Source organism: Danio rerio, chromosome 19 (assembly GCF_049306965.1).
Source record: "Danio rerio strain Tuebingen ecotype United States chromosome 19, GRCz12tu, whole genome shotgun sequence".
NCBI classification, from domain to species: domain Eukaryota; kingdom Metazoa; phylum Chordata; class Actinopteri; order Cypriniformes; family Danionidae; genus Danio; species Danio rerio.
Window position 1 is genome coordinate 32,482,052 of NC_133194.1, and position 258,516 is coordinate 32,740,567.

At 35.8% G+C, this 258,516-nt stretch overlaps 1 long non-coding RNA gene across 2 annotated transcripts; it reads right to left on the minus strand.

The window, feature by feature from the left end:
• Positions 1 to 50,041: 50,041 nt before the first annotated feature.
• On the minus strand, positions 50,042 to 187,307 carry LOC141379125 (uncharacterized). 2 transcript variants are annotated; one of them, XR_012395125.1, is made up of 4 exons: positions 187,066 to 187,276; positions 136,306 to 136,459; positions 59,343 to 59,416; positions 50,042 to 51,393 (listed from the first exon to the last, which is right to left on the minus strand). It is a non-coding gene; the product is annotated as an uncharacterized lncRNA (long non-coding RNA). The 2 variants fall into 2 exon arrangements; XR_012395126.1 differs by lacking the exon at positions 59,343 to 59,416 and having other exon boundaries at positions 187,066 to 187,307.
• Between the last annotated feature and the right edge of the window lie 71,209 nt (positions 187,308 to 258,516).

The following is a 258,516-nucleotide window of genomic DNA, read 5'->3' on the forward strand; positions in this document are numbered from 1 at the left end:
TCCACACATTGATACCATTTTGACCACTAAAATAATGACACAAAAAGAAATATAAAGTAAGAGATGTTTTATTCATCTGAAAGCTTCAATTAAAACCAAAAAATTACAATGTAAACTATAAAGCAACATCAAAGTGACATGGGCGTCAATAAACACATCAAACATTTGTCTTTCTAGTAATAGATTTTTTTTACATGTTGTTTGATGCAAATTTTAGATGTCAATCAGATGTCAATATGCTTTTTAACATTTTATTTTTATTTATTTAAAAAAATCCTGCTGGTTTATAATCTTTCTGTCTTAAAATTGATTTTAAAGTCATAATTCCCAGAAGACACCGGACGTCAACATGACGTCATATTGACGTTGTACCCCAACATCGTGGGGATGTTGCATTTTGTTTTTGAATGAAAATCGGGTTGACATCAGAACCCAAACTTTAATCACATTTAGTTTTTGTTGACTTAGCATTTACAGTACATTATCATTAGAAGAAAATTAAAAGATGACATAGATTTTTGTGACATAACTTCCTTGATGTCAAAACAACATCAAATTGACATTTAGCATGACGTCAAACATGTAAAAAATGCAAATAGATTTAATGTCAAAACCTCAACATCCAATCGACATCCACACATTGATAACATTTTGACCACTAAAATAATGACACATAAAGAAATAGAACGAAAGAAATGTTGTATTCATCTGAAAGCTTCAATTAAAAACAAAAAAGAGCATGTAAACTATGAAGCAACATCAAAGTGACATGGGTATCAAACAACACGTCTTTTCAGTATTAGATTTTTTACATGTTGTTTGACACGAATATTAGCGGTCAATCAGATGTCAATATGCTTTTTAACATGTTTTTGGTTTTTGACGTCACTTTGATCTAAATTCCTGTTGGGTTACCATCTTTCTGTCTTTTAAATTAATTGATTTTAAAGTCATAATTCCCAGGCACTGGACGTCAATACGATATGAAATCTTTCAACCAGCACAACAAAAAAATGTTCACCTACTGCACCTTTAAGCATACACTTCAATGGAAATTGATACAAAAAATAAATTTAGTCACATTTCGTCTTGGTGGACTTAGCATTTATAGAACATTATCATTAGAAAATAAATATGATATATTTTTGTGACTTTCTTGATGTCAAAACAACATCGAATTGACATTCAGCATGACATAAAAAACACGTCAAAAATGCAAATTGATTTGATGTCCAAACATGGCGTCCACACTGATGCACTTTGACCACCAGAATTAAATTTTACTCTGAATTTTCTATCCCTAAATGCATGTAAACTACCTTTATGTCAAAATAACATCTTATTAACATCTACTATTGATATTGAACAACTTTCCTGTAATAATTTTTTTACATGTTGTTTGACAAGGAAGATATCAATTTGATGTCATATACACTTGCATTTTTTTTTGGCTTAACATCATCATTTTATGATTTATTTTTTTTGTCTTATAATTGATCTTTAAGTCATATCTTTTACATAGGATGTCATAAATTTTAACATATGACTTAACTCATAATTTTGATACATGACAAACTTTTAACTTATCCCATACTGTGGACTCATATGCCATACCGATCTTCCCTATATGCAAATTACGGTGGGGAAGTTACAAGAGGCTTAAGGCCCTGGAGAAACTAGAATCGCCTCTGTGAATATGTCATAATTAAAACATTCAAAGTCATAATTTGAACTTAGTAAGTCATTTAGTTTTGTCATTTGGCCACTTTTTAAAGTCACAATATAGACTTTAGTATGGCATAATATCTTCTTATATAGTGTAAATGGGCTTCCATGGTAATTGAACAAATGGTTTATATCTTCAAGCTTGAATTGAGTACTTATGCAGAATGTGCTTTTTTAGTTTAGTTCTTACTTCAAATACATTATTTAGTGTAGATTTTGTTTATAGGTTCGGGGTTACCATCTTACAGGGTGATAATAACAGTAATATTCCTGTTATTATCCTGTAATTACTATAATGAGTACACAGAAAACACATTCATAACAAATGTTCAAAGTGCTATCGATGTAAATATTTGGGAAGGTGGCAGTTTTGTATCAATTTGAATGAGGTGAAGAGAATAGAAACTTTTCCAAATAAAATCCTATCCATCAGCGAGGCGTAAAAGAATTCTATGAATATGCACGAATGAGACGGAACAATCATACAAATTAGCCAAATAGTTACAAAATATGCACCTGTTTGGATTTGGCATTCAGAAGAAAAGAAACTCATGAATATATTAAATTATGCAGAATAATTTGAGAAGTTTACATGTCTAAACAATCCTTGAGTCTTTCTATGGGAAGAGCACAAAAGCTTGTCCTTTTAATGGTGTTGTTTGTTCTTGGCATGTTAACCCCATTGCATTATAGTAATATTACAACACAAATTATGAAACAATAATCAAAACATTAAATCTTGAAATGCTTTTTTATTTATGGGGGATACCTTTTATTCAAGTAAAAAAAAAGTGGTTATAGAAGTAAAACTTTTTTTCTCAACTGTATTGAGAAGAATATGTTATGTGTATTATTCACAGTAATCTAGCTGTCATGCAGTCATGATGATGATTCTTAGATGCGGTGAGTTTTCACAGAGGTGTTTATATGCAGATATAGGATTAAACCTTGGATGATGATGAGGCTGTTTACCGCCAAGTTCCAGCTGCTGTTTGCTCCTAATGAGAAGTGGCATATGTGGGATGTAATGCACTACATAAATCTCTCCCCGTTGCACCAAAGGCACCTTTAGGTAATTTATTTCATTCTACTTTTTTGTCCAAGTTTGTGGGAAACTTCTCCCTGTGCGCTTCTTCATAAAGGTGCAGTCTGTCAGGATTTAGCCAGAAATCTCTAATCTTGTGATGAGCTCTCATGGAGAACCTGAGGTTACTTTAGGGGATTAAGTGCTTGATTTGGCAGTCTGTATCAGGAGTGGGGATGTGGACTGGCCCAGGGCCCCTCATGGGTAATTGCTCTCTCTTACCTTTCCAATATTTTGTGCCTTGGGTGTGTGGTCCTAACATCCCTGAAGTCTGCCTGAAGCTTAGTCTGTTTTGCATTGAGATAGAGAAGACCCAGCATGATTTTTTACGATTGTATACCCTGCATAAACGTGCTTATAATTTATCACCACCTGTAAGTGTAAAATAGCAATATGGGCACTGGATAGGCAAATACTGTATATGTTTTTTTCACAATTTCAAAATATATAGTGTAGCTTGATGGAATGAAAAATGTCAAATACATTTTCTGCTGAATTTGGACCTTAAAGATCACTTTTGTATACCTGATTTTTGAAGGATTCTTCTGGATCCCTGGAATTTTAAGTTTACATTCTGACTTTTCCCCAGAACTGTATGGTAAAATCTCAAAAGTAAGATAATTTAAGAACTCAAAACTGAACTTTAGAACTCGCAATAGCAAATGTACATTTCATAATTCTGAAAAGATGTCTGAACTTTGAGTTTATGCCTCAGTTAGTTATGATAAAATAAGTCAGAACTGTGAGTAAAAAAGCAGAATTTTGTGTTGGTCTCATAATTTGAAAGGAAAGATGTCAGAATTGCATATTTGAAAGTCTGAAATTGCAAGTTTGTATCTCACAGTTTTGAGAAAAGTACAGCAGAAAAGCAGAAAATTCAGAGTTGTGGATATTTATCTGCCAATTAATTTTTGTTCGTGTAATTCAGACTTTTCCCTCACACAATTTCAAGTATACAGTATATCCCACAATTAGGACTATAGAACTAGTAAAAGTAAAAGTTATACCATGCAAATCAAAGGGAAAAATTATTAAACTCTTAAATTCACAATTAAAAAAAAAATCTGAATTGTGAGATAAAAACTAACAATTACCAATGACATTTTTCTACATTTTTGCAATTAATCACATCCAAGTAAAAGTTTCTTTAAACATAATATGCACGTGTGTTATTTATTATTTATATGTAATACACATACATAAAAACAAAACTATGCAAACAGTTGTGTTACATAGGCATTTTAACAATCCAGGCTCATAGTAAAAACGTACCGCTATATTTATTTCTGAAGAGTACCAAATACATGACAGGAACTACATTTTTTTTGCAGTTTTTGATGTTGTGAATCTACCAGAGGCCGCTCTTGCGAGTGCTATTGGCGCCTGTTCTTTTCGCATAAATCCACCAAAGATCACTGTCGACTGACTGACTAACTGACCAATCGACTGACCCATCCTCCTCCTCCCCTAAACCCAACCAATGGGGTATATGCCAAGCTAGTGTGTTTTCTATACTGATAAACTTCCGGTGACCTGTTATTGTGAGTTTTTTTCCATTTTATATGGTTCCTTTTACAGCATCGATGTTGTAATGTAATTCAAATACATTCAGTTAAATAGACTTTGGCATTCATTTAGTTGCTCAAGCATAAAATGAGACAAAAAGTCGTTTGCTTGCATGTGCCAGTCAGAATTGGCAGGCTAGCGCAGAAGCTCCATTGAATCTACTGGGGTAAAAATAAATGCTCATATTATAAAGACAATGTGGGGAAATTGTATTTTAATACAGAGCTTCTTGTACAATCTGAGACCCATTTTATATCAGATATCAGTCAGCCAGTGGAGAGCGCTGATTTTTAAAGAAAACAGATCTTAAACACGCCGATTTTGCATTGGAATACAATTCACTGGAAACGATTAACCCAGGTTACTGGCTAATTAAAAGTCCTCTTAGCATGCTTCAGCATTACCCTATAGTGCTTTCAAAAGCACCATTGACCCACCTATTTATCTAAACCTAACCAACAGTTTTGAAAAGCAATCCAGAAAAAGAAAAGCGCTTGCCTGATTTTTTACCACGTTTTTAGGTTTTACCACATTCTCACCCTGTTATTTACTTTTTGAATTCTGTTTTCTGCCTTACCTGCTTTCTGGAACCGTTTCTCACCGCACTCAAACCCTGTCATCATTATCAACTCCTCTCTGTGTCTCAAGCCCACCCACGTACATGATGAGCTAACTGAACAAACTACAAGCAGCAGGATAGCCGTCTACACAGAGGTAAGCGGTCAACTGGTAAGCGCGAAAAGGAACGGCATCATACCACTCTGTAGCATTCGTTTTAAAGACGAAATGCAGCCATACATACTTCTAGTTATATAATTTGTGATCTCCAGAAATGTATATTGGGCTATGTTTTAAAAAATGAGCCTATATTGCATTTTAATTTACATTTAAGTTGTATGATATACATATAGTCAAGCCCAAAATTATTCATACTCTTGGGGTACACATAATTTCGGATTTGACTATATATTTTCTAGTCAAGTTGACTAATAAATATACACAGACATACAGAATATTATGTCAAAACAGACTTGTATTTTGGATGCTATTAATCGTGATTAATCTTTGGCCTATACAATAGGGTATATGTAGAAGTATACAGAAGGACTTGTAATTTGGCAGTAACCTGGGTCAAGCGCTTCTGGTGAACTGTAAAAATTGGCACGATTAATGTCTGTTTTCTTTAAAAATTAACAATCTTTACTGCCTGATTGATATACGATATAAAGTGAGTCTCAGATTGTACAAGAAGCACTGCCTTAAATTAATTTTTCTTTAGTTTTTGTCTTTAAAACATGAACATTTATTTTACAGTATTTTCAATAATGATTCTGCACTTACCTGCTGATCCGTACGGCGTGTGCATGTAAATGGCTTTTCATCTTGTTTTACACTTAAACAATTAAATGAATGCTGAAGTCTATTTAACTGATTACAGTATATTACATTACAATATCAATGCTATATGCTTTCATATATAAATATGAAATATATAAAAGCACAGAACAAACTAAGGTGCTACTGTACAGGTGCATTGTAATTTGGTACAATTAAACAGTTTTATTCAATCTATTGCTTTTACATATTGGTCTTTTTCCTGATTGTAACAGCTGAATATACCCTTTTTTATTATTTATTGGCAGAAATGAGTTTCCATACATTCTAACACCCATCTTGTCACATAATGGCGCTTGGTCAGGACCTAATTTTTTAAACAGGGTAACCCTTTGGAATCATTAATTGATGTGCAGGCTATCCCATTGTTTTGTGATGTGTAACCTGTGTGAAACCTTTGGTCTCGATTTGCAGTACCGCTACAGCTTTGTTGTTTCATTCTTATAGAGTGTGTCCCATTTGAGACTGTTCTGAATAATATAATTATAATCTGCCCCCAATATATATATATATATATATATATATATATATATATATATATATATATATATATATATATATATATATATATATATATATATATATATTTTTTTTTTTTTTTTTTTTTTTTTGGGGTTGTCTCCCTCCTGAACTCTGCCCCACACTGACTCTTTTGCCCCCCCCCCCCAATACACCCCCCACTCTCATCTAACTTAAACTCCTCGCAATACTGCACTGTTTAACATTTGCACGTTTAAAATTTGCACATTCACTGAACCACATTGAACTGTTTACTTATTGAACTGTACATACCCACTGCATATGGGCATTTGTAATTATGTACACACCCACTATGCATACACACTTGTAATCATGCTTATTTATCTGCATACTACTGATTAGTAATAGCAACCTCTATATATATATTTTGTAACATATACACTTGTAATCATGTTTATCTATCCCTGTACATATATTCATTTATCGTAACATATACACTTGTAATCATGTTTATCTATCTGCACACTACTGATAATAAATAGCAACCTGCACATATATTCATATATTGTAAATCTGTTCATAGCTTATCCAACCTGTTTATAATGTTCATAGTACATCCATCTGTAAATATCACCATAGTTTTTCTATAACTGCACTTTATAACTTATTCCTGTATCCTGCACTTGCTGCTATTGCACTGCTGGTTAGACCTAAACTGCATTTCGTTGCATTGTACTTGTACATGTATAATGACAATAAAGTTGAATCTAATCTAATATAATCTAATATATTAATATATATATTAATATATATACATTAATACTAAAACGTGCTAGAGTCTATTTTACATTCTATGTCACACAGCAGTCTCAAAGGAACACTATCATACAACGGCCATGCAGCGCTCAGAAAAAAATGGGCCATACATCAGAAAATGTATAAAAACAGACACAGAGAGAGTGCAAGAGTGAGCTTTAGCTCTGTTTTGTCGTATCTCGCTCCAATCCCCCACAAGTCTTCACACTGTGCCACAGTCTCAGAAAACACAATTAATCAGCAGGGGGTTTAATTACGGGTGACAACACCGGCAATAAATCACTAAGTCTCACTACGTCTGTTTTTACTATAAATTACCATATTCCTCTCACAGGAGGAGCGTGTGTGTTTGATGGTGCTGTGTGGGATCGTACATGTTTTGGTAATGCTTACAAAGGTTGCAGGTGACACAAATGTTCTCCAACAGCAAGTACCTGCGACATGCGTTCACAGCGTGAGCTAGGTGCCAAAGCATTAACATAGAGGTGCCAGAGATCTAGAGGAGGTTTGGAGGTTTCTATGCCTGTTTTTTTTTACAGTACATGCACAATCTTAACCTGATAGCGCGTAATTAACAAGCTGACAGTGCATGCGGTCAGGTAAACGTGTTTTCTTATTTCATAATAAGGTTATAAAGAGTTTAAATGGGAAATGAAGCACTCAGTCAAGCTTACATTATTTTGTACATTATTCCACTTTAATGAAAATACATAAAACAAACTCGATTAATGTAACCATTTAGAAGAAAACTGCATGTTTTACTATAGGTTTTAGACCAAGGGCGCTGCCATCTTGGAATATTGCTGTGTCTGACGTTACGAGGATGAATATCCAACTGAACACAGAGACTGCCTAGCATAATTTAACCCAATGCGTGAAGTTGTGGACGTGGAGCCAAATTGCAATTGTCCCCCATCCCCTCTCCCCCTTGTCCTGCACTCACACTGCATTTTTATCAACAGGACCTGATCACGCTTACATCATCGATGATGCAACTGTTCAGATAAAAAGGAAGAGAAGCGCTCTCGCTCAGCACAGTGGCGATTGCTTTAGTTATATTGATTTGTATTGTTTTTAGTCATTTGGGATGCAGTGACACACAGTCAAAAAAAGTCTCAAAAAAAGTAACTACATGTCGCAACAACGCGTAGCGCAAGCTCTGTGATTGGTCGGCTTGGCAGCACTGAAGCGCTGCAATGGAGCGATTGTTAAATCATTTAAAGTGTGGAGTCCCGTGAAAGAGCTCCGGATGGACAGTTTTGTTTTGTGTTTACCTCATAGTTAAAGTTGTTGTATGTTCGCCGGTTCCAGCCTCTAAATGAGCAAGTTTGAGCCACTTGTACATTCAGGAATCATTCAGAAAAAAACAAAACAGCAGCAAAGAAACTCGACACAGAGGAACATTTACACCTCACTGCCAACTAGCATTTCAGAAGTGTTAATGCAGGCCAACAGAGACAGCGCGCAGAAGTATAAATGCACAGCTACGCGCGTTGCATGCGCCGTGGCTTACGCCGGTCACTTGACGCAGAAGTATAAACCAGGCTTTAGGAGGTTTTCTGAAGGTGCAGCGAGGGGTTTGCGCCTTTAATAAACTATGACAGTTAGCGTTCATTGAAAAGTAAGAATGATTAATAAATCCATATGAAACACTCCCCTAAAATGAGGTCGGGTCTTCATTTTCGGGCTCAGGTGTACTTTGCACTCACACTACAAGCACACCGCGCCAAAGGCCAAGTAAACCCCACTCTGGCACACCTCTTCCAACCGGGCCAGGGCCGGCCAACTGAACTTCGCCTGAGCCCAATTCAAAGGACTCAGGAATCAGGAATCAGGAAATGCGCATGGGCACGGTGAAGATGCTGGACTTTAGCGCTGTGTACAGGTGTATTAACGAGCAAACAAAGAAAACAAAGCACAAAGGAAGAACACTTCATAAGTAAGATTCAGGCTTTTTACATTTTTGTATGTTACAAACGTTTGTGCTAAACAGGTAACATTATTGATGATAATACAGTCACTTACTGCATTGATCATAAAGCAAAGTAGCACCAACTCACACTAAATTATAGGCTTATGCTAGTTTTGTTGAATAAAATCCGCAAACAATATAAATGAAATATGACAACAATATGCACTGGAAGAAACTTTTATTATTGTCTGCTAAGTGAAGTTATGGCTAGTTTTTGAAGTAACTTATAAGATTATAATATAACAATGCTTGCACCTCAATGTGCAAACATACAGGGATATTAATGGTTCACATGAGTCTTTCATAACAGAGATTCATTCAAAATCAAATCTCTCCTTCTGTTAGAATTGTAAGTGAAATCAGGAGAGGGGGTGTTTTAGGAGACGGATAAGATCAAATTTAACAGGGCGGGAGATAATACAATTCTATGCACACAAACACATGCTCTTTGTCGGCAATGGCTGTGCGGTCACTTATGCATTGATATAGAAAATGATGTAAAATTATAATTTTCGTAATTTAAAAAATATTTGCATAATGACCATCGGGAAAACTCCTGATATACAGTTGAAGTCAGAATTATCAGCCCCCCTGAATTATTAACCCTCCTATTTATTTCCCCCCACACCTTTTCTGTTTAACAGAGAGCAGATTTGTTTCAACATGTTTCTAAACATAATAGTTTTAATAACTCATCTCTAATACCTGATTTATTTTATCTTTGCCATGATAACAGTACATAATATTTTACTACATATTTTTCAAGACACTTCTATACAGCTTAAAGTAACATTTAAAGGCTTAACTATGTTAATTATGTTAACTTGGCAGGCTAGGGTAATTAGGCAAGTAATTGTATAATGATGGTTTATTATGTAGACTATATCGCCTAAAGGGGCTAATAATTTTGTCCTAGTGGTGTTTAAAAATTAAAAACTGCTTTTAATCTAGCTGAAATAAAACAAATAGTACTTTCTCCAGAATAAAAAAATATTATCAGACATACTGTGAAAATTTCTTTGCTCTTTTAAACATCATTTGGGAAATATTTTTAAAAATATATATAATTTAACGGGGGCTAATAATTTAACTGACTTTAACTGTATGTGTAAATGTTTATATATCTATGACTCCAGATAACTAGTCCTCTACTGCACCTTGGTCCCACATTCATTTCAAAGAAGCGCTATACCCTGTACTAAAGTGGCGGCTCTATTGACATATTCCTTCCAATTAACAACAACAGCATAGGCAACATCTAATGCATGATGATTTGCAGCACATATGCTGTCAAACTGATGAAGGTCATTTCTCAATTTGCTGACGTTTTTGTAATTGCAAGTGTTTTCTTAAATTTTCTTAAAAAACACATTAAACTCTCTCAGCTACTGTAGATTTTTCTTCAACCTGCAGGCAACAATTTACAGTGCCTTAAGAAAATCATCATACCTTGTTAAAATCTATACCTTTACTCACATTGCACCCTGATTTTAAAAGACCTTCATGATAAAGTTGTAGAAAGGCACCGGTTGGAGGAAGGCTACAAAAACCATTCAAAGGCTTGAATAGTTAATTGGAACATGATCTGATTTCAGGCTGTCTGACAAATAAAGTAATTATCTCAAAAGGTTATGATGATTTCCTATAGGCACTGTATATGTTTATTTCATGTTTATGGTGATTGTAAAAGTAGAATAATCAGTCCCGTGATTCCCATCCAAACAAACTGCACATAGAAAAATTGCATCAGATGCTCTATGCTTTATAAAGGCAGGATCTACAGTGTGGAAGCAATAAAAGTGTCCAAGGACACAAAATCATTACATGCAACAACCGAGAGACTCTTTAGACTCCATATCAATGATGAGAAGATGAAAGATGTCTTCTGTGTAATGCCTGAAATCCTCAAATGGCCCCAAACAACAGCTAGATGTACTACAGAATGTTATGTTGTCAAATATATGTACTGTACTAATTGCATGTATTCTATCAGTGCTGAAGGTGTTTGGTTTGTGGCACCAACTGCTGGATACTCAATGCTTGTTAGTCAGGGTTAAAAGTTTATAACCTCAGCATTAGCATATCATCACAGATGGATTTTTTGCTTTTTAGATTACATTTTGCATTTAAAAGAATCAAACTGCTCTCTGCCGGTTTATTATACAGTAGGTGCAAATGTCAATTTTATGTTTTCTCAAATTAAATTAATCTCACATTTTAAATTTATAGTCTGTAAATGGGGAATATTTTAATTAAGACACACATCCTAAATGATAATGACAGGGATGTAAGCTACATTTTTCATTTGCAGGGTATAAGGTGTAATTTCACTACATAATACTCTCTCTGTTAACTCCAAAACCACTTGACAATAAGCATATGTAACACTTTAATAAAATGACATCTGGATATTTAATGCAAGTTTGTTTGTTTGGTCATCTGACACATTTAAACTTTATTTTCATATTTTATAAATGTATTTTTCTAAATTGTGTATATTTATATTATTATATTTTATTATAACAAATTTATTTTGTTAATTTATTGAGATTTGGAGTTCAGCCTCTAAAGTTCCATATCTGGCTGCAAGACTGTGGATCATTCAGGTACTATGTCTTTAGATCACGAAAACACTACACACATTAAAAGGATGTACAGTGAAAATTACTAGTAACTCTCATTTCTCGTAATTTAGAACATCACTATTGAAAAAAAAAGGTGTGAATGCATCCTCAAAGCCCTTGTGTAGAAGTATGTGATAAGCTATTTAATTTAAAAAAAAAAAAAACATTCTGTATTTTTCTTTTAAATCAATTCCTCCTTTCACCCTTGATCTGTTGGTATATCTTTTTTAACTTGACATTTTCAGAATGCTGGACATGATAAAGCCCAAACCTTGATGTGCAACACCACCTTGTGAATCTACAGTAGTTTCATTAACATAACATTCATAATTTATCTTTAATCTATTTAGTAATTTAAGCTCAATAACTAAATAGATTAAAGCTGAATTATGAATGCTATGTTAATTGAACTAAACAACATTGCATTACCTTTAAGTAACTAACTTAAGTTCACTAAAATAAATACTCTATCTTTAAAATCTTAAGGCCCAAGCGTTTTTTTTTACATGCATTTTTTATTTCTCTTAGCTATTTGGGCTTATTGGAACCCAATTAGAATAAAACCTAAGTATTATCTTTTGATATTATATACTTTTCCAGAAAGAAGATGTCCATATATGTGGACTCGTGGTCCAAATTTCCATAAAATACAATAAAGTCACCTTTGTGTGATAGAATGAAAAACACTTTATTTCTGCCTTGAACACAGCAGTTTTTCCTCACTGTTTTTAACGCATTAATAATACATACATGTGTTTTGACTATCAGTAAAAACAACATTGTTTGCCCATTTTGGATAGTTAAAATAGTGTGTGGGACATTTCATATGCTGCAAAACAGTTGCAGGATGACACTGTATGTCTGTAACAAAATATAAAACATGACATAAGAGCTAAAATGTGCTATCCACGTAAGTGGCCACTAAGGCTAAGGAGGCTAAGCTAACAGTTATGTAGAACCTGTTGACAAAGTTAATCAAAGCCAACATATGTTTTTGAGTGTACCTTTGCTCAACTTTCACTCCATTTTTTGGCGAGTAATGGTACTTGAGTATGTTTTTATTAGTACTCTTTTCACCACTGGTTATCCGTTTATTTGCAACTATGTAAATGTGCTCTTTGTGTCACAAATGTGTTTAAGTTGTGTTTGAAGCTTTCCGGAGTGCCCTTGAGCAAAGATGAGCTGTGCTAAAAGAATTATCTGACTTCTCCTGCTAGGCAGAGGAAGGAGTGATTTGTTATAAATAAATAAATAGATCAATAAATAAATCCTTTTAATAAAATGAATCAAAATGTCTGGTTTTGATGGCTATAAGAAGTCAAGAGGCAACACTGGTAGTGAGGAAACTGATGAGAAATTGAAGATTAATGCGGGCGCCATGCTGAGAGCCAAAAGGCCACAGAGAAAGAAGAACGAACACAGAATCTGAAATGAGTTGTTTTGCTGTGAATGAGAAAATGTGCTTGCTTGTGCACGTGTGCTGGGATGCTGGGGATCAGTCGAGGCAACACAACAACGTAGTAATTTATAATTATTTCAAATTTTGCCCAATTTGTGACAAAATCTTATGAATTAGAATAATCTCATTTGTATGTTTCCATTTGATCAATTCATGTATCAATGGTACCTATGTTGAGCGGCAGGTTTTTATTTCTTTTAATTTCTTGAATCATACATTTTCATACAAATTTTTGAAAAATTAAAAAAATTATTATTATTTTTTTTTACACCTAGTGGTGTTTAATAAGCAGGAACATTTTTCACAGTGTATATATATATATAAGCAATATCACACTCGTAGTAGTGCGATATGGCTGTATATCAGCACTGGTGGGAGGCGTGCATTGGCATGAGGCCGTGGGCCTGATGTATATCAGTCCTGATATACAGCCATATCGCACTGATATGGTGTGTGTGATATTGAGTGTAATATTGCATTTATACAACAGTTCAACATCACAATCCTGTATATAAATAAGAAAATCAAACACGGAGAGTCTAAAAAGACTTTTTTTATTAGGAACTACTTTCTTCTGCCATTTATTCACATCTGCAGCTGATGCCAAAACAGCAGAAGCCGGTACTAATTCACCAATGTCACTTTAGAGCTAGTGTTTGAATGACTCTGTCTAAAGTGAAGATAAAACTGCTGATATTTGCTCACACTTTAAGATTATAAGGCTAAACGTTACATGAAATGCCATCCATCTACAGAGATATCTTCTTGCAGTGTTACAGTCTACAGTATTTCTCTGTTGCAATCGGGATATCACAATAATTAATCCCGACAACGAATAAACTAACGTTACCAGACTGCTGTTGTGTTTGCGATAAGGAAAAACGCTAAACACATGCAGACTTTGCTTATTTCAACCTGCCAACACAACACACATTTCTGATATGCGAGCATATCGTTATAAATACAGCACTTCAACATACAAAAAGAGAGATCATCTAACCCATCTAATCCTCAATTAGTTTGTCATGGTGACCAGTTTATGAAAAGCATCCCAAACGAAGAGCCGGAGAGATATGACTTGCTATATAAGTGATGACACAAAAGCATACAAGAGCCCATATGCTGTATATTTTTGCTCCTTAAGACACCCATGTTGGCTTTTTCTACATTAAAATGTTATTATATTGTATTTTGAAACTACATAATATTACTGCATTGTACAATAGACTTTTTTTTTATTTTTATAAAAATACAAATGTTGTATTTCAGAGCACAACCAAAGCAGTGCATAGCGGAAGTAGGCTTCTTCTACATTCAGACACATTCATATGTTATGTTTTGAACTGCATAACAATTAGGGATGCAACAATTGTAGATTTTAGTTGTATAATTCTATACTCTGAAGAATAATCATGGTTTCACTGTTATCACTTCTAACGTAAATTCCAGCTTTATATTAGGTAAGTAGCTATTTAGATTAACTGTTGTTGCCATCTGCGTTCATCAGGCACGTGCACACATAGGGCTCTACCTGTGCAGTGTACATGCCCTTTTTAGTCTTGGATAGAAAGTGCCCTTCCAAAATGATCAAAAGTGCCACCGCGTCGCGGCACACCCTCGGTCCCGCCCTTCAGTAGGCGCGCGTCAACACCGCTCTTGCGCGACAACACAACTGATCAGAACGCGCGCGACAACACCGCTCTTCAGTACGCGCGAAACAACAACCCCAACCACCCCCCCCAACCCATCCCCCCCGCACTTCAAAAAAAATTTATCCTGCACATGCCCTTTGGACGGTCTCTGCACGGGCCTGGCGTTCATGCATACATAATCATTGTAATAATAATTTGTCTAACATATCTTTTGTTTACATTGCAATGAAAAGCACGCACAACTCTCACCGTGGGATGTTTTCTAATGCGTGCGCCCAGAAAGACGCAAGCGCGTCGCTCCGCTGGCGCCCGCATATTGTCATATATTCTTACATTAGAAACAACAAACTTCCAAGCGGAAAAGACGTGATATGGGAACGGCCGCTGCTATAGTTAATCCTGTGTGTGTGCGTATTAGCCTCGGTGTACTTCAAACTTTAAACTAGCGTACAGGCAACTTGGCATTTTGCAGCGGTTTTGTTCCATGCTACAGAAATGCGGCTCAGAGAAGACTTTGCGATTAATAAACTGGGACGAATTAAAGCGCAGTTAATAGTGAAATCGGCCAATCGTTGCATCCCTATTAACGTTATCAGTGCATTGTACAAATAGCCTTTTTACAAACATGTTTTCAGCTGCCCGCACCACTCGCTTATGATGACTCACGCTCTGTGCAGCCTTTAACTGCAGCTCGTTCTGTTATTGAACAGATGCACGTAACTTCAAAACTATAGCAGCCGTTTGTCGACTGAACTAAATTTATTTTTGATGTCTTGGTCAGACTGTTTGGAGGGCCGGAACAAAGTGCCACGGGGGCCGGATTTGGCCTGCGGGTCGCCAATAGAATAGCCCTGATCTAACCTGCCAACATGTCTCTGAAAACCCGGGAGACCAGAGTGGAGGGGGTATTCGGGGGTGAGGTTGAGAACAAGATGCAGTGGGTTTTGGGTGGCCGCTTCGATTGGTTACTGTACCAAAGTTGGAAACCCGGGGGTGTTTAGTTTACAGACTGTACCAAAGAGGCGGGTGGATGAAATTATGGGAGTTTTTTTAGAAAGAAATAAAAATTGGATGTTTGTGGGAAACTGGTCTGAAATGCAGGATACTCACATGAAAAACAAAAGTGTTGGCAGGTGTGCTTACCAGTTTAATATTGATTTGATCTGCAGTTTATTTGCAAGAATAGTGCCTATTTTAAAATATTTACAATTTCTGAGAGACAGCTCGTCGATGACAGTTGAAGTTTTCTATCCACAAGATGGTGACAGAACCACATAATAAGCCCTTACGCTTAGAAGATATAAGTCTGATTTTTAACTATAGTTGCAATTTAAACAACTACATTCTCGACTAAAAAAGCTCCAAAAGTATATATTTTTTTGTTATGTAACGGCAGTAAAATTTGTCAAATTGTAGTGTCTGCTTGTTGCTGGCTGTATGTGGGCGGAGTAATAAACAAAGGGTAAAGAGCCTGTATCTTCTGTAGCTTTCAGCTAATAGGATTCGAGATCCAGACAGAACTGTTGTATATATATATATATATATATATATATAAATATATATATATATATATATATATATATATATATATATATATATATATATATATAAATATATATATATATATATATATATATATACATACTGTATATGAACAAGCTACATTATTTGCTAAAACACAAATTATTTCTTTACAATAACCCTAAGGGCCCTATCATACACCCGGCGCAATGTAGCGCAAGGCACGGCGCAATAGTCTTTTGCTACTTTTAGCTCGGCGCAAGGGTCATTTTGAGGTGTTGCGCCACGCTGTTTAAATAGCAAATGCATTTGCGCTCAAATGTGCGCCCATAGGTGGTCTGGTCTAAAAAAGCAGGGGTGTTGTGGCGCGTTGTTATTTTGAGAAACTGTAAATAGTCTGATCTTTAGACCAGAACAAAGTAAACAAACAAGATGCAGAGCAATACGCAAATATTTTTTACATATGAAAAATATATATTATCTTAAGGATATATATATATAGGCTTTTTCAGTTCATTCAATTTGCTTTTGTATAATGTTATTATTATTAGCAGTATTATTTATTATATCCATATTTATATTTGTTTTATTAAAAACAAGCTTAGATTTGTCCACCTGTCAAATTTTAGACCATATGGGGCATGGCAGGTGTATTTGGAAATAACTCAGTATTTTGACCACACTTGGTTATTATTGTTCATTTATTCGTTTGCTAGAAATTAGAACTGAATTTAGAAATAGTTTGGAAACAAATCTTTGGGCTTAACAAACGAAATTAATTATTTATAGGCTAATTGATGTCTGTGCGTAAAGGTTTCCCTATCCACGCGAGCAAAAGCGAAAGTAAACTTACTTTACGTCAAAATGCGCTTATGGCGCGAGGCAGCTGGCTCTTAAAGGGAATGGGAGATGAGGCTCTAATTGGTTTATTCTCAAAACACACCTATAACTCATTAAGAAAATAAACTCAACCCTTTTAGATCATGCGCCATGGCGCAAAGCGGATTTTCCCGTCCTTAAATCAGCAAAAATGCGTTCTGACACGCCCTGAAAGCGTTTGCGCCCTGCGTTTGCGCTCTGCACATGGACCGTCAAAATAAAGCCCTAATAGATAGTCATCGCCACATCAATTTTATTCAGTTAGGTATCATTTAATGAATATTTTGTCAGCCACGATCAACTTGCATGTACTGTACATTAAAACAATGATTTTAATTCTATACATAAATAAAATGCAAAAGACGTAATAAAGTTGATCAAAAAAAATATAAAATTTTGGCTACGCTGTAAAACTCAATTAACAATTTCCGTATTTCATGATTCACAGGTATTTTGGTTATGAATTGCATTATGTAACATTGATCCCTACTCTGTTGACTTTTGATGTTGAAAATTCACCTCTGCAGTTTGACGGTATAACTTTTATTGACACTTTAGTAGTTTGAAACAATATATTGCAAAAGAAATAATGTATAGAGCATTAGGTCCATAACAGAAACGCACTGGCAGTTTGTAATTAGGCTTTTGTACCTGAGAATACACTAATACAGACAATATACCACCTCAAACTATTAAATAATAACATTGAACATTTTTTTAAGGTCTTATAATGCAATTAAAAAGCAATAATCTGACAAAACAAATGAATTGCAAAATACAGAGTACAGTTAATTGACAGATATTTTTTTTTTTACAGTGTTGTATAACTATTTGTTTCCCATGGTCATGTGAATTATAACATGCTGGAATATTTAATCAATTCCATGTGTGTTTAATAAAAAAGGTCAGGGGAGGTTTTTCTTCAATGTTTAAAATATTAGTAATTTATTGGATATAAATGAATAATTCGATTCCCAGAATTCTGGTATTCTCAATGCAATGCAGTTACATTCAGGAGGTGTGCAACAACTTTCATTTTCTGACTTCAACTTTTATAGGCAGCAGATGACAACAGGTGGAGTTTAGAGAAATTTGTCCGGTCCACCATTGGCCGCACACATACATACATCCTCCTTTTCTATGAATTCTTTGCACAACATTAAAAGCATTAGACTTCTCAACTGCATTTATTCTGTGTTCAGTTTTAACCCATCTCTGCTAACAGGAAGTTTAGCCGCAGAGCTCAGGTTAATTTTAAAGAATCAGGCCTTTGCATTTCTATCAGCTTCATCTACTTCTTTAAAAATGCTTCATTAGCATGAAAAAATATCACACTCAACAGTACAATTTCAGTTAATATATCAACTTTAAGCAATACAACTATTGTTTAATGAGAAAAAAAAGAGACAAAAATAATAATAAAAATATTCCTTTTCACAACAAATATGTAATCGCTCTACAAAATGGGCCTCTTTTTACACACTGACTCAGTTGATCCCTATTAGGGGCTACTATGGGCTACTACTATGTACAAAGCAGATTGCCACACACTCAAAAAAATCGGGTATGTGTTTATGTGCAAGAGCGCGAGCCCTATTTGGTAAATTCAATCTCTTGGAAAGTGGAAAATGTCAGAAAGGCACAAATAATGCATCATGCTGGCTGCGCTCCCACTGAAGAATGCTGAGCCAGGACTGAATACTAACGTGAACACGCTTGCTGTTTTGTTTTGGCTACGTTCAAGCCTCCACAGGGTATCCTGCCCTGACTGCTGAGATGAAGATCTTTTTCTCCTTCCCTGGTCTCCTTTCCATCCAATCCACCTGTTTTTCTTTTTTTTTTTCTCTTAGCATTTGTCCCTTTTCGTTTCCTTGTCTCTTTAGCTTTGTTGTTGATTTTTTTTCTTTACAAAATAATCCATGTTTCTCCATCCCTCTGATACTGAGATATGTACAATGACGGCACTGTTTAGTCAACGCAGAGAAAGCGCATGAATTTTACATGGCCTTCCTTCAATTCCAACAACTTGTCCCAGAAGGGTGGGCAATTTCATTTCAAAATGGTCGAATGCAAAAGCCCTTTGGGCAACAGCTTATGCAGGAGAACCGTTTGGGATCTGTTTTGCTGTTGTGACAAGACTTTAAAGATGGGAACAAATGGTTTACTTTAAGCTCTAGGCGAAAAACATACACTTCAATCAAAACAAAAGAGCGACGTGCAGTATAGCGCGAGGATTTTTTTTGACAGGTAATCGGACTGTGATTCGTTTCGCAGCCTTTCGTGTCTCTGAGCCACATTTATCCTGTGTTCTGACCTCAGGAATAAAATCATATTTTGTGGCGCTCAGGTGTGTGGACTGCGAGTTGTATCATGCGTTGACTGAATGAACAAGGACACACCTGGATTATGTTTAAACCTGCCAGTCAATCTCAATATACAGGTTCCTGAAATCTTTAAAGATTAATGTGGTGACAGAGGGCTTATATGCTTTTTTCTTTTTAACATATGGTAAAAAATGGAATACTGATTATTTGTTTAACCTCTTGTTACCTAAACCCTGCTATATTTTGTCTTTATGTATTCAAATATCACATATAATGCAATATTTGAATATTGACTGTGCACTATATTGATTTGTGGTAACAACACAAGTGTTGTCCAAACACATTTTCATCACAATTTCTTCCTGCTCATACTGTCCGTCAAATATAAATAAATCTAATTCCTTGCATTGTACAGTCCTCACCTCTTCCTTACACAGCAACTGTGACATATTGAACTAGAAACTAACTAGAAAATGTTGCCTTAAAACATATTAAATACTGATGAAGTATGTATTTTTTATATTTTATAATGAACGTATTATAGTAGAGACATAAACAATTCCATAAACAAAGTCTGATTCATTTACAACATTTAAATTAATCATTTAATTTTAGTTGGCTTTTTTTGTAGCTCAATTAAACAAAGAAACAAAAGGTTATAATAAATTCACAATGGCAAGCTCTGTCAAGGCGGCGCGGTGGCACTGTCACCTCACAGCAAGATAGTTGCTGGTTTGAGTCCCGGCTTGGTCAATTGTCATTTCTGTGTGGAGTTTGCATGTTCTCCCTGTGTTGGCGTGGGTTCCTCTGGGTGCTCAAGTTTTCTCCAACATGCGCTATAGGGGAATGAGTGCATGGGTGTTTCCCAGTGATTGGTTGCAGCTGGAAAGGCATCTGCTGCATAAAACATATGCTGGATAAGTTGGTGGTTCATTCAGCTGTGTCGACCCAAAAGAAAAAAAATGAATCGATGAATGATCTCTGTCAAAGACATTCACCCCAACCAACTCCTTATCATTCTCCCTCTATTTTCATATGAGATGACGGGCCAAACCAAAGGTTAACATGGGGCCACTTTGTCTTGCGGGCCCTACACTGGACACCATTGCTTTAAGCTCATTATTATTGATGGAGTTAACTTGGTAAAGGTTTGGCAGCGGAACCACGCCTAACTTTGTCTCATTAACCAATCATCTACTCCCTAAAACTTATTTAAGGCAGACCAGCCCTCTAGCACTGTTCTTCACATTTTTTCAAACACATCCTCCCTCCCTCTATTTCCTTGCTAACCATTCACAATCCTATAGCCCTCTCTTTATTCCTAGGTTAAATCGGAGGTCCAATCACTGTACCAAAATATTATAAAATCTGATTCTCTGGGCATCATTGTAGAATGCCCGATCAACCTACCTACGTGTTTATCCTTTTACTTTCCTTCCCATTCATCACACTGTTCTCTCACCACCCCTACATCCCGACAAGCTCAAAGTGTGACATAGTCCAGGCCGGTAAATTATTTCAATAAAATTTTGAATCATACATGTTATCAGTCAAATGACAGAATAAAGTAAAGAAAGTGGTTTAGACTACTTTTATGAAAGTTTTGCAGTTTGATACACTTTGAAATACTGGAAGAGCTTTAACAAAGATTCCGAAAATGCTCATCGTTACATCATTCAGTTTTGTAACCACATGAGGTTGAGTAAATGATGACAGAATTTTCATTTGAGCGTGAACTATTCTTTTACTGATGAAACCAGGTCAGCTAAGCTTCCTCACCTCTCAGCACAGTGATATTGCCAAACACACTCACACACATACACACACCGGGAGCTCAATGCAGCTCTGCGCATCCCAGAGCTATTAAACCCTGACAGAACACAACTGTATGCTGTCCATCTTCACCGTACAGGGGCAGCTCATGGGGCTTTTTCAAAAAGATGAGCGGGCCAGAGTTTTAATAGCTCTCCATGCCAAACCCTGGGCGCCTATAGCACTGAGCACAGCAGTCACTTTGTATTGATTGACCCAGGGTAATGGCTGGGGAAACAGGAAAACACGAGGACGCTTTTTTTGAGTCGCACACCCACAAGCACTTTATCAGGGGCCCCATGTCTAATATCTAATGAGTGAGCCAAAGTCCAATGCATTGTCTCATGTCATTAAGCCCGGAAGAGAACGTCAATGTGTACATTCAGGGGCCCGTGACCAGGAGCGTGTTTAATAAAAGTGGCATCACTTCACACTGAGCGGATTTGACGTTTCATCATCACTTAGACTTAAATCAGAGTCCTTCGGGGACCGGGAACCATGGGAGGGGAGGAAAGTGAAAAAACATAAATTAGATTCTGTAAGATTATTTATTTATTTTGGATGCACAACTGAGAGGCTTCTATTCTTTTTTTAGAACTGCTTTCTTTCTTCGGTGGCATATGCAATTTTTCTCAAGGTCACTGCTGACAGGGGGCGAGAGGGCCATGCTGGTATTTTGGTGGAGAGTTTTTTGAAGTAAGAGGTGAAGAGAGAGAGCGGGAATGAAAGCAGGGATGATGAAAGGACAAAAATGCAGCCATGAAATGGGAAGAAAAAGACATTAGCAAAAATAAAAAATAAAATAAGATTGCTGGTGAAAGTGCTGGACTAAAATATTTACTTTTTTACCATTTAGCGGACCACATATTAAATATGATTATTTTGAGTTTAGAGCCATTAAACATGACAAAGAAATCTGTTATAATCTCTTCACAATTGCATCATTGCAAACCTGGGTGGTGTTACTTTTTCTGTGGAGCACAAAGAGAAAATTTTATGAGTTTTAGCAACATAGGCTCATTCTGAAAACGTAGCCCTATATACATTTTTGAAATCACAAATTATGTAGCCAGAGGTACACATGGCTGCATTTAGTCTTTAAAACCAATGCTACAGGGTGGTATGATGCAGTTTCTTTTCAAGCTTACCAGCCATCCTCCATATGGATGGCTTTTTTGTTATTAGTTTGCCGCATTCGTTGGCAGATTTGAGACACAGAGAGGAGTTGACCATGACAAGGAGGTTCGAGTCTGGTGAAAATTGTTCCAGAAAGTTGGTAAGGCAAAAAAAAGGACAAAAAAATAAATAAACAAGTAAATAACGGTAAGAATGTGGTAAAATCTGAAAGTGTGGTAAAAATCAGGGGGCTTTTCTTTTTCTGGATTGCTTTTGAAAACACTGTCGGTTGGTTTTAGGGAAGTGGGTGGGCGGGTCAATTTGTGTTTTTGAAAACACTATCGGTTGGGTTTAGGGAAGTGGGTGGGTGCATCAATTTTTGTTTTTAAAAGCACTATCGGTTGGTTTAAGAAATAGAGGAGCGTGTATCAGTCAGTCGATAGCGGCCTCTGGTGGATTTACGTGAGAACAGCAGGTGTGAATGGCACTCGTGAGAGAAATTTGTTGTCTCAAAAAGCATACACGAAAATATGAATATATGCATATATGAAAATAACTGCAAAAACGTACGTCCCATGAGGGATGTATTTGATGCTCTCCAGTATTGTATATAGGATTATGTTTTCTGAATGAGCCTGGGTACATTTAGAGTATAGTTTTGTTTTTTTTTCCCTACACGGACCTCTGTTATGTCAGCATCACCTTGCCACAGACAATGTTTTAAGCTTATTTTTAGAAATATGGTCCATGACAACAATTTATTTCCTCGATTTATTATATTATAATCCAAGCTATATAATATAAATAAATACAAATAAAAAAAAAAACTAATTTGTATAGACCTATACAGAACATGCCTTATGGATAGATTCCCTGAGGAAATTACATTTGTTTTGCTTTGTGTTAAAACACATACAGTATGTTTATAAATGTGCCTGCATATTATTATTTTAAGACATATTTAAATAAGTGTATCACCTGCATACACACAGCTCGTTAACCTTGCAGTAACCTCTAAAATCTAATTATGACTCTCAATTACAAATATTATATGTAATAATACATATTCTTTTTCATAGACAACAGGATTAAGGGACTGATCTACCAAATACCTGCATTCATGGATAGAGAATAATCAATATTCTTTTTTGTCACAAAGTAAAGTGAAAAGCAGCCCATACAGTCACATGCTATAAGTTTTAAGGTGTTTAAGGGCATTACAGGAGAAGTGTAAATATTGCAGTCATGGTTAAAAATGTGTTCAGATAAAAAAAAATGTAAAAAAATGACGAAAAATATTGGGATGAATTTTATTGTAAAATGATATCTTAAATGAAACGTTGAAATGTCAATATTTAAATAAAATGTAAATATTTAAGTATTTTTACAAATTTATTCACACATTTGCATTACTGAAAGCAGGAAAGAGACAGGGGGCCCTCGGGTAAGCAGTATCTCCATGAAATATAGCTTCATTAAAATAAATGATACCCTAACCACAATGAAACAAATAAATCTGTGATAACTGTCTATCTAAGTAATTATCTACACACAATATGAACCATTTACTAAGCATTAGCAAATAGTGAATTCATTATCTGTAATGCATTAACTCTACATTAATAAACCTTAATAAGCAGTTTATAACTGCAGCTACAAATGCTCTATTCTTGACTAACAACCACATTATTAAAGTGCTTTCAATACTTGTACTTTCATACTTTGTCAATGATTTATTTTTTTATTACTAAATTAAGTATTGCATTATTTACAAACTAGATGTTTAAGAGTAGCTGGTTGTTTAAGACCATTCAGATTAAGTTAGTAAATTATTAATAAACTATTCAAATTAACATTTATAAATGTTTTTATTCAGGCATTTATTAATAGTTGATTTGTATACTAATAAATGCTTTATTAACTCAACTTCATTTAGTTTTGTGACTTAATCTAAAGAAAGGACTATTTATGCTTGTAAATGATAATTAAAGGCTCCGTTATATTCTAAACAGGAAAAAAGAACATAAACATATTTATTAATTTTTATTCATTTAAAGATACAAAATTGAAACTGAATAAAAAAAATAAACTTTTGCAATCTTATCTTAAATAAAATTACTGTACAGTTTAAACATTGCATCCTATACTATTATACTATTATATACTGGTAAACTATAATATTGTTGTTGTTTTATCCAATTTTATGTTGTATTTTGACACTCCTGGTATTCAGCAATATTTAAACTTTACAGTAATTTTATTTTTTAGATAAGATTACAAAAAATATAGTTTATTTGATAACAAGCCTTAAATTGTCTTTTATAAGGGACTTATAAAACATGAATAGTCCTCAATTTAGATTAGGTCACAACTGCATGAAGTTGAGTTAATAAAGCATTTATTAACATAAAAAGTAATGGTCACACTTTACAATAAGGTTAATTAGTTAATGTTGATTAATGCATTTACTAACATAAACAAACAATGAACAATACATTTACTACTTTATTTGTTCATGCTAGTTAACGTTAGGTAATGAAAATACAGTAGTTCATTGTTAGGTCATGTTAACTCATGGTGCATTAACTAATGTTAACAAGCATGGACTTGGATGTTAATAATGCATTAGTAAATGTTCAATTATGATTAATAAATTCTGTACATGTGTTGTTCATGATTAGTTCATGTCAGTAAATGCATTAACTAACGAACCTAATTGTAAAGTGTTACCAAAGTAATAATTACTATACGATTGAATAATAAGACATATAAACGTTGATGTCAATAGTTTATTCATCATTTACTAATTCATTCTGAATGATCTTACAAACCGCCAACTACTCTTGAATACTAACGTTTAATAATGTAGATTTAATGATTAACAAATAATTCATTCACTAGATGCTAATGCTTAATAAATGATTCATAGTGTGTAGTGATTATAAAGTGTTACCAATATCATCTAATAACAGACATATTCAAATGCCCGACACAAGCTGTAAATCTAAAGTGGGCAACGTTTCAGACAATATAATGTCGATGACTTATGTCTCTGACAACGCCTGTAGTCCCATTTAGCAACAATTGTTTTTAAAAAGTGTGTGATGGAAGTGATGTGTTTTATGTTGTTGAGCAAAACATGAAAGTATCTTGAGTTTGTGTTTGCCATAAACCCCTTTTAAGTGATTTAACCAAAAATTAACCAAATCCATTGACTTTAGCTAAAATGCTAACTCGCTTCTGGGTTTTTGCATACAAATTGACGTCATACTTCCTCCACTCCATCGCCATATCCTAGGAAATAGCTACTTTTATTTTCATTGGTCTTTGGATGTACCAACAGTGTTGAACCAACAGAAAAGTCAAGTTTTAAATAGGAAAACTATTGAAACTCTCATTGTTTGAGATGCGAATGGTCTAATCCAATCCAATGATCTATGCTAAGCTAAGCTAAAAGTGATGCCAAAAGACCCAGAAATCAGCTGAATGGACTTTAAAATGATAAGGCTCAACTCTTTAACTCTATTGGGGGTGTAAAATGAACCTATTTAAAGACAAAAAGCATCACATCCTCATCCAGTCGCACACATACAGTACAGTAAAAGGCTTTGGTCTCAGTCACCTCTCCTAAAGATCCTATAGGGCATTTTCTTTGCTTGGTAGTTTAGCATAATTATTCCAGTTCAAATAAACCTTGATGAGGACTTGATGTCTAAACCTGGCAAGTGCTAACAAACCTGGCAGCTTCTTTTTCTCACTTGGTCTCATTTTCTCATGACTCATTGCCTTGCAGCGATTGCTATCTTCCAAATGGTTTTGCCTCTGTATCTAATGGCTAAAGTGTCACTATAAATATACGTCACTGTTACTGGAAGAAGAAAAAACTGAGAGGAAAATGACTTGAGGTAATTTGTGAACATCTTTAACAAAGTATAACGTCTGATGCAATTTCTGTCTTTGGGATTTCAGCACACACAGCGCATCGTTTAGGTTTACAATTAGATGAGATATAATAAGCCTATAAGACAGCCAAACTAATCAAGATTCATTTGTGACATGGAGATAAAATTAATGATTGAGATTCGCTTTGAAATCCTACTGTTTGTGTTGACCCTTTGAAGTTGTGTGTTCTTCAAAGGCTGCATTTAATCATATTTCAAACAAGAAATGTTTCAAGATTCATCCCTCAAATTCATCCAGTGAAAGCAGGACACAGGAGACACGCTTCTTCCTCATCCTCTTCCTCTTCAGATCATATATATGAGTCAATGCTTTTTCAAGCAAACACGCTTCATTTGAAGATGGTATGATATTATATTTTAGATATATACTTGTGTGTTCATTTCAATCAAAGCAATGTAATTATATTGAGCTTTTTGTGTAAACAGAAAATACACATTCTCTTTCATAACAGAGTTTAATCAATATACTTGTATTTTAATGTTATTAAAAAGGTGAAATTAATTGTAGCTTATCCACAAAGATCCAAGTGCAGCATTGCTTTTGTTTTACTGTAACTTTGAGTGTGCAGTTTACAGTACATGAATGATGATGTATTAATATGTAACCTAGACATTATTATGAATCAATGATTTGTTAAGGCGTGCATTAATCATGAACTAACGTTAACTTGAGTCAAAAGAGTTCATGTGTGAACAACGGCTACCTTAATTACTTGTTGATATATAATTATGTCATGACTTTACTTGGAGGAGTCATCATTAACATCATTAACTCATCCTTAACTACTGATGAACTTCTGTGTTTAAACTGTTTATGTTGATGTCGACAGAACACTTTTATATTGTTATTCAGTAAAATGTAAATAAAGAAACATCTTAATCTTAATTAAGATATTCAAATGGGTCACAGTTTATAGTAGGGTTCTGTTAGTTAATGTTAATAATACCATAAAGGAAACACTCATTCACACACACACACACTCATACACTATGGACAATTTAGCCTACCCAATTCACCTGTACCACATGTCTTTGGACTGTGGGGAAAACGGGAGCACCCGGAGGGAAAACCCATGCGAATGCAGGGACAACATGCAAACTTCACACAGAAGTGTCATATGAGCCAGATGGGACTCGAACCGAGCACTGGGAAACACCCGTACACTCTTATTCACACACACATACACTCATACACTATACCAATTTTGTTTGCCACTTATACTGCATGTCTTTGGACTGTGAGGGAAACTGGAGCACACAGATGAAACTGGGAGAACATGCAAGCTCCAAACAGAAGTGCCAAATGGTCCAGATGGGACTCGAACCAGCCACCTTCTTGCTGTAAGGTGATAGTGCTAACCACTGAGCCACCCCTAGAATATAATATTATGTCATCAAATGAATGTTATATACAAACTGTTGCTACACTGAATTACATTTTGGTGGAATTTTTATAATTCAAGAAAAAAAATATTATTATAGCCATCATTACTTTTGTTCAGATTGAAACTACACATTTGATTACACACAGGGTTGGGCAAAAATACATTGAAAAATTTGACACACAAAATAAAATCCTGTATTTTGCAAATACTACAAAATACTTTGACAAGGAAGCATGACATTTCTTCGCAAACCTTCTATCAATGGGCAACCTTCTGTCAATTGGATCAATCCCTTCACTATTAAACTGATTTAGTAAGGTAAACAAAAATTAATAACAACAGCATTTCTCTGAGCAAGTCATCTTCTTTGCACCTCATTCACCTCTAATGTATTACGTATTATGTACTGTTCTCAAACTTGTGTTTCTCTTTAGTTTCAGTAAAGATTTTGTACAAATTTCATACAGAAAGTACTGTCTCAAAGACCGTCTCTTTAATCACTGTAAAAAACATTTAATGCAGATAATGAGTTGGAATAAAGTACTGTAGCCACCATCTCTTAAAGTCTTGTTTCAAAATGTTTGCAATTGAAATCTTCAACACTCAATGTAAAATCACGATTTTTGAAAACTACTTAAATCTCCAAATTCAGTCATTTCCATAAATCATGTTTGTTTTTATTGTACACTTCAATGCACAATATAAAACTAAACATAAAAAAAAATAGCTATCTGTTTTTGCTGCCATAAAACCTGAGTTAGAATTTTTTAACCAGTCTGTAGATTGGAGTATTATTACACATTTTTGTCTTGTTCTGATTAACCATGTCAAAGTTTGTAATTAAGACCACATGCAGATCAGCTACTGGCATTTGAAACAGTGCCAGAATTGTAGGTATCGTCATAGGACTTTATGTTGTTTGTCCTATTTTGATTTGCTCCAGAATCTACCCCTGTCTGTTACTTTCTTTATATGTGATGCATAATTTTCATCCATAGTCCAAGGATTGATTAACTTCTTCAGTATTAATCAATATTCTAGAGTGATCAAGCCTAGACAAATGACTGAGAAATTAAAGACCGCATTTTTTTATGATGTCATGATGTACATTTCTTACAAAGTGTTTTACAGTATTTTAAAAATACAAAAATACAAAACACTAAAGTATTTTGATACAAAACATTAAAACATTTTCATGAGCCCTATCAAATACAAATGACAAAATACTATTTTGTATTCAAAATACGTATTTGTAATAAATATGTATGTATCACAAATACTGCCAATCCCTGACCACACATATACACTTGAAATGGAAATCCAAATTTTAAATGGAAATAAATTAAAACTTTGCAAAATGAAAACAACATCTGGTAAAATCAAAGCAAGTCCAAGCAAGCAGATGATAAACACTTCACAAGAATAGCTGCTAAATCAAACAAAAATTCAGCGTTCTGAATGAGCCCAGAAGTCATTTTTATATATTTATTTACATTACAGGCACAGCTGAGCCCTGCACTGCTAGACTGGATAGTAAACACAAGACAAATTCTGGCTTGATTTAATCAGAGACATGCAGCATCTCAATTCGAAATGGTTTTGCGAATGCCTTTGTCTCGATCGCAAGCTTCATGTTGTGTTAGTGCCACTGTAAACATATTTTGAGGCAAACACTAGCCGGGTGAGTCTGAGTTATATCTTTATATGGGATGAATATACCCCCGTGATGCATCAGACACTCCGGGTGAGGACTAAAGGCACAACATATGGCCCAAACATCTGGAAAAATCAATCTTCACAGGATTAAGGGAAATCTTCCACAAATTGTGAACAGAGATTTATGAGAGAGAGAGAAAAAAAAAAAGGATGGCAGGTTTCAAACTCGATCACGGCTCCACGGATTGTGACAGAAATGTAGCGGTTTCTCAGATGTCAGCCAGTCACTCCGCTCGGTTAGCAACTGATTGCCATTCAGCGCAGAGAGATGACATTTTCTTTACCCCTGCAAAATTTGAATTATCAGATCCCGCTTGATAGCGTGGAATGAAATCTCCCTTGCATCAGTAGTTTACCCAAAGGCTCATCTCCATCAAGATAATGGTACTTTAAAAAATGTGGCTTTTTAAGATTTAAACCAGAGTGACCTTTGAAAGAGGATGACAGTAAAACGGAGGGTCCTTTGGTCCAAATCACTGAGCGGCTGCATATTTAATAGTCAGGATCGCATCAGTTCTCCAAACGCACGTATCAGAGTCTCATTGTCAGGGATATCTGGAAACTGCAGATGACGTTAAGTAGAAATATGGAGGTTTAAGCCGTTGAAGACATTTGTGGGTTTCAGGCATAGCCTTGGCATCGTGCTTTATGATCTGGTCGATAGAGCTCATCATTGCTTTGGATGCAAAGACCGCTGCAGGATGAAATCACACAGTCTTATGGGGGCTGCAAAAAGATGACAGGCCCAGATGCAGGAGTACGGAGAGATCTCAAGGGCCATTTACACAGGTACACAGAAAGCAGCTTGACAGAGTGGAGATTGTAGGATTAGAAGAGGAAGTAAGGCTTTTTAAAAGAACTTTATGCTAAATTCTTGTTATTGAGAGCATTACGTATACTCCTATAGGTACTTTACCCATTCATTTTTCCCTCAAATTGATTTTTTTAAGTCTTTGCTGGCATTATAACAAAAACCAGCCATGGTGTGAATCGTAACACTACAAATTGTAATTTAAAGAAGAGAATATTTATATAATGATGTATTAATACAATAATTCTGAATAAATAAAATACTTATCATAAAAGTAAAATGTATCTCTTCATAAATCTTTGTATATTTCAATGCTGAGTTCCACACAATTGATTTGTGTTGGGACAACATGAAGGAATTTAATTAAGTGGATTGAACATAAAATGATTAAGTTGTCCTCAAATAACTGAAGAATTGTGTTGTTTCAGCTTATTTTTAAATAAGTAGTTTGAACAAACAGCAAACATCATTTTTGATGCAGCTTCTTTAGATTTTGACTATTGTTTGTCTAGAATGTATATTATTGTATATTAGAATTTCAGCTTTTAAAAGAGTATTTTCAACCATACTGGCTTTATAGAAGAAATTACTGATAATATCAAAGCTCATGGTAGGTCTGCTTGGAAAGATTTATCTAAAAATCAATTTCTTATGGAGAAAATAAATGAGATTTTTTTATTTTACCCAAAAAGTTGGACAATTGCACTGAGAACAGACAAGAGAACTGATTAATTTATGACTTCAAACTTTGAGTCAAATTAGTTTTTTAGTAGCGCTGAATAAACCTGAAAGCTGTCTGTTGGAGACTTCTGTCTAGTACATGGACCTAAAAGAACAGTAATACTACGGTGATAAAATAGCAATACTATAACAAAGACAAAAATATACATACATACATACATACATACATACATACATACATACCTACCTACCTACCTACCTACCTACCTACCTACCTACCTACCTACCTACCTACCTACCTACCTACATACATACATACATACATACATACATACATACATACATACATACATACATACAGTTAAAACCAGAAATTTACATACAGTACACTGTATAAAAGGCACATAACCACTTAAAAAGGCAGATGTTAATGTGAGTAAACCTTTTCTCTTGTAGGTAAGTTAGGATTGTCAAATTTGTTTCTGTTATGCTTAAAAGCAGAATAATGAGAGATCTTTTGAACTGTTATAACTTTTCTTAAAAGTCAAGTTTATATACAATAAGATTATTATGCCTCTGAAAAAGCTCACATGATGGTGTCAAGGTTTTGGAAGTTTCTGATTGGCTAATTGACAACAATTGAATTAATATGACACACAACTGTAGAATAGTATTTAAGGAAAACCTCAAACACACTGCAGTCCTTGTGTCGCAACATGGGAAAGTCAACAAGCCAAAATCGACAAAAAAGCCAGATTGTAATTTGAAAATTCCACTGGGAAAAAGACACATTTTGGAGACATGTCCTGTGGTCTGATGGAACTAAGATTGAACTGTTTGGCCATAATCACTAGTGTTACAATTTGAGGACAAAAGGGAAAACTTACAAGCCTTGAAACACCATGCCAACTGTGAAGTATGCGGGAGGCAGCTTCATGTTGTGGGGCTGTTTTGATGCAAAAGGGACTGGTCCACTTCACAGCATAGATGGCATCATAAAGAAAGAACATTATGTTGAAATAAGTTAAAATGTGCTTTAAGGACAATAGAGTGAATGTTTTGGAGTGGCCATCACAAAGCCCTGAGCTCAATGCTATAGAACATTTGTGGGCAGAGTTGAAAACGTTTATGCGAGCAAGAAAGCCTACAAATCTGACTCAGTTACACCAATTCTGTCAGGATAAATGGGTTTCAAATTCCTTCAAACTATTCTGAGAAGCTTCTGGTAGGATACCCAAAACATGTGACCAAACTTATAAAGTTTAAAAGCAAAGCTAAAAAAAATACCAAGGAAATGTATGTAAACTTTTGACTGTCTAGAAATTAATACAAAATTCTACCCCCCAAAATTTTGATTATTCTGACATTTAGCAAATGTAAATCATTTAGGTAATCCTAAAATACCTAAATTAGTAAACGTTTAGTTTGATTTACCTTTAGAATTTTTTTTTAAATGGTTATGTTCCTTTTTTCAGAGTATGTAAACTTCTGGTTTCAACTGTACATGCGTACATACATACATACATACATACATACATACATACATACATACATACATACATACATACATACATACATATATACATACATACATACATACATACATACAACCACATTTTATTCAGTTTTAACAAGATCTGTGTTAGGTTCAGAAGCATAAAAAGGACCATTCAACCATTGCATTTGTCTTGCCTATTAACTATGCATTTTCATGATGCTCTGCAGATCGACTGAGAATTAAAAGGTTCACATTCCGATTGAACCCAAGCAAATGAAAAGTAAGTAAGACAAGACAGATAAACTAATAAAATGCCATGATGAAAAATATGTCTGGATCAAGAAAGACACACTGTATATGCAGAATTACAAGTTCTGAATAAATAGTAATTTACAAAAAAATGCATCAGTGGTTCTATGAGGAACCTTTAACCTCCATGAAACCTTTCCAAACTACAAAAGACTCTTTAAACTGTAAAAAAAAAAGTTCTTTAGAATAGGGCAGGGTGATTAATCCAAAGTGGCTTTCATGGTCACAGGGTGATTCCTGACAAGCTAGGGGACCGCAGGGCACAAAATAACATGGGGTAAAATGTAGTTTTTGCAGAGGTACAGTATTTGCTCAGAGTTAATCATGGCATGCTCCTGAGGTTTTTACCACAGTGTCGGCAGATGTCTTCCTGCCAATTATTGAAAAAGTTCTGCGAAATTTTCATGAGAAACACAGAAGAAAACATTTTGGAAGCAAAAAACTTTTTTACAATCGATATTTTTTATTTTAAAACAATCTTTCAAAGTATGTAGGTAAAATCTTATACTGTTGTGATTAGATAAAATATGGAACTATTTTGAAAAATGTAAAACACAGTGACTGCTAGCCAATTTTTAAGAAAACATGACATAGCTGGGTTAGTTGTCACAGGTTGTTACAAATTAGCCACTCACTGTTAAACACCAATTAAACTAAAAAAATAATGTTTGAATTTTGAGTGTTATGTTGAGAAATTTTTAAATAAAAATTCTTTTTTTAATAGAAAATATTTTTATTGCTAATAATGCAAATAAATGGATTGTATGTTAGTGGATAAAAATGCACAATTAATCTAAATGTGTCCATCCAATAGATAAATAAATATAAATGCTGTGCTATTTAGAAAAAAAAAATGAGTTAAGTACTGAGGAAATATACCATTTAAATTAAACTGAATTTAAAATAATTGTGTGAAATCTGCCCTATGAGAGCGCCCTCAGGCCTTCGGCTACCTTTACTACTGATCACAAACAAGATGTCAGCTTTGCTAAGGGTTCATTTATACTTCTGTGTGCACACGTATGCTGCAACGCAGCCTTTGCATGGTCGCATAGCCCTCGTCATGGCTGAAACAGATGCCCACCTTTCAAAACTGCAACTACATGAGTGTGGGTAGGAACTCCAGATGCAAACTTTTGTTTTGTTAACCTTCTGATTAAAGTTGTTGCATGTCCTCCGTTTCCCGCCTCTGCATCAATGAGTTTTAGCTACTTGTACATTAAGGTAGCATTCAGAAAAAACTAAACATCTACAAAGAAACTCAATACACAGGAACATTTAAGCTTACTGCCAACTAATGTTTCGGAAGTGTTATTAAACAGCATGCAGAAGTACAAATGCATGGCTGAGTGTAAGGCAGTCACCATGGGTCAGGCCTTCTACTCAACGTAGAAGTATAAACCAGTCTGTAATAACACCTGCAATTTCAATTCTATTTATTGCTGCCCTATTTTAGATCATTGAAAAGTTCTTAATAAATGTAAAAAATAAATAAATAAATAAATGCAACCCGAGCTCATTGTGGAAACGTAGTCCCGCGGACATTTCTGGAGGCCGTGGAATACGTCCCGGCGGGTATGTACGGCTGCAGCTTTTGCGAATCCGTGAGAGGCCGCTGTTGTGCGCTTTTTCGCATCTCAAACGCCTCTCGCGAGTGCAGTTCGCGCCCGCGCTGTTCTCGCGTGAACCCACCAGAGGCCGCTGTCCGACTGACCGGATGATTGACTGCCAACTCAATCCTGCCGACGTACACGATGAGCTGAGTGGACAAACGGGTTGCAGCGGGGAAGCCCTCCACAAGGAGGTAAGCGGTCGGCCGACTGGCCGGCAAGCGCGAAAGGGAACAGCGTCACACCGCCCCGTAGCAATCGCTTGAAAAAAATAAATGCAGCCGTACGTACCTCCCGGGACGTATTCCGCTATCTCCAGAAACGTCCGTGGGACTACGTTTTCAGAATGAGCTTGGGTTGAATAAATGGATCTTTTAAAAACTGAAAGGCTCTTTGAGTGAACTAAAAACGGTTCTTCTTTGACATTGCTGTGAAAACCTAGTTGTGAACCTTTGTAAGAGTGTACTGTCAACTAAACAATAAATGTGGTTAAAAAAACACCAAAACAAATGACAAAAACACACAACAAAATTAATAAAATTAACTAATAATATGAAATACTACTATGATAATGTATCTAGGACACTAAAAAAATATGCAGAAACATGTCCTGTGTAACCGAATCTTTACACAGCAAAAAAACTCACTATTCCCCATCAGTCTTGTGTGACGAAAGCCAACAGCTAAAGATGAAAGAAAAGAAGAAAGACCAAGGAGAGCGAGTTCAAAAACCATTATAGACTCAATTGTTTCCACTGTAATAAAATCCATTCCTCTTTCTTTCTAGTGAATGAAAATCTATTATGACCACCTTCTTCCCCCAACACCCCTCCCCGGGCCTCGCATCCTCCTCCAACCTCTTTACACCAAAAACACATCACACATGCCCAACTATTGGTTTTCAGAACCCAAGCAAAAGCACACTTTAATTTATTTCCCCGCTCTCTGTGATTTCTTTTAGATTAGACGTCAGTCTGCATGATTACCTTCAATCAGGACGGGGCTGAAACGATACTGCAGATCTGCGTTTCCATAACTGTACAGTAAACACAGACAGCAGCTGCTGCTGAGGTGACTCTTTACACCCATATTTCACCTACTGCTTAAACCATCACATTACTGCCATCCTCTATGCTCATCTGAGACGATTACACAGGGTTCTTCTACAGATTAATCTATACACATAATTTTATTTATTAATATCTTAGAGTTTTATGTTTGTTTATTTATTTTTTAAATAAAGGCAAATAAAGCTGTTGAAATGATTAGTTGTTCTAAGCAAATAAGCAAGATAGGTTGGTTACAAATTGTATAACTTGTGATTAATAATGTTATCTATTATTATTATTTTATTATTATTATTATTATTTTACAATGCAATGAAAAAAATATTTTATTAAAACTTTTACAATGATCTAAACAGCTCGGTTGATTTAAAAATACAACTCAAAATTAGCTTTGATTCGTGTCACAAACTATTTAACAAAAGAAAATTGTTAAAAACATGTTACTTTCTTAAAATGAAGAATTAATCCATTTTTGGCAGATTTGATTTTCTTTTTTTATGCTTAAACTCACTTATTTCACTGTTAAGTGCATACATTGAAGTGCAATACAAGTCAGGGTTTCACAAACAGGTTTGTGAAGTTCAAAAGCTAGTTTATTCATTCATTCATTCATTTTCTTTTTTGCTTTTCCCTTTATTAATTTGAGGTCACCACAGCGTAATGAACCGCCAACCTATCCAGTACATGTTCTACGGAGCGGATCCATGCACACCCATACACACTCATACACTACAGACAATTCAGCCAACCCAATTCACCTGTTCCGCATGTCTTTGGACTGTGGGATGACAAGCAAACTCGAACACAGAAACGCCAACTGACCCAGCTGAGGCTCAAACCAGCGTCCTTCTTGCTGTGAGGTGACAGCACTACCTACTGCGCCACTGCGTTGCCAGGCTAGTTTACTCATTAATTAATAAATATTTCAAGGCAAACTTATTTGTGTACAACAAGTAATTATGTAGCACATAACACTGCAACTATAATTTGGTACATTGGTATAGCTTTGCTATTGAAAATGTATTTTTTTTAAGTAACAAGCCAATGTTCTTGAGACACAAGCAGTTAATGAGACAAGAGGCCATTTCATTTTAATGGATGTCAATAAACAAGAGTCTCCATTATGCTGAATAAATTGCTTTGGTGTAAAAATGGCATATCATCAGGAATATATAATATAATATAATATAATATAATATAATATAATATAATATAATATAATATAATATAATATAACATAATATAATAATATTTAGGGGCCAAGCATCGCAGGTACGGAGGCACCTATTGTTTTCGTTGGCGTTTCTATTATTATTATTATTCCGTATCTTCTTCACATGACACATATTTTTAGAACACATGTAGGTGCATATATTTGCAAGAAACATACATGAGACGTATTTGAGGATAATATGTAGGTGCACATGTATGCCAGAGACACACGATACATATATGTGGAACACATGTAGGTGCACATGTATGCCAGAAACATACACGAGAAATATATATAGAAAACATATTGGTGCACATGTATGCCAGCGAAATACATGAGACATATATCGGAAAAACATGTAGGTGCACATGTATGCCAAAGACATACATGACACATATTTGTGGAACACATGTAGGTGCACATATTTGCAAGAAACATACATAAGACATATGTGGAAAACATCTAGATGCACGGATGCAACCTACATGTAGGAATGAAGAGGGTTATAGGATTGTGAATGGGAAGCGAGGAAATAGTGCTACAGTGCTAAAGAGATGGTCTTCCTTAAATATGTTTAAGGGAGTAGGTGACTGGTTAAGAAGACAAAGTGAGGCGTGGTGCCGACGCTGAACATTTATTAAAAAGTTAACTCCATTACATGAGACATTTAAGGGGAAACATGTAGGTGTACACGTATGCTAGATTTATAAGATACATATTTGTGCAAATACATGTAGGTGCACAAGTATGCCAGAGATATACATGAGACATATATGAGGGAAACATATTGGTGCACATGTATGCCAAAGACATCCGCCAGAGATATATACTGTGGAAAACATGTAGGTGCACATGCATGTGAGAGACACACAAGAGAAATATATGTGGAACACATGTAGGTGCACAAGTTTGCCTGAGACTTACATGAGACATATTTGAGGAACACAAGTAGGTGCACATGTATGCTAGAGACATACGTGGAAAACATGTAGATGCACATGTACGGTATGCCAAAAACATACATGAGACACATGAGAAAACATGGTAAGCAAAGACCACATGTATGCCCAAATATGGGCCAATAAATGCCTATTAATTGGCAAAGCTCAGCTCTTAACTTGTGCGTCTGATCTTAATCAGCTGAGTATATAGCCAATACCTGAAGGAGAGCAAGTCAAACTTTAATCACTGAAGAAGCCAAACACTCAGCTTCCAGCTGGAAACCCAGCTACTTTGGCACAGAAACACAACGTCTCTGTTTTCGCCTTTGAGAAAAATGGGTTACACTAGTAACCAGGACATTCTCCTTCAGATTGGGAACTTCAGTGTTGTGTCATTTGGGAAATGTGAATGCATAGCACTACAGTAGCCATGCATAGTGTGAGCGCAAAACCTTTCCAAAGGTGTAACCTTCCAACATCCCCAGGCCCTTAATTACCAGATTATGTGAAAATTTCAAATTTTAGGGGATTGTACGAGTTTTTTACCTAGCTAACTGCAGACTAGGGATTTTACAAATACAGTTTTTTCGCTATTTTAAAATACTTTGCAAAACTTGTTTGATCGAACTTGTCCTAGGCTGTTTATCTGATTATCACCAAAATTGAATTACATGATCTACAAAACATGTTGAACAAAAGCTATGGAATTCAAGTTGATTCGACCAACCGTTTTCGTTTAACTTGTGAACAAATTTAGCAAAGGGCTCACAAAAAATGGACTTGAGGCGATATCATTGTAAAGCATTGACGTATTCACAAAAAAAAAAAAAAACTTGGTGGGTGTTATGACATAAGATGAGATGATCTGCAGTGTTTCGGTGCACTGCCCCCTAGTGGTCAAAAATTGTTATATTTTGCAAACATATTCACTTATCATTACAAAACATGTTATGCATCTTCAACACCATGCCCTGAAGGTACCCAAAAACCTCTGAAGCAGCACCACCTTGTGGCCAAAAGTTTTTTAAAAATGCTATTAACTTTTTCTAAACTTTCCTCATTGACATGACACTTGTTTTGTTATAAAATATAAGTTATAAATATACAAGCCAAAACCATTAATACCAAATATGCCAAAATCAACTCAACTTCCTGTCCGACATTTTGTTATTTATCGAACACCTATTTTTTCGAACTCCTCCTAGACTAGAGTCTCCTCCTCCTGATTTTCAGATTTTGTCCACATTGGGCCGCTCTTCAGACCATGCTGGGAAGTTAAAGTAAAAGTTATAAAATTCAGGTGACATGGTTTTTGTTTACGGCAACAACAAAAGTGCTGGCATGATCGTCTGATGCTGTAATTCTGCTTTTTTTAAACATATTGTTTAAACACAATAACCTTACACATAAATTTAGTAATAGTGCCACCAAGTGGTCATGTGTTAAAACCCCTAACTAACCATCACTAATGAATCTTCCAAAATAGCTAATAAATGTTGATTGCATATGTTTACTGTGGTAAAATTTCAATCAAATTGTTTACTGGGTCATGCTGATAACATTGATATCAAACATGCCATATTTGGACATACTTTCTGTTCGCCATTTTGATTTTTTTTTTTAAACTTTCTTTTCAAAAGGTATGGAACTCATATTGATCAGTGAAACGGTTTACGGCATCGACAAATGTGCAAGTATGATGTCAAAGTGCATCTGAGGCTGGAAATCTACAATGTTTTAACATACACTGAACATGACACTAAACTTCAGAGGCGTCACTGGCTCCAACACATACTTTTGGTAACAGTCCCACCTCGTGGTCAGGAGGTATAAACTGGTCACTAGCCATCAATAATAAATCATAAATTTGCTAAAAACTTTAGACTGCATATGTTTATTAGGTAAAATTTATCTCAACTTATTAATTGAGTCATGCCAAGAACAAATATGCTCTATTTGGCTAAACTTCCTGTCTGCCATATTGATGTTGTTCAGTTAATATTTTTTGCAAGCTTTCCCTTGACCGTTTGCCAAAATATCACCCAATTTGGCTCAGATCATTGTCAGACCATGTTGACCAAGTGTTGTGAAATTCATGTCAATAGGTGAAATGGGTTTTGTTTACAGCACCGACAAATGTGCTCAGATGTGCTCATTCTGTCTCTGGACTGCTTGGCCCCTTAATTGCTGCTTGCAGCTATATTTGTATTTGAATTAATCTATTTTTAGATTTTCCATCAGAAATGCTGAGAAGGTTGATTATAAAAAAAGGTCTATAGACAGTTTTGTGACCAGTATACGTTCTACCACACTTCTCATTCATTTCATCATGGACTCCATAAACAGTCACACATCGCTGAAGAAAGTCAGTCAACGTCAAAGCTGTATTGTGAAAGGCTGTTTGAAGTTAGTTATTACACTTTCTCCAACGCCAGAGCCAAGCACCCTTCCATCTGCAAAATTCAGACCATCTCTGTTCCTTATCTATTATCCCTTTGTTTTTGACTTGTGCCAATTTGCTGTCTACTGCACACTCACTGTGTTCTTCCACTGCCTCATCCAGAGTTTTGTTTCATTTTTTTATTAGCAAAGAGACTTCTGAGTCCTTGTCTCATCCCCTAAAACAAACCCTGACAGAATGAAGCTTATTTTAATGTCAACATGGAATCAACACTGAGCCTGTTTTCATAATGCATGTTGCCGGACCTTTTGTGAACACAGTGCGCATTATTTTTACAAGAAAAAAAAAAATCAATCATCAAAATGTCAAGATAATCTGCACCTCAAAAAAAAAAAATTTTATTAAACTTACATTTTTTGAGTCCTTCACCTTTAAGCATCAATATACAGGTTGCAACATATAAGATACAATCAGTTGCTGTTGATCAATATCCATAAAAAATCATGTTCTTCTTCATTCCCCTATGGTGAATATCGTTTTTTTTTTTTTTTTTTTTTTCACACAAATTCTTCATGTTATTGAAGTAAAATAGGTTGCATATGTCATTTAGTGAATGCAAGTGTCTTACTCAGGAGTACATACTACAGATAACCTGAGACTCTTCAGAATATAATAGTTTTTCAATGGGATGGATGGTTCCATGTGGGTCATTTATGGTTCATGGAATCTCTTCATTCCAACAAAATGTTGTTTATGATAAAAAAAAAATATATTTAGATAATTAAATGATGACGCTGGAGCACAAAACTTACAGTGAGTCTTAAGTTGCATGGTTATATTTCTATGAGTATCTAGCAACTGTATACAAAAATGCTAAAAACTATAAGAATATGATGCATGTACGTATGTATGTATGTATGTATGTATGTATGTATGTGCGTATGTATGTATGTACTGTATGTGTGTGTGAATGTCCATGTGTGTATATGTATGTATGTATGTATGTATGTATTTACAGTGGTGTGAAGAAGTGTTTGCCCCCTTACTGATTTCTTATCTGTTTGCACATTATTCAGATCATCAAAAACCTGTCAAAATAATCCAAATAAAGTCTTTGAAGCACCCTATTCCAAGTCCTGACCCGAATTACATTGAGATGCCGTGGGATGCTCTTAAAGTGGGATTCATGTCCAAAAACCCTCCATCGTGGCTTATAATTGACCATTTCTACAAAGATGAGTCGGCAAAATTTCTTCACAGCACTATAACAGACTTTTTGGAAGTTACCAAAAACACTTGATTGCATTTTTTGCTGCTAAGGGTGACCCAAACTGTTATTAGGTTTAAGGACAAACACTTTTCACACAGGGCTATGTAATTTTGAATTTTGTTTTCCCTTAAAAATAAAAAACCTTCCAGTAAAAACTGCATGTATTTACTTGTTGTTTTAGACTAATTAAATTAAAACGTGCTGACTAATTAAAATGTTTTAAGAAACTAAAATATTAAAGTGTGCCAAACATGCAAAAAAAAAAAAAAAAAAAGGAAAAGAAATCAGTTAGGGGCAAACTTTTTACACTATTGTATGTATGTGTAAGTATGTATTGTGATGTTCAATAAAGACATTTTGTAAATGTAATACCATAGATATATCAAAACTTTGATTAGTAATTAGCATTGCTAAGAACCTAATTTGAACACTTTTAAAGATGATTTTCTCAGTACACATATGAAAAGATGAAAATCATTTTTTGTTTTGATTGCCAACCAATTGTCTTTTTTTTTAACCAAAAGGGTCAATGCAGGTAACTTTTTAACTTCATGCAAGGTACAACTAATATCATGTTTCATTTTATACGTTTTAGCATTTCATACACTTATCCTGTAACCAGTTCAAATGTAACCACAATGAAATATTGTTATTAAAAGATTCAATTTTCTAGTATTCTGTGAATTAATTTCGATCTAAGAGTAAGATGGAACTGCTCCATATATTAATACAATATAGTCGCATAATATGCAATGTTCCCCCACATATCTTGCTATTCTAACTTTGCTTATTTTCATCATTATTGTCGAAGGCAATTTGACAAAAATTTACAGATTTACACCATCATACTGTCATTTTTTTCAAAACTACAACTTGAACCACTGCAGTAATCATCACTGTACTGATATTTTTAAGTCCTAAGATTCCAGATTTTCCAATTCTAACAAATCATAAACCAGTGGAAAGCTTATTTATTCAGCATTTAGGTGATCCATGATGGGGGTCCATGGTTACAAATGTTCTTCACATACATATATATAGTACCTACAATGGATGGGAAAATGGTGAACTCTTCATTGAAAGGATCTTTTTGCAACCTTTATTAAGAGTGAGGGTTAAGGAAGGTTGAGAATAAGGAACTTGTACTTGAGTTTACTATCATGCCCTGCAGTTCGCTGCAGGGGTGTAATCTTTGTAATTAGTGACGTGTATTTAAGTTACAGCTAAACTTATTATTATGTGTGTTACAGTAAATGGCAACTTAACGACGCCTCAGGAAGAGAACTTGTGCTCTTGTAGCTCCCTGCTGTTGAATTATACATAGACCTCGATTATGCTGAATTTATGATTTGTTCCAAAAGCCATTCCTTTTCTGCCGGTGCATTGTTTTAAAATACTACAAAATACATTGCAGACTGAGTTGAGAGGAAAACTAAAGAAGCCAAATAGAAGGGAAAACTGATAAAAAGTCAAAATTCACACACTCGATATACACTTATAGCATACAGTACACATAACATACACTTTTAAATATCCAAAATTATGATTTAATGCATCAATGCTCATTACTTCTAAAAAATTAAGAAAAAAGTTATGAATATTACCTGACACAATTATGAGAATTTAAATGTGACATGCTAAGTTGACTTCATGAAAATATATTAAAATGTTGACTTACCAAGTGTAAAATAACAGCACTCGTATTGCCTCTTCACCCTCCACTCACCGACAGTAAAAGTAAATACATTAATTTCGATTTAAATAAATAAAAATGTAATAAAATATTAATCTAATATGTGGCGAAGCCATGGCCCAGTAGGTAGTGCTGGTTGAACAGCATTTGGGCTGGAATAAAGTCGGCTGTATCTGACAACTCATGTGTATTACTCTGCATACATACATTGGCAAGCAGAGGACACTCTACAGTTTGACAAATATTGCTGCTGTTGGACAATATAATGTACTTCTGAGGCTTTTTAGTCAAGAATGTAGTTGTTTAGATTGCAACTATGCAATTTATTTATAAAGATAGTGCCTATTTTAAAATATTTATAATTTTGGAGCATTGGATTCGGTGCATGTGGGGATTTCATGCCGTTCAGCCTTATAATCTTAATATGTTAGCAAAAATTACATTTTTTTGTCATCACTTTAGACATTACGCTGGAGAATCATTCAAATACTACCTCTAAAGTGATGTTTGTGAAGTAACGGTTTCTGCTGTTCTGACATCAGCTGCAGATGTGAATGAATGCTGTAGTTCCTCATACAAAAGGATTTGAGACTCTTCATATTTGATTTTCCTTTTTATACACATGATTATGCCCCAAATATAAATTAATATTATTAAAGCAATACCACATTTGTAGCACAGTTATTATACAAGATTTATATATTCTCATTTCTCATTTAACTATATATTTTTCAAGACACTTCTACACTTCTATACGGCTTAAAGTGGCATTTAAAGGCATGACTAGGTAAATTAGGTTAACTAGGCAGGTTAGGGTAATTAGGCAAGTTACTGTTTAACGATGGTTTGTTCTGTAGACTATTGAAAAAAGATTTAGCCTTAAGATAACCAAACATTTAGCTTATTTAGCTTTAAAATTAATAACTGCTTTTATTCTAGCTAAAATAAAACAAATAATACTTTCTCCAGAAGAAAAAATATTATCAGACATACTGTGAAAGTTTCCTTGCCCTGTTAAACATAATTTGGGAAGTATTTAAAAAAGAAAAAAAATTAAAAGCGGGGCTAATAATTCCAACCCAAGCTCATTCTGGAAGCGTAGCCCCGCGGACGTTTCTGGAGACCGCAATTTACGTGGCCGGAGGTACGTAAAGGCCGCGTTTGTTTTTTTTCGAGCGAACGCTGTGGGGTGGTGTGGCGTTGCTCCGCCCCTCCTCTTCGCGCTCGCCGGCCGACGGCTCGCCTCTCCGAGTGGAGGGCTTTCCCGATGCAATCAGTTTGTCCGCTTAGCTCACAGCATTGCGTCGGCGGAGCGGAGACCCCAGAGGAGGAGCCGGCTGCGGTGGACGACGACTGGGATTGAGTCCGGGGAACGCACACAGCGGCCTCCCGCGAAAACAAAAAACCGCTCGAATACGTACCTTCCGGGACGTAAATCGCGGTCCGCAGAAACGTCCGTGGGGCTACGTTTCCGCAATGAGCCCGGGTTGCAACAATTCTGACTTCAACTATATATATATATATATATATATATATATATACGAAATATACTGTATGAGATGAAAAAAAAATGCCGTTGGAAATGTTTACCTATAAAAAGCTAATTTAATCCGCCCTCTATGTTTATGTTCAGTTTTTTCCCTTGAAAGGCAATGAAAAGAACTATTTAGTCACTATAAAAGTAAAATTACTGAGCCTACACACGGGAGTCAGAGAAAAATGCAAATTATAGAAAAAAATATCATATGCCTTTTAGAGGTTTTTGCATCTAATATATAAATCCAATACGCTATGTACAGACATGGAGACATATACAGTAGTTAATTGAATCAAAAATTTGTGGTTGTTCAACTTGTGACAATACAAAAACAGCATTACACCATAAAATAAGATAACAACAGGGGAAACAATACTTAAAAAAAAAAGTAGTGAATTGGGTGCAGTTGCACATTTCGATCGATTCAAGTGCTCCGGTGAAGTTGTAACATGTATTATATCGGATTATATGATAACATAATCTTTAAATTAGGTGCTGTCCAAGGCGATTTGGGGATTTCAGTCTTATGGAGGCTCAGCTTCTTATCAACGTGAGCTGATGTGGCTCAGAGGAGTATTTCTCGCCTTAAGTGCAAAAGGTCATGAGTTTGAATCTTGCTCGGCTTGGCATCCAAAAAATGAACATTAAAATAGCATCTGTTAGGCTGTAGATTTCAGTTAGGGTGATGCACTAGGTTACATTTTTTAACACAGAGAAAAAAGCAAAAAAGAAACTGTTTTTGCATGTTTAAGTCCATGATAATGTTTAATCAACTTACACAATTTAAAGTGCATTAAGTAAAACTTCAGATAGCCTAATGCTGCTGCTGTTTTTAGTAACCATGATATTATTCATTCATTTTCTTTTTGGCTTAGTCCCTTTATTAATCCGGGGTCACCACAGCGGAATGAACCACCAGCTTATCCAGCACGTTTTTACGCAGCAGATGCCCTTTCAGCCGCAACCCATCTCTGGGGAAACACACACTCATTCACACTCATACACTATATGGACAATTTAGCCAACCCAATTCACCTTTACTGCATGTCTTTGAACTGAGGGGGAAACCGGAGCACCTGGAGGTAACCTACGCGAACGCAAGGAGAACATGCAAACTCCACACAGAAATGCCATCTGACACAGCCAAGACTCGAACCAGCGACCTTCTTGCTGTGAGGCGACATCACTACCTACTGCGCCACTGTGTCGCCCCATGATGTTATATAACCACATTTTTTTAGGGGAGTACATAAAATTTATGAGACTGAAATATAACCTCTATTAAATGGGCTTTGTAAGCATTTTGATGTATTAATTGCTTTATTGTTGCTAATGTGTAAACAGCTTCGAGTGTTATCTGTGAAAGCCTGTGGAGTGATTTTAATGTGAAAGACTTAAATCCAATTAAGCAGAAGTGACACACTGCAAGCTTTGGATGTCTATATCAGTTTTATATTTTCTAAATGCAAGTTCTATCACTCTTTTAAAACACACCAGCTAATATATATATATATATATAAATAGACTATAAACATAAAACAACAGACTATAACTAATGTCTAATTTTTTTAATCTAAATTTAAACTTTTGACAAAAGTGATGTGAACATGAAACAAATGCATGTAAAGTTCTGGATAATATCGAGAGTTATTTTGTTTTCTAATGTTCATGCATCATGCAGAGAATGAATTAATCCAAACTATAGTCTCACAGTCCCAAAAATATCTTTTTAAAAATACATTTTTACAGTTTATGCATTCATATCATAATGTTCTTAAAATGCCATCTAATATCATCTAATAATATAGCAATATTGTTTAATCAAATGCAGTTGCTTGTTCAGTCAGTGAGCAAGAATAAGTTGCAATTCACTAAAAAGTCACCAGTGCCACTTATTACATGAATAAAAAAATGTAAATGGTAGTGTTTATAATAAATCACCCAAAGTAATAAAAGCAACACGCATGTTGTTATACTTTTCACGATCACCAGCGATCTAGACTTCAGATCAATGGAAAACATGTATTTTCACATAGACTACAATTTAAAATTCTGCCACCATATGAACTATAACTCCCTTTAGGGACCACGCATGCACGCACGCACGCACACACACACACACGCACGCACACACACACACACACACACACACACACACACACACACACACACACACACACACACACACACACACACACACACACACACACCCTGTTCCAGTTGTCCATTGATCACACCCAGCTGGGAGCTGCTCAAGGACTTATTAATCTGACTTTATAGACTGCTCACTTTGACACACACGTTGCATTGAGTCTTTTTGGTTTATATATGAAGCGTTTTCCTAGTTTAGTTTCTCTGTTTGACCCTTGCCTTGTTTTCGTTAACATTTTCTGCCGCCTGTATTAACCATTTGTCTGTGACCTGACTACACTTCCGGATTTTCTTGTATGTTCCTGTTTGCTTCTGTGTTTGACCATTGCCTACATGACAACTAATATATATATATATATATATATACACACATTGTATAATAAAATAAAGTATTTTGGCCCTAATTTTTTTTAGGATCCAGGAATAACACAGTCTGAATAAATCAAAATGTGAATTATTCATTTTAGCTGAGAAACTATCTTTCCATGCAAACAAAGTAACATATTTCAGACTTGAGGGATCTGTTATCAGTGATAGATGAGTGCTATCCTCTTAGAAATTCAAGCACGGATTTGAAAATAATATCACAATACAACCGAGTGTGTGTGTGTGTGTGTGTGTGTGTGTTTGTGTGTGTGTGTGTGTGTGTGTGTGTGTGTTTCAGCGGTCAGCCTCTGCTTTGAATCAATTTAACATTGCCTAAAAGATTTACAATTTAAAAAAATGAGAGGCTGCTTGACCGGGGCATTTGAAAGATCAGCTCAGACACCCACATCACAGTGAAGAGCAATGTCTGTTTTGATGAAGTGTGTGTTTATGCATGACCAGAATCCTCTAACAGGATTACTGGAGATCATTGTGAGTCATTGTGTTGTAGGCCTATGGATGGATATTTATAGCAGAAAGCATTATAAAGAGGCCTGCCACAACCTAAAGGCTAAAAGATACATCTTCAAAGGCCACAACTGTGTATGAGGCTGAAATCAGCTTGGCAGGCCTTTCGTTTCACCCCTAGTTTAAGCACAAAAGCTCTAAACAAGAACAGTTGGCATTCATAACAAAGCTACAACATCAACGATTCATAAACACTATTTATATATATATATATATAAAGATGTAGACAACACACTATACAGTACACTGTGAAAAGCAAGAACCTTATTTTACTTGGTACACCTAAAAGAATTAAGTTATATATATATATATATATATATATATATATATATATATATATATATATATATATATATATATATATATATATTTATATATATATATATATATATATATATATATATTAGGGTTGGGTATTGTTTGAGTTTATTTCGATACTGGTGCTAAATCGATACTTTTAAAAACACAAAACGGTGCCTATACTCTAGAAAAATCTTTAATTTCACAATCTTTTGAAACATAATTTTAATAGAACAATATAATTCAAGTTTAAAGTAAACATCAATTCATATTCTATATATTTAAATTGCAATAACATATTTCCTTTGATCATTTGTGGGCAGGGGTACACAAGTCATTTTTTTTACATGCATCACTCTGCAGTCTTTATAAACAAATTAATTAAATAACTTAAACTCAAAATAATCTTCCTTGTTCGTTTATTTGACAAGTAACTTTGTACTGGTGTAGGATAACACATTTCTAACATTCAAGTTCATCAAGGCACATTGTTGCACCTGTAAACTTTAACAGATAGGCCTACAGTTGGTCAATTTATTTTGCCCTCCCATTCATTTAAAATATTGTTTTTGAAATTTTTTACAGTGTTTCCTAAAAAATGATTATTCTGGAGTCATAACAAGTTCTATTTCTTATTGTTTATTTCTGGAATAAAAGCAGTTTTAATTAAAAAATAAAAATAAAAAAATAAAAAAGGTCAGTATTATTAGCCTCCTTAAGAAATATTTACTGTATATTTTTTGAAATACACAACAAATCAGTTACAAAATAATTTGACTAATTATTTCAACTTTCGTAGTTAACTGATTAAGTCTTTAAATTACAGTTTAATCTGAATAAAAGACTATAAAAAACTTAGAGGCTTTTCTGAATACAACTGTCTTGCAAAATAACTAGTAAAATGTTCTGCACTGACTGTCACTATGGGGACGATAAAAAGTAGATATTTGAAATGAGTTGGTTAAACAATTACGTTTAAAAATGTGTTGTAAATAAATCATGTGTTGAAGACGAAAATCAAAAATGAATAAAGGAAAAACTAAACGAGTTGAATATGACTTACATGAGCGTAACTGAAAACTACATTTGATCAATGTTTTACATCTGTTCTTTGGTACTTGCCGACTGTTTGTAAAATCAAGACTGCCTTTCCTAACGTGAAACTATGTACACTAGATGCAGGGCCGCTGCTGGCCAAAAGGGTGCCCTATGCGAAATTTTACTGTGGTGCCCTCACAGAGGAACAAAATCACACAAAGATTTAAACATGTAATTATTTATTTATGTACATAAATATGCATATAAAGACTTAAATTATACTTAAACATTCACATATTTACATTACAAAATAATAGTTTACATCAAAATAAAAACTGACATGTCTTCTGCAGAAGCATTCCCAATTTCAAACATTTACAAAAGATAAGGAATAAACCCTGTCTGTACCTGTAGAGATGGACGGTCCTCAGTGCTGCATCCTGTACTTGTACCTGTGCAGCTGCTGGTGTCTTTGGAGCAGTGCTGGTCAGGCCATCTCATCTTCTTTTGTGGCAAACTTCAGCATTGACCTCCATGTACAATACAGAAGAAATTAGTCATTTAAAGAAAAACTCATGACATACCATTAAAACATTGGGCTAGTCAAGCACTCTTCATAATGTTTACAAACTACAACCAAAATGTGGATTTAATTTACACTGTAATCTATGGTGACAAAAGCTGACCCTTGCTTTCGGTATAAATCAAAGACATTTGTGTTTTTCAAGAATTAATTACTGTAATTTTAAACAAAAAAACTTTATAACATTCAGAAAAAATAATCATTAATGAATTCATGCAATAAAAACAGTAGTTTACAGTAGTTTGACTCATTTTATATTATTGATCTTTCAGAAATCACAGAATATTACTCTTAAAAGTATATTAAACTTAAAAGTATATTAAACTTAAAAGTTTTGTTATTTCATACTGTTATGTACAAAAAAGACTAAAGAGACTTTATTGTCATTGCAGTGATACAAGCAATAACAGCAGCAGCAATAAGAAATGTAAAGAAATAGATAAAACAATAAACAATAATAATTGCAGTCTGCAAACAATGAAATAATATATAATTATATAACATAATAATAATGGTGTTCTATTCACTTCCATATTTTTTTTTATTTTTTTATTTTACTTCCCACAATGGAAGTTGATGAGTGCCAGCAACCAACAGTTTCCAAAATATCTACTTTTGCATTCATCAGTAGAAAGAAACTCATAATTGTTTAAAACCAATGAGGTAATTTTCATTTTTGGCTGCAATATCCCTTCAAATATATATTTTCAGAGCTCTCTCTCCAAGTTACATTACTGCTATATTTATGGTTTAACAGACGTTTCCACAGGAAAGTATCTCAAATCATATGAATTTGCCAGAATTTAATATTGTATCTAAGTGGGCATCGTGATGTCAAAACAACACCAACAAATACATATAAAAACACATCGAAAATGCAAAATCAATTTGATGTCAAAACCTTTTCCATTTTACATCTACACATTGGTGCCCCTTTGACCACCAAAAAAATGACACAAAACATATTGGGCTCAATTTTGACGATCCATGTGCAAAGTCCAAAGTGCGTGTTGGAATCCACTATTGCTATATTAGGAACGGAAAAATCCGCTTTGCGCAGTGACGCATGGTCTAACAGGGTTGAGGTCATTCTCTTAATGAGTTATAGGTGTGTTTTGAGAATAAAACAATCAGAGTCTCATCTCCCATTCCCTTTAAGAGCCAGTTGCGTCGCGCCATAACGCATTTGCTATTTACATGGTGGACTTTGTGAGTGGAAACTCTGAATGCTTCACTAGTGAGAAAACAGTCAAACAGACCATCTACAGCACGAGAATAAGAGATGAGCCTCCTCATTCTTTACTTTCTCTTTCACTCTCGTGGATAGGGAAACATGTTGTAGGCTACGCACAGATATCCATTAGCCTATACATAATTATTTAATTTGTTAAGCGCAACGATTTGTTTCAAAACTATTTCTAAAATCTGTTCTAATTTCCAGCAAAGGAATAAATGAACATCTGAAAGCTTGAATTCCTAATTCCAATTTACACTTTATTTACATGTATCCCTAATTCATGTAAAATACCTTGATGTCAAAACGACATTCAATTGTCATCAAAAAGCAAGTCAAAATGATTACAGGACAGTTTTGACATAAAGGTAGCCAACTGACATCAAAACGGTTTACATTTTTTATTTGTTTTTTGCACATCAAAGTGCCCCGCTGGGATTGTTGCACCACAGGCTCATTGTGAAAATGTACCACTGTATACATTTCTGACGCCGCCGACAGTTTCTGTTTCTTTTTCCGCTACCAGTTGACTGCTTACCTCCATGTGGACAGCTTTTTCGCTGTTGTCAGTTTGCCCAGTACCTCACCATGTACATCGGTGGACTTGAGATGCAGAGAGGAGTTGACCGTGACAAAAGGGTTCAAGTCAAGCAAAGGATGATTCCAGAAACCAGCTAAAACAAAAAGGCAAAAAATAAAATGAGTAAATAACAGGGTGAGAACTTGGTAAGATCTGAAAACGTGGTGAATATCAGGTGAGGGTTTTTCTTTAACTGGCATGCTTTTGAAAACACTGTCGGTTGGGTTTAGGGAAAGGGTGATCGGGTCAGTTGGTGCTTTTGAAAACACTATTGGTTAAGTTTAGGCAAGGGGGTGGGTGGTGTTATCGGTCGGTCAGTTGGTCAGTTGACAGCGGTTTCTGGTGTATTTACATGAGAACAACAGGCACAAATGACACTTGCAAAAGAAATGTTATCTGAAAACGCGCACACAGCGACCTCTGGTGAATTTGTGAAAAAAAAGGAAAAAAAAAACTGAGCTCCTGAGATGTATTTCACGATCTCCAGAAATGTATATAGGGGTACGTATCAATAATGAGCCTGAGTTGGATTAATCGGCTGTTTAATTCAATGTCAAACCAGTAACACTACCTAAAGTTATAAGAATCTTTTTTAAGATTTTCAATTCACACAGTGATGTCCCAAATCACACAGTGTGAGCACAGCATATTTCAGATGATTAAAACCTGCAACTTGTATCCTGGAAAATATGGTAAACACCATTACTCCTCAGCAAAGGCAGAAGCCTTTTGTTAACCTGCGAGTCACACTTTCATTATATTTCTGATGACATACAGCTGTGTGGTGTTACAGTGATGTGTGTTGAATTAGTGAAATGTGCTGTCGATGCATCAAGTTAACCCCAAGAATAAAAGCTCAGGAGTCAGCAGTTCTTTTCCATCTCCCGACTGCATGACGGCTCTGCATTGTTTCCGTCATCACGTGTCTCCAACACCTGGACTTGTGGGAAATGTGCCACAGTGTCACGACTCTCCTGTCAACATAACCAAATATGTGGCATCAACCCCTTTCAATAAAATCCACAGAATCTCCAAGTGTTTTTTCTTCCGTTTCCACAGAATGCCAAGCTGAAGGCTCTCCAGTGGGTTTTGTACAGACAGTCCATCGTCGTAAAAGAGAGATGCATTCATCCATCAGGGTGAAGCACATTAGAACCTCATTGCTATAGTTTGGGGTATTAAGAAATGAACCATTAGGCAGAAGGAAATGGCATGTGACGCCACTCCAGGTGGTATGAATCTGACTGGATGATTCACACAGTCATTGAGAGAGCACAGGAAAACAGTCATATTTCAGCGTGGAAATACTCACATACCGCTGTGAAGAAAACAGACTGTGGTGACTGAAGGGGACCCTGATGGTGTGAAGCTCATTCAAACTCTAATAAAATATTTTTAAAGGAGATAAAAATGACAATTATGTCATTATTTACTCACCCTTGTGCTGTGACAAAATGGCATGATTCTCTTTTATTGTACAGCACAACAAAAATTGAAATTTGGAAGAATCAACAAGCAGGTATATGACTGTCAAGTTAAAGCAATGGCAAAAAAAGGTCATAAAGTAGGTCATGAGACTTGTGCAATATTATTTAAGTTTGACACCCTAGAAAATCTTTGCATTAGAAGAAGCCCAATGAAAATTCACTAAAACTTTTTGACTTAGTGGCTAATTCATAGTAATTTGTAAAATTTTATTTGTACAATTAGGGGCGGCATGGTGGTCGCTGGTTTGAGTCCCAGCTGGGCCAGTTGACGTTTCTGTGTGAGTTTGCATGTTCTTCCCATGTTTGCATGGGTTTCCTCAGGGTGCTCTGCTTTCCACTACAGACCAAAGATATGTGGTATAGGTTAATTGAATAAACTAAATTTGCCATAGTGTGTACAGTTGAAGTCAGAATTATTAGCCCCCCTGTTTGGTTTCCCCCATTTTCTGTTTAAAGGAGAGAATATTTTTTCAACACATTTCTAAACATAACAGTTTTACTAACTCATTTTTAATAACTGATTTATTTGATCTTTGCCATGATGACAGTAAATAATATTTTACTGGATATTTTTCTAGACACTTCTATACAGCTTAAAGTGACAATTAAAGGCTTAACTAGGTTAATCACGTTTATTAGGCAGGTTAGGGTAATTAGGCAAGTTATTGTATAAGGATGGTTTGTTTTGTAGAATATCGAAAAAAATATAGCTTTAAGGGGCTAATAATTTTGACCCTAAAATGGTTTTTAAAAGATTAAAAACTGCTTTTATTCTAGCCAAAATAAAACAAATAAGACTTCCTCTATAAGAAAAAATATTATCAGACATACTGTGAAAATTTCTTTGCTCTGATAAACATCATTTGGGAATTATTTAAAAAAGAAAAAAAAAAATCAAGGGGGGGCTAATAATTCTGACTTCAACTGTATGTGAATGTGAGAGTGTATGGGTGTTTCCCAGTATTGGGTTGTGGCTGGAAGAGCATCCGCTGTGTAAAACATATACTGAAACAGTTCTGCTGTGGAGACCTCTGATAAATAAGTAAAATAGTTACTTGTGAGATCTAGCTGCAAAAGAAAGCAATTTCAATCATTATTCACTGATCATTTTAAAAACCGCTTAGACTTTATCGAAAAAATGAAGTTGAACTACAGAACCAGACTATTCTAGGTTTAAATACGCATTTCATGATATATTAGGGGGAAACTCAGGGAGATTTACACATTAAGAATTACACATGTAATTACACATGTAATACACATGTAATTCACATTCTTAGAATTACACATGTAACAAATGTGCCACTTTTGAGTATAATACTATTACCACTATTACGAAGTGGCTTAAATGCCTGTTTATCGTCATAAAATCAGTGTAACACTTAGATTAATGCAATTTGGCAACAACTATGAGCTTAATTACATTAGTTTGATCAGAATATTGTTTTCATGGAGTCAAGGTTAATCAGAATAAAATCTCATTATGATTGCACTTTATGAGGTTGCATGTGAACATAGTCAAAGATAATACTTCAAACCAAATGAATTTCAATTGGATTGGAAAGGGTTTTGTACACCTGACATAATCTAATTAGTAGCACAGTAATATAAAATACGCAATTACAGTTTCATCAACTGGGTTCAGAAAGTGCCACTAAGCCCATGTTAAATCTTACATCTTATAAGTTGGTCAGTGGAGGGTGAATTATAAAATATTTGCTTTAAAAAAAAAGCTCTTCTGACAAATGCCAGCTTTCTTTCAATCAAAAGTTTTATGGGTTTATAAAAGCAGAACTGCGAGAATTTAAAATGGGATTGGATTCATTCAGGCTGAATTAATTTGTCCATGTAAACACCCATAGTGTTTTCATAGTGAACTCAATGATTCAGTTGCAGCTGTCCCAGAGTTTACAGTTCACTAGATGGGAAGATTAACATTGAATAACAATAGTAATTTAAGTCTGTTCCTCATACAATGCTACCGAATGGCTTCAGAAATAGCACATTTGTCATTGTATGGAAGCTTCTAAAATCTTTCTTCTGTGTTCTGTGGAAAAAGCAAAATGAGGAATGACATGAGGGAGAACAAATAATCACAAAATTGCAATGTTTGTGTGCGCTGTTCCTTTAAATGATTTCCCTTAACCTTGTATGTGTCATATTCGCACTAGGTGGTGGTTCAGGTGCCATTTTTGACAACCAGCATTAATCCCATGTTGGTCTGACGCCTAAACCCATGATATGCTCTGAAACGAGCAGCGGGTGTATTTATTTATTATTATCTCAATATATTTTGAGAAAAGCTGCCAGTAACTTGGCTCACAACTTGAGTGGGCTTTCAGAGTTTAAATGCTTGGATGTTTCAAAATGGTTTACACTGTCTGAGGATCAGTAAAGTTAAAAACCCAAACAGATTTAATTAAAATGGTTAACTTTCTCTTCGTGCCTTTGAAAATGAGTATATCAGATGTCACATGACAATTAAAAATTAACAAACTATAATTTCAAAGGTAGTCCGTGTGAGTTTTAATTCCACTTTTATGAGAGCTCCAAACACTTTCATTAATAATGAAACCCTTCATGAGCTTCATGATATCCAAATCTATTTTTCATAAAGTGAATCGCCCACGTTTCTGTGCGTCCTATAAATTAAAAACCTGTATAAATGAAATAAATGCTTTAATGAGAGTCTAAGCTCCTCAAACAAATCTCAGAACCTCAAAGACAGCATTCGTTTTCTTCTTCAGTTATAATTCTGTAAAATAATGAGAAGTATTCATGAGTCCTCAAATGGGCTCAAGCTCTTTTATATCAAGTGGCTGGAAGTTTAAGCGCTTGTTTAGAAACCCCATTAATCTTTTCAGTGTCGGAGCACAATGTCAGAGAGTTGTCAACATTGTGAGACGGAAATAATCAAAACAAGCTCCGCATACAATCTTTTTTAAATTGCAGTCTGTGACAGAAGCTTGCACTGTTTACAACGAAATGAGAATGACAAAAAAAAAAAGTCGCCTGTCAGGCGAAAATTTATATCACGCTGTAAAATGAGTGAAGCGGAAGCTGATTAAAAAGATCTGTCTGAGCATTTCCGAACACCTTGATAAAGTTTTTGTGAAAACGATTTTGAAAATAAAAAAGGTTCATTTGTCAAGACACTGGTGTCCAATACAGTGGAAAGATTAAAAAACAACAACTTTTTAATCATTTTGGATATAAATTAATATCCAAACCATCACAATCGATGACATTTGACTTTTTGATGGTCATTTTTATGTAAATAATAATTGTTTTACTTATTTATTTATAAGGTGACTTTTATGAATAATTTTCGACAAGCCTAATAAATAAATGTATGCAAAAAGCATTTCTTCAATCATACATCACAACACAAAATACACTCAATGGCCACTTTATTAGGTACACCTGGCCAACTGCACATAAACGCAAATTTCTAATCAGCCAATCACATGGCAGCAACTCAATTCATTTAGGCATGTAGACATGGACTGCTTCCAACACTGCATACTACTCAGTAGGTACTGCATCTGAATTTAAATCTACTGTTCTACTCTGCCATTAGAAAAGTACATTCTATAGAGATATGAATGTGAGCAGTATGAATGGAACTCGGACATACTACATACTACGCCATTTTGTCACGATCACGTGACCTACCCGAGTTGCATCGCTTCACTCCCGTTCATGAATTCTCTTGCAGGGCATCACAGGATAGCGCAGCGTGCATTGGATCCACACTTCAGAATCTCACTGGAAGTAGTAAGTCATCCGGGTACTTCTCACAAACTGTTTTTCAAATTTGCATACTGTTTTAAGCGTACTATATGCTGTAGGATGGAAGTATGTGATTTCGGACGCAGCCATGGTCAAGACAATCTGCTGCAGTTCAAACCGTGAATCAGAATGGGGAAGAAAGGTGATTTAAGTGACTTTAAACGTGGCATGGTTTTTGGTGCCAGACAGCATTTCTGAATACACAACATGTCGAACCTTGTGGCGGATGGGCTACAGCAGCAGAAGACCACACCGGGTGTCACTCCTGTCAGTTAAGGACAGAAAATTTAGGCTACGAAATTTGCACAGGCTCACCAAAATAAGACAATACAATGCAATATGGGGTCCAGCCCAATACTAGTAAAGTGTACCCAATAAAGTGGCCGGTGATTGTATTATTATTATTATTATTATTATTATAAAAAATATGTTTCTTAAGCTGCAAATTATTACATTGGAAAGATCTCTGAAGCAACTTGCGACTTGAGGAATGAAAATAAATATATATGTATATATATTAAATCATGGTAAAAATTCTACATTTCTGGAATAAATGTCATAAATAGTTAAATGACTTAAATAGCAATAAGCTGTAGTTATATTTTACAACATATTTACAGTTTTTAACTGTATTTTTACTTGAATAAAATAACATTTGTAATTTCAGTTACAACAATTAACATTATAAAAGTTTTATTTTTATGCAACAATAAAAACAAACAATTTACGAATAATTTTTAGTAAACACTGTTAAAAAAGTTTAATAGAAGACCATGCAATAAATCTGTGTTTTTATGATTTATTTCTGTCTTCCAATTAATCTTACACTCAAAGTGTTGTAAATTGTCAGTGTTAGCTGTGCTTTCTTGCTTTGTTCTGTCAATAACTATTTTCTATGAACAGTAAATAATGATTTTACATCACATCATGATGAACGAGGGATTTTCAAGTGTTTACACTGCCGGCGCTCTCGTTGGACGCGGTACAAGTACAGTGCAATAGATTTTCACGCAGATGTCAATAAGATTTAGTGCCATTCAGTTTGTACGCTCATATAATCAGATGATGTTGTTAACTATTAGTCTGTGCCAAGTACCGGGTGTTGAAATTACTAAATAGGTCAGATGATGCATCACAATTTGAGAATCGTAAATGTGTGTCTTTTCAGAAGAAAGATGTTGCTTCATTATCAAACTCTAAATCTATGAGAAGGTTGCAGTCTGTCTCAGGAAGCTCACATTTATTTTAAAGGGAACATACTGTATTAGCCCTTTTTCAAAAGATGTAAAGTAAACCTCTGTTGCCCCCAGAATGTGTCTGTGAAGATTTTTCTCAAAATACCTTAAATATATTTAATTATTGCCTGTCAAATTTGCCCTCTATTTGTATCACCATTTGCATACACCAGGGGTGACCAAATCTTTTCTTATGAAGGGCCAAAATCCAAGCTTGTTGGAGAGCTGTGGGCCAAAAGTAAATATAGCAAACTGAATTACATTAAAGGTTTCATGGGTAATTTTGTTTAATAATATTTATAAATAAATAGAAAAAAAAAACACTTCAATCATATTTACAAAAGTATAAATTTTTTGAAAATGTGTATTATTTTAATGAGTATATTACAATATAATTTTTTTAAAAAAATTCATTTATAAAACAATGGAGTTTAATAATGCTGAGTACACTAGTCATGCTGAACTTACCTTTACCTAGATTTGACTCCTTCGAGATTAGATTTGGATTTCTTCGGCTTTGTCACCATTTCGTGAAGTCACATTATGTAATTTTTTTTAAATAATCGAACATATTTACAGCATTTAATTAAACTATTTAATTTCAGTTAGCTTTTTTTCAAGCTCAACAATAAAACAAAGCATTCACCGACCCCCTTTTCCTTCTGGTGGGCCAAATCAAAGGATACAAAGGGCCAACTTTGGCCTACAGGCCCTAGTTTGGGCATTTCTGGTATACATCATTTGTGTGTGGCTTTAAATTGTTTTAAAAGGGACTCTATTATGCAAAAAATCCACTTTTACAAGGTATTTTGACAGAAATGTGTGTTGGAATTTTGCAAACACAGCCATCTAAGGATGATCAAAATTACTATTTATTTATTTATTTATTTATTTATTTATTTATTTATTTATTTATTTATTTATTTATTTATTTATTTATTTATTTATTTATTTATTTATTTATTTAACTCTTAACAAAAAGTAAACCGGGATCCAAAAACTTGAAGCCATCTGCAATGTGATGTCATGAAGTGCAGTAGCCCCACCCACCACTGTTGACTCATTTGCATTTAAAGCCACAATAATAATAAAAAAAAAATCATGTAAGTTTTCTTTGCACCTATAGGTGTTTGTTGCTTCAATGTTGTTAATGAAACCAATGATATTAATATATCAATATAATACACTTAAATATAAAACTAAATGAAAAAATGTTATTCTTAAACTGTCACCTGTGGCTTTCAATTGTTTATGTATTTGAGCATGTATATCTGATGGTCCTATAACACATACACTATCACATATATTTTTTGTAATTTTGGACGAATTTTCACGTGGAAACAACCTCCTGAAGTGGTCTAAGCATTTTACCGAAAAAATTGTAAATAATAAAAAATAAATAAAACAATTCTATGGCATTCTTTATACAACAAAGGCTCATTCTGAAAATAGCCCTATGGAGATCACAAATTATGTGGCCAGACGCTGACGCTGTGCTATCTCTCTGTGTGGAAGTTACAGCTCGATACCTGTTTGTCCAGTGGCTCGCCCTCAGCGGACTTCAGACGCAAAGAGGAGTTAACCGTGATGACGGGGTTCAATTCTGGAGAAAAAAAAACGGTACCAGAAAACAGGTCATACAAAAAACAAAACAAAAAAAAAACAGGATGAGAATGTGGTAAAAGGCACATGAGGGCTTTTCTTTTTCTGGATTGCTTTTTAAAACTGCCGGTTGGGTTAAGGCAAGGGTGTCCAAATTCGGTCACGGAAGATCAGTGTCCTGCATAGTTTAGTTCCAATTCCCTTTAACACGCCTCCCTGGAAGTTACTAGTATACCTAGAAAGAGCTTGATTAGCTAGTTCAGTTGTGCTTAATTGGCATTGAAACTAAAATATTCAAGACACCGACCCTTCAGGACCGAATTTGGATACCCCTGGGTTAAGGTAAGGGGGTGGGTGGTTCAAGCTGTACTTTTAAAACACCATTGGTTGGGTTAAGGGAAGGAGGAGGGTGGGTCAGTTGATCACTTAGTCAGTCAGTTAGTCAACAGTGGTGGATTTATGTGAAAAGAGCAGGCCCAAATAGCACTCGTGAGAGAAATCTCAAGAAGCGTGTGCAGCCACCTCTGGCAGACTTGAGAAAACAAAAGTGTACCTCCTGGCACAAATTTGATGCTCTCACGAAATATAGGGGTAAGTTTTCAGAATGAGCCTGGGTTGTTTTCATATTTTCTAGATTGGTAGATGCACCGGGTGTCACAGTCGCTCGCTCTACAAATACACATAATTAAGGAATTATCAAAATAACACGTATTTATTAACAAAACACTCACTACAGGTACTGGACCATCAACGTATAGATATCAAGGGGTGTAGACAATACAATACCGGAAGCAAGACTTAATAAAAACACAGGAGTTTAAATGCACAGGGCATAATGAACTGAATACAAACAGGGGGTGACACAGGTGGAACTAATAAACAATAACAAAGGGCGGGAAATCAGAACAAAGGAATCACATGATGCAAACATAAAGCATGTGGAGCACAGCACAAAGGGGAAGTCACAATACATAAACACAAGACTCTGAAGCCAGGGACCAGATTAAAGCTCTTAAACAAGAAAAAAAAGTCAGATTTTTATTATATGTCTATCGCTTTTCTTTTTGAGTCATACATTAAAGAGAGCTAAGCCAGAGCCAAAGCTTCGATGCTCAGGTAATGTAGCCTGTAGTGGTTAAAGATCTGGGCTGGTGACCAAAAGGCTTGTGAACTGAAGGCTGAAGGGGTTCGGATTACAACTGGGGGATTGAGCCTGTATCAACTATACTAAAGGTGGCTCTGGATAAAAGTGTAAGCTACATGACAGCTCAGATGTGAACTGACACTTTGTAGAGGTTAGTAAATGCAGCTTAATTTCAGAGGGTATCAATTAGTTTTAGTTATCTGCACTTCTTGGATGGTAATTCTTCTTATGATGTCGTATGTATTACAAATGAGTAACGATGAAAATGAGTAACTGATCTTAAGTCTTTAAATTAATTTGTTTGTTACCTGTTATATATAGTATTTAACATTATTCATTTCTTTAAAAAATAATGGTGAAATATAAATTAATTGTATTTGTTATTTGGGGCACTGCATGTACTGTTACTGGAGTAATTGTTAAGCTTAAAATGTTAAAAAAGTTGAGAACGTTTCACAAGATTTTACAATTCTGTCACCATAACTTAATTATGAAATTAACTAGCGATATCTGAAAATTGTTGCAAAGCAAATCCAATATTTTTGTAGTTGTGCTGCAAAATACTATAACTGTAATATAAATATACAATATTCCAATGGTGATTTTAAATTGATCTCTACAACAACCAATTTTAATGCTAAAACATTCAACATTCAAATGACTTCTAATTGTAGTTAGAAATAGGGATGCTCCAATTAGGATCTTTATAGCCGATACCGAGTACCAATTCCTTGTCATACTGATCTGCCGATACAGAGTACCGATTCTGATGCTTCAAGCTTTATAAACTTTGCCATTGCATAAAGCACATTTTCCCTCTAAATATGACACTTCAGTGGAGATCTCTCCTAAGACACTAAATTAAGGATGTTACATATAATCCCTTAAATGCATCTCATATGACTATTTAATGTGGACCTGTTATTGTCAGAAGTTGCTTCATGGGAAAAAAAATAAATAAAACATATTTTTAAAAATTGGTAAAAAAAATTACTAACCATGCAATTTGAAAACATTGCAAATGATGGAAGAATAGATAACATGCCTTAATGTAAAAAAAGTTTGGTGCCCATATTTGATGCATGAGAAGTTAAAATGCACTTATAAATCTTCCTCTGCTTGTAAACTAGTAAACAAGCATTTGCAATCATGAATTTGGCCAGATTGATTGGTGAGTACCGATCAAATCATGAAATGTAATTATCGGCCGATAATACCAATCCCTGGCCAATCAATTGGAGCATCCCTAGTTAGAAACAATACATTATCTTTAAAGTATGGTTATACAGTATACTGTGCAAATCTGAAAACTGTCAAATCTCTTTTTTGGGGGCAACCAAGCAAGAATCCAAGCAAGAATCCAAGCAAGCAACTAAGCAGCCAGCCAACCGACCAACCCAACAACCAAACAAGCACACAAGCAACCAACCAACTAACCAAGCAACCAACTAACCAACGTACCTACCAACCAACCAACCAAATAAAAAAATTTATCTGTTCATTAATTTTCCTTCGGTTTAGACCCTTATTTATCAGAACCATCACAACGCAATGGACCACCATATGTTTCCGACATATGTTTTATGCAGCAGATGCCCTCCCATCCGCAACCCAGTACTGGGAAACACCCATACAATCTTACAATCACACACACACACACTCATACACTACGGCCAATTTTGTATACCCAGTTTACCCATAACACCTGTGGACTATGGGGGAAACACAAACATGGGGAGAACATATAAACTCCACACAGAAATGCCAACTGGCCCAGCTGGGACTCGAACCAGTGACCTTCTTGTTATAAGGCGACAGTACTAACCACTGAGCCACCCAAATAAATTAACAACTATCAGTTTTATTTATAGCATTGCTTGTTTGGATATTGCTGTCATATAATTATTGTTAATTATGGCCATGACAATCATGTAGTGAAAATACAGCTGATATCAATACATGGATTTCTGACCCAGCTGTTAATTAGTTTTTTTCTTACTCCTCTATATTTATCTTTAATAACACCTCCTAATTTAGTCTAATATACCAATACATACCTTTCACAACAGTTCATCCACATTTCCACAGTGTCACCGAACTGAAGTGCGTTCAGCATTATAATAACAAACAAAAACGTGAAACGAACCGTAGATCCGAGTAAAATCCATTTCATAATATGCAGTTAGGGTCTGCTTACTTTTACAGCACTTTTTGTTATGACGGGCAGGCAAAACCACATCCATGCCTAAACAGATTGGGCATTACCGAACGCTATGGACTATAAAGCTCAATTTGTTTACTTAGCGTTATGCCTAATGTGGCTCGCATGCATCATTGGCTTAACAAACCATGGCTAATGTCTCTAAGGTGAGCGCTAGTGAAAATGCACCCTCACATATATCAAACATTAAAACCCTACTCATGTTTTGCAGTTATTCTGTAATTTTCTGCAAGACACAGGCACACACACAAACACATACACACAGAGTTTTCGAGAGGCCCCAGGGCCCCGGTGGCAGGCAGATGTATCAGACCCAGGCACTTTTATATTCTGCCTGTTCGTCAGTGTGTGCCGGGGTGCATCCATGTGTTACAGATGGGGTGTCCAGTGGATGAAGTGCTGCAGTGACAGCCAAACAATAAACAAGACCCCCTCTGCACCCACACACTCCTCTAAGAGAGAAATATCCTGAGACGTGCACGTCGTATCATGAATATGTTTAAAACAATTGTGCTGGTGGAAAAAGATATTTGGCCGCAATTCTGTGTGCGTCCGTTTTGGTTTCTAGCACAGGGAATTATGTACTGATGGTGTCTGGAGGTAAATACGGAGAGTTATAAACTTCCCCCTGGTTTTTTCTGCCAGCAGGGACTTTCCCTTCTCTATAAATCTTGTCCTGCAAAATCCTCTTTTTCCCCTCCAAATGTTTGGCCACAACGCTTAATGGATTATCCAAGCAGGGCATGTTCCTGGATCAATGTCCTTGTTAGTCTTGGAACAACAACCACAGATAGTTCCTTAGTTCCTTGAAATGAATGAATGAATGAATGAATGAATAAATAAATGAATGAATGAATGAATGAACGACCCAATGAACAAACTGATTTAATTTAAAATAATGACATTTTAATTTAATTTTGCTCTGTAATTTATCTGCCTTTTACTCAACCCTTATTAATTCTGCCACTTTCGGTTTTATTCTATATTTTACTTTATTAGAAAATTAATTATGTTTGTGCTGCTTCTCATCATTTGTAAATTGCTTCAGATAAAATGATCTGCTAAACGATTAAATGTAAATCTAGAAATTCCTTCCCAGACAGCATTCGACTTAAACCAGATCCCTTCTCAAACCAGCATATACTCATTACAGTCATGTCCGTTTCATACCTTTAAAGGTGCCATATACTGCATTGATTTAATAAGTTAAATTGTTCTCTGATATCTACATAGTAGGTTTATGGCTTCAGTAAGTTCAAAAAATCTCCAGAAACAGTTTAATAAGCTCATTTATTACTCCATAAAACACCCATAGTATCAGAAGGCCCATGATTGACCATATAAGGCTCGTGTCAAGAATGGTTTTAAGCCCTCCATGCTGCTCATACAGACACACACAGCATGATGTACTGAACTCGGACAAATATATACCCAATCAGAGTAACATTAGCCTATTTTAAATTAAAATTATATTTAAACTTGATAGAAATGGCATTGTATTTTAAAGCTACAGTGAAAGAAAACACTGCCAGGAATTTATATTAACCTCTACTTGAACAGAGACATTTTAGCAGTGATTTGACACGATTCAGCAGTTTACATGTTCATTTGAAAAATATGCATCAAATTTCACAATAAACACCATAAATTAACAAAAGATGTAACTAAACATAGCTTATACTTCTTCAGAGTGTAGATGAATAAATGTGTAATCTGTAAATCTTGCCGGTTTGAACATGCCTTGTGCTGTTGTTGCCCAGTAACGCACAGTAAACAAATTGTAGTTCACGTTTTCAAAATAAAAGTCCCACCCACATAGTAAGTGAAATGTACGCTTACGAATAACTGATGGAGGGAAATTTTCATTGTTGTTTCACTAGAAAATGTTGTTGCTTATCAAACACAGCAGGGGTATGGTGTGTTTTGTTGGGAGATCACAACTGTTGTAAGCGTATGTATGTGGGGAACGGGGGCTATGGCACCTCTTTGGGGCATCATTACATGTTTATAAGTGAGGACCGGGGCTGGCTGGCATGCCGTTACAAAACCACCCAATTTTACACTACCCGCCTATGTATTTTTTTTAGCCACAAAAATAAATTAAAAACTGCCCAATTGGGCAAGAAACCGCCCAATCTGGCAACACTGACTATCAGTTAGTTTAGGGAAGGGAGTGGGTGGGGGGATCAGTCGGTCAGTCAGTCAGTCAGTCAGTCAGTCAGTCAGTCAGTCCACAGCGGCCTCTGGTGGATTTATGCAAGAAGAACAGGTGCAAAAGGCACTTGCGAGAGAATTTTGAGATCTCAAAAAGTGTACACATCAGCCTCTGGTGAATTTGCAAAAATAAAAAGTGCTAAAAATGTTTGCTCCTGGGATGTATTTGGCGCCCTACAGAAATGTATATAGGGGTACGTAATCACAATGAGCCTGGGTTGATTTTGAGACAATATACTTTCTTCAAGTACTTTACATCCTCCACACAGACCCAAGCAATCTGATTACATTTAGATCTGTGGCTCTCAGTAAAATAGTATCAAACCCAAGATGACCTTTATACAACAACAAATATGTACACACCAGCATGGCATAAAACCCCCGCCTTTACAATGACACTTCTCTCTTCTGTCTCTGTATGTCATTATTGACATTCAAGGTGTTTGTTTGACTTAATGGCTGTTGCTCTCTGAATCAAGCATCAGGGGTATTGATGTGTGCTGTTAACCTGAGGCCTGGCAGTGCCAGAACATGTGAACACACTTACTGTGATCGGTAGCATCACTGAAGGGTCACTGCCTCATGAGTCCTTGCATGACACTGTTATCCAGGTGTGACCATGTGTGAAAGTGAAAAGGTGTCCTTTGCAGGATTTCTTTCCATCAGCAATTACAAGGTTTGCCATTAAGATTATTCTGTTGAAAAGATGCAGATTTTCTTTAAAGTAATTCAGGTATAACTATAGCAGTAAATTGTAAGTTTCTGGTCTCAAGCATTTTAAGCTCTACTTATTATCAAAAACTATAGAATACACAAGACATGTCACTCTTTGAATGGTCTCCAAATAAAGCTTGGAATCTGTACTCTTAAATGAACCAACTACACTTGAAAACCAAAGTTTTTTGGCTTTGTAATCTATATGAAACAAACGCAAGATACAGTCCTTCCTGTCAAATGCACGTCACATGACAGCAACTACTTAAACGCATACAAACTTGTAAACAAAGAGACACTTTTATTTCTGGAGATCGACATCAAGACCAAGTTGTGAATTACTTTAGAAGACCAGCGTGATCTGACAATCACTATCCAGAGGATGATCATGTGTCGAATGGCAATAAATAAGGGCTGGTGTCGTGATCTTGTTCTTTTGGAGTGCGCATGCTTAGGACATCTGAAAAAAATGCTGATTTTGTTTGTTTCGAACGTTTTGAAATTAAACATTTGAGATGGTTGTTGTTTTATACTATAGGTGATTCCAAATATGAAATGTAGTCGTAAGCTTGGCAGTTTTGCAGAATTTGATGTTTTCCTAGACAGAATGCCCAAACATACTGCCTGAAAAGGGGTTTCAAAGATGGCCGCCAAGTGAAATGACTTGCCTTAAAGCAGGGGTGTCCAGACTCGGTCCAGGAGGGCCAGTGTCCAGGAGGGTTTAGCTCCAACCCTAATCAAACACACCTGAACCAGCTAATCAAGCTCTTACTAAATATACTAGAAACTTTCTGGCAGGTGTTTGAGCTAAACTCAGTAGGACACCGGCCCTCCAGAACCGAGTTTGGACATCCCTGCCTTAAAGGGACTTTGTTATTACTTAGCAAGCTTTTGACCATTTAAATCAGCAATGAAAAAAAAATCAGCCATTTAATATCACATGCAACTTTTTTTTACCATACAGTCGCATCTTCTATGGGCTGATCTCCCTAAATATTGACAAATACTGATTTTTTTGTTGAGGCACTATAGGTTTTTGGATATATTTGGCCACGCCTATTTTGTACGACCTTTTGCCAATGTTAAAATTCAACTTTATTTGATAATTATGAACATAGAATCTATAGACAATTGCACAATAAAATCTGTGATGAAACTGGTTGGAACTAACTGTGCATTATATCATTTTAATATTTATTATTATTATTATTATTATTGTTATTATTATTCAGACCATGGACCAAATTATTCATTCATTCATTCATTTTCATTTCTGCTTAGTCCCTTTATTAATCTGGGGTTGCAACAATGGATTGAACCTCCAACTTATCCAGCATATGTTTTAGGCAGCGAACACCCAGCTGCAACCCATCACTGGGAATTATCCATACACACTCATTCACACATACACTATGGACAATTTAGCTTAACCGATTCACCTATACCACATGTCTTTGGACTTGTGGGGAAAACCGGAGCACCCGGAGGAAATCCACGCAAACACAGGGAGAACATGCAAACTCCACACAGAAACATCAACTGACCCAGCAGGGGTTGGATTTCCGGTTCCATCTTCTCTGTGAGGAACATATATGGAATTAGCACAACCTTTTTAACATCTACTCCTGAAAAAAAAAGCAAGTGATACCTAGAAAACAACATAAAAGCATCCATATTAAGTAGCAGTTTAGCACTTGCGGCTGTCTGTTCTTCCAGCAGGTCTCTAGAGAGCATTTCACCACACGTCTCTGCACCTTCTGTCAACCAGGTGCTACAGTCGGCTGCTTATTGACAGAGAAAAAGGGCACAAGCTCTCATAAACCTTTTAATACCCATTTGCAAAGGTCAGTTGTCTGACACTATCGAACTGACCCAAGAAGAGGAAAACATGAAATAAGAAAAAAAAATCATACATCTTTAAAGCCTGGATTGTGGAAAGCTTAAGGATTCATTGTTCTGAGGTTTAACTTTGCGTGTGAAGCTATGTTAAAAATGCTAGATATAGTATTTGTGGTAGCAAATATAACCAAAAAAAAGTTTACATCTAAAGTTTCAAAGTTATTCTTTTTTATTAATGAAATGGATGTTTAGTGTTGAATTTGTAATTTATTTATCAAATCTATAAATGTATAATACTGATAAATTTTAACAGTATATATGGGGTACAAATAATATCAGGCTTGAATGTATATATATATATATATATATATATATATATATATAAATATATATATATATATATATATATATATATATATATATATATATATATATATATATATATACTGTATGTATATATATATATATATATATATATATATATATATATATATATATATATATATATATATATATATATATATATATATATAATAGACAAAATACCGCTTTGTAAACATTCAGCATGCGTGTGCAGCGAGGTTGCTGAAAAAAATGGAAGCGCTAGCATTTATAGCGAGGCAATAATATCTGATGCGCTACAGAGTTTGTTGTTAAAGAAAAGTTATATTGATTGCATACATATATATATATATAATATATATATTACATAATGCTTTCAGCGTAGTATAACTGCTTCTCATTGAAACTCCAAGTGATTTTACAAGAGAGAAGTTAAAGGTCTACAAGTCGTTGGATGCCAACAATTTTGTTCTGTGTGGTCATGTGCAAGAAATAATGTTCCATGATTACCAGGTTCAAAACTTTGTAGTGATAAAAACCGAGGTTCTGCCTAGCTAAGGACAGGGAAAGAAGACAGAACTGTACAAGGCCTGGGTGATCATCAACAAGCAAAAAAAAAAAAAAAAAAAAAAAAAAAAGTTTTACGTTTCATTTTAAGCATTCAGTGTCCGCAGTTTAATTCACCATATTTGACTGTTTTTGCTAAAATCATTGCTGCAATCAAAACGAGTAATGTGTCTGATACAGCATAGTGTAAACTTACCTGATATGAAATGAGAACTGCAGAGTCAAGCATTTTTAATTACGTCCTCACTCCATTTAGCTCTTATGATGGCTGTTAGCCAAATACGTCTGCAGTTGGCATTAAAAGCAGTGTGGTGTACGGTAAAATTTAAGTTTTCTATTTTTAGACTTTTCGAATTTGGCATCCTATCACACAACATAATTGCTATTGTCTTTTTTTGCAACCGGTATGTACAGTTGAACCTGTGTCACATCATGTGTGACATAGATTGGTAATTCTCCAATTTCTGCATTTATAATAAAATATAATATAATATAATATAATATAATATAATATAATATAATATAATATAATATAATATAATATAATATAATAAAGTACCTTGGCTGTGACATTTCATTTAATAATTGCAAGCTAGTAGTAATTCTGATAAATAAAAAATAAATCTAACAATATTGCTACAAAAAAACTAATTACAAAATAATGTCATTTAATGTAATACATCACCCTCTCTCTCCAACACTGCTCTAGCTGTAGCTCCAGTGATGACTGACAGCCTGTTAATGCTTCACACCTCGTCAAGCAAATGCCAAACAACAGAGAGAGGAAAAAAGAGGCTAACAGCAGCATGAGGATCAGCAGCAGCAGTATGTGTGTTTATGTGTCTATGTAAAGGGTTCCCTTATAATATAATGTCCTCAACTTTGATAATGACAAATGCATTTTAAATGTGTTACTTATGAACAAAAAGATGTACAAATTTTTCTAATCTTTAGATTTACAGTGTCAAACTGCTTCAGAAATCTGCATGTACTCAGAATATATACTGTATTTGCTTCCCAATACTTATTTGTTGTAATTGTTTAAAACAGCTGTGTTGCTTAATAATTTTTTTGAAAAAAGTGATGCATTTCCCCCCTTAGATCAAATAGAAACCTCAAAAGAACGACATTAAATTTAAACAGCTTTGTAGCATTACACGTGTTTACTGTCACTTTTAACCATTTTAATGCACACTTTCCTTTGCTGATGCATTACTAAAATCCAAATTCATGCTTGTTAACGTTAGTTAATGCACTGAGTTTACATGAACTAACAATCAACAACTTTGTTTTTAACATCTATTGTTAAAAAGGAATGAATAAAAACTCTAATATATGTATTCTTCATTATTTGTTTATGTTAGTAAACACATTAACTAACATTACCTAAAGGGGCGACACAGTGACGCAGTGAAAAACATCAAATAACATGTTCAAAAATAGCAAAAATCAAGAGAAACAAAAAAAAAAATGTAGGCAATGTTGTTAACATAGTTTGTATTTATATATTTTTTGCAATAATATGCATGAATTTAAATGTATTTTCTTTCAATTTCTAAAGATGTTGTGTGACTAAATGTTATTTTAATAAATATATGTTTAATTAATATGTTTTGTTTAAATGCACCAATATATATTACACATATTTACTGAAATTTTTTTTTTAAATAAAAATATTAATTTTCAAAATGGGGTGTACTCATTTATGCTGAGCACTATTAGTTTTACACAAGGAACAGAGCAAAAATATTTTAATAAGGATTCCCAATTCCAGTTTTGCTTTTCACATAAGAAAATAGATAAATAAGTTATATGGCTTTTAACTGGGATGATTTATGACACAAATATGTACTTGCATTTCCATTTGCTCATCAATAATTAACCTTGTACAACTATCTCTAAACTAGGAGTCTCCAAATTTGGTCCAGGAGGGCCAGTGACCTGCACAGTTTAGCTCCAGCTTTCTTTAAGACTCTGGGAGGTTTTTAGTACACATAGAAAGCGCTTGATTAGCTGGTTAAGGTCTGTTTAATTGGGGTTGGAACTAAAATATGCAGGACACCGGCCATCCAGGACCAAGTTTGGACACCCCTGCTTTAAAAAAATATGTATTTTTGTTTTTTTTAATTTCCTCTATAAAATGCCACAGCACACTAAATACAAATCCCTCTTTTTAAAGCACTAAGCGTAGAGCTCTCTGTTCTCTTTATCTTGTACGGAGGACATGTTTTGTTAGATATCTACTGAAGTAAATCATGTAAGACACTTTAAAACTGTCGCAGAGTCACACCTCTAAAGCAAGTACAGCAGCGGCCTTTTACATGTACCACTAGAGATGCTCTCGTCCTCCAGATGTAACACTATAGCTGACCAGGGATGTTGAGTCGATGCTCTCGCACAAATATACACTTCCAGAAACTCGCCAGAGGGTTGTCAGCTTGCTCGTCCCCATCAGCTGCACTCCTGTGTGGGATGTGTCAGGAATGACACATTGGCGTGCCGGAACACCTGTCTCTCCCCTGACACCGCTGCTGTTTTCCTTCAAGGCAGGCGCGGGGATATGAGTGGTATCCGTCTTGTCAGAATCTGCGGATGTGAGTGTAAAGGATGTGCAGACCACCCGCTGTCAACACGCGCCTCAACGCCTGAATGCCTCAGCAGTCCTGATGTTACACGTGCCGACAAACTGCCCTCCAATTACTCTTGAACTCGGGACCAGGTGTGGGATGAGGTGTTAAGCAGATGTGCAGATTTAAGTGTCACCTGTTGTTTATATTTATGTGTTTTTATAATAAAGTTGAAAAAAAAAATTAACTAGATTAAAGAACCAAATCTTAAAATCCTCTTTAAATGCTGTCAACTAGGGAAGTCTAAGGTGAAGTCCAACATTTTTATTGTATATGGAAAAACAGAGGGGCAAATAATCTACTATGGAAACACTTTTATTGAATAAATTCCATGATGAACACAAACAAACAAAAAAGCCAAAAATGTAATACATATGAATAAATAAATAAATAAATACCAATATTTGTACTGATATAATAATAAATGATTGCAAAATAAGTGTCCTTGGACCAAAAAACTTACATTGCAAAAAATACATTGTATGAATCATTAGATTATTAAGCAACGATCATCTTTCATGAAGAAATTACCTGATCTCTGCCAAAAAAATGTTTTGTTTTGGAAGAAGTTCCAACGCTTAAATTATGGCTGACAAATTTAACGTCACATCTGAAAAAAATCAGGTGTACCCTTTTAAATTTCCTTCCATAAATATATAAAAATCAGATTTTAGTTAGAGATATTCATTGCTAAAAACTTTATTTGGACAATTTAATAAGTGGTTTTCTTAGTACTTTCATTTCTTTTTATTTTTTTATTTTTTTATTTAATAATTTTGTACTCTCCAGATTTTCAATTAATTGTAACTTGGACAGATATTTTACTATTTTAATAAACCATACATCAATGGAAATGCTTATATATCTTAAAAACAGTTTACGTATTCAGGTTTTAGGTGAATCATGACTGATTCATGACTGGCTTGATACTCTAGGGTAAGAGTTCGCAAACTTGGTCCTCGAGGTCTGGTATCCTGCAGATTTTTGCTCCAACTTGCCTCAACACACCTGCAAGGATGTTTCTAGAAAGCCTAATAAGAGCTTGATTTGCTAGCCCACATGTCTGATTGGGGTTGGAAAATCTGCTGGACACCAAACCTCCAGGACTGAGATTGAAAACCTCTGCTCTAGGATCCCATATTTTGCAGTCCCTCCAGGATTTTTAAAATCGCTGAATTTATCGCAAAATCAAGCCAACTCCACAAAATTTCCTGCAAATTCGAGGTCGACATGTTTTCTATGATGTCATCATGACATTGAATTACCCAAAACAAAGGCCATTTGGACGCAAACACCCCTCCCTAAGTCATTATTTTACACATATTAATATCGTATGTGGTAGTATATACCTTTATGATGGTCAGTAATTTGGCATTTAATCGGACGAATGAGACACCGCACATCAAATTTGAGTAAACATGCAAAGTTGCATGAACCTACAAACCTTACTTCGAAACACCCTGAAAAAATTGAGGTGAGGGAAATTAGTTCAATAAAGACTTGTTGCGGGCAAACCACATAATACAAGCATGGTGTCAGGGCCCTCACAATGTATTCGCTAGCATGCACTGATGTGGCTTTCACATCAGCAGCATCCTCAGTGCACACCTGAATCACAGCTGTTACACAAATCCTTGTATTTCTATTTACTATATGTGTAAAAACAACAACACGTTTACTTTTTATCTGTGCAGTGATTCAGAGGATTTTGAACTTTGATCTGTTGTGCAGACACAATTTATAGAAAATATGGATACAAGATTTCTTTACATATAGTATCCTTCAAAAAAATTGTGATAAGTGGTGGAAAGAGTACTGAAAAATCTAACTTAAGTAAAAGTACCATTACTTGGATGAAAGTGTAATGCAAGAATAAGAGTAAAAGTATCTGTTGTAAATATTACTCAACATATGAGTAAAAAGTAGACCTTTCAAAAGTACACAAGAGTACACAAAAGCTGATTTATTTACATGTAATTTGTGGATGTGTGTAAACGTAACATTCTGTAGTGCAATTTAATTTAGTTATTGCACAGCAGGAACACATCGTCATAAGATGTTAATATTAGGATAGATTTAGGTTGTGACATCAGGTGACCAGAATTCAATGTCGAGCCAGTGTCCAAGGACAAGGATATTTTGATGTCCAATTACGACGTCAAATTATGTAAATTTTTGGTTAATTTTAAGTTGTGCTGGAAAGTTACCAAAATCCAACATCGAGCCAACATTTCAAATACATTTATTCGTCAGTTACGCCAATTAAAATCCAATGTCTGATAGATGTGATAGTGGTAACATCCGCACAACGTCAAGCTGTAGATGTTGATATTTGGTTGATTTTAGGTTGGCTGTTGGACATTGAGGTAGGCCTGACCTTGAGTTGACGTTGGGGTACAAAGTCATTCTGACATCATGTTGACGTCCTGTGCCTGTTGGGTGTTTAAGGCCATTTCGTTCATCATACAGTAAACATCCATCATCTTCTCATCAGTGACATGCATCTAAACAGTCTCTGGGTCAATGTGTATAAAGATTTCGGACATCTTCTAAGACACTTTTGAGGCTTGCAAACAGTTTGCTGCAATTATAAATTGCCCATGTCTTGAGGTAGTTCATTATGATGCAATTTGATTGGAGAGGAATCAAGTGACTTATTTTTCTAATTTTCATAGACAATAAAAATTAAAGTAGTGGCTGCAGGTTGAAAGTAGTGGAGTAAAAGTACCAATATTGCACAAAAAATATAACCAAGGAAAAGTAAAAGTTCGCATTTTTAAAATTGCTTAGTAAATTACAAGTTCTGAGAAAAACTACTTAATTACAGCAATTTGAGTATTTGTAATTTGTTACTTTACACCACTGGTGGCCATGCATTACTTGCATATGGTTGCATTTTTTATGATGTACTGTTGACATGTTGTTAATATAATGCATTGTTTGCATTCTTATGTTTATAGCTTCATGCATTGTTGGCACGCTCTAAAGTTGACAAACAGCTACAAGCTATAAAAATAGTTATTGTAAAACAAAATTGTTAAATTTACTTTAACATTTTCATTTGTTTCATTATTAATATGTTAATGAGTTTAATTGTTATTTGGATACATATGAAATATTGAAACTAAGTGTCGTGTTATTTTATGTTACAGAACCCAATGCCAGGGTCAAGGGGTAATTAAAAATATATATATATAAAGACTTTGGTCTGTGGTATATTTTTTCAACGAATCAATGAGAAATAATGTTACAAATATTGCCGCAAATTTCAAGAAAAGCTTCAGCAAAAGCAGTCATTTTAAGCAGCAATTGATTATCCAATTAAATGTATTACAATTAAATTGTTAAAATGAAATAAATAAATACAGAAAAGCATTGTTAAAACCATGCATGAAATGTGATTAAAATCTTAAATAAAATATTTCCCAACACCTTTAAAAAGGACATATGCTATTGACCACAAACCACCATCAACACAATTCTGACATGTTCAAACCCTTTCAATACATTCTTCGAAAAAAAAAAAAAAAACTCAACAAACATCACTCTAAAATCTATACAGCATCACAAAATGTAGTTATATGTTCTTCAAACATCATTTCATCATCACCATGAAAACATACAATTCTAAAAGACAGAAGAGACCGCTATAACGGAGAACAGAAGAATATATGCATATTACCAGACTGACAGGACCCTCTCCCTGACCCATACATACAAGCAAGCGCACCCAAACGATATGCAAAAGGACTGTCCACTCCTGCGTCTGTACAGCTCTTCTCTCCCCATCAGCTGTAACAGGGGAATCTGCAATTAGAAATAGTGTGGGCCATCATAGCGCCTTTGCTGCCACCTCAGTAGGCCCGTCGCCATGGAAACCCCAACCTGGCAGGTCTGAGATGCTTCTTACTGTGGCGGCAGCATATGGAGAGATGGAGAAAAAAAAGTGGAGTGAAAAGAGACGAGAGTGTGAAGTAAAAGGAAAAAGAATAAGACAGAAAGAAACAAGGATATAAAGAAACCGTCAATATAAAAAAAATCAGTTTAGAAGGACAGACTAGGAGATGGAGAAACAGGAGGAGATAAGAAGAAGGGACAGGGCATGTGTGGCACAAAAGCAGTCTAGCAGTGGACAAAAGCCGAGACGTGTCAGCGGGTGCGTGTGTGTGGGTGTTTGTGTGTGGAGTGAGCCGACAGCCGCTGTGCCCTCGGGTCTGAAGCAGATAATCCAATCTGCTGACACACTGCTGCGTAACCGCTCACATTTCTGAGCTGCCCTGAGAGACACCTGCTCATCAGGACACACACACATACACTCTGACAGCTAGAAAGAAAGAGAGCTTTCACTTGTGTCCTCAATGACAGTCTAACTCTTGCTGAACTAAATCATTAGGTAATGCAGAATACAGCTTTCTGCATCCCATACACTCTTACAAAATAGGTACACAAGCGGTCATTGGAAAGTAACCTTTCAAAGGGTATGCACACGTACAGTACCCACTGTAAAGAGTCCATACTGATATATTAAAGGTATTTTAATATTGAAATAATGGTTTGGTTTAAATATTGACATAATGCCAATATTAATAGTCTTGTAGAAAATAAAAAAACCTTAATACCTTAAGATACCTTATATTCCCCAGTAATTCATTTAATTCATTGTACCTGGATAACAGTGCCACCCACTAGTTTGAAATATACTTGCGGTGGTAGCCAGATTGAAACACATCCTTTAACCATGGCACATAAATGGTTAACTACATGACAAAAAAGTGATTTTCAACTACTTTATTTAGTATCACACTGTTATAAACAGTTTATTTTCAATGGGAAATTAAAGAAAAAATGCTATTAAGGAGTCATGTGCACACAGCTGCATTCTCACTCCCTCTATTTCTTTATCTCTCTTTCTCAAGTTCAGGTTGTTAAGCCACCGAATGATGGATAAACCAAACATAACAAAATCCAACATAACATACCTTGGAACGTCATGATTGACCAATAATAATCAAGTATTGCCATGTTATAGAGCTGTAAACCTACACTGGTCTCACGGTTCAGTTCGGTTATGAGTATCATGCCTTTCAGTTCAGTTCAGTTCAATTCTATATATCGGTGCATCACGGTGCATTGACGATGCTTTCCATTCACAGTTTTATATTTTCTTCCAAGCAGCAATTGTTGTGTTAAAATGTATAAATATATTTATATACTATTTGTAATACAATTTTGTCCTTTAATACAAACAGTCAGATATATAAACTACCTTAAAACAACACAAGCATGTATAGCAAATAAACACATACAAATATCCACTTGCTTTCTGCGTCTTGTCTACCAAGTTTTTACACCCCTTTGATTGGTCAAACGCTCAACAGAAAGGGCTGCAATTGGCTCTTGTGTGCCGGTGCTCTTCACAGATGAGTGCCAATAAACGGCAGGGGTGATCACTGCTGATCCATGAAAGAGCTAGAGGAGAAAACTACAGGCACGCGCTTGTGTCTGTATCCCGAAGTATTGCTGTAACAGCCGAGAAGAATTGGAGTTTACTTTTATTCTCTCAATCGCAGTGAAATAGGGGCTTCTGCTGTAAGTGTTGGTGAAAGACTGTCCAGCAAACACACACGCAGTGAAATTGTGCACAGTTTCTGTGTTTGTAAGTAGTTAGAGCATTGTAAATACTCACTCTTGCCTCTAAACTATGGCAACATGTGAGATAAATGACGTCAGTATATAATAACTGGTTATGATTATTACTGATGGATACCGATTGTATTGTCTGCTTCTGCATTGCGGTGCACCGGAGAAACAATTAATTTTGACACCGCTACCATGTTATAATGCATAATAACGTGCATTTTATAATGTATTACACATTTATCAACATGATTTAATGTGTCATTTATTATCAGGAATTTATTTACATTTGCATTGGATTTTTAAGACAAACGCTTCGGGCGGTATGACTCTGTTCCTTTTTGCACTTACCAGCTGACCGCTAACCTTCGTATGGACGAGTTTCCAGTTGTAACTGGTTTGCTCAGTTAGCTCGCCATGTATGTCGGTGGACTTAAGTCACAGAGTGTAGTTGACCACGATGAAGGGGTTCGAGTAAACATCGGCTTCTGGTGGATTTACACAAGAACAGCAGGTGCAAATGGCACTCGCGAGAGAAATTTGAGATCTCAAAAAGCATACACAGCGGCCTCTGGTAGATTCACGAAAACTGTAAAAAAAAAAAAACATAGCTCCTGGGATGTATTTGGCAGTTTCCAGAAATGTATATAGAGGTATGCTTTCAGAATGAGCCTGGGTTATATCAGCTTGCTATCGACTGACCCACTTACTCCCTTCGCTGAACCCAGCCAACAAAAGCAAACTAGAAGAGAAAAGACATTGCAGGTACATGCTTTTACCATGATTCTACATTTGCTCATGGGGAGATCAATTTATCTGGTATCTGGAACTGTCCTTAGCCTGATTCAAACCCTGGTCTCGTTCCACTACCCAAGACTGACGTCGTACATAAAAAATGTAAAAACCTGTCACACCAGAAAAGCTATACATACAGAGGTAAGCAGTCAGCTGTACCAGCCCCATATTGTTTGTTTTACACACAAATTGCAACTATTATGTACCCCTGTGCACATAGTTCTCGGTTCTCGAAAAGGTAGCCATGTGCACATTTTCCCAATGAGTTTTTTATTATTATTATTATTATTATTATTATTATTATTATTATTATTATTATTATTATTAAAATTGTCTAAAATTTGAACCATCATTTGGTTAATAATATGCTGTGTTCACACCAGACGCGGAACGCAGGGATAAATCGCGCTATTCACACGTAAATAGAAGCGTGAACATTTGAGTTTACTCGCTTCATTCGCATGTCAAATCCGCTTCATTTGTGGGTCAAATTCACTTCACAGCAGACAGGGATTTGCGTGATGGCGAGGGCTTCTGTCTGCCTGGTGAATTAGCTTTGTTGGTAAATGGTTAACATTTTAATGAGAAAATAACTGTTTTTATGTGCTTTATGAAGGCTGAAAAACAGTGTTGATTCGTTTGGAGCAGTGTCTGAGTCCACTAGATCCTTTCAGAGGGGCACCCAGCTCTGTGAGCTCATGAACTCCTCCAGAAACTTAACCTGGATGACAGAACCATTCAGCAGGGCTTCTGACTGAGCAAAACGATGAACTGTTGTCGGTGTAGGCAAGAGGATTTTCCTCCGGGACACCAACAACAGGTGCTATGTCATAATCACGCCCCTACAAGAGCAAGCTCCTGATTGGTTAATGCGAATCTCTTTCATGGTTCCTACACTCTGGAATAGCCTTCCTGATAACATCCGAGGCTCAGACACACTCTCCCAGTTCAAAACTAGATTAAAGACCTATCTGTTTAGTAAAGCATACACTCAATGCATCACCTAGCGGGTTCCACACAGGCTTCTGCATCTTGCTTACATACACTATGAACAGCAGCTACGCTAATTATTCTCTTTATTCTCTATTTTCATCTGGGGATACTCATCCCGAGGTCCTCAGATTATGCGGAGTCACTGATGGATCCAAGACCAGCGACGAGATGATCCCAAGGATTCCATATCCGGGACCAGGCCATATCCTGAGCTGCTGCTGCGCTGATGGTTATGGGGAATGGAGAACATGAGTCTGATTCCAGTGCCGCTCCAGGGACAGACGAGTCTTCGCTGAGGCCATCTTCCAGCCTCAACCACGGCGAATGAAGCTCTGCACAAGACTTTTGGCCAGCGGAGAAATTAAAATGATCGTGCCCAACTGAGTCTGGTTCTCTCAAGGTTTTTTTTTTCACTCCCATCAGGTGAAGTTTTTTTTCCCTCTCCGCTGTCGCCACTGCCTCGCATGGTTCAGGATTGGTAGAGCTACGCATCGATGAATTTGCTCTTCAGTGTTTGAACTCTCAGTAATGATTAAATCACACTGAACTGAGCTAAACTGAACTGAACTGAACTTAAACACTAAAACCTGAACCACACTGTTCCAGTTACTATGACCATTTATGTGAAGCTGCTTTGACACAATCTACGTTGTAAAAGCGCTATACAAATAAAGCTAAATTGAATTGAATTGAATGTCTGCTAAAGTGCAGATTTTTGAACTCGAGTGGTTCGCGCGTCGCACCACAGGATGTCTTTTCGCGCCTTTGCATTGACTTAACATGTAAATCACTAACACATGACGCTTCTTCCAAGTGTGGTGTGAACAAAGCATAACAATGCATTATAACTTTGATTTAAATTATTAATTGAAAGAGATGGTACACCATACCATGTGTGACATAATTTTGATTGGTCTATTGCATTGTACAATTAAACAGTTTTCGCATAACACAATCCATTTTGTACATATAATATGGATACTGTATTTAGAGAATTCATCTAATACGTGAAATAATGTACAGTTCTTTAAACAATGAATGATATATATACATATATAAATTATTCGTCATTGCATTATGTATACCTTTAAATCACTGTAATGAGTTTATACACACAAGCTAATATTAAAAATATAAGAATAATCTACAACATATTTAGAAACAAAAAAAGAAGTAAACAAAGTATTATATTTGTATAAAACACATTCAGTTGTAATGAATCTGATAAGTGCTTGTCTGAAATAAAGCACTGAACACACACACACACACACACACACACACACACCCACACAAACACACACACACACGCACACACACACACACACACAAACACACACACACACGCGCACACACACACACACACACACACACACACACACACACACACACACACACACACACACACACACACACACACACCTGCAGAGTGAGGAATGATTCCCCTCTAGGCCAAGGACACTCTTCTTAGTATGCATTCCTCTCACAACCTCGATATCTAATAGATCTCATGCTGGACACTGCGAGAGTGTGTACATGACGGTGTGTGCTTGTTTGGGCATATAGATGGCCATGCGTTTGTTTTATGTGGGTGAGAGAGGAGGTAAAACACTAACAGAACGAAGATAAAAGCCCCCCACAGACGCTGACGTTTGGGATCTCGACGACATAAATCAACAGTCCAGCCAACCCTGTGAGACTGTATTTCATGCTCAAGGAGTCCGGCGTCCAAACAGATCCAGGACTCCCATTAATCTCTATTAGACAGCGGCTCTGCCTGGCCTGGAGCCCAATGGGCAGCTCAGGAGACCCATTCAAGCCCAGGTGAGACCTCTGCCTCGGGCACACACACAGGACATAGCCCTTCTCCAGCTCCTGGCTTATGCCACACCTTGAGCCAAAACAAGTCACACATGAACACAGTACAGCATGAACAAGTCAGATTATAAATGATGAGCAGAAATAAATAAAAGAGCAAAAAAAAGGGTTTTTTCAGATAAATTAAAAGTTCTAAGTTCTTTTAAATATTTTATGTTGTTTCAAACTTGTTCATCGTAAGGGCACTAATAATAATAAAAAAACTAACTTTTTTTGGCTAAAGTATCCATTTAAGAAGACAATATTTTATGTCTGCACAAATATATTTTAAAAACATTCAATTAAAGTGTTATTTTCAAATCCATCTAAAATTTAAAATGGCTATTGTTAATTAGACGAATAAATACAAACTCAGCTTATACTAATCTTTTTTAAAGTTTTTGAAAGTTTGAGCCAACATAAAAAAAAAAGTTTTTTATATTAATATTTGTCATATTTTTCAAAAAAAAATTTGATTGAATATTCTATTTCTAATCATGTCTAAAGCGCATAGTGCAAAAACATTAAGAGCCTGTCCAAATCTACTTTTGCAATTTTAAGGATGGAAAAACAGGATTTGCGCACTGGCGCATGGTCTAACAGGGTTGTGCTATTCTCTTAATGAGTTATGGGTGTGTTTTGAGCAAAACGTGCATTAAACCAATCAGAGTTTCATCTCACATTTCCTTTACGAGTCAGTTGTGTCACGTCATTGCGCATTTGCTATTTACATGACTTTTTAAGTAGTAAAACTGAATGCTTCATTAGCAAGAATTAGCTAAACAGACTGACTGAAGCAAGGATAAAGAATGTGCCTTCTCCATTACGCCTCTTTACTTTCACTTTTCTTTTACTCTTTATTTTACACCTTTACTTTAGTGGATAAGGAAACATTGTTGTATGTACTTCACTGAAGACATCCATTCGCCTACATATTAAATTTTGTTTGTTAAGTGCAAGAGTTTGTTGCAAAACTATTTCTAAATTCAGTTCTAATTTCCAGCAAAATAATAAATGAACAATGATAATTAAGTGTGGTCAAAAAAACTGAGTTATCTAAACACTGAGTTATGCTACTCTTCTGCCTCATATGGTGGTGCATACGCCTCCAAAACCAGACAGGTGGATAAATCCTAACTTGTTTTTATTGAAACAAATATAAACTTGCATTTAATAAATAATACTGCTATAACAAATAGATTTGCTATTTAAACAACGTGGTGCAAAATATGAAAATTAAGGTTACGCTTAGGGTTGGGTACCGAAACTCTGTGCCACAATGGAACCGGTATGCACCGGATCAAATCAGCATATGAATTTCGGTGCCTAATTTCGGTGCTGCAACAACGTAAAGCAAGTCGCGCACCGGAAGCGCCACTCGGTGACACGCAGCACCATGCATTTAGAATTTGCAAGTCAGCGGCTGTCCGCGGCATCCACAAGCACTGTTTTACAAGCACTGATTCTGATACACCAATATGCAGCAGATGTTTTACAAAAGTTGCATGTAAGATAGAAACACGTCAAACTTGTAAAGTGTGAGGGCTCACGGAATCACCTTAAAGGTGAGGAATGGACCATGTCTGACAGCTTGTGACATCGTCTGACACATTATCTGAGTATGTTTACATGGACACCAATACTCTGATTTTAATATGATTAAGACACTACTCTGATCAAGAGTCTACCACGTAAACAGTGATTTTTTAACATCTTAAAGGACCACAGACACAAACAAACAAATAATCAAAATAAATATATTAATACAATTCATATAAAAAAATATGAATTGATGTTTACTTTAAACTTATTATAAATATATATTTATATTGTTCAATTATAACGATAGTGATATGTATAAAATTATAAATAAATTGATAGGGCCCATAGTCTCTCCATTAAACATCGGTCCACCCAATGCTCTTGATAATCTGTTAATAACACTAAAAGTTTTGAAGTTGAATATGAAGAGTTTAGATGCGAATACCTCTAAATGCCATTTGATATTTTCTTCTAAAATTTGTATTTTTCTCTGATGCCTGTGTATTGGCTCAGTAATTTTACTTTTATAGTGATATTTAAAGTTAAATAACTAAACATAAACATAGGAGGCTGAGAAAATGCTCATTTTAAGAGAAAATTTCAGATGGCTGGTTTTTGTTTTTTTGCATCTGAACTCTTCATATGATATTCATGTTTTCACTACATGGATAAAACAAACACAGTTACAGGTTTTTACTCAGTAACTACTTCAAATTGGTTAGTTTAATAGCATGGAGAACTCTTAAAACTCTTAATACACTGCAGTAAACTACAAAATTCATTTCTTTCTTACACATATTTATGAAGAGGGAATAGTGCATATTCAGAATTCAGTCAGTGAGCGCACACACTCAACCAAACCCCTGCAGCGTCTAATCTAAACGCCTTTGATTGGCCATTGCATTCATAAGCTCAACAGAAACGTGTGATGGATTATAATGCTCAATTTAATGCAAACTGAATCTAAATTCAATGCAGCATTCAACATACATTTGGCTTTAATTATGACAGGCCGAAATATAGGTGGCTTTTTTTCTTTAGCAGAACATTAAACAGCATTTATAGCTGAATCTGAGTCACAGAGATTTATAAAATGTTAGCAGCTACCAGCACTTTGAGAGCAACAAAAGAAAAAAAATATAAATAAATTATATTTTTTTAACTAATAATATTTTAACTTAATAATATAAGATTTGTCCCCTGAAGATACATTGAAATCTTATAAACTGAAACAATCGATCTGTGTAGTAAACTGAATATAATTAAACAGTAATCCACAGCCTCAGAAAAAAGTTCTGAGCATATTCATGACAGTCGGGATAGTTCTGAATGCTAAAACCTATATAAAGAAGCTTGCATATTTGTATTCATTCATTCTTTACAAGGATTTTGCCATTGTATTGAGCTGTCATATTAAAAGTGTCTCATAGATTTTATATAATTACAATGCATATTACATTTGTACATTGTAGTTTTAGTCTCAAATACTTTTTAAGACCAGCATCTGTAGAATGAAAGCAATGAGACTCTACTGTATGAAACTGCTGTGACCTTGCTTTCAACTGTGATATATAGGTGTCTGTGATGATGTACTGCAAAAACACTGACAGATTTTAAATCAAGTACACTTGTCAGAAGAAATCTACATTTTTTTTGCATGTGTACTGAACAGATCTTATGAAAGATGGACCACAGATGGCACTTTGGCAAGGTGATGTGCTGAGTTTATCACCGCACAGCACTCACAGAGGCCAGATATTAACCTTAGCACTTAACGCTTTTACATGTCAGGGATTAAAATCCTCTACTGCAAAAATAAAACTCATCAGCCACTTTATTAGTTTACCTTGTCAGGACCAGGTTGGGCAACTGTTCTTTCAGAATTGCCATAATTTTTCATGCTATGCATTCAACAATATCCTAAAAAAATTCCTCCATACGGAAATGACAGAATTACACAATTGCAAATGAAATATGGGAATCTTCCATTCCAACACATCCCAAAGGTGCTCATTAGACTGAGATCTGGAGACTATTGAGGCCATTTGAATAAACTCATTGTCATATTGAAGAAAGCTGCAGTGACGTTCTTGCTGTGAGGCAACAGTGCTAACTACTGGCCCACCGTGCTACCCATCAAGGAAAGGAGGAGTAGGGGTGAAAGGGGGGATTCTTCAAAATAAAGATGGCTGTCATATGGAACTTAGGGCTTTTATAGTGGCTTAGGAATCGTGTGATTGGAGAATCACAAATTAAATAATGCAGGGCCGACTGCAAGCAATCATAATCACGTGATCCTCTCGAAATTAGTTTATATATAAACTTCACTTAGTAGACTACTTATCTCAGACAAACACTGAACACCCAAACACTGCAGTGCTTTTTCATATTATGGATGTCAGTGGTTACATGTATCCAGTTTTCTTCTAAATGTCTTCTTTTGTGTTAAAAAAACTTTTGTGTGAACTCTTTAAGTCTTTTGAATATGTGACGCTGCTGTGATCAACTCATTGTAATGTTTTTAGTGAATATTAAATTACTGAAAGAGCTGCAGTTTATTTTGTAGTTTTATAGGTATATTTTATGTTTTAAATGTAGCTTCAAAGTAAAGTACAGCAATTGGTAATCTCATTACTTTTTACAAGAAGTAATTCGTGACGTAATCAAATTATAATTATCTGGTCAAAGTCAATCATTTGTAATTTATTACTTTTTTAAAGTAACTTACCCAAAAGGACATTTTGATCACAGTTGTTTATATAAAAGAGCTAAAAAATAATATTAATAAGATCATAACATCAGCAATCATCTGATAATGCCTGCAGTGCAATGGTTGTTTTCTCCCAGTTGAGATGATTTAGTTGCTATGATACAGAAAATCCACAATCATTGTCTTTGTGGTTTTCTGATGATGTCATCTTGTAGATATATTTAAAGACTATTGAATACTGCCACAACACCATAGTTGTGCTTGATGATGTAATCATGCAGATTCTAACAAAAATGTTCTGATAGTTAATAAATATGGTACTTTTCCCACCCTTTCTTCCACTGTGATTGGACAGCTGACAGCTAAAAAGTGACATTAATGAGCTCTGCTTTTTATTTGAACATTCTTCAAATTTCTGTGATTGGAAAAAAAAACATCACTGTGTTTAAAAAAATTATAATAAAATCATTCGTTTCTAGAGGTGAGGTGACCTCACCAGCTTTTAACCTTTACTAGCTGACCTCAGTTACTGTAGCATACTATGAGCAGTTGTAGTAAATTCATCCTTTATTCATCTTTATACTGTGTTAGTTACTCTTTTGGCTGAGATTTATGGCTAAATATCCAAAAGACCAAAAGCAAATAATGTCTACTTGTCTTGCTAAGATCCATGACTCATAAGCAACTACGTACAAACTTTAGCCAAAGCAAGATAGCATGGGCATACAGGCTAACTTAATGGAAAAACAACAGTTGAATACCAAATATTTGTCCCTCTCTTTTGTGAAGTAGTTTATTCTGAATGTATAACACTATTTGAAACTAGTGGCATAAAAAATTATGTCTTAGCCTGTTCTTGTGGCAAAATTGAATTCTAAAGACTGCAAATTTTGTGAATTGATTATTTTGTAATCGTCGGTTAAAATTAAATAATATGAAAAAATTGTGCGAGTGTGAGGAAATCAAAAATGCTATGTCAGATTTACTTTAAAGGGAAAGTTCTTCCAAAAAAAAATGATTCAGGTATTATTTAATTACTATCCACCGGTTCCAAATCTAAATCAAAAAGATATGTTGGCTGTCGATTTCTTACTATGGAAGCAAGTGGATGTTGGTAACAAGTAAAGAAATCCATATACTTTATGCAAAGAAAACAACTCAAATTAGTTTACAAATGCAGTTATGTGTAATAAAATGAAATGACACAGAGAAAAATACATTGATCACATGAAGAAAAGAAGGTGTAGAAAAGCAGTGAAAGCCCAGACAGCAGCAGAAATCTCTCAACAGTTCTTCAGCAACCCTGCTCTTTGTCAGTGTAAATGAAAATGAGCTGTTTCAGTCCAACATCAACATTAGCAGGATGATGAAGATAAAACCAGGGTGAACATTTCAGAAAGACAATGATCCAAAACACCGGAAACTCTGTAGAGGAAGGAAGAGCTGTATAATGGCCCAGCCAATCGCCTGATCTGAATCCATTATAAAATACAAATTAAAAATCAGATTTGATAAACAAGACCCATAGAACCAAGATTTTTACACAAGTCTGTAAACAAATCACACCTTAACAATACCTGTGAATTCATTCTCCATATGAGAGGCTGCTTTAAGCGGCCATCATTTAAAAATAGCCTTTTATATGAAGTATTAAATAAGTTTCAGTGGTTCAGCACTTTCTCCTTGTGTCATTCTATTGTTATTATACGTAACTAATTAAGCAGATTTATTTTTTATTTTTTTTATGGCTGTGTTATTTGGGTTTTTACCCAAATCTGGTTTAACTCCATATCAACAGCTTTTTTAGAAATATTATTCCTAGAAAAAAAAGATGACATGTTCAATACTTATTTTCCCCACTGTATGTATGCTCAACAATCTTCAAAATATTATTTTTGTTTTGTTTTTTGCACCACTTTTTGCACCACGTTTTGAACCACTTAAGGGTAAGTATATAGTAAATTTTTGGGTCACTTCTAATTTGAAATATTTTATAAGGTATATATATATTTTATAAAAATTGTAATAAATAAAAAAGACCATTTTTACTTGTGCCCCTGCCCCTCAAAAATGTCTCTGCACATGCCTGAATACACCTACACACATAATGACCTTCAGATGCTATACAGCTCTATCCACTTTCTGAACATACAAAACAGCAAAGACTGTTCTTTCTGAAAATCTGTGGAATAACTATAACTAACCTAGCCACACTGTGAACAGCCTTTGTGCTCAAGGAAGCTCTCCTAATCCCATCAGCTGATTAACACATCTCATAATTACACAGCTGCCTCTGGAGTGGGCTGAACACATGTCCTCAATGATGGCAGAGCAGGAAGTCGAGCTGGAGAGGACTTTGAGGGCGATGACTAGAGGTGTGCAAAGGTATATATGCACACTACAGATGTCTCCTGTCTCTCTTCAAGGAGCATCTAATGGCAAACCAGTTCTTTAAAGATTTCATTCCACATTGTTCCTCCATGAGGTGGCTCCTTATACTTTATGTAGCAAAAAGACGCAGCACAATAGAGCAAAGAGTTTGTCCTTGATGGGAATCCCCTGACAGTTGTCGTAACATTGATTTGCAGATAGCGGTGAGCATTGGAATAAAATACTCGAGAGGACGAGAGTGACCCGGTGAGCGTCTGTGTTTATTTCGCTTCCAGCTTGCTCGAGTGTCTCTGGGGAGCAGGAGACGCTGCCTTATCAGCCGTAAAGCCCACTTAAATACTTCCAGGTGCTGAGAAGCTCAAAAGAGAGATTCCACCAAGGTGAAACACCATTGTTTTAAATGCACTAATAAACAATAAAGCACGGGTAAGAAAACAGGGGGAAAAAGGTTTCATGGACTTAGATGGCTTCTTGAGAGTCTGGGCAGTTTGTTGGTTTAAGAGTGGTTTGTGGATTTTGTTACAATTTTAATGCATTTTGTTTGCAATTTAATCAACCAATTAATGCTTAACTATATATATATATATATATATATATATATATATATATATATATATATATATATATATATATATATATATATATATATACGTTATATCTGTAAAACGTTATATCTGTTAATATGCATTATATAAATCTTAACATATATGTTATAATGTTTTTTTTATTCTGAAATAAAAATTTTATATCTAATACAAACCTCTACCCATTGTGAGGTGTACCTAATAAACTGGCTGGTGAGTGTATATATATATATATATATATATATATATATATATATATATATATATATATATATATGTGTGTGTGTGTGTGTGTGTGTGTGTGTGTGTGTGTGTGTGTGTGTGTGTATATATATATAAGCAATATTTTATTTTATTTTTTTTTTTACATACAACATTATGTAAATACAAATTTTATTTTCATTATTACTATTGTAGACAATCTTAAGTGACCTAAGATCAACTTAATGTTTTAAGTCCAGGCTAGTAGAATAGCACCTTAGGCATTCTAGTTTGATCAGGCTGGATTCAGAGAGTTTTGGACATTTCTTAGAGCAGTATAAACCATCTAAATCCAACAAACTGTTGTATGTAAAAATGCTCTAACTGCATGTAATAGGGTTTTTTGGACAAGACTGGGGGATTACTGTGACTAAACAAGATTTAGTTTAGTCAAGACCAGCATTACATTTTAGCCAATGTGTTTTCAAACCAGGCTATAGTATAATATAGATTGGATAGACTAGCAAACTACAGTATTTTAGGTCTGAATTTAGAGGTCTGTAATTAGGTCTCTCAGTTTGTTGAAGCTAAATTTACAGGCATTTGGGGCACATGTCAGGCTGAGAGATGAGCTAGATAGAATAAAACCAGCAAAGCATCTACACTAAAAAAAATGTAGGGTTCCACACAATCCCAACACAAATTTACTAAGTTAATTTAACAAATATAAGTGGATTGAACATTAAACGTTCATGTTGTCCCTAAAAAATTGTGTTGTTTGAGCTAAATTTAGAGGTGTAGTATGTAAGTTTGACACCCAATTGTTGAACACACAAGTGAATGTTGCCAGATTGACGACACCAACAGGAGTGAGTCTGACTATCGAGCCTAAATGCTGATTTAAGTTGTGTTCTTAATAAAAAAGGAATATATTCCCACACAATAGATGGATTATTTTCTATATAAAGCAGTTTTTATCCTAACCGACACCTGAAATTTATATTTTAGAAACGGCTTCTATTTCTAGCAGCTGAACAACAGAAAACTAACAATGATCACCTCAGGTACACCATGTGTGCTAAATTTACTGTTAAATGCTAATAATGTGAGTTTGAATGTCATTTTACATGACATTTATTGCTATGTATACTTTTGAAAGCAGCAGCAGATAGTTCACCTCAGATCTTGAAAATGAAATAAACCGACTGAAATTGAACTTTAGAAATGTGTGCTCAGTGTAAGCCAACACATATCAGTGATTCAGCATGTACATTTAATAAAGTTAAAAAGGTTTCAAATGTATGAATTAGATTATAAACTTTACCATTTCGTTGGAGTGCAGTAAGTGCACTATTCTGTGCTTCCTAATGGCTGTAATTAAACTTTCTGTCTTGTTTGGTTTTGATGCAAATAGCCAAATTGCTTTAGCGTACTGTATCTCCTCATGTAGCATGTTGTTAGGACAAGGGGTAAATGTAACCTGCTCACATAATGTTTATGTTTGTAGTATTTATACTTTTTACTAACTAATAACCACCTCAGTTGGAACTCTGAATCTCATTTAGGAGTCTGCTACTGTCCACTGAAGTTTACATTTCAGTCACAGATGTATATTCTGAGAGACTTCATGACTGAATGAGTGAAATACACAGTTCTCCACAAAGGCAACCCAGGGTGCTGATATAGAATTGGCTTAACAGGCATTGCAGGTTAAAGGGACCAAAACAAAGACAGAGGTTTCGCCACGTAACTGACATTTTCAAAGCAGAATGTCAGACTTTAGCATTGTTTTTCAGATAAACAAGATGTTTCCTAAATATCAGCAAACTTATTTAGGTATTTTATGCTTTAGAAGAGTCAAAAACTTAGTCACAACACCTTAAAATATAGCAAGCAGGTTGGACAAAAAGGAAAATCATGTTTTGTTTTCTTTTGATTTTCAGTGTAAGGTCTCTTAGTCTGCTAAGATGGCATTTAGGAATAGGTATTTAGGTATTTAGGTCAAGTATACATGACTAAATCAAGCAAGGGTGCAGCATGAAAACTGTTCTTCTGAACATTTTATTGATTGGTGGCTATTGGCAGTGTAAGATACACAAGGATGGCATTTGAAACCTAAGAAATGGCCTTCGTGTGATGTAGCAGAAGTGATTCAAAGAAGAAACTAGAAAGGTAGCCTTCAGAGCAGACAAATGACTGTCAGCTACTACATGGATTGTAAAGAATTTCATTGAGAGACTAAACACAGTTTCTATGGCGATCAAAGGGACATCTTAATACTGTATTACAGCACTATAGAAAAGCTGATCTTGTCTACGACGCCTCAAATCCTCAGCATCCATTCACAGCTGACAATCATCCGACGATTCCGGAGCAAAAATCCCCATCAAAATTCATAGCGCTCCCCTCTCTCTCCCACTTCATTTGATTAATAATTAATCACAGCATTAATGAGATGGTAGGGAAACAACCGGGGACTGGATATTAGAGGCACGACTGCTCTATAAGGAGACTGAGATTACTGTAGGAAAATGGGTTACCAGACACTCCTGCTCCATCTGTGCTGAATTTGTTGTGGATATATCTAAAGTTAATTTCCCAGAGGTCTTTGCGCCTGCCTGTGTATGAGACCTCTATAAGCCAACAATAGGGAGGCTGAGATGTGATGAGGTTATGTTGGCACCTTGGCACTTTGGGAACCACAGAAGTCTCCTCTGAAATCTAGACTAGTGTGGCAATCTCCACTGCCTGTCTGAACATATACATCATATCCTGTGAAAGTCAAGCTCTCCTTGGTAACGCCATCATAATTCGTTCATCCCCCCCCCCCCTCTCTCTCTCACCAACTTCATCTATCCATGGCTCTTTCCGTCTGTTCTCTTTATCACACACTTCCTCTATCCAAGTCTCAGTTCACTAGTTTGTTCATGTAGCTTGTTGATAACAACAGTCAAATTTCATTCCTGCCTCCACATATTCAAGATTAGACATACCAGAACTAATTGCATTCTGTTTCCATTGTTGTCAATAATGAGGCAAATTTGAATATGAATATGTTGTAAATTAAGATTCGAGACACTTCAGTACAAAAGTACATTTCAGTTCACTTAAAAATGAAGTATTTTGTTATATAATTTGATATTTAAAGAGTTTTTATTGTTATAAAAGTAATGTACTTTAAAATAATTTACTTAGACGTGAACAAGGAATTTTAAATACAACCGTAGAACAAAAAGCATGCATATTTTAGATATACCAGCCTCATCCCACGAGGAAACGTAATTATTTTACGTTTTGTCAGTTTAGTGGCTAATTTGTTTGATTGTAAAATGCACGATTTTTAAAAGGAGGCGTGGCAATCAACCCCGCCCTAAACCCAACCGTCATTGGGGGATAAGCAAATCATTCTAAATTATACAAATAAGACCGCATGATTTAAAACGAATTGGCCGCTGAATCAAAAAGTTGCCATGAGAGAGCGTTTGATATACTGTACTTAATTCATAATTATACTGTGTTTGAAGTTTGGGTAAATTATAAAATGGTTGAATTTTAACAAGCACTTGTGGTGAAGAAAAATATATTGTAATATAATTTATAATTAACAATAATAATTTATTTTCTGGACACTTAAAGCACTTTACACATTTATGGGGGAAATCTTCTCAGCCACCACCAGTGTGCAGCATCCACCTGGCAGCCATATTGCGCCAGACCACACACCACATACCAGCTGATTGGCGGAAAGGCAACAGATTAATGAAGCAAGTTATGGTATGGAGATAGTTAGGAGGCCATGATGGACAGAGGCCAAATTTGAGCAGTATAAAGTCCCCATCAATATACTGGGGCATTAGGACCCAAACAGGCTGCTGGTTGAGTGCCCTCTGCTGGTCTCACCCATGTGGTTTCCCATGTGGAAAGCTAAGATGAAAAAAGCCATGCAGCCCTGCTTAGCTTCAGTGGGTGACCATGTGAGAGTTAAGTGAGCTAATTTCTGGCATTCTGTAATTGATACAATTTATAAAATCTATGTATGATGTGATGCATAAAGATGAAGTGGTAAAAATGGATTACTTTAAATTAATTAATTGATTAATTTATTTTTGTGTTCCACACATTTTATTCAAATTGACCCAAAACAAATAAAAAGTTTAACTTTACAGATTTTTACAAATTTAAGTGAATTGAACAAGCTACAAAAAAAGTGATGAAAGTGTACTCTGTGCTCGTCAAGTACAGTTTTTGATAGTACAATAACGAATTATTTATAACATAAAACACTATTATTATTATTATTATTATTATTATTATTATTATTATTATTATTATTTTTATTATTATTATTATTATTATACTTAAATTTACAGTATAAGGCAAGATTTCCATTATAAAAAAAAATCTTCAAAATTCAGAGAAAAAATTAATAAAAAAATAAAGCTAGCTAAACTACAACTACTAGGTTCTCAAAATTGAAGCTAAACAAACTATACACTATAGAAAAATGTTAATTAAACATATGCTATATTTATGCTACAGAGTTATGAAGCAAACTAGATTATTAATATTAAAACTGTTCTTTGTTTAATTGTCTGTTAGGGAATAATGCAAACAAGTAATTACTTCACTGCATACTATCAAAACATAACATCTTTAACAGCATTAAACAGAGTACAAACAGTGTCCAGTAAGGCCACTGTTGAATAAATGTTTATGAAAGTGACACTGTTTATGCAACAACCTACAAATGCTGCGTACTGTACTATCAAGAGATAACATGAATCACCCAAATGATTCAGCTGAATGAGTGAGTCATTTACACTGGAACCACTACAGTTTCAAACTCAAGTTTCAATTACTTTGATCATTCAGACTAGCTTATTGAGAAAACACAATGGGTCAGCAGTTTCTGAAATGCTCAGACCAGCCCGTCTGGCACCAACAACGATTCCATGTGCAAAGTCACCTTAAATCACCTTTCTTCCCTATTCTGAGGCTCGGTTTGAACTGCAGCAGATTATCTTGACCATGTCTACATGCCTAAATGCATTGAGTTGCTGCCATGTGATTGGCCGATTAGAAATTTGCGTTAGCAAGCAGTTGGACAAGTGTAATAAATTAGCCGGTAAGTGTACATAAAATGTCATCTCGGGACTGTAAAAACAGTAATATAATTAACAGAATTAGCATTGTTTTGGGTCATTTAGTTAAAAATTACATTGCATCCAGTCATTCTTTCATTTTGCTTTATGTATCCTTGTGTTAAACATCCAATGTTTGCTTTTAATTGGAAAAGAGCAGCTTGAACATTAGACACGTGTTCTTCCTTTCAGTTTAAATGAAGAAAACTAAATCTTTTTTTCCAGGTATAGACCAACAAGAGGGTGAGTAAATGATGACATCCTTTATCCTCTCATACCTTTTTAAACCTCATCTCTCACGTACCCTCATTTTCAAAAGTGCCTTTGAACAGATGGAGGTGTCATAGCATGTTTGATAGTACAAGAGTCGGGGTGCCCCCATCCTCTTATTTGCATGTTTCAGACAGAGGTGCTGTCTGTTTGGATGATGGAGGAGGAAAGTATAGCATGATTAGTGGGTTGATCCCTCAGAGGTGAAGGACATGTAAAAATTCAGGCTTGATGAGAACACAATGGGCCATCTTCCTACAGGCCGGCCTATGACAGCACTGAATAATTTATTGACAGGTAATGGCTGGTCAAAAGCGTAATCATGGGAGCATTATGGAGCTCGATGGGGTGCATGAGGGGACCTCAATAGGGACTGATTTCTATTCATGATGAGTGGTCATCTGATTTTGCCAAACCACTGAGCAGTGTTTTTTTGTGTTTGAAATAAATTCTTCACGCTGGTTTTGGGATGACAATTGTTGCTTTGGGTGTATACCGTATCTCCAGCTCCCTAACGTTGTCATTAAAGCATATCTGTGTGACAGTAGATGCATCTTTTCAGGTTAGCTTTCAAGCAAAGCCAGTGATTTATCGGTTAAACGGTAATCAACATTGACAGCCTGATCCAGAAATAGCTTTCAAGTCAATATGAAAAGACATTCAAAACTCGTTGACCTCCATAATGTAAAAGTATTCAGACTGATATATGAACAGTATAGGAAAACTGTGGAATATATCCATCAGAAATCTAGATTGTAAAAACTGGTTGACATGAACGTGATACAGTATGTATTGGGAATTACTTAAAAAACTTTAAACCCTTTTACATGAATAAATATGATATTCCATTACATATTATTTTAGTTATCGTTGTGTATTTGTAGTCATTTCAAGTGATGAATATAATCCAGACTCGTTAATAATGTCATGCATATCCAGCTGAAGGCAAAATTAGTCATCCTGTTAATAAAAAAAAAAAAATAATTCAAAACCTTCTTAGACATAACCATATTAATAACTTATTTCTAATAGTTAATTTATATTGTTTTACCATAACAGTAGTATAGTTTAGTTATTTTGCAAGATAATAGTTTTAAAGTTTTAAAGGCTTAGCTAGTTAATTAGTTTGACTTGGCAAGTTAGGTTAATTAGGCAAGTCATTGGTCAACACAGCCAATTTTTTAACAACACAATTACAGTATTAAGAGGGCTAATAACAATGACCATAAAAATTCCTGTGATAACATCATGCATCAGCATATCAAAGCACTGCTATAGTCACATCTTTAAAAAAAAAAAAAAAAGAAAAAAAAAAAAAAAGAATACTCAATTTAAGCACTAAAAATTTCAAGCTTGAGCAAAATAAGCAAGGAGCATGATTTTTTTGTTGTTGTTGTTGTTAAGCCAAAGGGACCTTTTTTTTAAGACCCTGGATTGGATGGATGGTATTGTAGATGCCCATATATTCCTTTTATACACTTCAACAGAAGGACTGATATCATGTCCAAAGTTTGGCATTCCTATGAGGGACAGCAGGTATGACTTTAGTTAAAAAAACAGCAGATAAGATGTTTATAGACTTTGTGCCAATCACAATGAGCCAAGGGAACAAAAACTATTGTATCATTCCTTAGTGCTGCTTGCTGTGAAACTGGATTAGAAACTGGATGATTGTTTTAGATAATATAATATAATATAATATAATATAATATAATATAATATAATATAATATAATATAATATAATATAATATAATATAATATAATAATATAATATAATATAATATAATATAATATAATATAATATAATATAATATAGTGACACAGTGGCACAGTAGGTAGTGCTGTCGCTTCGCAGCAAAAAGGTCGCCGGTTCGAGCCTGAGCCTGGATCAGATGGCGTTTCTGTATGGAGTTTGAATATTCTCCTTGCGATCAAATGGGTTTCCTGTGAGTGCTCTGGTTTCCTTCCACAGTCCAAAGACATACACAGGTTAATTGGGTAGGCTAAATTGTTTGTATGAGTGTGAATGAGAGTGTATGGATGCTACCCAGAGATGGGTAGCAGCTGGAAGGGAATCCGCTGCGTAAAACACATGCTGGATAAGTTGGCGGTTCATTCCGCTGTGGTGACCCCGGATTAATAAAGGAACTAAGCCGAAAAGAAAATGAATGAATGAATAATGCAACGTAATGTAATGTAGTGTAACGTAATATAATATAATATAATATAATATAATATAATATAATATAATATAATATAATATAATATAATATAATATAATATAATATAATATAATATAAATCATTTATCAAAGCAAAAACTGCATTGGGTGAAAGATGATTCAAAGTAACTGTACACTTTATTTATTGATGCTGTTACAGTGTAATAAACAAGAGTACACATTTATTATCTCCCTGAATTATTAGCCACCCTTTTTATTTTTCACATAATTTCTGTTTAACAGAGGGAAGATTTTTTTCAACACATTTTTAAACATAATAGTTTTCAAAACTCATTTCCAATAACTGATTTATTTTATCTTTGCAATGATGCCAGTAAATAATATTTTACTAGATATTTTTCAAGACACTTCTATACAGCTTAAAGTGTCATTTAACGGTTTAACTAGGTTAATTAGGCAGGTTAGGGTAATTAGGCAAGTTATTGTATAAAGATGGTTTGTTCTGTAGACTATTGAAAAAAATATACAGCTTAGCAATAATTTTGAATTTTTTAATTAAAAACTGCTTTTATTCTAGCCAAAATAAAACAAATAAGACTTTTTCCAGGAGAAAAAAATATTATCAGACATACTGTGAAAATTTTCTTGCTCTGTTAAACATCATTTGGGAAATATATATATATATAAAAAATAATAATAATAATAATTAAAAGGGGGGCTAATAATTCTGACTTCAACTGTGTATATGTTTTTTTTTTAATTGCAAAATTGTTTGCAAATTTCTGTAAATTACCACCACAAAATCTGTCATTTTTATCTCAAACAAATCACAAAGAAATCATGAATAATTAGGGACTCTGAATCATGTATCTTTTACATATAATTTACCAGTGCTTTCCAGGGTATAAAATAAAATGTGTGCAAAATCTATTATTTGTTTCCTTAAATATCTAGCACAAGGTTATAAAATAACTTACTTAATTACAAACGACTTTATTGGTCGTTTGTTTTTCATATGTTAAAAAATATTAAAAATAGTAAATAAATAATTCAAAATAAATATACATTATTTAGCAATATAGATACACTGTAAAAATACCAGGGGATTTCAACACAATTCTGGGTTTAATATGGAATAAGCCAACTGCTGGGTTAATTTTTTTTTATTAAATTAATAGGACCAAATTTAACCCAATGTTTGGGTTAGTGCATATTATACCCAATTTGGAGTTAAATAACCCAGCATTTCTTAGAGACACACACAGACATGCACAGACACATAATGAAAACTTAAGAAACATATTTTGTGTTTCACAAAAACTATATTGGAAAGATAGATGGGTGAATAAATGATGACAAAGGGTTGATTTAAGTTGTGCATAACACTGCATTCAATGCTTAAGACAACCACCCACATGCTCATACACACAAACACATGTCTGTGGAACATTCTGGGTGAGATAAACTTTAATTGAGGTCGGTAACCCTGTCCAGGCTTTGATCCCTGATCATAACGCCTGTGAATCATTTAGACCCTGTCAAAAGCCTTGAAACCTTTTATGGCTCAATAATGACATCTGCCCACTTCACATAATCCTCTCAAATTATTACCATTTGAGACGCAGCGAGCTCCATCCCATCCACTCAGCCTAATAGAAGGACATGCCTCCAACACGCTTAGAAATGAGTTTTTATTAATCGATGGCAGTGACCCATTCACACCAAAAATATTAATAGTATCTAATTACATAAGTGTGATAATCATCGGTTGAGTAATTCAGTTAGCCTTGGATTGCACAGAGTGTCCGGTATGTATGTGTGTGTGTGTGTGTGTGTGTAGTCAGAGTCTGCAAGCTGGGCTTCTGGCTCTCACAGTGGGCATAACACAGTTTTTTTTTTCCCCTGAGCTTTTGATATGAGAAATAAAATGTGATTTACTGTGTACATCTTTGCTTCAGCTCTAAAAGGAAAAAAATACCACACAAACTAATTTCCTTTTATATCCAGCTCAAAATGGAAAGATGCCTCTTATTTTTTTGTTTTTTCTCAGGTTAAAGTCATGATGAAATCAAAATGGACAGTTCTTATTTTTTAACATTATAGACAGTCTTTTGACCATTTAAAAAATGTGTTATTCAGTGATCCCATATAACTGCAGTAGCCTGACTTTTTTTTTTACCTTGAAATGGCCATAATGGTCAAATTGACTGCAGCATCCATTACTTTTCCTGTGCCTTGTGTGCCTGTGTAGCCTAGCAACATTCTTCTAACAAAAACATAATTTTTTGATAGCATAAAGATACTTCACACATCTTTCAAATGTTAAAAAACAACAATTGCACTATAGTGTAAATTTTTTCTCTCCCGCTTGCCAGACAAAGTAAAGCATGGACCTTTGAGGCTGTCTTTTTACTCGTACACAATTACAGGCTGTATTACCAGGGCTTAATGCCGAAACACGCTGGATCCGGATCCAGCACCTCTAAAATCTGATCCGGAATCTCATTTTACCGATCCCTCTCCTCAACCGCCCTCCTCCCCGTCCACTGTAAACTTTCACTTTCTTTCGCAACTCCACAACTCTTCACTTTCGTTCACAACACCCCCGCCTGCGACACCCTTTCGCCATTCACCATCCACCGCTTCGGGTAACATGCCGTATCTGTAACCTCGATTTGTTCTAGGACCTCGCAATTCACAGATTAAGCACTGACCATAAGATCTTTGTTTAGGATGACTACATACAAAGTTTAATTCCTAAACTTCAATAGAAGCTTTTAGAATTTAATTCATGCAGTCTTTTGAATAATCAGAATGGCCAATCTATTAATTATACACTACCTGGCAAATGTTTTGTTGTTGTTCCCAGTTGTAAAAGCAACAAATAATAACTTCTAGTATTTGGAACAGTGGCAGAAGGTAGATTTTTCAGATAAATCATCTGTTGAACTGCATCCCAATCATCTCAAATACAGCAAAAGACCTAATGGAACCAACGTGGACCCAAGATTCTCACAGAAATCAGTTAAGTATGGTAAAGGAAAAACCATGGTTTGATGTTACGAGAGATCTGCAGAGTGGATATCAACACCAACAGCCAGAGGTACAGTATCATAACATTTGTGCTGCCCATTACATTACAAACCACAGAAGAGGGCAAATTATTAGCAGGATAACACTCCTTCTCATACTTCAGCCTCCACATCAAAGTTCCTGAAAGCAAAGAAGATCAAGGTGCTCCAGGATTGGCCAGCCCAGTCACCAGACATGATTATTATTGAGTATGTCTAGGGTAAGATGAAGGAAGAGGCATTGAAGATGAATCCAAATAATCTTGATGAACTCTGGGAGTCCTTCTTTGCCATTCCAGATGACTTTATTAATAAGTTATTGCAGAGATGTATGGATGCAGTCCTCCAAGCTCACGGGAGTCATACACAATATTAATTATTTTTCCACTGCACCATTTTGTCTAAGCAAAGTTATACATTACTGTCCTAATTAAAAAAAAAAAGTAAAATCAAGGCATCATGTTTTATTTTGGTAAAATAGGATTAATCTAGAGGCCTTTGCCTTTCAAATAAACCACTTTTGACACCAAATGATCAACTAGAAATCAAGTTGTTATTTGTCGTTCCTAAAACTTGAAAAGATGACAAGACTTTGTCAGGTAGAATAGAATTCTGGTAGTTCTATTGTTAATGGAGAATAAAATAAGACAATGATGTGTTATAATAAATAATGTAATCATCATCAAACAAAAAAAAAAATACATGTATATATATTAAGGGTAACACGATCCTCCAAATCCTCGATTCGATTCAATTTTCGATTATGAATAATTAATTAATTATTATTATTATTATTATTATTATTATTATTAATTATTAATTAAATAACAAATTAATTATTTGTAGCCTACCGTTTAAACTACCTGACTTGCATGGTCTTTGTTTTACCCATAAACAAATCATACAGTAAATGAATAAAGGTAAGTTACACACATAATTACCACCTGTCAATCACTTTTTCTGCGGGACTCGTGAATAGGCAGTGATCTGTGTCGGTAAAAAAGGTGCACAACCAACAGGAACCAGCCAACAGTATCTGAGGTGTTCGCTAAAATGACTAAGTACAAGTGTAAAAGTAAAGATTGAAGCAGTCTACTGATCCGCTGACTGCCTGGACCCGCTGTCTGTGAGTGCGTCTGTCTGTGTGTGAATGAGTGTGTGTGGTCACGTGATGTGCATTTTCAGCAGTAGTGAGGAAGGGCTGCTCAGAAATGCTACACGCCAGAGTGTATGTGGATCGTTGTCGTTCTAAAATGCCATTTAAAAACAAAGACATATTAGTGTAAACAGGGCCTGAGTGTGTATTTTTCGCGAGCGGATGTGCAACGGGTGCGGGGAGGAGGATCGCGATGCGCCCATCGTCTATCAACCCAACCGTAATAGGTACATAGCAGAGCTTGCAAACTGTGTTTTTTTTTTTTTGTCGACAACACGAACGTTGTCAACATAACTCACTGGAAATCCAAAATACTTCGACACCGGCGACTTCATTGAAAGAGGAGAGGGTTTAAGTTCTGTCGACGGGTCTCCTGCTTCTGCAGTTGAACAAGCACTTCAACAAGCCTGTTTTTTTCCCACTTGGCAAGCCAAGCTGATGCGACATGGGGGCGTGGCAGCATCGACGATTCTTTTTTTTTGATTCGATAATCGAAGTTGAGCATAAATTTCGATCAATTTCGATTAAAAATCGAAATCGTGACACCCTTAATATATATATATATATATATATATATATATATATATATATATATATATATATATATATATATATATATACATACATAACAATTGTGTTAGGTATGTTTAATGACCGATATAATGCATCATGTGCAAATAAAACTGGTTTTCATAAATAATATAAACTTTGGACCAGTTCTTGGCTCATAAGATTATTCTAGTCTTTTGAATTTGATGAATGTTTGGTCAGTGCAAAAGTTTTTACTCCATATTCTCTGAGAAGACCTTTATCCTGTACTGAACTGAACTGGTGAGCAATTCGAGCTTCAGTGTTGCACCGGTTGACCATTGAGATTCTGCAGCCTACATTTTTTTTATTCTCTTGTGCATTCTCTTTCATGGACAACCTTCTTTTTGGGGTATTCGAGTGTGTGACATTGAAAAGATGCATTTTTTTTAATACCTATTTTTCCTTAATACGGACAACCTGCCTTTTTCTAATAATAAAAAAATAATCTAAAAAAAGACTTTAAGAACTAGTGCCAATAAGAAAGCAGACAGACACTAATGCACTTTCTATTAAACAACAATGATCCAATCATTTTTTGAAAGACAAAAAAAATCAAATACTGCCTAACATCAAGGTGTTTTTCTCAAATATACAGTACATCACAATAGGGAGGGAAAGACAAATCTCAACATATGTTTCACGTCATCCTCAAGCTTCTCTCAGACCATCACGTTTGCTTTCAACACCCCATTCTGAACAATATAACTTGTGGTTCTTTTGAGCTGAGAGCTTTTGAGCTTTGAAACAACTCCTTGCTCGCCTCTAGCTTTCCATGGATCTTCCTTGTACCCACACACACGCACACACATACCCCCACACACGCACACACACACACACTCTAAGAGGAGATTTCCATAGTGTGAGTCAAGAATAAAGGTGTAAGAGCAGCACTGTGTCTGTGGGAGGCCTGAGCCAGGAATGGATCGCTGCTAGCTGAGGAATGTAAACTCTGTGACAGTCAGAAGATCCTCTTTTTTTTAGTTTATTTACATGCTATTCACAACATTCACCTTCACAACATCTCTGGGACTGTGCTCATATTGAAGAGTGCTCTATGGCTCACGTTTACATACATACTAGGAGGTATTTTTATAGGCAATGTTTTACTGCTTCTGACTGCTCCAGGCTCTAAACCATTAAAAAACATCCATAAATTAGCAGTTTTACCTATTTTGTGATTAATATTTTTCCTTTTTCATTTATTCATGCTTTTGAACTGTATCATGGTGCCTTGATATTCCTTCAACAGCTTTTAACCTTGAAAAGTAAAAAAAGAGAGAAAAAAAGTGATGTTTATTACACTGTAAAACCCAGCAGTCAACTTTATTAAATGAAATGAGTGTAGTTAACTAAAAATTGACTGAAAGTTAATTCTGCTCATTTGAAAAGAGTTTTGAACTCAGTGTTAAAGGTAACGAGTTAATTAAATACCTTATTACTTTAACTTAAATGGAGTTAGTTCACAGTACTCATATAGAATAGTTTTTTTAACTCAAATGGTTTGTTGCAAAAAAAGTTTACTCATACGGTTTAAGTTGCCTTAACTTATTGGGTTTTACAGTACTTAATTGGTTTTAGTTCTCTTTATTTATTGGATTTACTGTGCTCAAATTTCTTTCTTTACTCAAATGGATTCAGTTCACACTACTCATTAGGATTAGTTTTTGAACTTAAATGGTTTGTTACAATTGGTTTTTCCAATCGATTTGAGTTACCTTAACTTTTTGGGTTTTACAGTGTAACATTTTTAGTAGTTTCAAATGATATATTTTGTGTATTTTGTGTTATTTCAATCCAACATCATCATTCACCTCAAAATCAAACATTAAATCATTTTAATTTGGCATAAAAACTAATCTGATAATTGTTCTAATTATTTTTAAATCATTGAACCGATAAGTGTATCAAAAATAGTTTATTACCATTATTTAAATTAATGTTTTGTTTTTTGCACTGTGATTTATTATTTTTATTCACAATCCAATGCAAAAATGATGCTCATAAGTATAAACATCATCGTCCAAATGCAAAAAAAGAAAACTAGTGCTGTTAAATGATTGGTTACGATCAATCCTTTGATCTTGGTGTTGTATATTACAGTACAAAAACCGTGTAATAAACTGCAAGTACATTTGTTTTTGTTTTTTTATAGACTCATTTCTCTATACATTATGTCTAATGCATAATATTTTTCAAACTACTAAAATGTCAACAAAAGTCACTTTGAAATTTTTTTTTTTCTCCCCAACGTCGTGCGGTATCAAATTCCATTAAAACTACACTTTTGCAGCAGTTCATACTCGCATCCAATATCTCGTTTTACGTACATGAGGGGCATGCATGAAATATTCCTGAATGAAAGTAAAACTGTCAAACTACAGTTAAAGTTGACAAATCAAAAATGAAACACCCAAAATTACATGAAACTCCGGAGGAAACTGGGATATCCTAGTGACGCAATGATGTTAATCGAATTATGTGCTGTAACATGTAAAACGAAATAATGACAGGAACATTCAAAAGCAACTCGTAAACACCTTAATCATATTACTGTCTTATTCAGATTAAGCTAAATAATTTGATTACTGATGTCCATGTAAACATAGTCACTGTGTCACTTTCTGAAGCATTTTTTTTTCCTGTCAAAGAAATTCTTCTCATGCTGAAAAGAAAAAAAGCTCACAAAGAAGGATTTGTGTGCTGGTTTGGACTGTGAGTAGTAGATACTGAGGGAAAATTCCTCCATCAGTAATTCATACACTGTACAGCTTTATCACTAAGGTGCCTTTGCTTTAGGCCCACAACTGCTGAAGGAGATGAATTGTACCTTCACCGCAAAAATCATCTTAATGACTCGTGAAGTATGACGCTGTCTAAAACCCAAAAACACCTGAGAGGATGCTTTCCTAAACCACTCTGTGGATTTCTTTCTCTTTTTGTGTCTTACAAGATGAGAGGAGGAGCAGCACTTGGTTGTCATTGACTCAGACATATGTTCTGTCCCATGTTGCAGACAGAGGCAGTGAAGAGGAGGAGGGAGCAACACAAGGCAGAGACATAACAAATGAGGAAGTGGAAGTGGAACAGACAGCAGAGAGGCTGTAATTTCTCCTCCAGCTCGCTTCACAGTTCAGCTCTTTGTCGAACCCAGGGAGGCATCATCCCGGACCAGCCCCCCTTTTTGTAGCTGTGTTTACAGACAGACCCTGGAGAACACAGGTACAGATAGAAAGCAATGCTCTGAATTTCACAGCATTATTACTGTAAGACTTTGTTTTATATACAGATAATAAAATCACTGGGTGGCACGGTGGCTCAGTGGTTAGCACTGTTGGTTCACAGCAAGAAGGTCGCTGGTTCAAGTCCCAGCTAGAGTTTGCATGTTCTCCCTATCACGTGGGTTTCCTTCACGTCCTCCCTCACAGTCAAAAGACATGCGCCATTAGGTTAATTGAATAAACTAAATTGGCCGTAGTATTGAGGTGTGATTGTGAGTGTGTATGGGTGTTTCCCAGAACAGGGTTGCAGCTGGAAGGGTATCCACTGTGTAAAACATATGCTGGATAAATTGTTGGTTCATCCCTTAATGACCTAAATTAATATATCAATGACAACAAAATCATAGCCTGTTCATCCGGGCAGCAGTTTAGCAGACAGACTATGACCCGGCTCAAAACTAACTTCACTTTTATTTTAATTTATTTGAATGACTTGTAACCAGCTGGTCTCAAGGTGATTTTTTAGGAGAGGGATGACGTCAGTTTCCCTCAAGTTCACACAGGTGTCCTAGCAGAGAAGGCACAGGTGTAGTTCATCACATGAATTATGAACATGGCTCACTAATATTTGACAAGCAGAAGGTGCTTGTGCTTCTTCTTGAAAACTAAAGTCACTCAGTTTGACATTTGTTATATAATGCAATGACATTCTGATATTGCAATGGAATATTTTGGGTTCAACAGAGTGATTAGACAAAATGTAGTATATATTTCGTCACCTTAGAATTATAAGGTTCTAGCTGACATTTTTGTCAAAACTGAGTTACTGGCATATTCTTATTAAATGACATCTTACTTATTAACTGAATTTATTATGGGATGTTTTTTATAATTTTGTTTACATTTTAAGGCTTTTTATTAAAAAATTAATAAATGTTACTCACATACTGTTTGCTAAATGGAATACAAAAACTTTGAAGCTCAATATCTCAAAATAGTTCAACTAATCAAAATCAAAATCAAACGCAGATAGAACCTTATTATTCCAAGGTGACATAAAAAATAAAAAAAAATAAATAAATAAATAAATAAAAACATAATACAGAAGCTAGATTCATTACAGGTTTTAAAAGTTAGCAATATGGTCTAAATCTCTATCAAAACCTACGGACGCATTTTCATTATGTGAATATGCTTTTAGTTGTTTTTTTTTTTTTTCTCACAATTATTCATTTTAAAAAATCATGACGACAGATGAAGGGAGGCTTGTGTACAGAGTAAAAAAGAGCACATATTTAAAAAAATAACTACATTTTTTTTCATACTGTATACATTGGTGCTCATACTGTATATGTTAAACAATAGGGTATAACGATATAATATCATTCTTAAGCGACGGGATGATACAGTTATGTGTGTCTCTGCTTTTTTTTTGTTTTATTTTTTGTAAATTTTAAATGTAAATTTTATATATATATATATATATATATATATATATATATATATATATATATATATATATATATATATATATATATATATATATATATATATATATATATATAAAATTTACATTTAAAATGTAATACTTTTTTTATTCATATCTTAATAATACAGCAAGAATACAGAAACACGCTTAACTGTCATCATTTTAGTGTAGCTTTAAGAAACCCCTTTTTATATCCAATTTTGCATTTTGTTTTTCTATAATGGTTTAAAATCTACAATGACCATAAAAATGACAAGAAGATATTTACAGCTCGAACTATCTAATGTTAACTACTGATTATAACTCAAAATTAATAATGACCAGAAAAACAACAAGAAGCTATTTACAGCTCAAATTACACAATATTAACTAATGTTTATACTTACAATGAATTAAAAGTTAAAAGTTAAATAGTGTATATTATCTTCATTTTTCTAATTCCCATTATAAATTTGACTTCTGAAAGAGTTTCTTTTTTATGAATAAGAAAAATAAAATAAAAAGACTTGTCGGTAACACTTTAATAAGGTTGTATTAATGTTAGTTAAGGCATTTACTAACATAAACAAACACTGAACAATACATTTAGTACAGTTTTTCTTCATGTTAGTTAAGGTTAGTTAATGAAAATATTGTTTATGTTAACTAACAAAAACAAGCATGGATTTGGATGTTGATATTGCATTGGTAAATGTTAAACTATGATTAGTAATGGTGTACAAGTCGTCACCTTAGAATTACAAGGTTCTATCTGACATTTTTGTCAAAGTTGACTTATTTACTGACTGATTTAAATTGTCCGTAGTGTATGAGTGTGTGTGTGTGAATGTGTGTGGATGTTTCCCAAAGATGGGTTGCGGCTGGAAGGGCATCCACTGCGTAAAAATGTGCTGGATAAGTTGGCGGTTCATTCCGCTGTGGCAACCCGGGATTAATAAAGGGACTAAGCCAACAAGAAAATGAATGAATGAATGAATGAATGTATTTACTTGCCCTTACAATTGCTACAAAACAACTACATTTAAAATAAGGAATAACCCATTTCCTGGCCCTTGTGGATCTGTCTTCGGCATAACAATCAATAATCCGCATGTACACACGTTTATAAAGGCTACCTCCCATGTTTTTTAATGCTCCTCAAACATCCTCTGCAAAGCAGAGCTCTCTACTTAGGTTTATTAGCAAGTCCTCTTGTCTTCCCAGAAGATGGATAGTGTTGCTTATCATCCTTTTTGTTGGACGTTTGTCTTGGTTATACATGCACTCCTTGGTTAGCGTGCCACTAATGACCTTGAAACAGGCCCCGCAACCACTATGCATCAGTGTAATGGGGCCTCCCTCCCGTCGGCAAGCCAAGCTAATGTTGTAGGGATTTATAACACCCTACTAACGTGCTCTAAGCCACGCGGCAGTGATTCATTTAGCTGCCAGACTGACCTCAGGTATGCCGTCTGCTCACCTGCCACCATCTTAAAACTACCATCGACTATTTCACAAGTGTCTTCATTCAAAACCAGATCCCCGCGATATCTTGTTGCAGTCAGAGGCGCAAGTGTTTCTGTGAACTGTGAGCGCTCTTTGCAAGGTGTGAGGTAATATAATATAACACTTTAAATTGGATCGTGTTGTGGCTAGACTTTCCATCTGTAAAACAAATAATTGCAGGTCAGTTGGAGGACAGTAAGAGTCGACTGCGTACCATACTCGTCATTAATCACACTTATTCTGTGTCCTTTACTGGCTGGGCTTTTGAATGGGATACACGCTTAGAGACCCACTCAGCAATGGAGCGCAAAAAAATGAAAATTAAATAAAAAGGATAAAAGAGCGCGGTTGAAATTGATAATAATGCATACATTTCTGTTCTAAAATTATCCCACTTAGATTTCTGTTATGTAAAATGACGACTTGTAATTGACACATTTATAATTAGGCTAAAGAACTTTCCGCATCCGCTGCGTAAAAACTTCCTGGATAAGTTGGAGGTTCATTCAGCTGTGGCGACCCCAGATTAATAAAGGGACTAAGCCGACAAGAAAATGAATTAATGAATGCATCTTAAACTAATTAAATGTCTTGTCCCAATGGGTGGATTTGGAGGTTTTTGCAAAAAAGCACAAGTGGATTTAGCTGGTTTTGACACAAAAGAAAATGTACCTTATTATATAAATATATATATATATATATATATATATATATATATATATATATATATATATATATATATATATATATATATATATATATATATATATATTTAATATTTCACATTTTGTGATTTTTTTTTAATTTTTAATTATTATTTAGACCTTTGAATTGCATTATGGGACCTTGATCTTTCTTAAAACTTTTAAAGAAAAACTAACTTTTAACGTTTAAAGTTAGTTTAAATTTCCTGACATTAAAATAGGCCGACCACAACGTGACGTATAGCAGTGCAGTTTCCCCACCCTCCAAATTGATTGACAGTGCATATTAACATGTCTCTGTAGTAATGCGTATAATCATATCAACAAGACAGGATGTGCATAAAGCAACCGGGATTAAAAGATCTGTTGAGCTCTCTGTGATCATCAATCATCATCAAATGTGATCTAAAATGAGTTTTACAAGTTTTTACCTAGACTCATCGTCGAGGAAAGGCTTGAATTAACTCGACAACAAATACATTAAATAATCATTGGGAAAGTACTTACCGTAGTATTCATCACAAACTTTACATGAGATCTGCTTTTTTCATGTCTTTCATTGTGCTGTTTATCTGACGCAGCCGAGGTGGAGATTCAGGAACACTCTGACAGGCATGTCGGAGCGGTGGGCGGGAAGAACTAGCATTAAAGGCACAGGCAACAAAAACAGCTACATTGTGTTCAGAGCAGAAAATGTATATATTCTGAAAGGTATAATAAATAATCTGATGTGTGTTTTGAGCTGAAATTTTACAGACACATTCTGGAGACAGAAAAGACTTATCTTAAATCTTGAAAAAGGAGTAAAATAGGTGCCCTTTAAAGTGATATATTGTCTGGTTTGATGTTATAAATTATGCTTCAAAAACCTGGTTATAAGCTGCGATTATTTTTCTGTTATTTGTCTCAAAGTAGAAAAATTACAATAAAAGTTTAAACTTAATTTTTAACATTAAAAGTCAACAAAGCAGGGATTAATGTCTCACAATGCAATTCACAACAGTAAACGAAAAACACAAAATACTGGTATTTTTACAGTGTATTTACATAAACATTATTGCATCTTATTATATAATTCATAAAAAATATAGTTATAATATTTTATAATATATTAAATAACAATGGGGCAACATCGTGGCGCAGTAGTGTCGCCTCACAGCAAGAAGATTGCTGGTTTGAGCCCTGGCTGGGTCAGTTGGCGTTTCGTGTGGAATTTGTATGTTCTCTCTGTGTTTGATTGGGTTTATTCCAGGTGCTCCGGTTTCCCCCACAGTCCAAAGACATGCCGTACAAGTGAATTGGCTAAGCTAAATTGTCCATAGTGTAAGTGTGGGTGTGAATGCAAGTGTGTATGGGTGTTTCCCAGTGATGGGTTACAGCTGGCAGGGCATCTGCTGTGTGAAACATATACTGGAGAAGTTGGTGGTTCATTCCGCTGTGGTGACTGCTGATTATTAAAGGGACTAAGCCGAAAAGAAAATGAATGAATGAATGAACAATATTTACATAATACATTGTTTGAACCCAATATACCATCCTGCCATATTGTGGCTAAACAGTTGTTAGGAACTTCTGAAGGGTTGTTGGAGTGTAGCTTTGTAGTTCCTGGTGTTTTTTTTTTTTGGGTGGTTGTCAGTTTAAATCACACACTGCTCCGGTTTTAGTCTACCTTTATTAGAATGCTGGATTGACTGCAAAGCCAGTCGCTCAGTGATTGGTTGCTCAGCTTTACACATATAGAAACAAACAGGGCCTGAAACTAGGTTTTCCTCAACCTACCAATGGCCATTGATGTGATCAAATTTACCAGACAATTGTGCGAGCAATGAAACTCTTTTAAAACAGTTATGCTACTACAGTAACTAACCATATTTGCAACGATTTTTTTATTTTTTTTATTTGCCATGTCTGCTAAGTTTCATAATGCTGTTGATGTCTCTCAAATGGTTTACTTTCCTTTTAGACATAAGTGTTTAGATGAATAAAAAATAAAGATGTGTATTTTGACTTTTAAGCGTATTTGGCAGCAGAACACTGCACAAGTTAACTGGATTCAGCCTTCTCTAAATATAAATACGTTCACATTAATTTTCCTTCGACTTAGTACCTTATTTATCAGGGGTCACCACATCGGAATAAACTACCAACTATTCCAGAATATTTTTTATGCAGCAGTTGCCCTTGCAGCCACAACCCAGTACTGGGAAACATCAATACACACTTATTCACACACACACACTCATTTACTATGGCCAATTTTGTTTACCCAATTCACCTATACTGGAAACCAGGGCACCCGCACAAAAACCAGGTGAACACAAGGAAAACAAGCAAACTGCACACAGAAATACTAACTGGCCCGGCTGGGACACGAATCAGTGACCTTTTTGGCAACAGTGCCAACCACTGATCCACCGTACCCCCCACTACTTACTACATTACATTGTAATTAATAAAAATTGTACCTGTCAACTGGCGACTGACACTCCTACTGTATACATACTCACCAAAGCTTGTTTTTACCTGCATTTTCCGCTCAGCGAGTGTTAATTGTAAGCCCTGGAAAACATATTATTGTGGATGTGATGTAAACAAGCATAAGCAAACTAAAGAGAGCACACTATGTCACCTAATTTTTAGTTTCATCTCTGGTGAGCAAGATTGGTGTGAAAATGTTATTTATTTGTTTCTTTGTTTACCATTTCTAACTTTCACCATACTATATATGATTTGAATGATGAATATAGATTAACGATAAGCTTTGCAGAATTTATATTGTTGTAAATATACTGTAATATGTCGCCTTTGGTTGTTGTCTTTGAGGTATTAGAACAAACATGAACAGAAATAGATTATTATGTCATTACAACTGATGCAAATACATATACAGGTAATGGCTTCGCTGCACACCTCTAATAAACAAACAGCCCATTTAAACAAAATGCCATTAATCTCCTGCTTTCTGTGGGAAGTAATATAGCATGACGTTAATTTCATCAGACATACAGCTCTGAGTTATCTGAAAAAGGCGGAATAAGTAATCTGAAACTAATTCAAACAGAAAGTAGGTGTGAAAAAAAATTACAATGACTTTTTTTGCAGTTGTCAAAAGTTTGCATACACCTTAGATAATCTGTAAAATGTTAATTATATAGCAAAAAAAGACTGATCATACAGAATGCATGTTGCTGATTTAAATATGAGAAGAGAAAATAATAGTTGAATTAAAAACAAAATTCTTAATTATTAATATTGTGGGGTGACGCACTGGCGCAGTAAGTAGTGCTGTTGCCTCACAGCAAGAAGGTCGCTGGGTCGTTGGTTCGATCCTCGGCTCAGTTGGCATTTCTGTGTGGAGTTTGCATGTTCTCCCTGCGTTCACGTGGATTTCTTCCAGGTGCTCTGTTTTCCCCAACAGTCCAAAGACATGTGGTGCAGGTGAATTGGGTAAGCTAAATTGTCCGTAGTGTGTGAGAATGTTTCCCAGAGAAGGGATGCAGCTGGAAGTGCATCCGCTGCATAAAAAATGTGCTGGATAAGTTGGCGGTTCATTCCACTTTGGTGACCCCGGATTAATAAAGGGACTAAGCCGACAAGAAAATTAATTAATTAATATTGTGTTGTTATCTGAATGATCCACAGCTGTGTTTTTGTTTAGTAATAGTTGTTAATGTGTCTCTAGATTGTCCTGTACTGTTAAACTGCTACGGTTCATCATAAAAAGCCCTACAGGTACTACACATTCTTGTGGATTTTAGCATTATTGTATGTTTTTGAGGTCCATCCTTGAACATTGAGGATAACGAAGGGACTTAAACAGTAAATGCAACTGTTACAGAAGATTCAAAAGCTCACTGATACTTCAGAAGGAAAAAGGATTATTTAAGAGCCAGGAGAAACTTTTGAAAAAGAATTAAGATTTCTTTTTTTCTTTTCTTTTTTTGCCTGAATCTTTTGTTTTTTTCCTTTAGTACTGCCCTTCAGAGGTTACAGAAGAATTACCTTCAGAAGTTTACCCAGAATACAAATTAAGTAAAATTTACCCTGATCTTCAAATTAGAGCTAAAATATTTCACCAAAATGTACACTGAAGTAGCTATAAACTTTTATGAATTTCTTTTTTCTGTTGAAAACTAAAATCTGATTAATGTTGGGTAAAACAGCCTGTTTTTTTTTTCCAAAGATCTTCAGTATATCTTCCTTTGTGTTCAACAGAAGATGGAGTATGAGTAAAATATAGTATGAGTAAATGACAAAATATATTTCATTTTTGGGTGAACTAATGATGGGCGATGCAGTGGCGCGGTAGGTAGTGCTGTCACCTCACAGCAAAAAGGGGGGGTTCACATAGGTTTCCTCCGGGTGCTCCAGTTTCCCCCACAGTCCAAAGACATGCGGTACAGGTAAATTGGTGTGTATGAGTGTGTAGGGATGTTTCCCAGAGATGGGTTGCAGCTGGAAGGACATCTGCTGCGTGAATGCTGGATAAGTTGGCGGTTCATTCCGCTATGGCGACCCCAGATTAATAAAAGGGACTAAGCTAAAAAGAAAATGAATGAATGAATGAACTAATGATCATTCAAGTGTGTGTGTGTTTTTTTTTTTAATTTCAGAACTTAGAAAGTTTTTGAATCTTCAGTAACAGTTGTGCATCAGGCTGTCCTCAATGTGAAATAATTGATCTCAAAAAATCATCATCAAAAAATAAATAAATTCATTCATTCATTCATTTTCTTTTCAGCTTAGTCACTTTATTCATCAGGGGTCACCACAATGGAATAAACCGCCTACTTTTGATTTAAACAGCGGATGGCCTTCCAACCGCAACCTAACACAGGGAAACACCCATACACTCTTGCATTTACACACACACACTACGGCCAATCTATCTTTTTCAATTCACCTATGCCGCATGTCTTTGGACTGTGGAGGAAACCAGAGGTGATTGTGCTACCCACTGCGCCACTGTGATGCCAATAAATAAACAAACAAACAAATAAATAAATATATCAAATAGAAAACAGCTGTGGATCTTTCAGGTTTTATTTTACTGTTTAAAGTGATTCTTATAAAATCAATTACTTTCTATTGCTAACTACAGTATATTTAAAAGTATTGTACATGCAATATCTTGTTCAGGTCGATACTAAATAAAAAAAAAAAAATGTATAATGCGTTTTGTATGATCTTTCTTATATTGGTAAAATAAGTATAACCCCAAATCAGAAAAAGTTGAGACATTATGGAAAATGCAATAAAAAAGATAGCAGTGATTTCTAAATTGAATTAGACTTTTATTTCATTGCAGAAAATCTTCTTCTTCTTCTTTGGCCTTAGTCCCATATGGTTGCAGGGTTGTTTTTTTTGGAACAAGCCATTTTAGACTTGTCCATATGATAACGACTTTTCTTTTACACATTCCGGCCAGCCTGTCACCCTCATACACTACAGACAATTTGGACTGAGGGGGAAACTGGAGCACCCAGAGGAAACCCACACGAATGCAGGGAGAACATGAAAACTCCTCACAGTAATGCCTACTGAGCCGAGGTTCGAATCAGCAACCCAGCGACCTTCTTGCTGTGAGGCAACAGCACTACCTACTGCGTCACTGCTTCACCCTAGTCAACTTCATTTCAATTGTAAATATACCTTTCTTGTCTTTCAGACCTGCAGCACATTCCAAAAAAGTTGGAGAAGGTGCAATTTAGGGCTAGTAATCAGGTGAATTGGTTAAATAATGATGTGATTTGAAACAGGTGAAGTCATAATGTGATTGTAATTATGATTTGGTACAAAAGCAGCATCCATAAAAGGTCTAGTCCTTTAGGTATGGGGTTGTATCAGTGCCCTTGGAAAAGGTAACTTGCACTTCTGTGTCGTAGTGGGCAAAGTGAGGCTTCATGTAACATTGAAACAGTCGAAGCAAATGTGTTGAAGCTTGGAAATGTTTTGAAACCTGTCTCTATGTCTGACACCAAGTGGACATTTTTTAATGTATTTCTCTGGAACAGCGTCTGCAAAGAAACAGTTAAGCAAATTGAGGTTTTAAACCCCATGTTGAAGAGTTGAAGTTTCAAGTGATTTAGTAAAGCGGTGAGAGTTTCAGACTAGCATGCTGAGATAATGGGTTCAAATACCCGTTGATGCAGCTATGGTAGTTTTTAAATGCTCTGTTCTTGTAACGTGTTTTAACATTGGTCAGACATACGAATAAACACAATTGTGATTAAAAATGTCTTGTTTTGGTCATAAAACAGTAACATTATTTATGTCGGGATTCGAATCCGGACCATTTGCAGCACAGGAACTTTATGCACATGCACGGGTCACTAGGCTACATGAGATTTTTCTGACCCTGTCAGTCAAAAGCAGATTCGGCAGGTCTTCTGAAATGACCGATGCTTTGACCTGGGTGTTTCGGATCATGTTTTGGTGCAATGTTTGAAAACACTTAAGCATCAGGATTGAAACGTAAGTATCATGTCAGCCATCCCTACACCTGTGATGGCACCATTAAAACTAAAAAGAGCATTGAGATTTTGGAGCACAATATGTTGCTGCCTTATTTTTCAGCGACGCCAATGCATATTTCAATGAAACAATGCAAAACCGCTTTCTGCACACAAGTCCTTGCTGCAAAGAAAGAGGAGACACTAGAACTGGCCTGCATGCAGTCTTGACTTGTCTCCAATAGAGAATCTGTGTCACATTTTGAAGCGTAAAATGCATCAACGTAGACCCAGTACTGTTACACACCTTAAGACTTCAGGTTTTCAGGGAAAATGGGACAAAATTACACACGAAACACTTTCCGATTTTATTTGGTGTCTGTGTTGTGAAAAGGAAAGGCAACATTACAAAAGGCTAAATGCTTTACTGTACCAACTTTTTTTGAAATGCACAAAAAAAAAACTTTACTTCATGCAATTAAAAATGTATCATTTGTTTCAGTTTAATATTATTGGTTTTATTTTTCAATTCATATATTTTAAGATCCAAACATAGTTACATATAAATGATTTAGATTAAAAGCTCAACTAAGAAATATTTGTTTTGACCAATGTAAAGTTTTAAGGTTATTCACACAGGCTAGTGCATGCGGATTAAACAGAAGCTCAATGTGCTTTTTTGTACTTTCATGGACTTAAAAAATATTGTTTAGGGCATATGATTTTTTTTTCATTGGCTCAAGTAATCAAATTTAGATGTGAAACCATTACCCTAAATAGTTTTAATGAAATTAATTAATATTTTATGTGATTTTTTGTTTTAATTAAAGCTATATCTTTTTAAACAAAATATAATTTTAATTAACTGACTTTCTTTAACAAGACAAACATGCTATGCACCAGGTTATATAAAATTGTTCTCACAGAGATAGAAAATATATCTTTTTCCAGTGTGTGTTGCAAGAACAAAAATTGAAATATGTGTTTATTTTGAAAAAAAAAGAATAAAAAACAATAAAAATCATGAGTTATGCATTAATGTTTGTTGTATTATCTCCAATGAAATACAAATTGAAGTAAATGTAGTCATTTGTGCCGACTGCCATTAAAATTTAAAATTTTACTAAGTCTTAAGTACGTATAGGGTTTTAAATTAAGATTTTAATGTCATTTATGAGATGACATTAAATGTATTTGTGTTGCCTGTTTTTTCTGTGATGCGTGTAATGTGAACGCTGATGTGGTTGTGTGGTGAAGCCAAAGATAAATTTCCACATGTGGACAATAAAGAAAGTAAAGTAACATTTACTGCAAAGTCTATGTAAACTTTTGTCATCAACTGTATTGACTGTACAATACAAACTGGATGGAGTGTGGCTGGGGAAAAAAAGATGAAGGTAAAATAATGCCTGCAAAATGTGATGCAACTGTTTAGTGAATTTGCCTGTGTGTCCCGCTCTTTCCATCCTCGTGGGTCTGATGTAATCAGGGCCTGATGCCGGTGACTCGTGTAATACACTTGGCAGGTCTGTAACTGAGCACAGTAATGGCAGCTCCACGCCTGACAAGACAGGAAACCTATCAAGCGACTTTATTGATCACCTGCGAATGGGGCCACAGGGGAACAAGGAGAGAGGTGGAAGCGCTTGAAAAAGGATGGCATGAGATAAGAAAGATGGATAAAGTCTTGACAGGAAGAAATATAGAGACAAGGCAGAGAGAGTGAAATAGTTGCGTTGCCTTGATTAGCCGCCGCAGGCTTTCTTATCTGGAATATTTCTGTATTGTTGTCTTTCACAAGTCGACAGCGTAGTTCTTATTTCAGCCTGGTATCTGGTAGATCTGCATTTAAATACCAAGGGAAAAACCTACAGTTCTGTTCAATGCAAAAAAAACAAGGTTGTTCTGAGGGTATTTAGAGGTGAAACAGAAAACGTGTTGTGTTTAGGGATTTAGGCCACACTTAAAAATGCATGAATGCATTGAATACATTATATATAATGTAGATACTGTATATAAATATAATGTTTAAATAAAAAATATATCAAACAGAGTTCTATTTGATTAAAGATGCCATAGAGCGCATTGATGTAATATGATAAATTGATTTCTGATGGCTATATGCAGCTGTAGGTAAGTGGCTTAAGTATAATATGTTCAAAAACTCTGAGATAATCCAGAGATGGTTTAATATGCTCATTTATAACCATAGAGTCATTCCTAAAATTAAAAGCTAGTTTTTACAATATTTAAATATGGTAATAATATAATGCTTGATGTACTAAATACACATGTGCAAAATAATCATACTTCATTTGTCATTATTTTTTTAACAGTCTTTTCAACTGAAGTGGTAGAGAGGTTTATTTTAGCTAGAAGGAGTAAGTGAGCTTTATGTCACCAGAGCAACCTAGTTTGCGGAAAAATATATAGGCTAAATTATAATTGTATTTAACAAAGGGACAGAGAGAGATGTATTTAGGGTTGTATTTTTTATCAAATATAAAAGCTTGGGCAGGACTTAATTTTAACCACTTAATAAACAGAGTTTTTTGAGGATATAAATGAGGTGAGGGAGGTGTCGCGGACTTAACTTAGGGTGTGCGGGTGGTGAGGGAGGTGTCACGGATGCCGCCCTCTCTATTCTGCTGCCCTAGGCGGCCGCTTAGTTAGCCTCTGTGGACGCGCCGGCCCTGCATGCATCACTGCCTGGGTCATGAGAAATTGACTCCCCCTATAAGAATTGGGTCCACCTATAGGACCCTGATTGATCCTATTGTTATACTGTTGGAGTTGTAATAGAGTCGATTATTGCAACTAATAATTCTGTGAAATCATGTTATAATTTATATAATGTAAAATGTTAATAATGACCATTTCCTTTTACCATTATCTCAATATTGACCAGGGCTTGACATTAACTTTTTTGATCACCAGAAACTGTGGCCGGTAGTTTTTCAATATTATTAGCCACTCGCCATTTTCACTGGCCACAATTTTGTTCATGGAAAAAAAAAAAAAGCTTATATGCAGAAATTTGACTCTAACATGCTAAAATTACTTAGATTTTGTGTTATGTCTACAAGGCTCCTAATTCATGTAACTTTTTGTTTGTTGTGTATGATGAGCTTGTTCAATAAGCATGAGCAAGTATGTTGTGGTTTTTTATGGTTTTACTCAAATTAGTTCTTATGTCACATGACTTTTCAGAGCTTAACTTTAAAGATTCACCTTTTTTTTTTCTCTGGCCACACCAAAATAAATAAATAAATAAATACTTCCCAGCTACAAATTTTAACTAATTGAAAAAATGAAAACAAGCAAAATATAGATGCAGAAATATAGACATAGATAATGATGACACAATGTACATTGTAAAAGAGCTATAGAAATAAACATGAATTGAATTGAATCCTGAGATGTGACTATTGTAGATGCACACTTCGTGATATCGATGATAAAACTACATATTGTACCTAGTTATATCCAAATTTTCATCATATGCTGCCTTTAAATAAAAAAAATCTGAATTTGCAAGTAAAATATTTTAAACTCTGTAATAATTCACCTTTGATAATCAAACCAACATTTAATTTTTTTTCATATATATATATATATATATATATATATATATATATATATATATATATATATATATGATTTTGTTGTCTCCTAAATAAATGGCTTGAATATAACTTTAAACCCTTACCTCGTTTAGTTCACAGGACCATAGATATACCTCAAATATTTCAGTCCAGCTCAAACTACCACTCAGTTTACTGAAATAGCAACCACTTATTTAAAAAAAATTAAAAACGTTTGGATTAAACAAACAGATTTAACAAAACCGAAGTTAACAAAGCAGCAAAATGAAATGGTTCTCTCTTGGCTTCCATAGTCCTTCATTCTCCTTTTATCATCCCAGAACTTCTCTGTGGGACTCAAGCCAATCATAACACTGCACAGTGGCAATATTAGATTTACTGAGCACACTGTATGTTTGAACCAGTTCAGAGTAATAGTAAGAAGAGCAAATTATATAGGCTTATCTGCTATTCCATGTATCAAATGGATATCTTATCAGTCACTCTCCAAACAAAATCAGGCATGAACCGGTAATCAATTATTAGCCTTTGTATTGACCCCTATTTTTAGACAGCTAATGTAACTCAAATCCTGTTTCTGTTTGCCAACTAAAACAGCCACCTTCTAAAATTTAACATCTATACATTAAATAGAAAAACTTTAAACATCACATGAAAAACCTCTCCTTGCAAGTTGATGGAACTATGTTGCAACAGTAGGAAACAAACTAATTCAAAACACATTTTGGTACACTGTGCTTTTAAGGAAAAAATGCTTAGAAGTGCAGCTGATTGATAAATTTCAACATGGTTTGATTTGTCTATCTTTGTCTTAAAGTGAAATTTCACCCCCCAAAAGGACAGGATGAACAATAAAACAAGGCCGGGGTCAAACACTGGGAGACTAACTAAACCAGGAAAACGCTTTGTAATGTTACAGGGTATGCACTAACAAGCCATAGCCAAGTCTGTGTGTGTATGTGTGTGTGTGTGTGTGTGTGTGTGTGTGTGTGTGTGTGTGTGTGTGTGTGTGTGTGTGTGTGTGTGTGTGTGTGTGTGTGTTGTAAATATGGTCCATGTAATCAGTCTTTGAGCAGCTCCCAGCTGTGTGTGTGAGTAATCAAAGGAGAACCGAAACAGGTGTGTGTGTAGTGCATGACAGGATTTGTAGTTTCTATTATGACAGGATTGTAGTCTGGATGATAGTGAATGTTCTCCAGTCATCTATAAGGGTTCAATTGCTGCTCATTGTGACAAATACATTGCATGGGTCAAAAATATGGATTATTAATGGCAAAAAAACATTAAGCAAAATATAAATAGAATCTATTCATTTATAATATAAATATTTAAATAGAAATTCCCATTCTATATTTTATTAAAAGTAACTATGTATATAAACATTTACATAAAATATGTATATTAGGTAAAAATATTCTATTAAGATATTTTACAAATTTCCAACCACAAAAATATCAAAACTTTCATCAGTATTTTAAAGATTAATATTTTACTGATTAGTTTCACGGAAATGAGGTGGCACAGTGAGTAGCACATTTGCCTCACAGCAAGAAGGTCGCTGGTTCGAGCATCAGCTGGGTCAGTTGACGTTTCTGTGTGGAGTTTGCATGTTCTCCCTGTGTATGCGTGGGTTTTCTCTGGCTGCTCCGATTTCCCCCACAAGTCCAAAGACATGAGATATAGGTGAATTGGGTATGCTAAAATTCACCGTGGTGTATGAGTGTATGCGTGTGTGTGTGGATGTTTCCTAATGATGGGTTGCAGCTGGAAGGGCATCCGCTGTGTAAAATATATGCTGGATAAGTTCATTCCATGGTGGCAACCCCAGATTAATAAAGGGACTCAGCCGAAAAGAAAATGAAAGAATGAATAGTTTTATTCATTTATTTATTTTCTTTTCGGATTTCGACAGGTTTATTAATTAGGGGTCACCACCGGAGAATGAACTTCCTACTTATCCAACATATGTTTTACGCAGCGGATGCCCTTCTAGCTGCAACCCAGTACTTCAAAACACCCATACACTCTCATTTACACATATACACTACAGACAATTTACCTTACCCAATTCACCAATACCACATATCTTTGGATTTGTGGGGGAAATCGAAGCACCCAGAGGAAACCCATGCCAACACAGGGAGAACATGCAAACTCCACACAGAAATGCCAACTGAGCCTAGGCTTGAACCAACAACCTTCTAGCTGTGTGGCAACAACACTACCCACTGTGCCACCGTGCAGCCCCTTGATCAGTTTATTAGTTTAGATTATTAAAGTTTAATTGATTAGTATTTTTATTAGTAAAATGCATTTCTAATACCTTAATTTAGATAGCTTTAAAGGTGATTTCCTCAATATTTAGATTGTTTTAAAACCTCTGATTCAATATTTCAAAACAGTTTTGCATACTAACAAAACATACACTAGCTGACAAACAACTTGCCGCCGATCCCAGTCGTAAGAGCAACAAATAATAACTTGATTTCTAGCTGAACATTTGGAAAAGTGGCAGAAGGTAGATTTTAACAATGAATGAGAGTTGAACTGTATCCCAATCAACACAAATACTGCAGAAGACCTATTGGAACCCACATAGACCCAAGGTTCTCAAAAAAATCAATCAAGTTTGAAGGAATGAAGGAAAAATCATGGTTTGGGGTTACAATCAGTATGGGAGCGTGCGAGAGATCTGCAGAGTGGATGACAACATCAACAACCTGAGATATCAAGACATTTGTGCTGCCCATTATATTACAAACCACAGGAGAGGGCAAATTCTACAGCAGGATGGTGCTCCTTCTCATACTGTACTTCAGCCTTCACATCAAAATTCCTAAAAGCAAAGAAGGTCAAGGTGCTCCAGGATTGGACAGACCAGTCTCCAGACATGAACATTATTAAACAAGTATGGGGTAAGATGAAGGAGGAGGCATTGAAAATGAAAGAATCTTGAAGAATCCAAAGAATCCGAGTACAATTGAACTCTGAGAGTCCTGCAAGAACTCTTTCTTTGCCATTCCAGATGACTTAAGTTATTTGAGTCATTGCAGAGTTGTATGGATGCTGTCATTCAAGCTCATGGGAGTCATGCACAATATTAATTCCTTTTTCGCTGAACCATGACTTCATTTTCTAAACTTTAGATTATTTCTGTTGCTGGTTCGAGCCTCGCCTCAGTTGGCATTTCTGTGTGAAGTTTGCATGTTCTCCCTGCGTTCGCGTGGGTTTCCTCCGGGTGCTCCGGTTTCCCCCACAATCCAAAGACATGCGGTACAGGTGAATTGGGTAGGCTAAATTGTACCTAGTGTATGAGTGTGTGTGTGAATGTGTTTGTGGATGTTTCCCGGAGATGGGTTGCAGCTGGAAGGGCATCCACTGCGTAAAAACTTGCTGTATAAGTTGGCGGTTCAATCCGCTGTGGCGACCCCGGATTAATAAAGGGACTAAGCCGACAAGAAAATGAATGAATGAATGACAAGACTTTGATCTAAGCAAAGTCAGACCTTACTGTCCTAATTGAATAATTAAAACTCAAGACATGATCATATTTTATTTGGGTTATTCAGCTTCACTTTTGCTATGAAAGCAACATAAGACTATATGTGACATCCAAGTGTAGCATTGAATCATGTAACATTATTCAGTTATTGGTGATAAAAGAAAAGAGATAAGCTTGTTTTCCACTGCACTACACACCATTCATTGCCATTGATTTTCCGGTGATATGATTTGCAGCTGAGACCATCAGTATATACTTAAGTAGCCAATAATGAAACTTACAATTAATTTTCCAAGATTTCTAGCGTTGTTCAGTAATGTTTCATATCTATCCAGTTTTAAATATAGAATTTACATCCCACAGTTGGTAAAAACACCAAGAGTAGCCTATAGGTGCACTTATATTACAAAATGCATGCATATATGTTCTTGCTTAATTGCTCTCAAAGCATATGATAACTGCATTTAGGTCATACAGTTAATATTAGAATATAGCCTCTAGACAATACGTAATTAAATAAGGTATATAATCCTCCAGGTTCCAGATTTGTGCATTGCTCCCTCATACCTATCACTGAAACACTGAAAATAGCCTAAAATGTGATGAAATGTACTGTAATTAAACCGGAAACACTGAATAAACACTACTAACTATTAAAAAAAAGCCTTGTTGATAGATTTCAGAAGGCGCAGATTTGTTTCTTCTGTGCCAAAAATGATGCAATGCCAGTGTTTTCTTTAAATATCCAGCTCAAAATGTGAACATCTCACTATCAGAGGAGCCGTGTTGAGGTGCAGCCATTATAACCTAGTTTGCACAGTCTCTCTGGTGCCATTTGAAATGATGAAAAACTGAGCTTGTTATATTTTTTGCTCTGCAGCCACACATTCGACAGAGGCAGCGCTAATCTATAAAGCGGAACCATCCCTGACCTAAAACCTGTCTTCTTCCTGTTTCCAAACATTTGAAAATGGCTCCCCGCTCAGTCACAGCACGGCTTTCTTTTGGCAGAGAAGAAAAGGAAAGAGAAAATAGCCCTCTTCGTTTCTCTCCTGCTCGCTTCTCACCAGAGAGAAGTCACTTTGTCCTCTTCTGGTGCTCGATGCGAAAATAATCCAGACACTATTGTGCTGAAACAGGCCTGGCATTTGCTAAAATGGGTCCCACTGTTTACAAATTGCAAATCGATATTAACGATTGAGCGGCGACCGTTCTCGCTCATTCGCCTGCTTTCTCTGCAGAGCAGCAAGGGGAAGCTCACATGGCCGAGGGGCTCAATATGCAGGAAAACACTTACGCACACGCAAATGCATAACACGTTCAGGGCTATCCCTATTTAATATGATACTCGCATCAAAGAAATGAAGCAACAATAGAATATCACCTACAAGACTAATCTGCAGAAATTCTTAGGAAAAGAATCATTAAAACAAATAAATAAATTAATTATTTAATTCATTAATAAAAGGCAATACTTTATAATAACTACACTCTATTAATCAATTTTTAAGCATTAGCAAATAGTTAATTAATTATTTGTTTAGCATTAACTCTACATTAGAAAGCAGTTTGTATGAATTCCACAGACTGTAAAAGATATGAACGTAGTATCCATGACATCACCCATAGGTTTCTAAAGAGAACAAAAAAAGCAACAAGTAGGCATGGCCACCCGTCGCCATTTTGTTTGCGCGTCATCGTACCAACCGAGGGACCAAACAAGGGCAAAGAGGCAGAGCGTGAGAGGAGCTACAGACGCCTGCTAGCATTTTGCTTTGACAGACTTTTCTTTGGGAGAAACGCTTAATACTTCATTACCTGCGACTCGTTTATGTTCTGACCATATGTTCTTGGTTGTATATTTAAGCAATGAAGTGTTTGGTCTTTTAAAAACACTGTTGTAATATACTGAGCATCAAAGCATTGTTCTTATGATACTTTTCTACCAGAGGAAAATGCGAATTGGTTCCAAATACGTCAAATACAGTCTTAGTAAGCGCAAGGCTATTTATGAAATACAGGCAAATAACTGTATGACAATGTTTCAGATGATTGTTCAAGAGCCTACAGCTAATCTGATTCAGGAGTGCATTCAAGTTCTAAAGAAAATTATAAATGATTAATGATCCAAAATAAAAACAAATACGTTTATAGAGATGGTATATAAGTATATAATTTCACTCACCTGGGAAATGGAGGCCATGTGAATGATTTGTGAGCACAATTAAGTGCACACAGAATGCCATATTATCTGATAATTGTAGGAAATAATCCCAAAAGGCAATTAACTGTGTAAAGCCACTTTAAAAAAATACGATGTATATGCCGAGTTCAGCGGCTAATCAGCCAGAATCAGCTGAGGTGAATTGACAGCAACCAGCGAGTCCTGGCTGTTACTCAAGTGGCCACGTCCTTAATTATGCAGACTTGCTATAACTTAATAAAAATGAAATGGATGTGTTATAAAAAAAAATCACCGCCTCACAGTTGTCATGAAGGGTAATATTAGCTATATACACCAGAATCGATCTTTGTACCAGGCTGTAAACACCTTTTTTTCTGCTGTAAAGTCAGCCATTTTAACAGTGGGCTCAATAGAAATCTGCTCTATTATGGAGCCAGAACTAGAGGTATTTTCATGAGTTGCAATTTCAGTTACTTCCATATTAACTTCATGAGGGAGAGCGGGAGGTTGCTGCTTGATGAATTCGTACAATTTAGTAAGATTTGCTTATCACCCAATGACGATTGGGTTTAGGGGTGGGGTTTGGTGCCACGCCTCTTTTTTTAAATAATACATTTTTCCTACGACTGAACTCAAATTCATACGAATTAGCCACTAAACTGACAAAACGTAAAAAAAAAAGACTTACTTTTTCTCGTGTGATCAGGCTGGCAACAAATATTGAATTCTTGACTTATTGTACATGTATAATGTGCTTAATTGTTGTATTGTCATACTTTGTTAATGATTCATTACTAAATTAAGTATAGCATTATTTCTGAAGCAATTGTTTCAAAATAGTTGGTGTTTTAATTTTAGGTGCATTCAGGATGAATCAACTTCCTCCAGTTTTGTGACCTAAAGTGACGACTAGTCATGCTTTATAAATTCCTTATAAGTGACAGTTAAAGGCTCAGTATCAAATGAACAATACATCTTTGCAATCTTATTAAAAAAAAAAAAATTATAAAACTACTGTAAATTTTAAACATTGTTGAATAACAGGATGGTCAAAATATAACATAATATTGGATGAAACTAAAACAATACAATGATACAACATTTCAATGTTAATCAGTGATGTTTAAACTGTACAGTAGTTTTATTTTAAATAAGATTGCAAAGATTTATTTTTCATTTATGTGTCTTGAAATTAATAGAAATTAATAAAGTCATTTATTTTCTCTTTTTCCCCCTGTTTAGAATATAAAGAAGGCTTTAATTGTCATTTATAAAAGATTTATAAACCATAAATAGTTCTCACTAGATATAGGTTACAAAACTGCATGAAGTTGTGTTAATAAAGCATTTATTACCATACAAATTAACTCTAACTTAATGAACTATTCAAATTAACATTTACATATCGTATTATTCAGGCATTAAACATTTACTTACACATTCTGAATGATTTAAAAAGTAAAAAAAAAAACATCAGTTACTCTTAAATAACTGGTTTGTAAATGATGCAATACCTAATTTATTAATAACATGAATCATTAATGTATGATGTGTAAATGTATCAACTAAAGTATGAAAAAACAATTATTAAGCAAATTATGCATGAGCATATAAGTCAAAAACACAGCATGTTTGGCTTTATTTATAAACTGCTTACTACTGTTTATGAAAGTTAATGCTTAAGAAATACTGAATTAACTATTTACTAATGCTAAATAAATTATTCATAGTGTGTAGTTATTATAAAGTGTTGGCAATAAAACAGCACACTTCATAGTGTGAAAAAAGTCCAAAAAAATATATAAAAGTCCTATAAAAAGGCATCATTTTAGAAAGATTTTTTCTATTTTGAAATGTTATATTGGTAAAATAAAAGGCACCAGACTGATTTAAACAGTTCCATGACTTTAAAGGATCAATCAATCATCTAATGGAGCAGTGTTTGTTTGTTGGTCCTGGACGCTTGGCAACAGACAGCCAATCAGGAATTGAGCAGCGAGACTCATATCATGTCTATAACAAGAAACACACATCATGTGAACAGCAGCCGATGAGGGAAAAGTAAGAAATCTTGGAGAGTATGTAACCTGGAGAGATCAGTAAGGTGATAATTTGCTTCATGTTTTCATTGATTTGTACTTTTGTCTTTTTTGCTTTTGTGCATTTCATAAAGGCTTTAAACAACTAAAGACCAATGCCACAATTTTTTTTATAACTTGCAAGACTTGGGAGAAATTGTACAAATAGGTTGTTCATCCAATCAGTGACAGTGACAGCAAATATGCAAATTAGGGGTTTGTGGATGTACAGTATGAAGCATTGCTTAATGTATGCCTTGGATTAAAACCTGAGAAGTGCGAAACATGATGACAAATTCTGTTTATTAAGGGTTTACTATAGTGTGAAAAGTCCTATACACTTTTAAAAGTGCATGTGGTTTTGGAATTTTTCATGCTCCAGATGTTTTTCATGTTTCTTTTTTTGCATAATCATATTTCTTGTGTTCACTTGTGATTTTAATGTGATTGCATTGTTTGGTAACACTTTAGTTTAGGCCACAATTCACAGTATTTACAAACCAACTAACACTACTAGCTTAATAAATTACTAATTAGCTGTTTATTAATAGTTAGTAATGCAGAAGTTGGGTTTAGCTTTTGGGTAGGATTAGGGATGCAGAATGAGATCATACTTTATGACAACTAATGAACGGTTAATATCTTTATAATAGGCAGGTAATAAGGCAGTAGTTAAAAGCGTGAATTGTAACCTAAACTAAAGTGTTACCCATTGTTCGGCTGTTAGGAGGCTCATAATTTTGGCTGATAACATTCTTCATTTTTTCAAGGTTTTGAAAGAAATCACAAATATAATGAGAATATTTTGGCCTTGATATTTTAGCAGTGAAAAAAAAACAGATACTGTGGTAGCTCCACTTGAAACACCTTTAAAATAAGTTTATCCCTTATAAACAGCATGTAGAGGGGAGAAACAGGAAATAAAATTAACGTTAGTTGATTTTCTGTTTTTAAAAGCTCTGGAGTGTGTTTGTGTGTCACAGTGTGTGTGCGTGTGCACAAATTGATCTGTTACTTTACTCATTGTCTCTGAGCTCAAGGGACGTCCATCCGAGTTAGCCTCCCTCTGCCACGAATCAATACATTCATTCTAACAGAGGAAAACACACACACACAAACACACACATGCATGCATTCTTTTCTTTAAGATGGCCGACAGGTGATTTTTTTCAGGGAAAAATCCCACAACGACTCTTGTGCTTAGCAACCATAAAAAACTCAATATTGCTGGCTTCTAACACACCCAGGAGATGGAAAGATTATGTGAACTACAAAACAATAGGTTTATAACTAACGTGGACAATCAAATATTTATATATTATAGATTTAATATAATAGATTTATACCCCCTGCCTAAACAATGCACAGGGGTAATAAAAACAGCAGCAAGGTCACCATTACACTGTGAAACATGAATGTAGCCAGTTGATACGCATATAGCTATTTCAGCTCCAGTCTTGAAAGACACTTTGCACAAGTAGAGGACAAAACAGGGCCTGAAATAAAGTCATTTTTGTCTTTTACTGCAAAAACACCTGCTTCTAGGCTGTCCATAAAAATTCACTAAAATTGAATCAGATCAGTGCAAACTAAATTGACCAATCTGACCAAATCTATAATGTTCTAAATCTGTCAAAAATATAGTTAAAAAATTGGTAGTATGAATGAAATGTTATTATTACATGACCTAGTACCAGTATCTGTTAGTAGAAAATGATCCAGAATCTTCTTTTATTTTACCAAACTTTAGAGATTTTAGGCATTCTACTGAGTACACAAACAATTGTTTTTGCATAATATATACAATGTAAAAAAATCTGTTAATTAAGTTTCCATATTCTGTGTTCATATGTTTAAAATATTCAAACAAGTCACTTTTTCAAACTTTTTAAGGTTAAAAATTGTTGGAAATCAAGGTCCTATAATGTAATTCAAAAGTCTAAATCCAAGAAAAAAATAAATAAAAAAAAAAAAAAAAAAAACGTAAATCACAAAATACGAAAAACTGTCAATTTCAGATTTTTTTAGTTTAGTGTGTATGCAATATTAATCATATAACTAGTGTCTTGTTATAACCAATAACCAGCATGATATTGATACAATGCAACCTTGGCAGACATCTTTTCTTATAACTTTAGTTATAACTAACTAACTAAATAAATATATAAATAAAACAAAATAAAATAAAATAAAATAAAATAAAATAAAATAAAATAAAATAAAATAAAATAAAGGGCGAGGCAGTGGCGCAGTAGGTAGTGCTGTCGCCTCACAGAAAGAAGGTTGCTGGTTGGAACCTCGGCTCAGTTGGCGTTTCTGTGTGGAGTTTGCATGTTCTCCCTGGCTTCGCATGGGTTTCCTCCGGGTGCTCCGGTTTCCCTCACCATCTAAAGACATGCGGTACAGGTGAATTGGGTAGGCTAAATTGTCCGTAGTGTATGACAGTGTGTGTGAATGTGTGTGTGGATGTTTCCCAGAGATGGGTTGCGGCTGAAAGGGCATTCGCTCCGTAAAAACTTGCTGGATAAGTTGGCGGTTCATTCCGCTGTGGCGACCCCGGATTAATAAAGGGACTAAGCCGACAAGAAAATGAATGAATGAATAAAATAAAATTAACGCTAGTTATGGCTACTGGTCCGACCACCAAATGTTGATCAACTTAAAACCATGTTGAATAAAATTTATAGATTTTGTGTTGCTTGTTGTTTCTTTAAAGTCACTTTTTCAAACTTTTCATGGTTAAAAGTTGTTGGAAGAAAGATCAAGGTCCCATAATGTAATTCAAAAGTCTAAATCCAAGTAGAAAAAAAAAATCACAAGATACAAAATGTACAGACTTTTTACAGTGGAATGGAAGTATGCAATTTCAAGCATATTACAATTACATAATTTTATTGTTCAAAAAAGTCAGTATTTTTCTTTACCACCGTGCCATGATTGTAATAAAAATATTTTGTGACAGTGTTACATTTTGGTCAAAAAATATAAAGAAGTGTAAAATAAAATATAACAAAACTAAACATACTACTAAATATAACAAAATAAAAAAATAAAATAAAATAAAATAAAATAAAATAAAAATGGAAGAGCACTAGTAATGACTGTTGGTCTTATCGCCAACGAATGTAGATCATCTTCAAACAAATGTTGGATAAAAGTTATAGATTTTGTGCTGATTGTTGTAGTTGAAATGGTTTTTATTGCATTAACAAATTTCATGTCAAGAAGTCAAACTCCTGCGCGGTTGTATTGCTGTAAAGCTTTGACATACTGAAACAATGTTTTACATCACATTGTCAATCAGTATTGTGCAAAAAAACTAAATAAACAAAGAGAACATAAAAATAGACCACCTGGTAAGGAAATATAATTGAAGTCAGAATTATTAGCCCCCTGTTTATATTTTTTACCCAATTTATGTTTAACAGAGAGAAATTTTTTTCAACACATTTCTAAACATAACAATTTATTCATTTATTCATTTTCTTTTTGGCTTAATCCCTTTATTAATGAGGGGTTGCCACAGTGGAATGAACTGCCAACTTATCCAGCACATGGTTTACCCAGCGGATGCCCTTCCAGCTGCAACCCATCATTGGGAAACACCCATACATTCTCATTCACACATATACATTAAGGACAATTTAGCTTACAGCACCCGGAGGAAACCCATGCGAACACGGGGAGAAAATGCAAACGTTTCCCCACAGTCCAAAGACATGCGGTACAGGTGAATTGGGTAGGCTAAATTGTCAGTAGTGTATGAGTGTGATTGTGTGTGTGTGTGTGTGTGTGTGTGTGTGTGTGTGTCTGTGAATGTGTGTGTGGATGTTTCCCAGAGATGGGTTGCAGCTGGAAGGGTATCCGCTGTGTAAAAAATGTGCTGGATAAGTTGGCGGTTCATTCCGCTGTGGCGACCCCGGATTAATAAAGGGACTAAGCAGACAAGAAAATGAATGAATGATACTTTGAAAATTTCCTTGCTCTATTAAACATCATTTGGGAAAATATTTTATTTAAAAATGTAAGGGAGTCTAATACTTCTGACTTCAACTGTATGAAAAAGGTTTTTGATTTTGGTCACACTTTATTTTGATGGTCCATTTGTTGAATTGAAGTTACACTGCATCTACATGACAAACAATTCTCATTGTAAGTAGACTGTTAGGTTAGGGTTAGGGTTAGTGTAAATTGACATGTGCTTGTAAACTTTCTAATAGTCAGTTGAAATGTCTGTTGAAGGAGCGGTATCAACAGATATTAAGCAGACAGTCTACTAATACTCAAGTGAAGCAGCAAAGAGTCTACTAATACTCAACTGAAGCACCAAAGCTGACACCATACGAGAATCTAATGTATTCAGATTGAGTCCATAATATGAATTCTGCTTCAACTTTGATAAAAATTTACATTCAAACTACACAGTTAGGGTATTTTTAACCATGTGCTACTGCAGGATCATATTTCTATCCTATTGAAAGGCTTTTTCTCAAGTTCTGTCTCAATATAGTGAGCACAAACCGTGTCGCAAGGATTACCCTGATTGTGTCTGTGGCTTTTTAAAAGACCGTGAAGAGGGTCAGTGGGGAATTTCACCCTCTCTGCTGTATACTAAAATATGGAAAATCAAGCTGGTGCAGGAGAAAGGGTCTTGAAGAGACCTTGTCTTTAAGCACGGCTCTGGCAGGACTTTGGCCCCAGTGGTATTTAAAGCTTGGCACTGGAAGACATGGTGCCTGTTGAAGCCACAACTCAGAAACTAAAATGTCACCCATGGGCATTTGTCTTAAAAACAGGCAGAGAGAGAATAAAAAGGCAAGGGGAAGGAACAGGTAAAAGTAGAACTGTCTATGCTATGAAAAGGTATGCATCTGCCTACCCTATTCTTTTAAATTCACTATAAAGTCTCCGTTAACAAATGGATGGCAGATAATTTTCTGCAACTGAACCCTGATAAAACTGTTGATTTTTGCTCCAGATAACATCACCGCAATGATTAGGCAAGATTTTAGGTGTTTATCATCTTCAAATTGCTTTGACATTAGACATCTGGGTGTCATCTTTTACAGAGCTTTGTTTTAGTAGCCATGTTAAGCCATGGTAAAGTATTTTATGTTTGTACATGCTTTTCCATCTGAGGAACATTACAAAAATCAGAAATATTGTTTCAAAAGAAGAGATGAAGGTGCTAATCAATGCCTTTTTCTCTTCACGCTTGGACTATTGTAATGTTCTGTTCACTTGTCTGAACAAATCTTCTATGGAGCGATTGCAAGTGGTGCAGTATGCAGCTGCAAGGCTGCATTCAAAACCAACACTAGAAGGAGGTCGCACATTACTCCTGCGCTTAAGGCTCTTCATTGGTTCCCCATTAGTTTTAGAGTACATTTTAAGATTCTAGTAATTACATATGGAATTACATATGGATTTATGGTATATATTTAAGATCTTTTACATGGCCACTCCTGTGGCTGGTCTCTAAGGTCTTCTGCCAAAGAGCTTTTAGCCATTCCAAGAACACGTCTTAAGACTAATGGTGATCTTAAGACTAACAGTGCCTTCAGTGTTGTGACCCCATGGCTCTGGAACTCTCTCCCTTTAGCACTGAGAACTCTGAAATCAGTTGAAGTTTTTAAAAAATGTTTAAAAATTATCTTTTTGGTTAAGCTTTTAATTAACAGTATATTGAGCTGGTTTCACATAGGAGTTTTTGTTCTTGGATTTTAATAGGTTTTAATAGGTTTTCTTTATGGATCTGTATTCTTTTACCTGTTTTCTGGTTTTCTTTTATTGTAAAGCACCCTGTGACTTAATGTCTGTAAAAGGAGCTATATAAATAATAATAATAATAATAATAATAATAATAATAATAATAATAATAATAATAATAATAATAATAATAATACTTACTTAAATAATACTTACTAACTTTTCTTTTAGAAATTATAACATTTGTGACTTTAACAAAGATTAATTGTGTTTAACTATTTAAAGACTACAATGAAGACTATACTGTTTATTTTATTATTGTTATTATTTATCTTTTGTTCTATTGTTTTTATGTGCTTTAATGTATGTATAGATGCACTCTCCTAAAAACCTCATCCCAATCAATGTTAAGATCTTGTGAAATTATATTCACATCATAATATATGTCACAGAAAAACAAAATGTGCAAGGTCAGTATTGTGCATCCAAGTGCTTGGTATAAAGTGCAGGGCGCATGTTTACTTAGGGCATGTCTGAATCTACTTTTGCTTTTTTTAAGGATAGGAAAAATTCATGGTCTAAAAGGGTTGTCCTTATTCTCTTAATGGGTTGTGGGTGTGTTTTGGGCATAACATGCATTAAACAACCAAAGTCCATGGCTCGAGTGAACTTGGTACAAATGTGCACATTAAAGATCCAATTCTTGATTTTTTAAAGCACACACCTCAACCCCCATGAGGTGAAGAAGGCATTCCTCCAAGGAGGAAGTAAAATGTTTTTTTTTTGTTTTGTTTTTTTTTTGCAGGCAAGAATAATCTGTAACACCTTAATCCAGGGGTGGCCAACCCTGTTCCTGGAGAGCCACCTTCCTGCAGATTTCAGTTGCTACCCATATTAAACACACCTGCCTGTAATTATCATGTGGTGTTCAGGTCCTAATTAATTGGTTCAGGTTTGTTTGATAAAGCAACTGAAATCTGCAGGAAGGTGGCTCTCCAGGAACAGGGTTGGCCACCCCTGCCTTTATCCAATAATTTTCATATGTAAAGATGTTCATGTGTCCCTGTGTGTGTGGTAAGCAACATGTACATGTATGCACGTCATGGATTCCTAACTGGCTCTTTAAATAACAAAAAAAAAAAAAAAAAAAAAAAACTGGCCATTGACTTTAGATCAGCTTTTAGTTGGTCGATGGCGTTGTGTATATCAGTTGCCTCGATATAGAAACATGTCAACAATGCATCTTATCACACATCCTTTTTAGGCCAGCATGCCCCTGTATTTGCTATTTAAACAACCGCATGATGCTGCATTGCAACAGGTAAATGTATAGCAGTGCCTGTTGACTCTTTGGGTCTCTTTACATACTCTTCATGTGTTTTCTCTGCTTGGATATCTATCTGATCTGTGAAAATGATTCCATTTACATTTGTATTTACTTTATACCTATCCTTTGAAAATCAGAGAGTGTCTATATTCATATAACACCTTTGTGAAATGGTGCTTTATGGTTGTAGTTTGTAGTTTTAGTAAACTATACCACTGTTGGATACTAACTAACTAACTAACTAACTAACTAACTAACTAACTAACTAAGTAACTAACTAACGTAATAAATAATATATAAATAAATAAATAATAAACGTAATAAATAAATAATAAACAAATAAAGAAATACCCACTCTTCAGGCTATAGGTCAATTTTATGATATAGTAAAGATGGACTATAAACTGTAGTTAAAGTGGAAAAGAAAGGAAAAGAAAAGTAATAGCTTATCTATTATAATATATAAAGACTGATATCATTTATTTTCATTTTTGTTGATTCTGCTGCTTAAGGTGACCAAAAGGTGAAGGCTCACAAAATCAACCTCTTGACTATTTTTGAAACAGTTTCTCTGCAAAAAGAGGCAGTGGCTGAACAAAACAGGCTTTCAAACATAAATATTTTAGCATTTAATTAGCAAGTAGTGGCATACAAACAGCGACGAGAGAGCTGAGCAGGTACAAAGTCAAATGCAAATGGGTCTTAGAAAAAAAAAACTCGGAGAAAGAAAATTTCATTCTCCCCAAGACATTCGGAGCAAATGAATTCAGCGAACAAAAGCTAAACGCTGACAAAACATGCAAATGGAAAATGAAGTTACAATGCAATCTGATCTCTGCATTACAAACATTTGCCAGGTCTGTTCAAGGAAACGTCAGGAAGATTTGGAACGGTAACTTGTTCTTTTGAAAGTATAAATGCAAGCTATCAAAAGTTGACAAGACTTTAGGGAATGAATTAGACTGCAGTTGTCAGGGTGAATGTGTAGGATGAAGCTTAAGTTTTTTAATTATTTAAATTTATTTAGCTGGTCAAAAGATTTTGAGGCTATTTTTACCAGTAAATCATCATCCGTGTAGCAGATATATATAACATGATGATTTTAGTAACCGATAATCATTATTCATTTCAATTATAATTTTGTTAATAAAAGTGAAAATGAATTAGATTTATAGATTAAACCCCTTCCAAATAAAATGGAAGCTAATTAATACAGTAATTACCATTATATACAAAAACCCTCTAAGTTAGCACAGCTGTGTGATAGTTTGACATCTGATATAAACTAAACTATTAAAAATTGTTTCTAATAATTGAGAAACAAATACTAATAACTAGAAACAAGAAACGTTATACGTATATTATTAATATGGTAAGCTAGAAATATAAAATCTAATCTAATACAAATAATGTGTGTGTTATAGGGATGGGAAGATTAATCGATATGTATCGATACGCGGTCATGCGCGTGCACGATGCGAGTGCATCGGTTGAGCAGCAGAGGATGAATGAAATTTTGGAAGCAAATCGAGATGCATCGGTTTTTGCGAGATGCATCGGTTTTTCCGAGATACAGCTTATTTTTTAATATAGAATGTATTTTTTATTTATTAACAAGTGTTGTCAACCTGTTTTTGGCGCATAATTTAATCGACCTACATAAAGTAAGCCTTAGCAACGGATTAGCGGATGTGTACACATACTCTACAACTCAGTGTATCAGGTGTGCGGATGAAGCTAGTGGTGCGCCCTCAGAAAGCGCGAGAAGCAAAACAAACATTTTATTCCCCACTGAGTTTTAAATCTAAAGTATGGCAACATTATGGATTTAAGGATGGACGACTTGACAGGACAGATGCAATTTGCAAAATGTGCCGCGCATCTATAAAATATGCGGGCAGTATGAGTAATCTGATATCTCACTTGAAGCGGCGCCTCGGTGTTGTTGTGAAAGCATCTTCCAGTGTTCCTACATCACCGGCTTTCGCACTGCTTGAACTGTAGCTACCAGCTCCAAAAGTGGTGAGAAAAGCATTGCAAGTTTTTTTTCCATGCGCAAAAGTTTTGTGCGCTCTATGCCAATAACGGATGTTATTGCATTGTTCATCTGCAGGGCCGGAGCAAGCTGAACTGCTGCTCTAGGCAGAGGACGATCACGCCGCCCTCAACCCCAATGTGAAAACGAAAGTGACCGGTTATGAAAATGAAGTGACGTGTCGCGTGTATTCTGCCGCCTTATGCGCGGATATAACTGAGGACGCGCGGGTGTCGCGGACCTCTATTCTGCCGCCCTATGCGCGGATATAACTGAGGACGCGCGGGGGTCGCGGACCTCTATTCTGCCGCCCTATGCGCGGATATAACTGAGGACGCGCGGGGGTCGCGGACCTCTATTCTTCCGCCCTATGCGCGGATATAACTGAGGACGCGCGGGTGTCGCGGACCTTTATTCCTCCGCCCTATGCGCGGATATAACTGAGGACGCGCGGGTGTCGCGGACCTCTATTCTGCCACCCTATGCGCGGATATAACTGGGTGTTGCGGACGCCGCCCTCTCTATACTGCCGCACTAGGCGGTTTTAAACACCTCCTCCTGTTAATTTTTATTTAATTATATTAATAATAATAATATTAATAATAATAATGATAAAAATAATGGGTGTCACGGTGGCACAGTGGGTAGTTTGACCACCTCACAGCAAGAAGATTGCTGGTTTGTTATATTTTTATTAGCCTGTTGTTTACAGTGACAGTGATGTTTCAAAGCAGCATAACACTGCTAGTTCACGACCTTAAGTGTTGAATAATCAGTGGCAAAATAAATCTTTGTAAAACTTGTTTTCATAGTTGAAAAGTTAAATCACAATTCTTGTTGTGCAATGCTCAACCTTTATGTTGAAAGAGTGCAAATATATATATTTTAATATATATTGCACTTATACATTCTGTTTATCTTGAAAATACTTAAATAATATGTGCTATAGGTTCTAAAATGGCCCTCTACTGTAAACTGACACTCTGGCTCTGAGAGAAAAGCCAGTTTGTAAAAAAAGTCTTGGTTTTGCTTGGTTAATAAATAATCAAACTCATTCAATGGCACAGCATCCTCTTTTACATAATCTCATAAACTTGATTTAATTAGTTAGTGCTGAATTATCGCATCGTATCGTGATATGGGTGTAAATCGTATCTTGTCGCATCGCAATATGTCATAAATGTATCGCTAATATATCGGATCGTATTCTTTGTATCGAGATGCGTATCGGATCGGCATTAAAGCTTAGATGCCCAACCCTAGTGTGTTAAAATTGTAATGATGTGTAAAATTAATTTGACAAAAAACGACAATAAAATCATAGACTGTAAAAGATATGAACGTAGTATCTGTAACGTCACCCATATTTTCTGAAGAGCGCAAATGCAGCTACAAGTCATGGCCATCCGTCAACATTTTGTTTGAGCATCATCACACCGACCAGTGGATACCAAACAAGGGCAAAGGGGTGGAGCATGAGCATTAAGTGCACAGCATGCCATATTATCTGTTAATTTGGAAATAATCCAAAAAGGCAACTGACTGTTCAAAGCCACATAAAACAAAACAAAAATATGATGTTTATGCCAAGTTCAGCAGCTAATCAGCCAGAATAACATGATGGCGACCAGCGAGACCTACCTGATAAAAAAAAAAAAAATCACCCCCTCACATTAGTCATGAAGAGTAATATTAGCTATATGAACCAAAACCATCTTTAGTACCAGGCTGTAAACATGTTTTCATCAGCTGTAAAACTGGCCAATTTAGCATTGCTGTCAGTAAACATCTGAACTTTCTTGAGCCAGCCTCCAAAGGCCAGTCGATGAATTTCAGATTCAGTTACTTCTGTATTAGTTTTACGAGGGAGAGAGGGCCAGCTCTCCTCTCGTAAATCCACTAGAGGCTGTTGTCAACTGACTGACTGACCGATTACCCCAACATCTTTATCTAAACCCAACCAATAGTGTTTTCAAAACCACTGATAGACCAGTGACACATTTACAGCAAAAAAACAAACAAACACTGTAACCTGTAAACTAAAAACTTTTCTTAGAATAAAAATTTTGAGAAATTGGATTTCCAAATTGTTCAAAGCATAATACAATTAAGATTCTCGTTTTAGTATATCCTTTCAAAGACTTTGTTCCATCAGACATGACTATAACCTTGACTACACGCCAGCTGGAATTTCAATCAGTAAAAAAAGATCATAGTTTGTGTCACATTGAGAGGCCTTTCAAAATCAGTTATTTGGATATTCTGCCTGTATTCCCTCATGAGAGAGTCATGTGAGAATACCTACAGTACATACCTTCATATGTTTTCTGCTGAAGTGCGAAGTAATATATAGGGCTTTCTGTCAAACACCCGTCAAGAAGAACTTGGACGCTCCGCTAGCCCATTTTCCCCCCTGAGCACAGACAGCATGAGGCAGTTTGTCCTTAACAGCAACCTGGAAAGACTCTCTGTGGGAGAGAAAAGAAAGTGCACATTTCAGGTAATGGCTGCGAGCGGAGAGAGAGACGAAGAAGAAAAAAAGAGCAACAGAAACGGTAGAAGGGGGAAATGGGGGAAAGGAAGTGAGAAAGGAGTGCTAATCTAGGCTGAGGGAAAGCAATTTCATAGGCAGAGTGTTTGGAATGATGTTTTTTCACAGCGCTGAATCCATTTTAGAAACATCTGCAACATGAGAGTTGACATTTCTGCTGATTGGCATTTAACAAGTGCTTAAAGCGCTCTTGGTTCTCTTTTCACTCTTGTTCCATTTCCTGCTGCACAAGCTAGTTAGTGTGACAAAAAGCAGAAAGAGAGAGAGAGAGAGAGAAATGGAGAGATGAAATGGTCTCAGAGGTCAATTTTCTGTCTCCCGTCAGCGAGACGCTCACTCAGAAATGAATTCTTCTTGTCATTCCAAACCATTTCATTCTTCTGTGGGACACAAAATGAGAAATTTTGAGGAATGTCCTAGTCAATTTTATTAGGTACCAGAGCTTTCACAAGCCAAAAGGGACAGAAAAGCATCATAAAAGTAATCTATATTACCTAAAATCCATGTCCGTATGTGAGAAACATACTGAAAGTTTGCCATTTCTCAAAAATAAAAGATCTTTATAGGGATTAATGGTTTCATGAAGAAACTTTTGTCATGGTCCTGACCTGGTCTTGTCTGTCCTGTCAGTGTTTAATGTTTCTCTGTTGGTCATGTGCTTGTTTACATTGCTTTGTCTTAATTTGTGTTGGCCAGTGGTGGTAAGAGTACTGAAAAATCATACTTAGGTAAAAATATGATAACCATTCAAGTAACTAACCCTTACTTGTTTAGAAATCCACACAACGTCAAGCTGTAACATCATTAGACAGTGATATTTGGTACATTGATGCCAACCTGACATTGAGTTTTGATGTCAAAACGGTTTTCATTTCTAAATAAAAAGCAACCTCCCCATGATGTTGAGACACAACGTCAATCTAACGTCATGTTGACTTATTGTGCTTGCTGGGTGTGTAAGGCTATTTCAGTCATCATACAGTAAACATTCGTCATCTTCTCATCAGTGACATGCATCTAACCAGTCTCTGGGTCAATGTGTGTAAAGGTTTTGGACATCTTCTTGGACACTTTTAATGCTTCCAAACAGTTTGCTGAAATTATAAATCGCCCATGTCTTGAGGTAGTTCATTATGATGCAATGTACCTTCTGTGTGCGATTTGATTGGAGAGGAATCATTTTAACTCTAGGAAAAAATAAAGTAAAGACTGCAGGTTAAAGCAAAATAGTTAAGTAAAAGATCAGATACTGCACTGAAAACGTACTCAAGGGAAAGTAAAAGTACACATTGTTAAAACTACTTAGTAAATTACAATTCCTGAGAAAAACTAATCAATTACATTAATTTGAGTATTCGCAATTTGTTACTTTACACTACTGGTGTTGGTCATGTGCTCCTCTTGTCTTTCTTCTTTTCAGATACTTATTTATTTAAGTTGTCATCCTGATTGTTTTCACCTGTCTCTAATGTGCTTTGTTGTATATATTGTGTTGCATGTCCTCAATTTTTTGTTGGTTCATTGCGTGTGAGCTTGTCTCAGCATATCTTGTAGCTTAGCCTTGTATTCTTACATGGTGTTTCGTCTTGCATGTTCTTCAGATTCTTTTGTTTATTTATTGTTTATTTGTAGCTACTAATTTTGTTTATTCCTATTGTTTACCTAATTTTGTGTTCTAATCTCTGTCTTGCTTTATCCTTTTAACCATTTTTGTTCCATTTTTCTGTTACTCCCAGTCTTGTATTAGTAGTTGATTTATTAGTTGTCTTTTTGATCGTTTAAATTTCTCTCTTTAGGATTCTAGAAGTCTTTATTTCAAATGTATCCGATTCCCCTAGTTGGTCTAGTTTTCTTTCTACTAGCAATTTTTTTATTTTATTTAATATTTTCTTTTAGATTTAGTTTTATTATTTTATTGTATAATTATTGTAGCCTATCTGCTGCTCTGTCTTTTGCCGCGGTCACATTAGAGTTTGAGCATGCGAAATTCTGTTGTACAACGCTGATTAGACAATTAAAAAAGCAAGCGATTGGTCCAGATTTTAAATTTCTGTCCAGAGATGTCATGTTTTGATCCTCGATTGGTCTCATGCAGTCAAGTGATGCAATTTCGCAAGTCAGAGTTCACCAAGCTAGAACTTCGCAACGCAGTGAACTGCGAAACTTGTCGCATGAGCTTGCATTTTCGATCTGACGCATTTACGTGCTTATGAATGGAAGTCTATGGGGAGAAAAATCCAGTGTGGCCACAACTATACATTTGCATAACTATCTACATTTCCAGACCTGTGTCCTGACATCCTTGATCTGCCAGTCTGAAGTTTACATGGCTTGCTTCAATTATCCAGCTCTGGTGTTGACCTCTGTTGCTCCTACTCCTGGCTGGCTGATCAGTTTAGTGCCATCTTGTCCCTGCATCTGGCATCCTAATTGTGCTAAATTCCATCAATAAAACTTTTGTGTTGTGCCTTGCTGCAACTGGATCAGCTTTCTTGCAACCAACTGTGACAACTTTAACAAACATGGAAGGCCCTATCATACACCCGGCGCAATGTGGCGCAAGAGTCGTTTTGACATTTTGCGCCACGCTCTTTAAATAGCAAATGCATTTGCTCTCATATGTGCGCCCACAGGCGTTCTGGTCTAAAAAGGAAGGCGTTCTGAGGTGCACTGCTGACGCGTTGCTATTTTGAGAAAATCTAATAGATTTTTTATTAGACCAAAACAAACCTGGTCTAAACTCCAGCACAGATTTGCACTTCGCTTACACACTGCTTAATAGCCTACACACAAGATGTAGAGCAATACTCAAATATCTTTACATATGAAAAATTAAAAATATTAAGGATAGGCCTATATATAGGATATAATAAGAATATATATAGAATATAAATATAAAGGATTAAAATATTACAAAATATATTATTTTCTAGCCAACAGCATCTCGGGAGGCTTTTTCAGTTCATTCATAACAATTTGCTTTTGTATAATGTTATTATTATTAGCAGTATTATTTATTATATCCATATTTATATTTGTTTTAGTAAAAACAAGCTTAAAAATTTGCCCTCCTTCAGGTTTTAGACCATATGGGGCACAGCATGTGTTTTAGGATATAACACACTTCGTTATTATTGTTCATTTATTCGTTTGCTGGAAATTATAACTGAATTTAGAATTAGTTTTGAAACAAATATTTGCGCTTAACAAATGAAATTAATTATTTATAGGCTAACTGATGTCTGTGCATAAAGGTTTCCCTATCCAAAAGCGAAAGTAGATCTCTCATTCTTGCGCGGTAGATGCTCTGTTTAACTGTTTTCTGTTAAAAAAAAAAAAAAAAAACATTCATTGCTCTCAGGATATTTAAAAAGAAGGATGAAACATCTCAGGGTCACAAGTCTTTATCCAGACCGGCCAGTAGTGAAGAGCTTTCAAGCTCAACACTATGAATATTTTGGACTTCCATCTATACTCTTAGATTAATGTTTGAGTACTTAATGTTGTGCATTTATTTCTGAATAGGCTTTTATTGATTAATTCGGTTCTTGGAATGATACAATACAATCCATCACTAATGTCTGTCTGAGGATTTTAGACATTGACTGACATTCCCACTTTTTCACATTAGTTCCTGTTGAGTCCATGTGTGTGTCAGTATCAGTTAAGTTGGACATGTTCTACCCTGTGATGGCTGATCGTGTTTGACAGACACAGAGGGTCAATTCAAGGGCAAAATCAATAACACAACTTTTCAATTCCTCCCTGACAAAGTCTTAATATAACAACAGAGCGTCTGAGAAAAAGATGGCTATCCATACCGCGTGATCCACTCAAAACCTTTTAGTTAAAAATAAACAAGAGCATTTAGAGATCAGTAATTGCAGACATTTAAAAAAACAGACATTTAGCTGAATATATTTAATTAACCCATACAGACTGGGTTATTTTAAGAAAAATAGAAAGACATACTTTGAAATACATCCTTTGAAAGCTTTAATTTAAGTGGGAAGCGACATTGAGATGATTGTTCGAATTATTTCATTTCAGAAAGCCCAGTAGATATTATCGAATGCCTTGTGTGTGTATTTGTGTTTGTTTGTGTGTGTGTGTGTGTGTGTGTGTGTGTGTGTGTGTGTGTGTGTGTGTGTGTGTGTGTGTGTGTGTGTGTGTGTGTGTGTGTGTGTGTGTGTGTGTGTGTTTCAAAAAGCAGATGGTGATGCAGATTGAATGAGTCAATGGATAACCTCTTCATCCCTCCTTTGATTCCCATGGCAACATGATGCTGTGGGTTGCAGGTTAATCTAGAGGAAAATCATAAAAAGAGCTCTGAGCACATTCGATTACCTTAATTTTCATAATCAATGTGTGATTACTACATATGTTTATCCAGATCCAGTTAATGTACAGTACGTATAATTGGAATATGAAAATTTCAAGTTATAGCATGTCAAATGTCAATTTAACTATTCAAATATGTATTTTGCCCTGTTGATCCTGCCATTACACATATTCAGTAGTTTGGTTGACTTATTGTGAAAACTTAAATTAAAAGTTCATCCAAAACTGAATCATTTACTCACGCTATTTGTTTCAGAACTGGGGCTTGTTCCATAAACCAAGCTTAGAGTAAAAGCCAGGCTTATTTTGGTAAGTCAGGTTTATTAATGGCGGATTCGGTTTCATAAATCAAATTTACGATAGTTCAAACTCAGTTACTCTGACAGCTTATGCTGGGAAACTAGCCTGGTCCGGGGCAGATTAACTCCCAGACTAAGCCTTAAGTTAATAATCGAAGTAATGTTAACATTTAAAAGCCGTAATTTGATGCCATATTAATTAACTTAACCTCTTAATAATAATGAAGACTTTATAGTCACTTAATAATAATAATTATTTATTAATATATTATATATATATTAGTGCTGGCAATCGTTTAAAAAAATACAGAATTATTCACACTTTTTAAAAAAAATTAATCGCGATTAATCGGGGTTAATCACATTTAATAGACTGAAACTTGTAATTTTGGCTATTCAAATGTAAAATTAACGTAAATGCAAGACAAAAACTATTTAACACTTTACTATTTCTTCATGTAAACAACATACCCACAATAAACCATCAAGTTCCTGGCTTGACATCCATATTTATTACAGAAATTAAAATGCAGGCATGTTAGTGCCATTTGAATTTTAAAACAATCAATGCCAATAAAGAAAACTTTGATTTCCAAGTTGGATTCTAAGTGGACTGCAAAAAAATGCCAAAATACAGGCATTGCAAATATGGAAATTGGAAAATTATAATAATAAATGTATTGAATACAAAAAATTTGTACTCGTTGTAAAGTTGTATTGCTGTGAGTTGAGAACATTAATTATGAATTAGAAACAATTTTGCGCACACGCACACAGACCAGGGCCGTGCACAGGGGGGTGGCCCGGTGGCTAGAGCGGCCACTGCCCCTCTGCCCTCATTGGCTTAGGTGCCCCTCTCAGGAGGCACTTGCTCATCACTTTGCGATCGAGTTGCAGCACCTGCTTCTGTATGGGTCTGTGCACGGGCGTGACAGACAAACACACACACAGATAGATACAGTACACACACATAACGCCCGAAGGACTACGCAGGGAGCGACTCCCTTCATATTAAACACGCATGATCGCGTTCATAAAATTTGCTTAAACTAACCGTTCTAAAGTATGGCTGTATTTCACAAGGATTCTGACAAAACAACACGAAGCAGACGCTTTCGTTGTGTTTAGGGAGGAAACACGTCAAACTTACTGAAACATTGAAGGATTCATGCAGAAAGGCGTTGGAATGTCTTTGACAGCTCGCGACTTCATTGACAATTTCTAAGTACATTTACATAAGACATCAATTCTCAGATTTTAATATGATTAAGATAATACTTTTATTAAAAGTCTACTATGTAAGCAGTGATACCTTAAAGAAGCACCGAGTCATGAAATGCGGAGGTTTTTCTTTCCGTTCACCATGCGATATCAATTTCCATTAAAAAAGTCAAAAGTTAAAAATGACACACCTGAAACTGCAGGAAAATCTGGACAGCCTGGTGATGCGACAATAATTGTTTTATACTGAAACTAGTCTTTAAAAAGGGCTTCCTTAGTCTTATCCATATTTCTTTGCATGTTTACCACACGTCGGCCATCATTTTCAGTTTTCTTCAAAATATCTCTTTTTGTGTTCAACAGAAATAGCAAGTTCTAAAGATTTGGAACCCCTTTTTATGGTGAGTAAACTGAGTGAATTTTCATTTTTGGGTCAACTATCTCTCTAACACCTACAGATTGATTGGTTATTTAATTTTTGTCTTGCAGCAATTGATACATTTTGCAAAGAAGATGAATGCATTTACTTCTGGTCCTACAATGACTAAGAAAAATAATAATGAGAAACATAAAAGCAAATGGCCTCATTTTTAGCTATTTAATTACATGTTTGCAAATTTTGTCTCATAGGATTGTCTTCCCACACAATGTTGTGTCGATGACTGTATGTATCAGACGGATGTGATACTTTATGAAACAGTCAATATATAATTTAGCAAATGTTTCACAGCTACTGTAATTTATGAGTCATGTTACATTGATGAGTGGTGAAGTAGTTGGATTGTAACCAGCTTTAACTGCTACAAACTGCGGTGGATTACAATGTAGGCAGTGGTGGATGAAGAACACTAATTAAGCACCTGAGTCAAAGTACAAATAGAGAAATAAAAATTTACTCAAATATATTATTAAGTAATTGGAGTATTCATTATTAAAAATAATAATTGTATAATAATTATAATAATAATAGTAATAATAATTGTATACTAACAACAATAATTTATTAATAATAATATTAATAATAATAATAATAATAATAATAATAATAATAATAATAATAATGGTGTTAATAACAATTAATAATAATAATATTAATAATAATAATAATAATAAGAAGAAGAAGAAGAAGAAGAAGAAGAAGAAGAAGAATTGTATAATAAAAATAATAATAATAATAATTATTATTATTATTATTATCATCATCATCACCATCATAATTCTTCTTATTATTATTATTATTATTATTATTATTATTATTATTATTATTATTATTATTATTATTATTATATTAAATAAAAATAATTTATTGAAAATAAATATATTTAAATGTATTTATTATAAATATGTAAAATGTATTTTTTAAATGTATAAATAAAATATATAATTAATCATTTTATATATATATATATATATATATATATATATATATATATATATATATATATATATATATATATATATATATATAAAGTCAACTACATAATGTCTTCTTTATTTCTTGGGGGATGGGGGGGTATTTAGGGTGTTTCACCAATAGTGCAGTTAAAACTAGAAACAAAGTTTTTCTTGCAATAATTTGGAGGGGTGTCCCAAAACCTTTGGCAATATAGTGTATACATAATCATATTCTTAATAATTTGATTGATATGCCTCTAAAATGAATCTTTACTGCAGCGATTACCAAGTGTTACATTTTGTAAAAACACAATGAAGTTTTCAACATCTTGCTGATGAAAACTTGGCAGAGAGTGTGTAACATCACCTTTAAGCTAAAGTAAAAGCATGTTTTATAAATTAGTAGATGACTTTTAAAGAAAGATGGGACAGTCGAATCATAGACTTTAAGAGATAGTTCATCTCGTTATCTGAACTTTTCGTTTGCGGTGACATTTACTGAAATGTCTAAAACGCATTTAAAATAGTCTTCATTTCACTCTCAGTAAGAACAGATAAGAGAGAGACAGCAAGGTGACTTTCAGCTGTAGGAGTGACAGATAACCCATTAAAACCTGGTGAAAGTGAGAGATATAGAGGAAGTGAGGGAAGCATAGAGATGAGATAATGCTAATAGGTTAGTGTCATGAAAAAAAAATCCAGTTTCAGATCACATGGCTGAATGGTGGAATCTCTGAGATATACTGCTGCCTATGGTCTTGCCCATCAGACAAATGTCAGAAATGGTTTCCTAGCACTGTACAATTTTTCCTCTGTTGGCTTTCATCATTGTCAGTTTGGCTGTATTGAGTTAATCAGACAGACAGGCTTCCCCCCTCCGGTGCCAGACGAGGTCAGGACAAAATCTGCAGTTCACTGCTGTGAATTAACTCATCATACTGGGGACAGAACTGAGGGAATATAATTATTCTCACTTAAACAGTGTTAATAGCTAATGAATATACTGCAAAAACATATCATAGTCATTAAGCTAAACAGACCAGTTCAAATTACAATGGTGTTCATGTGCATTTCCCAAAAGCATCATTACTAGTCACAAGCTTCCTTAATTCCGACATAGTTCCATGATTCAGTGTTTCGCAAAATGTAGTTTAAACGAATATTCACAAAACAACATCATGGTTGGATCCAGTGATGTGCGGTGAGGTTTGTGGCTAGTGAGACACTGACTCTTTCTAATTCAAAGGTCAGATTTACAAACATATCCACCCGATATATTTGCCAACTACTGATTGTGTTTCATATATCATTTCAACATTCTTTCTATAAACATGGCAGGTACATATTGGGCCAAGGAAGAATGTAAAATGTAAAGAAATTAAATATGTCCCCAAGAAAACACCCAGCTGTATGTTACAGACAACTATAATAGTATAAACTATATCAAGCGACTCACTCAGCACCACAGCAGATGCGCTCTCTCTCATTCACACACACACAAACAAACAGCACCACGACAGATGCACACTCTCTCTCTCTCTCTCTCTCTCATTCACACACACACAGGATTCGCACACTGGTCTTACCTTTACAGTACTTGTAAATTAAGTCTTGACATGACTTCAATTACTTTGAAATGATCAAGTTATCTTCTGACCCGCCCTTTTAAGCAAATCCTTTAGCTCTGGGATTGGTTGTCTATTATTTACTCATGTTTTGATTTAAAGTAAAATTTAAAGAAATTTTTGAGCTGATATGCGCGAATTTGGCAGCCAGTCAGAGCAAAACATAATAATGGACTCTATTGATTTTTACTGCGTAGAAGAAGAGCAATAATGTGAGCTCATGCACGCCCTCTTCAGTGCGGCAGAGCTACTGCCTGCCTCACCTCGTCTTTTCAGTGCGGCTTTATGTCAGATTTTACACTAAATAAGTGATAGACATACGTGAAATACATTACCTATTTTATGAAAAGTAAGGACATATAATAAAAATGTTTACAATGTATAAAACATTTGAATAAAACATTACATTGGTAGCATACACTGAGTCAGCAAAAAGGATTGCGCAATCTGACATGAGGCACAGCTCGGGCTGCCTCAGCTCGCTTTCTACACTGTAATTGAACAAAAGATATGCAAAACACAGCAATTTTGATCATAACAATGATTAAAATCATTTGAATTATACAGAAATTGCATTTGTAGCACAAATCATTCATTTATTCATTCATTTTCGGCATAGTCCCTTTATTAATCTGAGGTGACCACAGCGGAATGAACCGCCATCTTATTCAGCATATTTTCTACGCAGTGGATGCCCTTCCAGTTGCAACCCATCACTGGGAAACATCCATACACACTCATTCACACTCATACACTAAGGGCAATTTAGCCTACCCGATTCACCTATAACACATGATTTTGAACTTGTGTGGGAAACCGGAGCACCCAGAGGAAACCCACGCAAACACGGAGGGAACATGCAAACTCCACACAGAAACGCAAACTGAACCAACCGAGGCCCGAAACAACGACTTTCTTGTTGTGAGGTGAACATGCTACCCACTGCGTCACTGTGCAGCCCAGCACAGACCAGTGGACAAATATTTATTTTATCATTAGTATGCATCTCATGATGGCAGGTGAGGATAATGACAGGTGAGGCACCCTGTGAAGGAAACTCATTTCGGCCGCTTGTATCCGAGATCTTGTCTTTTTGGTCATTTTCGGCTATAGGTGAGCATAAGAACGTAGACTGACCAGTAAATCGAGAACTTTGCCTTTCAGCTCAGCTCCTTATTTAATTTTTAAAGACATGTTCTATGGTCTGATGGAACTAAAATTGAATTGTTTGGCCATAATGACCAGCGTTACATTTGGAGGACAAAGAGGGATGCATACAAGCCTAGGAACACCTTCCCAACTGTGAAGTTTAGAGGTGGCAGCATCATGTTCTAGAGGTGTTTTGCTGCAGGAGGGACTGATGCACTTCACAGAATAGATGGCATCATGAAGTAAGAACATTATGTAGAAATATTGATGAAAACGTCTTTAGACATCAGCCAGAAAATGAAAGCTTGGCCACAAATGGGTCTTCCAAATATACCATAACAAGGCCTACACGGAAAATGGAACCTGGAACCTTTTTTAGACTGTATATAAACTTCTGGTTTCAACTGTATCTTATATTCAGCTGTATTTCTGAAGAGTGTGCAGAAAAAGGAGCCCTAGAGTTCAATACATGAGCTCATATTAAAACATTGCATCTAAATGAAAGTGTGAAAGAATTCCATAGTTAAAAGCAGGGTTTAAGACGATGCTAACTGAGATTAACCAATGTGGAAAGCCCATTAGTACTGAATGACAGAGGTGCAACCACAGTTTAGAGAAACAGTAACAGTCATGACAAGTTGGTTAATTTCCTTACAGATAATGACTTACATTGTTGTACAGTACAAGAAACACATCCCTAGCTCTTTGGTCATGTATAACCATAGTTCAACAAAGTCTGAGGGAAGTGTTTAACGCAACACTGCCCTGAGAAATTATAGAATCACTTAGAATAATTACAGAAGCAGAGGTCCACTTACATTGCAGCAAATACCTAGAGAAGAGAATTCAATCTAGTGCACACATAATAACAGAGCCACAGGTAAGTGCATAAAGACTGCTCTTCAGGGGCATAAGATCACTTCAATGAAACCAGCTAAACCTCAAGGCACGGCCAGGGCAATTTAAAGCGGGTCTATACCAGAAGTGTTTTCTCAGGCAAAGTGTTTTCTAAAGGCCATTTGGCATAGCACACTAACAGACAACCTATTACCAAACATCACTTTTAGACATTTCACAACCTGACAAATACCAAGAGACTGCGGTACACTGATCCGACAAAACTCAGTGTAGCGTCTGTTGCATCTGTCATGTGTTTCCAAGTGCAGTGAGAACTGGGCTTTGAAAATAATACTAATAGACAGGCCAGACCTAAACTGCAACAACGCAAACGGGACAAACAGACAGTCCTGCCTTTGTTTTATTCCACTGACAGATGATTTGGTGTTTCCCAACCCTGTTCCTGAAGGCACACCAACAGTACACATTTTCAACCTCTGACATATCAAACACACCTGAATCAACGCATCAGAACATTAGAAGAGACTCCAAAGCCTGAAAGGAATGGTTCAGATAAGGGAGACATCCAAAATATGTACTGTTGATGTGCCTCCAGAAACAGGGTTGTGAAACATTGAATTACAGGATGGATAAGATAGACTTAAATTTACATTTGAGATTTCAATCTCAAAAATAAAATAAAACCACAGACAAAGTGAGCAGGTAAATAGCCCTAAGATAGGGCTGGGCTGATAAATGATATTCCAATTGTAAATCGAATCCTGATAAAATTTATGTCAATAACAATAAAACTTTTTTTTTTACTCTATATTGATCCAAGAGCCAATCACAGAGCAGAAATGTGCAACAATGGGAATCTAAAAGTGTGTTGATATTAATCTTTTCGGCCACCGAAAATTTTTCGGCTGAAAATATGTTATGCCATTTAATGGACCCTCTAATTTTTGTGGCTTCAGTCATTGTCTCTTTAAACCATAGTTATTATGCTATGTTCACACCATCACGCTATTTATTCGTTTCATTCACGCATCAAATCCGCTTCATTCGCGCGTCAAATTCACTTTAGAACAGATGCGGATTTGTGTAATTCTGTCTGCCTGGTGACTGTAGCTTCGTTGCTAAATGGCTAGCATGGATTTTATTGAGACAATAACTGTGTTTATGTGCTTTATAAAGGCTGAAAAAACAGCTTAGATTCATTTGGAGCAGTGTCTGAGTCCACTAGATCCTTTCAGAGGTGCACCCAGCTCTGTGAGAACTCCTCCAGAAACTTAACCTAGATGGTGGAGGCTTTCAGCGGTGCTTCTGACTGAGATGAGCCCAGTTTGATGAACTGTTGTCTAGTGTCGGCTGGAGGATTTCCCCTGGGACACCAACAACAGGCACTTTGTCATAAGCACATAAGCATCCTGATTGGTTAACGCGGTGCGAATGTCCGCTGAAGTTCAGATTTTTGAAACTGATCAATTTGCACGAAACACAAGTTAAGCGCATCAAACGTGCAAAACGCTCCATTCACACCGCGTCATTTGCGCAATTCGCGCCATTCGCACCGCAGGATGTCTATTTGCGTCTTTGCATTGACTTAACACAATGCACATCTCATGTGAACACAGCATTGTTGATTTAGCCATTTGAATTGAAGTGTAAAAAATGTTTTAGTTTATAGGTCTTGAAGTTTAAACACAAATATAATTCATGTTAATTTTATTTGCCTGCAGTAAAAAATACACACATAATTCATAAAATATCTTAATACTTTGAAGAATACTTAAGAATTTAATGTTTTCACTGCCTTAGAAATTTGCAATTAAAGCCAATTAAAAAACTTTTTTAAAACACTGCTATTTTCTTCAATATCACAGCATGCAGTGTCCAAGTTATCAATTGGCTGAAAGAAGTGCCTTGGAAGTCATAAAAGGTGTCATTTTGTAACTGTCATTTTTGGGAACTAAATCAGGAAGGCTGGCAGTTCTGTAAAAGCTTCAGACAGAGGTGTCAGACCTCCAAACTAAGACTAAAAAAGGGGGAAAAACAACCTTGGATGACTCGTTCGTTCCATTCTCTCATTCTTGCTCCTGGAAAATTGCCTTGTGTGTTTTTCCTTGCCTTCATTTTTATTGTGCAACTTCTACAAAGAAACCTGAGGCCAGACACAAAACATTTCTTTCAAAATGCATTCTTAGAACTTCTTACAAAGAACATTCTTATCTATTGTTCTGAAAACAGACAGTTCTTATTTCCATGGAATATGAAGTATTATAAATCATTTATCAGTGCACATAATTTTTAATTTCACATGCCCTTATAAACTTAAGGAAAAACAACTTCACCTCCCTTTTCAATAACATCACTGCTCTCATAACAACTCTCATGCAACTTTGCTGGTGCAAGGGCAGGGCAACCTGTCAATCACATGAAATCCACCAATAGCAAGCTTTAGCAAATCAATGATCTTATCAATTCCCGTTGGATGAAAATTAAATTCCATTCAGTTATAAATTCCGCTCATATATATATATATATATTTAAATAGTTTGAAATTAAATCATATAATGTATGAAAATTATATATCGAGATGTAAAATAAAAGAAATGGACTGGCAGCTTATTTCAATGTTTTTGTACAATAATATACAACACCAACCCAGACAATATATCTTTAAACATAAAAAATGTTAATAAAAGTCACTTTTTTGAAGTTTTCAAGGTTAAAAAATTGGTGAAAAAGAAGATCAAGGTCCCATAGTGCAATTCCAATGTATAAATAAAGGGGGAGAATTAAAAAATGAATCAAATATGGAATATGGAAAACCGATAATTTAAGCATTTTTCTAACAGTGTATAAGATAAGAAAAAAAAAATATTTTAACAGACATATTTAAAAGAATACTTCAGTGTTTTAAGTTTATAATCTAGCCACAATTTCCTGCAATATTGTCATTTAACCCATCTTGCACATTTTTCTAGTGAGAAATCATAGCTTGATTTGGAAAATGTCAAAAATGGAAAGCTTTTACAGTGCTAAAGTATTCTTTTTAACTTCTAGACCTGTGATGTTTTAAAGAGCCTCTATTTTGCATTACAAAATGTCATATTTTGGTTTTTAGGGGTCTCCAACAACAGGCTGAAGAAACCCTTTCATTGTCTTATAATATGTATATATATATATATATATTTTTTTTTTTTACCTAATTATCCTAAAGACTCCTATAAGATTTGTTAAGCAATTAATTTGTTCCCAAACCCCTCCTTACCGCGAAGCCAATCTGAGCTGATTGGTTAATGACCCAGTCTATTGTAATTGGTCCACTGGGTTCAGCGCGAGACAGAGAGAAACGCCCAACAAGGCTATGAAGTAGCACACAAAGTGAGAGCCTAATGTAGGAATGCACTAAAACAATGCAGTTAAACACCAGCATATTACTCTCTTAAACCTAAGCCCAAGTAATATCAACGACGCACATACAGTATAAATCCACACAGTGGCAAAAGTTTAATTAATTTGAAAATTTTAAGTTTCTTATAAACACCTGATGGTGGCAATAACAAATGCAAAGGGCAGAGGATCGTGAGTTTAGAATTTTTTTTTAATCGGTAATGGAAGCATGTGTTGAATTTTCAACGTGGTTTTGGACACAATACAGTATGTGAACAGCTCCATAAAGATTTAACCTGAGACATACAGTACAAGCACTGATCTATAATAGAAAAGTGATTACAAGCCGCAAGGAGCGATAAAATTTACAACACACAATTAAACACATATATTGCAAACTACACAAAATGAGGCAAAAACTTTAATTACACTTACATGTTATAATCTGGAGGAAGAAGAAACTGGTCCACATGAACTGTAGCAGTTACTGACAAAGTCCCTGTCAGAGTATGACAAAGTCCCACACATAATAGTCTCTGCTGCTCCTACCTTTAATAGCAAATCGCCGGCAAGTCGCGTTTTGCAGCATAGATTACTGTATCAAAAATCTGAAAAATGGCAGGAACAAACAAAACACTTGGTTGGCTATACTGAGATATTGCTGTGAAAATTAACTTTGACCCTTTAGTCCCCACAGCCAAATCTCCATCTCTCAGTGATCATCATCTTCATGTCATGATCAGTCCTAGTCCCCCCGCGCTCCACTAATGTTTGAAGGGAAAGGCACATTCATGTTTTACCAGATCCGGCACTACATATTTGGTGATGCACCATATCAATGTTGATGCGTTCTGGCAAAAGATCCGAACCCAACACGATTCGTTTAGTTGACTATTTTGTTAGAGAATCAATAGTTTTAACATGGTGCACTTTCAGATTTAAATCTCAGCTGGGTGTTTTTATTAAATTAGTGCTGTGTTACAAACTGAATGAAAGGTCATTTTTAAAAAACCATAAAATGAGCTCTTTAAATACATAAAACATTTTTTTATATATATTTTATGTGAGAACTATTCAGGAACTGTACTTACAAACATATTTATACATTCTTATCATTTATTCTAAGAAATATTGGTCTGTAATTTAGGATTTATGTGTTTTCCCCCCTTGGTAAGAGCTGGACGCATGGAGCAACGATAAGAAAGTCCAATGACCCTCCATCCACATAAAGCAGAAAAGCATGGAGGTTACGCGCTTTGGCTGGCTGAGCTGGACATCCCATGAGTCTCTGAGCAGGGACAATGGGCCAGTAGACCTGCTAATACCAGATAAGCCCATCCAAGGGCAGGTCCACTAAACTTCCTTACTGCTGACAAACACAGAGGTGAAACCCATCAACAATGCTCCTTCAAGACGTTTATCTGTTCCTTCCCTCCCTCCTCCTGCCTTCTCCTCATTTCACTCAACGTTCGCTCTTTTCCCTTCTATCTTTCAATTGCTCCTTTAGAAGTAATCCCAAATAATGTCAAACCTTTCTCCACTCGCCAGCCTCAAGTCTGGCTCTGGACTTATCGATGAAAAGATGTACGGTGTGTGACGGATTCCAGCATGAACCAACTCGTGTGCCGCTCTTACAAGGTGCGAACTTTGACCTGAAATCTATGGAAAGGGTAATGGAGTAGAGAGAAGATGCCAGATCTGAATTCCTTTTATCCATCCTCCTGAGCAGAACAGGCCAATCCATCTGTAAGGATTACAAGGAGCTTTATGAACACACAGTGGGCCTGTTCTCTACTCTTTCTCTCTCTCGCCGTGCCTCTCATCATTCAAGTGCTCATCCCTATTTCATCTAATCCGCACACACAGGCCTTTTTGCTGGGATTTGCTTCCCGAGCCACATAAATGGGATGTATCTGAGTTTTACCAGTTTATTTTAAATATCAATTACAGTGCATAATAGATGATGTATTACAGTTGTTGGTGTAAGTTCAAGCAAAAATAAAAATAAAAAACTGAAAAGTCTTTAATTCATTCAATCTATTCTAAAAAAAATGGTTTATGGCCTTTATATATTTTAACAATACAAACGGAAACACTTTACAATAACAAGTACATGAATAATGATGTATTAAAATGTAAACTAAACTTTACCTTATTATGAATTAATGATGAGTTCAGGCGTGCAATCATTAACTAACTATACCTACAACTTGAGTCCCAAGAGTTCATGTGTGAACAACAGCCTCCTTAATTACTTGTTGGTATATGTTGTTAATTAATGTATTACATAACATTTAAGTTTAAGCTAAATGTAACCAAGATGAACTCATGAGCTTATAATGTATAATTGTGGCATGACTTAGATATTAACACATTCATGTACTGTTATTGTAAAGTGTTACTTACAAAACAAAACAAACAAAAAAACAAAGGTTTGTGGCTCTTTATGTGACAAAACTAAACAAACACAAATAAAACTATTTGTTAATGACTTTTCATGTAAAAAAAAAAAAAAAATGTAAAGTTAATGAAATTTGCAAAACATAACAAAAAAACCTAACAAAACCACTAACTAAACTTTTCACATAAAACAAAACAAATCAAACAAAAACAAAGCTGTTAAAGTGTCTTTATGTAAAAACATAAATAAAAATAAAAAAATAAAACAAGTTGAAAATGAAATTTGATAAACAAAATGGAATAATAAAAATATATGTAATATTACAAATATATTTTAAAATATATTTTAAAATTGATTAATGGCTCTATGTATTTATTTAAAAAAAGATGAAAAATGAAATAAAGTTGATAAAATTGATGACATAAAAATAGAAACAAACTAATTATGTTTATTTTTATTCTCGTGATTAATAAAATGTAAAGGTGCAGTATGTAAGTGTGACACCCAGAGTTTAAACTAGGTATTGCACACCTGGTTCAAAACACATGAAAGGGTAGGTTGCCAGATTGTCAACATTAACAGAAGTGTGCCTAACTATAGAGTCTAAAGGCTCATTTAAGTTGTGTTCTAACTAAACACAACTATACATGACAGAAGGAATATTTTCCATATTAACAGGTTTTATATTGTCCTAACGGACACCTGAAATCTATATTTTTGAAACAGCTTCTATTTCTTGCAGCTGAACAAAAGGATAAACTGACAATGATCACATCAGGTACACCTTGTGTGCTTTATTCAATGTTAAATGCTAATAATGTGATTATGCCATAAGAATGCCATTTTACAAGACATGTATTGCTGTACTACTGAAAGCAGCAGCAGATAGTTCACCTCATATCTTGAAGATAAAATAAACCTATTAAAATTTAACTTTAGAGATGTGACTCAACACATCTCTGTGCAAGCCAACACATATCAGTGATTCAGCATCTACATTTAAAGGGCCATGAAACCCCCTCGTTTCAGCAGTGTGTTTTCACACCTCTACTTTGGAAAAAATCAGAAAAGTGGGCGTGTCCAGCTCTGTTTAGGGGGGAGTGTCGGAGGAAGAAAAGAGGCTTGGTATGGGAGTGTCTATTTGGGCACGCTGAATTTCAGAGTCAAAACACACAACCACAGCCGACAATGTGACTGTGTTTACATGGACATCTGTAGTCGAATTATTTGCCAAATTATTAAATGGTGGACTTTAACTGCAGTTTGGCTCTTTCATTCAGGGAATTCATTAATGTCCCTCCCGACAAACGTGATATTTGATTCGAGGCGCTGCTCTAAGCGTGTATTTTTCATGCAATGTTTGATACCACACGGCGAATGAGAGAAAAAAAAACTCAGCATTTCCCGGAAACTTAGATACACACGGCAGGTAGCGTCAGAAAGCCGCGTGTGTTATTCCGGTCACTAAATCCAACACGAGGTTATGGTTTGGTTGTAACTGTTAGTGCTAACTATTGCACTCGGTGCAATAGTTTGTTTGATACGAATAAAATACGAACTGAATAAACAAAGAGCGCTGGTCGCTCACTTAGCAAATCTGTAGAGACAGGACAATCACCAGCAACTAGAGCCGCGTCTTTATTTAGAGGAGACTACAAGCGAATCTGGATCTCAGTGTTTGCAGATGAGAACAGCTCTCAGGTAAACAATAATCCTCCTTAGACACGTAAGTTATTGTTGTCGAGCGTCGCGTACACTGTTAATCCACACGTGAGACTGAGCTCTCACAGAGAGAAAATGAAAACGAAACTTAACTGCAGCAAACTATAAAAGCAACACTTCACGCTTGTTTTGCAAACACAACGTGGCGTCTTTGCCGTCTACACTCTGACAGTAATGAATATTAATGAAGTTGCACAATAGAGCGCGCTGATTGGTTTGAACCAAGCCTTACTCATGCATTAATGCAACACACTGTAAGACGTAATAAGACTCACTCTGGCACAGACGCCCAGTCTGCACTCACGCTATTATGTCATGGCCGTGATGCAGCTTCAAAAATTCGTTTCAAACCGGAAGTACGAATTTGCTTGAAATAACGCAAAAACAACCAATTTACACTTTTTAGTGAAATATAGGTGTCCTAATAGTGTTTTTAGCAGTGTGGGACACATATACGACTGTCAACAGCTCAAATAATGTGTTTTGGTGTTTCGTGACCCTTTAATAATGTTAAAGGTTTAATATGTATTAATTAGAATATAAACATTACCATTTTATTGGAGCAGAGTAAGTACTATTCTGTGCTTCTTAATGGTTGTATTTAAATTTCTGTCATGTTTCGTCCTATGCAAACAGCCAAAGTGCTTATTACTGCAAATATCATGTAGCATGTTGCTATGACACAGGGGTACAATGTAACCTGAATCTGCATTTCATTTTGGAGTCTGCTACTGTCCACCGGAGGTTGTTTTTCAGTCACAGACCCACACTTCAAGAGCCTTCCTGACTGAATGAATAAAATATGAGGTTTCCCCAGGGTGCTAAAATAAAATTGGCTAAACTGGCATTAGGTGGGTTAAATGAACCAAAACATAGACAGCGTTCTGGCACGGAAAACACATTTTCAAAGCAGAATATCTGTTCACATAGCATGTTTCTTAAATATTTGCAAACATATTAGTGTCTTTTCATGCTTTAGAAAAGTCAAAAACTTGCATACAGCACCTTTAAAACAGTTGCATACAGTATGTATTATCTGACTTTTACAATGTTTTGAAAGCTTATATGCCATAGAAAATCTAGTCTGTGTTCACAAAGAAACCCTTCTGTGAGATGGTTTTACCCGATTGAATTAGCATTCTTTTAACAAATATTTCGGATAAGGAAATTATTATTATTTTGTTAATACAACATCAGACAGAACATTCTTGTCCAAATCGGCGGTTCCGAACTAGAAGTTGCAACTCAAGACAAAAGATCATACCAACAGAGTCTATGACAATCTATAGGGGTTTGTGTGTATGTGTGAGGAGAATGTGTGTCTGTGGGCTTTATGTTTGTGCTAATGGCTTTGGCCATGGGCCGTGAAGGTGCTGCGGTAAGGCCAGCCAGCGGGGAAAGATCAATGCAGCCGCACGGATAACGAGCCCTGCTGCCAAGAGAAACACACAAACCAGAGACAACATAGCAAACCCATCACAAAGCATTTCTCTCTCCCTCTCCACGAGTCAACAAAGCTTTATTGTCATGGCTGTAAAGATTTACAATACGGCCGAAGCATGTAATAGAGTAGACTATAGGGTGAGGAAAATATACCTGGGTGCTGCAACTTGGTGGAAATGAGGACAGCGGATCTGTTCCAAATCACTGAACTGCATTCAGACAGCATGTAAGGCTCTGTTCTTAAACTTATGTTTATGATTATGATAGAGCGTCCCCGCTGAAAAGACTTGCTTACGCCAGCAGGAATTTCTAAGCTGGCCAAGTTAAGATTTTGCTGGCTAGGGCTCATCTATTGTCAGTCTAGCTGGTGACCAACTATGCAGCATTCAGTGAAACATTTTAGAAGCTCTGGCCTGGTTTGAGGCTGCATTTCTGCCAGTGATGTTGGCAGTAATATCTGAATTGATGAGATTATGAATCCTGAAAAGCACAGACAGGCTTAAATCCATTATGTCATTCTTTCTAGAAAGCATCTCATTGGTTATAGTTTTATTTTTCAGCATCATAATGATCCCAAACTCACAGCTAATAGGGTGATATCATACATGGAGACGAATAAGAAGAAAAAGATGATGATGAACACAGAGAATCATGAAATGGCCTCCACAGAGTCCAGATTTGAATATAATAGAGGCATAGCGGGTCAAAAGAACAATCTAATCAAGAACAAAAAGCATGAGCAATATAGGTCTGCCCAGATGGAATTTGTCTGCGCAGAATTGTGCAGAAACCTCCAGATATTTGAGCCTGCCATTCAATATACGGAATTTACTGATTTCTTTTTGTTGTTATATTATTATATCGCAGTGGTCCCTCACTAGAGCACGGTTTACCTTTCATGGCCTTACAGTTTTGTGTTTTTTTTTTTTTTTCGTGTGTGTGTGTGTGCAATTTGACATGTTTAAACATAGCATTATACGGAATAAATGAATCTTCAGTTCATTACATTAACTTTAACAGTCTTAAATATCTATAATAATTGTAAGAAATAAAGCTGACTACTTCGCATAATTCACCTATTTCAGGTTATTTTTAGAATGTTACCCCTGCAATTAACGACGGACCACTGTAATATGCAAAGGTCTAGATGTTTTGTTATTGATACAGTTTGTAAAATTTATATTTTCTGTCTTTTAGTTGATGTATTGTATGAGAGATACTTTAGACTTGTTTAACAAGTAGTTCTGATTAGATCTACATTGTAAACCTTGAATAAAAGTGACAAAAAATAGTTTTAATCTTATCTGTTATGTTTTCAGCTCCTATACTCTTAATTTTCATTTAGTCATTCATTTTAATTTACATAAGGCTATATTTCATAGGTCGCCACAGCGAAATAAACCGCCAACTATTCAGCATATATTTTACGTAGTGGATGCCGCAATCCAGCAACAAGCCAGTACTGGCAAACACTCTCATGTTCACACATGCACAAATACACTACAGACAGTTTAGTTTATTCAATTTACCTTTAGTGCATGTCTTTGGACTGTGGGGGGAACCGGAGTACCTGGAGGAAATCCATGCCAACACAGGGAGAACATGCAAACTCCACACAATAATGTCAACTGGCCCAGCCAGCAACGTTGTTGTGAGACGACAGTGCTAACCACTGACCACTTTTAATTTATTTTATTTTATTTATTTTATTATAATTTTTTTTTTTTGCCTAAATCCACAAATTTATTTTTACTGAATTATGTGCAGAAATAGCATAAAAGTTCGGCCCAGCCTTATAGGTAACATGAGGTTTATATGCTATATTTTTGCAATGCAAATGATCATAATAGACATCAATATGTTTAAACTTTTTTCCAGATATGGGTTGCGGCTGAAAGGGCATCCGCTGCGTAAAAAGTTGCTGGATAAGTTGGCGGTTCATTCCACTGTGGCGACCCCGGATTAATAAAGGGACTAAGCCAACAAAAAAATGAATGAATGAATGTTTAAACTTATCATTATTTGTAGAACTCTTGAATGAAATCAACATTACATTTGTGCTTATGCTCTTATAGACAAAAAATAAGCTGTTGTGTAGTACTTAACTCACTGCTTCTGTGATAAGATATACACTTAACAGCCACTTTGTTAAGTACAACTGTCCAACTGGTCATTAACGCACATTTCTAATCTGCCAATCGCATGGCAGAAACTTAATGCATTAAGGCATTTAAACATGATCAAGACGATCTGCTGCAGTTCAAACTGAGCATCAGAATGGAGAAGAAAGGTGATTTAAGTGAATCAGAACGTGAAGAGGTTGTTGGAGCCAGACGAGCTGGTCTAAGTATTTCAGAAACTGCTGATCTACTGGGATATTCACGCACAACCATATTTAGGGCTTACAGAAAATGGTCCGAAAAAGAAAAAATATCCAGTGAGCAGGAGTTGCGTGGATACAAATGCCTTGTTGATGCCAGAGGTCAGAAGAAAATGGCCAGACTGCTTCATGTTGATAGAAAGGCAACAGTAACTCAAATAACCACTCATTACAACAGAGGTATGCAGAAGAGAAAGTCTGAACGCACAACTCATTGAACATTAAGGTAGATGGGCTACAGCAGCAGAAGACCACACCGGCTGCCAATCCTGTCAGCTAAGAACAGAAAACTGAGGATACAATTCACACAGACTCACCAAAAGTGGACAATAGAAGATTAGAAAAACATTGCCTGGTCTGATGAGTCTCAATTTTTGTTGCGACATTCAGATGGAAGGGTCATTATTTGGCATCAACAACATGAAAGCATGGATCCATCCTACCTTGTATCAATGCTTCAGGCTGCTGGTGGTGGTGGTGTAATGGTGTGGGGGATATTTTCTTGGCACTCTTTGGGCTCATTAGCACCACCTGAGCATTGTTGCTGACCATGTCCGTCCCTTTATGACCACTGTACCCATCTTCTGGTGGCTACTTCCAGTAGTAAAGCGTGAATCATCTCAGACTGTTTTTTTAAACATGACAATGAGTTCACTGTACTCAAATGGCCTCCACAGTCACCATTTGGGATGTGGTGGAACAGGAGATTTGCATCATGGATGCTCAGCCGACAAATCTGCTGCAGCTGTGTGATGTTATGTTAATATGGACCAAAATTTTTCAGGAATATTTCCAGTATCTTTTTAAATCTATATCACGAAGGATTAAGGCAGTTCTGAAGGGGGTCCAACCCGGTGTACCTAAAAAAGTGGCCGGTAAACGTAAATATGAGGCATGCACGTTGTTTATGGCCAAATATCTTGAATTTTAAGATTATAAGGGAATTCTATTAGCTACACAGTGAGTTGTTGGCATGTCTGTCACCAATCTACAATAGGAAGTGCAATGTAGGGCTAAGAGGGCAACATTAAGTGCATTCTTTTTTCAAAGCTAATTAATCAAACTACCACATCACAATAACAGCCATTACATGTCTCGCTATTAAGGTTGTCAATTTCTTTGGTATATCAAATGCTTGTGCTTGTTTTGTATTTAGATGCTTATTAGCATTGTTAGCTAACATGCTAAGGCCAAACTATATTGAAATCCCTTGTGATCTTCATGGACAGAGTTGCTGCTTCCAGAGTGTTCCAGATCAGTCACTTATGTTGATGTTTAGCTCAGATGCTGGTTTAGAACTCTGTCTATGTAGGCCAAAGTAACTCATAGGTTTTGGAGCTGAGCCAGTGTGTCACTTTCACTCAGTGGAGAAAAGTGGGGAAGTTTGAAACTGTGAAAAGTTGTACTACATTTGTTCCAAAAGAAAGTTCCCACTGCCCACAGATCACAGAGGTTCTGCGGTTGCTGAGTCTATGCATTCTCAGAATTACTAGCCAGAAGCAAACCCTGACCGAGAAAAAGTCTGTAATTCATAAGCACACGCTCTACCTAATAATGTTCTTTTTGCAGGTTCACATTTAATTTCCGTGCACTGCACTGATGTTATGAATTATTGAAATTTTTGGTGACAGTCTGCTCAGTATTTATGTTTGATTTGTGGGTTTGCTGGTAAGACACTGATGTTCTTTTAATACGAGGTTACTGTGTTCCATAACCACCTGGCACTGAGTTTCTTTTAAAGATTTAGATGTTGCCTTTGCCGTTTTTTTCCATTTGTAAGTTCATTTCAAGCAAGTTAGAAGCCCTTCCATCAATCCATCACATGATTTAAATAAATTTTTTGGATGTCTGAGAACTACATGGGTAAAATAAGTCACCACATATACATCTGAATTACGCTTGGACATATTTTGCAGGCCTTTATTTGTGTTAAGAAAGTTTATTTTAATCTAGCCCTTCAACGTTTTCTTAATGACTACACAGCCATGTTAAATGTTTTTAATGTGATTCGGATTTGGAAAATACCTGGGGAAAATACTTTGCCATCTGAAAGTTATAAAAATCACAAGAAAAAACTGAAAATGTGTATCTAACATGCATACTAGCTTTCAAAAATCTGGAAGTCCATATAGTTTTATTTTATATATGCAGGTATGATTGCATTTTGTTACTTTGTATGCTTGTTTGTTTGTATAGTATTTTTTTTTCTATATTTGCTTGTAAGTTTCTGTACTTTTATGTTCATCTACACTTATTTATTTAGAAATAAAATAATACTTTTATACACAATAAATTGATCAAACATTCAAATTAAATAAAAACAGAACTGTTTTGAAAAAAATATATATATTAGTTTATAGTAAATATACTTTTTTGTTGGGGGTGGGGGGGGTTGGGGGGTGATGGTGGCTCAGTGGTTAGTACTGTCCCCTCAAAGCAAGAAGGTCTCTGGCCCAAGTCCCGGCTAGGTCAGTTGACATTTCTATGTGGAGTTTTCATGTAATCACTGTGTAGGCGTGGGTTTCCTCTGGGTGCTCTGGTTTCCCCCACAGTCCAAAAACATGTGGTACAGGTCAATTGGGTAAGCTAAATTGCCCATAGTGTATGTGTGTGAATGAGTGTGCATGGTTGTTCCCAGTACTGGGCTGCAGCTGGAAGGGCATCTGCTCTGTAAAACATATGCTGGATAAGTTAGTGGTTCATTCCACTGTGACGACCCTTGATGAATAACAGGACTACGCCGAAGGAAAATAAATGAATGAATGAATGTAAAAATGAAGTGTTTTTAAATCATACTACAGTAAAGTGTATTATACTGTCTATATTATAGTAGTGGAACACTCTACAACAGAATACTACAGCAGTGCTAACTGGTAAACTGTTGTAAAAACAGTAGTTTACTTTATTTTTCTCTACAGTAAACTGTGGTGTATTTTAGTGTTGTGTTAGTATTTTTATTATATTATCTTCTTACAGTAATGGGCGGTTGGTTTATATTACTTTACTATAGTATGTCTCAAAAACACTAGTCACTCTATAAATTACTATAGTTTTTTTATGTAGGTCAAGTCTGCAAACTTCAGGATCAGATGATGTAAAACGGTAATGAGGCAAAAAAAATCATAATATTGCTATTTTGTAATATATTTTTGATCAAATAAATGCATCACAAGTAACAGTGCAAAGTCCTGGCGGCCATCTTTCAAATGCCTCTTGGGCAGTATGCTCGGGGTTTCTGTCTAAATGGAGAAACATCTAATTTTTTACATATTTGTTTATATATTTTAGCTATATATTTGGAGTCACCAATAAAATTAAGCACCAACTGTCTCATAAGTTTTGATTCTAAACCTCAGAATCAAAGAAAAACTGCATTTTTTTCAGGTTGCCCGAGCTAATGCGCATGCGCACTCAAAAGAAACGAGATCACGACACCAACCTGATTTATGGCCGTTCTACATATTATGATCCTCTGGATAATGATTGTCTGATCGTGCTGCTCTTCTGAAGTGATTCACAACTTGGTCCCAATGGCGAATGATCTCCTTTAGAAACAATAGCGACTTTTTGTTTACAAGTTTGGGGTGGTTTAAGTAGTCATGTGATGTGCGTTTGACATGACAGACTATATCTTGCGTTCGTTTCATACAGATTAAAAAATTTTTTTTACAAATTTGCTATCAAGTGCACTTGGTTTATTTAAAAGAATGGATTTCAAGCTTTATTTGGATATATTTAAAAAGTTCAGATGCAAAAAACCTGTACCAAAAGTGACCTCTCAATTTATCATCGAAAATGAGCATTATTCTTCGTCTCCTTTATGTAAAGTAATTTCACTTATATCAGAGAAGTATAAAGTACTAGAGACCCAGACTTAAGTAAAAGTACAAGTACTCTATCAAAAAAGTGACTTGAGTAGAAGTTAAAGTTCTCTTTAAGTACCATACTTAAGTGGAAGTATTCAACATTTTTTGTATTTAAGTATTGCAAGTAGTTTATTTCAACATTTACTACTCAAGTACTGAAAGTAAAAGTACAAGTATTGTGTAATGTAGTTATGAAAGAAAGCAGTCAAAAGACATCATATTGTTTTGTTTATTTTAAATATCCCTTTTTATTTTTTAACACGTAATTAAGCAGAACGAAAAGAAACATGGCTTACCAAATGTTTTTCTCTTGGGCTTGAACCACAGATCTAACAGATTATAACAGCTTTAACACACACCTTTCAACGTTGTGTGTCGCAGAAACACTCCGTAATCCACTCCAAACGCTATTGAAACCCATTTTCGCATCACAAATTACCGGTTGTAAACAATGTAAAGACGGAGATTGAGTTTTACAACATTGCTCCGTGTAGTGAAATAGCAGCTTGTGTGCTGTGCCACCTTCATTGTAGTAAGAGCGGTATTTACTTGCCCTCGCCTCATTCGCCATAATATTACTGCGACCTCACGGATTGGAGATAAACGATGTCAGTACGTATTAGCTGGTTATGACCAATTACTAAACTGATATTAATAATTTTGACATCCCTAGTAACAAGTAACGATGCAGCACATAACAAATCTATCGGAGTAAAAGTATTAAACTCATCGAAAATATGTACTGAAGTAAAAGTGGAAGTAGGAGAAACAACAATACTCCAGTAGAGTACAGATACAGCCTTTTAGTACTTAAGTACAGTAGTGAAGTAGTTCCACTTCGTTACTATACATCTCTGGTCTATATCGATGATTAGCTCCTGTACTAGCAGACAAGGCTTCATTCTTCAAATTGACCATTACACTTTTCCCTTATTTAAGGGTGCTTTCACATCTTCATTTGGTCCGGACCAAGGGTAATAAATGATACATTGTTGCATCTTTTGCCGTCTTTGGGTTGTTTTCACACCACACTGCTTTCTTTGGTCCGAACCAAGTGTGCCGCAAGCCTACGTTTGAGTGAGGGTCTCGGCCGTTAGATCGCCCCCTGGGGGCTGGCTGCAGTACAAGTCATAAAGCCCGCCTCCTCCGTGTTATGAAGGAGACTTGAGCCCAAATAAAAAAAAATATTACGCTTGCAATAAAATGTCCTGAAAGATAGTTCTGGTCGATTAAGGCACTAGTTATTGTGCTGAAATAGGTGCAGATCTTCATTTTTGTAAACAGTTTGTTTTTTGCAGTAATTTAATGCTGGGCGTGTCATCGTGATTAACAGCTGTGATTGACAGTTTCTCAAAGCGCGGCGTCTGAGCTTCGGCAGGAGACTGAAGTAGACTGAAATGTTATTATTCGATTTCTGTGTTATTTTACCATGACAAAATGAGTTCAGCAGTAAACTATAGTTTCTGACATACATGATCCTGGTGGAACACTGTTTATTCACTAAGTTCAGGGCTTTTTTCGGGCTTTATTAGTTTGCTGATACACGCCTAGCCACCCAGATAGCAAAACACAGTTCCGGCTAGATTCTCGCCTGCCGGAGACTTATCTCTTAGAGCTCAGACTGACTAACGTTACCTCTGCTGGACCTACTCCGGATGCCTGGACTCACTACCCAATTCCAGCCCGAGTCAATCGAGCTAGATGCGGCGGCCGAGCGAGCAGGCGCTGCCGCATGCGAGCCGGAATCAGCCCGCGACGCCGCGAGTAGGTTATGCGCTGCGGCCCGGAGCTGGCGCGATTGAATATATAAAACCCTCATATTTGTTAACGTTATTACATCCATTTGTGTTGATATGACAGCAAACGCATGCTGAGAAGTTTGGGGGGCGTAGTTGATTTTACATAAAGCGTTTGATTGGAAGCTCGACTCTGCTCATTTTCGTGGCTCCTCCTCTGGCTCCATCAGAAAATCCTTCTGCGCATGTCAAGGCTCCAATTTCAGCAGTCTTTTGCGACAGTTTGTGCCCGTCAAGCAGGCGTTTTGCCCTCAAGGCGTTCAATGGGAAAAAGGGCTGTCGCGTCGTCCATATTTTTTACAGTCATTGGTCCGAACCAGTTGAAACAAACCAAAATGCAGTCATCTGACAAAATCCACATCTCTCATTGGCCAGATGTTGTTGAACATATTTCCTATACTGCTTATTGATTGGTCAGAATTCACGTGCGGGAAAATGCCAGTAAACTCCCACAGGTAAACAAAACCTTTTACTCTGGAGGAACGACTAAGCTGGCTGATTGTATCACTGTTTTAGACAAACTATACATTACGAAAATGAAGCCTCGGCTGGAAAACAGTGTTTAATGCATGGCTTGTCACTTCAGGAGGAGACGTGAATTAATTTAGCTAAACTGCGACATGCTCATCTTGCGGAAATATTACCAACGATCCATCAGGTAATGTTTCCCCCCTCTCTCTCTGTTGGTGAAGCGCTGTCAACAAATATTTTTCCTCCATATCCCATAATGCACAGCGCATCGGCCAACGGCAGCTGATTTAGTCCAGAAGGCGCAGTACTTTTTGCGGTTGGACCTGTTTTAGTACGGATCATGTTCTCACCACAAACGAACCGCTCCAGGGTTCGTTTGAAAGTGTACCGAGACCACCTCTTCAAGCAGGTCTCGGTGCGCTTATTTTGTCCGATTGCTGCATTCTCACCTGCCCAAACGAACCACACCAAAAAGGAAAAAAAACTCTAGTGCGATACAATCAAACTAAATAAGTCAGGTGTGAAAGCACCCTAAAACTATACTGGTGACATGTCCTGTGTATACTACAGTCTTTGATAAGTGCCTTCTTCCAAAAACATTTTTAAAACATTGTTCAAGACCCGAAAAACAAGATTTGATTTATTTTCTTGTATGACCAAAGCATAAAACTACACCCAACAGATGTGTATTTCTCGCTCGATCTCTAATTTCAACCTAAAGCCCTACATCCAGTCGCACTTGTCAGCCTGAAATGCGTTTATCTGTTCTATTCTGGAAGTGGTTTGAATGCTCATGTTTTCTTTTCATCCACACACAGATAATGAACACACACGGACACAATGTTAGCCTCACACAGATTCGCTCGACAGGAGATAGCTGTACCTCCACCCACTCTTCTCCATGGCCTATCTGCTATTGTTTGGCAAAAATGTATTTCTCTGCGCAAAAAGCTTGCCTCCCCACAAGCGTCAGATAAAGAGATTGGAGCTTGAAAGGTCTGGGCAGAGACAGAGGACATGATGTCCCGCTGAGAGATGACCAATGCCCTGAATTCACAGACCAACCTCGTTGGGACAAGAGAAAGATTCACGCCGACCCCTGGCTGAGTCTTTTATGGCCAATATAGGTCACACACCACTGTTTGCACACACACTGAGTTCCTGTCTCCCTACTTACACACACACACTTATATTCTTATACTCTGAAAGCGTTCTGTCTGCATGAGATTTCTCTGTCAATGATGGACAGCGGGGTTTCGGAATGGCATGTGTCCCTCTATTCCCAGTGGTGACGGGTGTAAATGGTGGTTCACAAAGAGGCCTCAGTCTTCAGTGACTCCAGACGAGAGCAAAGGAACAGCCCCCAAACTCTGCAGCTTTATATTTAGGCCCTTCTAGCTGACAGCTAATCCAATGCACCACACACAGCTCTGACATTTAACAAAAGTCCTGCCAAAACAAACCACAAATACAGATCTGCTCAAGGTGGACTCACGGCGTACTGCTGTTTACACAACAAATACGCTGATGTCAGATAGGTAAAGCATGCAAAACATACACAGTCATTCATGCTAGATAGACAGACAGAAAATCATCCACACTCAAGTGACAGACAGATAAGAATAGTACACTCTCAGAACAAAGAAAAGTTGCATAGCTGTCATCACCGGGGTGGTACTGTAAGGTACAAAATGTAGAAAGTATCTTTTTAAGGCACATATGGCAGATATTAGTATCTCAAATGTACCTACAGTAGTACAACTTTAAAAGGAACATATGTTACCAGTAAAAAACAGACAGAAAATTATCCACATTCCAATGACAGACCAAATAATAGATGCTGACAAAATGATATAGGAAAACAGAAGAGAGCAACAGAGAGTCATTCACACTTGAACAACAGACACAAAATGAAGCAGACTAAAATGACAGACAGAATAATAGATACTGACAGAATGAGAGAAACAAACAAGAACTGCAGACAGTCATCCACACTAGACCAACAGACAGAAAATCATCCGGCCTCAAGTGACAGACAGAATTTCACTCGGTGGTATGTGAGGTATGGTAGGTTTTGGCATGGCTTGGCTCACTTCAGTTTGATTTTGTTCTGCTCAATTTGCATGTCCACTGCAGTTTTATACCTAATTGAAGTGGGTAGTAGTTGCACCACCTCAGCTGCCAGTACTTCCTGAAAAATATTAAATTATGGGTCTTCCCATGCATCTACTCCTTGACTGCCAATGAGATGAACAGTTTCTACTGACCATGATGTTGTTGTTTCTATTTTTTTTTTTTGCATTTGTGTTCCTTGGCGTGGTATAAAACTGCTTTAGTCATTCAAACCAATGCATTTCATCTCTAAAATAAATGCTACGGGCCGGTATGACGCAGTTCCTTTTTGCGCCTACCAGCTGACTGTTTACCTCTATATGGACGGCTTTTCTCGTAAGAGAAATTTGTGATCTTAAAAAGCGTAGATATCTGCCTCTGATAGATTCCTGAAAACAAAAGCGGCAAAAAACTAACCTCCTGGGATGTATTTACAAAAAAGTATATAGGGTACGTATTCACAATGAGCCTGGGTTGAACAATACAGGCTGCTGCTGACTATTTAAATATAGTACGTTCAGTGTCTCATAAGCGAATCTCAAATCTCGAACCAATCAGCGATCTAAAAGTGTGTATTTGTCACATTTTGGCAATGGTATGGCTTGCTTGGAACCTCACCTAAAGCAGTACTAAAAATACTAGTTATTAGATACAGAATGCAGTGGAAAAGCCCCCAAATTTTGTGCTGTACTAAACCATGTCATATCATGTAGTGGAAAAGTGCCTACATTTACTGACAGAGCAAACAGACAGGAATGAAAGACAACCATCCATGCTAGAACAGCAAACAGAACAATACAAAAACTACAAAAGCTTGACATTTCAACAAAGAAATGAAAAACAAACATCCATATAATAAACAACAAAATGTCAAATAAGGGCAATCATGGTAGAACACCAAACAGATAAAATAATGGACAGAACAGCCAACAGATATATTATAATTATATGACAAACGACATGCATGCACTGAAAAAAATAATATTTCTGCAAAGTTGTTGCACACAATTTCTATGGGTTGAATTTAAACAAATGTTGTTTGCTTAAAATCAGTGCAAATAAAACTGTTTACAACCACTTACCTTTAAAAAATATTTAATATACAGGTATATAATATCATATACCTGTATGTTATTAAACTATTACAATGACCATATTTTATCCATAACCTACAGAAGATAGAAACAGTATTTAATAGTTACATAAAAAGCAACAACATGCAAATAAAAAGCCATCAGCCTTTCAATTCTTTTTCCATTAGATTGCGACCCCTGGGGTTATTACTCTAGATTAATAACACAGCAATAGTGTTAGTTGCAGTAGATTTTTTTTTTATGGCACAATGTTAAACTTTGACACCTTTACGGCACACACATACATTAAAAATAAAGGCTAAATAAATTAAAAATAAAATAAATCTCCATGTGGTGGTCTCCAAAATTAAACCAAGAATAGTATTGTGCTGTAAACACTGTGCCCACCATTCTCATTAAGTTAGGTTAATATTAAATTAAACAAATTAATAATGACTATAAAAATGATATTGTCGTTTCTTTTTTGTGCTGTCAATAATCTTGTTTATATAGTTCATATTGCTGTGTGTGCACTATTGTGTGCAATGTTTGTATGTTTATAACCACCTTAAAGGATAGTTAAGGTCGCCAGTCACTGGAATTGTTATTTTGGGGGTATTGAGCTGAAAAGTTTGAAAACCCCTGACATACAGTAGAGCAAATAAGCATCCATACTACAATGTCAGACAGACAGACAAAACAGTAGAATATAAGTCAGACATCCATGCTAGAACAATAGAAAGACAGACAGGTAGAACAACATTCATACTAGAGTAAAGCAACAGATAGAACAACAGAAACAGACAGAATGATAGATTCCCAGAAAGACAGACACATATAGCAAACAATGAAATGCCTGCGTTTTCTCCATAAGAATTACAGATCAAATTGGCTTTCCTCATTTCACTCAGACACGCTCTAAGAAATTTAATCTCGTCCAGAAATAGATTCCTGCCCAGAATGTCTATGATTGTGGTGGCACATTTTCACCAAATGGTCTGCTCATTTATTTGGCCATTTGTGAAATATTGATTATTCCTTCATTCCTTCTTCGATTATACCCAATAATTAGTCAAATGTATCACTTACAGTAGGTTTACTTCAATGCATGTAGGAAGAGCATGTGACTTTTGTCAACAGACACTCTTAGTGCCTGACAAAAGCTAAAAACTACCAATTCATTAAAATGTGTTCATGAAATCCCAGATTTGTGACTAAAACATCACTTCTTAATAGTTGCACAGACATTTAACTCTTTTAGAGACTCCTAGCAAATTCTCCCTTTTATCAAAGTCTTGCACATGTGAAGCAACGTAGCCTTTGATGCATTGTTTAGATCGATTTCATTTTTTCTCTCTAGTTTACTGTTGGTGGCTGTTTTTCCCCTTTGACATCCATTGTAACCATATTTTTTGATTGCAAAGCCATGACATCATATAATCATGCATTTTTGATTGTTGGTGGTTTTCGCTGTTCGGAAGAGATAACATTTGTAATTTGTACTGTTGATCATCAGTGGGCATTAACCCTGTAAATAGGCCTGCGCAAAAAAGCTGTTTCTGGATTTCACATGAAGTATAACAGCAAGTTAAAGTGTGTGTTTGTGTGTGATAGTGACCTTTGTGCATTTACCTTCATGTGTCTGAGAAAATCAGAATATGAAACAAGATAAAAGAAAGAATCCTTTTTTTTTTTTTTGCATCGTCTTAGATCACCACCAGGACTCTTCCTAGAGCTGGCCGGCCATCTAAGCTGAGTGAAATGTGGTTACAATAAAAGTCAATAGGGCAAAAACAGCCACCAACAGTAAATTAGGGAGAAAAAAAATGAAAATCTAACAATGCATCAAAGGCAATGTTGTTACTAATCGTTCACATGTCCAAGACTATGATAAAAAGTAAAAAAAAAAAAAAAAAAAAAAAAAACTTTTTATAAAGAAAATGTGTCATTTTGTGTTTTTTTTTTTTTCAAAATATCTGTGACAGATATATCTGTGATTAAAGAGTTAAAAATCCTGTATTTTTTTAAACATTGAGTAGTTTTGATCAGGACTAAGGTTGATTAACATTTTTATGCAAAATAAATTGAAAGAAATATTTATTTGATGCATTTCTACATCGGTTTAATTTTGTACATGTTTTTATCGTGAACAAAACAAAAGGGCAGTAAATATGAACAGTGCACAAGGGTTAAAGTAAAAAAAAAAAAACAATCAGGAAACAAAGTCGATACTTTAAACGAGCAACCTTCAAATGATCAAACTGTCCTCATGGGAAAATATTTTATTCCATTCCTTTCGGTTCATTTTGCCATCTTTTGTTCCCATCTCTTTTGAGGCGTCCTCTCATCTATCCGTCTTTTCCTCTTGGTATTCCGGTCAGTCAGCCGGCAGAGGAGAAAAATATCCTTCAGGATGCAAATGAAGGCACTAGATCATGGCCAGGGGCACAAATGGCAAATTAACAGCACCCTAATTAGACTCATTAATGAAAGCTATGGGGCGTGGGCTGGAACGCTTTCATCCTTAACATCCCACTCCACTTACTGGCTGTATGCTAAAGAATGCAGACACAACACTGAACGATTCCATAAATCAGCCTTTATGGAGAACGTTCGGGAATGTTTCTGTGATTTTCATAAACACGTCACATATGTCTTAATGATTTATTGCACTGTCTTTTATGATTGTTAATAGCTCTGTTTCCCCCCACATGTCCACATACACTCCCATGCTATACGAAGAAGAAAAATGACTTTCTTCTGAGGGCAGGTGATGTGGGTAGAATAGGATTTCAATAGGCATTGTTAAACAGCCTTAATGGCACTGCACTGGAAAAAGATGGATTCAAGGTGAACATTATCATTTTTCTACAAGCTTCTGTTCTGTATTCCTGCTGGCTGTCTCTCGCTCATCGATGGTGTTTTGAGATATTGTGAATCGCAATTGATGCTAGTCTAGAGTAGCCAGTTTAAATGTAGATGGTTGTGTATTGCTGAACTGGGGTGCGTTTCCTAAACAACAACATAACTCGTGATTGAACTATCATAGTATGATGCATCATTTGGGAAAATAACGATGTAGTGATGAGCAGATCAGCAGTTTCTGAAATACTCAGACCAGCCCGTCTGGCAACAACAACCATGCCACGTTTAAAGTAATTTAAATCACCTTTCTTTCCCATTCTGATGTCTGTCTTTGCCAATATGTCAACACGCTGAATGCATTGAGTTGCTGCCATGTGATTGGCTGATTAGAAAATTGCATTAACGAGCAGTTAGACAGGTGTACCTAATAAAGTGGCATAAATGTTTTTAAAATGCAATTGTCAATTTAAAGGGTCACGAAACCCAAAACACATTTTTTGAGCTGTTGACAGTTGTATATGTGTCCCACACTGCTAAAAACACTATTAGGACACCTATATTTCACAAAAAAGTGTAAATTGGTTGTTTTTGCGTTATTTCAAGCAAATTCGGACTTCCGGTTTAAAACTAATTTTTGAAGCTGCGTCACAGTCATGACATAATAGCGTTGTATTCCAGCGTGCAGACTGGACGTCTGTGTTAATGCATGAGTAAGGCTTGGTTCAAGCAAATCAGCGCGCTCCATTGTGCAACTTCATTAATATTCATTAGTGTCATAGTGTTTAGACGGCAGAGACGCCGCGTTTTGGCAAAACAAGCGTGAAGTGTTGCTTTTATAGTTTGCTGCCGTTAAGTTTTGCTTTCATTTTCTCTCTGTGAGAGCTCAGACTCACGTGTGAATTAACAGTGTACGCGACGCTCGACAACAATAACTTACGTGTCTAAGGAGGATTATTGTTTACCTGAGAGCTGTTCTCATTTGCAAATGCAGAGATCCGGATTCACTTGTAGTCTTCTCTTAATAAAGACGCGGCTCTAGTTGCTGGTGATTGTCCTGTCTCTACAGATTTGGCAAGTGAGCGACAAGTGCTCTTTGTTTATTCAGTTTGTTCGTATCGAACTAAGTTAACTATTGCACTGAGTACAAACATGTTAGCACCACAACCAAACTTTAACCTCGTGTAGGATTTTCGCCGCATTTAGTGACCGTAATAACACAGGCGGCTTTCTGATGCTACCTGCCGAGTGCATCTAAGTTTCCGGGAAATGCTGAGTTTTTTTTTCTCTCATTCGCCGTTCGATATCAAACATTGCATGAAAAATACACGCTTAGATCAGTTCCTCGAATCAAATATTTTGTTTGTCGCGAGGAACATGAATGAATTCCCTGAATGAAAGAGCCAGACTGCAGTTAAAGTCCACCATTTAATATTTTGGCAAATAATTCGACTACAGATGTCCATGTAAACACCGTCACTTTGTCCCCTGTGTGGGTCTGTGTTTTGACTTGGAAAGTGAGCGCGCCCAAATAGACACTCCCACACCATGCCTCTTTACTTCCTCCGACACTCCCCCCTAAACAAAGCAGGACACGCCCACTTTTCTGACTTTTAGTAGAGGTGTGAAAACATCCTGCTGAAACGAGGGGGTTTCATGGCCCTTTAAAGATTGCTAAAACAGAACTGTAAAAATACTCTAAAAACAAAATACACCTAAGAGAGATGACTTTATTGTTTTGTTTTATTTTTAACACATACTTTTTAATTAAAGTTTAAATGTTAGAATGCTCTAAATGAACAGGGCATAGGGGGGATAACTGGGAATAGATCACAGCCAGAAACTACAGTATTTGTTTCCAACTACAGCTCTGGAGGTGTAGTTGCAAGCATACAAGTTTGTGCTGAATGGTTGTTGGATCTATGGATTTGCAAAACGCCGAATCAACGAACTATGTTTGTAACAACAAAATGTGTAACACGAATTTGCTAACGATGGTTATGTAAACTTACCCCTGACTGTTTCACTGAAAAGAATAAATCATTTGTCATTACTATAATCGAAGAAATAAGCAGAGTTCTAAGAACAGACATTGTTGTGTTAACACAGCTTTGCTGGATAACATATGAGACCTCTTGGAAGAAACATTTGTAGTCTGGTGAGATTATAGTTTATAGTCGAGGCAAGTGTATCTGTAAGAACTATGTGCTAATGGGAACAAAATGAAAAAGTCATGACTTTCTGAATGAGCGGTGCGTGTGTGTGTGTGTGTGTGTGTGTGTGTGTGTGTGTGTTCACATGAGATGCACTGCAAGCTAGAATTTAATTAGATTTTTGCACACTGTTCTTGTGCAGTCTGCTTGACCAGAGAAAACAATAAATAGTATTGATCATAAAGAAATTACATTCTGAGTTTCAAGTATTTCCTTCAGAAAAATAGAAGCATCTCGAAATATTCTGCATTGCGCAGATAATATAGTAGTTCCATTTATGAACTCTGTGCATTCCCTTATTTGAGTATAACTTGTTTTGATATCTTGGATATTTTAATATCACAATATACATTTAAGCTCGATATTATTCATACTCCTGGCAAATTCTGACTTAAAGTTTTTAATCAAATGTAAATGAGAACACAATGATGTCTATTGACTTGGTCTAACTACTTACTGGGAGAAGCCTGCGTCTTTCCAGTCAAAAAAAAAAGAACTTCAAAAGCAATAATAAAGGCAACTTGACTGTAAGAGCAGTTATACCAAAAAAGATTGGGGTCAGCTTCAGCTTTTCTTTGGTGAGAATTTATTAACAGATTTGATTTAAATACTTTTTTTTTTTTACTTTCTGTCTGTCAGAAAAAGTATCATGGTTTTTAAACATTACAATAGCATTAAGAAACATAAGCAACTCCAGTAAATATACATATTAATACATGCGACACTAAAGACTGGAGTTATGAAAGTCACCTTACCAGCACAAGAAAAAAAAACACTGTAAAACACACTGAAATAGTTTTAAATAGAAAGAAGTTTCTTTTGCTTTCAAGTCAAACAAATAACAATATATTATTGTTACAATATTGTACTGTTACATAAGCCTGAATTGGTAACAATTAGATTACAGAGTAACAATAATTATACAATAAAGAGCCTGTATTATGCATTATAAAAGGTCATATTTTGGTTTTGAGGGTCGCTCCATGTTTCATTGCTCCATGTTTTAAATTTCTGTCCAGAGAGGTCATGTTTTGATCCTTGATTGGTCTCAAGTTATGCGATTTCGCAGGTCAGAGTTCACCAAGCTTGAACTTTGCCCTGCAGCAACCAGCTAAACTTAACGCATGACCCTGCGTTTCCGGTCTAACACATTCGCGTGCGTATGAATGGAAGTCTATGGCAGGAAAAGCCCAGTGTGATGCAGCTTTACTGATACTTTTTACCCAATTACCCCAACGACTTCGATAAGATTTGTTCAGCGTTTCATTTGTTCCCAAACCCCTACTTTATGTGAGGCTAATTTGTGCTCATTGGTCCCAGTCTGTTGATTGGTCGACTGCATTCAGCCTATAGCTGTGGTCACACTAGAGTCACACTAATTCTGTCTTACGGTGCTGTGAAGAGGGATGGGATTAAACAAGATGATTATGACATTTAAAAAGCGAGCGATTGAACCATATTTTAAATTTATGTCCAAAGAGGTCATATTTTGATCCTCGACTGGTCTCACGAAGTCAAGTGATGCGATTTCGCAAACTTGATGCACAAACTTGCGTTTCCGGTCTGACACGTTCACGTGCGTATGAATGGAAGTCTATGGGGAGACTTCCTACGCAGATAACACCCAGCTCTACCTATCAACCAGACTCAACCTCAAACTCCCACCTTCATCTCTTACTAACTGCTTTGCAGACATCAAGTCCTGGTTTACGTCAAACTTAGTGAAATCAAATGACAATAAACCCGAACTTCTACTTACTTAGGTACATGATCCACTTTAAACAAATTACATAACTTTTCTATTCCCACAGATGATTCTGCTTTTACCCCCTCCATTCAGGGGAGGAGTCTGAGGGTTATCTTCAACAGCACTTTTTCATTCTCTGCACATGTTAATAATGTAACCCGGTCCGCTTATTTTCACCTTCGAAATATAAATAGTTTACGTCCTCCCCTCACACCTCATTCGACTGCTCTTATGGTTCATAGTTTAGTCACATCCCGTTTAGATTACTGTTATTCTCTTCTGTTTGGCCTCCATAATAAAACTCTTCATAAATTACAACTGGTGCAAAACGCTGCAGCTCGTATTATCACAAAAACCCCCACTATCTGTCACATCACACCCATTCTACAACAGCTTCACTGGCTTCCCATCTCTTTCAGAATTAATTAGAAAATACTTCTTCTCACTTTTAAAGCCATTCACAATCTTGCTCCTCCATACCTTACTAATGTCATTCATATCGCCACACCTTCTCGAACACTCAGGTTTTTTTTTTTTTTTTCATTCCCCTCACCGTTCCCTCAGAAATAAATGTACGCAAGCCGTAACTGAGGTGGTATCTTTTTAAAAGGTGCACATTTGTACTTAAAGGGTCTATTTTGGTACCTCAAAAGTATATATTAGTACCTAAAAAATTAAGAGGAACTTTTCTACTTTTTAATCAAATCAAATCACTTTTATTGTCACATCATCAGCAGCACGTGTGCTATTATGAGTGAAAAGCTTAGGTGCTGGCTCCAGACAGTACAAAATGCAGATGCAAATACATTAACAGTGCAAAATACAGACAGTACAAAATACAACCGCATACTCCCAAAAAAACAGGACAATGTAACATTGACATCGATATGTACAATGAAAAGGTGTACACATAGTTGAAGGCAGTACTGTTTCAAGTATGGATTGGTTAAAGTGCAGTGCATGCTACATATTGATGTTGTGCAGTGAGGGGTATGGAAGAGTCTGTGTGGGGTGTGTTAAGTGTTCATCAGCCTGAAAGTCTGAGAGAAGAAGCTTTCCTTCAGTCGGCTAGTGCGTGATCGAATGCTGCGGAACAGTCTGCCTGAGGGTAGCAGAGAACTAATATGGTACTAATATAAGGTATTAATATGGACCTTTTAGTTACAAATGTGTACCTTTTGAAAAGGTACCACCCCAGTGACAGCTTACAAACCTTTATTTTTAAGAGTGTGGGAAGCAGATCCTTTAGCCACTTTGCTCCTCAGCTTTGGAATTCACTTCATCCTGATCTCCGTAATTTAGACTGACTTTCACAATTTAAAAGCAAGCTCAAATCATCTGTTTAGAACAGCTTATTCTCTTTAACCAGACTGCATTTTTTAAAATTTGTATTGTATTCTATTGACTTTTATTGTGTTTTTATGTGAACTGATTGTTCTAGCTGTCCTGTTTGGTGACCTTGAGTGTCAAGAAAGACGACTAAAATGCATTATTATTATTCAGTATTAATACACACAGTGGCAAAAAGTGAAATATTTTGAAAATTGGCCGCGTAGCACGTGTGAGGATCAGCTGATGGTGGCCATAGCAAAAGCAAACGGCAGAGGATCGTGAGCACAAAACGCATTTAAATTGGTAAAGGAAGAAGCATGCTTTGCGTTTCCAATGTTGTTTTGAATGCGATATGTGAATAGCCCCTATAAACATTTTACCTGAGAGATACATTACAAGCACTGATCTATAACAGATATGTGATTACAAGCTGTGACGAGTGATTAAAACTTACAACACGCAATTAGATATATATTTTGCAAACTACAGAAAACCAGGCAGCCATTTTAATCACATATACTTTTGAGGTACCATTACGGACTTTTCAAGTACAAATGTGTACCTTTTGAAAAGGAACCACCCCAGTGACAAATTGCGTACATTTATTTCTGAGAGTATAGGCATGTCCAAGCTTGGTCCTCAAGGCCCGGTGTCCTGCAAAGTTTAGCTCCAACCCCAATCAGACACACCTGGGCTAGTCAATCAAGCTCTTACTGCTTTCTAGAAACATGCTTGCAGGTGTGTTGAAGCAAGTTGGAGCTAAAATCTGCAGGACACCAGCCCTCCAGGACCAAGTTTCGACACTCCTGACTTACAGGATCTAGAGGAAAAAGAAACTGGTCCAAACTGTGTAACAGTTACTGACAAAGTCCTATTGACCTTATTCTCCGCAGACGAGCGGGCGCTGCCATTTGAATCTTTTTGGCACGAGACTTCCGGTCTCATTCACTTCCATTAATTTTTAGACATTAAAAACTGCTCGTTTCGCTGTTTGATGTTGCAAACTGATATTTCCTTGTTATATTATTCTACTTGGTCTGTATAATCATGCAAACATTTGTTTGTAGAGCAAGTAGTTTGACCGTTTTTTGCCGTTTATTATTCCTTTTCATTTCTCCCATAGGCGACTTTAACGGAAGTTCTAAGACAATCGCGAAAACAGGCACACTTCCGCAGTTTAGAATAAGGTCAATACATTAGTAGTCTTTGCTGATCCTTCCTTTAAAAACAAACTGCTAGTGTCCGAAGCGAAAGGCGAGTTCACGTTTTACCAGACCTGGCAGTTCATATTTGGTGTTGCTTTGTGTCAACATTCATACAAACAGGCAAACGATTCGAACAAATGAATCTTTTAAACAAATAATTCGAATTTTTTTTTTCAAAATTATATTTTTAAACCTCTTTTAACCCTCAGCTGCATGTTTTCATATACTTAAAGCTGTGTTGCCCACTGCATAGAAGGTAATTTTCAAAAAACCCTAATAGTAATAACCCAATAACCCATACAAAACAATTTTTTTAAGATCAGTTTGGGTGACTCTGCAGCTTATTACAAGTAATTTGTACCATTGTCATACTTTAGTTTAGCTTTTCATATTATATTTCAGTTTTGAGAATGGCACTTGGTTTTACACAACTGTCATTCATTCATTGATTCATTCATTTTCTTGTCGGCTTAATCCCTCTACTAATCCGGGGTTGCCACAGCAGAATGAACCGCCAACGTATCCAGCAAATTTTTATGCAGCGAATGCCCTTCCAGCCGCAACCCATCTCTGGGAAACATCCACACTCACATTCACACACACACTCATACACTACGGACAATTTAGCCTACCCAATTAACCTGTACCACATGTCTTTGGACTGTGGGGGAAACCGGAGCACCCGGAGGAAACCCACGCGAATGCAGGGAGAACATGCAAACTCCACACAGAAACGCCAACTGAGCCTCGAACCAGCGACCTTCTTGCTGTGAAGCGACAGCACTACCTACTGCGCCACTGTTTCGCCTCACCTGTCATAAGTAATGTAAAAAAAATATATGTTTGGATAATATAATTGAAAATCAAATCAACTGGATCCGTAAACCATTAATAAGAACTACATAAGAGTTTACATTATGAAAGAAAGCGCATATCTTTATTTAGCATCATCCACATATGATCAAATGCATCACACATCTGAACACCAGACGTAAACAATCTTCAGAAGGCCACTTTTACCGCTCTATCTTTTCCCTCTCACACAGAAAGCGCCATCCAAGAGCATAAGTTTTTCATTAACCTTCAATACGAAGCTCTATTTATATCTTCCCCTTCTGATTCATCAGTATTTGCTCGGGTATCTAATAGGCTCTAATTTCCCCCACTGAGTGATAAGGATACTAATACAGAGTGACGATCGGGCCTATGAGCCTTTGCCATGCCGTGAACATCCCTGCTTCTTTTTTTCCCCCCGTCCAAAAACAGACACTAATCGAGGGCATGAGTCACAATCAGAGGCATAATCCTGCATCAAAGGCCAGCATTCTGAAGCACGGAGAGGAGACTCCAGCAGAACAAATCCCCCTAATGCTACACGTCCCCACAGTGCTGTCAGGTTCACCCAACAGCAGCTGGGGAAAACTGCAGATTAAATGCGAGGAAAAGCTCAGCGCCGTCACTCACATCTGTGCTTAGTATTTGATCCTAATTAGTCACAGTCAGTCAGATCAGTGATTGGCATTTGACGCTAATTAAATGCAATTTATGTCTGCAGGTCATTTGCCAGCGACCATTTTGGAAACCGGATGACAAATATGCATAATCCGTGGCTAACGTCCTGCCTTATATCCCGAGAAGGAGTTAGACCGGTCAGTGCAGCCTCGTCATAACAATTACCATTATTCGTTTCATTATTACAAAGGTCACACGTGGCAGAAAACAGATTTCACGCATGATGCATCTGCATTTTCCGCATTGGGTTTTTTGCTTGGGATTCATAAACGTGGTCCACATTCATCCATCTATCTTAAAAGATTTCATAAATAATGCATCGCTTCAGTCTTGCATGTAGGATGCTGGGGAATGTACATTGCATACATACAAATTAAATTGCGCTTTATACACAAAAGGATCGCTCCAATCTCGCTCCAGTCTACATAACTTAGCAGCAGAGACGGTGTTGCCGAGTGCAATGGTGATGTCTTGTTTTGGGCCAGAGCGAGATTAAGATTCATCTCTTTGAAGTTGGTTATGAAAACGGAGACCCCTGGTGAGGTCTGTGAGGATTTCCATTGCTTACAGCAGTCTGTGTGTCCTCAAAAACACTGCTAGGCACAAAATACAAGTCCTATCACCAACAAGATTAACATTTTCATTGTGGAACATGTCAATAAGGAAATGAACAGCTTAGTGCCACCTTCACAAACAAAAAAACAAACAAACTTCACTTTTTTTTGACTGTCAAAAACTTATTGGAGCACAGAATGGGGCAAGTTATTATTTCAGGTGATTGCGTGCCGAACTGATATTGAAGGGCCCTTCTTTGAACTCTCTGTGGTTTTCATTGCCCATTTCACAGTCTGGACACCACAACCTGATTGAAGAAAGTTTTGTAAGTGTCTCAGATGAATGAAATATTATAGAACACATATGAAAACAATGTCACAATTAACCTGTTCATGTTGATCTGCAAATACATAACAATATGAAAAATTATATGATAGGCCCCATTTACACTGCCAGTTAAATGTGACCCAATTCAGATTTTTTTGCTTATATGAAACACAGATCGGATCTGTTCTATAACCATGTAAACATGAAAATAAATGCCTGCATTCAGATATTTAAAGATTGGTTTCAGGCCTCCTTCATATGTGGAAATAAATCAGATATAAATCGTATTTGTGACATTGTGACAATCCAGCCTGATCTCACGAGAAAACGTAAGTATTTTACATTTTGCCAGTTTAGTGGCTAATTCGTACGAATTTGTACGAGTTCAGTCGTACGAAATGGTACGATTTTTAAAAAAGGAGGCGTGGCACCTGACCCCACCCCTAACCCCAACCGTCATTGGGGCATAAGCAAATCGTACTGAATTGTACGAATTAGATCGTACGAATTCATACGAATTAGCCACTAAATGAAAAAGTTATGAATTGCCGTGAGATTGTGTTGGACCATCATGTAAATAAGCAGATGGAATTTATTGAGGCATTCTGTTTTGTACGTCATTAAACTTGCGACATTGTGGTACTTCTCCATGGTTAAATGACGTAGATGGAAGAGCGTGTGTGGAGACAACGCGGTAAACAACAACAGAGGAAACATGGAGGAGGAAAGTGGTCAGTCGCCACAATTTGCACCCACGAGACCTGTGATCTCTCTCATACATACAAATTCCTCTGAATGGTGGAGAACACTATATATAAACCCTAGTCGCAAGCTGCAATGACGGACCTTTCTCTCCTCATTTTAAGGTTGGACGAACTTGCATATTTCGCAGAGCTAAAAGCAAGACAATTTCTTCCATCGTGGCTAGTGTGGCGGAGATGCTAGAACTCGCCTTTACGCATGCGCAAAGTCAAATTGTATGGCAAGTGTTAACACATAAATTGGATATGGGTCACAAATAAAAGAACGTGTAAACGGACAGGCAAAAAAAAATCTGATATAGTCAGCAAATTGGAATTGGGATTCAAGTCCTGATAGTGTAAATGGGCCCATAATCTGACAAAGAGTATTGTATCTGACAGTTCTGAGTAGTCGCGTAGTACGTGTACTAACGGTATAGTTTTTTTTTTTTTTTTTTTTAATTCTGCACTCTGAAAAACAATCTTTTTCAACCTTTAATTGAAAACTGTGTCATGTACAATAAACTCCTAATTTACTACTAGGGCTGCTTGAATAATCGAAAAAAGATTGCGATCTCGATTTGACCCTACACACAATCTTAATTCAGCTTTTCTATGATTCAGCCAATTATATTTTTAAAGTCAAGAGAGAAGCATAAAGGCTGCCTCATTCAAGTCTTCACATTGTTTTATATGTTGCTCAGCAACATGCACAAGACATTGTTGACCCATGGTGTTTACGGTCTTTATGGTCATAATACAGCAAGTAATAGAACAAGCATTGAGTTTTGGCAAGCTTTTCCAGCTGGACATTGTTTTAAAATGGTTAAAGCTAAAATTTAGTACAAATTAAGTTGCAAATATATGTCACAGCTCCTCTTGTGGTTGGTAAGTGTAGTTGCCTGTTACCAGTGTTGTTAAGTGGACATGTCAAACTAAGTCCACTGACTATGTCAAATACTACACTATGTAAAATAGTGTAGTACACAGCTGTACTACACTATGTTTAACAAAAATCATCAGTCCTCCAACAGCAGTCTCTTCCACCTGCAGCCCGGGAGCAGATCAGCCCTCTGCGTACCAACCGCAAATGATTTAGCACCGGCAGTGTTAAGGTATTTTCCTTTTACATTCAAACTGATCTGCTTCTCATTTATTTTAACAATTTAATTTGATCATTTATTCTTTTCTCGTTCACATTCACAGATATTTTAGTTAATTTTATAGAGTTTATTATGTCTGAGAGATTAATGCAAACAATATTATCAAACATAATGTGACATTTTTTTCTTGCTTTGCTAAACATCATTTGGGAAATATTTAAAAAAGAAAAAAACTAATCAAAGAGGGCTATCAATTTCTGACTTCAACTAGATATGTAAAATAAGAAATACGTTTAAGTAACAGACAAATGATGTATGTGGTAATGGGGTGGGAAAATAATAAGCTTGTGCTTCATCCCATTCCATTTTCGACCATGTTGAAATGTATTATTTGTTAATGATATTTTATGTATGATATTTTGTTCGAAAATAAATAAATCAAATCAAATCAAACTTCCAAAATAATTTTTAAAAACCAATTAAAATCGCAATAACTGACAGTGCACAAACAGAAATCCTTTATTAAATGAAACAAAATTAGCTGAATGTAACTGGTCAACTGTAAACAGTGCTGCTTTAAAGTAGATCTTAAATCATTCATTCATTCATTTTCCTTTGGCTTAGTCCCTTTATTCATGAGGGGTCGCCACAGCGGAATGAACTGCCAACTTATCCAGCAAATGCTCACACAAACACAAACACACACACACACACAAACTATGGCCAAACTAAGAAACCGGAAGAAACCGGAGCACCCGTCAACACGTGAAATACATGCAAACTCCACACAGAAATGCCAACTGACCCAGCCGGGACTTGAACCAGCAACCTTCATGCTGTGAATTGACAGTGCTAACCACTGAGCCACCGTGTCGTCCCCTACATCATTACATTCATTTTCTTGTCAGCTTTGTCCCTTTATTAAACCGCCAACTTATCCAGCAAGTTTTTACACAGCGGATGCCCTTCCAGCCGCAACCCATCTCTGGGAAACATCCACACACACATTCACACACACACACTCATACACTACGGACAATTTAGCTTACCCAATTCACCTGTACCGCATGTCTTTGGACTGTGGGGGAAACCGGAGCACCCGGAGGAAACCCACGCGAAGGCAGGGAGAACATGCTAACTCCACACATCAACGCTTACTGAGCCGAGCCTCGAACCAGCAACCTTCTTGCTGTGAGGCAACAGCACTACCTACTGCACCACTGCCTTGCCTAAATCATTACGTTTTATCAAAATTCACAGTTTAATTTGTTAACTAACAATGCTAAAAACATAACTGTAATGTTTTTTCATATTGCATTTCAAGTTATTGTCTTAAATGTACTAAGTTACAACTTCATCTTTACAAATGTCACAATACTCTATATTTCTCCATAAGATGAAGTGCATTTAACATCATTTTCATGAAACTGCAATGAAGTGTCTGAAACCTTACCTTCAGTTTGCACTTACAAATAATATTTAAAGTATATTTTGTTCCATAACAAATGCTCTTTGTAAAAGTATGCTAGGAGTGTTTTCACCAGGGAAGTCATTTAATAATGATAAACTTGAAATATTCTTCCAGCAAGTACTATTTCCCTTTGGAATAACCTACCATGAACTGTGTATAATACAACCAGGACCTATTTCAAGGCATAAATAAGGTTGATTTTGATATCATGTTGACTTTAAGCTGCTTATAAGCTTTTTCTAATTAAATGTGCTATAATAACTATTTGTTCAGTGCGGTTCTGTAAACATTACGCTTATTTAATGAAAGTCTAGTTGTCATTACCTGAATTCATTTGTAGTTACGGTCGTCACTCCCATAAATCGCCAAACTCCTGTGCCTATAACAGGATTAAGCCCTCAGAAAACGATTGACAACCGTATTTAACTGCACTGTGTACATGGCCAACTATAAAGTCAACAGTGTGCTCCCTCGGCCAATTCCAGTCAAGTAATTGGAGGCAGTAATTTGTAACATCTCCAAATATATATATACACTTGCAGCAGTACTTGGTGTGAAATATTCTACACCATATAATCCAAAAATCTATAGCTTGAAATCCGCAGTCCCACAAAAGCACAAGCATTTCTTATCTCTACACCACTCGAACCATAGACATAACAAGATACGGTCCACACACTGTACACAAAGGGTGAAACATTATCGAGCTGACCTGCTAGCCCACAAAAGAAAGGCAGAGAAGGAGAGGAGGGGGATAACAATCAATAAGCGGGTAACCTTACAGCCAAGGTCGACTAGCACTGCTTCTTTTTTCCAGCCTGCCTTGCTCTTGGTTAATGAAATCTGTTTAGCCATGGCTCGCGTTGACCTGCAGGTCTGTGGAAGTAATGAATGGAATTCATCATTTGGAGCAGAATAACTAGAGTGCAAAAACAGAAATCCTTTCGAAAAAGCCAACGAGATTAGAAATAGATGAATGTAACTGGCCACTAATAGCATGTTAATTACAGTGCCTTAACACTTATATGGAAGCAGTTTAATTCAGTTGAACTAAATATATACTGTATGTATGGCAATATTAACAAATATTTATAACGATGTGATCAAAATGAATTATGACCTGATGACCTTAACAGCCAATCACAGTCATTTCTGTTGAACATTTGAAAACAATGGCAAATCAGCCCTGTTTAAGAACATGCTCAACAGCATGCTCAACAGCAGAAAAAAAAAAAAAAAAAAAAAAAAAAAATATATATATATATATATATATATATATATATATATATATATATATATATATATATATATATATTAAGGGTGTAACGATATGCGTATTCATATTGAACCATTCGGTACAAGACTTTCGGTTCGGTATGAACCGAACGATTCAATTCAGACTAATATCTAAAAAGATAATAGGGAATAAGTACAAAATCTAATGTTTTCAGTGCAACAACGCTCAACATGGCATCCCAAATGACGTGGCAGACAACATGCTGCCTTCCCCGCTGTCTTGTTAAACAGTGGACCATTTTAAACTCAGAATATCACTTATTAAAGCATGCGCTCATTAGCAATCTTGCTAGCTTCTGTGTCAGCCTGCCTGCTGCCAACCTCCAAACACTACTCCAGGCACGTGCTTGACAAACTCGCAAAATGGCTAGTAACGTTAATGTAATCTCAGACATCCCAAGTCTCCCGGATGCTTAGGGAGACTCCTGGATGCCCGCAAACGAATGATAATGTTCTGGAAATTTTTGCTCACGTTTTAAGATTATGAGGTTGAACGGCATGAAATCCCATCAATCTACAGAGATTTCCCAGTATTTCTCTGTTGCAATCTGGACTTTTTTACAATAATTTACCCCAAAAGCCAGAGCAAAGCAAACACTACAAGTTTCTGTGATATATACATCACTACAAAATGCAAAAGAAAGAGATCGACTTAAAATGTCACTTACTTGATGTATAATGATTTGTTCAGCTGTAGTTTGAAACTTACTGTACCTTCACACCGAAAGAGACAGAGCATTAAAGTAGCCAGAAGTCATTCATTTTCAATGAAAGCCGGCGGTGAGGAGCGGCGAGGAGCTATGATGTGATTCAGCAGCAAGCAATCAGAATGTAGAAGTCCACCACTTAAGAGGAGTCCAAAGAACACAGTCACTGTAAACTTTGGTTCCGACCACAGTTGTTCCCAAAGGTTTGATTATTGCGGTCACTGGATTTCTAATTATTTACAATATTTTCGTACAGAAACATATATTAAAAAAGTTACTAGCGAGTTACTGATGTGCATCAATGTTATCTATACTTTTTCTTTAAAAAGTGGGAATCTCATGCGACAATATAATATGATAGCAGAAGTGGAGCAAAGCCACACTACACGCAACTCGATCTTCCATAGTTAAATGAATTTGATTAAAAAGTGCACAACATTTTCAAAAGAAAGCATGATTTATGCGGGAATTTAACTAATATGATATGCTGCAATGGCTCCTTTAAATACGAGATCAATGTAGTGAATTTGGACGCTCTTGACGCTGGAGCTGAAAGCAGACAGCGTTGTCGCCAGGGCAGCCAGAGCGCCTTCTGTGTGAACGCACAGTTAAGCTGAGAAAATACAGTTTTTCTCCCCTAAGAACTTAGTATGTGGTTTCTGTCAGTATGTTGTTGCAGAACGTAAACCGTCACTTTGGTTGGTCTGCTCAGACAGGCTGGTGTTGGCCGATGAACTGAATTCGATGCTCTGAACTGTAGAGTGTCCTCTGCTTGTCGCTGTGTGTAGGTGGAGTAATACACAACGATGAAGAGGCTGTTCTAGGGCTGTTTTTCGCAGAATATCGCACAGCTATCAGCCAATCAGATTCAAGAACCATACAGAACTGGTATAATATATATATCAACGATGTCAGCATCGTTATCGCAATGTGTGCATCCACAATTATTACATCGCAAAGACAAGCACTATTGAGTTGACTTTGCAATGTAAATTTTACATTTACATATACAAAACCATAATGCATGCACTGTTTATTTCACTTTTATCTTAGCTTTCTTGTATTTATCTATGCTTGTAGTTCATTTACTACATATTATGCATGAATCACTCTTCTACAGAATCACCCCAGTCAATCAAAATTATTACATTCTGCAACACTTCCGATATAAATTCTAACTATTAACTAGCACCGTAGTAGCATGTATGTTATTGAGATATTGGCTGCTTTTAAGTACTTATAAAGCACATGTTCTGTATGATCTTATTCTACGTCCCTAATTCTACCCAATACCTAAACTACCTTTATAACTATAAATAAGGAACAAATTAAAAGTTTATTGAAGCAAAAGTCAAAAAATTCAAAGATCGAGAACTGAACCTTAAAATAAAGTGTGACCAAAAATGATTTCCAAGTATAACAAAGTATATCGCAATAAATATCGCGGAAAAACTAAATATCGCACTGTCAGATTTTTCCAATAACGTGCAGCCCTAATATTTATAATGAAAAGCAAAATATTACCGGCAAATCCATATAATGTATTTAATTATTTAATTATTGACTTTTTTATAAGCAGTTTTATTATTACTTTTTTTTTAACCGATGATTGAATGTGTTCACAACCCATCATTTAATAATTCAGAACAGTACACTGTTACGTAATGGGTTTCTTTAAAGGCTATTTAAATAAACCGTATTAATTTTCCTCAGTTTGTGTGTTCATTGGGAATTGAACCCATGACCTTGTTGTTGCATGCGCCATCCTCCAGCATAGCCACATGAATTACTAAGATTTACTGCCAGATGTTCCTGGGTGAAATGTAATGCCCTTATTCTTTTTAGATGTCAATATCAGGTTAGATACTGCATGATACAGCGAAATTATACTTTTCTTCCAAGCTGGACTGTAGATCACCTTACCTCAGTGGCGAAGCTTATCGATTCACCCCTAGCAGATTGATAATATATTTGCCTCAGCTAATGTGTGAAGGAGAAGGGAAAAAAAACATCGGTACGATTTATAAACAAATAAAGAGCAGCTTTAACTGCCTGCGTTTACGAACTCTCTCTATATGTCTCAAGGCAAATATCGATCCATGCTTCTCTCTCTCCATCCAACTTCGCTCATCTCTTTGTAACCGGGCAATATTTAACTCTGCTGTGGTTTCCTTACATCGCTCAGACCTGCATGTATTATCCATTAGCTAGGATCTTGTCTGAGATTTGGGCCGGTGTAATCTGATCCAGGCACAGTAGATTGCATTGCACTGGATTAATCCGCTGTGGCTAACCAGGGGTGAACGGGGAGCGCATTGATTTTTTGATTTTCTCTAAAAGCGATGCACAGCCATCCTCCATCCAACGCAACTTGGTCTAATGAATATTCAGCCCAGCACCTGCGAGCTTTGGTGAGGTTTACTTCTGCTGGGGACAGATGTCGAGGAGTGAACAGAACAGATGACAGCACAACACCGTCTCGTTTTTCACAGTCTCGACTGCAATCAAAACCTCTTATCACACGGCGCAGGATCTCAATCGCACGCGAGGGTGAAAATGTCGCAGGTGTAATTGATCAGGCTCACCTAAAGAGAAGCTGCACTACAGATAGGGTTTCCCAATGAAGATCACATGCAGTGAGAGTCAAAAAGCCACTGAGTGTTCTTTTTTTTTTTTTTCCTTTTTTGAAAACTGAGTTATTAGAGAAACTAAGAAACTACGAGGCGAAGGAAAAAATGATTAGCCCTCCTGCATGTTAAATTCTAATTCTTATTTAAATATTTTCCAAATATTTATTTTTTAACAGAGAGGTTTTTGTTATGAAAATGTTTTTTCAACATGTTTAAACAACAAATTTTTAATAACTAATTTCTTCTGTTTTCATGTTATGTTACATCACATATTTTACAGATACTTGTAATCATTTTAAAGTGCCATTTAAAGGCTAACTAGGTTAACTGGTCTTAATTAGCCAATCAAAAACATACTGTAAGTTCTTATAGGGGGCTAATAACATTGAACTTATTTTATTTATATATGTTTTTATTATTATTATTATTATTATTATTATTATTATTATTATTATTATTATTATTATTATTATTATTATTATTATTATTATCATCATATATTATTGTTATAAATATAATTACTCAAGCCAAACTAAAATAAACAACTTTAATATATATATATATATATATATATATATATATATATATCCCTTTCTTTTTTCCCGCAATTTCTGTTTAAAGGAGAGCAGATGTTTTTTTAATAACTCATCTCTAATAACTGATTTATTTTATCTGTGCCATGATGACAGTAAATAATATTTTACTAGATATTTTCAAGACACTTCTATACAGTGAAAGTTACATTTAAAGGCTTAACTAGGTTAATTAGGGTAACTAGGCAGGCTTGAGTAATTAGGCAAGTTATTGTATAACGATGATTTGATCTGTAGAATAATTTTTTTTAAAAAAAGAACTTAAAGAGGCTAATAATTTTGTCCCTAAAATGTTTTTTAAAAATTAAAAACTGCTTTTATTCTAGCCAAAATTAAACAAATAAGACTTTCTCCAGAAGAAAAAATATTATCAGACATACTGTGAAAGTTTTCTTGCCCTGTTAAACATAATTTGGGAATTATTTAAAAAAGAAAGAAAAAATTTCTGCTCACCATAATTGAGTACACCCTATTTTGAAAATGATTTTCTTATCCATTTCTCAGTAAATATATAAGCAATGGATTTTGGTGCGTTAAAACAGAACAGATTTATTAAACAGATAAATTTAATAAAATAATATTTTAGTCACCAAACATATTTAGAATTTGAAAGATAATACAATTATTTTTTATATATATATAAACAGAATTAAAGGAGGGCTAATAATTTTGCCTCAACTCATCAGTAAACTATTAAACATATTCAAAATACATGGCTGGGTGGTATAATAAATTCATACAAAATATTGATTTATTTTTTCTTGCATAGCACGTGGAGCACAATATCATAAGAGATAAATAATTCTGACTAAATTATACTGTGCGTTTGGTAAAATAATGTTGTTGGACAATAAATGTGGCATACTGTATGTAGAAATAACTAAGCACATTCATACAGCAGTCATTGTGAAGTAACTAATGTAAATGGGTAATCAAAATAGTTTGGTCAACAAACAAACAAACAAACAAACAAACAAACAAATAAATAAATAAATAAACCAACTCCCCAATGTCATATACAAAAGTTTTAAAGAAAGGACTTTTAGGGTTTTGTTTTGTTTTGTCCATGGTCTGCATATATTATCCTAAATCCATATTAAGGCAACTTCAAAGTAATCAGTATGACCCCAGTTGAAAAACACTATACTCTTTAACTACAAATGCTCACCTAAGTCCAGCTTTTTGCTTTTGATGAAATACAAATTTCAAAAGAACAGCATAAACATCTTTCATGTCTGAAAAAACCCAAACAGACGCAGTCCAAAGAGATTCAAATGCCTTAAAGACTTAGAAAAAAGCTTTTGAACATTTCTACTTATTGCACAAAGAAAAAAAATCAAGCATCAACCTTTATATTGACCCCTATATCCCTTTTGATTCAACATTTTACAGCAACTAAGACATGCAGCCAATAGACAACTTTACAGCATTTCTGTCTCTTTTTTTGTCAATAATATAGAACTTTTTGTTCCATGATTGCTCTTTCTTGTGTATTTTATTCACTGTGTTGCATTTAGTCACATACACAACAGAGAAATAAAACTAACATCATTTTGTTAAAGTAGATTTCCTGCATATTTTACTCTTACTCATATTACAAGCTCGTTATAACTCAATAGTGCTAACAGGTGTCATGCCAGGATGTCATGTAACTAATTTACAAGAAAAGAAACAATATACACATCTAAACGTGGCTCACAAAAGATTTCATAGCATTATATTATTATGCTTAGAACCCACTTGATATATTTGTCTTGTTTGCAATGAAGTTTGTGGTTTGTGAGAAATGGTGCCGGCATGAAAATGATACTCATACTTGCACTATTCTGTTTGAGGCAAATAAAGAGGGGAGTTTCTAGTTTCATTATTCTTTATAATGAAATATTCAAATCCCATAGAGCCTTACAAAAAGAAAAAAAAAATCACAATGAAGTTAGCATGCAATGAAGCTATTTCTTAACTGAGGAAACGAATGAGAGCATCTAAAATGCACTTACCGCATTCAAGATCGTATCTAGTGGTTGCGACATTGTTTTCATACCCAAATGAATGGTATCAACATCAGGTTGAAAGGTGAACGCAGTTGTTATTTTGTTTCTCTCTTTCTGATAGCCCATCAAGTCAGGAGTTCGACAGGCATAAAGCTGTCATTACTACAGGAAAATAACAAAGATTACAGCAGAGCTTAATGTAATAGCTGCAATTTGCAGACCATTATAGGATATGAAACACAATCCAGTAGCTTGAATAGTGTCCTGTTAGTTTAACAGTGACGGATAATTTCTGCGGGATATCTAGTGATGCTTTATTCACAAGCTAGGTATTCATGAGTGAATCTACTAATATTAAAGATATTGTTAACTGACAAATACTCTAAAAAATACAACACGTAGGAAAAAAGATTTAGTCACGCTTCATTTTAAGTAACAATTCTCACTTTTAACTCAACTATTAACTATGACTTTTGACTCCGTAAACTCCTAATTAGCTGCTTATTAATAGTTATTAAGGTGGTAGTAGTAACACAGGCTCATTGTAAAAACGTACCCTCTCATACATATTTGGAGAGCGCAAATTATGTAGCATTTTGTCTTTTAAACAAATGCTACAAGGCAGCATCACGTCGCCAACAGCTTCTGTTTCTTTTCGCACTACAAGCTGACCATTTACCTCCATGTGGACTAGAGAAAGTCGATAAACAAAAACAAAAGCTAAAAAATAAAATAAACAGGTAAATAGCAAGGTGAGAATATGGTAACATCTGAAAATATGGTAAAAATCAGGCGGCTGGGAAGGCTTTCCTTTTTCTGGATTGCTTTTGAAAATATTATCGGTGGGTTTAGGGAAGGGGGATTTATGTGAGAACAGCAGACGCGAATAGCACTCGTGAGAGAAATTTGCTATCTGAAAAAGCATACACATACTGTAGGCCTCGGTGGATTCACTAAAACAAAAACAGCTGAAAAAATTTACCTCATGGGACGTATTTCACAAACTCCAGAAATGTATATAGGGGTACGTATCAATAATGAACCTTGGTTGATTAAGTAGGATTAGGATTATTTTTTAAGTACAAACAAACAGCCAATATCTTATTAATAGTCACGTAATAAGCCAATAGTTAATAAAAGTGGAAATTGGAGCTTAATTAAGTGTTACAGAATTTTTATTTTATTAAATTTTTTACTGAAACTTTGGAGATTTGTGAACGCAGGTTATCAGTCGAGAGTACTTTGAAAATCAAAATAACATATACAGACAAAACAAAATGAATACCCTTGGCTCCTGATGACACTGTGGTTTGATGAATTAAAACAATTAGTCTGTGCAAGAAACTGAAGATTATTTACAGAATAACTACATCTACACTACAACCCCCTTACATGTTTTTTTTTATATATATATATAATTTCTCAAATGATTTTTAACAGAGCAAGGAAACTTTCCCGGTATTTCCGATGATATTTTTTCTTCTGGAAAAAGTCCTATTTGTTTTGATTTTGGCTAGAATAAATGTACAAGCAGTTTTGAATTTTTTAAAAGCCATTTTAGGGTCAGTATTATTAGCCTATTTAAGTTAATATATATATATATATATATAATTTTTTTTTATTCTCTACAAAACAAACCCACTGTTGTTAAATGATTTGCCTAAATACCCTAACCTGCCTAGTTAACTTAATTAACCTAGTTAAGCCATTAAATTGCCCTTTAAGCTGAATAATATTGTCTTGAAAAATATCCAGAAAAATGTTATTTACTGTCATCATGGCAAAGATAAAATAAATCAGTTATTATAAATGAGTTATTAAAACTATTATGTTTAGAAATGTGTTGAAGAAATCTTTTCTCTGTTAAACAGAAATAGGGGAAAAAATAAACAGGGGCGCTAATAATTTAGGGGGGGTAATAATTCTGACCTCACAAACTAGAGCATCCACATTAATATTTGTTAATATTTGCATTAATATGAAAGAAATGCAATGATTAATTGAATTTGTCATTAAAATGTTACTTATTATTATTGACACTTATAAATTATTTGAAAGTTTATTGACATTTTTATTGTGATCCGAAAAATTATGTGGTGGCCAAACTATAATGACTTTATGACAATCATGTTTATGACAGATTTATGACAAGTTATGCTGTTTTGATAATGTGAAGCTTTTAAAAGACACAACTGAGGGAATGGCAGTTGTAATAAGAGTTGTTATAGGAGTGCATTAGATTTCCTTCATGTTCATGTCTGTGTCATGTCATGATTGTAAAGATGTCATGTCTTATGAACACTCCCATCAAGTAAAGTGTAACTGCCTAACCTTGAATTTCAGGTTTGAGACCAAGAACTATGTCATTCATTCATTTTCTTTTTGACTTAGTCCCTTTATTCATCAGGGGTCGCCACAGCGAAATGAACCACCAATTTATCCAGCATATGTTATTGCGCAGCTGATGCCCTTCCAGCCACAACCCAGCACAGGGAAGCACCCATACACTCTTGCATTCACACATATACACTTCGGCCAATTTAGCTTATTCAATTCACCTATATCACATGTCTTTGGACTGTGGGGGAAACCGGAGCACCCTAAGGAAACCCACACAAACAGAGGGAGAACATGCAAACTCCACACAGAAATGCCAACTGACACAGCAGAGGCTTGAATCAGCGACTTTCTTGCTTTGAGGCGATTGTGCTACCCACTGCGCCACCATGAGGCTCTTACTATGTCATTTATTTACAAATTTCTGTAAATAAATGTTTTACGTTTTGTAAAATAAATTCTTTCCTTAAAATTGTCACAATTTCCATAAAATATATTTTGTTTCTACATTAATATTAATAATAAATGCTCCTTAAGTACCAAATAAATTACATTTCAATATCTTCAGTACTAACAGACAATATTTAGCTTAAATCTAAGTAACATTTGACAATAGCACTCCATTTTCATCAGGTCATGTCTCAACACACGTCCGCAAAAATTCATAGCCAATCAGTCCAAAAAAACAGCCTATAAGAGCTATAATTGCAGGCTGTCCTTGAGTGAACTGCTCTTCAGGTGTCTGCAGTCATCAGCACAGGTTTCACGGCCAGCCGGCTCAAATCTCTAAAATCCCCTCCCAGACATCAGCCTTGACATCGCTCATCGGCCCTCCTCCACTGCACTGATAGCATTTTCAACAGGTCTTTTTTTTTTTTTCTCTCCACGTGCTGGGCCCGAATGACATTCTCTAGGGAAAACGTGTGACTGATGTGACAGAGCGAGGGATGAGGTTGGGCTGAAAGACTTAGGGCCATCCAATCGTTCACGATTAGGCCACAATTTGCTGCCAGCGACACGCTAACAAGACCCTAGAGACAGCACCATGCAGGTCAGTGACGCTGCTTCTGCTGACAGAGGGATAATTAGTGACTCAGACAGAAGATTAAGCTGGTAATACAAAACCATCCATTTAACACTCCACTGGCAAATAACTTTCCTTCCCTTAACCAGTCCATCAATCACAAGCCAGATTAGCTAATCAGAGCCTCCTGGAAATGTGTGGGAAAAGTAATTAGTGTAAACACTGCAAAAATGAAACTGTCCGTTGGGTTTAAGAAAGTTATTTTGAATGATGGATCGTCCAGATGTGTGCCCTTTTTGGGTAGATTTTAATCTAACCCTAAGTGATTAAATGAAGGCAGGAGAGCTTTGTCCAGGGGTGCAAATCGTGCTTCTGTTGCCAGTGAGTTTGGAAAAACAGAAAATATGTAAAGTGAAAGATCACTGCGCCAGACTGTACTGATTTAAAATCCTATCTAAATATCAATCGATCAATCAATCAATCAATCAATCAATCAATCAACCAATCACATTAATTTTAATATATGGTCTGATTAGCTTTGAAAATAGGTTTTATTTGTACATTAAAATACAATTTAACATTCGTTATTTAACTAAAAATTAATACCAACAATAGATTATTTAGTCTTAATTAATGTTATACTCAGGGACATGCAGAGACATTTTGAGGGGCGGGCTAAAGTGGAAAAAGTGGCACTTTTCTTATTTATTAAAAAAAAATTTTACAAAATATATTGAAGGATAGTCATTACACACTTACACACACACACACACACACACACACACACACACACACATTTCTCAGAAAACATATTTCTAAAGGTTCCGTTGACTTAAAATTTTACTCGAATGTTGGTAACAACCAAAAAATCTATATATGCAAAGAAAACTAAATAGTTTACAAATTAAGTTATGTGTAATACAATGAAATGACAAAGGGAAAAATTATTGAACACATGAAGAAAGGGAGGTGTAGTAAGGCAGTGAAAGCTCAAACTGTAATTGTAAATCTTTGTAAATGAATGTTAGCTGCTTCAGTCCAGCATCTACATTAGCAGGATGATGAAGATGAAACTAGATTGGACATTTCAGCAAGACGATGATCCAAAAAACAACCAAAGGACGTCTGAAATGGTTTCAGAGAAAGAAAATCAAACTGTAGAATGGCACAGCTAATCACCTGACTTGAATCCAATAGAAAATACAAACGAAAGATCCAATTTGATAGACGAGACTCACAGAACTGTCAAGATTTTTACACTCTGTCAAAGTCTGTGAAAGTCTCACACCTGAGTAATTCATGTAAATTTATTGTCCAGTTGAGAGACATCTTTAAGCTGCCATCACCACAAAATTTTTTATATAAAGTATTAAATATGTTTCAGTAGTTCAGCACTTTCTCCTTGTGTCATTTCATTCTTATTACACATAACTTTTTATTGTTTGGGTTTTTACCAAAATCTGGTGCAACTGCATGTCAACAGCTCCTTTATAAGTATTATTCCTAGGAGAAAACATGGTGTGTTTCAATACTTCAATGGTCCCAAACCATTCTGAGATTTATTTTCTGTTAAACAAAATATAAAATACTTTGAAGACTTTTGGACATTGATAGCCACTGACTTCCATAATAATAATAAGAAGAAAAATACTACGGAAATCAATGGTTACTTGCAGACAACATACTTTAAAATATCTTTCTAACAATAGAAAGAAACTGAAACAGGTAGAATGACTATGATGACAGAATTAAAATATTTAGAAAAGTAGTATCTCTTTAACAAAACAACATAACTTATTTTTATTCCCTCACGGTTACACAACTTTCATTTCATTTTTCAACACGTCTACAAAATATTTTTCACTAAACTTCCTGTATACTCTGCTTTAGAATTCACTAATTTTATCACAAAAACCAGCTAAGATACAATGTGCATGCATTGTTTTTGTTTTTTTGTTTCAAGTAATGTTATATATTGAGAATAATAGATGGAAGATGGACATATTTCCACTAATCAGCTGTCTTTTCTCCATTAAGCTAGCCTGTGTGCTCATGATATAATGTCTTAGCTAAACTTTAGCTAACTTATTACTGTACATCATGTCATCATGTGGATGTTAGTGAGACAATTTGACAATAACGTTATTTGCATTTGGTCATTTGTGTAATTCCCTAATTGTACATTTAACACACATGTAGTTTAGCCCTTTGTTAATCATTACTTACCTCCACACTGCAAAGTCGATGGAAAGACTAATTTACTTCAGCCGCTCTGCCTAGCTAGTGTGATACAGTAACAGAGGTCAGCTAGAAGTGCTGTGCAGGCAAACATCACTACACCGTTTACAAGTTTTTCTCAATATTCTCTCAATAGAGTGATAGCGTCTTGGTAAGAGTGCTTTTTTTTTTTTTTTTTTTGACAGAACATGCACCTAAATATACATATATTATTTTACAATTCTTAAAATGATATAAATTATACTGATACCCAAGAAAAAAAGGCACTTTCCCTCAAGGAAGAAAAAAGTGCAGAAGCTCAAACCTCCAAAGCCCCAACCCCTCTGCTCATGACTGTACTCAGCAATTACTGAAACATTTTTAATACCAAATGTTGATAGCGACAGTTAATGCACCATGAACCATCATGAACATTTTAAGGTTAATACTGCTGTTATGCTGTACTAAATATTGTTCATTGTATACAGAAGGTTATATTTTGATGATTCCTCTGATATTCTACATGTAAACTGACTCTCATTTTAGTTTTAATAGACTGTTAGGTACTTATTAGGTACTAATACTCAAATAAATAAATAGAAATCCAGCAAATTGGTTAAACCTTTATTAGGAATCATATATGGAAACTGTACATTGATTCCAATATAATTTTAAAGTCCTTACAGTTCAATAGCTTTGCAATAAATCCCAGTAACACTAAAGGGTTTCATTCATTCATTCATTCATTTTCTTGGCTTAGTCCCTTTATTAATCCGGGGTCGCCACAGCAGAATAAACCGCCAACTTATTTAGCACGCTTTCATGCAGCGGATGGCCTTCCAGCCGCAACTCATCCCTGGGAAACATCCATCCACACACATTCATTCACACACACACTCATACACTACGGACAATTTAGCCTATCCAATTCACCTGTACCGCATGTCTTTTGACTGTGGGTGTGCGAGAGATCTGCAGAGTGGAAGGCAACATTAACAGCCTGGTGTATTAACACATTTGTGCTGCCCATTACATTAGAAACCTTAGGAGAGGGCAAATTCTTTGCTTCCACATCAAAGTTTCTTAAAGCAAAGAAGGTCAAGATGCTCAAGGATTGGCCAGTTCAGTCACCAGACATGAACATTATTGAGCATATAGGGTAAGATGAAAGAGGAGGCATTGAATTTGAATCCAAAGAATCTTGATGAACTCTGAGAGTCCTGCAAGAATGCTTTCTTTCCCATTCCAGGTGACTTTATTGATAAGTTATTTGAGTCATTGCAGAGATGTACAGTATAGATGTAGTCGTTCAAGCTCATGTGAGTTACAATATTAATTATTTTTCCACTGCACTATGATTTTTTTTCTATACTGTACATTATTTCTGTTAAGTGACAAGACTTTTGTCCAATCAAAGTCAGACCAAACTGTCCTAATTAAATATTTAAAAATCAAGGCATGATCATATTTTATTTTGGTAAAATAAGCGTTTTTGCCTTTCATATAAGCCAATTCTGAGACCAAATGATCAACTAGAAGTCAAGTTACAATTTTCTGTTCCTAAAACTTGGATAAACGACAAGACTTTTATCAGGTAATGTAATGCCTTGTAAATGGTAACTATATACTGTAAAACCCCAAAGAGCTTGGATTAAATTCTATCAAATATTTTGACTGGGTTGCTTTGCCAAATAATGGTTGTTTGAAACCAACATGTTTTACTGTGTAAAGTTGCTAATACATATTCTAGTTCCTAATGTTGTGGCTAATATCTGAAACCTAAACTTAATAAAAACCTGAACAAAATATCGAAAGAACATGAGAGACATGAAAAAAGCTATTTTCCATCTTATACATATGTACTTGTTTTTTCCAACATTCATGATAAACGATCTTGTATATCTGAAAAGGAAAAATAAATATGGCTTGTCAAAAAGAATGGGTGGCTGGTAAAATTGTGCAGAGATCAGCCACTGTGGCTACTGACCACAAAAAAAGGTAATTTCGATCCCTTCAAGCACTGTAATAAAATAACATTGGCTTCTGCCTCTCACAATATATAAAAAAAACTCTACTGCTCTCTGAAAAGCTAATATCAAGACAGGGTTAAGACAAGTGACCTTGCTCAAGCAACTCTCCAGTCTTAGTCCTGTACAACACTCACACACAAACCTCACCCTCTCACCACTCCATCCCACTCAACATCTCAGAGCGACATGCTCCTCATTGGGATGCAGCATGTGTGTCCCCAGTGGCTGTTACCAGATTTACCTCTTTTAGAGGACTGGGTGTGAGGGCAGAAGACTGAATAAATAAAAGAGTCTCTCCACTCTCGTTCATTTATCATTCAGACTCTTAAACCTCTTACACATGCACACAGACCAAAGCAAGCACTCCCTGAATTACTTAGCATCTATAGTTCTAAAAGTCCATCTGTTTGGACTACTTTGTTATGTACACATGTTTGGCTGTTCATGCATGCAAATATTCCCTTAGCCAATCACAAGGCAGCAACTCTTTAGGCATGTAGATGGTCAAATCGAGCTTTAGAATAGGGAGGAAAAGAGATTCAAGTTGTTTTAAATGCTACAAGGTTAGTGGAGCTAGATCTACTGGGATTTTCTTGCACAACCTTTTATAGAGAAAGCTCACAAAAAAAGAGAATATGCAGTGAATGCCAGTTTTGTGGACTAAAATACTTTGATACTGGGGTCCATTTTATTTGGTGGGTGTTTTCTTATTGTTAGTATGCTTAGTATGTGACTGGGGAAAGTAAATGTTTAGGCTTAATTTACATAAAGGTGCATTCGTTTGCTAATTACTCAAAATTCACTCACCAGCCACTATTGGGTACTAATTTCGGGATTGGACCCACTTTTGTCGTTAGAACTGCCTTAATCCTTTGTGGCATAGATTTAACAAGGTACTGTAAATATTCTTTAGAGATTTTGGTCCAGATTGACATGATAGCATCACGCAGTTGCTTTAGATTTGTCAGCTGCCCATCCATGATGTGAATCTCCCGTTCCACCACATTCTAATGGGTTGAGATTTGGTGACTGTGGAGGCCATTTGAGTACAGTGAACTCATTGTCATGTTCAAGAAACTCGTCTGAGATGATTCACGCTTGAAGACATGCGTTAGCCTGCTGAAGGTAGCCATCAGAAGATGGGTACACTGTGGTCATAAAGGAATGGACATGGTCAGCAACACTACTCTGGTAGGCTGTGGCGTTGATCCAATACTCAATTGTTACTAATGGGCCCAAAGTGCACCAAGAAAATAACCCCCACACCATTACACAACCACCACCAGTCTGAACCGTTGATATGGTTCAGGTAGGATGGATCCATGTTTTCATCTTGTTGATGCCAAATTCTAAACCTACCACCCGAATGTCACAACAGAAATCGAGACTCATTGGACCAGGCAACGTTTTTCCAATCTTTTATTGTCCACTTTTGGTAAGCGTGTACAAATTGTAGCCTCAATTTTCTGTTCTTAGCAGACAGGAGTGGCACCTGGTGTGGTCTTCTGCTGCTGTAGCTCATCCACCTCAAGGTTCGACGTATTGGGCGTTCAGAGATGCTCTACTGCATTTCTCGGTTGGTTATTTGTGTTACTGTTGCCTTTCTATCAACTCCAACCATTCTGGCCATTCTCCTCTGACCTGGCATCAACAATGCATTTGTACCAACAAAACTGTCAGATATTTTCTCTTATTTGGTTCATTCTTTGTAAACCCTAGAGATGGTTTTGTGTAAAAAAAAAAGTAGATCAGCAGTTTCTTAAATACTCAGACCAGCCTGTCTGGCACCAACAACCATGCTACATTCAAAGTCACTTAAATCACCTTTGCTTGGATATGCAGCAGATTGTCTTGATAATGTCTACATGCCTAAATGCATTGAGTTGCTGCCATGTAATTGGCTAATTAGAAATGTGCGTTAATGAGCAGTTTGACTTTATGACTTTATGAGCAGTTTGACAGTTTGACTTTATTATGTAAAGCACTTTGAAATGCCACTGTGTATGAAATGTGCTATATAAATAAACTTGCCTTGCCTTGCCTATTGTACCTAATAAAGTGGCTGGTGAAGAAACCATAATCCCTTAGATATCATCAAGTAAACATTTAGTTAATAGATTGATTTTTCTCTATGTTGAAAACAAGATTGTGGGATTTCAAAGGCAATAGGGATGCTTCATATGTTGAATTTGGGGATGTTTGATGCTGCTTGAATCATTTGGATGCATGTTGAGTAAAAGCAACTAAAACGTAACATTACAGCTTACACTACAGTTAATTGCAAGATATTCACTTGGGTTACTTTTACTCGTTCACTCAATCCAGCTGGGTATTTAAGCAGAGTTTAGAGTTTAATTTAACGCTGACAAATCCCATTTCCAATTTGTGGAAGCACTGTCCACAACTGAGTGAAGTTCAGCCCAAGAATTATTTGTTGGAAGTGTATGCACAGACACACCACAGTTATACAAGACGACTCTAAAATAAAAGAGAGATTTGGGTAAGACAGCATTTCATCAGAGAGGGTCCAAAGAGGGAAAAACATCTTGCGAGTTGGGCCGAATCCATAATTAATCTGGGATGTTTGTCAAATCTTTTGATAAAGTACCCTTTAAAATCACTTTGTTAGATCAATACATGCTCTTTGAAGACGTTTCACTAAACAAACTTTTGAGGAAACTTACGAGTTTTCAAAAACTTCCTGTTTAGTTGCTGTGCCACTAGGGATGTGAGGGGAAAGCTGTTATCCTGTTTTTGCCGTCAAAATTGTAAACATGATATATTTATACAACCGTTGGGGTTTTGATGAATTGACTTGTCTAAATGAATCAGTTGATTCAGCAAGAGTTCTCTATGTATGGATATCAGCCAGTCAAATCTCCATACGTATACACAGGACGGGCTAATGGACGCTCACTGTTAAGATGTATAATAGATGATGATATTATATTTCGCAAGGATATGGATACTGGCGGCTCACCTTAAGATGAATAATTCATGCTGTCACTTCCTTTTTCACTTTTTTTCTACAACAGTACACAGAGAATCTCACCTCTGCCCCGATTTTTCTCAGTTTTCTTAAAGAAGTCAAAGGAAAAGACGTCTGCAATTGGACAGAAAGCTAAAATTTTTATGAAGGTGTCATCGTGTACGGCCCGGCGCACTTCGTTTTTTGCTTTCATGCTCTCCCGCACTCTTTCTCCATCCCCCTCTCACTTCTTCCATCTGTTGAAGCCGTTCGCCTTGCTGTCGGGGACACTGGAGCGTTCATGCGGCTGAGAGCCATTCTATTATTCAGCTATAAGTTCTGGATGACAAAGAAAAGAGAAGAGGTGCAAATCACCCACTGAAGAGGAAGAAAATAGCCACACTCTTTGAAGCCTGGAGGATGAAACCTCTTATGTTTTCCTTCTCTCTTCTCTCCGTCCGTTTTGATTAATGGACATGATTAGAAATAGACACAGGCTATCAGAACATGAATGAATCAGGCAGTTGCAGTTACCCATGATGCTCAGCGCAGTCGCTGCGGTGTAAAAAATGGTGCAGATTTAATTGGTGCTTATCTGGACGATAAATCATAGAAAATGGCAGATTTTTGTTTGGGGGAAAAATCTATGGCAACCCCTGAAACGCTATTATCACAAGGTTATCAGGCTGCAAAGAACGCCAATCGATATCGTTTTGGTTGTGCAGAAGGACACAGCACCAAATAATAGAAAGGAGGATGAATGAGGGTAAAAATAGATAAATAAATAAAACATAAGGGAAGAAAAGAACACAAACTAAAGCAAATCGCAGGGCATTTTTTTAAATGCTAAGCATTTTTAATCAATCAACTAGCATTTTATATTTTAATAACAGGTTAATTTTAAAACAATCCTATTTGCCCCATATTTCGATAGATAGGTAATTCCAGGTAAGTCCCAGTAGCCCTTCCTGAGCATTTAATCTAATTTAAAGCCTGCAGTCCAAAAGAATGGACGATTGTCATCCAATCAAATGGCGGTAAGGCTTGTCATGTTGTAATTTGAAAAATATCCACTACACTGAAAAGCAGCATGGCATCACTTCAATCCAGACACAGACGTAAATCACATTTACAATGTTTTTATTCAGATTTATTGATAGGTTTGCCAATATTTTAGAGATTGTATAAAAAAAGGGAGTGCACTAACTAATTAAAGTTTAAAATCTTTTGTAAAATTGCAAGCTTTAGATCAGGATTTTTTTCAAATATGTCTGTCTATTGGTATGTACAAATGGTTCAAGATCTGTAACTGAAATTAAATCTCCAGTAATGCTGATGGAACTTTTTTATATTAAAAAAAGACTTTTTCAATGGTCTAATTCGCTGACATTTTCATATGCAGAATATCTTGACATTCATGAGCAGATGGAAAAATCTCCGATAATGGACATTTTATGTAGTGATGTGGAAAATGAGAAGAAGCAATCCAAACCACAAAAACCTCAAAATTAAATAAAAAATGTTACAATATTAACGGTCGTGATTTTGAAAATAAATTTCAACATTATACCGGCAAGCATGTAAGTTTTTTTTATTATGTTGGTATAATGTTTGGGAAGTACACATGCTCTGACCTGATGTCCATTGAAATTGACAAAATATATACTGTACTTAAAGTTTGTTGAATTTTTATTAATATTATTATTTAGTTCCATTTATAGGACCCTTAAAAATTGTGAAAAAATTTACATTTTTCAGACACTTGGGTCTTAATTTACTCACTTAATTTACTTAATTAGTGTTTAACTTTTATGATGTTCTTTCTTATGCATTACACAAAACGAAATATTAAAAAAAAAAAAACACTGGGGAAAAGCAGCCATTGACTTTGCCAACAAAAATACTACGGAAGTCAATTGATGTTTTTTTTTTTTTTAGCATTCTTCAATTTGCTGTGTTTTGTGTTAAATTAAGTAAAGAAACTCAAACTGGTATGGAACAAGTGGAGTATGAAAAACTATTATTTTTACATGAAATACAACCCTGGGCTGCATAGTTTTTGATGTAACCATAAATTGACTCCCTACCTACTTAAATAAAATAAGACCAAAATCTACCAAGCCCAATGTCTCAATGTATAAAAAGTCCCTTTCAAAGTGTAATAAGTGTAATTTATTGAAATGTAAATGAATTTACTGAATTGGCCACATCTCTCAAAAAGGTGAGCTGAAATTTAATTACAAATTAAAAAAAAGATTACAAATTTAATTAATTTAATTACAAATACATAAAAAGAAATACACAGAAGTGTAATGTTGTGTCATAATTAATATCCCCTTTCACACAGTGATACCGGTAAATATCCGGAAAATTTCCGGAACGACTTTACCGGTATATTCAAAAAAGCGCTGTTCACACAGGCGAGGACGTTACGGAAATTTTCCGGAAAAGAGCATTCACACATCCATTCCAAAATACCGGTAAATTCTGACATCATTCACCACAAATGAGCTTTAAACGGCTGCGCTTGTATTTGTAAACATTTGACTAAATTATAAACTCTGTGGATGATCAATATTGTAAACAAATTTCGCAGGATCACATTCGCATGTCGAGATGTTCATAATATGTGCGTGTGCAGGCGCTCATAGGCGCACGCAAAGCTTGAAGGTAAACAAACAACGGCTTATCATAAGCATCTCATCGATGATTATTTACACAGTTGGCATTAAGAAGAACATATAAACGTGATCTGACTAACTTCTAGCAGCTAAATGTGTCTGGAAAAAAATTCAAAGGCTTTTATCCTCACAAACCACGCGGACGTAAATGCGTCTGACTGTTGTGATTGGCTAAAGCAGACGTCTCACGTCAGCACGTTCTAGACGTGCACGCGCTTATTACGGGAATCTTCCTTCTGCATTCACACAGCGCACCATTCCGGCAAATTGCCGGTAATGTTACAACTTCTCTTTCCGGAAAATAGCCAGAACGAATTTACCGGTATTTTCAAAAAGGACCTGTTCACACATACAACCTTTCCGGAAAATTGCCGGTAATTTTCCGGAAAGGTCTGTATGTGTGAAAGGGGCTAATGATGTACCAATCTGATCACGTCGCTTCACACTCGATCGGAATCGGACGTTACCTCCCGTTCAAGACTCGAATATATATGTATATATATTCCCATTATTTTTATCACATCTATACTAGACCCCGCACAGCAATGTATGCGGCGTGACATCAGTTTATTGCAGAGATGCTATTGGTTAAATGGCAGCAGAGTAGAACACAGAAGCAGCTTGAAGCGTAAACCGCAAGAATGTCTGCGGTCTGGAGGTATTATAAAGTTGATAATTACAACATTGACATAGCAAACTGTGAGATATGTAAACTTGGGATTGCCTGCCGTGTATTTTAAGTTAAGGTGCTATTTGTTTATATATTTATATTTTTTAGATCCATAAGTATGGAATTTATGTTATTTATTTCTTCATTGTTCAAACTACCTCACAGAAGTGCTCTGTTGTTGAATGTTAAAATAAGGTGAAATAAATAAAACATAAGGGACATCCTGGATCTGTTTCTTTGCTCTTCGTTATTCTTTTTTTTATGTATTATGGAAGTATCGGGTTTCGGTATTGGTAGATACTCAAAATCAAAGTAATTCTGACTCGGATTCGAGGGACATCCTGAGTCATAATTACTATAATTATTAGAATCAAAACAGGACACATTGTTATAGGTGTCTTGCTTTACAAGTCAAAAAGAAATAACTTTTCAAATTGTAATGAGCTCCTTTTAGAGAATGTGTTTTATAAAGTCTGTTTGGGTACGTCCAACTTGTTTGCAAGCCAGAATTTATGTCTACAAGTGGTACTGTATGCATCCACTCACTCAATATGCTTCGCATTTAACTGCGACTTTCTAACTTGAAAAGTTCAGTGAAATAATAATAACCCCTTGACTTTCAAACACAGAACGTTCACTAACAGAATATACATTTCTAAGATGCAAGCTTGAAATAATACTAACAAAAACATGTACAGTAAATTACAATATATTATGAGCTTATCTGAAGCATTTACCAATGATTCTTCCACGCTTTGGATAAATAGCGTCTCCTTTTCCTCATTGACCTGCAGCCTTTATCAATTATGCTTCTTCTTCTAGAAATACATTTGTACTGTAAAGCAATGTCCTCAGTGCTTTGGTACACATAACCAGCTAACTGATCATGAAATTTGTTTACATTCTGATTTACTTAATTATAGATTAGCTGTTACAACCCTAAAGCAAAGATTAGTGGGTTGTAAAGAAACACCAATGGCATTAGGAACGAGAGATACCCAAAAGCATATGCATATGTATGCATTGCATTAGCATGAAACACATAATGGAATGTTCAACCAAGTGTCACATCAGTTATGTCATTTTTCCACTGTGGTTGTCTCCTCAACATGGCCCACCATCGAGAGACGTTTGTGCGTAAACATCTGCTTATGTGTCGTGTGCATCCACATCTGGCTTTCAGCCTCAGCAATCTGGATAGTGTTGTGTTTCCTTTAGTGAGAATTTTGCAGTGGGAATGGGCCGTGTGATAGAGATGTACACACATTGGTTTGGCTCGGCATCTTTCTTCTTGGCGCACTCAAGTATCAGCAGGGCTCAGGGATTCACAGTTCATTGGGTTACGGGTCAGGCCCATTTTCCTTGCGCTTTCTACACATAACTCAGCCTTCCACATTCATTCTGCTCAAGCTCTGAGGGTTATGATTCATATGTACAGCATTTCTAAGCTGAACGTCTTTGTGTGGGAGTCCAAGTTTTAAACTGTAGATGCAAGACTGAATCTTAATACGAGTCCGTAGAGATATGCATGAAGCAAGAGAACACAGCGAAGGGAGGGGGGTTGAAACATGATGAAGGCGGTCTTGATTTGTATGGTGCAGTTTTTTTTTTTTTAGATAACAAGATCTATATGCTGTATTTTTATTCTAATTAACTGCATCTGTCAGGTCAGATGAGAGCATTCTGTTTGATGATGTTAAAATGCCAGAAATACGCCGGCAAACAACACCTGTCAATCATCCGTTCCAACTCTAACGAGAGCTTGGCTCCGAGCTCTGAAAACTTCAAATACCCGGGGAAGTTCCCTTCCCTCAGGAATAGATGAAAACCAGAAGCGGTTGAACCCTCCAAGTTGAGAGGTTACATAAAGCTATGGGTTTGGAGAAGGAACTGAAATAGTCCCAATCATTTCAATTTCCATCTTCACCATTTGAGCTCCTTTTCCAAGTCCAAACTCACTCTCTCAGTTTGTGACTCACCACTACCACTTCTTTCAGTCTTATTTTTTGCACCATTTTTTTCGGCCCCCATCATTTTTTCAGCATTTCAGCTCATTCAAAGACAGTATTTTTATGTCTTTGATGACAGAATAAAGAACAAATGGCAAAAAAGCCAAGTGTTTCTCTTCTATAGATAATGTTCTGGGCCGCCGAACCATCAATCTGTGTATGTAGCTGAAATAAATAAACATTCCTCCATTTTGCTGAGAGGCTCAGTCCTATTACACCTGTTATAACTAGGCCACGGCTCTCCACAGCAGTCTGTCAAGAGAACCAACACTAACATCTAAAAACGAAACAGGTTGCTTCATGTCCTCATTACCTGCGCCCCCTCCCGAGCACATGGGCTCTCCATGCATTCAGAGAGGTTACCAACACAATAGGCCAGTGTCCAGCTAACATCTCCTAACCCCCTCTCAGCCAGCCCACTGTTGAATATGCAAATCGACATCTGCTCCAGGACTCTTTCTCCAACCTCTCTCCTTATGTGATATGCAAATTTCGCCTCTGCATTCTCTCTCTCTCTCCCTCATTCTCTCAATTCCGCCGCTCATCCCTGCCTCCTTCCCGGTGTCTGTGTTCCCCAAGCTTGCCAGGCGAGCAGATGTGCGTGAAAGGAGAGCAAAACTTCAAACAGCCGTAATAATGATGTTGCCGATCGTGAGCGAAAACAGTCGGCAGAGACAAAGTTCTGCGCTTATTAGCAAACAATAATGGGGAGAAGGGCGGAGAGTCAGGTTTCGTGCAACGGAGCTCAGGTCTCTTTTCCTGAGGCTTCGTTAGGAGCTGCCGAAAATCGCTTCTTATCTTCTTTTTCACCACATTTCTCCTAATGAGGATGATGGCTGGCAACATCATCACCCTGTTGGTGCATTGTTATGATATTATTTGTATTATAAAGATAGCATTTCAATAAATAAGTTGATGCTGGCTTTAATATGTAGGCCACTGTAGACAATGTGACTCATTAGTGGGAACGCACATGCATATGACTAGATTAAAGATAATGTTTAATTTTTTGACTCCTGTTTTTAAACCTGCCCATGTCATGTATATATCTTCTAATCACATTACATTTTATCCTCTCACATCCACTACAACACACTGACCAAGAAGTTCCAACCCAGGCTCATTCTAACTGCGTACTCCTATATACATTTCTAGAGAGCTACATTTTTTGCAGTCTTTGTTTGCACAAATCTGCCAGAGGCCGCTGTGTACGCTTTTTGAGATGTCAAATTTCTATCGTGAATGTCTTTTGTGCTTGCTTTTCTCACATAAATCCACTATAAGCTGCTGTCGATTGACTGACTGACCGACCGACCAAAACCCTCTTCCGTAACCCAACCGATAGTGTTTTAAAAAGCACTGATTGACCAGCACCCACCCACTTCCCGAAACCAAACCGTTAGGAAAGCAATCCAGAAAAAGAAAAGCCCTCAAGGCAGCCTGATTTTTTACCATATTTATATTTTACCACATTCTTACCCTGTTATTTACTTGTTTATTTTATTTTTTTGCCTTTTGTTTTTGTCTGACCTGCTTTCTGGAACCGTTCTTCGCCAGACACACCATTGTCACGTTCAACAGCGCTCTGCGACTCAAACCCTTCGACCTATACACGACGAGCCACTGGACAAACTGGTAACAGCAGAAAAGTCATCCATATGGAAGTAAGTGGTCAGCTAGTAAGCACGAAAAGGAACGGCATCATACCGCCCTGTACTGTTTGTTTTTAAAGACGAAATCCAGCCATACGTACCTCTGGCTACATAATTCACGATCTCCAGAATCGTATATAGGGCTATGTATTTAGAATAAGCCTATGTTGCAAAGTTGAATATTTATTGACTTCCTTTGTGTCCTCTTTAATGAGTGTAATGTAGTATTTACTGTGAAAAAATTTATAAATATAGTGGGATAACCACAAGGTCAGTTCTCTAACAGATGTATTTGCATTATCATGCAAAGTATGACTATTCAGAGTTATTTTTTATACATCAATGTCAACAGGCACCCATCTGGTTTACATGGTATCTTTCAATGCACAAAAAATTTGTTTGTGAGAATCAAGACCTTTCCAACACAGGTAAAGTATGATGTGCCACAAGGTAAAGTCCTGCATGGGTCCTTTTTGGTAAACCCGCATGCGCAATAATTAAAAAACACCCGACATGTTACCCGACAGCAGCACTAATATCATTCCATACCCGACCCTACCCATTTGACATACACATCTTGACCCGAACCGCACCTGCACGATACGTCTGCATGTATTTTTAATTTTTTTTATTCATTCTAACTGAAAAAAACATAACGATTGTTAACATATAAAGAACTATTTTAATACATGAACACATTTCATAAATGACACATGAAATAATTAAAAGAATGTGATCAACTGTTGATGGTTTCAGCTGACTTTGTTGCATTTTTTAAATCAAACACAGAAGTCTCTCTCGCTTGTGGCGCTTGATGCAAGGAATGAGATATAGCAAAATACAGTACACAAGCAATGTCACTTGATGCTAGCTATCAATATTGGATTAGTCTTGGTTGTATCTATTGAAACTCTGCCACATGCAAGAAGTTGAGCTGCCATCAAAGCTTAAGTGTAATGCAGGAAAGACCGGCAGCACCATGATAAGCTTAAAACTTTATTCAAGTTGTGATAAGAGCAACTCAGCTTCATTCTGAAAACGTACCTCTATATACATTTCTGGAGAGTGTCAAATACATTCCAGCAGATTTTTTTTTTTGCACTTTTTTTTTTTGCAAATGTGCCGCTGTGTATGCTTTGTGAGAACTTTAAAAATTAGGGAGCACCAGCCAAAATTTTGTCGCACCCACCAATTATAAGCACCGTTACTACAATTTTTATTGTTATATTAACATATTTACTGCATTTGAAATCAACACTAAACAATCTAAAAAAAATAAATAAATAAATTTAAAAAAATAAAAAAACACGGTCCTGCATGCACTGCTTGACATGAATGAAACTTTCAACAATATTAACAATAATATCTTTGCTCTTCTCACCAGTGCTGTCTAATATTGCACAGATAACACTGACATATAGCTTATTTTTTGCATACGTCATCATAATAGCAATAACATTTTTTCATCTTAGTGAACGCAAGCAATTTTGTGATGGTGTATGTGGTGTTACATTTTACATATAGTTGAGGTGCACAGCTGACAGCATCCTAATGATTAAATGAGGGACTAAACAGAACCTCTCGCACTTAAAATGTGTGGATTTGGTGAACGCTGTTACCTGCATACTCCTTTACACCGGCTTTATGGTGAATGTTTTAACTCTGTCATTTTCATAGCGGACTTTAAACACTGGAAGTCTTTTATCCATTTTTCAAAAAGTGTAAACAGTGGATTAACATTCACCACGATCATTAATCAGATGTGCCATTATTTGCAACTTTAGGTGGTTTCTAAAACTAAATCTGTCAGTGTTTTTTTAATTCTCTCATTCTCAGTGCTTTACATGTTTAAGTTGTAACTCTCCCTGTCATCTGAAGAAAGGCATCAACTGAGTGATTGACAGCTGATATTAACCAATCCATTCGCGTTCTGTTCTAGAGCAGTGGGCCAATCAAAAGAGCTTGAAGGCGGGGCAAGCATTGCAGGCTTTGTTTACTGCACCAAGCTGACATGACTGTTTTAAACTATTTCTGAGCACTGTGTTTGGCGTCTCAGGTGCTAAGATGCATCTCCTAAATCTATGCATATGGTGAACATTTAGTAGAGAAAACCGCTCGCACAGCACCAATTTTATGCACTCACACAAATGCTCCCAAATATATTTTGAGGTCACATAGATAAAATTTCGGGTGCATATGCGACCAAAACTGGCACAATTTTGAGCCCTGCCCGCACCTGTTTATCGACCTGGACTGGAACAGCAATATTTATATATATATATATATATATATATATATATTTATATATATATATATATATATATATATATATATATATATATATATATATATATATATATATATATATATATATGTGTGTATGTATATATATATATATATATATATATATATATATATATATATATATATATATATATATATATATATATATATATATATATATATATATTATTCCAATTGCTACATTAAAGCATCCAGCATGTAGGACTCTGCCACAAGACTTTGTCCTGGATTCTTTTTTATTCTTTAGGGAAATGCTTAGGTTTTATATTTAAAGTATACACCCCTCAAAAACACCTAACATTTTAAAGAGCTTTCGAAGTTGGTGAATTTCATCTAAGATGAACTTAAAGAAGTATAATTTCCTCATATGTAATTGTGACAAAACATAACTTCTAACAGTACCAATGGATACCTTGTGCAACAGGATGATAATTTATTACACCAATCCTGGAACATAAACCTATCCAATACTCTTTGACATGGGGTCCAGACAGTTCCATGTTCAGAGCCACAATAACCTGAAGAAAGGTCTTGGTAATCAGTCAGTTTAATAAGGTGCACCTTGGTTTCCGAAAGAGCTCACCAAGACTGCCACTCACTGTCTGGAGACACTGTCACAGCCATATTGGCCAGCTTCCTCATTAATCACAAAGTGTGTGTGTGTTCGGCTGGACCAAGAGGGAAAAAAAAACTGTCTGACTTCCACTCAAGAAATTACAGACAAACATACCAAGCAGCAATGTCTCACCAGAAACAGTAGTTCCAGAGTAGGTGTGGATTTTGCTTGTGTGTCTGCATGTCGATTTGGCAGAGCGATGGCGCGAGAGAGTGCGAAGGAGAAGGACAACGTGTAAAGCATTTCTTTATCACATTTCCTGTAACAACTGGCTAGTGGGTGGACAGCTCTCTTTGACAGCGCATCTCTTACCATACCCACACAAACACACATTTACACAGGCCATCGTTAGAAAAAAAAGAGAATAGCGGGGGTAGCTGGGAGCAAATGTCACAGGTCTGAAATGCAAAGAAAAGGGAGGAAAGCACAATTATCTCACCAGCAACATCGTAAGAAATTCTGTGATTTAAGCAATGAACATGACTTCACATTCATCCATTGCAGAAAGTGCATGACTCATGGCCAAGACAGTCAAGCAAAGCACCGTTAGGCAGCAGACAAGTGACATTGGTGCCCAGCTTCATGGTAACATACAGCTACCGCAGTCCTCATTACAAAATAAAAGACAGGATCCTATAAACAACACCTCATGGAACTGGTAGTTTTCAAGGACAAGCAGATCCTGCATGATGTAAATCCAAAGCCATATTCGGAGAGCACTTGTTTTCCCCAAGGATGTCTGGTTTTTTCCCCTCACACAACTAGGAATTATGGAACAAATTACCTTCCGTTTTTTGGCTAACGGAAGGGTCCTCTGAGAAATGTAATCTTGTCCAGAAAGGAATTTTTTGTGATTGCATTTTCTTCTCACAGTACTCCACTCATTTATCTAGACTTCACTGAACCATAGCAAATGCAATAATATAAACTATAAAAATATTAATAAAAAATATGGGTGACACAGTGGTTAGGTTTGAGCCCCAGCTGGGTGGAGTTTGCATGTTCTCCCCGTGTTCACGTGGGTTTTCTCTGGGTGCTCCGGATTCCCCCACAATCCAAAGACATGAGGCACAGGGAAATTAAATAAACTAAATTGCCTGTAGTGGATGTGTGTGTATGAGTGTGTATGGGTGTTGCCCAGTACTGGGTTGCAGCTCAAAGGGCATGCGCTGTGGATAAATTCAGTTACATTCCGCTGTGGAGACACCTGATGAATAAAGGGACTAAGTCGACGGAAAATCAATAAATGAATGCATAATAATACATTTGTTTAAAAATCATCTCCCTTAATTATATATTCTTCTACAGACAAGCTAGAATGATAGACTGACAATAGAATGATTGATTAATAGATTAATAATTAATAGAATGGTCGATAGATTCATTTGATGGCATTTAGACATCCATACTAGAACAACAGACAGACAGACAGACTTGCACACCAATATGTTAGACAGCCAAACAAAAAGACATACTAGAACATCAGACGTTCATGGTTTAATTGCCCAATTTTGAATAGACTTAATTAGAATTATAATGTTTGAGCTATATGCTTGCAATCTGTCATTGACAACATTATCAGACCATTTTTTCTCATGGTAAAATCAGACATTTATCATTAACAGATTCCCTAGTAGTTATACTGACACGGTTAAACATTTATTCTTATGCACAACTCTCTGTGTTTGCTATGACAGAAAAACATTAAACGCTTGTCATAATCATAACTCTACAATGCAAAATGATTATTTACAGAGATGGGAAGTAACAAAGTACAAATACTTCCTTACTCTACTTAAGTAGATGTTTCTGGTATCAGTACTTTACTCCACTACTTATTTTTCAGACAACTTTTTACTTTTACTTCTCACATTTTTACCCAAATATCTGTACTTTCTACCTTTTTTTTTTAAACCACGCTCATTACTTATGTTTTCATGGGTTTGGTTACTTTGGTAGCACGATCTATATTATTTCTTGTCATTTCGCAATACTATGAGCACCTTTTTGATGCAATCCACCTATTTTTCCTCATTGCATGCCTGCGTGCTGCAGTGCGCAGACTTTTTAAGGCTATTATGCTCATTCCGTACGTGAGCTATATGAAAATACTCAACACAATTTCACGGCAATTCGTAACTTTTTCATTCAGTGGCTAATTCATACAAATTCGTACGATCTAATTCTTACATTTTAGTACGATTTGCATTTCACCCAATGACGGTTGGGTTTAGGGGTGGGGTTAGGTGCCACGCCTCCTTTTTAAAATCGTACATTTTCTTACGACTGTACGAATTCGTAGGAATTCGCCTCTAAACTGCCAAAACGTAAAATACTTACGTTTTCTCATGAGATCAGGCTGAAGATACTATAAGAAAGGCAAGGGGGTGACAGGCAAAGACATGACAGGGAAAGTCTGCGATTTTAACATGACAGATGCTGCCCTCTTTCACGCTAATAGGACACATTTTTCACAGGTCACAGGTAAACAAAAGATACACATTTCAAAAACATGGCGTTTAAAAATGCTTACGACTTTCGTCACCTTTCGATCATACTGCACAAGAGTTCTCTGTTCTTTCATTGAAATACCGAGAAATATAGTGCTAATTTGATAAGATTTGTACATTTAGTACTAAAACAATCAAATACTTTTAAAAAAAAGTATGCATTGCGGGTTGTTTATTTTATTTCCTTTAGAAAAACACTGAATGAACATAAATAGCAGGATCCGGATGATCATACATGAGCCACCTTTTTGAGCAATGTTGTTGTACAGTATTACAGAGTGTTATGCAGCTCGACTACTTTCATAAAATTGCCAACAAACATTTTGCATAAAAATTGGAAATGTAAGTTAGTTTATATTATTGTGTCAATAGGATGTGAGGTCTAGAAACCTACCTATCTCACTCACTATCCTTAAACTTAGTTCCTAAATTGTACGTGGTTGCCACAGCAGAATGAACCACCAATTATTCCAGCATATGTTTTACACAGTGGATACCCATCCAGCTGCAACCCAGTACTGGGAAACACCCATACACACTCACATTTACACACACTCATTACATGAAGAAAGAAATTACATTTTTGGTTGAATTATACCTTATAAATACAGTATGTGACACTTTTAACACTATTTGTAGGTGTCCAAGTTGCTGAACAATCTATGTAAAACAACTTGAAAACTTGTGCGGCCTTAGCATCTCTCCTGACCTTGAAAAAATGATTGGCAGAATCGTAGAAATGCTGGATTAAGATGGTCTAGGGCAGGGGTGTCCAACTCAATTCCTGGAGGGCCGAAGCCCTGCACAGTTTAGCTCCAACCCTGCTCCAACACACTTACCTGTAGGTTTCAAACAAGCCTGAAGGACTCAATTAATTTGATTGGAACTAAACTGTGCAGAGTTGCGGCCCTTTTGGAACTGAGTTTGACACCTGTGGTCTAGGGGGTTGAATCGAGATTGCAATCTTTTTTTTGATTAATTGTGCAGCTCTATTACAGACATACATGTCACACTGCAGGGATGAGCCTGGTCAGTACCTGAATGGGAGACCACTTGGGAAAGCTAGTTTGTTGTTGGAAGTGATGTTAGTGAGGCCAGCAGGGGGCGCTCAACCTGCGGTCTGAGTGAGTTCTAATGCCCCAGTATAGTGAAGGGGACACAACATTGTCAGTGAGCGCTGTCTTTCAAATGAGACATTAAACCGAGGTCCTGACTCTCTGTGGTCATTAAAAAAAATCCTGTGGCACTTCTCGTAAAGAGTAGGAATGGCCAAAAAAAATGAAAAAGTGAAAAAAATAATTGTGTGCAAGCATTGTTTTACACATATAACCATGACTGCACATCTGTAGCGCCATCACTCAGCTATAGTGTCTAAAGGCAAGATAGCAGATAAGGTAATAAAGTCCTCTAAATAGCAACAATCCCTCGCTGAATCTACCCAACTGGTTCCAAGAGACACATAAAAATAACAAAGGCAGTGCGCGTGTTTATTGCTAAAGATTTGCAGCCATTTTCGGTGATGCAAGATAAAAAGCACTCGATCCGCGTTACAGACTACAGTCTTGCTTTTTCAGCACCTAGATAATTAAGCTGGTTTATTTATGTTTACTTAAGTACAAATTTTTTTTTAAAGGGTCACGAAACACCAAAACACATTTTTTGAGCTGTTGACAGTTGTATATGTGTCCCACACTGCTAAAAACACTATTAGGACACCTATATTTCATTAAAAAGTGTAAATTGGTTGTTTTTGCGTTATTTCAAGCAAATTCGTACTTCCTGTTTGAAACGAATTTTTGAAGCTGCGTCACAGTCATGACATAATAGCCTGTATTCCAGCGTGCAGACTGGGCGTCTGTGCCAGAGTGAGTCTTATTACGTCTTACAGTGTGATGCATTAATGCATGAGTAAGGCTTGGTTCAAACCAATCAGCGTGCTCCATTGTGCAACTTCATTAATATTCATTAGCGTCACCGTGTTTAAGCCACAGAGACGCCCTGTTGTGTTGGCAAAACAAGCGTGAAGTGTTGCTTTTATAGTTTGCTGCCATTAAGTTTCGTTTTCATTTTCTCTCTGTGAGAGCTCAGCTGGTTCACGTGTGGATTAACGGTGTACGCGACGCTCGACAACAATAACTTACGTGTCTAAGGAGGAACATTGTTTAACGTTACCTGAGAGCTGTTCTCATCTGCAAACGCTGAAATCCGGATTCACTTGTAATGTTAGTCTCCTCTTCATAAAGACGCGGCTCTAGTTGCTGGTGATTGTCCTGTCTCTACAGATTTGGTAAGTGAACGACCAGTGCTCTTTGTTTATTCAGTTTGTTCGTATCGAATTAAGTTAACTATTGCACTGAGTGCAAACATAGCACCGCATTTAGTGACCGGAATAACACACGCGGCTTTCTGACGCTACCTGCCGTGTGCATCTAAGTTTCCGGGAAATGCAGAGTTTTTTTTTTCTCTCATTCGCCGTGCGTTATCAAACATTGCATGAAAAATACACGCTTAGAGCAGATCCTCAAATCAAATATCGCGTTTGTCGCGAGGGGCATGAATGAATTCCCTGAATGAAAGAGCCAAACTGCTGTTAAAGTCCAACATTTAATAATTTGGCAAATAATTCGACTACAGATGTCCATGTAGGTTAAACACCATCAATTTTTCATGTGTGTGTATTTTGACTGAAACTCACGCGTGCCCAAATAGACACTCCCACACCATCCCACTTTAGTTCCTCCGACACTCCCCCCTAAACAGAGCTGGACACGCCCACTATTCTGACTTTTTCCAAAGTAGAGGTGTGAAAACACCCTGCTGAAACGAGGGGGTTTCATGGCCCTTTAAATGGCGAATTTATCTTTATTAACTTCACATGGATGTTTATTTTCAAAATGTAGGATTTTATGTGTTCCCCAGTTTGTACATGGGCTACCAGCAGTTGAGATTTCAGTGTTAATTTTTTTATACAATACACTAGGAACTATATACAATAGAAACTAGTGTACTTTTCTTGGCTTTTAAGTAATCCAAAATGAGTATTGCAATAAATCGTTTTTATTTTATTTTTCTCCTTAACCTTTTATTGTTCCTATTGCCTATAGAATAAAACACACACACACACACACACACACACACACGTCAAGCCATGAGAACCGAACCGAACCGAAAACCGTGTTAAAAAACGAGGTATGTATTGAACCGTGAGCTAACTCTATTGTTGCATCCCTAATTGACATACAGACTGACAAAGTGGAAAATCCACACCGACATTCCTATACTCAAATGACAGACAAATGGATAGAGATACTAGAACGGGGGGGGGGGCAAACCTGTTCCTGGAGAGCCACCTTCCTGCAGATTTCAGTTGCAACCCATATCAAACACACCTGCCTGTAATTATCACGTAGTGTTCAGGTCCTAATTAATTGATTCAGGTGTGTTTGATATGGGTAGGAACTGAAATCTGCAGGAAGGTGGCTCTCCAGGAACAGGGTTGGCCAACCCTGTAGAACATCAGACAAGATACCACACTGACACAGAAAAAAATGTCTGTATATTATTAACATTCATACTACAATCACAAACAGACAAAAATTACAGATATCCATACTAGACATAATGACAGAGAACGTCAAACATCCATGCTAGGATGACAGATGGACTACACTCAAAACAAGACATAAAGAAAATTGGCTCAAACAACACTATAGTTGAGCATTTTTGGAACAACTTTATTTCTTTATGTTCAATCCACTTAAATTTTGTAAAAATTAAAGTTTACTTAAGTCCTTTATGTTGACCCAACACAAATTAAGTTAATGTCATCGTTTAAAAAAAAAAACGCAAGTGGATTAAACATAAAACAACAATGTTTTCCCAAGAAAAACTTAATGCTTAAGTTGTTTTAACTCATTTTAAATAATTAGCTTGAACAAACAGCAAAAGTAATTGTGTAGAATGACAGACATACTACAACAGCCAGGCATGCTGGAACTACAGACAAAATAACAACAGAAAGAGACATCCTTCTGTAACATCAGCAACACCCAAAACGGAATATAGTCCTATGGTAATAACTCCATCTATTAAAAACATGAAGTTCTGCAATATTTCATGAAAAGCTCATCTTTTTTGTAGTCATTAAGGTGTATAATAGACTGTGGTATTCAAGGCTTTTAAAATCTTAGCAATCTGATTGATTTCATTGCATACCAAAGCAGTCTGGTTACTCTAATAATAGATCTGAGATTAATTTCCGCTCTTCGCCACACTGAAATATTCATGGAAACTTAGAGATGGCACGAATATCCGAGATTACATTGTGTGAATATTTAACATGAGTTCTAATCATATATATGACCTAGACGATGAATTAATCGGAATGCTTGGTCTTATATTTTTAGCGAAGCACCTTCAGTGTTGGCTGTTTACTCCGAAAAGAACGATAAAGGAATATATTCATTCCACAGGGGCGACTGAAACGGCACAAAACCCAAAGCCATAATAATAAAACATTCAAGCCATTATGCAAATGGGAGCCGCATGCCAGTGATCAACAGTTAGCTTCCTGAGTCTGTCACATTTAGATGCACTCAATTCTGCTCAAGTTCAAGGCTGAAACTAATCCAAGCATCCTTCCGTTTGCTGTAATATTTTTAACAAAGTGTCATTTCCTGAAAAGCTGTTCATTATGAAAGGGGTCAGAGCATGGAAAACATGATTTTCTTGAGACGGATGCTCACAATGCAGAATGCACAGATATTGTCAATACATGAGCATCTTTGTTTATATAATGATTGTTGTTCAGCAAGTACTGGTGTCCTTACTCATTTCCCATTTGCAGAAACACCCTAAAAGCAGCTATTTCAGACAGAGAAATCTTAAACAGGCATGGATAGCTTTCTGCAACTTTCATATGGTCATCCAAGCAGGGTTGTGCCCGGTCAGTATCTGGATGGGAGACCACATGGAAAAGATAGGTTGTTGCCGAAGGTGGTGTTAGTGAGACCAGCAGAGGGTGCTCAACCTGCAGTCTGTATGGGTACTAATGCCCCAGTATATTGATGGGGACGCTATACTGCTCAGTGAGCGCTGACTTTCAGATGAGGTCCTGACTCGCTGCGGTTGTTATAAATTCCAGGATATAATTCCAGGAAAAAGAGTAGGGTTAACCTGGCATCCTGGCCAAATTTTGCCCAACTGGCCTCTGTCCATCATGGCCTCCTAACCATCCCCATATCATAATTTTTGATTATCTCCGAGTTTCCAGAAAAGCACTGCATAAATGCAAGGAATTATTATAACATGCACTTTTCAAGATTTGATTATCTATTTATAATGTCACCAAAATAGTTATAAATACATTTTCATTACATTTAATGTTTAAAATCACACTAGCCCAATTCTAATAACATCTGTGTTGGTCAGACTAACTGTAAAAGAATGGTTAACCCAAAGATGATAATTCTGCCATTATTTGCTTAACCTCTACTTGTTCTAAACTGATTTCTTTTCATCTGTTGAATACAAAAGAAGATTCTAAGATTCCAATGGTTTTGTGTTTATAAATGTTTTCTTTTATGTTTAACAGAAGAAAGAAACATTAACAGGGGAGCGTTTCCCAAAACAGGGTGGAGTAACAACTTCTATAGAGAATATACCAATAATCCTTTGTGCAAATTAAATTTAATATAATTTATCAAATTATATAATAATATAATTTTTATTTATGCCACAATCTAATCATATTATATTATATTATATTATATTATATTATATTATATTATATTATATTATATTATATCATATTGTATTATATTATATGTATTATATCATATCATATTATATTATATATATTGTAATATATTATATTATATTATATTATATTATATTATATATATTGTAATATATTATATTATATTATATTATATTATATTATATATATTGTAATATATTATATTATATTATATTATATTATATTATATTATATTATATTATATTATATTATATTATATTATATTATGACCCAACAATGTTTTTGATACAAAATGGTAATAATATAATATAATATAATATAATATAATATAATATAATATAATATAATATAATATAATATAATATAATATAATATAACAACAACTGATTCGAAATGTACATTATTGATTTAAAAAAGAAAATGATCAAACTCCTCAGACTCAAAGCCCCTTAAAACCACGTCATTAGGAAAGCAAACTCAGAACCCCACAAACATCCTTTGTAAATTGACTGTTTCCAAAGCCCCTCTTGGGGTCTCTGGGGAGTTGTGGGGCAGCGCGAGAGGTAGGAACATGTCTGTAATTCATGTAAATGTAACCTACTTCCTACCGCAGGTCCACCTGACTCCATCTCTCCTGACTGCTGTGCTGCAGTAATGGCCCAACTGTGGACAGCAAACACATCCATCCATATGACCCCTGAGACGAAGGTGTGATGATAATTCCCAAAACACACAGAGAGAGAGAGAGAGAGAGAGAGAGAGAGAGAGAGAGAGAGAAAGAACAGTGTGAAATAGAGACACTCCCACACTACAGTGGTATTTTAAACCAGCACATTCCCTTAAAATAAAAAGAAGAAATAAAGAGGTGAAGTCTATTTCAAAAGCAAACTCCCACACCTGGAGGACCTGTCAAGCACTGTCTGCTATTGAGCTCCTGCACTATATCAAGCTAATGGGGAAAAAAAGTGGGTCAACATGAATTATTCATGAGGCTCCTCCATTTAAAAGCAGACACTTTGTGTATGTCTCGGAGAAAAATAGAAAAAGTCTCAGACAACATGGTGGATAAGACGGATATCTGAATTATAAATCACACGAGTCATTAGTTCAACCCTCTACTACACATGATCGATAAGCTGAAGGCGTTCAAAACTAACCAAAAGACTAAGCTCAACTACAGAGCGAAAACTATTGGTAATTCAATGCGTGTTTATTCAGTGTTAAGTTTGGCACATCTTTTCGCGTGAGAAGATTTTATGCAACAGAATGGGGGCGGATTAATAAGAAATACTTGCTACTCAATAACTAAAATTCACTCGCTTCAGTAATGACCCACAGGAAGGAAGTTCTTTAATATGCAAGATGGCCTAAAGACTAAATGGAGAGCACTGGAGACGTTGGTTCTGTTCTTCTCCAATAATTCTCTGAGAAAAAGACTACTATAATCTCTATTATTGCTGAGAGACTTTAACAATGTATTAGAGGCGCATTCAGCAGTTTGATGCTAATTTACAAAGTCATTTGAATGGTGTACAGTCACATGAGATGAAGACCGTACTGATGATGGTTTTCTATAATAGGTGTTTTACTTATGTATGGTGTGGGTCGTCCTCCTTGATATATTTCCCCATTTCGAAATGTCACTGACTTCCGTATCAAGAGATATGAAGCAGTAGTGAGTTTTGCTGATCTGAAGAGCGAAAACTATACGCTAAAGCACACTTCACTTCAGAAAAAAAGCATATAATTGTTAGGTAGGCTTGGTTTGCTGGTTTAAACTGGTTCTTGCTGGTTTAAAGAGCCCCTATTATGCATCGAAAGGTCATATTTTGGATTTGGTTCTTCAACAACATGCTGATGTGGATGAAGGTCAAGAAATTAACGTTCAGTCCAGTGCTTTTGTTTGGGCAGTGTTTCATAGAGAGGTCGTAGAGATTTGAAATCATGACAATTCCTATAAACAACCCATTAGAATCAATCATTTTAAAACAGCACACTTTCAAATTTAGCTGGATGTTTTTATTAACTTAGCTGTGTTACACACTGCATTAAAGGTAATTTTCAATAACCCATAATAGAGGCTGGTTCAGGTTCGTTTCAGCCAAGAAAAAACAAAAACTACCACATTAGAAGAACCAGCTTAAACCAGTAACCATGTGTCAACACCTACCTAACCAGTAAATGATGTTTTTAATGATGCTTTAGCAGTGGAGATAATAGGAGAATAAGAATATGTGTGGCTAAAGAAGACAGGAACACACAAACAGGAAACACAAGGTGGCAAAATTTAAAGGGTCACACATTGCTTAAAACACTACAGTATTAGGACACATATATTACACTAAAGTGAAACCTGGGGTGTTTCATGACCCTTTAATGATGCAGTAGTTTGGGAGTGTTGATTGGCGAAAGAGGGAAGGTTTTGCATGAACAGGGGAGTTTCAGTCAGAGCACGCATTGATTTTCATAGAGGCAAAACAAATACAGATGCAGGGAAAAAAGACACTTACTACATTTACGTTTGCTCGAAACCAATTTTTACTTTTCTGTGAATTTTATGTATCCTAATAGTGTTTTTAGCAACGTCTGACATATATATATATGGTCCCACGTTGCTCCCGAGTCCCACGTTGCTAAAAACACTATTAGGACACACATAATTCACAAAAAAGTAAATATATATTATATATATATATATATATATATATATATATATATATATATATATATATATATATATATATATATATATGACTGTCACATCTTAATAAATTAGTTTTAGTGTTTTGTGACCCTTTAAGTAGTGATAACAAAGGTTGCTACTTTGTTGTACATTGAGAGCTTAAGGTTCAGTATTTTACACATGGGGAACCTAAAGGAAGAATTTCACTAAAGTTGGACCAACATAATTTCATAATAAGTTGGTCATTGTGTGTATTTGAACAATGTGATTTTTAAGCAACCATGCCAATTTTCTGATAAAAACTGTCAGTCTGGGACAGGCAGACCATACAAAAACAAATGAAATTGCAAATACATTTTCATGCGATCAAGCTATCAAGACAATTGGCTCAAATATAATATGTTTATATAATGAAATTAAAATCTGTTGAAATGACACATGCTGCTTATCACAACAACATCAACGATTAACTCTGGTCCCATGTACATACTGTAAATTTTGCATTGGTCACACTTTCAAATCTCAATTACGATTAACAAACGATTATTTAATTTTTTATTTTTTTATTAATTGTTTTATTTTTATTGATTTTATATATTTTTTTTGCCCTCAGAGTTTACAGACAAGTTTTGTACAGTAAGTATGCACTGATATTACAAATGAGAGATTTTTGAATGAAGGGTGCATTAACGATTTTAAAATAATTGAAGGAAAAACACATCTACTATCTATGACTATTTATTGAAAATTAACTTTGAACAAATTAAACTAATCTGCGCTGGCCACTCTCATCACCGCTATTTAACCGACCAATCATAAAGCCTACGTTTTTTTTTGTCCCCTTTTTCGGAAAGTCTTGATAACATCATCGTGGAGTTTTTCTTTTATAATCATATAATCATATAAGCAAATAGGATTGTAAAAAAAGCTACTTGTTGTACTCTCTGATTCACTGCGCTCTTAAGTTTACCCAACCATGCACTTTTTTGCATGGTTGGGTAAACCAAAAAAACATTTTTGTTGTAAAACGCAGATGTTTTGCCATGGTTACGCCCTCCATTCACACTACACTGGAGTTTTTGAGCAACGATTGGGGTTTTTTCCTCAATATTAAGTACACAAAGTTCAGTCTTGCAATCTCTCCTTGTAAGTTCAGACTTTGCAAGTTTGATTTGTAAAACTACTTTATAACCTTAATTACATCACCCTGGCTAGACTGTTTCACTTTCTTAACAATAAAATGATAACATGATATGACGAACTGCCTATTTTCATTTTGATATTATCAACTTCAAACCAAAAATGGAGGCGTCGCATAGCTACACATTTATATGGCTGTCATCTTCACTGTACGCATATTTATAACAAAACACAGCCTGTAACATCACTGTTTCCTTTCATTTTCATTTAAAATACAAAACATGCACTTTCTTTTGCTGAATATCAGTTTTAATAATCAATAATGGGCATTATAAAAGTGTAACGTACAATAAGTTTATACATCATAGAAAATAAATGCAAGCAATCAGTCAAATGTGCAGAATCAGTGTACGCGGTTACATTAATTAATATTTTAACTTATCTTTGTGCTCAACCAAAATACAATACCTGAAAAACAGTAATAGGTTCAAAGACCAAAGTTGCGGAATATGACTTTAGATATAATAATAATAATTATTATTATTATTATTACATTAATAACAATTACATTTATATAGCGCTTTTCTGGGCACTCAAAGCGCTTTACACATAGGGGGGAATCTCCTCATCTACCACCAGTGGACAGCATCCACCTGGATGACACGACGGCAGCCATTTTGCCCCAGAACGCACACCACACACCAGCTGATTGGTGGATAGGAGACAGAGTGATATAGCCAATTATGATATGGGGATGGTTAGGAGGCCATGATGGACAAAGGCCAGTGGGCAAATTTAGCCAGGTTGCCGGGGTGAAACCCCTACTCTTTTTCGAAGGACATCCTGGGATTTTTAATGACCACAGAGAGTCAGGACCTCGGTTTAATATCTCATCCAAAAGACAGCGCTCATTGAGCAGTATAGACACAGTCACTATACTGGGGCATTAGGAAACACACAGACCAGAGGTCGGGCGCCCCCTGCTGGCCTCACTAAGACCACTTCTTGCAGCAACCTGGCTTTTCCATTTGGTCTTCCATCCAGGTACAGACCAGGCTCAGCCCTGCTTAGCTTCAGTGGCAAGACAACAAGATAAATTAAATATCACGTTTAACAAATATAACAGTGTGTGGTCATGTGATGTGTGTTTTCATCGGCATAGTATAGACGGAGAGATGTTCAGAAACGCTAGGTGAAACTCTAGTGTGGACGCGGATCATTTTCATTCTAAAACGCCATTTTAAAACTAAAACGAATTAGTGTAAACGGGGCCTGAGAAACCCGGAAAGGTGAAGAGCAAATTTCATGTATGCTAAAATGAGTTAATGCACTGTGAATCGACATGAATAACTTAATTATCATAATCTAATCTTAACAAAGATTAATAAATACTGTAGTAAATGTTGTTTGTTAATGGTAAATACCATTAACTAATACAATCTTATTGCAGAGTGTTACCATTTTAGCACTTTCAATTGCCTTCACTTCCAAAAACCTCTTCAATAAAACAAGCAAAATCTGATGTGACAAAATAAGCCCCAGATAGGCAAATGTCTCATTAGTTTAGATGAAAAAGGGCTGGGCAGGGAAATACATATCAGACCGTAGAAAGACTGTTTGTGCTCTGACTAATCTCTCAGGCAGGCAGACAGACGCTGTCACCTCAGTGGTCAGGATTACTCTGTCGCCACAGTTGCTCAGGTTGTCAGTGGAGAAAAAGGGTCCTGTGCAAGAAGTGACATTTAGATCCAGGTTTTCTCCTCTGCTTTGTCTCCTCCTGGCCGTGATGCTGACATTTAATTAGGAGTAGAATGAAGACAGTACTCCAGATTGAGCTTGTACTGACTCTGACCTTTTCAGACCCTTTGCTCTGATCTGTCATTATAATACCAGGCCACAGAAAAACACTCTCATGATAAGAATACCAAATCGTGGGGCTTACTGCTGGGAGCAGCTCAATTAAATGGCGGGACATTAAATCTGCATCCGTCGAGTGCCTTGTTCCATACGCTCTCTCGCTGATGCATATCGCTCACTTTGACTCATTCTTGTCTGTGTCTAACAGCCTTTTTTCAACACAAACACCTGCTGACGGTGACCTAACAAATACAACCTTGCCTCTCTCATAGACTACATTCTGACTACATGAAAATATGGTCAAAATGTAGCTTTTTTTTCGTTAACCTATTGACAGTGACTACATTTACATAGACATCAGTAATCAAATTATTTGGCTTAATCTGAATAAGACAATAATACTGTATGATTGAGGTGTTTACATGAGTAGCTTTGTGAATTAACGGCATTGTGCCGACCATTATCTCCACGTATCCTCTGGGGTTTCATGTAAATTCGAGTGCTTCATTTTTAATTTGTCAACTTTAACTTCATTTGGCACTTTCACTTCCATTCAGGAACATTTTATTCATGCCCCCATGACAAATGAGATATTGGATGCGAGAATGAACTGCTGAAAGAGTGTTGTTTTAATTGAATTTGATACCGTACGCTGTATGGGAAAAAACCTCTGCATTTCATGATGTAGGCGTCTGTGGTCCTTCACTGACTTGGTAGGTGCAGAGAATAGTGTCAAACAGCATGTATGAATGGACTATCCTACACGACGGTAATAGTTTGAGGTGTTTACATGTCTGTGCTGCACTTCAATAATGTGAGTAAAATATTCCATACTTCACATGTCTTAATTCGATTTCTGCTTAGTTCGTTTATGACTTTAGTCGGATTAAGGTCATCAAATATCACTGTGTACATGATAGACTTGTGTTAATCGTATTGAAATCTGATTATTGGTGTGAACTACTGACCTATTTAATTGTTTTGTGGGTCATTTCAAATATGGTGCTAAGTGTAATACAGGTCACATGTTTTGTAAATCTTTAGAAAAGCTCGTTAATAAACAATAAGTATTTGTAATTTTGAGATCTTCCCATTCTAAGTGTGCCTCACACAGGTGAGTGGGCTTGACAAACCACCTGTAGAAAACACACTCTTTCACCTATCTGACACTTTAACTGACACTTCCACTAGTTTAGCACATTTGCACAAGACACTGATAAGAAACCCGAACCTATTCAAGCCCGTGCACCTTGACCCGGTCTGATGAATTAATTATGCAATTATGAGCCAGAACCCGATTAAAACCTGACTATTTTTTAATAAGTGCAATAACTGCAATTCTGAGTTGTTTGAACTTCAGAAATGAGTTTAGATTTATCTTATTGAATAATGCAACAAGGACGAAGCATGTTGTTTGTTTATTCAGAATTGATCATATCAAAAGAGAACGTTTATCCTTTCTGTCATGCCAAGCCTGCTTCATGAGCCTGTTCATTGTGGAAGTCCCTTTTTTTTGCTATGACCTATTTCAAATCGCACATGCGAGCAGTGTAAGTAGTGCATGTTTTTTTGGCATCCATGTTTACATATTAAAACTTTTATAATCGCACACAGAAGCAGCGTGTAAGTGCGAGAGCAGAGCTGAAGCAGTAGTGCCACAATTATCTTGGCGATGGGTGTATTTTTGCTGCTGCATACGGTCAATTAAAGTGACAGTGCATTGATCATGACCAATGAACACATGAATGACATTGAATCACAGTAAAAAGTAGCAATTTTAATCAATAAATGCATCAATAAGATTATATATAATATATATATACCTGATAAGGTAATTAAAAACACAAATGATTGATCACAGCCCGGCCTGGCCTGAAGATAGTGGCAGGAAATATTGGCCCAACCCAGGTCAAGTCTGGGCTCGGGCTCAGGCAGAGATTCTAAACTCTACCAGATCTTTTTTTTCAATCTCTCTATATCTAAAAAAAAAAAAAAAAAAAAAAGTATTTATAAAGTGTGTGCTATATAGCGTGGTATAGAGTGATAAAGAGTGGGTTTGACAAACCACCTGTAGGAACACTCTTTCCTTTATAAAACACACACACCTGTTTAATCAAGCACTTATTTCTCCAAGCACTAACAGTTTCTTTGTATAATCAGAACTTCATATGTGTATTGCCTCTTCTTGTTGAATCGCTGAATGTGTCCTTAACTTTAAGTCGCTTTGGACAAAATCGTCTGGTAAATGACAAAATTTAAATGTAATAAATTTAAGACTGTCATGTTTGGTCATTTGTCTAAGTACTACTAGCACTAAATAAGGTAATAGCATAAAAAAAAATCCTATTAGGAGTTGAAATATGTCCAAAGTAACATCAGAACCTTTATCCTTATAGATAGTTTTAGAAAATTATTTACACACTCTTCACTTTTTTTAAAACCTATTTGATTTTCTTTTGTTTGTTGAACACAAAAAAATTAAATGATGTTAGGAGGAGGAATGGAGACCATGTGACTGATTCCTGTGACGCTCCAGGGACTTCGCTGAGGTCCAGCATTCTCCAGCCTCTGTGGCCTAGACTGCAGCTCTGCACAAAACGTTTGGCCATAGGAGAAATGGTCCGGCCCAGCTGAGCCTGGATTCTCTCAGGGTTTTCTAATTCTTCACTTTTGCCAGTTGGTGAAGCTTTTTCCTCGCCGCTGTCGCCACTGGCTTGCATGGTTCGAGATCTGTAGAGCTTCGCATTGATGGATTTGCTCTTCAGGTTTTGAACTCTCAGTACTCAATGAGGACTCTCTGGACTCACATTGAACTGAGTTAAACTGAACTGAACTTAAACTCAGTAAATTGAAAGTGTCAGTTCAGTTTTCAATGATCTCCTATGTGAAGCTGCTTTGACACATTTTACATTGTAAAAGCGCTATACAAATAATGGTGAATTGAATTGAATAGGTAAAATGTTAAACATTGACTGAATTTGTTTTTCCTACTATTTAAGTCAATAGTTACGGTTTTTCAGACTTTTTTCAAGATACCTCTTTTTGTGTTTAACAGAATAAAGAAACTTAAAAAGGTTTGGAAACTTTTTTTTTGCAGTAGGTGATTGTCTTCAGAAACATGTTTTGTTATGCTGGTTGAAAGTTTCGTCACATTTCAATAGTAATAATTAAAGTAAATGATCTAAATATATTTATATGTATATTTATATTCTAGGTAAGATATAATCCCCATAATTCTAATAAGTAGCCCAAACTGTCTGTCAACAAATGTAGATTTGCACATCTGCTCCATTGTTCAAGTAGACAGATCTCTGTTTGCGCGTGTACACGAGAGTGTGACAGCAGTAAAAACAAATGCTGCATCAAACCATTTTAAAATCCTGAATCAATATTGGAGTTACTTTTGCACACTGGAGGAAGTATGACACCATGGCTGAAAAATTTCTTTTAGACAGGTAATGTTCTGTTTTAAAATATTTTAGTCACACAAAGCTTATGTAGATTTTGTTCTTTAAAGAATGGATTATATGCACAGAAGTGTTGTTCAGCCACTGAAATCTTCAGGCGAAACATTGATGTGACTATTTTCCAACATGGGCTCATTCTGAAAACGTACCCCTATATACGTTTCTGGAGGTCGCAAATTATGTGGCCAGAGCTACATATGGCTGCATATCATCTTTAAAGTGAATGCTACAAGGTGGTTTGACGCTGTTCCTTTTCTTGCTAATCAGCTGATCGCTTACCTGCATGTGGACGGCTTTTCCGCTGTTACCAGTTTGTCCGGTAGCTTGACACGTAGGTCCGTGGATTTAAGTTGCAAAGTGGAGTTGACCGCAACGACGAGGTTCGAGTCCGGTGAAGAACGATTCCAGAAAGCGGGTAAGACAAAAACAGAAGCCAAAAATTGTATAAACAAATAAATAATAGGGAGAGATGTGGTAAAATCTGAAAACGTGGTAAAAAAAATGAAGCGATGGCTTCTCTTTTTCTGGATTGCTTTTTAAAACACTGCGGTTGGGTTTAAAAAAGTGGGTAGGCAGATCAATTGGTGCATTTTAAAATACGATTAGTTGGGTTTAGGGAAGTGGGTGGATGGGGGATCATTCGAATGGTCAGTGAGTCAGTAGACAGCGCCCTTTAGTGGACTTACGTGAGAAGACCAGGCGCAAATGGCACTCACGAGAGAAAATTAAGATCTGAAAAAGCATACACAGCGACCTCTGATGGACTCCAAAAACAAAAAATGCAAAAAAATATATATATATATATTATAGCTCCTGGGACTTATTTTGCTCTCTATAATGTAATTTTTTATTTAGCTAAACAACAAAACATAAGTAAATTCGCTCGTCATCTTTATGTGCACGTTTGTAATTTCAGAAGGCGTGGCTTTGGACAGCAGGGGAAGGATTGTGTTTTCAAATCTATTTTGCTAAAAGTTAGCATTTTGGCAGATCACCTACTTCACCTTTAAGTAAACAGATAGGGTGAACATCCAATTCCAAACAACTTCACACATGAATAGAACAATGTTTTTTCTTTTTTGGGATTTTTTATACATTCAAAGTTCTGAATATCAAAGCATCTCTCTCCAGGGTCATTAATTTTGATCTGATCTTTGTGATGTGATCAGAGGAGAGCTCGACGGTTTAAATAATATCACAAGAAACTGCGCTGCTCAAACATCACGCTTTGCTGACTTACACAACATTACATCATCCATTTTCATCACTTGCTTCAACCGGCCTGGATGATAAGTAGTCGATGTGAGTTGAGTTATACTGAGACTATTGTCTGTAAACAGAAGAAACACTCACCCGAGGTTTGAGCTTGCATTAAGAAAACAAATCTATGAGATCTTTCATCCATTTACATTCAACTGTAGGATAACTCAACCCCAGCGGGCACTTTCTCTCAACGCTCAACATCTCTAAATAGCTGCTCCACACCCTAGGTTTCCCATCAGTCTTTAGAAATGTGACCCCAATACTAAGGACCACCGAGACTCGACATCGTACTGGCAGCCAAAAGTGCCCAGATGTCCCTGCGATATTGGGCACAAGTCCAATCCGTCTGAGTGGCCCGAAATACTTCATGCCAACACGTAGAAAGGGGGTTGGGGTGGGGTGGGGGGTGGGGGGGCAAAAGGAAGCAACTCCAAAATGGCAGTCGAAGCAAAAGCACGGGGAAGTGGACAGCTTGCAGGCAGAAGGTCAGCCACCTAGAGTTCAGAGAATAGATGGCGGCTCAGGAAGGTGTACAGATGCTGACAGTGACTGGCTTTGACAGTCAGACATGGGTCCAAAAAGCAAGTGACAGAAGAGACCTTCTGTGCCAGTGAAGTTGAGAGCCGGAGACGCTGCACATATGGTGAAGGGTGTCATGGTTCCTGTCTGGAACTCTCGGAGGAGGCCATATGCCCCCACAGCAGGCCTGGACACCAATAGACTGCCATTATCTGCATAATTTAACAAGGAAGGCCCAGGAATGCAGAACATGGTAAATGAGGCATGTGTTCCTGGACAAATGAAAACGCATGATTGAGAAGGTTATAATGGCCCCGGTATGCACAGCAGAACCCTCTGCAATCTTGAAAACATCTTTGTGTTGTGGATATCAAAATGAGCTCTTTGGTTATTTTTGGTTGCCTGAAACAGACATCGAATGGACACTGAATGTCCTATGTTGTGAAAAGGCATTTTAAAAAGGGAAAGTGCAGTCCCTTGATCATTATAAGTTTAGAGACTATCATGCTTATAGTTGAAGCCCTGTTAAAGTTGATGTATGTTTCTGACACTTCAAAAGCATAAAAATAACATAATATGTTTACAGTTAATTAATAAACGTGGTAAAGTTAATGTACTTGTTTATCTTCAAAAAAAATTGTTAAAAAATGTGCGTTTCGTTTTGAAATCTGTGTCTTTGTTTTTAGTATATGTTGCTCCTCCCACTGAACGTTAATTCAATTATTTCTAGGCACCCCGGGTGCATTCATTCATTCATTCATTTTCGCCTTAGTCCCTTTATTAATCTGGGGTCATCACAGCAGAATGAAACTAACTTATCCAGCACATGGTTTACCCTTCCAGCTGCAACCCATCACTGGGAAAGGCACGCCAGGTTGCCTTGGCAAAAAAAAATTGTATATCGTTTCAGTCTTAAAAGCTTCCTCAACGTATGTTAACAAAAATGTGACCACCGGAGGATCGTAGCAGCCTCTGAAATGAGAATCAAATTCATGAGATGTTTTTTTAAATTTGCAAACAATACAAATATTACAAACATAAACATTAGCTGATCAGCTCAATCGTCAAGTTCGATGGTGTCATCAATTTGGCAAGCTGTGTGTGTGTCAAGTCTAAGAAGGGGGGTCAGGTTAAAAAAAAAACATTTAAATCCAATATTTTAAATTTGGACTGCAATACCTATCTCAACCACAAGGTTTTAATACTACATACTGTGAATTGAAGCACATATAAGCAAGCCAAATTGCATAATTATGTACTATTCTATGGTATTTTGGAAAATTAATAGTGTATGTTAATAAGTTTATTAAAACTTAAATTAATTAGATTAAATTAATAAGTGGACTTTATATACCCAGATTATGCACTTATTCTATTGATTGAACACCCTCCCCTGACCTTTTTTATTGAACACGCATGGAGTTGATTAAGCATTTCAAAGATGGTCACAGCTTTGCTCACGTAGTGTAAGCGGGGGAGCTAACAAGCTTTTTTAAGCTAAATTCTCCAATGTAAGATATCATGCAGCCTCATAATTAACTCTTACATGCACACAAAGTAAACTGGTCATAAATGGACACTTAAAATATATATATTTTTGCTGCTTGTTCTAACTACCTATTTGAATTGGCCTGAAACGAAACAATGCTTGAGTTTTTTGTGACAACTTTATTGTTTTATGTTTAATCCACTTAAAAAAAATACTAAAACTTTTAACTTTGATTCAATTAGTCAAGTCATTTTTATGGTGCAGCATAAAGTGGTTGTCTATAAAATAAGTAAAAGAAATGTCAGGTGGTTGTCTGGACTTTTTATCTTTCAAATATAATTTTAGAAACCTTTAATCCCAGCACCCTTCATCTTATAAAATAAAAAATATGAAGAATAAAATAGCTTGACTTTTGTCTTACTGTAACAAAAGTAAAGTTTCAATTATTAGAAGCTCATATAATTGCAGTAATAAAACAACTTGAAAAATCTGGCAACAAATGGCTTGAAATGAGTTCAAACACAATTAAGCTGCTCCAACACATTGTTTGCAACAGTCAAGACTCCCGTATGCTAACGTGCACACTAATAAGTAAACTTTATGCTTATTAACTCCCAAAAATTGCTCTATTACATGAAATGTGGCAAACTGTAGAACTGAAGAAATGTCCTTGGAAGAGTTTCCTCATAGACATTAATTAATAGTGGAAGGCAAAACTCCCTTTAAAAAAATATCCTGATATGAAAATCCTCAAGAGATCTCAAAAACTGCTAGCTTTTTTCTTTCCTTCTTTTATTCGCAGAAACTATGTAATTCATGACCCATCGCTGACAGTAGTGGTTAATTAGATGATGCAATATGATTAAATACCATTTGTATTCACAATGGTAATTTCCATTGGTTTCTATAAACTACTTCAGGTCACGCCACAGGATTTAGACATTAGAAATGGCTCAAGTATTTAAAAAAAAAAACAAATAAGAATTAGGCTTGCAACGCAAAATCTACAGCCAAAAAACGGACATCTGTACTTCGATGACTGATCTAAAAAAATACAAGTCTACCACCCTATCATTCAACTTTCATTACGAATTAATTAGTAGTATACAAACAAGTTAAAGGTGCAAGATTGTCTTCTGAAACTTCTGGTTAAAAGTTTCTTCACATTCCGATAGTACTGATTAAAGTATATGTATTTTTATATGCTGGGTAAGGCACAAGACTAAAGCCCTGCTCACACAGTGAGATTGCAGCTATGATTTTGTCATCAAGACAAATTTGGGATATCCTAAAAGATTCCTGAAATCCTTGGCTAAAATCAGTGATCTTTGATCGCTGGTTTGACATGTTCACAGACACCGGCTTAATACCTGTTGCGATCAGATTTTTTTTTTAGTTCTGGCAGCGTCTTTTTTGCAGTGTGACAACAGCTACGATGAGCGTCAATCCTGCCGCTGAGACTACAGCTCTGCACAGAACGTTTGGCCAGGGGAGAAATTGTCGTGCCCAACTGAGCCTGGTTTCTCTCAAGATTTTTTTTTTCTTCACTTTCGCCAGTTGGTGAAGTTTTTTTTTTCCTCTCCGCTGTCGCCACTAGCTTGCATGGTTTAGGATCGGTAAATTTACGCATCGATGGATTTGCTCTGCAGTGTTTAGGCCCTCAGTAGTGATTATGAAACCACACTGAACTGAGCTGAACTGAACTTAAACGCTGAATACTGAACTACACTGTTCCAACTTACTATGATCTTTTATGTGAAGCTGCTTTGACACAATCTACATTGTAAAAGCTATATGCAAATAAAGGTGAATTGAATTTTGTTGAAAATATTTTGAGACACACTGTATGCAATATTACCACTACAAATTGTTTACATTTTGCTGTGAGGAATCATTTCAGAAAGCGGGATTGCAAAAGTGTCTCCAAACTCCAGGGGCTTTTTTTTTTTGGCTTTATTGTCATTGAGTCTGACATTATGACACCTGAGATCTTACAGTGTGAGATGGGAGTCATAATCGTGCAGTCTGACATGCTACAATCCTTCAGGATTAAAAAAAAAAAATGCACAGTGTAAGCTGGCCTTAAAAAATTTTCATTAAATTAAAATTTGTCAGGCCGACAAATAACTCAATTACGACAGGTAACTCGAACTGTCTGTCAACAAATTTGAATTTGTATTTATCCAAAGCCTCTTACAGACAGATCCACCATTTGCAGGTACATATAAAGCATGGATCTACAGCTAAGAAAGTGATTGACATCAGGTAAAATCAGCATCAACCTAAACTTCTTTCTGAAAGACGAACATGGAAGGATTGTTTTTAAAAGGGGTATTGCTAAAAATGCAGAATCAAAACATTTCTAAATACTGAATCAATATCGGAGTTACTTTTGTACGCTGGAGGGCAATGACATTATGTAGTTCAAAACCACAATCTGAAGGTTGACACCATGGCTGAAGTATTATGTTTAGACGGGTATGTTTTAAAACTATTTTATTTTTATTTATGGGTTTATATGCAGAGGTGTGTTTCAGCCACTGAAAATGTCAGGCTATTGAATGACTATTTTCATGTTCATGGGGTCTCTTTTACAGCATCAATAATATATTCGGTTAAATAGACCTATAAGCATTCATTTCGTTGTTCAAGTTTAAATGGAGATGAGCACAAGCAATGGACAAAAATCAGCAAGCACAATTGAAAATGAAAAGCCACATGTTGTCTTGACGTCAGTGTAAGGCAAAACAATGACTGGATATTTCTGTTTTTAGCACTCCTTTTTTCTAATTTGATTTTTATTTAGTTGAATAACAATGAATAAGTGCTCTTCCTCCTAACCAGGCTTACTGAGGTAAATTTGATTTATATTCGCACATTCATTCACTTTTGAACAAAGACAACCTGTGAGATGCTCCAATAACGTTACTTTGAATATTCACTCTGAAATAGCATGTAGATATGACTTTTAAAAAACATTAGCACTATTAAATTACTGTGAACAATGTTGTATTTTATAGTCATTGGCTGATTATATGATTACACTAATAAGAATTTGCAAACAATAATTTATTTCTGAAATTACACAATTAAGAAGAAAGTCAGAAAGTGCAAATATAAAACCAACTTTGTCCCAATACCAGTTTTGGGAAAATATAATTCCTGCACCCGCTGGCCTATCAACAACTACGCTGGACAGAGTGCATGGCTGTTTTTCAATATGCGTTCTTCAGCGGTCTTGCGTCCTCGTGTTCTCGTGCAACGTCATCATCAGCTGCCCAAGTTCAGTTCCAATACTCAAGACCGCAAGTACGGAGGACGCGTGAAACTTCCCGGATGTGATCTTGATATCGAGGACGCACTGATGCAGACTTGAGAACCGAACTCGCACTGGAAGTCCCAGAAGTCATTGCGACTGGAGGTGGGAAGCGCAGCATTTTATTTAGATTTATTATTAAAGTTCAGAGATATCACTTATTTACCTCAGGAGTTTCCCTAAATGACACCGTGAAAGTAAACATTACCATGGACATCTTAATAAAGAAATAAACACATTAAGGGTGTTTGTTTGCTGAAATTCGTATTAAAATCAGTTTTATTTATATTGTGCAACATATATTTATAATGTTTTATGCAATTTTGAAAAGGGGAAAAACAATAAATCGTTGTATGAAGGCTGTAATGTTTAAATAATTTACCATTTAAAACACGTGAAGGTCATGTGACCATAAGGAAGAACGCAGCATCTCAATTCTCAAAGGACGCGTCCTCTGTCCTCGCGGTCTCCTGAGTTCGTTCTTCTGAGGACACCTGGCAAGACCGGTCTCCACAAGAACGCAAGTCCGTTCTCTGCGTTCTTGGAATTGAGAAACAGCCCATGTCTCCATAGAGTTTTCTACCTGGTGAATGACATGATGTTATATGAGGTTGTCTATTGTCATCATATTTTGTGTGCATTCATGAATTAAGGAGGTGTAACTTTGGATGGCAAGGGAGGGACGTACATTTTCAATGCCATTATAGCAGATTTCTGCATTTGCTATTTAAACAGCGTGCTGCAAAATGTCAAAACAACTCTTGTGCCGAGCTGAAACCAGCAAACAACAGTTGCGTCACGCCTTGCGCCGGGTGTATGATAGGGCCCTTTATCTCTTGATGCCTTCAGTCCATGTGTTGTGAAAAGGAATGGCAACATTACAAAGTGGTAAATGTTTTACTGTTCCAAATTTTTTAAATGTATTGCAAGAACTAAATGTAGAATACGCGTTTATTAAATGAAAACAATAAAAATCACAAGGAACACATTAAATAATATGTGTCATATTTTCTGCAATGAAAAACAAGTCAAAGTAAATGTAGAAATCACTTCTTTTTTATTTTATTTTTTTTTTGCGTTTTCCAAACTGTCCCAACTTTTTCTGATTTGAAGAATATCTGCAAAATCCTCACACTTGATGCAGTGCTGTTTTTACATTTCTGTACTTTCTGTTCTCAGATCTGGATAAAAAAACAGAATGATTTCTTTAACCCCGCTGAATGTTTCTTTTTTTTGAAAGCAACATTACTAACACTATTAAACTCTGGAAGCCTGCACAAACAACATTGCTTATGCAATTTGTGCTGATGTTTTCAAGGAGATGCTTAAGAAATTACATACACAAATGTGAGCAAAGCATCAAAGAGCACTTGAAGCTACGAAGAAAACAAGAGCTGACGGAGTGTTTTCCAATAATCTTTGCCGTTTCATCCTAAATCTCCTTCATCATCCGCATTTACATACCTGTATCCACAAACAAAAACACTTTAATTCAGAATTCACACACACACTAAACGGGCATTTGAATGAAACCTATATGCTTACTTTGACCTGGAATCATGACAGAATGTCCAGGGGAGTTCACTTTTCAGGGCACTTATATTATGGGCTCTCGAATTTAGAACAAACATCTGAAGTGATAAAGAAACATGTGATGAGGAGTGTGAGGACTGATTTATGCATGTAAACACTGTCTATGTAATATCCAATATAAGCTTTAAAGTTTAACAAACCACAGCACGTGTATCACACATAAAAAATCATCCTAGATAACTTTTAGAATTAGGTAGAACAAGCGCTTCTTCTCTACCTTCTATTTTTCTCTCTTTTCTGTTTTGCACCATATTTATGGAAAGTCACACCTCCATTACCAGCTTTCGTTAATTGTTTTCTATCACACTTGTGATCTTTCTCTCTCTCTCTGTCTCTCTCTCTCTCTCTCTCTCAAATCTGCAAGATAGTTGTATTTTTATGGGCAGACAGCAACTGTTTTTCATTGTTTTTGATATTGCGAAATGTTTCAACTGTTGTTTGGAGAGTTGAAAGGGATTTGTGATCATTTTAATGAAAGCTTCAGCATGATTGTACTTATTTATGGTTTAAGGGTGCCTAAAACAAAGAGGGGGAAACAGGATGTTTGTTGAATTGTATCCTTTCTCTATTTAAGCAAAAAAAGAAAAAAACAGAAAATAGGATTTGTAAATGAGTGAATGCTTTTAAAGGGTTGATGTGATTTTTCTTTCTATTTGTATGAAAAATCTATTCTATTGGATTTTGAAAGGACGTGGACTTGTGGAAAAGAATTATGTAAAGTTGAAAATAAACTTTTAAACTGTCAATAATATAAGATGAAATACTTTGTTAATTATTTCAAATGAATGTTAACGTAAAATAAAGTTTCACAAAATTCTCTCATGGCAAGTTTCTGCAGGTAAATAGGGTAAAAAAAAATAATAATTTCCTGCAGTATCTTGCCATGAGAGCATTTTTGGAAAACTTTATTTTACATTAACATTGATATAAAATATATATTTTTTTATTTTCAATCGAAATTTAAATAAATAAATAATATTTTTTTTTTTTACTATATTACTATTTTTTCTCTATTTTTTAGATTTTTTACCATATGTTTACCGGTTATATTAATTTATTACTATATTAATAGTTATTTACATTAACCCTAACCCTAACTGAACATTTTGTTTTGTATTTTAAGTATAAAAAAGCCCAATCTCAATTCTACACCTTAGCTCTTTACCTTACCCCTACCCTTCATTTTGTGCATTCACGTGAAGGGTAGGAATGTCCCAATTCTCTTTAACGTGAAGGCGTAGGGATAAGGGGAAGGTCTAGAAAGCCCTTGAAACTGAGATTTTTCAGGACCACACTCAAAACCAAGGGGTATAAAAATTTTCCAGAATACACCAGCTACAACGACAGCCTGGCAGCACATGAAAGTCAGGACATCCACAAATTAGTATTTTTTGTCATTATTAAGAATTTTTACAACAAACAAGCACATGTTTAATATATTCATAACCACATTCCTGTTTTACCGCCATAATAAATTTTTTTTTTTGCTATCTATAATTCATATTAATAACTCCTTTATAGTAGTACCACAACAAACTTTCACATCTGACTCAATGACACTCAAATACCCTGTCCAAAAAGTCTAGGTCAGTGGTTCTCAAACTTTTTTCATCAAGTACCACCTCAGAAAAAAACTGTCTCTCCAAGTACCACCAAAATGAGCAGCATTGAAATACAGTAGCATAGTTGGCCCAGTAAAGCAGCTACAACTCTGCACAGTTAAAAAACGTGGCAGATTACCTCAGAAATATAGGCTATATGTCATATATGACATATTTTATACATAATTTTTGATAAATTTTGAAATGTGTGTAGCATGTACATGACATTTTTAATTTCTCCGTGTACCACTAGAAGGAAGCCTCCGTACCACTAGTGGTACACGTACCACAGTTTGAGAACCACTGCTATATATAATATATGGCATATTATATACATTATTTTTAATAAATTTTGAATTATATGCAGCATGTACATGACATATTTCATTCCTCCGTGTACCACTAGAAGGAAGGCCGCATCCCACTATTGGTACATGTACCACAGTTTGAGAACCACTGGTCTAGTTTAACCCAAGGTCTAAAATCTATAGTAAAACATGACATTTTTTGCTAAATTGTTACATTAATCGAGTTTGTTTTTGTCACATTCACCAGCGATCTCTAACCACCAGCAGTCGCTGGAAAACATTCTCACTCACAGAACTACAAATGTGTTTGTAAATGGACTTCAACTTCATACATGCTCTTCGCCCACACACCTGCTTCCTCATTTAGCTTGATTACTTTCGCACACCTGAGAACTTTCAAAGATTGATTAACACACACTATTTAAGCCACACATTTACTCCTTCAGTTTGCCGAGTCTTGTTCTCTGTAAAGTAGCATTACAACGCGTTTTCCTTGTCTTGTTTTCCTGTGTTTTGAACCTAGCCTTGTTTAGTTATCCTTGTCTGCCGCCTGCCTTTCGACCTCTTGCTTGTTAAATTGACTACGATTCTGGATTGTCCTCAAACACCTGTTTGCTCCCGTATTGACCACTGCTTGCCTGATTGTGAATAAACCTGCATATTGGATCCTACCTTCTGTTGTGGTGTTACTCCCCGGCGTTACAGTTTTATATATATTTCCAATAAAATATATATAGGAAAATCAATGGCAAATCAATTGCTATCAATTTGCAAAAAAAATGTAAGATGGACTTAATACACTAAATCACAAACAAAACTAAACAAAAAAAAAAACTAAAATAATATTTGACATATAAGACTCAGTTAAATAACCCATATAACACACGTCATCATTTAGAAAATATTGCAATATAACCATAAATCACAATTTTAGAAGTCTGTTGCATGCAAGTGCTGCTAAAATGGAGATTTATAACTCATTTTAAGAATACAATCTTTAAAAATTCAGTAATTTTCCTTCGACCTAGTCTCTATTTCAAAGGTCACCACAGCGAAATGAACCACCAGCTATTTCAGCATATGTTTTATGCAGCAGATGCACTTCCAGCTGTAACCCAATACTGGGAAACACCCATACATATTTATTCACACAACACACATTTATACACTACGGCCAATTTAGTTTACCCAATTCACCTATAACGCATGTCTTTGGACTGTGGGGGAAACCAGAGCACCCATAAACCCATGCGAACACAGGGATTTATTTATTTATTTATTTATTTTGTATGCGAGTATGACAGAAAAAACACTATAAAAAACGAAAACCTCAAAAATCAACAGGTGTATGAAACAACAATATTGCTTACGGTGTCTCGCCTTAAACCTCAAACCTGTTCCTCTTCCTCTCTTTCTATCTCACACTCTCTCCTTTCCTTCCACATGCAGATCATGGCACAAGATCTGACAAAAAGAGAAAAGCAGCAGCCTCATCATTAAGTTTATCAAAAGGCAGAGCTGCTGCTGCTGTACTTGCTCTCTAGTGGCTCGATTCTCTGTGCAAAAGTTCCTCTCCCACAACTCACTCAAGCAAAGGAAGGAATTAAAATGGAGGGGGGAAAAAATATTCCCCGCTCTGTGCTGGAGACAGCCTTTTTCTGGTGCACGCTCAACCCCTTCTAGTGTAAATATACGCGCTCATTAAGAGAAGAGGGGGAACATTAAAAAGTTATGTGACGATGGGGGAGCGGCGAAGAGACGCCGACCCTCAGACTAATGAAAGCAAACGAAGGAGAGGAAAAAAAAGGAAAGATATACAGTTTACAACTATATGAAGTCTTTTGGGGGTTCATATGAAAGAGAGTGAGACCTCAGATAGAGTTTTCTGAGCTTGCTGAAATGGCTCTTACACAAACAGAAGAAAAACGCTTTTGATTTGTCAGACGGGAATTTTTGATTCCACCGAAACGCCTGTCCAACTGGAATAGAACCTCATCCGACTCCCAAAAACAACCTCATCTTTCTTGAAAACTGTGCTTGTGGCACCAAAATCCAAATGTGATATTTTGGGTTTCTTTGAGGTGTAAAACTGTAATAAGTTTCTGTCAAAATGAGAAAGACAATTCCCCAGTTATAATAAATTCTGGACGGTTAAACTACAGATCAATGCGGTTTATAATTAATGTCAATAATTGATGTTTTATTGTATAAACAATATTAAACTATCATTTAGAATAGAAGATAACATTGTTTTTTTCTGTTCTGAATAAAGTAAAAATGTAAATGACTGTGAACTTTGCAGTTGTATTGCGAATTTTTTTTTTTTCATAGACTTGTAAACATTCAGGATGAGTGCACAGTGAGGTTGCAGAAAAAAACGAGAGTACTAGCAATTACAGCGAGGGAATGACATTCAACGTGGAACAGAGTTTGTTATAGATGTATTAAAGACAAGGTTTATTGATTACATATTATATATATAATATTTACATAATGCTTTCAGCATATTAAAACAGCTTGTCACCCAGTGAAAGGCACAGTTATTCTGCCAAATTAATGTTAAAAATTGAGCGGTGTTCGTCTGACAGGTCCATTTGCGATAGTACCCTCCAAAAAGATTTTGGATAAGACGAAATGGTCAAGCATTCAGCTCGAAATTTACAACTATTTCATTGAAACTCCAAGTGATTTTACAAGAGAGAAGTTAAAGGTCTACAAGTCTTTGGATGCCAACAATTTTGTTCTGTGTGGTCATGTGCAAGAAATAATGTTCCATGATTACCAGATTCAAAGCTTTGTAGTGCTAAAAACCGAGGTTCTGCCTAGCCAAGGACAAGGAAAGAAGACAACTGTACAAGGCCTGGGTGATCATCAACAAGCAAAACAACTGCATTTTGACAGCGAACTGCACCTGTATGGCAGGATATGAACTTACATTTTTACATTTCATTCTAAGCATTCAGTGTTCGCAGTTTAATTCACCATATTTGACTGTTTTTGCTGAAATCATTGCTGCAATCAAAATGAGTAATGTGTATGATTCAGCGTAGCGTGAATTTACCTGATATAAGATGAGAACTGCAGAGTCTAGCAATTTTAATTCGGTCCTCACTCCATTCAGCTCTAATGATGGCTGTTAGCCAAAGACATCTGCTGTTGGCTTTAAAAGCAGTGTGGTGTATGGTAAAATTTTTCAAATTTTGCATCTTACCGTACAACATGAAATGTTTGCTATTGCAAACAGTCTTTTTTGCAACCTGTATGCACAGTTGAACCTGTGTGAAGTCATGGGTATTTCCCCTATAGCAGGCATTTCCAAACTCGGTCCTGGAGGGCTGGTGTCCTGCAAAGTTTAGATCCAACCCCAATCAGACACACCTGGGCTAGCTAATTAAGCTCTTACTAGGCTTTCTAGAAACACCCTTGCAGGTGTGTTGAGGCAAGTTGGAGCTAAAATCTGCATGACACCGGCCCTCCAGGACCGAGTTTGGACACCCCTGCCCTATAGCTTGTAAAAAATAATGCTAACAATTACTTTTTTTAATTGTTTAATTGATAGCATTAATCTGTCCGTTAACAGTTAACTGATCAGCAGTTGGAATGAACTATTGTAAAATCAAGCTTATTTTTGAATATATTTTTAAATGTTGTAGAAGTTCAATGTTCAATGTTTTTTTTTTTTTTTTTGTATCAGTTTTCCAATTTACTGCTTTTACTTAAAGTTCTTGGTCGCCATTTCTTTCCTGAACTTTCAGTGTAGCCGTATGACAACTGTCTCCCTCTGTTGCGTATATTAAACGCGTTTAAAATAAAATTTGATCGGTTATTGAACTCTAAGACTTTAATCTCTAGACACCACACACTATACAATTTTATCTGCCTCCTGAAAACACAGACTGAGTACAGCAGGAGCAGACCTGATGATTGATTTTCAAAATCAAATTACATTCATAATCAGCCTGACAGTCGTTAAGTGTGTTCCCAGCATTAGTAGTGTGTAACTGCAGAAAATTGTTTTCATATGAAAATAGAAACTCCATTTATTTTGGTCATTTATTTACACAACAACAACATTCTGAAGGCCAGAAAATGCTCATTTTTAAAAGCAGTTCCTGAAAGTCAATTAATTTTATTAATTTAATTAATTAATTTCTAAAATACAAAACCACCATTTTGTGAATACAATTATATAATGTGCCTATTAATCACATAATAACAGGGCCATAGGACGGCATGCGGACAAAGGCCCAATCCCAATTCTAGCCCTTCATCTTACCAAATTCTCTTTATCTGGCAGGTGTAGGACTAAGGGGAAGGGGTAGATAGCCCTCAATACAGACACTTTTCAGGACCACACACGAAACAAAAAGGTACAAAAATTCTCAGAATACACCATGGCAGCCTGGCTGCACAGGAAATTTAGAAAATTTGTATTTTTTGTCATTGTTCCGAATTTTTACAACAAACAAGAATATGTTTTAATACATTCATTACCGCGTTTGTGTTTTACTGCCGTTTTTTTTTTTTCAATATATAAACGATAAAATAAAAAAGGCTAAATTTCGCTATCTGTAATCCATAATAATAACTTCTGTATAGCAGTCCCTCAACATACTTTCAAATACATGACACTCAAATACCCTATCAGAAAAGTCAAGTGGCTGGGAATGTTAATGTTGTTTTCGTGTGTTTAGATGAATATGACCACAGTGGAAATACACAGTACAGCGGCAGATGCTGAAATACATGCAAACAATTTGGCCATTCCAGGTAACAATATTATTTTGTGTTTTGCAATTTTTGTAAAATAACAATGTTAGAATGAGATATACACACGTTTAGGGAACGCTAAAGTACTAATTGCATGGCTTCATTTATAACACAGTTGTTAACTTACAAAATAAATTTTTGAAAAATGGCTCCCTATATGTAAACTGTAAAAAAAAATGCTGGGTTCCACATGATCAATTTGTACTGAGACAAAATGACAATTTAAGTTAACTTACCAGGTTTTACAATTTTAAGTTGACTGAACATAAAACATTTTTAAGTTGTCCTAAAAAAACTTTAGGACACAAAGAATTGTCGTTTCAACTCATTTTAAATAAGTAGTTTGAATGAACAGCAAATGCCCTTTTAAATTTTTAGATCTATTGTTGAATGAAAAAATAAATAAATAAATAAATCAAAGTTATCTTGTGCATAACCACTGACATGTAAATGTATCCTTAATTTCTTCAAATTGATACTTTAATCTCTCTTCATGTCATTTATATTTAAAGCCTTCTGCTGTGTAGCCAAGTCCATTCAAATAGAATTGAAATTAATCACGATGATTAATTAATCCAATCAAAATTAATCAACATTCATCCCTATTTTAACACAAAGGCCTGACCGCACTAAACACAAAGCCCACAGCTGCTCAACTGACCTTGACTGCGATCAAACCAATAACAGGTTTTCACTAGCAACCAGCGAGACAGAATTGCAGGACCTGCGGACACGTTTAAATTGCTGTGGGTGTCATTATTTTCAAGAACACAGGAAGAGAAAACATTCTCATTTTTTTTCCCTGCCTTTCCTCTAAAATGCACTCGCTCTTGGTCTTCTTTAGCCAGTGACCCTCAGTGGTTCAGTCAACCCTGAGCGGTAGCAAAGGGCAAACTCAGAGGAGGAGCGCCATTAAACATTCATGGCCCGCCTGCATAGATCTGTCACATATTAATGTGTCCAAAACGCACAGCTCCTGAAAGGGGATTGAGACTCAGTGCCCATAGGTGGGATTTACTGATGGAAATCAATGCAGATGCTTGTCCACATCTAACTCAGCATGGCGATACATAGTCCCACATAAAATCTGTGGCCACAGAAACATGCAGAATATTTGGCCCATTGTTAAGTCTATTTATGAACGTAAATAAATGGGTGCAAATCTATAAATCCAAAATCAAGGGATAGTCAATAGCTACATTTCCATCTACCTATTTTATTATTATTATTTTTTTGATATGCGCATAAAAATATGATTGATGGAAATGGCAAGATACATATAAATTTGGAAAATGTGAATAAAAAAACGTATGTGCATAACAGTATGATAAACTTTTATTCCATAAGAAAAGATGCACATAAACTACGATCGAAACAAATTCCAGTATGCACAAATAAAAAATTTATTATAAGCGATCATGTGATGATAAAAATGTTTGTGAATGGACAAACCAGCAGGATGAGCATATTATAAAACATCTGAAATGTTGGGTTGATCATTCTAAAATGCCTTACTCGTTTTAGTATATAACAATAGTGTTATTTTATTATTAATGACCTCCAGAACGGTCAGGAGCATCTGTGCTCTACGTCTTGCCGCCTTTAAACACCAACACGCATTCATTGCGTGTCGACATCTTCTTTTGAGGCACAAGCCATTTATTAAATGAACAAAAGACTCACGCAGTTTCTCATGCCACAGCAACTTTACTTTTTACTGTTGATATTTGGTGCCAGGAAGTGATGATTTGGTTCTTTTTGAATATTTGGATGGAAACGCTGCTTGTTTTATATGTGATATTCCAGTTTCTAAATTTTAAAATTTTATTTGTATCTTTGGATGGAAACATAGCTAATTATTAAAATAAATTATTACACTTGAACTGATCAAACATAAAGACAATTAACACACAATTGTTGCAACATATTGTTCTCCGCACCATACTGGGTATACATTAGTGATGCACTGATATGGATTTTTTGGCTGATAACGATAATCAATAAGTCTTAAGATTTGGAGGCCAATAACCGATATATTAGCCAATAAATAAAAATATTTCAAAATATTATATTTTTATAGTGACTTTTCTATGTTTACACATGCAATATTTTTTCCTGAGGTTATTGAACTCAAAATACACAATGATACTCAAACATATCTACATTAAAAATGAATATGGTTACTTACGGAGTTAACAACACACCCAATAAAGAAAGGACGAGCTTTGAAGTGATAAACAATGTGAGGAAAGTTCCATTATAGTGCACTGGACAAGTCTGAACAAGTTCGACCCACGCATGGGCGACGCAGGCAATTCTGTATAATTATGTAAGCTATTGGCTTAAAGATACTGGCCTAAGTTTGATATCGGACCGATAACGATAACATTAAAAATAGCATTTATCAGCCGATATCAATATAACCACCAATATATTGTGCATCCCTAGTATATATGTAAGAATATAGCATATTATACACTTTAAAAACGCTTGCTTCAACACAATCGATCTGTTTGGATAACATAAGCAATGATGTTAACTTTTGAGTTTTACTGATGTAATTGGACTGAGCATAAAACACGTTGTTGTTGTTTCAGCTCATTTTGAATAAGTAGTTTAAACAAACAAAAAACACTGAGTATAAATTCAACATGACAGTAGCGAACACTATAAGTTCATCTTCATTCTGTGAAATGAAATCAAATCTGGTCACAAAACGAAGTAAATTCAGACATTTAATGAGTATGTCAGTAAATCTTTTTGTTTGCAAACAATTCGATACACATGCAAAATGTATTCCATGTGTCCCACTGCAGTGTTTCTCAACCACGATCCTGGAGGACCACCAGCTTTGCACACTTTCCATGTCTCCTTAACCAAACACACCTGATTTAGATCATTAGCTGAGACTAAAAGACCTGTAATGGATGTGACTAAGGAGACATAAAATCATGCAGTGTTGGTGGTCCTCCGGGAATGTGGTTGAGAAACACTGTCCACTGTAGTGCATTTTTTTTTTGTCATACTGTACAATCTTCAACAAACCAGTATTGTTACTATCGCAAGATTATAGGTACTTTCATGGAGAGAATCTTATCTGTAAACCGCAAACAATAAGAAATCAGTCACATAATAACATACGCAAAACGCCTGTGAGATGGTTGAAATTCTGACAGAAATCAATGGCGTCGTTTGTCCATACTGTACCTTCTTCGAGGTACACAGAGGAACAGAACAGAGAAGGGGAGAAAAGGAGACAATCAGTAAAGAACAAATCTGAGTAAGCATATTCTTGCAGTTAAGGCTTACTTTTCACAAAAAGATACGGTCAGGCCCGGGGCCAAACCCAGAAGAGACCCAGTCAGAATATCTCTCTCTTTCTTTCTCTCTCTCTCCTGCCTGGCCGTGTGCTCGTGGTCTCTGGGAGATGAGATTTGGGTAGTTTCACAGATCACACCCACATTGATTTTTCTGAAGAGAGGATTGAGAGACTACAACCTCTGAGGGTGAATTTAATATGCTTCATCGTCTCTCCACACACACACACACACACACGCACACACACACACACACACACAAATCTGCTCAATGGGGCCACTCCAAACCACCTGCTAAAAATAAACAAATTGTTCTGCTCCAGAGAAATTAAAACCATATCACTCAGAAACAGAAATAAAAATGACTAGCATATACCAAACCAAAAGCAAAATGACAGACAATTGTCACAACTGTTAGTGAACTAGTTTGTTAAAACTATTAAATAATTTGAATTCCATAAATAAATAAATAAATAAAATCTAAAATAAAACAATTTTCAACAATTGAAAAATTATATATATATATATATATATATATATATATATATATATATATATATATATATATATATATATATATATATATATATATATGTATACATATATATATATATGTATACATATATATATATATGTATACATATATATATATATGTATACATATATATATATACATATATATACATATATATATATATATATATATATATATATATATATATATATATATATATACATACATACATACATACATATATATATATATATATATATATATATATATATATATATATATACATATACATATGTAATTATTATAAATATTTATTGTACTTTTTATTTCATATTTTATGTATGTGTTTAGTTATCATGGGTTATTATATTTTAAAAATATATAAAATTTATAAATTTTATATTATAATAAATTAATAAACATACACACACAGTGTGTGTGTGTGTGTGTGTGTGTGTGTGTGTGTGTGTGTGTGTGTGTGTGTGTGTGTGTGTGTGTGTGTGTGTGTGTGTGTGTGTGTGTGTGTATGCGCCCATACTTTTATTTCTGAGTGTATTTACACATTTTTACAACTATTTTATTAGAATACATAAACAGCAAATAAATTAAAATGGCATGTCAAGTGTCTTTCAAATCTTTGCAAGATCTACACTGCAACCCAAAAGTGAAGTGAAAATTAGTACATTTTTCTTGCTATTCACACAGTCCCATTTTTTTTCCACAGTAAACTTTTTTTGACACACAGTTTGTTTATCCTAAAGTCACTGTGCTAGTTTACCAAAATACCAAATAAATACCAAAAGATAATTAGTGAGTTTGTTAATGAGAGCATTTGGAGCACGCGGAGGCTGAACGCACACATAAAAGAGAAAAAGTCTTGCAGCTTTGTTTATCTCGTAGGCTGAACTGAACCATAATGACTGCACTCATGACAATTAAGCTATAGCGTCAATGCATTACATTAGCTTTGTGTGGCAGGAGCAAAAAAAACACAGCAAAACAGCATGAAAGAAATGGAGGCGATCAGGGTTCAGTTTGAATCAATTCTGCTCTGTCAGACAAATACATATTCAAGTTTAACTCAGTGAGCTTAAAGCCAGATGCTATAGGCAACAACAACTTATTTTCAGTGTTTGTTTTTTAGATTTATCATTAAAAAAAAATCTATAAAACATCCATCAAACTTGCATTTTTGTCACACTTAATCAATTCGTGTCTGTATATTTCAACTACAAAAAAAAATTAAACATTTTTAGAGGGTGTTTTTCCATTATTAGGGTTTTTTTCATGAATCGTCATTTAAGCAGCATGTAAACACACCAAACATTAGTTAGCTTAGTCACTTATATATCAGGGGTCCCTACAGCAGAATGAACCACCAACTATTTCGGCATATCCTTTACACAGCGAATGTCCTACCAGCTGCAACCCAGTACTGGGAAACACTCATACACTGTCGCATTTACACACAAAAACTGTAAACAAAATTGACCATACGGTGCATGGCTTTAGCATACAAACATTCTAGTGTTTATTTTTATCTGTATTCTGGAGGTTTTTGGAGGCATTTTTTTTTCGTACATAATTTCCTTTATTATTTTGGACATTAAAAGTTGCCCACTGTTCAGCTGTTCACTATTTTTTTAAACTATAAAGTGATAAAAAGTGGTTAAAAATCTGATTCTCAAAATCCCTGCTGTAAAAAAACCTTTAAAACGACAAAAAATAAATACATACAAACAACTTTTAACCTGTCTTTATCCCATGTTTAAATAGTTTTATTTGTATGTGTGCAAATTACATCATGTTCATGAAATAACTCCTCACTTGCGAATTTAAAAATAACATTTTAAAAAACTTGTATTACTTAAAAAGTTTGCAATTCTAAAATGTAATCAATCAGATGGATAAGTATGGTTTTAACTCTTATTTAATTATTTTACTCTATTCACTGAATGTTTTGCCGAAAACACCACAGTTAAATTTAACAAACAAACATTCATGTAATGCCTAAATATAACATCATTCATTCATTTTCCTTTGGCTTAGTCCCTTTATTCATCAGGGGTCGCCACAGCAGAATCAACCGCCAACTTATCCAGCATATGTTTTACACAACAGATGCTCTTCCAGCTGCAACCCAGTACTGGGAAACACCAATACACACTTACATGCACACACATACAAGATGGCCAGTTTAGTTTATTTATTTCACTTATAGCACATGGCTTTGGACTGTAGGGGAAACTGGAGCACCAGGAGGAAAAATACGCAAACACGAAAAGAACATGCAAACTCCACACAGAAACGCCAACTGATCCAACTGACCTTGTTGCTGTGAGGCGACAGTGCTAAATGAGCCACCGTTTCAGCCCAATATAACATCATAAGCGATAGAAATCCAACATTAAGACCACATTAGTCTAATTTTCTGCACATTTGAGAGATGTGGTGATCAAATTACTTCAAGTCATTGTCTCTTTTTGCGAAAGAAATTGTTCATTCGGAGAGTTGTTGACTGGGGATTTGCACCGACTGGGTTATTGAAGCAGCGAGTCTTCAAGTCAAAAAAGCTGCAAACTAATTAGTCAAATTCATTCAGTTAATTAATCATTTCATGAGATTGTGAAGACTCCAATTTTTCAAATTTAGAGCAGCAAACCAAGATATCTGTTAAGTAATTAAGTAATGAATGAAAAAGTATTCAGTGACAAGATAAACTATAGAGATACTTGGGAAATCTACTAATTTTGTGTATACTACCCAACAGGTCACCTTCACAACATAAAAAAACAGCCTGATTTCACAAGAAAACGTTACTATTTTACGTTTTGTCAGTTTAGTGGCTAATGAGTATGAGTTCAGTCATACGAAAATATATGACTTGAAAAAGGAGGTGTGGCACCCAACCCCACCCCTAAACCCAACCGTCATTTGTACGAATTCGTATTACGTATAAATTCGTAATAAAATTCGAATTCATATAAATTCGTCTTATTTGTACAATTTAGTATATTGATTTGTACATATGAGATCAAACGAATTTATAGGGGTTATCAAAAAGTTACGAAGTGCCGTGAGATAGTTGCAAAAAACATGGTTAAAAAATGTTTTTAAAAATGCTAATCGATTTTGTCAATTTTAAATAAACTCACTTCATGTTTACTTTTATTTGCATTCGCTTCACAAATTATCCTTCCATAGTAGATTTACAAAAGGATAAAAAAAATCTAAATGAACTATATTGATGTCAAAACAACATCAAATTTCAAACATCTAAAATTGGTTTTAAAAAGTAAGTCAAAAATCAAGTACAAGACAGTTCTGCATTTAATTTTTGACCTGCTTTTACCGTCAATGTAATATGTCAATTTGAAGTCATTTTGATATCAAGGTAGTTTATGTGCATTATAGGGATACAAAATCAAGTGTTAAAATGTAATTGAAGCTTTCAGATAAACAAAACCTCTCATATAACACTATAAACTTTTTGTGTGGTTATTTTGGTAGTCAAAGGGGCTTCAATGAGTACTTTAACATGGACCCTGATAATCTGATTTTAAAACGATTAAGACAATGCTGTGATTAAGAGCCTACTATGTAAACAGCAATTTTTGATGACTTTAATCAGACTAAAGTTAAAATCGAACTAAACAGAAATTAAATTAATGTGGAGTATGCTGATTTTAGTCTCATTATTAAAGCACTGTACATGTAGCTGTAAATGTAGGATTTTTGCCGCATTTTGCGACAGAGTAGTCTATACATATAAGACAGTTTGACACTATTCTTTGCACCTATCGAGTCAGTGAAAGACCACAAAGACCTGCATCGAGAAATGCAGAGGATTGTTCCTATACAGCATGCAGTACTTAAAACAACACTCTTCCAGCAGTTCATACTCGCATCCAATATCTTGTTTGTCACAGGGGCATGCATGAAATGTCTCTAAATGAAAGTGAAAGTGACAAACTGCAGTTAAAGTCAACAAATTAAAAATGAAACACCCGAAATTGCATGAAATTCCGGAGGAAACATGGATAGCCTGGTGACGCAATGATGTAAATCGAATTACAGTATGTGCTATAGCATGTAAAATGGGATTATGAAAGAAACAATCATAAATCAAATAATAATCAATTCAATAATCATGAAGCAGCTCATGCAAACACCTCAATCATTTTATTGTTTTATTCAGATTAAGACAATTAATTTGATTACTGATGTCCATGTAAATGTAGTCACTGTGTGAACGTTGCATAGACGTCAAGGTTTTGACATCAAATTGATTTGTATTTTTGATGTGTTTATTGACATTTTTATGTTAATTGGATGTCGTTTTGACATTAAGGTGTCTGCTGGGTACTGATCACATTTGTTTCCAAATTCAAAACAAATGTCATAATTTTGCCAATGTTTTAATTTCAGGATGGTTAGGGGATAGTTCACTCAAACGATGAAAATAAATAGTTTAATCGTCCTCTACTTGTTACAAACCTGTCTGAGTTTCTTTCTCCTGTTGAACACAAATATATACTGAAGAATGCTGAAAAACAAAAACATAGTAGTTTTGTTCCTACTATGAAAGTCAATAGCTAATTTTTACAACATTCTTCAAAATATCTGGTTTTGTGTTCAACAAAAGAAAGAAATTCTTAATCGTTTAAAACCATTTGAATAAGGTAATAATGAGGATATTTTCATTTTTGGAGGAACTTTTCTTTAAAAAAAAAAAAAGCTCTATTTGGTTAAATAACCCTTATATTGCATTTGTATTTATTTTAACCAGTAGTCATTTTCGACACACACAAACACATACACACACACACACACACACACATACACAATGTAAGTGGCAATATTTTAATTTGAAGTTTGGGGGGGGGGAAATATATCTATCTTATATTATAGATTAAAAAGCAGGAAAAAATTTTATTTTTTCTCAAAATCATAGTTTATGTGATATTTAATTGCTAACTATAGACTTTAAATTAGAATGGTCCAGTTATTTAATCCCAGTCTATCCCTACAAGATTGATCTTGATTAGGCAGAGTGACCACAGTTGACTGCTTGACTTCATCACAAAGGGTGTGTTAAATTGTCATTGACCGCCGAATCCTTAGGGGTGACCTGAACAATAAATTCAGCTCTTCTCATTTGGCTTCCTCTCACTGGCCTGGCGCAGATCAAAAGCTGTTACTGTTGCTAACAGTCACCTGTTCCAGCAGAGGACGAGGAGCTTAAGGGTTCCTATAGGGTGCGAGTTAGAGATGCATAGATTGATTGGCCAGAAGTCGGATGTCATGATTGGCAACCAGACATTTTTATGTTTTAATTCTGAGAGATGAATCTTGATTCCAGATTTGCAAATAAAATTATTTTAAAGTGCAAAGGGTGTAAAAGAAGCCATAACAGGGGCCAGAAATGCTGGAATTGAGCATAGATGTGCCAGAAGTGTTGGGAAAAAGTCATATATTGCAATCCTAAAGTCCCCTTCAACTGAAAGCTGTGATCGTTATTATTTTTTGCATTGCGAAGCTATTGCTAAAGAAACGGAATTTCAAATGAGCAAACAGTGGGCGTGGCTTGTTTTTTCTACTGCAGGCTGATTGGATGCTGTAAATTAGACATTTCATTCAAAAAGATCGGGAAATGGGTTTTAGAAAACAGACACCTCCTGCTTACTATTTTTTTGTTGTCAAAACTGACAAAATTTTTACTTAATAACATGCACAGATGAATTTGTCACAACAAAACAGGCAATAGCTAAGTTTCCATCCACCTTGCAAATGCGCATAAAAAAAACAGTTGATGGAAACGACATGATGCGCATATATTTTTAAAAATGCGCATAAAAAAACGTATACGCTTAACTGGGTAGGATAAACTTTTTATTCGATAAGAAAAGATGCGCATAAACTGCGATGAAAACACTTTTACCGCACAAACTCCAGCATGCGCATTAAAAAAGGTCATGTGATTTTGTTAAGTGTGTGTGAATGGATAAAACGTCAGGCTGAGCACAATATAAAACACCTGAAATGTTGTTTTGGTCATTATAAAACGCCTTACCATTTCAGTATTAATTATTAATGTTATTAAATTATTAATGACCTCCAGAATCAAGATCGCCTGTGCTCCGCGTCTGACACCTTCAAACGCCACTGCGCGCTCACTGCTTGTCAGGATTGTTTTCTGAGGCACATTCATTTAGAAAAGATTGATGCAGCTTCTCCTGCTGCAGCAAATGCAGTTTTTACTCTTGATATTTGGCGCCAGTTAATCAGGAAGTGACGATTTTGTTCGCTTTGACTTGTTGGATGGAAACGGTGCTTCATTCGCACAACTTTTATGCGATAATCCAGTGTTTCGCATAAAGTTTATTCACATTTTTGGATGGAAACATAGCTAATGTGAGCTAACAAAACCATATGGTTAGTTTTGATTTCTTGAGGATTTTAAGTCACTCTAAAAAAGTAACTAACTGGGTTACTGACAAATATGTGTTGTTATTTTTGCGTCGAGTAAAATATAGGCGTAAAATGGTAATTTATCACTTTTTTACCCAACACTGGTTACATATGAAAAAATATAGTAAATTATAGTGAATACTATGGTGTACAGTATTATACTTCCTATATATAATACTATACTATATAAAAGAACTGTAAATAATATGTTGAATAGAATACTGTAGTTGCTGTGGTAATACAACCACTATAGTGAAACAAACAAACTACCCAATACTGGACTAAGTTGTCTACAACTATATATTTTATACTAGAAAACACCTCAGTTTACTGTAGTAAAACTTAAAGTATACTATAGAATATATTTCAGTTCACATGAAACTCACATGAAAGAAATGTGTATAGCGTGGTGACATGATGACGTTAATCGAATTATGTGCAATAACAAGTAAAAAAAGATCATGAAAGGTACATTCAAAAAGCAACTCATGTAAACACCTTATTTATATTATTGTCTTATTCACATTAAGGCAAATCATTTGATTACTGATGTCTATGTAAACGTAGTCACTGTCTTTCTCCTCTGCGTCTTTGTGTGCGTTGTCGTTGTGAAAATCAGCGAGTGCACATACTGAAACTCCCCTTTTCATGCAAACCCTTCCCTCTTTCACCACTCGACACTCCCAATTTGTCGGGAGTATTTTTATACGCAAATAGTATGCAACACAAATGTTTTAAGGGGATCCAAAACATGGCTATTATTAGTAATAATATAATACTAATTATTAATAATAATGAAATAATAAAAACTCAAAATTGGTATCAGAATAGTTCATGAAAAATCGACATTACGTTACTAGCCGCATGTGAGTGAGTCATGTGCTACGACTGACAGAGGGTATTCAAAGCAGAGCAGAGACTCGACTGGAGCCGCAGCGGCGGAGATGTCGAGATGTGTAAGAGCGCAGGCCTGGGTGTGTGTGTATGCGAGTTAATATGGCCTGTGGGGATGATGAAACAGCTCAGACGTGTATTGTGCTTATGTGTGAGCGAGGATGGGCTCACTCGACTGCATAATTGAGTGGGATCTCAGCCAGCCCCTCAGTGCAGCCGGTCCCTTTTAGCTCCACTTCACTTTCTGCACTTCTTTGATATCTAAAACTGTGACTTCTGCTCTCAGAAGCCACGCGCATGGAAAGCCCGAGCGGAGATGACTGACACCAAGCCATGAAGTGTTCACAATTCTTGTGTTTGGGTGTCAAAGGAAGAGCTCATCCTCATGTTGCTCCAAAAACTGTAAGATTTATTCCAAGCTATTCACATGGAGAGAAGCTGCTCTTTTCGACAGAAGCAAAGAATGATTAGAGACTATCGAACTTTAAATAAATATATAAATATAGCAGTGGAAATGCACCAATAGGCCGATACTGATACTCACTTCAACTATTACAGTCATCAAATTCTGATACCATTACTGGTCAATTGCATACAGCACTAACTAGCAAGCTTTTTCTCCATTTCATTAATTTTAGTGAATATACATTGAAACCATATAACATTCAAATGTCCAAGATTTTAAGAGAGATTTTTTGCGATTCAGTATTTCTTTAAAGAACAATTTTCTTGACGTATAATAAAACAGATTTATTTGATAACTTGACAAGAAAAAATCCACTGCTGTTGCTTTACGTTTTAATTATTGCTGCTCCAGAACAAATGTGCAAGCAATTTCTTTTATTGTCCAATTTTGTACAGACAGATCTGATATTTTGTACAGTATATTATGTTTTTCCTATGAAATTAATGATTTTCTTTGAGATTAACATTGGATGATTATATAGGGATCAATCTTTTTCATTTGATTGCCGATATGCAGATATCCAAACCGGGTCCTGGAGGGCTGGTGTCCAGCAGATTTAGCTCCAACTTCCCTTGACACACCTGCAGGGATGTTTCAAGAAAGCCGCTGCAGTCACACTGGACTTTTCTCCCCATAGACTTCCATTTATAATGTACGCGAATGCATCAGACTGGAAATGCAAGCTTGTGCAACAAGTTTACACTTGCAAGATCGCATCATGTGACTGCGTGAGACCAATCGAAGATCAAAACATGACCTCTCTGGACAGAAATTTAAAACATGAACCAATTGCTTGCTTTTTAAAATATCTAACCATCTTGTTTATTCTTGCCCCTTTTCGCAGCATTATACAACAGAATTTCGCACACACAAACTCTAGTGTGACTGCAGCAAAAGAGCTTAATTAGCTAGCACAGGCGTGTCTTATTAGAACTGAAACTAAACTTTGCAGGACACCGGCCCTCCAGCAGTTTGCTTTAAATGAATCAGTGAAATATGAGCAATATCTATGCATTTCCATTTAGTCATTTAGCAGACACTTTTGCATATTTTTTATGCTTTTTGCATCCCTAACAAAAACACAAACTCATAGAAATATTTGGGGAACTCAGTTTAACTAATATTTTGTATCACAGAAAATCAATTAAGTCTCCCACAACCTCTTAATGAGGAGTTGATACCTGTTTTTTCCAGAAAAAAAAAGCTTTGCAAAGAGGTTTATATACACACTCACCGGCCACTTTATTAGGTACACCTCTTCAACTGCTCGTTAATGCAATTTTCTAATCAGCCAACCACATTGCAGCAACTCAATGCATTTAGGCATGTAGACATGGTCAAGATGATCTGCTACCCCTCAAACTGAGCATCAGAATTGGGAAGAAAGGTGATTTAGGTGACTTTAAACGTGGCATGGTTGTTGGTGCCAGACGGGTTGTCTGAGTATTTCAGAAACTGCAGATCTACTGTGATTTTCACGCACAACTATCTCTAAAGTTTACAGAGAATGGTCCGAAAAAAAGAAAATATACATTGAGCAGCAGTTCCGTGGGTGCAAATACCTTGTTGATGCCAGAGGTCAGAGGAGAATGGCCATGTAAACATTGCTTGGTCTGATAAGCCTTGATTTGTGCTGCGACATTCGGATGTTAGGGTGAGAATTTGGTGTCAACAACATAAAAGCATGGATCCATCCTGCCTTGTATCAACAGTTCAGGCTGGTGGTGGTGGTGTAATGGTGTGAGGGATATTTTCTTTGGCACACGTTGGGGCTTATTAGTACAAATTGAGCATTGTGTAAACGCCACAGCCTACCTGAGTATTATTGCTGACCATGTCCATCTCTTCATGACCACAGTGTACCCATCTTCTGATGGCTACTTGTAGCAGGATAACGCACCATGTTATACAATAGTACAAATCATCTCAGACTGGTTTCTGGAACATGACAATGAGTTCACTGTACTCAAATGGCCTCCACAACCACCAGATCTCAATCTAATAGAGCACCTTTGGGATTTGGTGGAACGGGATATTCGCATCATGGATGTGCAACCGAAAAAAAAAAAAAAAAAAAAGAACTATGAGGAATATTTCCAGTACCTTGTTAAGTCTATACCCCAACGGATTCTGAGGGCAAAAAGGGGTACTGGTGAGGTGTACCTAATAAAATGGCCAATGAGTATACATATAGAAATACATATACACATATAAATATATATACACACACACACATTTTTAACTGATATATTTATTTTTCTTGGTCAATTTAATTGGTAGTCCCTAAATTCACAAACCGACTGCAATTTGTCAGCTTAAATTTGTCATTTGCAGCAAGATATGACAGAGAAGACAGTTGAGGAGGATTTGACTTTTTACATGATTGACTGCAACCTTATACATGGAGTGTAATAAAAAAAAGAATCTGTTCATTTCTCAGTTACAGCAATTCTTAACAGGAGTTTGTGCTTAACTTGTGCTAGACTTGTGTGTCATGGACTGACACATTTTCTCTGTTTAGCCAGTGCCAATTCTCTACACAAAAAAAACACATGGAAAACAATGAACCTTGTTTCTGTTTGTTTTTGTTGTCAGTCGCATATTGGATGATGTTTAATTACACCTTATGGGTTGCAGTACTGCTCAGTTTGCTTATTAAAGAGCCTACAAAACAATGTCAAAATATCCTAGCATGGACAATGTTTTGCGTAAGCCATGTTTTTAAGGCCTATTAAAATGTTCATTGTGAAATGAGTATTTGTTGTGGTTATTTATTTGATTCTCAACAATATCCACCATTACTGTATAATGAAATTAAAGCAACAGCTATGGTATTTATTGGACAAAACAAGGTAAGTTGCTTATGTACTGTATAACATTTAAGAGCTAAAAGGATCAGAATTGGTATCGTTGTATCCCAATGGATTGGTATGGCAAGATTTGTTTTTCATGGAAACAAGACTTTGGTAGCCTGAATCAACTGTCAAATCCAGGACGAAACATACCTAGAAAAGTTTTTTTAATTTCTGCTGTCAAGATCTCCAACATAAAATGTTGAGGTTTTAACACTTAATTGAATCAAAAAGGTTGCATTTTAAAGTTAATTTTAATGACAGGTTAAATTTAACTTAACAGAACTGCCCCTCTCTGTTGCAAAGATCAAAAAACAAAGCTGAAGCTCGCATTTAAGTTGCAGAAAAGCAATTTTTTAAAAGAAAACTGCAATATAATTTACAAATTGTTCAGCCTCTGTGTTATTACATTTAAGGAGTCTCTGAAAGTTTTTAAAATATAGTTTTCACTGACCAAATGAGGTACCATATAATCAGTATTTTCCAAAATACTCCTCTTACAGGGACAAATATGCATTATTTAAAGGAGTGGTCCAATATGATATCATATTTTTAACTTTAGTTGATGTGTAATATAGCTGTGTGAACAAAAACAACATCTCTGAATGTAATACGCTCAAAGTTCAGTGTAAAGGGAGACGCTGGCATTTACAGAGTTAGCTTAGCAAAGCCTACAAACAAACACATCTGAGCTAGTGAGATCACAAACGCTTCAGTTTACCACATTCACCACGCACATAAGCCACACGCAGTGAAGGGGCGTGGCCAGAGGCACTGTAATGTTATAGCAGAGAAAGCTAAAATGTCGGGAAATGCTGTTTGGCACGACTAACAATCTAGCTAGAAATTCATATCTATCAGTCA